The sequence below is a fragment of the Poeciliopsis prolifica genome, unplaced genomic scaffold (assembly GCF_027474105.1).
Source record: "Poeciliopsis prolifica strain line A6 unplaced genomic scaffold, Auburn_PproV2 SCAFFOLD021, whole genome shotgun sequence".
NCBI classification, from domain to species: Eukaryota; Metazoa; Chordata; class Actinopteri; order Cyprinodontiformes; family Poeciliidae; genus Poeciliopsis; species Poeciliopsis prolifica.
This window is the reverse complement of record NW_026562396.1, coordinates 6,411,470-6,639,906: the sequence shown is the minus strand read 5'-3', so window position 1 is coordinate 6,639,906 and position 228,437 is coordinate 6,411,470. Positions and strand designations below refer to the sequence as shown.

At 39.4% G+C, this 228,437-nt stretch overlaps 3 protein-coding genes across 4 annotated transcripts; all 3 read right to left on the bottom strand.

Moving 5' to 3' along the window:
- Positions 1 to 8,391: 8,391 nt before the first annotated feature.
- On the bottom strand, positions 8,392 to 98,379 carry LOC129369470 (zinc finger protein 609-like). The gene is made up of 8 exons (XM_055044892.1): positions 97,882 to 98,379; positions 71,804 to 72,684; positions 36,622 to 36,847; positions 20,091 to 20,178; positions 16,139 to 18,446; positions 15,669 to 16,026; positions 13,286 to 13,663; positions 8,392 to 10,513 (listed from the first exon to the last, which is right to left on the bottom strand). The coding sequence occupies exons 2-8, from the start codon at positions 72,554 to 72,556 to the stop codon at positions 10,470 to 10,472; spliced, it is 4,155 nt and encodes a 1,384-aa protein (XP_054900867.1). The 5' UTR covers positions 72,557 to 72,684; positions 97,882 to 98,379; the 3' UTR covers positions 8,392 to 10,469.
- A 13,574-nt stretch (positions 98,380 to 111,953) lies between these two features.
- trip4 (thyroid hormone receptor interactor 4) lies at positions 111,954 to 197,190 on the bottom strand. The gene is made up of 13 exons (XM_055044893.1): positions 197,037 to 197,190; positions 196,207 to 196,388; positions 195,936 to 196,066; positions 195,611 to 195,829; positions 195,444 to 195,522; positions 195,233 to 195,338; positions 194,909 to 195,124; positions 194,690 to 194,819; positions 193,872 to 194,065; positions 193,625 to 193,749; positions 192,901 to 192,992; positions 166,166 to 166,268; positions 111,954 to 112,163 (listed from the first exon to the last, which is right to left on the bottom strand). The coding sequence occupies exons 1-13, from the start codon at positions 197,114 to 197,116 to the stop codon at positions 112,099 to 112,101; spliced, it is 1,722 nt and encodes a 573-aa protein (XP_054900868.1). The 5' UTR covers positions 197,117 to 197,190; the 3' UTR covers positions 111,954 to 112,098.
- A 1,272-nt stretch (positions 197,191 to 198,462) lies between these two features.
- chrna7a (cholinergic receptor, nicotinic, alpha 7a (neuronal)) lies at positions 198,463 to 225,054 on the bottom strand. Of its 2 annotated transcripts, none has more exons than XM_055044896.1 (10): positions 224,566 to 225,054; positions 212,799 to 212,938; positions 212,529 to 212,573; positions 210,237 to 210,346; positions 207,849 to 207,928; positions 205,472 to 205,639; positions 205,194 to 205,388; positions 202,055 to 202,141; positions 201,415 to 201,524; positions 198,463 to 201,142 (listed from the first exon to the last, which is right to left on the bottom strand). In XM_055044896.1, the coding sequence occupies exons 1-10, from the start codon at positions 224,600 to 224,602 to the stop codon at positions 200,600 to 200,602; spliced, it is 1,515 nt and encodes a 504-aa protein (XP_054900871.1). In that variant the 5' UTR covers positions 224,603 to 225,054; the 3' UTR covers positions 198,463 to 200,599. The 2 variants fall into 2 exon arrangements, with proteins under 2 accessions (XP_054900871.1, XP_054900869.1); XM_055044894.1 differs by lacking the exon at positions 224,566 to 225,054 and adding an exon at positions 216,952 to 217,272.
- Between the last annotated feature and the right edge of the window lie 3,383 nt (positions 225,055 to 228,437).

Here is a 228,437-nt window from a genome sequence, read left to right as displayed (position 1 = left end):
TGGAAGCAAGAGCTGAAGAAATGGTGGAGATTTCATACTTTGAAAAACTACATGCAACGTAATATGTAGAATATTTCAGGAATGAAATTTTATACAGTTGTTCAAGTATTTTAACCTCAAACTTCAGCCTGATGTTTGTCGTAGTGACCAGCCTGACAAAAACACTGCTTGAAACTGGTAGACAGAGCGACCTCTTCAAAGACAGACCGACCTGTTCACAGACAGACCGACCTGTTCACAGACAGACCACCGGCCTCCTGTTCACAGGAGGCCTGTGAACAGGTCTTTTCTGCTCTGTGATTGGCGTTTTCTTGTGTTTGTAACAAAACCCTGAGAAAAATAAAGCTTTACGTCGACTACTCTAGTAGTGTTTAATTAGCAGCAGGGTATAAATGGCTCTGGAGCAATGTTCCCTCTAATTGTTCATGTGTCTGGGCGTACACACAAGCTTCCTGGGCACACTGAGGACCACTGTGAGCATCATCAGTGTACACGGCGTGGCCACGCACAAGTATCATAAATCTGTGATCATAGAAAGTTGCATGGCTTATTAAAAAAATCTAATTACATCAGCCATTTTCATTCGTTTGCTTTTAATTTCAGTGATTTGCTCAATTAAAATAAAAAAAAAGGAAAGAAAACATTGCTGTTCATGAGATGCATGCTATAAGTAAGAGTCCTGCTTCAGCCAGGGTGAGAAATGAGACATTACACTTTTCAGACATAAATGTTTGTTCATATTAAAACATTCACATTTGCACAATAAAATGTTTTCTGTAGCTTGTGATGCAGTATAAATTCTTGTAAAATATTTAATTAGTTTTTTTCACGTCTGCCCTTCTCACTTCTTCTCACTTCTCCAGTGGTTGTTCACTTAGCCCAGGTTGATGGTCAGTCTGCTTCTTGCTTTATCTACTTGAATTCAGCATATTGACTGTTAATGGCCTCCATAATCTGTGAGTGGAGGAGAATGGCCTCATACTTCTTTGCCAGTGTACAAATGTCTGCTTATCCATAGTCAAAAGTCTGAACTCAACATTTCAATATCAATTGCAGACCATTCCTTTCATTTGATTTGATTCCATTTGAAAGAAGTGCATTTCTGTTTTTTTTTTTACTTTGGCTTGGTGAGTGGATGTCCCACGTAGATGATAAGGTGATGGCTTTCACGTTTCTTAACTCTACCGCACTATTCTCACCTGCACGGCGCATATGACCAAGGCACGTAACCCACGTACACACTTTCGCTGCGTAGCGAAAGTGAACCGTATCGTATCATTGGCTGGATTCCTGTCACTCACTGAGTTCGATCGCAAAGTAGTACGGAAAAAAATTTTATTGGTCCATAGTCAAAACTGATGTCTGAGCTCAATGTCCACTTTACGTTGGACTTTATTTTATGCGCTACATAGATTTTCTTGTGCGCTGAGAATATGTGAGCAGTGCGCGATTGCGCAGGCGCGCAGTTTAGAGGGAACGTAGATCGTGACGTAAATCTACAAATTATTGTGAAAACAATACCTGATTACTACAGCTGCACTTTATATATTGAAATAAACATTTAATTTGAACCGTTAAATCGTTTTTAGTGAACTACAATTTTTAATCTGCTGTATTTCTTTAAATTCACATTCATAATCTTCCTGCATAATTTCTAGATCGTTCCTCTTTAGGTAAAAAAAAAAGAATTTTGATTTTGATTCTGTTCAGCTGAATTAAGTTTTGGCACATCCACATTGTTTAGTTTCTGTTCGATGCCTGAATGATTCAACGTTAATGAAACGGATCAGGTATGTCCCAGTGTGAGACGTAAGAAATCGCTGATTGCTCTGCGGCTCGTTTTTACTTTCAATCGGAAGTCATTCTGGCTTTAACGTGTTTTTTTAACAACATGAACGTTCTTGGTGATATAAAAACGCTTTCATTAATGTCATTGTGTTTTTGTTCATGTTATAGAGCTTTTGTAATTATCGTTTCAATTTGAACCTCAGGCCACCGTACAGCCTGGAGCCAGGCTGGGGCGCTTTGGGAGCCCCTGGTGGCCAGTGGCTGATATGACAATAAAGAACCTTTAATCTGAACAATATCAAACTATTTGTGCATCGAGAAATACACTTAGCATACTAAGGTAAATGTTATTTAATTTGGTTAAGAATAATTATCGTACTATCAATAAATGACTTCTAATGCATGTTGTTAGTTGCCAGAGCAACAATAACACCTTTATCAGCTCAGAGGTTCAAACTGATGAAAAGTGAGGATGGATGCTCTCTACTAAAGTATTCCTCGCCATCTTCCATGTTCTATCAGCAAACAGTGGAGACAGAGTTGTTTTTGGTTTCTCCACCATTGACCTGCTACTTTACCCGCCATTGAAAGTTTTATTAAAGTTTGTCTGCTAGTCTGCAGCTCATGTGACCAAAGCAGGCGAGGAGGTGAAAGGTTAAAACAGTCAACATTGTCTTGTTGGGAAACCCCAAGATCACTGGGAGTCTTAAAAGATACATTTGATTATTTTAGTTCATTATCTCCAAAGAGTGATGCTGCAAAGTCTGAGCAATCGCAAACGGACTGATTAGTGTGAAAAGACGTTCAATATTATTTTATTTTAAACACTTATTGAATGCTGAAACACCTATTCATTGATATTTTAACAATTGAATTGGTTTTTATCAATGCAACCTGGCACAACATTCAGATTTTTGATCTGGGCCCAAATGGAAATGAGTTTGATGTCCCTGACATAAGACAAGAGACTCATGGACTATTTGACTGTAAACAAGATATTTGGAGGGTGGAATGATGTCACACCCCCAGCAAAGGGAGATTCTGTGATGTCACTGGCGATGCCATCTTTGATGTCATCAACTGCAGAATTGTATGTAACACAATTCTGCATATTTGTCATTGCTCGCAATACTACTGACCAGTTCAGACGCTCGCAAACCCCTTAAGATACTTTATCGACGATTTTATTGATAGTGTTTGAGAAAATGTCTCAGCAAAATGCAAAATCAACGATGATGGGATTTAATCCAAGGAGGGGAAACCACCAACACCCCAAGGCAGGAGCTCTACTGCCAACCTGATGATATGGAAAGAGAGATCCATCGACTGAACGGCCTTTTGAACAAGGAAAAGGCCAAAAGGATTGCAGTGAGAGAGAAACTGGAGGAAGAGCTCCAAGAAATGGAGTTTCAACTGAAAAAGCAGGAGGAACTAAAAGTTGGCTATTTTGATCAGGCTTGCAAAGCGAAGGCCGAACTGGAAAGGCTGAGAAGTTCAGAGACGTGGAAGTCCTGAAATTAGATGTGATAGCTTCTCAGGCTCAGCTTGAAATCAAAGATATGGATAAGGAGGAAATACAGCAGAAATATGAACAAGTGAGGGTCTCCTGCTTTCACACAGTTGAAGCATTTATGGACGAACTGCATAAAGAGAGAGAGAGAGAAGAAGAATAAAGAAGAAATAAGGAGCTCAAGGTCCAGGACAATGCTAAATATGCGGACATGATAAAGAGGAGGGAAGAGACCAAGTCACAAACATTTTACGAGGAAAAGATTAGTGAAAAGCAGCAATTACTGGATATTGTGAAAACAGAGATGGAAACGATGAGGGTAGAAATGATAGAAAAAATTGAGTCAATGCAAGAATCAGAACAACTTTTACAGAGAGAATTGGAGGAATCTAAAAAATCGTATCATGATCTGACTTTGGTCCATGAGAAAGAAATCGCAATCCTGAAACTAGACCTGGAGCGATGCCAACAGGAGCTAAGGCAAGAGAAAGAAGATCATTTAGAAAACCTTGGAAAAAATAAGGAGCTGACCGACGAAACTGAAAGCCCAGAAAGAAAGTGGAGAGATCCTGAGGAAGCAAATAACAGAAGACAGAAGATTATTCCTGGAGAAGACAGAGGAGAAAAAGAAGCTCATCGACATATTGGAAATGAAAAAAACTGTCCTGCAGAAAACATCAAAAGTTGAGATAAACTGCCTGCAGGAAAAACTGAGCAACGTCATGGAAGAACTAAAAAATGTGGACATTTTGTATCAAGACCTCTCCATCCGATATGAAAGAGACATCAGTTCACTTAAAAAATCAGCAGAACGACACCAACGTCAAAGTTTTTCTGTGCAAAATATTGTTGAGTCTATGAATGATTTACCGTCAACCAACACGGCGAGTCCTCAAGAAGAAGAGGAGGAGGAAACATCAGTCGGCCATGTTGACCCGATTAATGATTCAAATGATAACATGGATTCAGACGAGGAACAACCTGGACAATCTGAACCAGAACCAGAACAAGAACCAGAACAAGAACCAGAACAAAAACCACAACAAGAACCAGAACCAGAACAAAAACCAGAACCAGAACAAAAACCAGAACAAGAACCAGAACTAGAACCAGAACAAGAACCAGAATCAGAACAAAAAACAGAACAAGAACCAGAACTAGAACCAGAACAAGAACCAGAACAAGAACCAGAACAAAAACCAGAACAAGAACAAGAACCAGAACCAGAACCAGAACAAGAACCAGAACCAGAACCAGAACAAAAACCAGAACAAGAACAAGAACCAGAACCAGAACAAAAACCAGAACAAGAACCAGAACCAGAACCAGAACCAGAACAAAAACCAGAACAAGAACAAGAACCAGAACCAGAACCAGAACCAGAACAAGAACCAGACCAAGAACCAGAACAAAAACCAGAACAAGAACAAGAACCAGAACCAGAACAAAAATCAGAACAAAAACCAGAACCAGAACCAGAACCAGAACAAAAACCAGAACAAGAACCAGAACCAGAACAAGAACCAGAACAAAAACCAGAACAAGAACAAGAACCAGAACAAGAACCAGAACCAGAACAAAAACCAGAACAAGAACCAGAACAAGAACCAGAACCAGAACAAAAACCAGAACAAGAACCAGAACCAGAACAAGAACCAGAACAAAAACCAGAACAAAAACCAGAACCAGAACCAGAACAAAAACCACAACAAGAACCAGAACAAAAACCAGAACCAGAACAAAAACCAGAACAAGAACCAGAACCAGAACAAAAACCAGAACCAGAACAAAAACCAGAACAAGAACCAGAACCAGAACAAAAACCAGAACCAGAACAAAAACCAGAACAAGAACCAGAACAAGAACCAGAACAAGAACCAGAACCAGGACCAGAACCAGAACCACAGCCAGGTTGTTCTAAGGACTCTGACACCATTGACGAAATCATGACTCAAGAAGAAAGTGATCTTCAGAATTTAGACGGTAAAAAGAAACCGAAAAAAACTATCTGGAAAAGAATAAAAACATTTCTAGGTTTTAAATCAAAGAAAAGCAAACAGTGAGAAGGATAAGAGATTCATTTAGTATTTATCAAAAACTTTATAGTTTTAAAGTTTTAAAATTTTATGGTTTTAAAACTATATAGTTTTAAAGTTTTAAAACTTTAAAGTTTTAAAACTTTAAATTTTAAAACAATGTTTTAAAGACAGAACTTTGTCTTTAAAAAGACAGTTTTTCCCCCGATTGACAAAATAGATCCTCCCAACCCAACAGAAAAATGGTGGGCAGCACGGTGGCTCAGCGGTTAGCGCTGCGTCTTCACAGAGACCATCTGTGGAGTTTGCATGGTCTCCCCGTGTTTGCGTGGGTTTTCCCCGGGCGCTCCGGTTCCCCCCACATCCCCTAAAACATGCAGGTCAGGTCAGTTGGTCGCTGCAAATCGTCCCCAAAACAGTTTATAAACTCCAACACATGTTCAGTTTTATTGTTAAACTTGTAAAATTAATTGGCATTTTCCCTCCACTGGTTTAGTGATAGAGGCTCATTACTGCAACACTCAGCTAAATATTTATAGCAACGTGTTGATTAAAATTTCCTCTTTTCATAGTAATGATTTCTGTTTATTTTCACTGTACTTGTGCTTTCACGGTTTGACCTTTGGTTGACCTTTTCACATTAAATTGCCCTGAATTGTAGCTCGTTATGCTGCGTTTAAACCTGTGTTTTAGAGAAGATTAGCAAAAGGATCATGCAGTGGCGTCTTTAGGACGACTGTGTCTCTGTGGGTAAATGGACCAGAAGGTTGTCGGTTCGATTTCAGCTTCCTCAGCCACATGTTGAGGTGCCATTGGGCAGGGCATTTAGCGGCAAGTTGCCCAGCGACCTGCATGTGGATGTAAATGTGTGTGTGGGTGAATGTGACTGCAGTGTGAAGCGCTTTGAGTATCAGCATGACTAGCAAGTTCAGTCCATTTACGCGCGCAGCTTAGAGGGAACATAGCTCTGGAGTCCGTTTGGGTCGGGAAAAAAAAAAGAAGTTCCGTCCAAACACTGCCCTCCTGTGGCCATGTGCAGCAGTACAGCCTGACGCCTGCAGCACAAGCTTTTCATTTGAAATTCAGTGATAAACGCGTTGAAAAGTGGAAAACCTTAACCTGAAAGCGCTGGTCTATCTCAGTCTGATATCCAACATAAATGACTTTGGATGAGATTTTTACTGTATCAAAACAACAAAGAAGAATGGCCTTGTATTTATTTTAAAAAAATGTTTTGTTGTTTGTACTGTCTTGTAGTTAGCCGCAATATTTAAATACTGCTTTGATTCAGACTAAGTGAAAATAAAGACTAATTGAAGTGAGATTTAGTTATTATAAATAGAGTGCATGCTCAGGATGTCCTGTTCAGTTTTCCCAAAGTAAAATTTTAGTAGTTTGGAAGGGAAGTTTTCAAACTTTTCCAGCACCACACCTTAGGAATAAAAATAATGTAAAGAAATTAAATTCACTGCTGTAAGATACAATTTATTTCTCTTAATAATGTCTTGTGACAGTATTCAACATAAGCTGAAATATATATATTTTTTGTATTGTGTAAAATCATGTTGGTAATTCTAACTGACCCTAAGACAAGAAACATTTTGTCTAATTTGGCTTCAGAAAAAAAATAAATTCACGTGACTTTTTATTAGGTGTTTAAAAATATCAGGTTTCAACTATAAATAACATGGATTTGAATCAAACATTTAGAACTTTCCAAACCTTGGAAAAACTCAATTGAAATGAAAGGATTTTCAAGGATGCAGTTACCCGTCGCTTTATTCTCTGGCGTTTCGTTCAGAGCGTTTACTTTGAGTTTCGAGTTCAGGATGTCGTGGTGAAACGTTAATTTTCTTTGTCACATAACATGTTGGCCAAGAAGTTCAGTTTCGATCTTGTGTGACCAGATCGGCTTCAACATCTCTGCTGCCCCGCTAGATTTCTTCTTGTATACCTTATAGCTTTTTTTTTTGGCAACTCTTCCATAAACCAGACATGCAGTTAGCATTACTGAAATCTGTTCGATCAGAAGATCCATGAATCTCTGCAGCTCCTCCTCAGTAACCAGGCTGCTTCTCTCTCTCTCATGTTTGTCGAGCCTTCGTGACAAACATGAAACTCTCCGGACGACTGAGAAATATTCAAACATCCACGTTTTCATTTTCAAAGGAAACGTTGAGCTCCACCGATGAACAATGGAGGAGAGAAAAAGCCATTGAGCAGTTCTTAGGACAGATTGTCTCATAAAAAGATTTATTTTTTCCAGCCCAAATTTACAAAGGCAAGTTACAGAGTATTGTATAAAAAAGAACCATGGTAATGTACACTTTACACAAACTCCTGAAGGGAAAGACGACAGAGGAGCGAAGGGGGGGAGGGAGAAGAGTTCTGAATTTCTCACACAGAAAGAAAATGAAGACATTGTAAACATCCTTTGTGAGCACCGAGCGCCGGTACTTCTGGAGGAGGGGGGGTCGGGCGAGGGGGTCGTGGGGGGGTCAAGGAGAGAGGTCAAGGAGAGGTTTCGGGGAAGGAGGATGGGGGAGGGTGTGACAGGAGGTGGGGTGAGGAAAAAAAAAAAGAGACAAACAAGCGAGTGTCTGTGTGTTCTCACAGAAGAATGTTCGACTAGGCACCAATTGAGACAACTGCTGGCCAATAAATATACTCTTCACCATGAAACAAATACAGTCCTGCAAAATACAAGAGCCAAGCACTTTCCAATATGTTGATAGCAAACGTTAACGCTTCTGGCTTTTTCATACACTTTAGAATAAATGATTTTCACTGGGCTTTGCTTACTACTGAGATAACACTACTCTCAGAGAAAGAGAGAGAGAGAGAGAGAGAGAGAGAGAGAGAGAGAGAGAACAAATGCACTTGTCACAACCATTGTCTGATAAAACTATATGCAGTCTGCTGGTACTAAAACCCCACTGACTTTAATGACAACATCACAGCTGCCTAGATTACCCTTACAGATTAAGTACAAGTCACACACCACCACATTCAGCTTTTAAATCATGTCAGCCATTCTTCTTTAAAATGCGCACAAAGTCAAAATATATTATACCGTCCTGTCAACTTTTTTCTTTTTTTTTTCTCCTTTCTTCTTCTTTTCGGGGGCGAGAAACTGGTAACTTTTTGTTCCCCCCCCCACCAGGAATGTCCGTGAACCTCAAAATGAATCGCTGCGGTTTGTTAAACGTGAGAACTGCCCGGTTTGGATGCCAGGTGGGGGTCGTTAGGCATGATTCACTGTCGGTGCAGAGTGGGTGAAGGGGGCGCGATGTGGGGGTGGAGGGGAGAAATAAAAAAAAATAAATAAATTGCTTATAAAAATAAAAAAAGAAAAGACATGGTCAATATCCTGTCATTAAAATGCTTCAAACACCATGGTGTGACCTTAAACCTTCAACAATCAGTAACCTGTAATCAATGTGAGCAGCACATGGATAGGATGTCACCCAAAAAAACACCCCCCGTGGTTTGGGAGCCGTGTAATTTAAAGCCTCTGGTGGAACGGGGGCCACGCTCACGTCGACAAAAAAAAAAAAAAAAAAAAAAAAAAAGCTAACGGATGGGAATTTACGGAGCAGGACCCACGTGTTGCAAGACTTCTCAAAGACTCCGAGGCAGGCCGCTTAATTTAGTGTTTATTTATTCTTTTAAATCAGGTGTCAGAATCTGATGTTGCGCATCAGAGCAGCTTGGTCACCATGGATCCAACCTGCCAGTTGTTACGGTGAAGCCACATGAGCAAAAGAGAAGAGAAAGCCCCGCCTCCGCTTGATCACATTCGCCAAAAAAACAAAAAAAAAACAAAACAACAACACTTTATCTGATTGAATTAGCTGGCTTGGCGCAGCGGAGATGCTAACGTAGAGGTGCGACGGGACGTGTTCTGACGGGGCGCACAGAGATGTAAACCCAAGACGAGGAGAATCGAAGGAAAACGCACCAAAAACACCCGGGTGGCGTTAATGGTCTGTGCTCAGCGTGGTCAAAAAAAAAAAAAAACAAAAGCAAAAAGGCTTTTCGACAAGTTTCTCCAACAGTCGCATGCTTGAATAAATACAAACATTTACGCACAGAAAGGGTTGGAAGCCTATATATTACAGCAGAACAATACATGAGCCCAAGTTTTACACTGTTTACAGGAAAACAGAGTGAAAGAAGCGCAGTGACTAGACAAACCCGATCGCTCGCTGATGTGGCTTCACCGATTTAAACCGGATGCGACTCCTTTCATGGTGAAGGGGACAAAAAAAAAACATTTAACCAAACCAATGACTGAACCCGGCGTCAGACACTTCCGAAGATGGACACACAATGATATGAAAGAGTTTAGAGAGAGAGAGAAAAGGAGACACGAATAGTGTTGGTTTGTTTCTCCATGAGGTGTGTTCGCTGAAACATGACGGCATCATCCCTGAAACTAAATGTGAGGTGTTCCTTTAGGAAACAAAACAAAAACAACAACAAAAAGAAAACACAAGCCGAAAAACTTGAAGTGATGACAATGAACATGGGAAAACTTCACTCTCAGGCTCTTAAGTCTGAAGAAAGCAGCTGTTACCGTCCTCCCGGTCCTCTCCCCTAAACATAGCCCAACGTTTGTCAAGTTAAGGATATACTGTTGTTTCACGGCGTGCTGTAAAGCCAGTCTTTAGTTTAGCCGACGCCTCTTCCCCTCCCTCCTACCCCGCCCAAGTACCCCAAATTCAACCCGCCAAGTTCTTTTCTGTGTGACAAAAACGAAACAATGCAGTCTGAAAAACAACAACAACAAAAAAACCCAAAAAGAAAACACGAAAAGCTGTTCTGGCAGTCTGTTTTTGCATTGTATTTGTCGACAGTGCAAAGACTAGGTATTCAGCGGGTCGGTGTTTCCTCTGCGGGAAGGGGCAGAGCGATGGCTTTGAACCTGGGTTATACTCTCAAATCGTGTTACAGTCCTCGGATCGGAGAATTTGGGGTCTTTCGTGAGGAGAAGAAAAAAACAACAACAAAAGAACAGCAACAACATTCTGCCTTGCCTTGGGGCAGAGGAACTAAAAAATAAAAGATAGAAACACCATTCAACTGATGTCTAAAAGGTAACAACCAGAGGATGTTGCTCTCATGTGAGCCAGTCACATGAATCTCTGCAGGGTTGAGGTGTGACGGTCAGGTTTCCCTACGAGAGAGACGCACAAAAACCCCCGTTAGTAACAGATTACTGGCCTTGATCATGAAAATAAGAATCTCAAGATATATTTTTGTATGTCTTTAAGCTTGTTGAGAGGTCGGATGTGTCAGTTTTTTGACTGAGTTTCACCATTTTATTGTATTTTCAATTAAATGTCACTTTCTAAAGATTATTTGGTAATGCTCGCGTTTCGAATTCATGCTACTGAACTGATGTCTGAAGTTGGTCCAGCAGAAACAAAAAGAATCAGAGTTCAGCTATACACACTTTACAAGGAAGCGAATGAGTTACTTTTTCATCCGACTTAGTAAATTTATACAGAATCAATTACCATCAGTAGGACAGTAGTAGGACAGGCAGATCCAACTCATGTCCACTTACATAGAATCCAATGCAGTTCTTTATTACAAGTTGTTGTTTTCTCAAATGACGTGATTTTTTTTGTATGTTACTTTCTGTAGCTTTTGATTCCCCATTGAAGAAAATGTTTTAAACATAATAAAAATAAAACATTTGTTTTTCTTTCTTTAAAAGTCTAAACAAAAAAAAATAGCAGTAGGTAAAAACATGTTAGATTCTGTCCCCCTGAGACTGTGTTGGCTGCTGCAGTCTCCTGCCTATCAGATATGAAATCTGTTGCTCTGAAGAGACGCTGCAGGATCCAAAACATCACAGAGCACACCGAGTGAAATGGGACACCTTCACAAAGTCAATGTGGATCAACTAGTTCTGATGCATTGGTTAATTTTACCGTGCTCTAAAGTTAATCAGCTTAAACGCATTCATGACTCCTGAGCTAAACTGGGATGCTGTACCATTAAAGAGTTATTGTTAAAAAACCGGGCCGATATTGTTGTAACTTCTTTGTTTTACTATTTTTCACCCATTTTTAGAAAGTTGTCCCTTAATTAATTATTAATAAATAACTCATAATTGATTAGTAGGACTAAAACTAGTTCTGGCAACTGAGGCAAGTAAAGACAATCAAAGGACCAGACTAATCAGACTCGATCACTGTTGAGAGGCTGAAGATTAGATTCTAATTTCATTTTAACACGGAACTTGAAATGGGATTTAAAATTGCATTATATCTCTACTTTAAAATATGCATTTGATGTCTGACATATTAATATGTTTTTAAGCAAATCTGTCTGTTGACATTTCTTTTAAGGTCTTGAAAAAACACTTTGGATTACAAAAGAATTGTCCTACATGGAGACATTTAAATTCATTTAATAATTAGTAAAATTGTCTTGACTAGAAAACTGAATCTTCATGGAACACTGCTTTTCAATACTTGGAGAAAAATGACTTGAATGTCATCTGCTACTGGACCCGAACTTAAAATGTTCGGGTCCAGCTCTGTAAAAGGTGCTGCTGCCTTTTACAGAGCTGTGACTCCTATAAATACATAATCATCAAAATTCTACAATATCCTGTTCAGGATTCCCACAATTATCTTCCAAAATGTTCCTTTAAACCATAATAATCTCCTGGAAAGCATTTTTGCTGAAGGGACACATGAATCACACCATCCTGACAAATCATTTATCAGGTTTGGTGTAATTTCACAGAGCTGCCACCAGAGGTCGCCGCAGGCCGCAGCAGCCGTGCCTCTGCGGCATCTTCAACATCTCTATTATAAACACTGTGATCCACTTGTCCTCAGAGGACCTACTTAGGGTGGATGAGCTGAGAGGCTAAAAGCTGCGCTGCATATTGTGCTCGACTGCAGCAGAGAGACGGGAGCTTTGTTTGGACACAATTTAGCTTCTCTGCAGATTGCTGCCTTTGAGCCGACAACATAAATGTAATTGAAGACTGCAGCGTGACGCCCGAGGGTGTTCCACTCAAATAAACCCTGGACAAAGAAACACTATTTATTTATTTCTACAGCACAGATATCTGGGCCAGAAATCATCTCAGCCATTACCGTTTTAAACTGGAGTTATAATGACGACATTAAGTGTTTCTGAGCCACCTGTGCTTTTCTGATCTGCAGTCAGTGAGCTTGTGTTGAGTTTCAGTGTTAGAGGCATTTTGCCTATGTCTAATGAAGTGGAAACTGTTAAGTATTATGGATTTCCACAACTTAAAAAGTGATCAGGCACAAAATCTGGGTGTAGTGATGGACTTGGACCTGAACCTTCAGAGTCACAAAAAGACAAGTTATGAAGTCGGCCTTCCATCACCTGAAGAACATTTGCAGGAATAAAGGGCTATTATATCTGCGAGATTGAGAGAAACTCGTCCATGCATTTGTCTTTAGTCGCAATGATTACAGCACCAGTGTCTTCACAAATGTGCCTAAAAAAATAAAAACAATCACGTTTTAGCTGATCTCAAACGCTGCTGCTCAAGTTCTCACTAAAACCAGGAAGATGGAGCACATAAACCCAGTTCTAGTCTTTACACTGACTGCTGGTAGCGCAGAGAATAGATTTTTTAAAAAAACGGATATTTTATAAACTAAATGAAGTTCCTTTAAATCAAGACTAAAGACATACCTGCTTAGAGTCGCTTTTGAACCATATTAAATGGATCATTGAACAACATAATTGAAATGCATTGAAGATTTAAACCACTTGACAAAATGCAATGTCTGTTATGGATTCACAATTACTTCTGGTGTGTTTATGATGTTTTTAGGTTTTTGTGATGTAAAGCCTTGTTGCTGAAATGTGCTATGCAAATAAACCTGATTTACTGATTGTTCTGGGTTCGTTGTTTACAATCCAGGATGACTGAAGACTGACATACCTGTGGCATAGGACAGGTCATATTGCCCTGAGAGCAGCGGGTATGCCAGATGGTGGTGAGAGGGCATGATGCGCTGGGACGGTGACGAGCGCGGTCGGTCCACATCCCTGTCTCTGTCCCTCTCACGCTCCCGTTCCCGCTCTCTTTCAACGGCGGCTCCCCGGTCCTGGTCCCGTTCTCTGTCGTGAGGCGGTTTGTCGCCCACCGTGGGGGATTTGCTCTTGTACTGGCTGACATGCTGATGCAGGATGTCCAGGGCTTTGGAGTCCGTTGCCATTTTAGTGACCGTGGGGCTAGCGCGGGATTTCTCGCTGCCTTCGTCACCTCCCACCATTTTACCCCCGTAAGTAGAAAATGGATAACTTCCAGATAGGTAACCTGAGAGGGGAAAATACAATTTTGACAAGCAGATTTGGATACATTCAAGATTGACAATATATTTTGGGTTGTTTACACCACAGCTACAATGAATGTCATCATATTAATCTAATGTATATAATACACTATCCTCTTAAATATTTTGAGAAAAGAATTAAGAGAATAGGGGTGTAGACTCTGAAAACATGGCTTTATTCCAGACCAAAATGTTTTCATACAGAGCAGTTTTTTTTATTTGCATTCACACTGGCAGAGGAAAGCTCTGACGTTAGCCACTGGATGAGTATAATATTCATAAAAACAACAAAGTTCACTAGCAGAATTCACTACAGTGGAAATGAAGGGTCTGTTGTGAATCCAAGAAGTAAGAGATTACAGAAGAGGTGGTATGGATTTTTGTTTCTGGAGCATGTGGTTTAAATTACAAGTAGTGCCAAGAAGCTAAATTACCCCAGAGCTACATTTTCATTACACTACAGCAGCTGAGAGAAGGGCAGCGAAGAAAATCGGCAGTGTAACTTTTAACTTTCAACCAAGTGCCTGAAGGAGTTGTTGAAGATATCAAAGGATACTTTATGAGTTCCAAATCAATTACATAATACATTGTGTTGCCTATACCACACACTGTAAAGGTTATACTGAATTACTTCTTGGTGGAACCAACTAGGACCTTCAGCTGTGGGTAGTTTTTCCCCCAGAATCAGATTTGCAAATTTGCCATCTTGTGTTAGGTTGTCACATGTGGGCTGGTATAACATAATAGAGAAGTATTTTTTTCGAGGTGTCACTCATTGTCAGTCTTTTTTTCCCCATAAACTTCAGTAAACAGAATTAATGTCTTGTGCTCAATAATTTTTAATCTACCATATTTTCCGGACTACAAGTCGCCGTTTTTTTTCATAGTTTGGCTGGGGTGAGACTTATACTCTGGAGCGACTTATGTGTGAACTTATTAACACATCATTATATCATATCACATGTTATTTTCACACTAAACCACAAGAGGGCGCTCTAGGCCTGTGTTGATAATGTGTGTGGCAGAAGCTACCTGCGGAGTTAGCGGAGTTGTTTACAAGCGACACCGAGGATGAAGATTTAGTGATTTGGAGAGACACGGATGGTTTGGTAAACTTGTTAACATGTTATTTATGCTATAGTTATCTGAATAAATCTTAATATGTTATGCTAACGTACCAGGCACGTTCTCAGTTCGTTATGCGTCATGTAACATTAGCATACCGAACAATTATTCAGCCTGTTGTTGCCTCTATTCTATTTTTATTTCAAGGTGACATGTCTGTTCTTGGTGTTGAATTTTATCAAATAAATTTTCCTCAAAAATGCGACTTATACTCCGGTGAACTTATTTATGTATTTTTCTACTTTATTATGCATTTTATGGCTGGTGCGACTTGTACTCCAAAGCGACTTATAGTCCGGACAATACGGTAACTATTAATGTAAAGACAATACTCATATAAAGAAGACTTGATGAAAGATTTCAGCAATGTCTGCTAGCACGTAAATAATTTAATAACCATAATGATGTTGTTAAGCAAGATGACATTTACAGGCCCATTTTAATATTTTCATCGACTCTGGATAAACTTTGGCAGTTTATCAAGAAACTTCATTATTTTCACAAAACACTAACAGACAATAAATCATTTTAAAAGACCTATCTTGTTCAATTTTCACTTGTATTAGATTTTCAGTTAGATCTATCAAAGAAAACAGAAATATTGTAATGTATAGTTTCACAGGCCATTATTTTCAATTTACTGTACCACACCGCTTATTGAAAATAGCAGTGTAAAAAAAAATCTGATTATACAGCTTTAAACCATACCAAAATACTTGCATGCCTTACAGTCAGACGCTTAACCATCTTAGTTTAGTGGAGAAAATACAGGAAAAACACATAGGCTAGCTGAATAAATACAGCTAAAGTCTTAGTAGTTCTGTCTTTTTACAGCTCACATTTGGATGAAAGATTAAATCATACCTGGGTAATTCTGCATCATGACCGAAGACATGCCCCTGTATCCTGGGTGGTTGGGGTCATAGCCTTGTCCATAGGGGTATCCATGCATGTACGGCAAGTAGCCTTGGTGCTGTGCTAGTTGTGATGTGAACTGCATGTGCGGGTTAGAACGAGAGTCTTTGCTCATGGCTCGATGGTCCTCAGCACTGATTCTGGGATCACTGCTGTCTTTTCCATCCTCCTTGGGTCCACTTTGACCATCTTTCGGCCTGACCCTTTCTTCCTTTATTTTCCGATCCCTTTCCCTTTCGTCTTTCCTCCGATGCTGTTGTTGCTGGTGTTCATCCTCTAGTTGGAGTTTCTGGCTCTCAGGGTATGGCTGAGGGCAAGAAAACATGTCAGCACAAATCTGAATAGAAAGCCTAAAATACTAAAACACTTTTAGTATTTTAGTATTTAGTATTTTGCTACGAGTTATACAATGGTACTACCTGTCTGTACCACATGGGTTGTTCCATCCCTGCCTGGCCTCTGGACTCAAGAGCTTGCAAAGAGTCTTCCTTTCCATGGTGTCCCCCTTCAGTCAGCTTCATCTTTAGCCCCTCAGCTTGCTGGGACTTTGGATCCTCCCCCTTTATGCTTCCAATAGACTTGGAAGATGGCTCAGAAGGTGAGTCTCTGGATTTGCTTGGCGGCTGTGGTATCTTTCCGAGATCTGACTGACTCGGGGCTTTGGAGAGGCTTGGTGGCATCGGGCTCTTTTGTTTCCACTCCTCCTTCATGGCGGCTTCTCGCTCCTTCATGACAACATCCGACTTCTTCTCGGCAGCTCGATGCTGTTCAGCCATCTGCCTCTGCCGCTCCTCATACTGTTGCCGGTAGGCTGGGTTGGTGTTCATCAAGTGGTTATGGTAGGCTTGGTCAGGGCTGTATGCATAAGGGGGGACATACGCATACTGGTTGTAGTACAGGGGCTGCATGTACATGTTTGACCGCTGCTGGATGACTGAGGGCTGTTGTTGCTGTTGGCCAGCAACACTGGGGTCAGGTTTTCGTTCTTCATGAACTTCAACCTTTACTTTCTCCTCAACTTGATCATGTTCATCATCTCTTTTGATCTTAGCCTGACCTTCAGCCACCGGTGCAACTGGATTTGGGCCACCGGGACTGGGGTTTACATAGTTAGGAGAGTAGTAAGCCTCGTAACTGGTATAGTAAGGGGAATCTTTGTTGGGTGTCTGATTTGGAAAGAGTGTTTTTTTGACGCTTTCCCTGATGGTTTGGTCATCTGTCCTGACTTTGACACCCTCTGGTTTCCCTTCGCCATCCTCCCCAGCATCTGAAATGTCTGAATAGGCTGGGCTATTGGTTTTGACTGAAGAGTTGTCAGCACCATTCTGATTTACCGCATGGTGTGGTGTGAGAGGTTGCGGCATACCAGTGCCATCTATCCGACTGGCAACACCAATTGATGGACTTGGCGCATTGTCAGAAAAGCTGTAAATTTTGTCAGCCTCTGCCTTGATGCTGGCCAGGCGACTCTGATGGGGGTCTGAGGAACCGTTGAGGAGACCTTCTCCCTTGTTCCCTTGATCACAAGGCTCAGAATATGGAAGCTTTGCTTCCTCTAATTTACCACCCTTTCCCGGAGGCTTGGGACTATCAGCGTCCTTTAGACCATCCTTTTTCTTTTTGTCTTTCTTCTTCTTGTCTTTGGAACTACTTGACGCTGGATCTCCAATAGCAGGGGGTTTAGGCTGTGTTCCTCTCATTTGCGGGCTCTTGGGGATTCCCTGTATCATTGGGGCTAGTCCTGGGGAGGAATTTGGGTTTCCAGGAGGAAATGGATACATTTGTTGGGATCCTGGTGGTCCAGAACCAATAGGACGTGGCGACTTCAAGTTTTTCTGGGCAATTTTATCAGTTTTTGTACCAGTGTTAGCCTTCTTAGACTTATCTGATCCTCTCTTATCATCTATGCCATCATTACTAGCCTCATCAGTAAGGCATGGCCCATCTTCACAGCCATCCATCGGTGCACCTCCTGTGTCTGGATCTGCCTCAACTATTTTCTTTTTACTCTGCTTTGAACCAAACTTTCCAGGAGAAGGAGAAGGACTTTGTGCATCAAAGTTTCTGCCTTTCGGAGTAACTGAACGTGCTGGGGACAAAGATCCTTTCTGGGAGATGGATGCCCCATTACAATTTCCCGGTTCAGGGTGGAGAGTTGAGTCCTCACCATATTCACTGTCTCCATCTAAGTCCAACTTTATGTCATCATCATTGTGAGCACGGGATTGGTGGTACTTCAGTCCATTGATGTGCTTGTATTTTTTGTTGCAATTGGGATGGGGACAGTCTATAAGAACCGGAGATGTACAGCTGCGATCGAGTGGCGGTGGAAGTGATTCCGTCTTAATAGAAGGGATAGGGAGACCTGTTGCTCCCACGCCTCCATTGTTGGAGTTTGTCCGCATTCGCTTGTTGCCTTTGGTGTCCTCCGAGCTGGAGTTGGGCTCCATGTCAGAGGTAGGTTTGGTCTTGCGTTTTCCAGCTGAAGAAGGGCTGGCTTTGATATCCTCCGTGTTGCTGTTTGGAGGGGTGCGGCGCTCTGATGGCGTCTGGCTGCCCCTCCGGCCCTTGGTGTTTGAGGCAGCACGCGTCTTGTTGTTGGTGGCGCCCTTGTTGTCTGACGAGTTGCTGTTCTCATTGATTGGTGTGTTGCTGTTCGGTCTCATTCGCTTACCTCGACCGCGACCATTCCTCATTTCCAGATCACTTGTGGGTGATTCACAAAATCTGCAGTTGTAGGTAAGAAAACATGTTTGAGTTAGTTATAGAAAATGCATAAAACTATGTTATCGGCCAGAAAGCTGCAATCAGTGCACAAACAATTTATACTTTTATTAGTTTGGCAATAGACAAAAAAAATTGGAAAAATGCTTTTCTTTTACAGAGCTTTTTGCTAAGTAAAATGGCCAATTTGGAGTATCTTTTTACTTTACTTAATACAACTTTTTCTTTTGCAATCAATATTGGACAATATTCAGCTGGAAATTCTGAGGATGATCAAGATACAACTAAAGCTTGTGTCAAGATCTCAATAAAGGCAGGTTTTATGTATTTGGACGTAGATTTAGTAGGTTTATTCTTACAAAAATAAGAAAAACAACTAATATGCAACAATAAAACTAAGGCTTATTTTACAAAACTGCAGTTGTCAAGAGAGATGTAAACCCTGTTTCTCTGAACATAATATCCAACATCTCTTATACAAATAAGCCTGTTAACAATAAACAGCAAATTAATACTATATGAATAAATAGCTGTGAACACTCTAGCTCTTTTCTCATCAAAAAATGAAGCCATTCAGTCACTTAAAATAGCACTGTGGGATTATCTCCCCATAACAGTAACCCAATTATCTTTCTGCACAGCAGTGAAGGTTAGCAGTCTGTGACAAAGTCAAACCCAGGGCTGCTATGACTCACAGCTTCCTCTACAAGTCTCTCTAAACAATTTCAACCCCAGCAGGGGATGTGAATACATCCGCAGTCTGACAGTGGTGCAGGAATTTAGACCAATTACAAGCCCCCGTTTATATTCAATGTGTTGAAAGATTTCTGAATAATTTATAGTGAGTCCTTTATGCAGTCATGCTGCAAAGTGTAAGACAATCTTGGTGCAAATGCACCCAAGCAGACCTCATCAACTGAGCACCACAGTGATACATTAGTAGGATAAAGCTTCTACTTGCTTTCCATTAGTACTGATTTAATCTGGATTTTTTTTCTGGAGCACTCAAAATGCCCATTTGAATTCCAGACTTGTGTTTACATTTAGATGCAGTTTTTTGTGTTTATAAAGCAGGTGTTTGGTAATGTAATGCTGCTATTTTACAAATCCTGCTTATTTTGCATCCATAATGGTGGGGGATTTGTAAACACAAGACCAAATAAATACCCTCATGTTACTGCTATGAGGTTGATGTTAGAAATGGCAGCCTTTGTGAGAGAGAATGCTATCCAGTGTTGGGGAGAAAAAAAAAAGCTCTTAGTCCAATAATTGGATTCTGCAATCTGGCTTGTTAGAGTAGCTTTCTATTTCCACTGCTGCCTCCTGAGACATCAGTTGCTTGCCAATGAATCCTGTTTCTCCAGGCTCAACATAAAGACTAACATGCACTCGGTAGTCCGGCGGCGCACTGGCAACTCATTGCATTAAGCTGTTGCTGCTACAGCAGATTCGTATCACACGCGATATGAAAAGGTTAAGAGGCTTTGTAGCGCGAGTTTGGATAGAGTATGCATCAGTGATTTGTGGCGATTGTGAACCCTCTTCCACCTTGACATTTACAATCCCCAATGCACGACAGCAACTTTAATTGCATGCTAAAGCTGCTTTTCCACACTTGAAGGGAACTAAACAGGGGGTGCGTCTCACCTGGGGGGAGCCCAGTCATGCCGTGTGCAGTCTAACAAGGTGCCCACATAGGTCTTGTTTCTCCATGTGACATTGACCACCAGCATGCCTGTAAGACAGGAAAAATAAAAAAATAAAAATCACACATTGACATACATAAAAGCACAACAACTGCGTTGTTGTAAATTACAAAGGCAAGCAAAGCTTTAAAATACACAAACATAAATATTAGAGTGCATAAACTCTTTTACTGCCTTCAGCCTGTGAGCAAAATGTACAAGAACAAATCTTCTCTATTATTTCGGTTACAGAAGCAACAAACCAGGGGCTGGGTGATGCGTCTTGAAAATAATATCTTCATACTAGTTAAGATTTTTGTAAATTTCTTTTCTCGTGCTTTCTTTACTAAAAAAAGCCAAAAATTTGATTCATGGATAAAGTCAATTTATCCATAAATCAATCATCCAGTCCTACCACAAACACTTTTTTTGAAATCCTGCCTGTAAAGCCTCGAGTGGACTCCCTGGGGAAGCCTGAAAGCCTTCGCCCCCACGGTTTGTCTCCACCACAACTTCTTAAAAAACATACACAACTAATTCAAAGAGAGTGGTTCAGTTTGACAGGCAGTAAATGAGTGTGTAAGACAAAGCTATTGACTCATCTGGCATTGCTGCAATCTGTCACATTTAGAAGCTTCTGCGTTGCCATTTGGCCAGCGTGAATTATGTAGCACCCATCGTGTGCTACCCAACCCGACCCCGGGGCCGAGCGCGACACCTGATCCTGCATCTAAAACCTCAAATTAGTTCCAGACACAACTAAATAAAGGCCTGGGAAATAGTCTGTGCTTGGCCTTGAAAATAATCCTGCGCAAAATTAATTATCACACATGCGTTTCCAGGCTATTACAGATTTATTATCTTTAAGGTCCAACAAGGCTATTCTGATTTTGACCAATTCTGTTTTTTTATTTTTTTACTGAAATCAGACTGATCTGCTAACTACAAATCCAAACTGATCTGAGGGCAAATTGACCAACTGATGGGAGCATCTCTACATTTGAGATCCAACATTTTTCAATCAAACCAACACAATATTTCAAAAACATTAATTTAGCAAATAGTCAGGATTTTGCAATTATTTTTGTGATTTTTTTGCAATCAAAATCAGATTTTGTGATGCTACTTTATAAGTATCTGCAAGAAATTTTGACATATTTGTTCCTTTGATGATAAATGTCAGGCTGAGGTAACAGTATAGTACAAGTAAAACATACTGCCACCTGCAGGTGGGAGTTAGTAACTTTAAGTTAGTCAATGTTTTTGACAATTTTCTGTGGAAAATGTCCAATCAACACTCAATTATGGATTTGATGCGAAAACATGTGGGAATTTGTGGATTTTGCACAATAACAAAATGGAGCAACTGATATACATTAAATTCACAGACAGGAGCATCAGGAGTGATTCAACTCTATAGCTCAATTCCCAAATGAATTTTCCCCTTTTTTTTGTAAACAAATATGACGGCATAGAAGCATCATTAGGACAAAGCAAAAACCACAAAAAAAAAAAAAAAAAAAAATACTGACCAAATACGTTTAGTATTCATATGCATGAACAAAACACTGCACAAGTTGTTGCTGTGAAAGTTGCTCAAAATAAATGCGCCAGTTTAGGCTTTTCAGATTTCTAACCAAACGACCTCCGAGGATTAAGAGCAGCGACTGCGTGAAAACATTCAGGATTTATTGCCCCACACCCTCCCTCTCGCTCCCTGGTGGTGACCTCAGCTTGCCACTTCAGCACTGCAGAGAAACCGGACGATGCAGTGAGCTAACTTATCTAATGACACAGGAATGCTGGCTGGCAGCTTCTATCCTCCAGAGCATTTTATTAGCTTAGGAAAACCTCTCTTGCTCACCCCACTTTCCCTCCCGCCTTCACCCGCTCTGTCATTTCCTCTTTCAATGGTATAACCATCCCTAGCGTACAATCTTCACCCCCACCCTTCTTCCCTCCCTCCCTCCCACACACACACACACACACACACACACAAAAAAAACATTCACAGTTCAGACCTCATTTTTCTCCTGCTGCCTCTGGCATAAAGCAAGAAGAGCATAAGGGATTTATATATGTTTACAGCAACCTGCTGACACTTGGCTGCATGTCTCCTGCCTTCAAATCTGCGGCCGCGAAAACACAAGCACCTGGTCAAGGCTGCAAGCGATGGCAAAAGCGCGGCGGGGTCCTCGAGTTCGGATTTCTGTCACATTAAAAGAACCCAGACCCATTTTCTGAAACGCCTTCGAGAGTCCGCCCCCTAAGCTCTTGAAACACTCAAACACAAAATGGCTCTGGCAGCTGGTCGAGGCAGGGATGTAAATCAAGGCGGCGCACATGAATGACTAGCCTTTCTTGATGTGCAGGATATAGCCCTTCCTTCGCTCTGCCTGGAAAGAGAGTGGATGGAGGGGTGTTAGGAATGATACGGCGAAATCGTCGAGTCTTAATGATTTTAAATTAGCCCTTCAGATTTTATGCGGCCGTTTATGCAGGCGGTATAATGGAGGAGCATGAATGAGATTCAAACATTTCTCTGGGTGCCCCCTGCCCCTGTAAATTCATCTTTGCTTGGAGTTTAGTCAAATTAATTCCAACACTAATTTGTTTTTAATCCTCGGAAAAAGAACAACTGAAAAAAGACGTGTTTTGCAAAGATTAGTAATATAATTTGTACGTTTTGCAATTCATAATGTATTTCACGGAGCTACAAATGTCAGCAATGTAGTTTAATATATAGCTATAGTTTCTAGTTTGAAGTACAGTTTAAGTCGCAGAGTTTTTCATGATAAAACTTTCTGCCAAATTAACTCAAAGCAGAGAGAAGATCAATTGTCCAAACAAAGAAAAAATAAATACAATGCAAAATCACGACCATGTCATATGATCGCACTCAGGATTCTCATATTATGATGTAGAACAAAAAATAAATCTTACTGTCACAATCTGCACATAAGGAAACTAGTGTAAGAAAAAAAGAAAAAAAAAACCTTGAAAAATCTTTGTACGCTGCAATAGGTTTCACTCCATTTTGAAAGTTAGCTTCTAGATTTTCAGTATGGACATTTGGGAATAATCCATTTACCCTGAAAACCACAACTTGTGATAAAAACACAATTCTTCTAATTCGCTGTTATATTTCACAGGGGTTTTTTGCCATATGAACTGGCTAATGTTATCCGTACTCCAGAGTGTATACCCTTTTGTCTAATGTATGCTTAATTATTTCATACTAAATGGACTATTTTAAACCCAAGATAGTTTCAACCCAAGATAAGTTCAAAAATTGGGTGTCACCGGTTTGAGTCACAAGTCTGAATCACATTTTAAAGATTGTGTTGCAATCCTGCGGATCCTTTTACGTCTTGGGACATAAAGTTGTTGCCTTGGCACAGAGTTAGCCTCAGGTTCACTTAGCTTAAATAACGACCGTCTCACAAAACCATCTTAAAGTCACCATGAAGATTTTCCATCATGACTCAGGTCTGAGCTGTGGCTCCGTTTTCAAGGATTTTTGCTGTTTTTTCAGTTTTTTTCCCCTTTCTTCCTGTGAACTGTTGTGTTGTGTTTGGCAGCGTTTTAAGGATCCCTGCCCTGCCTGAAGATAAATCTTCTCCGTAATCTGACATCGCATGTGCTTGCCTTTGGGTTTTCCAGAGGAATTTCCCTGTATTTCTCTTAACATAACTCACTGTCATCTAGTGAAGCTGTGTGAAAACAGCTGATGAGAAGGTGGAACGATCAATCTTATCGAGCACTTTCAACTCTAGTCACTCTGGCCGATTAATTGGCCAGAATGATTTCATCCTGTCAGGTGCAAAAATAAATAAATAAATGAAATGTGCAAAAACATCCACAGTATTGCCCAAACGTTTATTAGAAAACTGCATTGAGGTGGAATTACAGGATATTTATGAGCTCGTGAAAAAGGCAGCTGCAATCAGAGTGATGCTGCTATAAAAATACACAATGCAAACATCTTATCTGGCACCTTGCTATGGTGCCAGGTGCTCGATTTATTTATTTTTTTCCTCCCCTGACAGGCTTCCTTCTGGACAGCTTCCCATGCCGAAAGCCTGGAAGGAACTCTGTAATCCTTGGCTTCTGAGTAACCTCAAATCTCAGCCTCTGGCTTTCTCTGAATGATAATAATACTGCTGCTGCCTCAAGACGACGTTGGGACAACTCAATCACATTTTCAGTCCTCCACTCACTGCAAGCTGATTTGAAGAAGTGAGCAAAATTGTATTTAGTTTATGCCGATTACTCACAATGAATAAGAGATAATAACATTATACCATGCTGAAGTCTTTAGTTCTGCAGTTACAGTAAATTAGGCCTGCAACTAATCAACTCTATTGATTATTCTGATGAGTAATCAATAAAACAATGGCACATTCTGCAGATTTTTCACTTAACTACTTTAGCCTTTTTAATAAAATATTAGAAAGGCAGTAAGACGCAAATAAATAATTCAATTACTTTTAAAAATAAGAAACAAGCTTTTAATTGCCAATAATGCAACATTATAGCATCCCTTCAGTGTGTGCTTGGTCATTGGTAGCAAAGGATGGAGCTAAAAATACTTCTAACAACACATGAAGAGCTCGGCCTACAATTTAGGGCTAATCTGTTGACTATTTCTTTATGGATCAATATTTGGTTGCAAAAGTTACTAACCAAATGTACAACAGATGAGCATTAAACATGATGTAAAGCATAGAGTGCGGTTATCTGTTTAATTATTAGCGACTTGCTAAGAGCTATATAAAACCATCAGCTGTAAACGGCTTCATTCGGTGCCTAAAAAAGGTCAACAAGCAGCAATGGCTATGAGTCAGTAACATTAAGGAACATGGTATGTGCGCTGCACAATTCAGCATGAACAATTGTTCGTTTAAAGAAAATGTTTGTCTCTAGTTCTTGCCCCCTGCATAATGACCATTTTCTACACAACTCAATTCAGGGTCAGTATAGCAACTAAAACTAATTTGAATTTTCATGTTTTCAGTTTCAACGTGTCAAGACAAAACAAAAATAGAGTCAAACCACACTTAGCTTTTCCTCTGTTCAAAACAGAACTGATGGGTTCTGTTAGAGACAAGAAGTCAGCAAAAAGTCATAGAATGAAATATGTTATTTCTCCTTCATTTCCAAATAAAAGTGTGAAATGGAGCTACAGAACTTTATTTTCTGTTTTTGACTAATTCCTCTCTAGCTTAAGCGCAGTGATTGCTTTAGACGTCCACATATAAAATAAACACCTGATCTTCGACAAGTGTATTAATTCAATACACAAAAATAAAAACAAATAAGCAAATAATTTCACAAAATATGGATTATGGGTGAAAAACAAAATGAATCATTTTCTAAACTATCAATTGGAGCATATAAAGCAGCCTTTCTCAGAAGAAAAAAAAAACAAACGTTAACAGGTTTTCAATAAACTGAATAGAGTTCAAGATGACTTTGCACCCATTATTTCCTTCAATATACGTGTGTATGTTTGAGCCTTGATCCCGCTGTTGACTGACTGGATTTGTTTCTGGATTTATTTTAGTAGGGGAGAAAAAAAACTGCTGGAGTTCAAAGATCAAAAAATAAAACTTGCTGAGCGGAGCTGCATTTCACTTGGGATTTGTTTTGTAGGGAAGGGTTTCAGCGGGGTGAGAGAAAAGGGTCAGAGCGATATAAAGCGAACCCAGTTCCCCGCTCTCTGCCCTCCCCTGCATGTCCCCCCTTATTGTGTCAGGCTTAATAGGGTCACCCAGGACAACTGAATGAAGCCCGCATTAATGAGAGGAATTGGCCTGTAATTTTAACACTCGTTTCCTTTCAGTGCTGTTGAACAACAAACGGCGCCTCTGTTTTGGGCTCTGAACGCAAAACGTGCAAGATTGCTCAGACGAGAGGACAATGAAAGGCAAGAAATGAAGTCAGGAGTAGCGAGTATGCCATGTTCTGTTCAAAGCCTCCCCCTCTTTCCCACTTAACACATTTCATTAAGTTCCAGCAGGAGCAAAAATATCAGGTCCTCTGCTGCTGCTGAAGTCGGTGTTGGCTGGGAGTTCACTGGCTCACCTCTGACCTCCTCAAGCCCAACAGGAATCTGCAGAGGTTAATGACATTTTCACTGACTGACCTTGTCAAAATGCCTTAGTTATCTCTGAAAACGGAGGATCGTTTCTCTGCGATAATTGGGTGAAACACTCAATTAGCGGCATAATATTTAAGGTTTCTATTAGACAAAGATGTGTGAAAGAAATGTCTGAATAGTACAAGGCATGGCTTAGAAAAAACCCAGCAAAAACAAACAAAACTGTTTGCTTGTGTGAACAATTACCAGCACTTGCAATTATCACCTTTCAAAACACACTCAGAATCTGATGCGATTATTGACAGACCCTCTGCTAAAAGAGATCAATTTGTCTCCATTCCTAGTGCTCTGTGTGAAAGCTCTGCTTTTAAAGGCTATATGCAGATTAAAAAAAAAAAAGTGGGAACAATGAGAAAAATGGTGTCAGTATTCATCAGTGGAGATAAAAGATAACTGGGTGCTGCCACGAGCAATAACCGTAACCTTGACAAATGAAGCGTTTCAGCACCCAAGTGTCGAGCATGTTTTCATTTTACTGTGTTATTCTGCTCTCGCGGTGCATAAAGGGAAGTAGAGCTTGTCCGGTTATGTGAGTGTCAAAATACTAAGTCCTCAGGATGACCTTTAGCTTAAATGCTGGGCACACAGCGATTTAGGACGAGCCGTATGAGTCACTTTCAGCACTGTGGAGGTAATACAATGGAAGGTAGTCCTGGCAGTAGTCTGTAAAAACCCCCCAAGGGGCTTCAGCGCTCCAGTTTGAACACTCCTGGGTTAGGAGCTTGTGTGGTCCTATATTCTGATCCTCCCTGACCCACTAAAGTCTGGATTGCTGATTCTCATAAAAAATAAGAAGACAAAGATGGTAAGAAAAAAATCTTACCATCTTTACAGTGCAAGTTTACAGCAAAAATTAAGTAACTACGCCAACTTTAGTTGTTGTAAAAATTGGACCTGCGTCGCATAAGCTGCTGCTCCTCCCGAACCTTCAGGAAGTCATCAAAAACATCTCTTGCAGGTGGCGCTAGGTCAACAGTTTTTCACAGTTCAATGGTTGCCTTGGAGATTAAAGGATTTCTCAAACTTGCATGAAAGAATCCAGGTATCTCTCCAAGAATGTGTTTGAAGAGGAAACAAACATTATAACTTGATATAAAACTCAAAAGTCGATTTTACATTGTAGTACCCCCACTAAAATTGGCAGCAGGAAATTTGCAGCGCATGTAATTGCTACAAAACTTTATGGAGCTGGCACGATACATATGTCACACCAAAACGTTGTAATGTCAGATCTAATTGTTTAAAACTTTAACAGAGCAAAGCAGAGGCAGGTCTCTGTACGAAGTAAGGCCTAGATCAGGTCATCTCACTATAATGAAATATGTCAGTTTGATGATGGCCCTCACAAAAATAAAATATTTGTTACTGTTTTCTCACTGCATAGTATTTTTATTACTTTGTATTTTTGTGTTTTTATGACATAAAGCACTTTGAACTGTCTTGTTGCTGAAATGTGCTATGCAAATAAACTTCATTGCTTCTTGACATAAAAACTTATATATGAAAACAAATACAGTACTTACATTGTCTGCAGAGTCAAATGTTAATTTGTAAGATGGAAAATTGTTGTTGCTGGTACTGCACAGACAATTTCTTATGTACTGTATTTGTTTTCATACATAAGGTTTTATCTCTTATACCAATTACAACATAAATGTTCAGAAAACAGCAAAGGCTTCACTGAAACTTCAGCTTTTAAAACCTTCTGCATATTCTCAACAGAATTTAAGAAAACTTTTTATGATGTACCAGACCATGATGTTACATTTCCAATATTTCCATGAAAATATTTAAACCACAAGGGGCAAAAAAAGGTTCATATATGTAAAATATAAAGTGTGAACCACACATATATCACAAATATAAAGCGTGAACCACATTTTTGGACAGATTTATAATTTGTTGCATTTGTTAAAGGCTGAAAATCTTGATGCACGTTTCACCTACAACATGAACTAATTAATTTCTGATCATAAGGATGCACAAACTGTAAGAAATGTAAAAAAAAAAGAACAGATGAATCCAAACATCTTTCCTTGCAGTAACATAAAGTACATATATAGACTTTAGCACTGGAGGTGAAAGATGGTACAGATGACTGCTGAATGTGAGATGGGTCTGGTTGATGATTTTATTTGGATTATAAAGCCGCAGTTGAAAAGTTCAGGCTGCCTTCTGGTTTATAAAAGGAGAAAGTCTGAGGTAACTCTCCCTGACAGGAATAACAGCCTGTGAGAAGGTCAATTCTCTTATACCACTGAGAGGAACGGAGCGCGGTATTAGTATGCTTTCCACATGGTCCAACATTATCAGCTGCATGCAGCAGTCTCTACCTCCACATAAAGAAAAACAGCAGCCTCCCATGCCGGAAATGACCAAAATATAAAATCCTTGACATTTTTTCCACATTTTTACATGCAAATAGTCCTCTAAGTAATCAGCACTGCAGCAGGGAGCAGTATCCTCAAATGTCATCCGGGTGAATCTACAATCTCTTGTTAAAACAACCCCTCTGGTGTTTTTCCTTAGAGGAGATGGTGCTGAGATTAAGAGACGGATCTGCCAAAGGCACATTACTCAAGCTCTCCTTGACGTGTATAAGGAAAACATATCTTGTGACAACCGCTGGCAAAGCCCTCCAACTCCTCCAGGCGTATGATTTATACTTTGAGACTGTTTAAGTGTTTGGAAAAAGGCTGTTGTCGGCCAGTAAGAACGGGAACAAATGTCTCTTTTTTCATGAGATTTGAGTTAATTCGGGAACCATCTTGCCAACTTCACCCAGAGACTAAATGTGTGACTAACAAATCAGGCTCTCCCCCTCAGGAACAATAATCCGTGACTATCTGAAGTTTCCTATTGTGTCATTTTAACCACATGCATTTAGAAAAGCGACATTCTCGCTTGGAATTTGTCCACTTCCACTCTTGCACAGTAAGCACTGGTGAGGGTGAAAGTTGGCTAAGAGAGCACCCAAAGAACAGGCAAATGAAAATCATCTGGGCGGACTGAGGAAATAAATCGTTTTTGCTTTAATCCTTAGGCTCTGAACCCGACTGTTAATAAAATGAGTATTTTGTGATTGGCTTTACAATCCATTTGGTTGCTGCTCATTGATCTGATTGACAGATACAGGTGTCCACACAACGCTTCCTTTATTTTCAAGTACGTCCCATAGAGAGGCCATGGCTTGACTGAAAAACGATGTAATGAGTCGCCGGTAAAAGACAGCTGGCAGGTGAGCAATACATGCAGACATCCGTTTTTCATACAGGACTGGTGTACTTCATATTTAGAAACCAAATAAAGGGAGAAATTAAACAAACTGCTCCATTATTACAAGTGAGATGATATATCTGGTCAATGAGACAAAACTACACACATCTGGACAAGATGGGATTTTAATATTTAGGGACCTATGGAGATGATGTCCAGACTTAATCTACTTCTGACGAATTTTTGTGGAATTAAGTTGATAACAAATAGGCCCAGTTTATACATGAACTCTGGTTTTCTGTGCTAGAATACCCAGTTTATGCTAGCTTTAAGAATACCCAGTCTGTGCTAGCTTTAAGAATACCCAGTCTGTGCTAGCTTTAAGAATACCCAGTCTGTGCTAGCTGTAAGAATACCCAGTCTGTGCTAGCTGTAAGAATACCCAGTCTGTGCTAGCTGTAAGAGTACCCAGTCTGTGCTAGATTTAGGAGAGTCTTTAGCCTAACACTGCTTTAGTCATGCTCCGGATGATAAACATTCGGGCTTTGAGGTTGTTAATGTTGTAATACATAGATAACAGAATTCTTATTGAAATCCATAAAAAGTTAAGATGCTATTTTTTTTCCAACCAGGATTAAAGAAAAAAGAAAAAAGTGGGTTAAGGTAGCTGTGGTTGAAGAATATATTTCAAGCTTTGAACTAGAAGTGCACAACTGCAGCCCTGATTTAAGTCCATGAAACAATTCTTCAGTTCAGCACCAATAGGAAGCTCTAAAGCAGATATATAATTTAGTTAGCATGGTTAGCAGTTAGATGGTTAGCTAGTGGTTCTCAGTGTCAAATAAACCTCTGCATACACTCTGATAAGCAATTTTCCATAATTGACCACAAAACAACCGCGTATCTACTTCCTTTCCAACATCAGAATAAGAGTCTTAGTGCTTTACACTGTCATGTAAAGCACTCTTCTTCTTCATATCTAGGGCCTGTTATGATAGCTTGAACCAACACAGCAACTTGACAGTGCTACATGAGATTAACTTCACTTCCATCTGTTATACATTCACATTTCTTCCATTCAGAAGCCTAACCATTATTAACTGCCATGACAAAGCCAAAGTTGGAGATGCTGCAGTGATGGCGGCTGTATAAATAATCCATGAGACAAACACTTATAACAAACAGCTTATATTATTCATCTATTAGGGAGCATAAGAAGCTGTGGGACCTGCTTTGGGAATAGCCTGCTGTGAACTGAAGGATCGGTGTATGTCTCTGTGTGTGTGTGTGTGTGTGTTGTGTGTGTCTAAACGCCACACTGCCACTGGCATGGAGCTGCAGTGTTTGGCTAAAGGGGCCCCCTCTGTGTTCCCTCTGCCCTGGAGCAGGAGCCAAGGCGTTCTGGGCTCCGTTTCAAGACCAATAAACTTCCCCTGCATCTCAGAGATGGCATTTGGAGGTATCAGCATGCTAAGCCTGGGAGGGGCCGCCCCCGTCGCCCCGCCGACACGACCCTAGGAGCTGCCACTGCCTCGTCTGCTCTGAGGGAATTTGTTTCAGTGCTAGGCCTTAAAATACCATCGCTGTGACCCCCCTCCTCCCCACCTCACCCAGCTAACCTCCTCCTGATGTCTATGCTTCAGTTAACTCCAGACTGACAGGATGACAGACACTTTCTCCTACGTTAGACATTTTTTTGTTCTTCTACAAAAGACAGCTTTAATTTATATATTTTTTAAAAAAGGTATGTGGGTTTTATTTTAGAGCAACCCATGATGCATTTTAGCTTCCATTAAGTCATTATCCAGATTTGGACGCATTTGTGCTCAAAGCCTGCAATTACATGAGACAGAAATAAAAAAAAGAAAAAATCCATTCATCCTCATCAAGCAAGAATGTTGTCAGGTCTAACCAGAGGTCCAGTTTCTTTGATCGCTTTTTATGATGTGTTGCTTGCTTCCTCCTCGTCTGCTTCCTTCTCTGGCATTCAGAGTGAGACGGGTGAGGCGCAGACAATTACTGGGAGCTTGTTGTTCATTTACTCCCACTAGGCCAAAAGGCGGAGGTGATAAAGCAGCTGTTGTTTGGCATGCTAAATTATATCCGCACGTACATTTAGATAGGGGGTTAAAATGCCTGAAATCTGCACATATAAAAGAATCTGGTGAACTTTTTTTTAATTTTTATTATTCACTTCTAATCAGAATGACTGCTTTGTTTTTCTTCCTGGTTCTTTTGAGTCTTGTTTTTGTGACAGAGTTGGTTCTTATTTGTTGAAGTAACAGCAGCTGCATGGGGGTGTGACGCAAATGGCAACCAGGTCGATTTCATTCCAAGGCCAGTCAGCGGATTTTTAGGAGCTTGTGCCATAAAAAAATGATGCAGAGGGAATACAGCACATATCTTTTTGTTTAATGTGGTGTGAAAAAAAAGCAGCGCAATGTAAGTCATTGAGAATGAGTTTACTGACTATACCAAAACTGAAAAATCTGAAGAATGCAGACTTTAAGAATAAAACGACAAACTGGTGTTTCCTTTTTAGACACGACATCAGGCTCTCTTCCAAATAGAAGCTCATTTATCTGCAGCCAACAAGCATTGAATTCAAAGAAGCTGTTTTTAAGCTAAACATTTGGCTTTATTGTTCAGTAAAACAAAGATTTTTCTTGTTGAATTTGAGTTAATATACAAAGCTGATAAGTCATTAAATGGTAAAATTGAGAGTGGGGCTGTGGATAATTTTATTGACTGCTGAATTGTTTCTACTTTGATGGAAAACCATCAAGTAGAATCAAACAAAAGCCTTGGTCAGAGGAAAACACAATAGAGGCGTTAAAGATGTGTGTTTTGATTTGTATCTCAACTCTACTCGACATATAACAGGTTCTTATGTGTTCTCTTCTTTGCATCTCTTACAAAAGTCAGTTTAAACAAACTTAGAATGAAAAGTAAACAAACTTCCAAAATGTAAAGACATGAAAAATGTATACAAAAGAAAAATACTGTTTTATTTCTGCTTGCTGAATCATTTATGTCCTTATACAGAGTGGGCTTTCAAGAGTAAAATCTTAGCTGTACGGCCACATTTTTATTCTAATGATGCCATTCTATCGTGTAAACTATATTTGAATTTAATGAAAATATTTAATAAATATCATAAAGGGAATGCGAGAGTTTGCTTACAGAAGTTTTTCTGTGAATATCAAGGTAAAAAAAACAACTATTAAGCAAAAACATGACTATATTTATGATGTGAAGCTGCTGAATTGCTACCTAATTGTTGCAGTTAAATGTATACATATATTTTGTATATTTGATGAGTTTATGTAAATTATCTCAAAGTAGCAGATGGTGCTACTATTGGAAACTGTATCTTGTATTTATTGAAACAGGTAAAACATGCACCATCTGGTGATTTTTTGTTCTTGATTTGAAGGTTTTATAGATTTTAAGTTTTTTGTTTTTTCATGTTAAGATCTATCAGGGTTATTTAGTTTCATTAGAAGTGATAATCTGTAATATTTCATGAGAGTCGCAGGTCCAAACAGGGTTCAGAATCGCAATTAATGGAAATATAACTTCAAATAAAATCTTCAGAAAATTATGTGTAATTTAACAGAACTGCAAGTGAGATTTCTGACTTTGTAGGAGTTTTTGTCTTCATAATTTATTAAAAGCAGTAAACTACCGACACATACTGGGGTTAAACACAGCATGCTACCACCAGCAACACTATGTCAGTACATAAGTATGGTATGTTGCTACCAGTCAGTAATAAAAGCTTCCAATAACCTGTAATTGTAACATTAAAAAGAAACAAACATTTGTTTATTCCACTAGCAACAGTGGCTGGTGAGAGAAATGCTTAACTTCCACCCTTTGACAATCAATGGCATAAATTACAGTATACCAAATGAGTAGTACAGTATGAAAACATGCATGTATATGCAATTTGTTCCTGTCAGCTAACATGGACCATATTTCTTCTCCATGTCCATAAATCCCCAGTAATAAATTGAGTGCTTCTGATATTTGAAACCGTGTTTTTCGACGGCGATCGCTCTGCCCTTTCAAACCGCAGCTCTTGTTAGGGGGGAGGGAAGGAGGGAGCCGGCTACCTTAAACGAACATTAAAAAGAAGAAAAAAATCGTACAATTTAAAAAAAAACAAAAAAAACCCCAAGTCATATCACATGTGGCTTCTTCCTATCAAGCAACTCTCACGGCAAATTTCAAAGTAAGTCTAAAAACCCTGACAGAAATAAATTACGTCTGCTCGACAAGTCTTTTTCCTCCCAGATAAAAAGAAGAAGACGGAGGGAAAAAAAGGCATCTTCAAAGCGAGTGCACTTGTAATCTTATTCGAGTGGTCTCCAAAGCTCTGACAGCCATAACAACCTGTGTGCTAAACCTGCAGAGTGACCACCCCCACCTCCCTATCACCACCTCCCAACCAACCCCCCCTCCCTATCTCTCTTCACCTCACCACTTTAAAAACCACTCTAAAGAACCCACTGTCCTCCTCCCCACTGGGCCAGACAGGACAGAATCAGAGGAAAACACAGCTCCACCAGACCAAACCACCACCTCTTTCAGCCAAAATACCAGCTTGAGAGAAAGAGAGAGGGAGAGTGCAGGCGAAGGACAGGGGGAATGTGAATGGGGGGAGAAGGGGCAGGGCAAAAGGAGGGGGCTCAATCACTCTGTGGGAGGTGGAGAATGAGGGAGAACAGCATAGTACTGGTTTTGGCTCAGAGCCATGTTTGTGTCACTAACAGAAGTGGCCTTGTCTTCCCCCCTCTCACGCCCCCCACGCCATGCACTCACTCTCTCCCAGTTTGCCTGGATACAGAGTCAAGGGGTGACCGGCTGGATGCTCTGTAACAGAAGAGAGGGAATCAAACACGGCTCAGAGCTGGAGCAAAAATCACAAAAAAAAGGATAGGGGGGGGGGGGGAAAGCCACTCAATGGCAGGGTCTGTTTTGGGAATGTTGATGAGGCAGAGAGTATTTTTTTTGTACCTCTCCCCCTCCACTTCTCCTGTTTGGTTCCTCAAAGTGAACCAACAGGCAGCACTGTGGATGTGTGGGCGATTTGTACTCAGCATGCCCGCAGAGCGGCTGAGCGCGAGCCGCTTTGAAGATTCACTGTTTGCATTATTTCACATTCACAACAGAGACAGGGGGGGAAAAAAGAAGCAAAGTTTCTCAGATCCAAAAGGAACCCTGATAATGATACTGATACATCTTAAAATTAAATAAGCTCAATGTGGTTTCAATGAAAGGCTAGGGGGAAAAAAAAACAGTGCCTAAGATTTCGCTCGGATTGCACCGCAGGGGATGAGCCAACTCTATTCCCAACTGGCATGCTTGCAAAAAGAAAAAAAAGAAAAAAACAACACAGCTTTTGTTGTGGAGGCATGATGTTTTTGAGGAGATATCTCTGTGCAACAAACTCCCGTCTGCACACTCCCAGGCAGAGAAGAAAAAAAGAAAAAACAAATCAAGGCCACCTAAGAACTGGCTGCCAACCACTATGCTGCCTGGAAGTATAATGCAGTATGCGCTGTTAAAGCACAAATTGGTGCCACCAGTATTTCCTCAGGCAATGTTGGGTTTACTGAATTATATTTCAGGAGGCATAAACATATGAAGAGCAATGACAAAACCGAAAAATTCTTTGAAGTCTTCGCCACACAGTCGCTATGTACACCTTCAAAGAAGCTTACATACATTCATCAATGGCATAGATGAGGGGAGCAGCCAGTGCAGTTTTAGGGCAATTACTGATTTTTAAAAACCCCAGCTTGCCAATTCAGGTTTTGGTCAATGCAGATATTTTTTTTAAATATCTGAAAAGTTGACAATAGTGGAGTGACTATTGACACCAGGGCTCATCACATGCAGATGAGCCCTGGTGTCTGGTCCTCATCTGCACACAGTTGCGTTTTATTACAAACATATGTAACACTTTGACCATATTCTGCTACTGTTGAAAACACAATTTTGCAATCGTGGTTTTTCCATTAAGTAAAAAAGGCAATTAAAATCACACATAAATATGTTTGTTCACATGATGTCAGCTAAAAACGTAACGTGCCATCATCCTCCTGCCACTTTCTGTCATCGCCTTCACGTATTCTGGCCGTTGATCACGTGACTCGTGTGATGCAAAAAAAAATTCTGTTTCCATGGTAGTTTTGCAAAATACACAAACTTTGATACAGTTGGAAAAAAACCACCTCGTCCACATTCGAATTGCTGTAAACTGGAACCTGCTACAACACGGTTGTCATTGTTCACAGTGAAGCCAGTTTAACGTCAACATGGGCTGAAAAGCTGTTGGCCAAGATAGACGTCTCTGATGTAAAAATCCAAACTTTCAAGCTTCAATGAAATTTTCAGCTGCCCTAACGTACAGGCCAAATCCCTAGCCAAAGGAGACAGATTAAGGCTTATAGCCACAGGGACACAATGCGTATTTGGATAAGTCAAGGTGATGCTTTCGCACCTTACATGGTCAATAGCACAAAACTGTTCAAGATTGCCTATAGATTCTTCCAACTTCACCTCAGAACAACAATTAAATGGCTGAACCCTGGATATAGCTGGGCGCTAAAGCAGGACAATGTTTTCAAACAGATTTCTAAACTGTTCTTGAAATGAATACAGAAAAATGAATCTATCAAAATTTCTCATCTCAACCCAGCTGAAAATGTACAGACTATACCCAAAAGGCAGGTCAATGCCAGAAAACAAACCAATGCATAATTGAGCTCTACTGTGAAATCCAGTCGGATTTATTGCAGAAGAGTGTTGATGACAAGCATAATCAAGGTGCAACTTGTTGAGGAATATTTAACATTTCACCACATAACTCTGAGTCGTGATTGTGTTTGAATAGCTTTGACTGTGTGGATTAAAGAAAATCTACAAAAAATTCCAACCATTGCTTAAGCAAAAAAAGCTAAACAAGCTGACAGGAACTGTACAAGACAAGACGCATCAATCCCATATGTTTTACAATATTTCCTCTTGTGCAAAAACAATGCAGAACCTCAGTGTTTCACGACAAGTGAATTTTCAGAGAATTATGTTTAATCTCTTCTCTTACCGTCTTCGGTTTCTTGCCACACGATGCCTTCAAGGTTGACACTGGTTCCGGGCTCGCAGGGCCCCAAGCACTCGGGTTCTGTGGCCAGGGCCACGTCGGACGTGTTCACCGCCACCGAGCGTGTGCGCACCATTATCTGCTCGCACGGCGAGGCGATTTCGCTGTTGCCGACCGTGGCCAGCAGGTGGAGAGGGGGAGGAGCTGGCGTGGAGACGGGAGATTCAATCTGCGAAGAAGGACAAAGAAGTTTGAGAGACAAAAAAAAAAAGAAAAAAGAAACCCATGAAACTCTTCAGAAAATCTTTCTAATCACACACACAGAGCTAATGTTGTTCAGCATATTACTGTAAAATATTGTTTCAACTAAGGATACAATCAAACATTTCGATGTTCACCCCTCACATTGTATGTTTTTGTATTTCCCATTAGCTAATTCCAGGATGACAACCACTGTTTCTGAGGCTTTTAAATCAATTATTTCATGACTTGAATTAACTTTGTCGCATTATATGTTTTTGACGAACCTAGTCAGACAAATTTAAAGAAATAATACGTAGCAAAATTAGATAGCAAAACTGAAGCCAAGGACTTTACTGTTTGAATGTCTCACACCAGTCGTCAACTAGAAGAGTAGCTGAAGACGACAGACAGAGAAACCTCTTAATGGTTAGCATTAGCTTCTACCAATTTTTCATGTGGTTAGCGGTTAAGCGTTAGCTCCTGCTAATTTCTAAAAATTATTAGCGATTTAGCATTGGCTTCTGTTAATTTTCTATGTGTCTAGTGGCTTAGCATTAGCTTAGATAATTAGCAGTTAGGCTTTGGAATAGCTCAGATTCTTGCTTTGCGAAATACTGGTCACTAAATCTAACTTTTTGGTTAGCTGTGCTCACTGCTGACAGTAACAGCTGCCAACATTAGAGCAAACATGTCATCTGCTACAACCATGGCAGACATTTTGAAAAATGTCCACCATCTAACGGGCGATTTTGCTGCAAAATCGTACCATATGTAACATGGTGGCCATCTTGGATAATTGCTGCCATCCTGAATTATTCAGAGGCTAACTTTTTTTAAAAAAACTAGCACCTAGAGGGGACATTTGTACCAAGTTAGGTTTTTGTATCCGTATATGAACGGTTTTGCTCATATATGATTATCTACTGCACTAATGCTATGATTCAGCCAACATGGAAAGGGAAGTGGATATTGAGAGATTCTGGTGTTGCAGAGGCCCTTGAAAGAGATCCTCAATAGAGCGAAGGGCGATGCAGCTGTAAAATGGTGCAATGAACTACTGTGTCTTTCCTCAACCTTTCTGCTCAACCCCAGAGATGATTAGCAGTCAGAGTATAAAGAGGAGGAATGTGAACTGCCTTAACTGCCTCTGTGGAAGGACAGAATTAGAAATGCAGGGTCGAGCAAACAAACCCCCTCGCCACAACCAGCTCTTCCAGCTTTCCTCCCTCGCACACAGCAGAGCAATCCCTGATACCCAAATAATCTCGCAGACTGATCGCTCATTAATTCTCTCAATTAAAAAAAAGCTAGTTGCGGTAAGGGAGTAGGCCGCTGAGGGTCAGTAATTGATTTCACCTGTTCTGACACGCCGTGACAGCGATGAAACGACAGCAGGTCCGTGTGGGAGAGGAAAACGAAAAGGACAGCCAGGCGCGGACTCAATGAGAGCGACCAAAACTGGAGGCAGGAAAATGTGGGTGGACAAAAACAAAACAAAAAAAAAAGTAAAAAGAGAGACATGCTGAGGAAAACTGTCGGTGATTTCAGGGCCCGTTGCGGCACCATTCTTAGTGCTCTTTATTCAAGGCAGTCGACATTAAAGCGCTCCAAATAATTAGCAGTGAACTGCAGGAGGAATGCCAGGCTGCAGCCAGCGACGCGCATTTATTAATTGGGCATAAACCACTCAGTGCTCTGGAATATGCTGCCAATGCTGAATCCAATTACACTTAGATGACAAAACAACAACTGACACAGTAGATTATCAGCCTGCAGAGCCTTTAAATAATTGTTTTCAGGGTACGTAGCTATCCAAAAACTACCAAACAGTCGCTCCTGACTACGAAGTTTATTGCATTTAGATGAGACAGTAAGTCCAACACTTTGATACAGAATCAAACGGATGAGCTGCTGTTTTTAATCGTCTTCATTCAGTGGGCTTTGCTTCAGGTTTACCAGACGAACAAGCACAAACTCGACATCGGCGGTTCTCAGATGTTTGATCAAATGTCGACCAAACTGTTCCCGTGACGAATCTCGTCTGATTGGTGAGAAAAAAAACTAATTATGATGCTGAGTTTCTGTTTCATCCAGTGTGATTCTAATCTTTTGCTACTGTCAAAAGATGAAGTAAGATTAAAGCTTCCCCCCTCCAATTTAAGACATAGTTATAGATTATACACCGAGATATTCTGTGTAGGTTGCATCAGTCACAGGATAAGAAATCTAAATCCACGATGACCAGGGTACTTTGAAAACCAAACATTAATCCGTGATGAAATTTCACATTAGCTCTTGTAAGCCTTTTTGCTTCATGGCTTTCTGACATGTCAGGGTGGATGGCCCATTTTCACTGGTGCCTAGAGGAAGAACTAATTAATGTGTTCATGGCAGAGTCAAAGCTGACGAAGTCGCTTATTCTGAGTGGACGAGACGGGATGGGTAGTTCACATTGAACTGTCACCGTCCAACGGTTCTGGATTTTATGGAGCCACAGAGGGCTCAAACCAAAAATGACAGCAGAAAATCAAAGATAAAAATAGAGTAAGCTGCTTTCAAATGGACTCATCGATTATTTGTTAATGGAGTCCTACTGGTTATTTTGTCTGTTCTTTGTTTTGTAATGCAGCTTTAGTCATTACATACCAGATCCAAGGTATGACCATTCATAGCGCTAACAACCAACAATTGTAAGTACATCGTTTCTCCGGACGGGCAACCGGACTTTACTTGATTCTGAGCACCAGAAACACTAACAGGAAAGATTGATTAGATAGGTTTAAAACTGATACATTGAACTGTGAGAGGGAGTGTGCACAAATTGCGCTGTCCCTGCTCTTTCCTGAGATAGTATTATTTCCATATTATTGAACCTTTGTAACTTTTACAATTTTTTTAACCACAAAAACATGTTGCTTTTGCAGTCCACCAGGCCAGTAACTGGCGGACTCGCCCTGCCACTGCACATGTCAGGCTTTTCTAGGAGAAAGTTTTGCTAATTCAATTCACATTACATATTACCGATTTTGTGATTTCACTTAATAACAGCTACCAGTAGGATGTCGCTTATAGGTAATTCTGTTCCAAACAGACTCAGACGCCTAAATAAATGAGAACAAGGTTTAATAGAAAGTACAGGAGACCCTTGGTATTCATGGATGTTGGGAACCAAAACTGTCCACAAATAGCTGAAATTCAATTACAACTCTTTTTTAAACATTAAAAAAACACCAAATATATCTTAACATGCATTAATACCGCAGAAGTTAACATCTCTAATCTTCTTTATTAACAATCTTAGTGGTGCAGCCAATTGGTGCCAAGGAAAATGATTGGTGCTCTTGGATTCACTGGTTTGGACACAACCAGTCGCATGTCCCGCAGCATTGCACTGAGGTATTTTCCCTTTTCAAGCTGCCTTTTCTCTTTTGAAAAGTTGTACATTCTACTTTAAACAAATTATAATTCAGATCCAAGCATTTTTATGATCAAATAATTAACTGTAATGAAAAATAAACAAATACAGCACGGCTTACACAGATGTAGGTGACATTAACCTGGAGGGTTAGCTGGGTTAATTACATTGTAATTGCTTTAGGCATACTTTACCTCTTTATGGAAAGCTGTGATCAACAGTTCCCACTTTAAATATTTTTTATGTGGTTTTCTTGACGTAAAGTTTTCTGGTGGTGACGATGTATTTAAGCACTACTCATAAACCACATAAATCATAGTAAACAGTCTATTAAAAATGTCTGCCCCATTGTCACCAGAAAACGCCATGAAAGGCTTTCACTAAAGTTTCATAAATGCAATCATATGATTTCAAAGTTCTTTTTCTGTGTATTACTTTTATTAAATGATGACACTGACCCAAATCACAAGTCTGTTTTACACAAGTAATGTGTCAAATTGGTCAACAACCACACCACCAGTAAACAGTTTCAGTGTTGTGTTCAGCTGTCTCTAAATGTTAAAACAGTAAGCAAAAAGGGAGGAAAAAAAGTTTCAATTAGTATGAACATTAATATGAGATCCCACCCTGCAGGTCTGGCTTTCAGTGTAATTGGAAACTCATTATCTCAGGAATTAGGAAATAATATCTGAAAAGACCCTTTTCAGCTTCCGGATTTTATCATGTTCAAAATCTAATTTTGCTTTCTATATTTTGCTTTCAAAAAGTAGAGAATTAACTTGAGTCTAGTCCTACTTATAGAATAGAATAGAATTCAACTTTATTGTCATTGCACTGTCACATGTACAAAGCAACAAAATGTAGTTTGCATCTATCCAGAAGTGCTATACAGGATATAAATATTTATAAACAGATGTATAAACAGAGAATAATAGTGACTGTACAAATATAAATATAAGAGCTATGTACATGTTATACAAATTACACAGACTATACGGAATATACAAGAATATGAAGAATGAATTGCATATATATTAGTTATTTTATAATACAGGATACTGGCAGATAATTAAAGCGAGAAAAGATATAAATTGTAACAAAAACCCAAAACCAAGCAAAACATATTATACAGTCAGACACAAAGGTGTCCAATTAATTGTTTTTCCAATTGGATCCATTTTTTATTTTGCTTAATTATCTTCATTAGTGTGCAGCTCAATTTCACTGTTATTACCCAACATTGCTAAAATTAGTGACTCGATCTGGATGAGCTTTAATACGCTCAGCTTGTGATACAAATCAAAGATAAAATTATTCCTTTTTAAGTGTTAGAATTCCCCCGAGAAATATACCGGATTCAAAAGACCCATTCAATTAGGTCTGATTAACTAAACACAATCTCAACGTTAACAGAAAAAGGGTCACACGGCTGCTCTGTTTACATGCTGTCTTCATGTGTGAGTGAATAAAAAGATTTCTGCCTCAGGGTTGGAGCGTACACACCAACAGTAAAGTGCCTGACGTTTTGCTCGAGGTTTAGAGAAAACCACGAGCAACTGAACTACAGAGCTCGTAAGATTACAAGGCTTCGCCCAACGCCCAGCCCATGCCAAATTCCAAGATTTCTTCCCCCTCCTTGCAATAACTTGACAGACGGATTTTGAAAACCACAATGCCCGACTGTCACGCAATCTTTTTCTAAACTGAATCCCCTGGAGAAAGCCACGCTGCAAAAAAATAATGTTTAACACACTGGGCCTGGAGCTGTGTGTAACCAGGGCTCTGACTGAAGGGGAATTCTGCCTGGATTTAACAGACCAAACAGCAGACTGAGTCTGCGTGCTGCGCTATTTACCTGAGGACAGTAATCTCTGCTTCAACGTTTACGCAACAAAGTCACACACTGAGACGTCTGTACTTGTTCTTTCACGGCTGACAAACAGAAAAGACCGATTTTTTTTTGGTAACGACCCATTTTCAGACCACTGTCTAAGAGGCAGCAAATTTTAATGCAATTGATGATTATTTTAGCTATCGATTAGTCTATGGATTATTCTAATTGGATAAAAAATAAAAAAAATTGCAGATTTTTTACTTGAGTTTTTTTTTATGCGATATAGACAATGTATTAAAATATGCAAATAGATAATTACATTTTTTTTTTTCAAATAAGAAAATGAAACATTTTGTTGCCTAAAATGCAATGAAAAAGCATTTTAGGATTCCCTCTAGGATACACTTGATCATTATTAGCAAAGGTTGCACTTGTAGCTAAAGAAAGATATCAGCTGCCCTTTCTGCCTGATTTATTTAAACAAAGTTAGAGCTGATATGTTAATATTTCTTTCTGGATTAAGGTTAATAGTTAGAGATAAAAGGTGCTTACTAGGAGATTTTCTTTCTACAGATTTTTAGCCAGGTGAAACTAAAACCAACAGTGAAGTTTTTTTATATCTTAGATATAACGTACATACATATATATATATATATATATATATATATATATATACACATACATACATATATATATATATATATTTTTTTTTTTTTTTTGCAGTTTTCCAAATTACCCGTTTTGAGTGTTTACTTCAGTTAATTAATCAGTTGCTAAATCAGGTGACAATTTCAGTAACCAATTAATGGTGATTAATTGTTTCATCCATACAGCAAACATTCAAAGAAATGCAAATATGAACAACCATTTTGTGAATTGAGTGAACTAAATCATCTTACACAACATGGGGGACTAATGTAAAATCTACCATCTGGCTCACTCTTGAAACAATGAAAACTTGTCTGTTCCGAATTAGCGATGCAAATGTTTCGAATCAGGAAAACAAACAACCAACACATATTGACGTGAAGAATATTTGTGAAAAGCAATGCCTGAAGAATTAAGGGTTTGCACCTTTGCTGTTCAGAGTTGCACAGACCACGACGCAGCTATGAAATAGTTCAAAACATTTTATTTGTCATAATTTACGTAAATATATTCCAAGGACATTTTAGAGCTGAGAGAGTGAGTTTTGCTGATTAAACACTTCTCAGTAGAGAGACAAAAAATAAAAACAGCTGCAAATCCAAACAAACAAAGAAGATCATAAGAGGGCTCCAAGAAAATTCAGAGACTTTGATTTACTCCAGTGTAATCCTGTCATGTATAGCCTGGATCTGGTTTTTAAAAATAGCAACAAGTCATTCTGTACAACACAGCATAGATTCAAATCGTTTTCACACACAAACCTCATGTTAAACATGGACGCACAATAAATGTTCTGGCCACGGTTTACGCATTCATACAAAGCAGCCGCAGATCACAGAAGGGGGGAAAAAAGGGAGGAAAAAAGTCCTGCAGATGTGGTTCTGTACCTAACACTGCTAAACCCTGAAATCATCTCTGGTATTTTCTTAGCATTAGCAGCTGTTTAAAGTGAATACCAAAAGCAGCTTTCTTTTCCTCCAATGCATTCCAGATTTTCCCTCTCAGTCGGTCTCAACTCAATTTAAAGCTGCTCCCTTAAATTAAATCATCTGAACTGACTGCAAATGTGTTACTATTTGGGTTAAAAGAACACCTGATTACAGAAAGTGAAGTGTAGCTGCAGCATTTCATTCCAAAGTAAAATAAAGTGGCGGTGAACAGCTTGTATAATTATGATTATACCTACCAACAAGTGTGTGAAATGTAAATAATGAACTACAACAACGCACAAATATCCTAGCATGTGTAAGCTAGCTCTAAGACATTGAAGCATATGTTTAGCTTAGCCTGTCTGCTAGCATACTTGTGTTGATTAGTAAAGTGAAATCACCAATCACGTTTCTTTTTCCCCACTATAGCCTGTATATTAACAATGAAAAAATAAAGTTACTCCAGGAATGGTGCAAGCAGGATTTCTTTTATCTTTTACAATAACATTTTGTTCCTGTCTGAATATGCTGCTCTAACAGAGTTACCTCAGTCAAGAAGTTGCCATAATGTTCCACAGAGTCAACTAAACATATAGCGCTGCCTTTTGTTTCAAGAGATTTATCGGACTCTATGGTCAACAGGTATGTCAAGTCTTCCTAATGCTGACGTCATAATTGGAGCACTTCACGCACACCGCATGCTAATGCTGGTTTTTGTAGGTTGTTTTCACACCACTCGTTGATAATTTGTCTCATAAAATAATTTGGTGTTGTTCCACATAAACTGGAAGTCATAGATAAACTTGTTCTCCTGCCTTATAAAAGTACCAGTTTGCTTTGAATGTCATAAAATTTTATGGTGACTGTTTCGACTGCTCTCTGTGCAGCCATTTCTGGAGAAACCAGAGCTATATGACTGTTCAATCGATAACATATACAGTTGAACAAACTGCATTCAAACAAACACTCCTTTTTTTTTTTTTACTGGTAGTTATGCAGTTAAGTTATAACTAAATATAAGACTGAACATTTATGTATTTGAACAAAAGTGAAAGCCATCGTTTACACGGAGCTTTTCTGATCAATGGATCAGGGTTTTTTCAACCATGGTCCAAAATGTCAGCCTAATGGTGTCCATAACTGTCAGCACCTTAACCAAAGATAATTTTGTATTTTTGCTGTGAAAATCTGCCCCGACCTGGTAACCTAATCTGACCGACCATGCTCACTGACCTAGCTGACAAAACGTACTGACAAAAAGATAGAAACAGAAACAAAAAGTAGCTCTCAATTAAAAAAAAGCAAGAGGCCATGGAAGCACGTCGTTTTGACAAGCTACTTCATTTCATAAAACAGAATTATGGCTTACTTTTAACAGACTGAGATCAGTGCTTCTGGTTTAATGATGAAACTGTCTCAAAGAGCGAACCTCGTTAAGCTTTATGTTGAGTTGCTGAGGATTAAAGCTCGAGGAGGTGCCGTTCTCACACTTCACGCTGGCTCAGATCACTGCTTCTTCCTACTTTAAAAAGAGACCCACTTGCAGAATTCTGGCTGTAAAAACTTTGCTGAAATGGTTTGCAGGTTTATATAAACAGCTGACCTTAAAGTCAAACCAATCTGCAAAATGTAACATTACAACTTTTAGCGCAATTTTTTTGGGGAGAAAAAAATGCAATTCATAAATGAATAATCTATTCAATACCACCATAGCAGACTGGTTAACAAAACATGAGAAAAGAAGTCAAATGAACTACCTCTGGCACATTGCACACTTCCTTTTCCTCACTCTCTTTGAAGCTGAGGCTAATCACAGACGGAGAGAGAAAATACAAACGGGAACACCTGACATCTATTGTAGACTACCAGCTGGGAAACGTTCTCAGTTTCTAGGCAACTCCTCTCGGTTTCAGCTGCTAATGTGATTTCAGGAAAGCATAAATAATACAGTGAGGAAACTAAACGGCGATGAAATCAGTCACCCTTGACCTGCAATCTCACTAGAGCTGTAATGAGCAAGAAAGGATCTAAACAATTTAAACAGCTACAGACTCAGATACTTGCCATTTGACATAACTATAAGCATATAAAAGACACCCTCACATGCTCAGCGACAAGCTTTGCACAGCACACAGATTGTAAATTGATTGTAAATCCCATGTCATTATGATGCACCTTGGTTGATGAATCATGACAATTTGTTTCATATACATCACAATGTCAGTTCTGAGCAGCAGTTGTGATGTACAGCTAAGCTGTTGTTTTGCACGTCCATTTTTAGGAAAAAAATAACTTCATAACAGCATAAATACAGCCATGCACTATAAGCAAGACTTCCTTTTGTACAAAGTATACTCAAAATGAAGCAGAATGTCTAATGAAAGCATGAGAGGCTTCGCCTGATGAAAAGACAGCATGCAATAGTCAGGAAAATACTGCTAGAGCTACCAGCGACATAATGGGAAGTAAAAGTGATATAAAAAGGCAGAAGGCGCAAGGGACCGCAGGGCAGAGAACCGAGCCAAGATAAGTGGAGCTTACCAATTTGCTCACTTATAAAGCAGTGGCCTAATTTACCAAGTGAAGTCACTGAGGATAGACTTAGTTCTTTTTATTATATGATCAAATTGGGGTTGGAAAACTAAGCCTGCATTTGGGATAAATTGCCTTTTGTTTATTGGCATTTTAAGAGTTTAAATTGTGTTTCCTGCTTGTAAAACTGTGGCGTGGCCAAATTTCAGTAATTACTTTGGTAAATAAAACTAGAAAAGAGCAAATGTAAAACCACAATTTTCTTTTATTTTTTTCCATGTTGAATTTGAATAATTGAGGAAGTACATCACCAATTTCAGTGATGTAATTTCAGTTTTTTTTTTTTTTTTTTTAAATCAAATATTTCAATTATAATGCCATACAATGTCAAGCATGACATTTTTAGCATTAGAAACAGAGAAGATCTGATAGAGTGAAACCACCAATCCATCCACTAATAAAGACAGAATGGGTCGTGTATTGAAAGAATTCAGATTTTACAGCATTTCAGTTCTTAGAAATGCTTTTAGTTAATCGGATAAACATATAAAAATTTAATCAGATTCATTTTTAAATTTGTCAAATAAAATTTTAACATATGGGTGTTCACCAATATGGAGGCTTTTCAGGTCATTTTAACAAAACTTACAACCCAGTAAAGCTCGCAGGCTTCTTTTCAACTACACAGTCTCTGCTTCACCCCTTATACTAAACATTCTGTTTATAGATTTAGCAGATCTGTGGCATAATGTTGACATAAATACAAAGGCATCATTCTGAGGCACGTCATGTCAGTATCAGTCTTTTAAATATTAATACAACTATATATATCTATATATATATAGATATATATAGACTATACTTTGTATATTTGTGTACTTATACTAACCATAATCAGAGTATAAAATTAATTTAAATATCACAAAACTTTCTTGTGAAAAACCAACACCGCTGCTGTGCGCTGCTTTCAGGAGTGAAGGAAAACTAGAGACGACAGTCCGCAGTACAGGGTGAGAAGGCGAAAGTCCCAAAAGAAGCTTACATTGAATGCATTTTTAGCTGAAGCCTGTGAAAACAACCCTAATCTTAAGGCATGTTCCATATGAATGACACTGCAGTAGTTGCGTAATAATGCTTGACCTTCATGCATAATGTTTTGGACACATTTTGGAGCCTTCCTGGTTATGGTGTTTCATCAGCAACGTCCCACCCACAGCCCACCATTACAGTTTGAAAATAAATCCTAAAGGAATCCCTGCAATTAGGTGAAAACATTAGATTACCATAAAGACAAGACAACAAAGTGAACTGCGAACGAAAAATGTATTAAATCAAATTCATCGGTACGACCAATACCAAATAAGTTGGAGCTAGCTTGAACTAATCAATCTGCTTTCTTGTAACATTCTCAAGCTATGCTCTGGACGCCAACCAAAAGGTGAAAAACAATGACAACAATTAGTAAGGATAGCTTAACCACTTACACAAAACTATGGCTATGATTCGTGTCCGATCTGAGATAATTAGCTACATGACAGGTTGATTGACTGGCTAACATTCAGCAGGTGGAGTGGTACACTTTCCTCTTGTCTTGGTTCAGTCTGACCTTGTCAACCTAATTCCTTCCTCTTTTTTTCTGCCTCAGCTGGCTGTTCTGAGACTGGGCCTGGTATTGTTTGTTAGCACACACTGTGGGGGTTGGGTGGAAAGTGTACAAGGGTGGGTTGTTTGCTATCATGAGGAGTGGAAGCACTGTGCAGAAAAGCACAGCAATCTGGACATCCCTTTTTATTGATGGCAGCAAAATGGGAGGTTGCAGTTTTACTGATAATATTGTTCAGAGAGGTGCTTAAAGGCTCAGGTGATTTTTTGAATTTATTAATCAAATTCAAGTCCAGACAAGGTAAGAGTCAAGAACCATCAAAACTATTATGCATGCTAATTGAAGTACCCTACCCCTACTGAGTCATGATTTGGTTGAAAGCAACCAAACCAGCCATAGCCATGTTTGAAGAAGTGATACAGCAAGAAATCAGCCGCTGGGTGAATCAGACGATTTGTATTTGGATTGTCAGTTATCGGTTGAAGGGACACGCAAACGTCTAATCACTGGATGCATTACTATAAGCATTAAGACAAAAACCCCTGTGGACATTGTAATAGAAGGGAAAGGGCTGAAAGGACGGAAAAAACACAGAGGTATAAGAAGCCGTTTGACAGGAAACTGTATTTTTGAGGAAATCTAGACACACGTCTGCACTTTATTTAGAGAATGAGATGATAGCAGGAAGGTCAACCTGAACATAACAAAGTTCCTCTATTTTATCCTCCTTTTGAGCTGTAAACCTCTCCTATTTATGGTAAACACACAGAGGTGTTTTTGTATCGCTGGGTGTGCAAATCACACCAACTGCACACATGAGGCACCAAACGCAGTTTAAACTGTAAACTTTTAATCATTTTGTGGCCATTTTAAAATAGTAAAACCATATTTCACGCTGCGTGCTCTTTTATACGTACCTCTGCTTCGAACATTAATAACTACTCAAAAATAATTCTTGATCATTTTTTTCTATAATAGATTTAAAGAAAATTCAAAATTAGTTAGACGTGTTGGCAAGTGAAAGCTTTTTGGAAAACAGATAAAAATGGCACCACTGCAGAACTCATACATACAGTTCAGCTTAATCTTTCATATTTTTGACTCGTTAAGAGATCTCATCTCTTTTTGCTGGTAAAAAAATTTGAAAAGCTAGCAGCATGAGAGCAGACAGTACTTTATACACTACATTTCATGCTGCATTATTTAATAGCATTGTCTCTATAAAATAAACTCAAACCACATGGTTAAAGAATTCCCAAAAGAAAAACAGCCACCACTATCCCTCACTATCAATTATTGAAGCAGTTGTCGCAGCCACACTGCATTCTCCGCTAGTTCAACCCTATACTGTCTAAACGTGGATTTGGGATTCTATCCACTTCTCACATTCCTCATCCCGACTATAGGTCAGTTGACAACAACAGTATCTATTACAATGTTACGCCCCATCCTCGTCAAGGTCACCCACTTGCCTCCGACAGGGAGAGAAGCTGTGCTGGGAGCAGAAATCCAGATAAGCTAAGCTGAGCCCATGAGGATTTCTCTTTCTCCAGCCCACTCCATAGTCATAAATCTTATCTCTTGGTAAAAGGGAAACCTGACTGCAAACTGAAAGGCTGTCATCAACCGCTCAGCCGCCTAAATTCCCACCCAAATACCGATGATTCAGTCCTCTTACAAGTGCAAAGGATTTGTAAAAAAAAAAAAATGGCCAGGAAGAAAAGGACCCATACGGTTTACTTTTACCCATAATGCAGCTTGAGCAAAAAGACGGTTTTATCTTTCAAGTTGGTTCGCTTTTAAAAGCCAAAGGCAGTTTAAAAATCAAGCAGAGTAACAACACTTGAACCTAGACATGCTATCCTGAAATCTTATCAGCGAGGCAACAAAGGACATTTTTACAAGTCCTACATAGCATACAAAGAAAACAAGTTGTTATTCAGGCGGTGAGATTTCCCCAGAGTTCCCAACCTCAAACTATTTATAGATGTTCTGTTAATCTGTTTCCCTTGTGTTAACACTCGGCTGTGGGTGGTGCCTTCTCCAAACATTAGAAAAACAATCCTCAGTCGCGCATCAATAAACGCGTTTTTCTTAGATGAGATTCATGCCAAATTACTCCCCATTGTTCAGAGGCTAACACCAACAAATACAAGCCCTATTTGGGTCGCAAGCTAACAGCACACCTTCAGACACGGGGTATTACTTTAAGAAATCACTCAATTAAAATTAAAAATATAGCTACACAACAAGGAGATACCTTTAGATAACCCTTTGAACAGTTTCGAAAGCTCACTCATGGCTTATCCTTCTAAGATGCAGTCAAGGTTTTAGCAGTTCAGACGGAGCCTCGGATGATAAATGAGCGGAGGTTAAGGCTATGGCCGTAGGAGGAGAGATGTATATCTGTACATATGGAGGAGTGTACTCAGCTTTGTTCTACGAATGGCCCTTGAGCTGCACTCCATGCTCTGCCCCTCAATCTGCCTTTCTACCCAGGCCTTGATACTCTCATTGACCCCAACTGCAGGCTGTCTCATTGAACCATGTCTACCTTAATGGGTGGTGATGTGCACTATTACCAAGTGCCAGTAGTTCCTGCACTAAAGCCTCAAAAAATCCTATAGACTTTTACGCCTTAATGCACCTGGAGGCGACGACTGCTGCAGCTCATACCACATGACACTTGAACACAGATGCTGGTGAAAGGATAAAACGCCCGAAAAGACAGATTAATAATACAGCAAGGTGACAGTAGGGTAGCACGCAATCCATCTATTGATTTTTATGGTGAAGCTAGAACTGGGTTTTCAAAATAAAATGAGCAAAACATAATTCAGATGATCATTTGTCAAATGATATAAGATGTTACATTGATGAAACGTTTTACGCTTAGCTTTGTTTCGCTTTTGTAATTTTGTCTTTCTCCTGCATGTGTTTAGGTCCTACACACTCGCCACAACTTATGTACGACCTTTGTGCAATTAGAAACAGGAGGTAGAAAAAATTAAACCTACTGGGTTCACAAATTTGTCTCTCAACTGTGATCTCAAAGGGGCTGCACTCTACAGATGTCCCCTTCCCATTAGCAACTCAATATTCACAGACTTTTCTGTCGAACGTGACCACAAAGTGTTGGCTGGAAATGTGCCTATCAGCACATGCTTTAAGAGTATATCTTAAATATTCAAAATGCAATTTAAATTGAGAAAACATTGTTAACTGAAATAAATAAAAACAGTAATTAAAAAGGAAAAAACTAACTGGAACTATTGCACGTTTATAAAACTAACACTTACTGACTTTATAGGCCTAATATCTTTTGATTTTGTGTTTATGAATCTATTTAGTAGCTTTTCAAACTGATGTCAAATTGACTTAGTGTTTTAAGAATTAAGCCCAGTTATTAGTGTTTTAGAGGATGTCTACAGTATTTGTGAATCTGAGATATTTGTAGGCAGCAGCTGTCCAAAACCTCTTGTGAATACTGGAGGTTCACTATTCAAAATATACTATTCAAAATCTTGTAGCTGTCAAGAACTTCTCTTATGGCACAGATGTTGCAGATATATATATATACACATACCTTACTACACATTTGTGCTCCTGAGGAACCCTTGCATTGTTTACAGCCAATCCAATGATTCATAACATAATGGGAGGGCATATATTGTCCACCTGACCTCTGTTAGGAAAAGGCCCAGGCCAAACATATTGCCAAGAAGTTATTGCACTATTGCAACTTTGTGCTATGTTAGCGGAATGATAACTTTGTAACAAAAACTACTAAAATTTATATACTTTGGCTACTTTAAAAAAATCATTCCTTGTTCCTGAATAGGAGTATATAGTATCGTAGTTATACTACATAACCTGTAATAAAGAGGGAAACAAAACCTCAAAGGAAAAGATAGAAACAAGCTTTCATGTGGAAAAAAAACTCTAGCAAGGATTTTCTTTCCCAGGAAGACATTGTGGTTATTGTTTGATTTTTTTTTTTTAAGACATAACCTGAATCATGCGTGTTAACGTTCCACAAACAAATGTATCTATTCTTACATACAAGTCTTGTTAAAAAAAACAAACAAAAACACAAACTGATCTCCAATGAATGCAACATGCATTTCAACCCAGCTACATTTAAGTTCTGACATATAAACATTTGAGAATTACAAAACTAAAACGTTTGCACTAATGATAAAATTCTTTAAGAGCTAGACGCCAAAAACGAACCAGTGACTCTCAAAAGCAAAAAGCTGCTTGAGGTGGTTTAAGTCAACTTGCAAGAACAAAAGCACTTGGTGACCCTTAAGCACCTGTGAAACACTTCTACGACTTAAAATATCAGCCCAGTCCAGAGGAACCGTGAAACTGAACTCCCAGGCAGACGCTCAAATAAATAAAACCTCTCTTGATCATTAAAACCACTATTAAAGTCAGAAAGTGGTGATGTTGATGTTGAGCAGGAGTAAAGTGAAACCCACTATATCTCACCAAATCTCCCCCCATTAGCCAGACGCTCAGCAGAGGTCTGCAGCTCTCAGCCATCAGACTTTGATGACCTTGTTAGTTTGAGTGCCTAATCTGCTAATGTCCTGATAAAAATAAACAGTCAGGGCAGTCATTGTAGTCCCCCCCCCCTCACACACACACCCACACACACACACACACACAAACACACACACAACACACACACACACTTCACCGTCCTTCCCTGTCTGCAGCTGCTGTCCATGAAACACAGATGATACCTCCATCTTTATTTATCCTGAGGACTGACTGTCAAATTGACAGCAAGAAGAGCCGGAGGGGGGCGGGGTTCCTGCTGGTACAAAGATAGATAACTGCCCTTTAACGTGATGTGACTGGTTTATGTCGGGTATTGGTGTTTGCAGTAAATTCTGCGATATTAGAAATGAGTTATCTGTTTTATGACGCCCACTAAACTCTATTATTAGCCACAGGCCCGATAAGCAAGAATTTATTTTTTAAGCTACGCATGGCTTCGAGGAGAATTTTGTTTGTCTTCTTTGATGTTAATAATTCACACACAATAAGTTATTAAAGGAAAGGCTGGAATAAATATAAATTCTTAAAAACACAGCATAGACCGGACATAAACAATATGAGCGCACCAGTAAAACAAATGCATAGCATTATAGCTGCAATAAATGTCCACTGTGACCAGTGGCGTCTTTGCCAACGAGCTACAGTTATATATTGAACTAAAGTAATAACTTGCAGCATATAACGTCAACAAATGGAGCCGGCAGCAAAGTCTCATTCTTTCAGGATGCATAATCTAAATGGATGTGGTTAAATATAATTCAGTTCTCCAGATGGACAGAGAAGTCCCTCCTAATCAAATGTGCGACTTCAGCTTATTGCCGAACACTTAACAACTCGCCATCCTCCCTTACGAACGGGGAGTTTATTTCCTTTTTCACTTCACCCATGTTACTCCTGCAATTACATCAACAAAACACAATGAGAGATTTAAAAATAATGTAACGCCAGGGTGCAAGCTGCGTAAAAACAAACCGGAGTGCACCACGTGTTGTTAGCTTCCAGACTAAAAAGATTCGCTCTAGTTACGGATCACTGCCATTGACTGAAATAACAAATTCTTAGCGTGCTATTCATTCATCACTCATTAAATCTGTTTGGTTATACGGCACAATGAGACAAAAGCAGCATGTCAGCTGACTGTGTCAACACACTTTATCAAACTCCCACGATGTTGCTCACTGCAGACAAACAAGGAGTCAAAAGCTTCACAAATAAACCGAACGTGCTTTGAAGGGGAGACTTCTCTGCACACAAAGGAGCAGAACGTATAAAGGGTCTGCAGGTAAAGGTAGCATTTAGATGAAACAGCACCAAGCACCCGTCTGGAGAGCATGTCAACACACGCTGCCAGGTCGCTGAAATTGTAGTCGGGCAGGAAAATATAGAGTTATCAGCGAAACAGGGTCAACTAAGGTTCATTTACAACCCTGATCATGTGAATTTTGCACATAGTTCATGGATCGGAAAATCGTCATGCACTTAAAAGCAGAAAGAATTACATTTTTACTTTTAATGTCAGCATTTTTTTTCTTTCAAAGTTTTCGTTTTCACAAACTAAAACTAAAACAATGTTACTAGACGATGGAGCTTTATGATTTTCACGAGGCATAAAATGTGGATGGAATTGCTGAATCAAACAAAATTAAATTGAGTGTAAATGTAAAACACAATATATAAACGATACTTTACACATTGAACCAAACAAACTAGTTTTTAATCTAAGTCTATATATCAGCTATATATTGATATTGTTTAGAGCTATAACACTTGTCATTAATAACTACATCACTGAAATAGTCCGTTGGTAAGGGAAATGCGTCTTCACTCGAGACATTCTGTTGCCTTCATCCTTTTGAAAACTAATTCTCATGTTTTTGTGCAGTTCATGAAAATGCTAAAATATTCCAGCAGATTTTCCAAACATCAAAACATTTTTAAGGGAAATATTAATGCTAAACACAGAAGGATCAACAATTTCCACGGTGTTGGCGAGGCGATTCGCTTCCAGTCCAACATCCACCTGGACTGTTGAATGTTTTCCCTCTGTGTCTGGGCTCCAGTCAATTATTTCCAGCTGTATTACCCACATCATAACCTTGCCCAGAACTGCTTTAAATAAAGAAGGGATGAAGACTGCTGACCATATGGGTCCGGATAGAGGATGTGAGAAAAACAGCGCGATGCGACGAACAACGTTTCAACGGGGGACTCGTTCTCACAACAGATAATGCAACGCTTCAGTATTCAAGGACACCAGCGAGGTCTCTGGTGAGCATATCAGCATTCATAAGAGGACTCTCTGCTGTGGCAGGGGTGACTTTGATGCATGTTTAAGGAAAGCAAGAAGCATGAGAAAAATCAAACCCTCAATGCACAGGGGAGCAGAAAAGTCACTGGCATCCAGCCAGTTTCTGAGAACAACTCGAGCAAAGGACGACCGGAATTTATTACTCGTGGTATTAAAGCTTTAATTATTAAAAATTGTGTACCAATAAATAATGTAAAATACTCACTGGAAAGAGGAATAAAGGGGATTAACACTCTGAAAGGGGGGAAAAAAATTCTTGATTTCAGGGAGCAAGAGGCAGAATAAATTGCTGATGTTGCAATAAAATCTCAGGCAAGGTGTCAAATTCAATATTTTTTAGTAGTTAGTCCATAAATTCTTTATATAGTCCCCCATCCAGTTTATACTGGACTCGGGCCTTTCGAGGGACTCTTTGTCTCTGATTTTCTAAGTGTATATTTCCCAAACTGAAAATGTACTCAAAAGTTATTGTTTGGCGGAGTTTTCTGTAACAGAGCTGGTTTAATTGGGTTGTTCTGCTGACAAGCACTTCATCATAACTTCTTTTGGACTGTTATTTTAATACTCTCATTCCTTCACAGGCCAAGTCTGACCCGGTATAAACGCCCGCGCCAACCCCATAAATTTAAAATGTCACGTCAACAGTGACCCCGCTCCTCGATGCCAAAGTCAAACAGTTACATGTCATCGAGTTTGGAGACGCTTGGCAGCAGGGCGGAGGAAGACACACATGTTTGTGTGCTTAGCACAGAAAGTGTATTTATTTTCATCTCTCTTGCAGGGCAGTGGATTGGCGCGAGGATTTCAGCGCGGCGATGACGAGTTAAGCTGTTGGATCCCGGCCCGGGCCACTGTGCCTCAAGACGCTTTAACTCATTGTCAAATATTCGCATTTCCCTGCATATTTAACACAATCGGCTTCGGTGTAACGCTCTCGTGAGAGTTGTGCGTTTCCAAATGAGTAAATCCAAGGTAAATAGGGCTGGAAAGGAAGAATGTGCACTGAATAAAACATTCATTTTCCTCTGTAATTAATTAAGAATTGAAAATGTAATTTTTAGCCAGATATGTTTTGGTTTAAGACGACAATGTGCAAGTTAGCGTCTGTCTTTCGTGGAGATGATCCGGATTTAACCTTATAGAGCAATTTATAAAGCACCAGAAAATGTCCCAAAAATCTGATTAGGACATTTTCCAGGAATGCCCTTTGACCCACGCAGCACACACCAGTAGATTGACCGTGTCGTGTTATGAAGTATGAGTGGAGCGTTCAGGAGGAAGGGCGACTGATAAAGTACGCCGCGGTCACCGGGTCAACCTTTATCGACGGAAGCTCCTGAATTTAATCTCTTCACTGGAGATGTTTCTGAGACATGTCTTTGTGTCAAATGAGCCTCTTCTCTGCAGTTCATTGTTCGTATTCCTTTTTCACTATTCCGGAAAGCTATTCAGACCTTTGTCAAAAGCAACATGTCCTAGTTGTGCAGCGGTTGCGTAAAACCCTTGACTAGGTTTGGGAAGAATTCAGATTTTTACAAGATTGACATTCAAAACATTTTTCCAGCCTTCCTGTAGTAAGCAGGCAACATAGTGATGAAAAAAAAAGATTACGACATGCTTATCTAAAGCATAGAAATAATTGTAGAATGCGTCATCGCTTTTACAATGTGCTAAAAGTGAACTGATATATCTGTAAAAATAGGTTATCGGTCATAACAACAGTATTAATATCAGATATTGGATCAAATTTTCTTACCTGTGCATCCCTACATTTTACATGTTTTGATTTCTCGACTTCATTTTTGGACCCCTCACTGATGCAGAAAAAATTGCTAGCTTTAGTCTTCTTCACAAAGTAACAACTTCCACACTGAGGAGTGTTGTCAGTGCTTTGGTAGGATGCAGTCACAGGTGGGAAATCAGAAGTATTTTTGAGTTTCCAAATGGTCGATCGTCTGTCAAAGCGGAACATCTGATTCTTCCATCCATCTCTTTTGTAGATGAATCTGACTGTACAAATCTGAAGAACTGGTTTTTATTTCAAATTGTGGATGGTTAAAACCCCAGTAGTTTATCTTTTTTGAATATTCGGAAATAAAAACAATACAGAGAAACAAATGGTAAATTAGAATCCCTTTGCTGTAAAATAACAATGAGATATACATGAAAGTATAATAAAGACTACGCTTGTTGAAAGCCCAAATAACTGGTAACAGGTTCAGCTGTTCTAATTTCTCTTGTATGTGGTGAAATAAATCTATCATCTCATAAATGTTTGACATTGGTCCCAAAGGAGGGACGTGTTCTCCCTTTAATTTCTATCAGGAGAATAATCCCCTTTTGAAACCCTTTTTAGGGTGAATTAGAAAGGCCCAGTATTCAAAGAGATGAGTGCAGAGAAGGGGGCGGGAATAATCACAAGGGCCTGGCTGTCTGTGTGGATTAGAATGGGAAGAGAAAATCCTTTCATCTCAGATCTGTACTTCCAAGCTTGGGAGCATGCTTGCACAAACCTCTAATGCACACTCCTCATAAAAGAAACCCAAAGACCTCTATATTGTCTTATTCTGTTTTAACATCCAAGAGGCAGTTATTTAAATTTAAACAGATGGAATTCAATTACGCTCCAAATGAGTCTGACAGTCGCAGGATTAGAGAGGCGCTTATTAGGAAAAAAAAGAAAAAGAAAAAGAAAAGTGTCGTTCTCCTGGGCTGACCTTTCAGTTTGACAACACAAAGCCCAGGAGGCCACCCTCATGTTCTTACTTTCCTCCATCGTTTCTCATGCTGAAATGTTGACGGCTGCACTATTTTAGTCAGACAGCTTGTTGACAGAACCTCCTTAGCCAGAGAGCAACAACTAACGTCTCAGCACAACACCATCTGACAGATAAGAAAATGGATTAGCCATTATGCGTGTTTGCTCACTTGTCTAACTTTGTGAGTGTGAAAACAACTGTGCATGCGCGCAACAGGAACTGGCACTTAAAAAAAAAAAGAAGGACTACTTTAAGTTGTTCTTGCACTAAAAGGAGAAAAAAAACCTCGCTGTTAGAAAACTACTAAATAGTTTAGAGCGTTTGAAAACATCTGGACTGGAAATTAAAAAAGAAAAGAAAAATACAATAAATATTTCTGCATTAGTAGAAATGTACCTGATAGGATCTAGAACGAAACTACATTTCCAGATTTCAGAACTGGAACAATCAAAACATGATCGCATTGAAGTTTGTTTTCAAAAAAAGAAAAGGAGAGGTATTTTTAGGGTGAAAGTAGATAAGCACACAGCGGGGGTTGGGGGAGGTGCACTGTACAATGAAATCTGTGTAATGTAGCTCACGCTTGAAGAAATACGAGCGAGACGAGCCAAAGCTAACAGAAACATTCTTTCTTCATACTCTTACTCAATTCAACTGCGTGCAGCAACAATGACGATGTGTGCCAAGGACATGAAACACAAAGAAGCCTGCAGGTCCAAAACACAAGCAGGCAGAAGAAAAACAACATGAACGCTTGTTTTGGGTGAGGAGACTGCTGGTATCCCCATTTGGACAGAGTATTTCTCACATACCACCAGCTGCCTCAAATAACTCATGCAGGTTTTTCTACATTTACTTCGAACTGCAAAGAGTGTAATTGCTCACAAAAATCATAGTCTTGGTATGTGCCTTGGCTTTGAAGTTATTACTTGGTACCATCTCAGCCCAGCTACGGTGAGGTAAGCAAAACAACAAGACATTTTGTTTTCCTTGTACAACATAACTTCTAGATAAAAACTCATCTCAAAATCAATATTCTCTGTAGAAATTGGGAAAAATAAATAAATAAAGTGCACAATTAGACATATCTTAACTTGACCAGTTTATGTATTTATATTAGAAACTGTATGGCCTGTTGCAATAAGCAATAAATCAATTACTTGCATGACCAATTAAAACAAAACATTTCCATTTGCATAATTAATCATTTTTCAACTAAAACTTAGATGACTAAAGTCTTGATTCCGGTGCTTTGGTCTAAACTGTTTTTTTTTAAGGACGAGTTTGTTTACCGAGACGTCATAATTAATTTTCATTTGTTGTTTCTGTTGTTTTGGGTATTTAAAATGTCTCCTAGTTCAAATATTAAATATTCTTTAAACATTCTTTAAACATTTAAGCTTATTGATCTTTAAGAATGTGTTCTTGCAGTATTATGCCATTATCGTTATATCACTGGAAAATTATCTCAAAACTACAATATTATTGTTTGTGCAATAACTCATGGGACAATTTATCGTCCAGCAAAACATGGTGTTGTGACAGGCCTACACATTAGAGACAGCACATATATTACTATAAGAAAATAGAAAAATCAATGAAAAAACTGATCTGTATTCATGATCAAATCAAGCTACTTATGGCATCTAAGTGCGTCATCAAACTAATTCATTACAAAACTAAGTAATGAATTGAACTAAAACCAAACAGAAAGAAATTTTAACTTTATTCAGCAATAAGAGTCAACATCGTCACATGAACACAACGAAGTAATCTACTTGTTAAGTATCAACTGCAGTTTCTGTAGAAAAGTCTGTTTTGATGTGCAGTCAGAGTTAAGAGTGGTGGGATTGTGGCGTGATGAGCTGCAGTGACACAGACTTCTTTTCCAAGATGATCCATAATGATCAGCCAATGTTTCCGTCCAGATTTACCATGTCTGGCTTTTTCTGATGTAGAATTATGTTGCATGTCTCACATCAATGACACAAAGTTGGATGAAATGTAACAGGAAACATGAAATGCTCAGGCTGCAGACATTTTGATACCTATCTGAATTACAACCACATATGGAAGAGACACAGATCAGATTTTTTGGTGAGTCAAAAAGACCGTAGGCGGGCCACTGAGACTGCCGTACAAAGACATTTAAGTTGCACCTGGGCAAAAAAAACTAATTTTGGTTTGCAATTGTTTGTGACGTGGTATATTATTATATTCCACCCTTATTCCCACCTTTCTGCACAGAAAACAGACCCAGGTACCAAACAACTTCACATCAGAAACATGAGTGGTTCCATAAAGTTGTTATACTCAACAAACATCCTGCAAACAACCCCATGAAGACAATCTGTTCAGAGGGAGGGCAAGTAGTAAGTTTCTATACCACTCTCCTTCAAACAATGCCTTGTTGAACTTCCTCTTTGTTCAACTCCAAGCGACAAGGATTGTTAGATTACAATGATCCTCTCAGTTTGTCGTTACTGATGTTCTGTTTTGTTTTTTTGTTTTTTAAATCCTGGAACCCGAGGTGTCAAAGTGCACACGTCTTTTCACATGAAACTACTGCAGAGACAAAACCTTTGGAAACAAGTGAGAAATCCCCTAACTGTTTTACAACCGTAGCAAGTCGGTGCAAAGTTTGGGCCACCGCTTTTCCGCGTTGGGAGAAAATTCCAGTTGAAGGAAGGGAGTGTGGTGGTGGTGGTGGTGGTAAGGGGTGAGCCACGTCTGCTCCTCCCCACTGTGTGGGTTTTGTTCTGCTAATCAGACCACATGCCTCAAGGATTGAGGAATCAGAGAGCTCTCAGCCAGCTCCTCTCATTCCACACACAGCCGCAGCGCCCTGTGACAAACTATTCAGTGTGTTGTGGGGTTAAAGACTCTATCCATTCATAACACTGCTCACCCGCCTCCTCTCCGAATCTCAGGCAGTTCTACCCCCCTGTCCTCTCTTCCTACCCCTCATATGCCCTCGCTCTCTGTTTCTCACCAGAGCAGTGGATTCCTTATCTCTCTCTACATTCAACACGCTGAGTCTGAATAGGTTTATTATTAGACTACGCTCAAACCACACAGCCACCACATATTTAAATAGAAAAACAAAATTATGAGTATATTCACTTAGTCCGGCCCAAAGCCTGGATATTCGCCTTCCTCTTTCCTCTTGTTTACTCCCCCCGCCCACCACCTCTTCTGTATTTTGTTGGGGGGTTTTTTTCCCCCCCTCTCTGTTCTCTCCTGGAAATTTGCAGGCTGACAATGGAAGACAGCTGCTCTGGATGCATAAGTCTTTCATGCGCTGAATTGGTTGTACAAGCCTTAGCTCTCCCACCACCCCCAACCCTCATCCCGCACATGCCTCCCTGCTAGTGAGCGGATCCAGACGCAGCACAGCACACCTCCTGGAAAGCTAAACGGAGAGAAAGACGGCGAGGCAAAGACAAAGCGTGACAGGGGCTTTGTTTGACAGATCTGGGATGATTTTTTTTTTTTCCACCCCTTTCCAAAGTGGACCAAGAGATTTCTGTTTGGATAATGTTGCTCATTTCTGCTCTGCACACTTACCTAACGAAGTCAAAACTGATGAAAGAGCTGGTTTTTAATTGGACGACGTCAACTATGAAAACAAACTAAAAGCGGGAGTCAAAACACCATCTTTAATTTGCAAAAGCTGCTCTGGCAAAAAGAGAATCAATCTTTCCATTATATCATCCAACATTAGCAACAGCATAGAAATGCGTAATAAAAAGCACACACAGCATTTACACAGAACATAAATGTAATATCCACACACATTCATCAAGAAAATAACAAGGTGAATCTGGTTGCAAGTGATAGAGTTGAAAAAGAAAAAATGTTAATGATTAAGGTACCTTCCAAAAAAAGGAGCAATCATGACAACACACAATTAGCAAGTACAAAAAAAAACATAAGTTCTGCTGTATTAAATAGACCACTCAAGAAATTATCATACTATAAATGTATCTGAATTACAGCCAACAAGATGTAAATTACTTTTAAAATTCAGTGCCATGCGGTTCCAAGAAAGCGAATGCAACTAACAACAGCAACCACAACAACAGTGCGTGTCTGACACATTTTTTCAGTCCAAAAAAAAAAAAAAAAAAAAAAGTATGCCTTTTTTACAAACTCTCCTGCAGAGGCAAAGAGCTGCATTTAAAATAGTGGGGGAATGTTTTTTTTTGCCAATTCAAGGTTAACAAGGAGTTGGATGCTTTTTTTACACCTTCAAACTGCCTTGTTTAGTCCGCTTTGATTGAACAGTAGTTCATTTGACTAGAACATTCAGTTTGTTTTTGGAGGTGTGAATCAAACTGATGCAAACCAAATAGTGAACTCTGGTCTGCCTAAAGAATTAGGTCTTGGTTCGGTTGAAGTGAAATCTGGTGCAATTCGAATGTGAATGCCAAGTGGACCGGAGATCACTCCAAAAGCAGGAAGCAAAGTATACTGAACGGCATTCTGGGTAAACTATAAAAACAAGCTCGCAATTCTAGCACTCGTGGGAAAAATGAGGTGTGGTACCAAATGTCTAAAATTTGACGGCATTTAATTTTGGCTTACATTTTGCAAAGCAGGAAGTTACATTCGTGTTTTCTTCGTAGGTTTTCGTGTCGTATCCTTAAGTGGTTTTTGGTCCAGCGCCACCACAGGTGAATAGGGGTTTTTCAACCTAATCATAGTGCAGTGTAAAAGACTAACGCATCAGATGAAAATCTAACGAATATTACAATTTTGTTCCCCAATCAAAGCGTATCACACTATCAGTGAAAACACCCTTAAATAAACTGTAATCAGTATGAAATATTTCAGTCCAGAGTTAGTAAATACAGGTTTTTAGGTCCTCCTAGAAGAGCATTGAAAAGTTACTTTTTGTGTTATCACACGTAAAATGAAGTTTACAATCCAAATTTGTTTTACAGAGACAATGTTCAGTTCGTGTTTAATCAATCTAGTGTTGTAGATTTGGAAATATAGTGGACAGTATTAGCGGATTTTCTTGCATCGCAACTTCAAATTATTCCCATAAAATCTGCCTAGTTGCAGTTTTTGTAGGGCCTTTTTAAAGTCTTGAACATAGACATATAAAGTATATAGACATACTATTACTATTGAAGGAGTAATTCCAAAACTTCAATAGAAAAGGTACTGACAGTAGCTGAAGAGTTCTTTCCAAAATAAACTTCACTGATGAGAAATATGCAATATGGAATTTTAATATGGCAAGATGTCGTGCCTCACCCCTACAAGGACCTAGAAACATTGAAAATGTAATCTTTTTCCAACACATTCCTGACGATGTCAGAAGTTGGATGCTGCACAACCTCACAGTTTTCTAAACCTCAAACTGATGGTGTTACAAAAAGCTTTTACCAAAATTACAAGAGACACGATAGGTAGTTTTAAGCTCTTAAACCCGACACCGTTTTTTGAGGGTTCTGTTCAAAATGACATGCTCAAAATGAATCGAACACAAGGTATTGAATGAGAGCAAGTGAAAATGACACACATTAAAACAATCTGCCTAAATAATTCTGAATGTCCTTTTGAAAGCAAGAAGTTGTGATCCAAAATATTTATCAAAACAGTAAAAAAATATACAGAATCTGACTACCTGTACTGAAAAATAAATGAAGTCAAGCATAGACGTTATAGACAAGAACTCGTTGATAAAAGTTTTTCTTGTTTGTTTTTGTTTTTTTAATTATAGTTATACCATTTATTAATTAATTTTGGGGTTTCCATAGAAAACATAAAAATAAGCTAATATTTGTTTCCAAACTGAGCAAAATTAACAATTAAATTTAATGCAAAAATTATACAACAGTGAAAATGTAAATAATTTGTGTCAAAGTGTCAAAGAAAGTTATCAATACAGACAGAAAACTTGTATAGATTTCTTCAAAATGCTACAGAACACCAGTGGTTCTCCACAATGAGGAGAATCATAATCATCACCATCAGTGTAAAATCAACTCAAAGAAAAAAGATGTAAGATAATAGATGCAGGAAAAATATATTTACTCAATTCAGAAAACAAAAGGCAAAAGCAGTGAAAACAAACAATGTGTCTTGGTAAACAAGGTTGTGAAGGGAATTCAATTTTCAAAACAGGTTGAAAAGGGTTGAGTATAAACTATGTTTACTGAATGAAAAATAATGAGAGATATATCCAGACATTTATACAGAATCGATAACAAGGGCTGTGCAGAATTGATTAAGGACCTTTCTAATAGCGGGATTTTATAATAATAATAACTAGCAACCTTATCTGGAAACATTATTTCTTGTACAAATTTATAGTCAAATAGCGTCAAAACTATTATTTTCAAGCAACCCAGTTGTTTGCAACAATCCGTGACTACATAAGAGAACCTGGCCTCATGGAACAAGTCGCCACTGGTTATAATGTAGCACTGCCCCCACTTTACACCCACTCACAAACCACTCTGGTAACACTTTGCATCAGCTATTAAACTACAGAAAGAGGCATAGAGAAGGTAATAACTCTGAGCCTAAAAGTGTTTTATAAAAGTGCATTTAAGTGGCTCAGTAACTGGAAAAACTGAGAACCAGCTCTCTTGTCTCATGGATAAACAGCCATGAACTTCAGGGAAATTACTACTTGGCAACTCATTAGCACTTCTTTTTAGCATGGAACAATGAAAGCAAAATATCAGTGAAAGACTGCATGAACACAACAAGAGCTGGAGTTTTCCTCTGCTTAAGTGTTCAGACTTTAACTAAATCATCAGTTACTGCATATTAGCAATGTTGAGTTAGGAGTTTACAGACAGCTTAGGTAGGTCAGGACTAGATCTGTGAATGTCTGACGATTAAATATCTAATCTGAACATCAGTGCAGACCACAGTGTGTCATTAGACCTTCCGCTGAACATCACAAAGGAGGGGAATGTGGTTTTAAATTGGCCCAAAAATTCTTGAGTGCAGGTCAGGCCTGAGCGAGCAATGAGTAAAAGGAAATCTGAAAACAGCAAAAAGGCTGCTGGAAAGCTGCCAGTGAAGCTCTTGTTGCAGAATGTGATCTATAAACTACTTGGAGTCTAACTTTTTCCAACCGCAGCGCTTTCAAAGTTTCATGATTTCATGCTGCCCTTGCGGTAAAATTTGTTTAGCAAGAAAAAGTGATAACCAACCCCAAAATCCTTCAACTGAACACACCAGGCTAAACAATCTGGCAATAAAAGTAACTCCAGCTGGCTCTGAGTGACCACTGGAAAGATGTGGCTGGGCTATCAAGTATTCCTAAATAAAATGAATCATTTCCTGAACAACTGAACTATAAACACAAGCTGACAACCGTATCCGTCTTCCAATTCGCTGTGTCAATCTGTATTCTTGTGCGGTTGAATATCTATAGATAATTACGAGTTATTCTCTAAACACACCTATGATTAATGTTGATGAAGGCTCTCCATGTCAAAGCAAAACTATACAGTTTGCAAATTTAATATTGTGTTTCAAAAAAATACGGTTTGCATGAGAGCTTCTTTTTCAAACACACAGTAGAGATACTTACAAGTGACAGAAATAGGATCATAAAATGAGTATTTATGATAGCATAACAAAATCCTAAGTATTTTATAACAAAAGTGCACATTCTGACATTTAAATCCAAGGACTGAGGCAAAATCCGCAACACGTAAAAGCCGGGTAGCAGTTCTACGTGACCATAGGAGGCAAATATTTTGAATTGAAGCAGCATAATCAGCAGGAAAATCTTATGTCTGACACATGCTGGTGTAACAGAGCTATCTCTTACAAAAAAAGGGTAGGACCTCAGCACCTGTTAGCAGCCTCAGTAACAGTATATACGTTCTGCTTCTGACTTGCGGCATTTAAAGGAAAATTCACTTTTGTGTATCCCATCAGGCTATATAACCCATTTTGATTTACGCAAATTCTAGCAGGCAGTTTTGATTTGCACTGGCATGTCTGGGAGGGAAGGGCCATGGTGAACCTTGAAGATGTGTGGAATGCGTGGTATGCTCCGTTCTACGCTGCCAAAAGGAGCAGTCCCAGGAATAACACACAAAGACTCAGCCATTATTAAATCATATTACCGCAATTATCGCCTACACCTTAACTCTAAAGTCAACCTCACTTTGTGGAAATAGTTTAATAACTGACATGCAAGTGAAAAATAAATTAAGAAGCAACTTGTTAAATCTAGATGAGGTGAAAAAAAAAAAAAGTCTAATATAAACCAGCATCATCAATGTCCATTATGAAAGGCATTGTTTCTAATTCTTTTCTTATTCTTCACATCTAATTTTGTTTTGCCTACAAGCCCAAAGCAATTCACATCACTGTGAAGGCGACTAATGGTAGTTGTGGAAAAATGATTAGTGTCAAACATTTTTCACATGCAGCAGCGAGCGGCTCCCTGAGGGCAAATTCTTCAAACAGGCAACAATCCAGAAATCACAGCGGCATTGAGGCAGAGCAGAGACAACGCAGTACAAAACTACATATCAACCGCTCTGTGACCTCAAACGCCTGTTATATCAGCATGCTGTGATCCAAACGGTCTCAAATAAATGACTCCAAACACACTGTGGTTAAAAATGGCAAAATGTTCAATCATAGCGATGTGCAGGAACAGATTAAATGTGTCTCCTGTTATTGATAATCTTTAAGCGCGGTGCTCGAAAAGAACGATTTCATCCATTTGTGTGAACTGGTTCTATAGGGGGAGTTCATATTGCATCACTTATTTTCTAATCCACATGCCATAAACCATCTTATTATCAAATAAAGGTTAGTTGAACTCTATTAGATCTCTATTGCTAATTGATCAACTTTGGCAGAAGTTGATCCAACTCCATGGTGGACATCCACTGATTGGAGTAAAAAGATCTTGGGTCCAAATGCTGGTTTGGGCTTTTCTGTTTAAAGTTTGCCACCCCAATGGACTAAGCACTGTTTCTTTATTTTAAGAACAAGTTTTAACAAAGCTTTATTGTAATAGCAACAGTAAAAACTGATTAAGCTAGGTTTGTAGTTGAGTTGAGCTGGATGTAAGTTCATGTGGTCCAACTGAGGTACCTGCACCTGGCTTTTGACTCACGCTATTATTTCAAAATCATAATTGTCCACTTCTGAAATTATTTTTACATTTTTTAACACAAAAACATGGTTGCTGCTAGTAGACTGCCCTACTGCCTTCCTTAATGGCGTAAACCCTGTAAGAAAGTTAAAATGTTCATAAACAATCATATGCCCTTTTCAATCAAACCAGTTTTTAGTTGCCATTTAGGACTCAAAGAGAGAGGTCTTGCTAGTTTTCCAAAGACTATCCCAGAATATTTTTTTATGCAGCAAAAGGGGATCTACATTGCAAAATTAATCCAATCTGGTAGATTTCTCCCTCATGTTGTATCAAGATATGCTAATATTTTAAAAAGGTGAACTTGGAATACAGTGAACCGGTGGTATTCGTGGGGTTAGGGATCACAGCTAGCTGCTTGTGAATAGCTTAATTCCACTCATACTTTAGAGTCTCCTCTAAAAATGGCTTTACCTGGCTATTTCAATAACTCAAACACCAAAACAATCCTCTGTTTGAATTAGTAAGCACACTTTGAAACTGCTCTAGCAGTACAGCATAAGGTAACATCCACAGCATTTAGTGTTTCTGTTCTTGGGGGTTCAGCCAATCAGCAGCAAGGAGAACAAATAGTGCTCCTGGATTGGCTGCTATTGGCGTTCTTTACACGCCAACAGCGTGTGAAATACCCTTGTATCTAGGTATTGATAGGGATGCTTTGCAAAAGAAATAATCTGCAAATAAGTGAATTTTCCAACAAGACAAAGACAAATTTGGTTGCTTGGAAACATTTCTGGCTTCACTACTAATCACCAAGAGGTTTTCAAACTATAGTTGGGTAGCTATAGACAGCAGCTACCAGTTGATCATCATAGCCAACAGTCCATGAAGTTAACCAGTTCACATTAGCCTGTGAAACTTGCGTCGCTCATTTAAAAAAGGACCTTAGAGACCTTTTGTACAATAATCACTCAGAAAGCACTTAGCCGTTGAGAAAATTATTGCTATGTTTAAAACTTTATGCCAAAGACGATACATATTATGCTTATTGTCATATTTTAGAGCGGTAGAAAAAACAAACAAAAAAAAAAAACGGTTTCATTTCTGTTTAAAATACAAACAATTTGTTTCTATTTTACAATCCTGACATTTTTGATGAATACATTACCAATCAGGTCTTCAAGACTCTGCATATATAGATTTTTTAAAGACATTCAGAGGCTTTAAAGGACATTTAAATACTCGGTTTAATGGGCTACGAGGTGTAACATAGCATGTGCTGCTTCACAACTACACACAGGAGTGCTGAAAGTCACAGTGTGAACTGAGTTAGCAGCAGTTTGCACCACTACCCCCATTACAAGTCACCCTTTCTTCTGTTTCATAGCTTTTACAATCCTTGGCACTACTTAAAAGAATGAGCTGTAGCACAACAGCAACAGTCTGTCAGGCACAGGCAGCAAAGAGAAAGAGCTCAAGCTAGCTCTCATGAGATCCCTCCACCCCCAGCGCTGGACAGCAGCAGCAATGCAGAGCTCTTTCCTCTCTCTTCCCCCCTACTCCCTCCTTGAAAGTAACACTGCCAATGTAATTTTCCATGAGAGCTGCTCAATTTATCAAGGCCAGTGGCACATCGAGGAAGCTGACAATGCCTCACTCCTCTAGATTTGTATAATGAGAGGTGGGAGAGTGAGACGCACTCACAAGGTGGTTAGCACTTGTATGAAGGAAGCAGAGATGATTTATTCAGCATCTGAGAGCCAAAGCTTTGGGGAGTATTGGGACACAGAAAATGTAGCCACGGCTATTACACCGGCATCATGGAGAACAAGATTGCTAAAGAAACATGTACTGATTAGCAGATGGATTACACAACTCCGGTTTCTTAAAATGAACCCATTTTGAAACTGTTTTCCAACACCCTAATCCTCCTTTATTTCAACTGATCGCACTTTGCACAATGCACAACAAGCATGTATTACACAGCTGAGCTGAACTCAAACTTCCCCGCCAAAGAGAGATTGAACGTGAAACGAGCCATTAAGTTTGACACAGTCATCCAACTACAAGCAGTAATCATTTTTCTCTGTCATCTCTAATTCCTGTGAATGCCAGTTTCACAGTTAACTGCAGGATGCAAAAAAATCCCCCAACAAAAAACAAAAAGAAAACTAAATGTTCCATAAGGTGGATACGATAATCAACTATATCTGCACAGTTGCAAAATGGTTCTCTATGCAGTGACATCTTCATTACCTGCTGACAGAGAAACATGAAACCATTTTTGAAAGCTGAATAGGTTTCCTAAAAAGGAATTACAAGTTGGTTTTAGCTCAAGGGCTGTAATGTGATTGTGGTTTAAATTTTTGTTCCCCTTCATGCACCACAATCAGAAAGAAAGTTGATTCCATAAAAGAATAGTTCTTTGACTAACAGAAGGTCCACTTTCTTCAGAGGCATTGGGGGAATAACTTTCAACATAATGAAATGAATTCTGATCACCAGGGGATTCTCGAGCTTTTTCCTTTCAGGTCAGAATTTCAGAATAAAACTGATTAATCAAACCGCCTCTGATAAGAGCTGGCTCATTTTGAGCTGTATCTGGTGAGTAGCGACAGTTCATAGCCACAAACAGTGATAGCTTACGTTATGTCTACTTGCCAGCTCAAAGGAATGGGACAAATCTCCTAACATTGCTTCAAGTTTTTGTTAATAAAAAAACAAAACAAGCAAACTGCACATCGAGTCACCTTCAAGTTTGTCCTTTGATTTGGACATGTTTTTTTACAGCATTGGAAGATTTCCGATCAGTGAATGATTGATTGAAGTCATTCCAACAATGTTTAGGTCCCTGTTCCACGTCACAAGGTCGTCACATTCCTGTAACTTTAATGAGCTTAAGGGGCAATACTGGACTGAAGACCCAGGGTGACATAAGTTATATATATATAAAAGCAGAAGCATCAGCAGTCCATGGTGTGAAGTGGGAGGACACGTACCTCTTGATGTTCCAGAGTCTGTCGGATCTGAGAAATGTGCTGCTCAGTGAAATCTGACGCTGATAACATGCTAAGGATGCTCCACAACAACTGGGCTTGTATTTAAAGCACTGAATGGATTTGAAAAGGCAGCATGAGGATCACAACAAGTCCCTTGGGGGCCGTGGGGATCCCCACACATCTCATCCACTGCTCAGATGAATGCCGAGTGTTGAAAGCCACACCTCTTTGATTCTGTAATCTCAACAGGAGGCCATAAAAGCACCAATAGTCTGACCTGAATGAATGAATGAATGACGTTATCCGTAGTGTGGGCTAGTGCTTCTTTGTTTATCAAGGAACGATGATCTATAACGAACTTTACTTATATATTAGTGGTTAGGTCTGCTTGAGGTAGTTTCTAAACAGATTTTTTCAAAAGCTTAAGGACACTCATGAAGCAGCACGATGTGCAATGGTCATCGCAGTATCGGAGTGAGCAACAGCACAATCACAAAGAAATGCTCGTACGCAATATTTAAAACTTGTTTCCTAAAATTTGAAAATATGCCAGGACAAGCACATCCAAGACCTTTTGATTGAAATACTCATTCTCATAATGATAAAACTGATGAATTGATGGCAAAAATATTGAATTTTTAAAAATTTGTAAGGCAAAGTTTATTTAAATGTGAAATATGATAAAATCATCAACCTAAATGCATTCTTCTGGGTGTACTTGACCTTGCTTTTTCTCTTATGGAATGACAAGTTCCTCTATGCAGAAGAACATATCAAAGAAAAACAAACTGCCTAACAAGAATTAAATGCTCTTTTTGTGCATCTTCCTTTAACTGGGCTTACCTGACCAAATAAAAGCCTTTTCAAGTCGATATTATCGCTGCTTTTGAATCACACCTCTCCACACTCTTGTTTTCAAGGATACATTTCAACAGCCTGCAGCTACAAAGCGGTTCTGACCTCTGTCTTTTATTCATTGGTGCCTGTTGTTCTTGTTGGTTCTCCCCCAAAAAAAGGTTCTTTAATTCTAAATACACTATGATTACAAAGACTTTCCTAAAATTCCTTTCATAGCTGTCCAGCCACAGGAGGCTCTACAGCTTGTGTTCATGACTGGGTGTCCTGGATTTAAGGAATCAAACAGGCTTCCTTGTCGCCCATCCCCCACGCCACTTTCAGAGCACCAGGAAAACAGAGGAAGGCGTGCTGAGCACCAGCTCCCCCTCCACACGCACACACACACTGCTCCACCAGGCATTGCCGGGGCTTGTGGGATTAAGAATGGAACACGATGACAGACAAAAACAGTCCTCTGCACCTCCCCGCTCTGCTGTCTTTTATACCGCAAGAGCATGAAAAGGCTGCTATGAGGCATACAAAAGACACAGTGATAGATCTGCTCTGAGTGAACAAGATAAGTGTGGGTGAACAGCAACACAGATCTTTATATTATTCTTGTATCACAATGTCAACGTCGAAATTGTTCAACAGCAGAAAGAAAAAATAGAACACGCTTCGACGTCTGCTTGACTTCGCAGGCGAAATGTTTTGTACCGCCTAAGGCTGACAGTGTCGATTGTCTTCAGGTCCGCAATTAATTCTTCACTGGCTAATGTGAAGAACTTTGGTTAACCGTTACTTAACAGGCCTCAAGAAGTGTTTCAAATGGGAGATAAACTGTCCATTCCTTTAAGATAAATAAAGCCTTTGCAGTCAAGTCAGGAAAAAGAACATCTCCACTGTGTGGACCATTTCCTGTGGCGGGTCACGGCATCCCATTCGTCAAGGGTGCTCTCATTCATAGGACGGTAATAAAAGAGAAAACAGCAGTGGGCCTCTTTGCATGCATCACATGTCAGATTGCTTTAGGGAATGCAGTGCATCTCCATGCCCGCTGAAAGCAACAGGCTGTCAAAGGGCAATGTCAAGAAGCCCGAAGCGCTGGGTCAGATTGTATTAAATTGATATCAATGAAAGGCAGTTTTGTTTTTAAGAGCTACATCTATGGCTTCTAAAACTCACTAGAGAAAACAGAAAAACTGTGGTATTCCAAACACGCCAATCAGTCTTTTCATTCTACTTGTTTTTTTTCTTTGGTAAAAACGTCAATGCTTTGATCTAATGAAGAAACACAATATGAGTACATCTCCAATTCAAGAAGGAATTAATGTCAAATGCAATTCAAATGTGAAAGCACAAGGCAATGATAGAGTTTGAACAACCATCACAACGGAGTAAAATGGACAACCTACCTTCTCGTTTTTAATCTTCTTTAACGTCTTGCATTCGTTGTTGACATTTTCCACCTCATCTGGTTCAGTTTTGGAGATCAAAGCTGGTACTATCCCAACAGATTCAAGTGCAATATTCCCTATTTGATTAGCATCTGCCAAGTCTGTTGATTGTGTGTTCTCAAAGGACGCATTACGACTATTTCCCAAAGCAACTTGGGCCTGAGATACGTCCTTCTCAGAGACGCCAATTGCCACGACTGGGGCGCCATCTGTTTTGTCTTTCTTATTTTTCCCGCCGGCTCCTTCCTTGTCTTTTTTACCACCGAGAACACCTCGGGAGGCCTTGCCCCCTTTTTCCATGTTCTTCCCAGAAGTGGAATTGTTGCCGGCAGCGGCCGCGCTTGCTGCTGCACCTGTTGGTTCCCCTTGAGTCCGTCCGGTGGGCTCTTTTTTCCCCCCATCTGCGGAAGCTTTGCCGCTATTGTCTTTCGAGTTCTTGTTGCGCTTGTATTTGGATTTGCTCTCCTTGCCTTGAGCGCCAGAGACCGGGCTGACGAATCGAATGTTGTCGGGCAACGCTGCCACTGCGCTGGGTGGTGCCGCCATGCTGTCCTTGGTGCCAGACATCTCAAGTTTGTCCTTCTCTAAGTCCGCGTCGAGGTCGATGATCAGATTTCCAACACCGATATCCCACTCATCCCCGCTGTCGTAAGTGTCCACCGCATTCGAGTCCACACCTTTCCCGCCTGCAGTGCCACCACTTAGGGACATTTTAGTGCCAACGGCCCAGGAATGCCTCTGTGAGGTCCGACACCCTCTCGGACGGTTGGGAGTCAGGGGCAAGGGTCAGAGAATCTTCACGTTCTACTCCTTCCTGTCCCATTTAACCACATTGTGCCCTAGAAAGAAAGCAAGAAAGAAAAAGGCACAAATTAATCCAACAATTCAGACACAGAGCAGCGACAGCATCTCAGAACACAGCAGCTCATTGTAAAACAAACGTTTGATCGCGAGCCAGTAATTCTTGGATGATCACTGTGCAAACCACCACGGTAATACCCATTGGTAATAGCTCTGCTCCGAAACCCGCTCTCCATAATCACTTCCCACGGTTGCCATGGCGACCGTGGGAAATGTAGCCTAAATCCTGCTTTGACAGCCAAGGTGGCCCCCACTGTTCTGAATGACTGACTTTCTTTTCACAAAGCGCTGCAGATAGTGTCACTGCTGATAAATAAGTAGCTGGCCGATCGCACAGCCCACATGCTTTATAGAGCCATACCTTTTCAACTCTACAGCACAACAGTCATGTGGGATCACAGGGAATGATTCAGGAGAAAAAGCAGGTTGGTGCATTTGCTTAAAGAGCACAAAACAAAGGTCATTGTTTTAAAGTAAATCAATACTATAGTTTTCCACAAATTCCACTTGTAGACGAGTTGGAAATCGACAGGAAAAAAAAAAGCAATCCCGGCCTTCATGTGGATTTTGGATTGTTCTCTCCAAATATTCATGAATAATAAATTGAATGAATACATTGACTGGTTGCAGAAAGCTACATGAAAACGACAGATCAAAGTGAAACGGTTGTGTCCATTTGTCTAAAAATATTTCCAACATCTTTTTTTGCCATATGCGACATTTGAAAAGATCCTGGGAAAGATGGAAAAAAATGGGAAAGGAAATGTCTCAATGGGAATCACACAAGCTCATCACCTGCAGTTTACAGCTGCACTCGCGCGATCACAATTCTTCCACATTATGCTTTAACCTTCACTAATGTGTCACACTGGAAATGATAACATTTTAAAAATAAGCTCCATTAAGAACTTAGGAAGTTCTGTAACCATTATATTTTATTTTGTACTATATCTAATGGAGTAAAATCAAATAAAATTTTATTTGTATAGGACATTTCAGCTACAAGGCATTTCAAAGTGCTTTACATCATAAAAACACAAAGTCACGCAACATAGAATGAACAATCAAAACATTACATAAAATTAAGTGCCATCGTTAAATTTGTAATTGATTATGTTTCAAATAAACTCAAGCAGGTGGGTTTTTAGTCTAGATTTAGCAGAAGTCAGTGAATGAATTCTAAAGGCCCCCACATACTCGGGCGTTCTGTGCGCATTCCATGAACCGCACAGACTCGGCGTGTACTGTCCGCGGACGGTTGGGTTTTCATACTCGAGCGTACTGATTATCCAAAATTCTCTCGTGACAGACTCCTTCCGGCAAACAAAGTGAACCGCTGCCCGGAGCCAGAGCAGCCTCCTACCGCAGACAGAGGAGCAGCAGGAGGCTGTGCTGGCTTTAGCTGTAATCAGGGACCCATTCATTAAGCTTTGTTTATTATGTTCCAAAAGCACAAAGTGATCGGTCGAAAATGAGCACATACCACGCGGATCATCCTTTCTTTGCCGTTGTTCAAAGGACAAAAAAACAACAACAAAAAAAACAGACTCAACTTATCGAACCACCTCTATGCTCTGCTGCTGTTAACAAAATCTGGGATCATGTATTGTTTTTTTGTTCTTATAATTCTGCATGATTCACTATGTCAATCCTTGCGTGACTATATAAAGCCTGTTGCTGTTAAGCATTTTCGCTTACATGTCTATCACGTCGCTGTGACAACTTTATACTGACTATTATCATGTTGATGTCAACTTTGAAACAACATGAACTCATAAAACCCTTCATCTCAACCTTATCAGCCAAGTGTCGCATGAAAACCAGTTCGATGTGAACACTGTTACCACCGGGCGGTTTTATGTGCGGCACGGAGTATGCGTACACAGGCATAGAAATCTATCCTGGCGTGGACATGTCAGGCGGATGTCCGCTTCGAGTCCGCGCGGACTCAAGTGAGCCCCGAGTATGTTGGTGCCTTAAGGCATTACCCAGTCTATTTTAGTTTCTTTTATTCCAAAACAAGAAAACCACGAGTTCCGCACAACAGATGTCTATTTTTTCCACATACATCGACATATTTGCTAAAACACTGCAAAATAATACACTGATTAGGGATGGCAATTATCAAATTGTGTCCCTGTATGGTGCATTTTGATCCAACATGACAGAGATAAATTCTGCATTGAGACATTTGTAAACTCTACAAAAAAAAAAAAAAAAACACTCGTCTTGGGACTGCTAAGTTTACATTTCATTAGACTGCATGAGAACAGCAGGGAAAATGTAAATCCTTAGTATGGATTCATTGCTGCTATTGTGTGTACTTTAGGGAGAATACTGCAACTACTTAATGTATTCAAGTAGGCTATTCAATAGTTCCTAAGTTGTTCTGCAGATGCATGCTATATTGAAAACAAAAACTAAATGTCATGGAGTGAAAACAGGAAAGATTACGCTACTAGTATGGGTGTATTTCAGACATTTAAAACAAAAAAAGTAATTATTGATATACTGACAATGTGTCAAGATATAAGCATTTCATATCAGCCAGAGTGAATTCCAAGATAACTGGGTTCTTTGTTTGAATTAGATTTTTTTTTTTAAATGATACAGAAAAATGCATGTGTTGCTACATAAGGCTTGTGCTGAAACAGTTCACTTAGAACAGTCAGGCATTTATAGAATCACATATAGTTAATTTGTTGATCAAGACTGTCTCTCAAGTTCAAGTGTCTAATCATCTTCCCGATTCATTTACTTGTATTATATTAAACCAGGCTAAACTACAAATGTGCATTCGCTTTGACATTTAAAGCATGTGTTACTTTGACTCATTCAGACTGAATTCCCACCACAGCTGAAGGTCCTTTCACTTTGTTACCGTTGGCAAAACTAATTAGGTCAGATTTTCGGTATGCTGCTATGACAAAGAAACCTTGTTGCTAGTTTTTGAATTTTCTGTCAGAGCTGAAGTACATGAAAAAACACAAATCTCTCGACACAGAAGAGGACTGTTCCTTTTCATTAAACATCACTCATCTGTCAGTAGACCAACACTGCAGAAGGGTCACAGATTGCAACCCCCTGCCCTGCAGAGACAGAGGTAAAACTGTCGAACAATCATTTAATCACTGCGCCTGCTTCTTCCTCACAGATGGTTCCCCAAAGGGACAACAGGCAGTGGTGGGTTTTTGGTGGGCGGAGAGCTACAGCTGTCCCCATAAAGCTGCTTTAACAGTTGTGAGGTCCAATTTGTCCAACACGTCCACAAAGAAAAGGTTGTAACTCTATCAGCAGTTGACCCACTGTACATCTCCTTAGCAAGAACCATAATGCAAGCCTCTTTTGAAAATGGAAAAATAATAATCTACCCAGTGAATGTCCCAGCAAGTGCCTCATTGAGCGAAAGGAATACCTGCTGCTGAGTCCCACAGGGCTCATCCTTTTCTCTTTATTTTTACAGATCAAGTTTCACTTTGCTTATCTATCAACAGCTATGTAGGGGTAACTGGTGCTAATGTGAAGACAAGAAATAGTAAGTTTACCAGGGAATACAACTAAATTAGATGAGGAGGTGGGGGAGTCTTCTGAGTCCCGAAACAAAAGCCAAGGCCATTCATTCCCCAGCTTTTTAAGAGTGTTTCCAAACCTGACAGTCTGGTACATTTGCTTGGATTGGAGAACAAAACTGCAATATTTGTAACATTTTCAGCTGGTGTGGTTCATTTTCACAATGCACTGCACCAAACAATATGAAAATTTATTTATATTGTAGCGCCACTACACCAAGAACTTCTGAAGGAAACAACAAAAATTTTGGAGGATTTCTCTTTTGTCTTTGGTTAAAGACCAGGGGCTATTTTCTAGCAAACATGAAACTCACACATTTGTTTTGGTTGTATTTACTCAGAATGCCCTGCTTTATAGTTTGCTTCCTGCTTTTGGAGCAATCTCTTGTCCACTTGAATCCCTGAGACATGGTATAGTTCACTTGAAGTGAACCGAGGCCTAGATTTTTAGGCAGACCAGAGTTTGCTTTTTTTGGTCCTAACAAGAGTTTGACTCCCCAAAAGAACCAGTCTTTCTAGGCAAATGGACAAGGCTTTGCTTAAAGTGGACTGAACCCTCACACTTTTTCAAAGCGATAACTGATGATCAATAAGGCTTCTGAGAATACAAGTCATTGCTAGCATCAACTGTGGTCAAATGAAGGACTCAAACGCAACCACATAAAAGCCATAAACCAAAAATATAAAGGCCTATAACAGACATCATTTGTTTCAAATAACAGTGTAGAGTTTGTATTTACTGTTTAGAATCAAAATAAAAAGCTCCGACTTCTTAACTAAATCTGATGGCAGGTGTTCCCAATATCAAGATAAGGCAGAAACATTTATTGTTAAATGTTAAAGTTGAAAATCCTTGGAATATATCAAGTTACAAAATAAGAGTTGGATGTTTGCCAAGAAAGCTTTATTGGCTTCTCTCCACAATGGTAGCTGATATGATTAGAATTATGAAAGTCTCACGCTTTTACTTTTTTATTGAGGTACAAAGCCACTCACAATTATTATTTCTCATGTCTAATCCCAAGTGCTCCACAGCTTATTAAGGACAGAGAGGAGATTCGCCAGTTACTTTTAATTGTCTTGTACAGACGGAGAAGAAATCACGGGAGATTTTAATCTCTCTACGATCTGAAATGCATGCCCTGCATAGTTGCGGTGCTATGCATCATTCCAGCTCAAACTAGTCAGACGATGAGTTTTCATGAGGAACTGGGCCAGAGCCATCCTCCCACACGTTACTGAAACAATAAACCAAAGGGCAGGAGCAAGGAGACAGTTTATCTTCTGTCAACTACATATTCTTTCAAATTGAGAACGTATAGATTTACTGACTTTGGTCAGGAAAAATATACAGTTTGGAGACCTACTGTTGGGTATCAGATGTAATGGTTATTAGATGTGAGAAGAAAACCAGATGATTTAAGTTTGTTCATAAAGTTTGAGTCTATTCATTTGAAGGAATCCATGAAACAGGTCATCAATGGTAAAGGACTGCTTCGGTGAAATATTTGGTAGATTTTCCACCATCTGAGGAAAGGAAAATAAGAGTCCAGAAAAAGTGGGTTACTCATAACCTAGACAGTCGTCACAATTTTCAGCCATAGTATCGCAACTACATGTTTTCCTGATACTGTGCAGCCCAACATGATACAAATGAGTACATTTTTAACTAAACTGCAAACTATCTGCATTTACATTGACAATTTTACAGCGTGAATTGGAAATATGAAAATAAATTTGCATAATGGAAACCTTGCCAATTCAGAAAAAAACAATTTTTTGGATAAAAATTGCTGGGACAAGGTGGTTTTTCATCTGTATAAAAATTAATGTATTATGTGAAACTGCAAAGGAAACACTTTTTTCGCATTGCACGAGTCATTAACAACCAGATGTTACTACTGGCAGAAACCACAAAGAAGATTTCAGGAAGTGGTATGGGGTGAGGGTGCGGCAATGTTTTTAATGACTCGTCCCATAAACAAACTTATTCAGATGTTTATAATTGCAACAGACAAAGTTTTCCACACACTTGTAAAAGGAAACAATGCTACTGTGCAAATAACTGCCAAATTCTTCCTGATGAACTTTAGCTTTTAATCTGCTGGACTGACATGAAGGATCTAAGAACATGTACTTTATAACCATATGTCAATTTAATAAAGTGTCTTGGCACTTTGAAGTGAAAGTGGAGCTTAATGTCAACCAATGAACCATAAATCATTCAGATAGGGATCACCTGCATTACTTTCACACTTCCAAATGTTCAAAAACTGAAAATCACACTTCTTCAGTGCATAAACCGGTCATCAAACAGCATACTCTTTGATCCATGTTTTAAGTTGAATAAAAATCCAATAAAGGTTGGGAACACATGCTTTGATGCGTAAATTGCAGTAATCTTGTATTCTTTTCATTCTCTGTTGGATACAGAACTACCACTTCCATCAAAGAACCGGTGGCACTTCTTGTTCAGTGTTTGTTACATTTCATTCTTGAATTGAGATGAAAGGAGCAGGAAAATCTGTAGCAGCAAGTAAAAGCCTGATCGGTGCATCTACCCACTGGCCGTTCTGTTTCACGTCCCTAAGATACAGCCGCTTCAGAAGGACTGGGTCATCAAACAAGTTATTGTTAGCAGAGTGACTCATCAAGTTACTCAACATATTTGACATAAATTAGTTCCGATGGTTTTGGAGAAAGACTTGGAGTCCTCACTGGATCTGAGGATAAAGATAATTGGAGTGTATGATTTCCACAATGTAGAAAACACAGAAGGAACGTTAACACGATTGAATGTAAAACTTAAGTTTTGTCAGCACCAGTTGACTGGTGGCGCAAGGATGTTACGACCACTTGTAGTGAAGAATAAATCAGATAAAATAGAGTTAAAAGAAACAAAGCCTCTGATCGTTATGCCTGTTTTCCTACGAGACGTATTTAGGTGTCCAGTGAAACTCTGAAACTGAGATTTTATTTTATAAAATGTTAAAACATAATTTGTTTTGCACCAAATGTTTGAGCTCTTTAAATGATGAAAAACAGAGACAGTGAAAAACTTTTAAACACCATGTAAAATCATTTGATGCTCTGCTGAACCACATCAGTTATATTTGTGAAACCTGAAGAACAGCAAATTTGGATTTCTGGCAATGGATTAACCTCAAAAAGATGTGGACTAAATTTTCCTACTTAGCACTAGGGCCCTATGAAAGCCATTTTATTTTCTGTTTCATTCCACTTTTCCTGTTTTTATTTCTCTGAATTCCAATTTTTTCCATTTCAACCATATTTATTTACCTTTTGGGTAAATAAAATTCTTGTTGCCTGAAATGTGTTCTTTTCTATTATATTTTTCCTTAAGACATTGCATTTTTCTTCTATCGCTGAGCCATAAAAAAATTATATATATATATATATATATATAAATTACAGGCCTTGTGTACTTTCAACTTGGCAACTTTGGCCCATGTGAAAAAAAGTTTGGACACCACCGGTCTTAAAGCGCTTACTTTTTGTGAGACATAAAATTTTATGTGCACCTTATTTAGCTCCTACCAAGTGCTTAGTGCCAGAAAAGCCCCATTGACAGTATGTTTTCATAAAACATGGCTGCTTTCTTTTGACACACCACAGCAACAATAGCGTAAAAATGAAAATATTCTGTGAAATGCAGAAGTCAGATCTATGATTTGATCCTATCCACACAAACCAATGAAATCTGTCAACTGTGTTGCTTAGTGTCCTACTTAACTAATGATATTGCCATAAAATGATTTTTTTAGATTATTTTATAATGCGCCATATAAACTGTTTTTTGATGGAGAATGAAAGTTGTACACAAACAACTTTGTGTACAATGACTCAACTTGTAAAATATCTTTATTGTTTTCTCTGTAGGTCATGTGAAAGGGAACACCTTATCTGGAAAGGCTCAACAGAAACCTTTATGTAATTGGATTGTGCGGTTGAGCTGGTTACCAGAATAGAAATGCAGCCAGCCAATCCAGAAGATGGGAATCAGAAGTCTGTAAGGTAGCTGGATTCCTCATTGGCTAATAATTTCACCACCAGAGAGAAAGGAAAACTGTCAGTCTCTTGCATCATTCTTGCATCAGAACTGGATCCAAAAAGCATCCATAATGTTTCTCTTATTGACAAGGCTACAAGTAGAAACTGAATTAATTCAGCATATAATTATTTGCAAACCTGTATTGAAATGTACAATATTTAATAACCGCAGAAGAATGGAGTATTTGTCTTCTTCACTTTCTCTCAAGAAGAATCTGTGCACAACTTTTAGACTGTTTGTACAAGTCACTGACCAGTCTTTTCTGAGCTCACCCCCTCCCAAAACAATTTTAAATCTCATCTAACATTTTTTGAGAGCTCGAGACTTGACTGAGAATCAATCATGCATATTCAAAACTTTGCCCAAGAGGATGTGCACACCAAAAAACAGCACGACTATTAGCCAGAGCTGTGATTGCAAAAGAAACACTCCAAAATCCAGTTTGCTTTTATTATATCCGAGAGAGAAAAAATGCTAGCTTGATTGCAGCAGAGCTGTAATCCTAAAAAAACAGTCTATCTTTGATAAAACTCCATTAATCATTAAAAATTTATTTGCGTAGAATATAAACATGACGGAACCACCATAAAGTCACCACTTAACAAGCAATAAACATCATTTAATGTCAAAAGCCAACAAAATCATCAAGTAAATACACATCAAATATGTTGTTCTACTTACTATTAATCAAAGGCCACTTTAAACAGATGGAATTATAATCTTTAATTGAAGAAAAGGCAGTGTTCCGGCTGTTTTGCAGTTTTCTGGAAGTTTGTTTCAGATTAGCGGTGCATAGCAGCTGAATGCTGCTTCTCCATGTTTGGTTCTGGTTCTGGGGATGCAGAGCAGAAGCAGAAGACCCGAGAGGTCTGGAAGGGCGATATAGCAACGACAGCAGATGTCTAAGGTCTTGTGGTGCTAAGCCGTTCAGTGATATATAATTGTGAAACTGTGGCGATGTGCTCCATCGTCCTGGATTTGGTGACAACTTAATGTGTTAGCGCTTCAACCTCTCAATATTTGCTGGTGACATAATTTGTATTTTTAACCAAACCTTCTCAATTGTATAAATACATGAGTGGAGAACTCAGGTATGAAATTAGACTGGGATGTAAGTTTCATCATTTAGTTGCAAAATTAATAAGGTCCATTGGCCTCATACTGCTCATGTGCTGTGCAACAACTGAAACTCCTCTTATCATGCACAACCATATCAATGTCTTTCGTTTTTAAAAGACATGCCAAATTAATGTATAATCATTTCTGAAGGGTTTGCTAGAAACTGAGATGCATTCACATTAGTGCAACAATATAGGAGGACTGTCAAAACAGCAGATACAGTAGATATATATATATACATATAAATGTAACTCAGCCAATTAGTCCCATTGCCTCAGAGGCAATGTAAACTTTCTAAAACTTCTAAATGAGTTATAGTGGCAGTCATCTATTTTTCAGAGCAGCGCTAATGAGGTAAATGTGGGGATGAAATTAGACAAACATCTCGAGGTGACATGTCAGATTATCGTCTGCTGGTTTTAGAAGATGCTGCAATTATGTTGCGTGCTTAAGTCTCTTCTTTTAATGATCACCAAGAAGTTGAAAATATGAAAATAGCAGAACTAACTAGCCTCTTTTTTCCCTCCCTTTTTTAAATCAACCCTGCTTCCTTTGATGGCCATATCTACAGATGAAAAGACTTGCTTCCAGGGATTAGAAAGGCAGCTTTGTCTTAATGTAACAATTATTATCTCAGTCAAACTGAGACAATAATGGGATATGGACTTTTAAAGTAAAATGTCCTCATCTCCCTACATATATGTTTTCCCACAAGAACTTGCACTAGTATTTGTAATAGATAATTGTACTTTTAGGAAAAGAAAAGGAATAAAACTTTAACTGGCATATTTGTTTTCCTGAGAGTATAAAAAATCCAGTGGTGGTGTATTTATAATAGCCTCTATTGGAGCAGATGAAGGGAACATCCACACACAAGCTCTATTGTTAAAATAGAAGAAGAAGAAGAAGAAGAAAAAACTCAGACAAGGTGCCAGATTGATTTTTCCCGAGTTCAAAAGGGCCTGGAGCAGAAACAGGAGCAGCTCCATTAGCATGCTGAGCCCTTCCACTCCACGGCCGTTTCTGAATTACACAAGCAGTCACCAAGATTCTCAGAACACTCCTAATTATCTGAGCTCTCGCCGGTCCATAATTGAATGCAGGTTGATGTGGTAACGGCAGAAGCGTCCGCGGTGGAGCGCTTGTTTGTATTTGTGGGTCAGTTGTAAAGGAGGCTCACTCAGTGGATGGGGGAGTTTAAAGGCTGATTATATATTATTACAGCGTCCATCTGTGTTGCTGGGTTCATTTGTAAATATACCTGTCTGCAGAGAGCTCATAGACATAAAGACAAAAACTGAGTAGCGGAATACAATAGTATCAGAGGAGATATTTCAACTGACACAGATTGGTTTGACTTCTTTCTTTCTCATCACCAAATAGCATTTTTCCTATTTGGTGCAGCCCTCTGATTAGGGCTGCACCAAATATTAGAAATATTAGAGAATCTTGCGATAGCGACAACATTGGCAAATAACAATACTCCTTTCACCTTTGGAGTCTCTGTCCACTGTGGACAGGAACTTAGCAAGTGATAACACTTATGTAACATTATGATAAGTTTGAGCGGTGTATTAAAGCAAACCATTTAGTGGTAGTACCAGCTAAAAAAAAATTGTAAGAGACCATATTTGATCTTTCAATTGGCAAGCTGTAAATAAAACCCATAGTCGTAAAGAAAAATTTGGCAAATATGAAACAGTACAAATGAGCAACGCTGACCTCAAGTCATTTGTCAGAATATTAACACTTAAAAATGTACAAATAAAAAACCTGAACATTTTTAAATATTTAAATTTGTATTAAAAGTCAAAAGCTACAAGAAACTTTGAGTTGAAGTGGTGTTAATGTCTGACCGCTTAAACAATGTTAAGCAAAGACTTCTTCGCTATTAAGTCATTTTTTTAGTGTTAGTCATACACCGAACTCTATGCATAGCCACTCGATTCAAAGCCAGAGCAGCAATTATAACATTCCAGTACAAAATGACACTCCTTCAAGAATTTGGCAGGTCATCGATTGTGACCGAAACATTACAGCGAGACCATCCCTTCATCTCACAAAAAAGAAATGGGAAACACCACCACTGTCAATGTCCCAAACAAAGTAGAGTTGGAAATGAATCTGGTTCAGCCTCACCCTGATCTGCTGCAACATATATATATATATATATATATATATATATATATATATATATATATATATATATATATATATATATATATATATATATATATATATATATATGAATCTGGTTCAGCCTCACCCTGATCTGCTGCAACATATATATATATATATATATTTTTTTTTTTTTTCTGTGAGTAAAAGTTGCAGCAGATCAGGGTGAGGCTGAACCAGATTCATTATATATATATATATATATATATATATATATATATATATATATATATATATATATATATATATATATATATATATATATATATAAACACACAAGTGATATATTGGGCCAATTAAAGAATTACAGCAGGTTTTTTCTAAGGATTGTGTATTAACATAATTATACAAACAATAAATTGAAGCTCATTAGTCAAATCAAACCAATAAAGAGACTGATGATAAGAGTGTATGAATTATGGTGAAAAAAAAAAAAGTTACAAAGTTACCAAGTCCCATCTCTCATTTTTATCTGCAGTATTGAAACATAATGGGGAGATCTTTAGCAGCTCATCAGTCCATTTTCAAAACAGTCTCATATTTAAAATCACTCAGTTGTTTAATAGAAACCAATCTGTGTTTCCAAGCAAGTTTCAGTGGTAGGAATTAGCGGTGAGCTGGGGTCTGCAGGGCTTAGCGAACCGCAAAGGGTGAAACTCTTCCTCACCGTGGAATATGAGCGTGACCGTCACGCCTGACTGCCTCCAGTTAGCAGGACTTTAGCTAGGCCTCCAACACTATTTAATGGACGTTCTCTTGATTGTCCATACCGTGACCTAAAACAGATGCTTTTCGCCTTGCCAAGCAAAGAGCATTGAAGTGTGGTTGACCAGACACATACAGTGGTAGACTAAATGCTTTAGATTCCCATGCAAAATGTTCATGACAAATAGCTCCCCATTTCCCCCAAGTAATAATGAGCAAACCTTTATTTTCTTTAGAATGAGCCAAACTGTTCACTGAACACGGTTTTTAGCTAAGTGAAACAAAAAGGGCCACTATGTCAATAGCCACTTTATGTTAATACTGAAAAAAAACTTTTATATTTCAGCTATTCTGAGGCAAAACCAAAGGAGAAACTTTCAAAGAAAAGTCACAACCTTCATTTAAATGCAGTGAAGAATCTTTATATTGGATAGAAAATGTCTTTACTCAACACTAAGTCCACTGTCCTAAAGAACAGTCGGTATCAAAATGTCCCACAAAAATTGCCATCAATAAAATATGTTGGTTTTTTTATTTGCTCAACAATCAAATACACCAATGCATCATTTCACAAATACTAATGCTAAACCTGTCTGTATGGTGAAATGTCTGTCGGAAATAAATTATCATTATCATTATAATAATGGACAGAAATTGTGATTTAGCATGAAAACTCAATGTTTGCGAAAACTAAAAACCGACAATATGGTTGTTATTCTTTTGTTATTTGACCACCTTGTTTCCAGGGGATTAATATTTAATATGAATATTTTTGAAAATAGGGTTAGATGCAAATATTTTGAGCTGCTTATTGACACAACTGCACTACTTCATCCTACGGGTGTGATGAAGTAGAAAATTTAATGATGTCTATTTTTACAGCAATAGTCTGTTGGTCAGACTCTCTACGTACTTATATGTACTGCAAAAGAAGACTAGTTTTGAACAGTATTTTTATTTTTTTTTGTGCAACAAATAGCACAAAATATTGAACATTTTAAGTCCATATTCTCTATCCCTAATACATACAGAAAAGGTAGAGCTTTAAATAGAACAAAAACTTCCCATTAAAGCTTAGACAGCAATACCAGAACAACCAATCCATTGGCTCAATTCAGCGTATTAGGGTCACATGATCAAAGGAGCGTAATTTGATTGGTTAAAAGCAGATCGACACGCTCAAGTGCTGATTTGCTTTAGCCCAAGTCACATTTATCACATTTATTGATGCATCTTTATAGGTGAAATTTTTGTTTTTTAAATAAGACAAAATTGTCCAAAGCACAAAACATTTTGTGTTATAAATTTAATGTAATCCTAATGAGACTATATTTCTCCCACATATGTGCATCAAGTTGGTTTTTAATAATGTGAGGCCACATTATTAAACTGTGTTGAAACATAAAGAAATGTAATATCCTTAACTAAGGCTCCTTTGTTATCCTGACTCATTAGTAAGAAGGAAGAGTTGTGAAACAGCAAAGCTTGAGGCAAACAAGCAGTCAGTCTCTTGGCAAACAATACTGTGAATGTTTGCAGAGCAGAAACAAACATTTTTTTTTATCTATAATTTATTAGTTACTGGTTTAATTGTGGGTAGGCAACAGTATTCAGTTCAACTGTGGGGGTCTACAAACAAATGGTTACTTTTCTCTTTTAGAATCTATTCTCATGTTCGCTTAAAAACCAGAAAAGCGTCACAGAGAAAACGGATCCAAATTACTATAGAGTCAGAAGTCTATGAAAAGACACCAGGCAAGTACTGAGTGAATAATATACTGGACTACTGTTTGTACCATGGGCAGCTGTACTGCTGCCATGTGAATGTCTAACCAGAGAAAGGGCATGGCCGACCATTAACCCCAAATATCTGCCTGCCTCTCTCCAAGCAGCTGCACAAAGAGGCAGAGCCACAAAGAAGCAGAGCTTCCTGCTGTATCAACGCTCTGACACTTCAAGTCCCAGCAGCAGTGCCACATTTCAAAAATGACATCGACATGGAACGCAATAATTTAGACCCAATTCATCAGTGACCAGTCATAACAGTCCGAACTTTTAACAGAGCATTTGCAGTCCGAATGGCTTTATTTTATTTTATTTTTTCTTCCTCTCACTCCAAACGCAGTGAGTAGAGAAGCGTTATTTTGCAACTGAAATATTGCTCGTAAAAAGCGCACAAGCTGACAATAACAGCTGACAGTAAGTGCTGACATGTGTACACACTCAATCACTGCTGGCATTTGAAAGGCAGGAAAATGTGCGTCAGGGAGCAGAGGATGGCACGCTACATCTCAGTCATGATAAAACACCATTTTTAGTCCCACTCTGAACGCCAATAAAAATCAGACACATGTATTCGTGCCTTAAGGCTTTCTGGAACCAGCTTCCTTTAGGTGCACAAGCACCACAATCTTTCAGTACGTTTCAGCACCTTGATGATGTCACAACCAGATGATGGTAATATAAGAAGAACGATTTCTTGGAGCTGTGTCCCTTTTATTTTGAACATAGAAATAGGGAATCAAATGTTCTGAGAAAGGCAAAATTGATTTGGCTGAACTTTTCATGACTTCTAGTAAAAGAAATTATCTGGACAAGCTTTGGATCTACAGAAAACAGTGATGCACAACAGAACACAAAAATATGAGACATTATACTTGACCAGCTGGTAGATATTTGCTTCAGTCATTTCACCATATTTTCTTTGTCTGAACATCTCTCTGCAGGTCGCATCATTTCAGACTCCAAAAATTTGAGCACATGACAGAAACTGCAAGCATACAAGACAGCGAAGAGATAAAGTCGTAGTGCACCTACTTTAATGACCTGCCAGCAAGTGGCTCTAAAAACTCTCCCATGTGGATTTTTTGAGTGAAAGAAGACAACCCGAGCTAAGTTAGCTGGTTTTAGTGTCGGTGAAGGTGTGGAACAATATCTCCAATAAGGTAGAGGACGACATTTACGACCCAGGTATTCCAGCTGTCAAGTAATAAACTTGGAGTAAGATGGCGTTGCATAAAAAGGAGGGTCAACATAAAGCAACCTTAAATCAGTGTTTTATCCTTTGCAGCTTTTGACCTATGAATCGTGATGGATTTGGAAATGCTGGGAACTGTTGTTAGAATTTACAAACAGATTAGGGCTGAGAGGAATGGTTTAGAAATAAAATCAGATTTTCTTTCATACCAAACCAGATTTCCGTCAACTTACCCTCACATTTATTCCTTAGAAAGTGATTACAAAGGACAGAAAATATATAGTTTAAAAAAGGCTTTTATGTTAATTCCTTCTGTGAGTTGACTTGAAATAAAAGTAGCAGTAAAAAGAAGAACACACTTGTCGAACAAGATGATGGTTCCAAGAATCAAATCTTCAAAACGAGAACATTTTACCAATAAAACAGATTTTTCACTCAGGCCTAAGACAGATACTCATGTTTACCATTAGTACTCACTAAAATTGGATTCTAAAGGCCAGGTTAAAATCTAGGTAAATTAAGACTCTAGGGAAAAAGTGGGCAAAATCTAAACTAAGCAAATATTTATGTAGACATCACAGTTGTTCAACATCTTCTCGGCTAAAATGAAGAAGACTACAGAAGGAAGTTTCTTACAGAGCATGTCAGTTTGATGTTTCACGCCTGCTTCGGTGAGTAATCATGCTCTGCAGATGTTCTGCCATCATGAAATGGGTTTTTACAAGATCAGGACGATTATAAAATAATAGAGAGTAAAACAAAGTTTTTAGAAATCTGGTCAGTTTTATACACATCGATTGGCAAAACTCATTAAAATAAATCTTTACAGTGAAAAATAAACTGGTTTAAGTGTATCTGGGTTTGAAACTAACATTACGTAGCCACAAAATGGAAATCGTGAAGTAGAAATGGACGGGTATAAAAATCAGGTTTCAGAGTCGGCAAATGAACCCAGACGATTCACACCGATTAAAAGCATTCACCACTTAAAACGTAGCTTTGGTTTACCGAATGGTGATCTGAGGATGTTACTGAGACGCAATGTGTGAATTGAAACATTTAGGTTAAACTGAGGTGACTGTTGCCCACCACTAAATGTCTAAGTGCCCTCAGGCAAGACAAACAAAATAGTGTTTTATGTGCATCAGTGTGCATTTTGCTCTGCAGATGGGTAACTGACCAGCAGAGCAAACTTGAAAGGACTATATAAGTGCAGTCAATTTAGCTTTGTAACAGCTCATTGGCAGTGGATGTTTGCTTAGCCTGAGCTTTCATTCATCACCTCTGAACTCTCTACTGTGAACAAATGGAGTCAGAAACACCTGGAGCTGCAAAATGGTTATAAAGTACAATTAGCCTGCATCACTAAGGGCAACACCGCATGTTTGCTTAAACATATTTACCTTATTCAGGCATCTGACGGCCCTGTTCAAACAACTGCTGCCACCGTGACCACCGTGTCATCCATTACAAGGAGATGCACAACACCCTTCCCCCTCGCCATAAAACAGCAATCCAGCTCTGAGTGGACAGTCACACTATGACCCAAGAACACTAAAGAAGCACAAATTTGCTTGTTTTATCCTCTGACTGTCACTAGTATAAACAAACTTTTATCCGTCACATCTTCCATCAACCTCCCCCGTTCTGAAGGTCTGCCTGCTCTCAGTTTCTCCGGCGTCAAACTGCTTGTCGAGTTGAGATTCAAAGCTAACAGGTTGCCTCTGTGACTTTGCATTCCTCCAGTTTGCGCCAACATCCAATCTCGTTTCTGAACAGGTTGCAGTGACGCGGGATCGTTTCAAGTGTGACATATTTTGACACGTGATCGTCCAAGTATTTCTCTTCACGGCCATAAACAGCGAAGCTGAGTTTACGTTCCTCTGGAGAGATTTGAGTCTCTCGCTCTCCAGCAAACACTAACAACCTGAGAACTACTTTATAGGTATAATTTTAGTAGACAATTTAGACTGTTGGCTGTAAAAATACAGCTAGCTCACAAAAAGAACATCTTGTACTTTTTCCGTTGTCGTTTTTCAAGGCTTATTAACTGTTGGTATGATTACAAACCCTTTTTATTAAAAAATGTGTTTTGTCTTCAAACTAAATCTCAACACAATAGGGAGGGAGAAACTGAAGGCTTAATAGAAACAGACAGAGCTGCTCAGTTTCGGCTTTTATTGTCGTCCATGTAAATTCCTCGTCATCACATCAGCACAAATCTGCCGTTAGTTGCTGAGTGCACTAAAAACACAAGCACGTTATTTTCAAACCAGTCGCTGCAGTCTAAATCGCTCACATTAAAGCTACAAGATTGCTGCTCTAGCTGTTTAGACAAATGTCCACACTGCAAATGTTTTTATCATGGCCAATAAGCTTCATGATAATGGCACTGAAGCCAAAAGAAAACAACATGCACTCCCCGCAGCTACGCAGCGTGATCTGTCCAAATCCATTAGGTTGTTTTTTTTCTCCCCCCTCTGAACTGTTGCTTTATTTGCTTGTATAAGGTCTTTACTCCTGAGATTAACTGTTCTTTCTATTGATTTCCCTCGGCTGAGGAACTGCGTGATGCTGTTTATCACGGCATGGCACACGTTTCTAGTCCAAATGAAGGTTTCTGTTCCATCGCCGTGATAGAATAATGAGGAATAGAGGAAAGTAATGACAACTTCCTGCAGTTTTATTAGATATGACGTTCGTGATGACTGTCTCATACGGACAGAGGGAAGAAGTCAGAGAGAACATGCTAACTTCATACAGAAGTTAGCATGAAGAGTTTGTAGCACGCTGCTACAAACTGTGCCACATTTCACTTTGGTTTTTAAAGGAATTATCCCTCATTTTGGATAATAAAATTACAGTTTATCAAAAAAAAAATACGGAAAATTAGCTTTCCATTCTTTGTTCCTTAAACCAAAGATAGACACTTATGTTTAAAAATGATGCACGGTTATTCTCAATTATTTTATCAATGCTTAGATTGTGTCGTTAGCAGAGTACTCTAGCATTTCTTACAATATTACAGATACAAAATGAAGATAGAAATACTTTTTAGATATTGATTATAAGCAAACACTGCAACGTCTATTCTCAGAACGCCCCCCTGGCTCTCTGCTACGCTAAAGCTAGCTTCCCACAACGGAATCTGTTGTGAATGCTCATGCTAGTTAGCATAGCCACCAATGACGGCAGATAGACAATTTTCTGTAACTTTAAGCTGTTTCTCCATCATTGGCGCATGATAGACAGCGTTAAGATCCGCCCCCTGGACCTGATTGGTTGTTTCTGAATTGGACGGCTGCACTTCTGCAGATGCCTCTATAACGAGAGGAAGAAGGCATAGGAGCTCAATTTGTTTCACAAATTATCTGTCTCATGTAAAACTGTCACAACATAGTGGCAGTTTCAATAAACAAGTAAAAAAAATAAAATGTTAATAAACGTTGCATACAGCAGCTTCAAGCCAATCAGATGCGTTTTACATTCCACTTTTCTTCCCATTGAGCCTGGCATGCAACACTATATTCTACTCTGTGCCTTTTACCGCGTTGCTTCAGGTGACATGCAGTCAGAACATTATAACAGCTTTCTTAAACGAGTTAAGTGTCAAAGAACGTGCTGAAGAAAGAACTTCACTCCTCTTATCATTGCTGAGTAAGTGTAACACTGATAAGAGTCAATTTGATCAACTTCACTGTAGCGTCCAACCAGGTCTCAGCGATCAGCGTTTGCCTAATCCTAAATGACTCGAGTTGGTGCTTGGAGCAAAACAAATCCTGATTGGGACATCTGTGCTACGGATGGAAAAATGAAATAAATGACAAAATTACAGCTCCAGATTTTATTCTATTTTGTTTGTGTAGTGACGTGAACATCTTTCTTCCTTAGCTAACCCATGTGTGGGCACAAGCTGCTTTGATAAATATAGCTTTTTAGGTAAACCGATAAGCCATAAAGCATTTGTTTCAACATGTGCTGCGAGTGAGATGAATACAGACTGACTTCCTAAACACCAACAGATTTTTACTAAAAACAGACCTTATTTTTCCAGAGGAATTCAAGTTCCAGCTAAACATCCTTCTTCTGCTATGAATGTGTAATTTGCGGATGTTCTCTAATTTACTCATCAATATCACAAGTGAGGCTGGTGTCATCTGAGAAGCAAGCGTTATTTATTTTTTTTAGCCTCTTTGATTCGGCAGATGACAGTGGATTCTGCGCTATGATTAGGGCGACAGGGACAGATCCTCCCACACGCTGCCGCCGTGCTACAGTATTGATGTGCTCTGAGGCATTCCCGCACATCACTTCTTCAAAGCCCTTTTCATGCTCTACACTAAGCTCGACACACACATGCAAAAAAAACCAAAAAAAAACATCTTTATAAAAGTGCTGTGACATTTTCCTCCCGAATTTGAGAGGACACTAAACTGCTTTCTTTCAACAAACTAAACAGCTTTCTGCAACAATCGTTTAAGTGGAATATTCAATTAATTAAGTGGAGATGAAAAATTACCATACGCGAGTTGCAGGGAAGAAGATAATCAGTGTCAGAATCAAGTGAAGCACGGCTGAGTAATGAGGTCATGTTGCTTATGAGAGGATGAATGAAGACGGTATTGAAAGCAGCGGCGTTTTAGACACGTTAAAGCGATTAACGCTGCAACGACGACAACAACAAAAAGAAAGGGGGGGAAAAAAACAACCAACTTGAATGGCTTTTCTTTCTAAGAACACACACGGCGCGATACTTAAAACCAAAGGCAAATGAGACAGCGTTTCTGCTGCACTAAACACTGCGCACACAGGCCATAAAAGACAATATCTTTATAGCCAGTGTGGGGGGAAGAGCTGAATCTAACCTGGGCTCTCATCCCAGGAAAAGATGGATCACCAGTTTCATGGCAAAAGCAGCAACTGTGCAACAAGCACTCAGTGTTCTTTTTTTCTGCTGTAACTGGCAATTCACAAATTAGAAATCTAATCAATGCTGCAGAAACGACTGCCGAGTTGCATATTCCTTTACAGCTTCACGGCCATATACTGTACGGCCGACAAAATGGGAGGCATGGAAAAATAGAACAAAGGATTTAAAACTGCCCCACTCAACAACAACATAGAATAAGAGGTGAAGATTAGCTAAATTAAAAGTACAGTTCTTATTCCTACTTTTCTCTGATGAAACGTTTTGTCTCGAGCTCAAGAGTATATACTGCAGTGGGCAGACAATAGGTTGTAAAGACACTAAACCGAACTGCATTTAGCCTGTAGATCTATACCATCACAAACATTTCTGGAACCATTTTGCCTTCAAGAACAGTAGTAGTATTTGTGTACTTGTTTATTACAAACTTTTTCACAGACAATTTGTCTATTTGCGGATATCTAAAACATTTAAAACACAAATGCAGCTTTGGAAGATGAATGTTAGGTCAGTTGTTAAATTATTGGCTGGAGTTTGCAAAACAGCCAATCCAGAAATGGTATGCATTTTCCCTTTCACTGATTGGCTGTGACCCCAAGAGGAAAACTGTGGGTGCTAGCTCTTATGGTAGCGCAAAGATGTTTGGAGTTTTAAATGCTAAAATAGGAAAGCAAAAGCATCTCAAGAATCTGTGGATTTTAGCTGTTCAAATAATCACAACAAGCAGGTTAAATATATATCAGATGAATAATTTGGATTTTTGCCTGAACTCATATGAACAAAATGTCTGCATCACTCCTAAACAGTCGATATTTTTAAAAGCCCCACAGAAACAGCCAACTCAGTTTCAACTTTCACAACGAATTGCATTTTGGCATGGCGACCTTAAAGCTATATCAACCGACTGGGAAAAAACTGGATTGAAATCCAAAAACTCTTATTATTACTCCATCTCCACCAAACTCAACTGTATTTATTTCTGTAAAAATATGCAGTAAAGCAACAAATACACATAAATTAAGACAAAGAATTCTTATTCAACACAAAGTTTAACAAACATAAAAAATGTCGGGTAATAAACTTCCTTTGGACACCAATAAAAAATAACTGAAGAGATCAAATATGAATTAACGGTGAATAACCTTTAATACTCATCCCTGAACATTGCATGCTTGTAAAAAAAAAAAAAGAAGAAAAAAGAAAAAAACCTTGTATTTTGAACGCCAACTGAATTATGCATCTTGACATTTACTAACTGCAGCAATTTTATGAACAAAACAAAGACAAAAAGGTTATATATTTAGACCAAAAATGCATCAATTCCCTTATTTAAAGCTAAATATTAAAGAGCTACTGACATCCCTGAAGGTATTTGAAAGTACCATCTAAATTAGTGTGCTCAAGCCAAATCCTTTCTTAGCTTGCCTTTAGTTGGTGTGTGGCCATGAGATGATGGCAGTCTTACAAAGCCAACATAATCCTCCTGTCCTGGACTAATCTAATGCCTAAGACCTCTAAACAAACATGGTTAAACTCCCTTATTCCACTGTGTCTCTTTTGATATACAACCCAACGCAGAACAGGTTCTGTACTGCAAAAATCACCGCTGAGCAAGTTGGGGAGAGGCATTCCACATTTGAGGAAACGTACATTTCACAAGCGAAGATATGAGAAAAAGGCAGAAAGCCATTATACTATCACTTTTACATTCAGCTCCCAACAGCTTGTTTGTCGCCAACGTTAAACTGTCGAATAAGACGGGGATTCGCTCGAGTCACGTTGCTGGTGTTCAACGCCGAGTGCTAAATTTCTCCTCACATCTGATGGCTCTGTTAGACTCATAAAAATGTGTCTGGCAAATTACTACGAGCACACATTACTTCTATAAAAAAAAAAAAAAAAGAAGAACCATTTCTGCTGAACAGAAAATGAAAAGAGAGTCGGACAAAAACAAACCTGCTCTCTTGACAGTAGAGAAGGAGGCTGAGAAAAATAAAAGAAAACCACGACTGCTGAGGTGAGCCAACGGGAAGAACCACCAGACCTTCAATATGAATGAATTCAATTTTAGGGCAAATCCTCTGGGCCTCATGTTGGGATATTACCATCTTTCGTATTGATTCTAGTATGACAAGAGAGGAGGAATGTGTAATAAATCTGAAGATAAAACACCCTTGTAAGTAGAAAATCAATGACAGACAAGTTGGTAAAGAATGCATACAGATTAACCACTCCTAAAGCTTCTGCAAACAGCTTTAGTCATTACAGGTACAACAACTAAATGACACTCATTCCTGTAAAGCTGTTGTGTTGCTCTTCACACTGAAGCAGTTTATTTGGTCAGATGACTCACTGCAATTGATATGCTCTGCACTTTGCAGTGGAGAGATCTCAGATTTATCAATTATTTATGCTTTTTATGTTCTCAAAGCCGTGTGTGGATCTCCACTGAGGCCACATTTCCTGTATGTCTCAGAAAATTGTTTTCTGAACGAGATCCTAATTCTGATCTCTGCAAAAAAGCAAAAGCTAAAACTAAACCGCGGGTCTGGTGCTAACTGACTGCTATGCCAAGTTCTGCCAATGTGTTACCAAGACTAGTTAAACGCTCGCCGCACATTAGCTCTGCGTGACACACAGCGTGACAGGGTGTGAACAGTTCAGTGGGGTGGATTCAATTCTTTTATGTTTTTTTGGTCCAGTAGGACAAGCCAACAGACTAAACATATAGCCGTGTGTAATTATGTTATTAGCCAACAATGCAGCGAGCTCAGTGAGAACAATTAAACTTCTTAACGTTCCTTTTATTGCTTTGGGAGCTTGTGGATTTATATACACAAACAAGAAACCACTCAAACAGAAAAAAAAATTAAATAAAATACACTTTCACACATTGTGTTCTCCTTGAATGGCTTGGGTGTATGATGAAACTCCTGGGCTAAGTGTTGGCTCTTCTTTTAAGGCAGGCACTTCAAACGTTTTAACAGATCTTTTTATGTTTTTCTGAGGATGAAGATATTTCTTGAAAACAAGTCATTTTGTAGTTTTGCAGTCTTTTGACTTTTTTTTAACTGTGTGTCAGGCAGTAAAAGAAAAACAAACAAAAAAGAACGCAACAGGGTTTGATTACACAATTGCTTTGAGTAATTTTTCTAACTCTATTTCAAGGAATTCAGGTAATGAGAGTTTAGTAGATAATATCTCCCACAAAGTTTCCTACAGAAAACCTGCAAAGCCCGGTGAAAGGGATGCTAGGGCAGTCCACCAGTGTGCTAAAAAATGTTCAACAATTCAGAGATACAAAAGCAGGCATCATAAATCGGTAAGAGTGTGTGAGGGCGACAGGGTGGTGAAGGGACGGCACAATTGGTGCACACACAACCCCACGCCCAGTTCAACTATAAACCTAGCTTAATCCGTCTTTGCTGTCTCTGGTGTAAAAAGCACCGTTTTTAAAAGCTTGGTAGAGGGGCAAATAAAGCCTGGTGGCCCGCCAGGCTTATAAAACACTGAGGGGGAACATGTTCCAGTAAGCAGTCTGTCAGTTATTTTGGTTTCACCAGTGAGAGTAAATCATATTTCCATCATTTAACATGTAACAGTGATAACAACAAAGTTTTCAATAACAAAAGAAATTCTGTCATTCCTCAGAATTGACCACTTTTATGCTTATCTTCATTCTAAATCTAATTAAGAAACTGAGATATGGGAGAAATAAACTGAGACAAAATTGTTATTTAATTACATAATTAAGATATGTTTTGTTTACAGTTACAAAATGGAAACACGTTGATACAGTCATGGAAAACTAATATCCCAAAAATGGCAAATAGACAAATTTAACAAGAATCTGTGCAAACAATGGTATATTTAAAAGGGATTTTTTGAAAAAAACAAAACAACAAACACACAAAAACAAAGATTGAACTCAACTTCTGTGTTGACCAGACTTTATTGTGTTGTAATTGGGGGCTGGTTATTTAGTCCCTTTCCCATTTTAAACTTTTTACAGAATGCATTATTTCAGCCTATAGTACTTCATAAAAGCCTACTGAGCGTGTCAATTCATACTCACACTAGAGACGCTTTCTTTTGTGTTTCAGCAACCGCTGACTACGTAATTTGTTATCAACTCTTATCTTATGTGACTTCAATAAACAATGTCTAATAATTAGGTAATTTAAACCATTACGCATGCCAAAGGTCATGTACAAAATGGCGGTGTGTGGGTTTGAAATGGGGAAGAAACTGGTGGAGGAGAGAACCGAACTGAAGGACAGTACGCCATTACATCCTCTCCAAATAAGACAAATGGATTTCTTATTTGGAAATAAACAGCATTTGAGGTGTTAGTACGGTACTATTGAGTCCTGGTTGTTTCATACCCAACGTTTGGGAGTGTGAACTGATCCCACTTCCTGCAGCACGTTTTTTGTACCAACCATGTGTCAATTCCTGACCAATAGGGAGACATCTTGTACTGGCTTTGGCGACTGCCAATTTAAAACAATGTCCTTCAGTCCTCTGCAAGCAAGAAGTAGGAATGTGACACCAATAAACAATATCTACCAGCTAGAGCTGGGTTAGACTTATTGTGCCTTAATAAAAAGCCCTAAATGATCAAATTTCAGGGTCAACTCAAGCGGTCCAAAATGGGCATCCAAACAAAACAAAACAAAAAAAAAAACGACCTCCATGCACAAGTAAATAAAGCAGTCTGCAAAGGTTCGACAACAACAACTGGTAAACGACAAAACAGAGAAATATAGACATGAAATGGGTGACAACCTGGGTGAAGGGCTAACCTGGACTTTTAGAAGTTTATCAAAGCATCTTATTTAAGTTTGGGGTTATGGTGGTTTAGTTCATGCAGCAGGTCAAAACACTAACACAGTGATCAAGTTCCTCGACTCCCAGACACTCAAATCACCAAAGGAACATTGACCTAAATGCCCAAATGCAATTGTTTAACCACTCGCCTCCATTTTGTGGCATTTAAAGTTTCATTGATAAGGACTTTATTTGAAGGCACGACCCATGCCAGGAGGAACCCATGTCCACCCTACTCTTCCAGCTGGCCCGGCTAAAGAAAGGAAACATGTGGAGAGAGTATATGAAGCCTTTCATTTTCTGTTTTTCTGTGGGTCTGTTCCACTCAGGACCCCCTGGGGTCCCACGGCTCTTACTCTGTCCTGCTAACACTTCACCACAGCAGCGTTTCCACACGTAAAGGAGCAACATGAGCGACTCAGGCATGTGTGTTTCTTTCTCTTTTTACAGTTAATAAACGTTATTGTCCCCAGAGGGGGGATAACCGACTGTAGCTCCTCCAGCTACAGAAATGGAGTTAGCAGTTGCCCAAACGTAGCAGCTCGTTTTTAGCCATTTGCAGGACAGCTGAAAGCCTCAGAAATAAGCCAGCGGGACTGAGTTAGCTTGGCGTAATGAGCTAACTACCGTGAGAGTGAGGTTAGCAGGCTGGCACAGAAACACAATGAGCTCAGAGTGCAGTCAGCCCAGGCTAGCTGCTGCATGCTGTGGTACAGCTAGCCTCCTAACGTTAAATGGCTAACGAGTCGCAGCAGTGTTAACGATGACAGAAAGGGGTTAAAAATGGGACAAACTTACCGACTTAACTAAACAATCCTATTCCTAGCCGCTCTCCGTCCATGGCGGTGCGCGCTCCGTGTAAAGGACAGAATCAACGTGCAGGCAGGCGGCTGAGTTTGCAGCAAAAACCTCTGAGTACAAGCTGGAGCTCGAGTAGAAACCAGTGGCAGCGCACTCCCCCAGACACCCAACACAAGAGAGGAGGGGAGGCCAGCGATTCACTGGACTTCTGCCATCACACTTCGAGACACCGTCCGCGGCGAAAACAACCGAGTCCCGGGCGCATTTTCACCGCTGCCTTCCCGAGCCCCGAGCGAAGCGGTCCGTCGGTCGCAGGCTTCTGCAAGTGAATCCCACGGTGAACGGCTTTCCATCCAGGTTAATTCCTCCGCGTTCGCCCGTTTGTGAAAGAGAGCACCGCGTTTGCTTCTTCGTGTGGGAACCGATACAATGTAGTCAAGCAGCAGCAGCGGGAGCGACTAGGAAATCCAGGAGAGGAAGGTCGGATTGGACTGTTGCGCTCGCTCTCTGTCTCTCTCTCTCTCTCTCTCTCTCTCCGCAGCTCCTCGGAGCGAAAGGAAAAGGTGGAACTGGATCGACCGGACCGCGATTTTAACGAGCCGGTTTTTCAGTGGGGAAACGTCCACCATTTGATCCCAGCAGCAGCAACCATGAGTTGACACACACAGCGCCGTGTGTGTGCTGACGTCTGGGGAATGGAGCTAAGATTTTCGAAGTACTGGGGTCACGAGTTCAAGTTGCCTCAATCCCCAGTTTTGAATTTGTTTCGCACCTCTGACCCGCAAGGTCAACAATGTCAGTCAGTGTGAAAGTTGTATGTTTTTTCGCTCTATGTATTAGGAACAACAATCATAAACATTAGATGAAATGACACAAAACTGACTGACATCACTTGATTAAGCCTATGAAACTGGAGACTGCGGCACGTAAACATTAATGCAGACGAGTCAGTCAGAGGTCAGTCAGTCAGTCAACCCATTTTCTCTTGATTGCCACTGACCTGTCAAATTCTGATTTCCATAAATGATCAAAATGGCTTGCTTGCAGGTACATAATAGAGTTGGTGTAGCAAGTTATTTTATTATTAGCCGTTTATGATGCTGATCTGTTGGCTGTGATATGTTCATTAAATATTCCTCCAAAAAAATTAAATTAGACATTTATACATGCAGGAATATTCTTCAAAAGATTTGGCACATCGTTCAGTTCTCAAATTAACACCTGGAACCAAAATTAATGAAATGGGTGCTAAAAGAATATTATGATAAAAGGAATATTATGTCTATTTCATACGTATTTGATGAGCAAAATCAATAAAAACAGCAACAGAGTCGTGCATAGAAATTTTAGGGGGCGCAGGTGCTCAAGAATAAAATAATGGTGCCTTGTGTGGCACAAGGAACGACTTTAGCATGAGATTTATTACAAGCCACACAATGCACTGCAAAATCTAAAGGTAAAAAATCAGAAGGGCACTTCTAACTTAATAAGACAAAAGAGCCTTTTTATACTTAACCAGGTAAACACTAGTAGATTATTAGCAGGCGTTACTGGCTGCTATAATCTGTATGCACTCTTGTGAATATGGGAATTTTTCTGCCAGTAGTCGGCTGTTAGGTGTTTTAATTAAAACATTGCTCTTGTTGACCTTTTCCATGCAAGTTAAAGCGGCCCATTGGAGTGAAGAACTTGTATCATAATGATAAATGGAGTGTCACGCCGGAGGGCAGGGAGACGACAAATTCGTCATCCTGCTCCTCTCATCAATGGCTCCAAATTAAAAACAAAACACGACAAAAAAAAAAAAACCCCAAAACAAAACGTAAGGCAGGTTGAAGATTTTGAAAGTTCTCGTGTTTCATTAGAAAGCTTGCTGGACGTCATCCCATTTGATTTGGAGATGAATAACTCGGAGGCCTCAACGCTGAGGTCAGAACTTGATCAAACAAACTGGACGTGCATACAGTCCTGTCTGAATTCAGCCGTGTTCTCAGTTCAGTGGAATAAATCTGTTAGCAAACAACCAAAGGGGAGCGCGAGCCACAGGGGGGGTGGAAGAGTCATAAAAAAATCATGTCAACAATAAGATCCTTCCAGATCTGTCACAGTTTCAGCTCTCATAGCTCTACAGATAACCTTTCATGTTTACGAGCCTCAAACGCTGCAAACGGCTTTGAGTCGTTGTCTTGCTCAGCGCCGGTTTCCCTGGCAACTAGGATATGATAATGTTGCCTTTGACATGACAGAAGGAATCATCTAGCTAACAAACAGAGACAACAGGCGCAGGGAGGGCTCGGGGAGAGGAAGGGGAGGGGGCTGAATTAATGGACTCATTTTCACACAGAGGGAGACACAGCAGCAGCGGCGGCGGCGGCAGCTACTCACCATCCTCCATCTTCCTCTATTGCCTTCCATGCATTCCTGCTGGCAGGCACACTCTGGCTTTCCCAAGGGAACAGCCAGCCTCCATTGGCAGGCCAAATAACAGTCAGTGGCCGGCGGGGACCAGAGGGGACAGAAATCTGATGATGGCTGCCCTTCAAGGCTGCGGCTCCAAAACCGAGCATGAGCGTCCTGCCATCTAAAACCTGAAATGAACAGGCTGCATGGACGCCATGTGTTTTCCATCAGTGAAAAAAGAAAAGAAGGGGGCTAATCAGCCAGCCATGTGGAATCACAGAGGGGTTGGCTCGCTTCATGTGATCTTCTTTCCATTACTCCATAAAAGAGACTGTAAAACCTTGAAGCCCATCTGAAAGAGACTTAATCTTCAGTACTTTTGAAAAAGAAAAGAAAAAAAAAAGTGTCAAGTAACCGTCTCAAAGCACATTCATAAACGGCAGGGGGGGAAAAAATTCCTCCTTTTCCTAGACTATGTGTAGAGCACCGAAGACGCGAGTTAAAGAGAGCGTCGTTCCAGGAACTTAACTGCTGCGGTTCATACTAAAGTGTTCACCATATTCTAGTTGACCTTAAATTTATTCCTCCTACTCCACCGCAGGACGAACTTGTTTTTGTCTGGGGTGAAATTTAGTCACCAGAGCTGTCATTTTCTGCTCCTTGCAACTGCAGAAACATGGCATGTAATGTCATCACGTCTGTGTTCTTCTCGGTTAAGTTAGGTCAAGCCTTTTGTCAGCGTTACGGACCGGGAAGCAGGTCCAGGTTCTGGTGTGTGAGCCGTCTGACATAACACTGATTGTTCGTTGCAAGTGTTTTCCTACCAGTCTGGTTCCAATGGCTTTGGTACCAAAAAAAAAGGATACTTACTGGGCCACAGTAAATGACCCGTTTTCTAGAGGTGAGTTTTCATGAAATCGACAACTATCAAGTGTTTAGAGCTTTGATGTAACAATGCTTTACAAAGTTACAGTTCCAGAACTGCGAGACTTTCCAGTGACAGGCATACAAGTATGTCTGGAGTATGCCTGCAGCTAGCCTGACTAATTAATTGGCTATTATTAGCTTGTTGTACTTGTTGCGCATGAATGTCAAAAAGCATTTGACAGCTACAACAAAAAAGCAGGCGTCGTCACTCAGTGAAATAAAATCTAAAAGGCAATAGATTGCTAAAAATCAATGTGTCACGTTTTGTTAGCAGAAGCAATAGCATGTAAGATAAATGCTTGGGGTGGTGTGGTGAACGTTTTTGAGCTTCCCATGATGTCATCGCGTTAGACTGTTGTTCCCTCATCAAAAACGTAGCTGGAGTGTCGCTTTGATTCTCTCACGCATGTTTGAGGAATCCTTAAATCTCCTGTGGTAACCTTTCGAGGTTGCCGGAATCGTTTGCTCTCACAAAGCGCACCTATTTCCACAGATCCATCTGACAGAGCGCTTCTCCTCCGTATCTCTCCACCAAGCTCCTCCAGACTAGCGGCAGCAGCAATCAGCAAACACCTGGTGGAAATACGTGTCTGCTGAGCTGATAGTGCAAATTACTTCTCACTGTAATGCTCCTAAGGACGGCCATTAATGAAGAAGCACTGTTGTGACGACATGCTGAAAGCAGCAGCTTCTTAAAGAGACAGAGGTCCGATTTCAGGGCGTCAAATTAGGAAGTCAGATTTCTTTTAAGTTATGTTTCGATATAGCTATGTTCCATCGTACCAATACAATAAAACTGCAATGTTTTGATCAAGGTTGTAGGATTCTTCTTCAAATTAATTTCCTTTTTTTTTGGTCAGTAGTATAATTTGAGACAAAACTATTAAAACACTGAGCTTTCACATAAATAAATACCACTAGCTATCTCTCATTTTCCCACTTTTTGTTAATGTAACCCTTCAGAAGAGTACAAAAGCTACTTCCACAACCATTTAAGAATATATATATATGAATGGTTTGTTGTCCATTTTATGAACACTCATATCACAAAGTGGTGTTCATAAATCCTGCTTGAAACAGGATTTATAAATCAATCCTATTTGCAGATATTCTTTTAAAGAAATACCGGTCATGGAAAATGCCAGCCTGCAGAGTACAGACTATTAGAGAACGACGACTGTTTACAACAACATTTATTATAAATTAGATTGGTGAGAGAGTAAGCTGTCAATCTGAAGTGATAACTAGATAATTACAGGGATTTTGCTCTCTCTCGCTCGCTCTGCACTTTGAGGATCTACAGAAATGCAGAATGCAACAGAGGGAGGATGAGACTTGTGAAAGACATATTTTAAGTGATGTTTTCACAAAATCAGTCAAGAACTGGTTTAAACACCAGCAAATTTTTAGTACTCCCCCCACCCCTCAAGTAAACACGACTGGTCAGAGTTAAAGTAGTCAGAGTAAAAATATCATAACGCAGTGTAAGAAACAAATCTGAACTTTCAAAACCAAAATGGAAAAAAATACAAAATAAAACAACATCCTCCAGCAACATTCTAGTTTTATGGGATATTTACTTTGGTTTTTCCACAGGGAATAATCTGGAGATGAAAAAAGTCCAAACTGGCTTGTTAGTTTGGATTGTTTTTATTTATTTATTTTTTTCAAACTCATAAACGCGGCCCTGTGTTGCCATCTCGCCGGCGGTGACAGGTAAGTAATAATCATGACATCAAACAGTGTGTAAGTCACGCAGCCAGGCCACTCACCTGTCATTCAACAAGGTCACGCCCTGAATAACACGCAGCTGTAAAAGTGTGTCGCTCACAGAGCTGCACAAGAAGACAATGAATGACCGAGACTAAACCATCGTCTCTGCAACTTGTTAGCAAAGCTGATTCCAGCTCTGAACTTCATGTTAAGGACAGACTGAGTTGCTCCAAGTGTAGGAAACGGGAGTTTTCGGAACTTCCTTGCTGGTTTCTATGATTTTTTTTTTCTAGCTCTGGAAGGTGGATAAACACAGGATATGAATATTATCAGCGTTCAGGATTTCAGCAGCCTGTGTGTAAACATTCGGCCATTTTATTGCAACCTCTTGTTTCACAATTGGGGAACTTGCATTACGGCAACAGCAAGGGCTTTTCCCGTTTCATAACCGCACAATTTATATTGGTGAGATTTTACCTGACAGATGGACGCAATGCGTTTAATCAAACTGATAAATTACGTCCTCAGCAGCAAGTCAGCACATTCTGCACACTTTAATTAATTAGCCATTTACTTTATTCAGGTGTTTGCAGCTGATGGCCCCTATCTAAACCATCCATTTTAGATCTGCCTGTATGTGTAGCGTAGTTCCTGCTGGAAGGTCAGTCGCTCCCAATCACCTCTGGGTCAATCGCTGCATCATACTGCCACCACCGTGTTTCATGATGCACACCAGCTTGCATGCAGACTAAAGAAAAGATACATTTTAATTTCATCTGGCCAGAGAGCACTTTGTCTTGGAATGATTATTCATTTTTCATGCAACAGCTCATTTATACAGGGACGAGAGTTCGGCATCAGCTAATGCAGAGCACTGCAGCTAATTAGCAACGTCTGTCCCACGTGCAGACATGAAAAGAATGACTACAATAGAAGACCTAACATTCACAAAGAACATAATTCTCTTTAACAATCAACAAAGCAAAAATAATAAAATCAAACGTTAACATTTTGCATACATGGATATATTTGAGGTAGAAGAACAGAGTGAAAATTTCAAAGTTGACCAAATTTACTTTGCCGTTTTCCTTCTTCTTTGTGCTGATTTGTTCCTTTTTCTTCTAATTTTTATTAACATACCTTTGAGGGCAGAAACGAAACAGCTGGATTCCATTTACCAATTCAGCAGCTTCTTAAGACGGTTTGTTGCTCTGGGCTTTACTAACAGTACCAGAATATTTAAAAAAAAATACATATATATATTTTTAAAATGTGTATAGTTTTTCCCTCCATTTCACCATCATGCTCTTCCTTCTGGCGATCTCTTATCCAACCCGGATGAAATACACTAGCAGTTCATGTTTGCACGGTGACAATTACATATGCAAAGAATTGGGAACAAATAAGTGAAGCAACCTGAAAGAGGAAAAGAACGGCCAGGCCCACTTCCTGTTTTTTTTTTTTTTTTTTTTTTTGCTTAAAGGAAAGTTTATTTCTGGAACTTTCGCAAAGATTTACTGCAGATGAGCAGCAGCAAATCTTCCACATATGAGAGACGCATAAAAGGACAGGAGCTTCACAGTTTGTGAGGGATGTTCTCTCTTGACTTCAACTCATGATCCGACTCCCTCCTCTCATCGAAATTAGATCAGACATGAAAGCCGTGGCATCTTCTACTGCATGTGCTAAATTCGTCTTATTTGGGACAAAACCTGGATTTTGACCCAATTAGTCAAACGGCGATCATGCCACAGTCACAGGGTGTGTGCAGGAAGACGTTTTTTTTCTACTTGAGATGCCTTGAGCGAATGTTTCATTTTGAGTTTAGTGGGTGTAACTCTCTTTGGTTCTCGGTATCTCCAGGTTTTGTTGCGGATCTGCATGTTCTTTTCCTTCTTCTCTTCTCTTTCTTCGATTGAATTTTCTCAGGATAACAGCGCGTTTGTGAGCCTGTGGCGGAATCAGGCCTGCATTTAATGTCTGTCACGTCGCGACGTGCAAAAGCTAATCCCGGGTAATCACGTTACGCAGCCGCTGCAGCGTCGCCTTCCTGAGAAAACAGGGAGCCTGGAAGGGACTATTTTACATATTCGGAGCTTGACGAAACAATATATTTAGATATTTACGTCTCCCGACAAGAGATTTGTCGGGGCGTTTCACCCAACGTTTTTAGATAGAGTCTGCGTTTTTCCTCTGTTGGAAAAATTGATGCGGCCATAATTTGACAAGTCTCTGATGCTTTTGCGTTGTAACAGATACAGTCCACCATTCGCCAAGTCAAAAGGTCAAAGGTCGAACCAATCACTTAGCAGTGGATCTTTAGAAATGAAGGCAAATGAAAGAGATTCACGACGGAGAATCCTATTTTAATCGAATCTAAACGTCTGCTTTGCTTTTGGGACGTCAGCAGTTTTTTTTTTTTTTTGCTTTGTTTTAAATGAGTAGTGTTCTTCTGTTTGGATGGATTTTCATCTAATCGCGTTTATTTGTGCTAGTTATGGATCTGGACTGTGCTTTTCCTCAAGAGTAAAACAGATTATGGCTCTTCCCGAACAGAGTCCACTCTCTGACCTTCGCAGCTCGGGATTTGTCTGCGTGTTCGCCTTTCCGACTTTGATCCGAGACGTCTCTCGAACGTTCTCCTGTGTTCACTCTGAAGCTGTGCGCAGAGCAACGGGCAGCAGCAGAGTTGTGGTTGAGGATTTCTCTTCACTCCAACATCCAAGCTGATCACGAGAACGAATCGGACCAAAGCTACGCTAAAAGCCCAGACGACTCCAACCTGGAGAAGGCCCTCGACCATTTTCAATCTCAAAACCATTCCTCTTCTGTGAATAAACAAATATGTACGTAAAGAAAACCAAAATAAGTCAGAGATGGATCGGGTTTGTTTTACGCCAAGAAGTTACTGAATTCACAGTGACCTGCTCTGTTTACCAAAGTAATCTAGAGCCAAATCTGACTTCACCTTTCCCCTCTATTTACCCGTTAGACACATTTTTACCACAGTTTCACTGAGAAGAAGCTGGGATAACCAACTCAACAGATGTGCAGCTCCATCTTACCTATAAGACCCTCGAACTCAGTTTATTCAATGACTGTAAGTTTTAAATGACCAGCCTTGCCATCGGCAAACATGTGATTCAGCTAAAAACAAAACATAAAATCTCTAATTATTGTGTTTTTGAGGCTGCATAACACTGCCAGAGCAAATCAAAGCGTCCCTCTGTCTGTTTGGCTGAACTCTGCTCCGCTGCCAGCTCCCTAAAAACACCAGCCGCCTTTAATTCATCTCAAAGTCCCGTTGTCTCCGGGAGACACCGTGCGCCGCCGGAAACTCTCTGAACGTCGCAAAACTTCTACTGAGGCTCCTCCGCGTTTAATCCTCCTGTCAAATTGCTCTTCGACGAGCAAATATTGACGACGTCCTTCCCAAAACGCACCCTTTGTGCCGCCACCCCGGCTCGACAGGCGGCCCTCTGTGACGGATTATGAGACGGATGAGCCATAAGCTGCTCCAAGGTTGTATTGTTCCCCAGCCTGCCACCACCTCTCCTAAGTGCTCCGAAGCCTAATTCTTCTTGCAGGCGTGTGAGGATGGGGGGATGGGGAACCCCGTGGCCTCAGACCAATCAGTCTCTCAGCAAGCGCACAAAGGTCCCACTGCTTCTACAACTGGAAACTTGGCTTGACGGGTGGAGGAGGGCGCACTGTTGGGGCTGGAGTCAATTGCATTTCATTTCAATCAGGACATTCAGCTGGGCATCCTTTTGGGCCCTAAGTGATTAAAAAAAATAAAAGTTTTTCTTTTCCTTTCGGGTCTGATTTGAGTTTAAAGCCGAGGCTAAGTGGATGAACGTTGGACGACGACAGGAAGTTCAGCAGGAGCTTTTCACTCCAGAAACAGGTGGCGCCCGTTCCGTTGCCTCGTCAACTCTGATTGGTTCTCTCCTCAGCGGCAGCGGTGTGGTTGTTGTGTGATGGAAGAGACTGAGCTTCAGATACATAAACAGGAGGATAAAATACAAAAAAAAAAGTAAAAATAGTGACAGAGGCCTTTAGTAAAAGTGTGCTCCTGTGTAAAATATAACCGCAAACAGGAAATGTGTGAAAATGGCAGCAAAGAAAAAAAAAATTCAATAAATATTTTGGTGATTTTAGGCATTTGTGTCCTCGTTCTTTTCAATAGCTATCAGCACGCACCAAACATCTTCGGGCGTCGTTTCTCTTAGCTGCAGAAACGCTGTTCCAGTGTTTGGAAGTCTGGAGACGTCCCCACGCCAGAAGGAACATCTACTTTGATTCTGTCCAGGGAGTGGTGAGCCCCCACAGTGGGAGGTGACAGGAAACCACTGGGAGCCTCCAATATCGGATCATGTGCCTGAACGACCTCGGCCGACTCATTCTGATGCAGAGGAGCACCGGCTACACTCCGAGTCGTCCCCCTTGTGAGGGTCAGAGGGCAGACAAGCTGCTAAAAAGAGAATGTTGCAAGATTATGCAAATAAAAAAACCCAAGTAATTGTAGCATTGTCAATCAGTTCAGTTTAGTTTCATTATGATAGTTCTCAGATTCATAAAAGTAATGTGACAAAATCAGTGAAAAAGACACCAGTGGGAAGGCAGCAAAAAGAAAATAGCACTTCATAGCATTTTTAAATGCGTCATGTTCTTAAATTTCAACAGAAAAAGTATTTCTGTTTGCAACTGCATCGTATCGAATTCTTGCTACTTCTTCCTGTTGTCATTTCCTGTAGTCGCCATCGGACTTCTAATAACTCAAGACTCCAATTGAAACACAGTAATCGACCAAGGTTTGTTTTGTGGTTAAACCCCCAAAAAAATAATAAAAAAAAATCAATTTTTTTTTTATTCCAATTTACCTATAACCCATGGACTGAACACAGACTTAAACTCATGGAGTTTAACTATTCCATCAACTGCATTTTTCCACAGTGAAATAAGTTCCCAGCTCCATATTTTTATCATGGAGCTGAAAAGCAAACAGATTTTTATATATATATATATATATATATATATATATATATATATATATATATATATATATATATATGTACTGTTGGCCCATACTGGTGAGTGTGGTGGTCTTTATGGGCGTAATCTTAAAAACTTTTCTGTTTGCGAGCGTTTGTCTCTTTCCTCCTCCATCTTCTTCCTGCACAGAACTGTCTGCGTAGCTGCAACAGTTTAGAGGCGCACAGTGCGGAAAATTCGGTCCACTCAGACGTGTCGAGCATAAACCAGGCTTAGGAAACAACTACTGCACAGCTATGGATGTGAAAAATGAGAGTTTGGAAGACGAATACAAATACAGCCTGTTTATTTGAGGGCTTAGCTCAAATGAGACGGCTGACTCTTACTGCGACGTCTTTCCAAAAGATTAGGTCGTCGCCTTACCAGGCAGCAAGTACTGTAGGTGGCCCCAATTGCCTCTTTGACATAATTCTTTTTGTACAGCTTTGAACCCCCCCACCCCAAAAAAATAAAAAGCCAAAAAACCCTCCTCACCATTTTTCCATCCAATGAAGTATAATACGCACATGTGAACTGAATGAACGCTGCAACCGTTTTATCAATGAGTTCATTGTAGTTCAGGTCTTTTTCCAATTTAAAAGGTTCACAGTGAGCCTTTGCTCCACTCAAGCACATCACATCATCTTTTGTACAAGAAAAACCAACAGCACATGATCTCATGGTGTTTATCTAAAGAGGCTTAGTAACAACTGCATGTGCTTAATTGTTCGGTGTAACAGCAAACAGCCCTTGTTTATGTGAACCTTGGATGTCTGTTCCCATCCGGAGGAACGCAGCCGATCTGGAAGGTAGGAAAACAGAAGAAGAAGAAGAAGGAGGAAAAAAAAAAAAAGGCCACCCACAGGGCAAGTAGCTGTCATCACGAATTCACTAGGGGCTCAGTTCACTCAATTCTTTGGCAATCTCTGACAAAAAAAAAAAAAAACAAAAAAAAAAACCACACACCTTCTATTGAAGATCTTTACAAAGGAGACCTCTTATGTTCTCTGGCTGGGAGATTACTGGGAGGGCTGGTACAATTACGCGCCCTCAGTCTGAATGGAGCGGAGCACAGAGTTGTGGCTAATCTGCAACTCAAACAAGACTAAATCTAAGCTAATCAACGGCGAATCACAATGCCAGGCACTGGCGAGAAAACATTACAACCCCTCATGTGTGCGTGCGCGTGAGAGACAGAGAGAGAGAGAGAGAGTGTGTGTGTGTGTGCGTGTGAGAGACAGACAGAGAGAGAGAGAGTGTGTGTGTGTGCGTGTGTGTGTGTTGGTGAATCACGCCATGCTTTTCAAAACTTGGTGAAACACACCCCTGGGCTTGAAACAGCTCAGTCAAGGAGCCATTCAACACATTTGAGAGGAATACACACGCACACACACGGCAATGCAGGAACAAGTGAAAACATAAAATTACATTGTGCATGAAATATGTCAGGAACAGCCTGTCATAGCAGCAGTTAAGGGGCCAATAAGCAGAGTGTGTAAACTCTCAATGCAGCTGCCGAAAATGTGATTAAAACACTTCATGGTTAGCGGTAGCAGTGGACTCCAGGATCATTTTTTGAATCCAAAACCGTGACTATTGTTTTCATTATTTGAAGTGAACATTGTAGCAAATGACACTTTCATGTTAGTATTTGGAGGGGAGTTACTTCAAAGGCTGTATTCCTACTACAGATTACTACCTCTTATGTAATAAGGTTTCTTTAATCTAACCATGGTAGTTTTTTTAAAATGACTTTTACTTGATATTTCTACCAAGCCAGTTCAAGTGCTAGCCGAGGACTGGGGCGAAGCTTGATTTTAACTAGTTCCAATTTAAAACAACAGCAAATAAAGCAGTTAATATCGAGCCGAAAGGCCAAATTGGAAACACATCGTTTTCTTTTCTCCTTCCAGTCAATGTGTATGTGTGACTATAGTGAACGGCGGCAGCTTGTCTATTTAAATCACATGATTTGTTCTGTAGTCCCTGGAAACGAAATGCCTTTTATGAACAATCTGATGTTAAATTTTGATATGAGGGGTTATAAGCTAAAAACACGTGTTGAATTTTCGTGTCAGATCAGTGTTTATAAACTGCAAACAAGTGTTATATTTATGGTGTCAGACCTGTGTTGGAAACTGCAAAGATGATCCAGATTTGAGGTTTCGTGTCTGTGTTTATAAATCCTCCTGAGCGACATTTATGGTTCCAAACAGGAGGCATAAACAAACGAGAAACATTCAAGCCCTAACCAGTGTCCACTCAACTTCCTTTTAATATTTTCTAGACAAGTGTGCTTTGTCCTAAGCCAAGAAGCTGAAATTGACATTAATTTAGCAATCGAGAGTTTGCTCACAGTGAGTGCCAATCAGTTTGACCCCACCATTGAAGAACGAACTGATTTTTGAGTCCTGTCAGTACAGGAAGAAACTCTCAGGCAGGTAACTTGATATGATATAAACGCCCACATTTAGCAAAAAACCCCACACAAAAACCCAAAAATGATTAAACTACGAAATTCCCTTTTATTACCACCCAACAACCTAAGAAAAGCCCAAAGAGGCACAGACTCACACCTTTGCAGGTGCTATGAAAGAATTTTGACTCAACCTTGTTAAGTCATGTCCACATTCCAGTCTGCATTAAAAATGCAACCAGGACACACCCATCAACCTATGTCGTCTTCTGACAAATCCTCTTGAGAACATTTAGTTAGCAGAGCTTCAGAAGGAAGATTTGGTTTTTCTCCTCAAAATCAAATATCAAAAGCTGAATTACTCAATAACATTTTTAGCTTAAGTTTGCGTTACAGTAAACACTTCATGGGTTCGATGTTAAGTTGAAGTCCAACCTTGATTGGTTGTTTACTCCGTGTTTCCATTCAGGATGTGTCCATGTCCAGTCTTTTCTTGACTTTTACATGATGTCTTTTCTCCTTGTAGTCTAAACGTCTTCATCGTCAGCTACTTCTTAGTGTTTTCTGCCCTGCCTCATTCTGAGCAGAGGTGACTCACAAACTGCATGTTTGCCAGCATTTTCCAACATTCTATTACACACACTTAATAGCATGCGCTGCATAGTTTAACCTTCTCTATCACTGCTGCGATCTTCGGTCTCAGTGGGCTCTGCAGACTGAACCCACATGTGGGCTGCGTTTTATGACCATTTGCATTCAGTTTAACACGCCGAAGTGACAAACTGTAACCTCAGAATCCGCTGCGACAGTGAGAGCTATGAATGCTGGGTGTGAGAATGTTGTTGGCGTTTTTCTGAAATGATCGATAACGTCAATACGAATGAATACATCTTTTTTTTTTTTAAAAAGCGTCAGTGGATCATCAACTCTGTCTTGCGGAGTTCGTTGTGGAAAACAGGTTTGAAGCTCTGTGGAGATGAGCAGGAAGAACACACCCAGGGAAGATAAACGCATGTTGTTTGGGCTGAAAATACCCATGTGTCCAAGTGTTATCCTCCGTTCTGGCATGCCGCTACACGTACTCGGAAAGAGGATCAAATTCCATCGAAGGCAAATCCCAAACCGAGGGCTTACCGGAACCGACGACTCTCAGTACTTCATCCTCCTCTGCGCTACCATTTCGAGGTGAAAACCTGACAACAAAAATAAGCGAACGTTGATTGAGGATGACTGATTGCAGTGCTCATTCAGAGTTAACCATCTTCTGCATTCTTGTTTCCCCTGTTGGTTGTCGCCTTTGGCATCGACCCCCTCCGCCCTTCGCTGCTGTAATCAAATGGTTTCATTGAAACTAATGACATGGCTGAGCTTTTTTAACAAAGTGCTATTGTTCGTGTAAATGTGGCTCTAAGTGAAAGACGGGTAATGACAGGCCAGGGAAGTCGAGCTGCGTTTCTCAAGTAGCCGTTTAGGTTCTGCTTGAACTCTATCTGTGGGCGACCACAAGAGCAGTCTGAATCTTTTTTGTTTTTTGAACAAACACAATTTCAAAGGTATTCGCAAAAGAAATAGCCGTTGATAATAATAATCAAACTTTTATTGAAATGCTGCAAATGCAAGTAATAAGAGTCAAAGATTCAAACAGCATTGGTCATAAACTCCAGTCCAGGTTGAGACCAGAAAATGTGAATTTGCCATGTGAGCAAAGAGCCTTTCCTCTAGTGTCACACTGCAGCTGATGGGACCAGCCCCTTCTTGGCACCCTGGTGATAGTGGCTCTCCAGCTTCCCTGCAAGAAAGAGGGGGAGTGAAGGGGGGTGGTGGAATAGAGGAAGGGTGGGAGGAGAGAAAAAAAGGAAGGGATGAATCAAAACACCATCAAAGGGACAGGATGACCTTTCTGAGAGCTCAAGGGCTGCTGATTACAGGCGGCCTCGGGTTGATGCACAGAGACATCGAGATGATGAAGGAAAAGACCAATGAGACCTTTTATTCAACAGCGGAGACTGGAAAATAGCTTTTGTTGGCAGCAAAACAAGATGTGCTTTAATTCAGAGATTTGTCACAGACTTTAATTACAGGAGCATTAAATGCAACATAAACCGAGACACAATGAAACGACTAAATGCCACGTCTTCAAGTTAAGTTCGACAACTTGGCCAAATACACCAGGCCTGTATCACCAAAGAGAAGGTTTTTAATACAGTTATTATTATTCTAATGTCTCAGAACAGTGGAAATAAAATGTTTTATGAAAGACAATTAGATTATTATAACAGCCTTGATATCAATGTAATATATATATATATATATATATATATATATATATATATATATATCATCAGCATAAAACGACATGCAAATGATGATTGAAAAATAAACATAATTGTATCTATGTTCAAAGAATTTACTCAGGACCAATACAGATCCCTGTGGAACGCCGTTATTTTGAACACAGACTGTTCAAAACTCCTGGTGTCCATTTTGGTGGGGACAGTTTACAGTGATGCAACAGAAATGTTCACCATCTTTTATTTTTTTACTCATTTACAAATGTATTAATTCATACAGAGGTGTAGAACTCATTCGTTCACAAAATGAAACATCTAATAATTCATTAGATTCTAGTGATCCAATGGCAGGAAGGGTTGAAGTTAAATCACTTTTATGACTGAGCTGCCAAGGGAAGTCACCAAAGAGCCGAATTGACGAGCAGGTGTAAAGTGGAGCTCAAACGTGCATATAACTGTATATTATCACATGAAAACATAAAAATGTCTTATACTAATATCTAGCAAAAAGCATTGTTACAACATTAAAAAAAAACATTTAGGAATGGCACTCTGGAGATGCAGCTAATAGGTGAGTGTATACCATCAGCTGAAAACTGTGAGAGACAAACGTGTTAGCTTCTTTAACATCGTCCATTCATCATTACTTGGTCTGACGGTCCACAGAATGTAAATATCTGAGCACTTCTGTGAAGAGTGCATCTTCAGGAAGGGTTTCGCCACGTTGTTATTCATATAAACGCTGCTGGCCATGAAAGCAACAAATGCCCCTGCAAGCCGTTGACCAGAGCTGACCTCCTAATCTACCGTAACTGCAACCTTTTTCTGTCAATACAGCATCCCCCAGTATTGATCACATTTCTCCATTAGAGCTCATCCTCCCAAAGTACGCTCCGCTGCTTTGTCCTTTTCTGCAGAACAACCCCTGCTGGATTCCGATAACCCGTGTCGACCTTGTCCTTAACTGCAGAGCAAATAATGACCCCGTGTCTCACCGCCTCACACAAGCCTCCCGTTTGTGAAACCGCAGCATTAGCCGGCTGTTTTCTCTCCCCGTGTCTGAGGCAGGCATGAGAATGATGCAAGTGTGACAGGCTGGAGCTGCAGTTGTCACTCGTGCTCTCTTTTTTCATGCTGTCACGTTATGGCTGAACTCTGTGGGTAGCAGCGGTATAAACACGGTGTTTAGCACAAGCGCTGTTTGCTCACCATTTCCAAGCCCGTCTTGAATGGCTGTCAGTGTGTCTCGGTTCTGCCAGAAGCGAGTGTTGCTTCGGCAAGGAAACCTCTCCAGATTTTTTTGTTTTTGTTTTTATTATTACTACTTGGCAAAGGCTGCCAAGAGGTTATCCAAGATTACATTAAGAACAAATTAATCTTAGCAGAATTTTATGCCAGGTTTAAAATGCTTTTTGAAACATTCAGCAGACAAGGGCCAGGGAGTAGAGCCACTGTCGCGTGTCTGTTAGATGAGTGTGTGTCTGGGTGGGGGAGAGGGAAATAAATATTAGATGGTAAGAGCCCAATAACTGTATCATAAAACCCAGAGATGGCAGTTGTGCTCAGCAGAGCCCAAGTCAGAGCGGTGTTGTACCAGCATAGGCAGGCTCTCTCTGTTCCGGGAAGCCGATCGTCTAACTCCTCCAACTGGTTCTGACCTCCCCAGCTCTCCTGGTGGGTGTTTTGTACGGGGTGGGGAAGCCAGAGCCAGAATCAATATTGTGGGAAATTCGCCGCGGTAAATGTTTTTCCTGTCTTCTTCTCATAACGTGGCAACGTTTCCGCGAGACGCCGCGTATCGGCAAAACATGAAAACAAGCTGATTGTCGGAGTCAAAGCAAATGTGGAGGGAATGAGCGCTCGGTCTGTGTCGTCGGCATGGTTAGCTCCCCGCTCATAAACGCAAAGCCAAGCGTGAAAATTCAAGAACAACTACGAGCTCTGCAAACAAAGTGCCAATGCTGTCATGGTGGAACAGGTTGAGTGTTGTAAATATGTCAGCCGATTTGAGAGACTTGTGTTCTTAGAAAGAGAAGGGCAGATTTACTTACATGAAAGGAAGGATTGCAGTGTGAATCATTTGATGACTCTAGAACCAGACAGCAAGACTTTCATCAGCTTCTGGGGATTGCTTTGTTTTGTTTCAGCATTATGGTTATTAATGAGCTATGGTGTGGTTTTAACATGACATCAGCAAACTTCCTGCTCACCCCATTGGAGGACACGCAATACACGATTACAGGACTTTACTGGATTAACGAGGTCAAATGTCTGTTATTCTAAACTGCGGCCATTGTTATAAAGCAAACATCGTCGACAAAGTGGTGACATTAATTATTTTGAATAACAGCGCTGGGTCATTTGGTTGCTGTGTTATTTTTGCCCTCTTTTAGTCTGAATCTTTTCAAAGCAAGTTTTTCCAGAACAAGACGGATTTTATTACCACCGGATGTTTTGCACCAACCCTGTGTCAATTTGTACAGGATGTCCCCTACATGCCATTAAGCTAATTTATGGTCTACTTATAGTCTAAAGTTACTTCATGTGGTAATACAGCTATAATATTTTACCAGCAGGAGGTTTATCATGTTATTTTGGTTTGATCAGGGCTTGTAATCTAACTTAATTCAGACGACTGGGCAAAACCCAACATCAGAATCACAATCAATCAAAAATAGGTGTAAGATTTCAGAAAATGTACCGTTTTATTCATTTGCACCGCCTGCTTTAGAAGGACTTTTTGGAGCATGTCTCTCTCTAATACATCACAAAGGTTTGCTACGAAGAGAAATAAACTGATATGCGATTGTAACTGAATTGGCAAAAGCTGATGGTGAGACTTTGGTTGTTTCCGAAGTGCCAAATGAAAATGTAATGTGTTAGCAATGTGTTGGGCCATGAGTTCCCAAATGGTGCGCAAACAAACAATAAAGTCCATCATTGCTTTAACCATTAAAACAATATGAAAAAACGCATTTTAAAAATTATTTTAAGTTTTTTATTTAGTTTCTTAGTTTTGAAAACTAAAAAAATAAAACACCCACTTTTCTTTTTTTTTCATATTTTATTTTGAAATGGAAAAACACAAATTTGACCGCCTGTGTGTGTCTAAGGCTTTTACCCAGTCTCTTTGAATTTTAACATGTTTTACTCCTTTGTTCACCTGGTAATTAAAAACAACTAATTTCTTTAGTCTTCAACAAGTTAGTTCATTGTCTAGCAGCTTCTGACAATCTGCAACCCTGACCCTCCTCCCATTTCATTTTCTTTCAAGACACAAACTAACATTTGAACATCGCTTATATCAAAAGAAAGCGAAAGTGAAAGATGCGGTGCGCTCTTTGACCTGCTCAGGAAACAAAGGTGTTAGAAAGGTGACAGCTGCATGCCGATGAGTGCAGCAACATCTCTGCAACACACTGGGACATGTGTGACAGTACAGCTCTTGTTTCATGTCCCTTTCAAGAACTGCCTCGGCTTTGCGAGGTGATGCTAAAAATGAAAGCACCAGGTGCTGGCAGCGACCAAAAACCAGAAGACTTGTTGGCTGAGCTCAACCGCGTTTTGGAAATGTGGCCTAACCGTTTGCTGCAGATTAGCCACAGAAAGCCACCTATAGCTACAGCGGAGAAACTGAACTGTGTGAAAAGTGAGAGATGGCTTAAGTGGTTTGAGCTTCTAGATTAAAAAACACAACAAAGCAAAAGATAAAAAAGTTTTTCCAGCTTTCTAAAGAGTCAAATGTTGCTGACATCTTTCCCTGAGGAATCATAACTTTGAATGATCTCTTTAGCATACTAAGGGTTATAGGATCTTTCGCTACAATAAAACAGCTTAAACTCCGCCTGTGGAGGACGCGGTTCAGATCTGAAGAAGAAAAGCTGGAACCGCGACACGTCTGATCCCACGACTGATTAACTGGTACCAGTGTTACTAAAGAGCGAAGCTCAGCACCGGCTCTGCGATAAATGAAAGACAACCGTTTAGGAAGCGTCTTTTAGACAGTTGCCTCCCCTCATTAAAACATATCCTCTCAGCAAACAGGAGAACAATAACAAGGTTTTGAGCAACTGTTTGCTGTCAACCGGAGGACGACGAGCGGGAGGAGAAACCCTGGGTCTTACAAGTAGACAGCTGCCAGGAGACCCCGACCAGAAACGTTAAATATTCCCTGTGAAAGAATAAAAAGCGACTTTGGCTAATGGCTCTGGAGCTGCTGAGCTGTCGCTTTTCAAAATAGATGCTGTGGAGTCAAGAAGAGCTTCAGGGAATGCAAGTTAAAGAAGAAGGCGAGGTGTGAAGGAGTGGGTGGAAAAAAAAAAAAAAAAGAGAAAAAGCAAAGGAAGAAAAAAAGGAGACACGAGGGATGGGGATGAGAGCGGGGCGCGACGGAGGACACTGCTGGTGGAGGCAAAAAGAGAGAGAAACAGAAAGGCAGGACCATCGATTGGCTGAGATAATTTCCCATTGATTGCTGCACTGTTTGGAGATTGCTAGAGAGAGGTTTATTGCCCGCGCGCTGCAGCTGGGGATAGAAGGCCATAAAATAAGCACAGGTTGTCTGCAGAGGGCCAGCTCCATCATCAAGACCATAAAAACACACGCCGAGCCACACAGACACACTTAGACGTCCACTAAACTTAAATAGTCTTTTCCCATAATAAGAAATATAACTGCCCGCATACTATTACTGTAACAGATAATGGGGAAGTGCAGCTCATTGCAGATGGAAAGCGGCCGCGCGTAATCCCTTGGAAATCCAGGGGCAGGAGTGCAAAGAGTATTTATTAGAATGAAATAGAGGTCCGCTGACATCCTCCCCGACATCAATAACACGCAGTCCATCAGCCTCCTTGCAATAATAATCATAGGAATAATTGCCAGGTTGGTGTTTCTGTCTAAGAGCGACTGCCCACGCACTGAGAAAAAAAAAGAAAAAAACGGATGAATCCTATTTTCCCTTTTGTATCTTTTTTATCACACATCAATCCCAATGCACCTGAATAATAAACCCGGAACAGCTATGCATACGGCGCGCATGTTAGCGCACCTTCTGAAGGCACACTGGCATGAGGAAATTGCTTCATGCCTACAAATGGTGACACAGAAAAGGGAGATAAAATGGAGCACCCGGCAGCTCTCTGATTGAATGTAACACCTTGAAAACTATCTGTTTCAGTGATTCCCAATGGGTTCCCACCGAAAAAAGAAAAAAAACCCTGGCACAAAGAAACCGAGGCGAGAGTAAGAAGTAGCTGAAAGTGTAAAGGGCTCTTTCAAACCTTAACTTAATGGCAGGATTCAGTGGCTTGAACAGGGAGCCAGAGTTGAGAAATATTCCAAAAAAGCCCAAATCAAATGTGTGCTTTATAAGAAACTACATCATAGGCAAAGAACCTTCAGTTCAGACATTTAGAAGATGGTGTTTGGCATTTTATACAAGGTTTAGGTTGTATAACCTAAACCTACAGTTTATTTTCAGCAGAGCTATCTCTTGACCTACTATTAATGATGTGTGTTTTACAAAAGTTTTTAAAGCAGATCTTCATCTAAAGACGAGTCTAAGGAAACAGTTTGCTTATAATAAGTGCTGCAAAACACTCTGGGATTCCTCTGGGAATTGTTAATGGATCACTGCTTTTCTTTATTTATGTTGAGTATAGGTCAAATGTTTGGAAATCTTTTAACTTTTCAGCATATATTAACTTATCTGCATGTTTTATATGGTAACATAGCCAATCAATCTTTATGACATCGCTCTATGAAATATTCCCAATCTGTGGATTTAAACTACCATCTCCAGATTGGTATTATAATTTATGGTACTTTTTTCCCCCCCAGATGACCATTTAGATTTATTTAGATGAATATATAATTGAATCTAACATTTCTAAAGACATGAGTGAAAACACCTAAAGTTCAATATTTTTAAAGTGCAGCTCTAATTCTGCTGCGACCGTTCAAAACCGAGGAGTAAGGCTAAGTGGTGCATCGCTGCATTGAAATTCAGTCTTAAAGAGAATAAAAGCTCAGTCTGAATGTGTCCAGAGCTAAATTGAAAGACGGACTGCCCAATTGACTCGCCTCTTGTGAGGTGGAAGATTAATGGGTCGTTTCCTGGAGCAAAGTGATCGATTTAATTCCTGGAGATTTTCAGGTTTCTACAGCTGCACATGTCCAAAACTGGTCCTTAAATCAGAAAAAACTGGAGTCTTGTGTTTAGATGAATACAGATTGAATCTGTATTCAATCTGTATACTCAACACTACACAAAGCTTGTGTAGTGTTGAGTTCTTCACTTGATTGGGCCATTATGAGTCGCAGACCGCACGAGAAATCTAAAAAAAGAAGTCATGTCTGGCTTCAGTTATGTATCCAGCTCTAATTGGTAGATCAATGCAGCGCCACAAAAAAAGAAAAGAAAAAAAATATTTTGCACAAGAAATTCCCAATTTTCTTGATTTCTGCAGATATGGTAAAAGTGTAAATCTGATGGTTTCACTTTTTTTCTCCTCTTCCTTTTTGGCGCTTCACCCCAGCGATGTTGCCTTTTTTATCTTCTCCTCTCCCGTCTGGTCGAGCTAATGCACCTCCAGCTGAAGTCATTTTGAATGTGAAACCAAGCTGACAGCCTCAAGCACTGCAGGAAAGTGGATGTGTACAAAACCCCAGTAGCCAGGGGAGCAACAGCAAGAGGGGAGGGAAACTGCCTGGATTCCCATCTTGCCGTTAGTCACACCTAATTTAAATTCCCTTCCTGCGCTGCCGAGCCAGTGAATTTACAAGTGGATAGAGGAGGTGCTGTTTGAGACTTGTGCTGGCATGCTGTTTGCAAGAGGTTAGGAAGACGCATCAGCCGTGCTTCCCACTGCAGAGAACAGAGTCTCTCCCATTGCTGGGTCTGTCCAAACCTCCCTGCCTGAAGCTGTTTCCACAGACGCTCAGGGGCTGAAACGGCTGAGTGATTCCTCCAACCAGCACTGCACCGTTGAGTCGATTTAGTCACGCACATGACAGTTTGTCACAACTCTCCAGAAATCCAGAGTCTGACAAAACAGGGACAGCAAATGTGGTGATGGAAAGTAGAGTGAGGGTGTATTTAGTCGCTCATTAATACTGTCGTTTTTTTTAAAAATTGTTACTGGTATTAGTTGATACAGTAAGTTCTTTTGAGCTTTTTTAAAATGCCATTAAAAGCTCGCACGCTGATGTTGACCTAAAGGTCTGGCCTTTTAGCACCTCATGTTTAATTAAACAGTCGTTAAGCTTAATCAGGGGTGGTAATAAAGATAGTTTCCCTTTTTTTCACAGTAGAAAAATTTGCGCCTTTATTCATAATAACCCAAATACAAATGATGCGAGTCCCGGTTTTCAGAACATCACAAGTACTGCTGCACCATATTTGTGTCATGTGTTCATGCTTTGCAAGTTCATGATACATTAGGAGAGTTGGATATACTCCCACTGTTGTTTACGGCCACAGCTGATGTATATATTCATACAGTGGTTACACATGTGAACATGTGATTATTCCACACTATCCCCAGAAGGCGCTGGTTGGGATTTGACCACTATAAATAATGGACCTGTGTGTTTAACTGCATACAGCTTTGAACAACAGCCATGTATTAACTTTCTTCATACATGTACTGACATAAATAGAGTTGGTCTAGTTCTGTTTGACACCAACCAACGAGAGGCTGATCTGCAACCGGAGAGATTTCACAGCGTTATTTGAAGGGTAAGAGCAACACCGGTTGTTCAAACATTGTGCATTACATTTGCTAGCTCCTACTGACTTTTTATGGCAAAGCAACAAGCTAAAACTGCATGAGAGACGGTAATGCTCACAACATTATACTCTGGCTACATAAAAGCAAAATATGTAAGCGATTAAAAACGACAGTGATCACTGCTGCAACTTTAGCGTTTAGCTAGTGTGTTTTTAGTTAGCCACAACACACTAGGCTAAGGGAAAGAAACATGGAGCAGTTGCAGAAAGAATAGATGTTCTTCTGTCTTGAATGCAAGAAAACGTGATCAGATTGAACGTGGGCGAAGAAGTGGAGTTGGTGGAGGAGTTTAAATACTTCAGAGTTCACCTGGAGAGCAGACTGGACAGGAGCTGCAACAGTAAAGCTGCCTACAAGACGAGACAGGGCAGACTGTGCTTCTAGAGGAAGCTTAGGTTCTTAAAGGTCTGCAGCAAGATCCTGCATATCTTTTGTCAGTCTGTTGTGAAGTGTGTAATCTCTTCTGCCATCTTTAGGTCCAGGGACTTAAAAAGGCAAAACAAGCTGATTAAGAAGGCTGGTTCTGTTCTTTGGACTACCTGGAAAATCTGGAGACGATAAAGAAGGATTCTTTGTAAAATCCCGACCATTGCGGACAACCCTGAATGTCCTCTTCATTGGAGTGCTTTAAAATAAAGCTTCCTCAGTCAGAGGCTTCTTCAGAAGCACTGTGATACAGACTGCTACAGGCGACTCTTTCTGCCTGCTATAACTACAACAACTCTCTGAAGAGGATAAATTGTATAGTTTGAGTCACAACATTTAAGTTCCCTTTGGGTTCAATAAAGTATTTTGCTAAACAACATTTTACATTTTTATACACACATGTTGGACATGACGCCAGTTATAAGTGCCTACAGCTAAAACATGATATATAGGGTCAATTACTAATGTTTAAAGGGATAGTCCACGTTCCTTTTGTTGCTTGTAAAAGGTATCTTAGAAAATCATTATCTAATTATAGAATGTGTCCTTGATAAATTAAATTACACAGTTATTGCCTGAAAGCAGTAGGAGACTTACCACGACAAAAGCAAAAGTTGACTTTTGAAGTGGAAAATTACAATAAGGTCACATCTGCTAGTTGTATTTCTATATGTTTATTCTAAGTTCCTGTGTAGTCCCACCAAGACGAAGCTATTTGGGTTACATGTACAAGGTTGGGAGTTGTTTTCCACAGCTGCATCAGAACCAGACTGTCTCGCCTCTTGTTTAGGAGCTTTTATCCTTGGTATAAAACTCATGTGTAGTCTCTGCCTGGAAGAGCTTTTCATCCAGAAACTGCTTCATTATTGATTGTCCTATGAGCTCTGAGGTTTATTCATAAATAAACCTGATTGAGTGATTTTTTCTGAACAGTGCTTGGAAATAGTTTTTTTCCCACGACAATTTGGTGCCGTGACCCAGATCCTTCGACGGGACATCCGAGGACGTCAATGGACAGCGTTTTGGAACCGACCTGGACTAGACTCCAGCCTCACACCTCGTTTAGGTCGGCTCCACGGCTCCAGCCCTGGGATCAACAAACTCAAAACCACTGTTATCAGGTGGGATATTCACTCAGGCTAACAAATTCACTTAGCAAATTCTAAATGATAAAATCTAAAATGGTCAAGGATCCGATAAACCTTTCTCCCTGGGGAATGGAGATTGGCGTTATTCTGGGTTGAAGTCCCGGAAAGAAGAAAATAAAATGAAATAAAAAACTAAAAATAAAAAATGTTGTGTGAGGAAAGTTGAGAATGACAGTTTTTCACATTAACATGGAGCACAAAGGTTTCTATATTCCCCAAAGTGCTTTTGCCTCCACCTGTTTCGCTTTGATTTAAAATCTGGAGTGGAGGTGAAGGGAGAGTCTGCCCATCTGTCCAAAATATGATTCCAATTCATGCCTCACTTCAACCGTTTCCTTTTACAAAAAACTGGAAATGTTGCACTTACACACTTAATCCATCCATAACTTTGAGACACAAGGAAGGCAGGTTGAAGAGGTGAATTTGGATCAACTGGATGAAGGAGTCTATGAAATCCGAATGTTGAAAGGATGCTGATCTTTTCATGCTTATTTATCCTCTTCCTTATTTAATGATTTGGTCTTCTCACATGAATCAGTCAAGTAATATCCCTCCATTGGAGTAGTTTCATAGGAATGTTTTCTTTTTTAGCAAGCTTTTTTTTCTTGTCATAAGAGTCATTCCGACTCCAACTGGCTCCTCTGCTGAACATCTGGTCATTCCTCCACAGCTGCAGTGTAACAAGACAATTTATCTACGCAAATCCCACTATTTGTCACATCATCCCTGCAAAGTCATGTCTTCATCTCACCAGAATATGTTCATTGTTCCTTAAGAAATCTTGTCCAAACGAAAAACTAACTCAGGACTTTTTAAGAAATGGACCTCAAAACCTTTTAATTGTTTTTTTGGGTGACCCCAGGCGAAGGTTCTCAACAAACACTTGTTGCTGAGACAGCACTGGTTTTACGGCGCTTGATCCACTGCGTCTCGGGGGTGGAAATGGAAAGAACAGATGCTGATGCGGAAACAAGGGGTCCAGATAAGCACTGCAAAAAACGTGGTGGGAAAAGCTTGCAGTGATCTAAAGAACGGTGTCACGCACTATATTAACCGGATAATGATGGCTATTTGTTGTTCAACTGTAAATAAATCTAAACAACAAATGTCTTTAGTAATAAATCAACAGATGCAAATATTACATCCAGAGGCCTGGTTGCGTCATCATAAGGCCAATGGTGAGTAGAACAGGCTTAAAAACAACTCTCCTCTCTAGGGATCACATTGCTCTTGTAATAAGCTCTGCTTTTCCTCCTGGCCCACATTCCCAATACAAACATACATAATGAGGAACTTGCCAACAGCAGATTAACTTCCTGTGGAAGTGGACAACCAGCAGAACTCAGCTTGTGTTTGAACAGTTTAACGTCTGTCAGCCAAACAACGTTGGACATAAATAGGCTGTCAGAAGAAGTCGTGCACACTGAAAGCTCATTGCATCTGTTTAGTCCGCTGGAAATTAGTGATGAATGTTTCAAAAACTGCTCAGAGCTTAGTTCTGTCAGCTTAAGAAATTCCAATACGTTACATTTTTTTGGTTTGAGGATTTTGCACATATTTCACTGGAGCTTCTGCCTTTGAAGTTACCCGAGGCAAAACTCATGCAATAATAAATGCGTTATTTAATGTTTGAAGAGTTACTTAGAGGCACAATTTGGGTTGCAGATAGGATACCTTTTACAAGAAGAATTGGCATTTTTTTCCCCAAGCAAAACCTTCACTTCATCTTGCTCAGAACTGCATGCACAGATGGATATTTCAAATATAACCAGCTGATAGTAAAAAAAAACATGTAGAAAAAGTGCATGTTCTGAACTTAATGAACTTTGCTGAACTTGTCACAAAGGTTTGAAACGAACCAAACTTTATGGCAGCTCATTAGGGTAACAGGTAATTCTTCTGACACACAATTAACACTAATTATTCCTTTGTATTCACATCACGCAGGGCAACCTTAAACACATTTGTGTTCAATGCAATACATTTGTGATGAAATAGAAACGACATAGGTGTGCCAAAGTGCTGCTCACTACATGCAGCTCGCCTTTTGTTGCTTTGGTCGTTTTACACAGAAACCAAACATCTACAACTGGACATGCATGTCAGTCCTGGAGACTTTTTATACATAGTTTGATGACTTGTCATACAGACATTTTCTATAACCTCTTAAAAAAACCTAACCAGGTAGATGTGATTATATGACTCCAATTTAAATATCAGCAGTAGGCTGTCATAGTTTCACTGGATGGATCAGGAAGTCAAGGTTTAAGCAGTTAATTTTCTCAACTATTCATCAAAATATTTGACAGAAATAAATGGACTGGCTCAGCATGCGGGCACATACTGTTTTGGTTGTAACTTGTAGGAAATGGAGTAGGCTGGGCCAAAATGGAAATGAAAGGATACAACAAATGAGTCAGAGCCGTAGAAGTGCTGAACAAATGATATGTTGCAGTTTTGTTCTATGCACAAGATATAAATAAGTGCCGAGCTAGACACGTCTGAGAAACGATACGTGCTATTTTAGCTAACAGTGATTATTGGACATTGGAAAGAATTGGAAGGAGACAAAAAAGCCTTCACTAAACAGCTACTTTATGGGTAAAACAAAGTGGAGGTCTTGGAGTGATTGTTGAAGGAAAGTAGAGAAATCCCAAACACTGGAAATCTTTCTTCTGCGACAAACAGTACTTTAATTTAACTGTGTATTCTTGCCTTTCCCTTCACTTTTGTGTTTTTGTCATGCTGAATACCATTTCATTTAGTGGTTCTGCATCGTGCAACAGATGCAGTGCAGAGAATTTCCATTGCATCCACAGTTTAGGTTGAAATTTGCTCACCTGCCCACACTTCAAAGACATGAAGAAGAAGACGGATAGCTTCTCTGGCAGCCGTGCGTTATGATGTCCTACTTTGTCATGGCAGATTGTTGCAGACTGTTCTGAGCTAAACAGAAACCGTTTCAAAGAAACCCAAGCACTGGCTGTTCAGACGCAGCAACTGAAAAACCTATAATGACTAAACAAGAAGGTTTTATCAGTTACTGCCTTTGTTAATGTGCCACAACAAGAGAGAGCAGGTTTGCCCCACAGCCACAAGTGATTCATTAAAACACGATTAGGCATCCCAGATTACCAAACATCTTATAAAGACTTCCAACGCCACAGCAGCTGCTCGGATTCATCGGCAAGAGGAATGGAGATTAACGGTCCCGATGACACGCCAAATGCATCACTTGACATACTGTAACATTTCTTTTAATCATCCGCAGATATCTTGCAAATAGTTTTAAATTTCACAACAAAAGCTTTGGGAAAATCTCAAAGCAAACACACTGGGTCTTGTCATCACTTCGCGGAGCCCTTTGAGACGAATCCTGCAGAGGTTTTATGTGGTGAGAAAAGAAACAGATGGTTTTATTATTTGTCCTTTCAAGTGGATTGTAGCATCTGGGCCATCGGGTTCTTATTTAAATTCAGCTGAAAATCAGCTGAAAACAAGACCCGCATAAGAAAGAATCTACATTTTTATGAACTGTCACATCTTGCCGGAACCATAAACATAGGAAGAGATGCTGAGGCTGCACAAGATGTAAATGCAGAGCGGGCGTGTCCAATATATGGAGGATGTTATTTCTTAAGGCAGCTGCCCAGGGTTTGATTCCTTTGCAAAGTGTCTTCCTCTCAGCCCACTTCCTGTCTGATTACCGTCAATAAATGCTGCGTGTGGCACAAAAAAAAAACAACTGTTTTCTAAACTTTCAAACGGATGCAAGCACAGGAAATTTATGTGAGCTCTTAAGTGTTCACCTTCATCTTTGATCCTCTACAGGGATTTCAGCAAAGAGGCAGTCAAAATCTGCTTGGAGGGACTCGGGGAAAACAGCCTCGTCTGACAAGCCTTTTTATGAAATCATTAGAAATGAAAAGCTAAAAATTAATGTGCCTGAGTAACTTTGTACAAACAGTAGACAGATGTGTTTTAAATCTACATTCCTTTAAACATAATCACTCTCTAGCGTGTGACAGATGCAGGGTGTTGCATCAAACATGATGTGCAAATTAGAGAGAGCTACAACACTCTCCACAGCAGATAGAACAGATTAGCATTACCAGGCGCACACTTCATGCACAGATGTGCAACATCTTTATGCGAGACAACAAATACATGTGACTTACAGATGCTGGTGAGCATTTATCAAAGGAAAATCTACTAACCCACTCCTACATTTCCAGAGGACTGACAATCCTTCAGTTGTCATTAAGGATGACTTCTAATTTCTAAGGTTTCCCTCTAGCCCTTTTCTGATTGGCCCTTAATTTGAAATCAGAAGAAGTTGTTTAAAATTCTGCACTGTACAAAAGGCTGTCCCTTTACAGAACCAATAATTCATCAATTTTGCTTTTTTCCTTTATGTAAAAAAAAAAAAGCAAAATGTGTTTTCTTTTTCCACTCCACACTAAATATAATGTTTACCTACCTCAGACATTCGCATAATACAGAAAAAACAGAGAAAATGGAAAATAATACACACTCTAAGTGCTTATTATGGATTTGACAGTTAAATATTTTTTATTGAAAAAAAAACAAACAAAAAGTCTGTGTCTTTTCATTTCTTATCTAGCTATGTATGTTAGCATATGAAGACAAAGAAGATGAAGTGCTGTTCGGAAATTTCTAGAGTGAGACTGAGCGTCCCTGAGTGATCAACTAACATATTAGCTAAATTAATTGGAAAGTAGATCAAAGGGGATCTTTCTGTGTTGCTCCAAATTTGTCTATTAATTGTCACAACGCAACAACTTCTTCATCAGTGCGGACAGAAACTCTGCATAACGCAGCATGCTATCGGTAATGTTGCTTCAACATTTCAAAAGCACTGTTGTCAATTCTGTGGCAGTATGTGGAGTATCTGTGGTGGCTCAGAGTTGTGATGCTCATGCTGGGACGTTTTCCAACAAATGTCAGAAACACCAACAACAAATCTGTGACTTAGCTGGAAATCAAACTTTACATGACACAGAGTCAAATGCTAGGAAATGACTCATTGAGGCAATATTTACCCGAGGCAATGTTTTCCTCCTACAACACAGACAAGCAAGGCAGATATTTAATAGTGTGATAAGAGAGTTATTTTGGAGTTTGCACTCCAGAGCCTGAAAAATTTTTACTATAAGGGTTAGATAAGCCTAACACTTCCGCATTCGCTTACTGTTTTTCTAGAGTTGTGGGGTTCATAGTGGAAGTAGTTCTGTTACTCATAATTTGTTCTTTCTGTAGACTATTGTTGATTTGTTGTTGTTGTTATTGAGACATTGCATGTTCGGACAAATACTTCAGCTGTTGAGCTGAAGGTTTTTTGATATTACTTTTTAAAGGTTTCCGGATAGTTATTGCGATATACAACTGTGGCTTCAGGATGATTAGCGTCCCAAATAAGGCCTGATATAACCAAACCTTTATTAACTGAAATAAGTGCGAGAGGAATGGACAAAGACTACACCACTGGCTAACGGAGGCAATTTCTGAGACTGGCCATGCGTAATAATGAACTTAGGGATGGACACTATAAAGATAACAGCCATGTGTTTTGCATTTTCATTCTCTACCGTCTCTATAACACCACTCTCTATTATCTCTTACTCAGGAAGGCACACATCAGAAATCACAGAGAAACCCAGAAGACATAGTGAACCACCAGTTTTGGTTAAAACATGAACAGAGACCTGAAAAAATAATAACAAAAAAACAAACAAACAAAAAAAAAACCCTTGAATGCAAGCTCTTTCCTTCAGTAAAACATTATATATTCTATTTAGCTGTGATGTAGGATGTACTTAAATTAGACACTAAGCCATGTAGCACCTGGGGGAATTGGACTCGTGTCCATTAGGAGCAGGGAAAGAATTGTTAAGTCATGCCGCTTACAATCAATAAAAAAAATAAATCAGGTTTGTGTGCTTTGCTCTGTATAGGGTAGATCCGACGCTGATGCACAGTTATACGATCATGTCTCAGCTGCTACAAACCACCTATCACCCGTTTGAAAGGGAAACACTGAGCAAATCCAGTACCCCGTTTAGACTTCTCTCCACTCTGGAAGAGATATTTGAAGGCAGCATACTCAAGAGCGAAAATGAGAGCAGACATTAGGAGATGTTTTATTCTTTTCACAATAGCTTCTTTTCACCTCGTCTTGTTACAGCAATTACACCGTCACCAACGAAAACCCGAGAAAAAAACAGCAGCTTCTCCAAGCAGTCTAAAATGTCATTAGTGTCTCAACATGTCATTAGAAAGGTAGGTTATCATGTTAAACACAAACTGCTAATCACACCTGCATGATCATTTGAACCTACCACAATGAGAAAACGACTGCAGCAGAAGAAGAACAATCATTTACTTCCCACTGAAGAACTTGGAGATTAAAGGTATTACCCTTGGAGCGAATAATGTATTTAAATAAGGGGATTGACATCAATTAGCTAAAATCGCAGCATTCAGGTTGGAGTTTTGAGTCATTTTCAAGGAATAAAGTAGCATAGGCAGGCATAGCCAACGGCTGGATAGATAGACTATGCAACAGTACAACCATTTGAAAATGCTAACGTTTTGTTAATGTTTGGACATTTTAAGAAATGACTGAGAATAAAACATGCTTAAATAATTTTGGAGAGTTTTGATATCTCCTACTTGCATCACATAATTCAGAGACATTTACATTCAGCTTGATGTCGTTTCAATTGATTCATTTATTCAAATGCAGAGTGAGCTACATATTTTATTGCCATTGAAAATTTTGTACTCTGATTGAAAGTTTTGGCTTGGTACATCTTTTCTTTACTGTGGCAGCATGAAAAAACATAGTGGAGGAAATTGCTAAGTTTAGTGATAGCTGGAAGTCCTGTGTTTTGTTTTGGTGTCACTTTGCAAGTGACAATAACAAATCAATTTTTGAGACACAATGGGCGGGTTTTTAGACAAAATCCTCTACGCTTAGATTGTTTTTAGCTTATGAATGAATTGTTTAAACAATCATTTATCTAATGCCTCATCCACTCGTAGCTGGAAATCTGGAAAGTAAAAAGAAAAGAAAAAGTAAGGATTTTGGCTTTTCAGTCAAACAAAAACTCAGTATAATAATACTAAAAACAATTTTTAAAGACTGATTTGAGAAAACTTTATTTGTCTTTGCGTGTGTACATGGAAAAACAGAAATTTAGGGTCAAAACTAGTTCAACTTATACATCTATCCACACAAATGAACCTCAAAGCACCATCTTTAATTCAGAAGTTGTGGTTGTTTTGAAGCATTCTGATAGGCTAACATAGGTTTTAGCTTTATGCTACACTGTCCCCTATGTGTTCGGTATGATTAAAACAAACCTCAGGGGCATAATTGTGCAGGCTCATGGATGAAAACCTCTCTCAAACCAATCCTGTGTGTACGATATTTTTTTGTAAACAATGTGGCGGAGAAATTTGTTTGTATAAACACACCACTAAGTGTGTACAAGGCCTGCATCCGCAATTAACACCAGAAAGAAAACAATGGAAAACGCTTTAGATAAATAAAATGTGGCTCCCTCTTCAACATGTCCTCTATGCCCCATTATAGGCAAATTGTGTGTGAAGTGTACACTCTAAGCATTTTATTCCTGCTCTGACACCGCTTCTCCATTTCTTCATTTATAATTCAGACTCTAGAGACATGAAAACCTCTTGTCAGGCTTCACACACTCGGACGCTGAGGGCTTTAAAAGAGCTACTCAAGACCTCAGTGGCCACAATGTCACAGGGACAAAATAGAAAGTGTAGCCTACTTTTCTACAGCCGCAGTGGGACTCTGCAAAGGTGAATACAGCCATGTTATTAAAGAGGGTCCTTATAGCCTAAAGCGGCCTTGGCCACATCTAATTAGAATGTAAATGTAGTGTGGGCTGAGGATGGATCACAGAGGATAGACATTGGCATTTAGATTATGCTGAGACTAGATTACTGATGACACTGTGTGTTGGTGAGATAGCCTTTTAGAGAGAGCAGCTTGGCAACTGACTAATTGTGTTTCTCTACTGCAATGTAAGCCGCTGCTGTTCCATTGCTGGTAATTAACTGAAGGAAGAAAAGTAGACTGTTGCACACACGCCATGCAGACAATCTGCGACTACGCCAGGACTAAAACGAGCACGGGCAAAAGCAGGAACGAGCAAATGTACACACTCAGGCAATCTTTCACCTTTTCCACGAGATTGAAAAGGAGGATACATTTCTATGGAGTGAGTTTAGGCTTGAAGGGGCTCAGAAGAAATCCTTTCACCTCTCAATGATTCCCCATTGAGGGCATATGCCATGAACAGAGCAGCTAAGACCAAACAGAAAAACCAAAGACAGCAGAAAGAGAAGAGAGGGGTGGGGAAGGAGGAAGGGAGGGTGAGTACATCGAGAGGGAGAGAGCAGAATGGAATAAATTGAAGCTGATCTGGTGCTCTGCATTCTGAGGAGGCTGGATTTGCATATCTGTGCAGCGGTGCAGAGGGAGAAATGTGTCGGTGCTGACAGCAAGCTGAATATCTTAAACCTCCGCTGACACCCCTGCAAGCACTCTCTACTCACACACTCTGATACACGATGGAAGGAGTTCTCTCACAGAAAAAAAAAAAAAAAAAAAAAAAAACCCACAGACACACACAAACCCACACAATCACAAGCGGACGCATGCATGGATGTGCACAATCACACAAAGAGGCACTCACGCTAGATTTAAGGTCAGGAGATGGGAAGCTTTGTGCATTGCTTTGTTCCTCTGCAGTGATGTATAGTAGCGCTTGTTGTTCAACAGTCAGCTCCAGCACAAGACTCATCTCTGGGGAAACGATCCAGTGAGGCAGGCCATTCTCTGCTGCCACTCAGACACAAAACTATTTATACAGCCTTAAATGTATTCACTCCATATACACAAATGTTTTTCCTTTTCTTAAAAAAAAAAATTCCAAACAGTACAAAAGTGCCCACATGCGCAAGATGAGATTCCCAAAGTATATTCCTCCTCATAAAAATACCACAGATCTGTGCAATGCTACTTACACACAAAAAAAACTTGATACATGGTTTTTGTTTTAAACTGAAACAATTGGTAAAGCAATTGCTGCTATAGCAACATAATTATACAGATAATCACACTAATTAGTAAAGATTATACATTTTATATATATACACACTAATTGGTGTGATTTTGATACATACAGTTAAGCTAAAATTTAGAATAATACACCAATTGACTTTTTGGCAAGCTTGCTTATTGAGCAGAAAATCTTTACAGAGCAACACTAGCAGAACAGAACAATGTTAGCTCTAATTACTCAGGCTATCTGCTTGAGTAGCCAAGCCTGGAGCCCACTGATTAACAAATATGCTGCTCTTAGTTTGCTAACTGTATATCACTATCGTAATAAATTAATGGGTAGTGCTCATTGAGTTTACACACCAAAACTATTTGTGTTTTACAGGTAGGGAAATGTTTTTAAAACCTTCATATACCTTGATACCAGCAACTGGGAACTAGCAACCAAAGCCCCATGAAAGTGTTGCATTTTTTTAGCATGTCAATTATTACCTCAATTACCTTATTGAAAATTGTTTTCACTACCTTCTCTATTATTAATGTAATAATCATAAATTGGGCTGGCTGAGCGAAAGTCTCATGCTCAAGACTACATACGATTTGTTTTGGATTTCACACAACCCTCCAAAATACTTCTAATGCTCAGTGTTGGTGGGGGTTACTGCTGCAGCTTGCCTGCTCGAGGAAGCAGTCAGGATCAAAGAGGAATAGTTCTGAGCAACAGCTCTGGGTAAAATATTCAGACTTGGAACTGCCAAGGTTATCTTCCCAATTTTGAAAGAACCACATTGTCTCATTCACACCGCGAGTCTTCATGCAAGCTAAACTAACAGGCCTCCAGTGCCAGCTTTTTATTTTATATGCAGACATAAAACTTGTGTTCAGCCGCACGACTCAATTTTGGTAAAAAGCATTTGATGGGAATACAGGAGTGTAATCCCATCAAATGCAATGTGTACAGCGGTATAAAAGCCTTGTTCATGAATTTTTAACGCACTCTCTGAATGATCAACAGCAGCGACCGGAAAACAACAGCGAGTCGAGAAGCAAATAAACATGATCTTGTCGTTTCAAAAGAACCTAAAGCAAGTTCATTGTTATTCTTGAAAAAGAAAAAAAAAAAACTGGTTAAAAAGGATGTTTAAATAAATAACAATGGAAAGCTAAACTTCACTTCATGTGACTTTATTATATTTGACATTGACAGAAAATTCACTAAAACTAGCACTTGTACTGTTGTATCTAATAACGTGGTTTTGAGACTTCGAGTACAACCAGACATCCCTGCTTGCGTCCCGGTGGCAATTGTGTCCTCTGTTAAAAAAGTGAACACACATTGGAGTTAACAGAGGAGCCACCGCAGGTTTTTTTTCTTTTTTTGCTGAAAAGCTGAGATCATAATTGTTGGAGGCAGATGTTATGTTATGGAGGCTCCTTGTGCAAACGCTGCCTACATTGTATGAAGCAAGGAACATTTTTATGTGTTTTGATGCCAAATTGCCTGCGCATTTTCAGTTTTTCAGCTTCAACCACTTAACTCCGGAACATTTTGTACCTTTCACATCATTCTTTTTGTGAAGTGAATCAAAAAATGCCAAATTATTTAGAAAACAGTACAACACACGTTTGATGAAAGTCAACCTGTACCTCACACACACCGGCAGGTTGTTTAGAGGTTTGGATTACGCTTCCACAATCATTTGTGTCCAAGATGTTTATCAAGCTTCACAACCTGCTGTATCGTTGTTTGAAATTGTTATTTTGAAACAAGGGAGGCAGTCGTCCTTGAATTGCTGTCTGGTGGCCAAAAGCACTCTGCTACGTTAGCACTAACGAAACTCTCATCGCAAACCAGTAGGGGTGGTTGATATATGAACTTGAAGTTTTATCGGAATATTTTGTAGCTCAAAATAATGGGATATTTGTACCTCAAACATAGATGCAAATACTGATATTTGGTATCGGTGAAAATGATGGAAGTGAGGATAAGAACTATTTACTAGACGTTTTTAAGGTAGCTCTGTGACTGTGTTCCAAAGCCACAAGTACTGCTCTTGAAAAGCATTGCCATTTGTAATGCATTGTGTTTCTTTAGAGGCACTAGGTACATAAAGGAGTGTGATTTGTATCACTAAACTGCACACAGTAAATGTATTTTCAAATGTATTAGTATTTATGCAATAAATTGGAGAGAAATAGTAAAACTGTCAGTTCTGACATTAAGAACAGTTTGGAGGGCGGTTCATCATTAATTGGAATTTATTATGACAGCAATAAATCAAAATTCTTATCAAGAAAAGAAATTTAGCACAATGAACGAGAAAGAATAAAATAAATGACCTCCTCTACGTATAAGTAATTTATCTTGAAGCCTTTTGAGGAACAAGATAAAAAAGGAACAGGGACAAAATGACAGACTATATATAAATGATTTATAACCACAGGGAGAATACCTGGATGCAACATTTATACAAATACTGCTGAAATATCAGAGCAAAGAGCCAATGAAATTCTTTTGAAGATGCTCAGAACGCCTCGAGACGTTGGATAAACAAAAGTGAAAAGTGAAACAGATGGTAAGATCTACTTTCTGATTGAGTCAGTCAATAATTATTTAACAACTTAAGCGTACTCTCAGAGCATTTGAGAGTATGGTTAAGTTGGACCTCAAATGCAGAAAAAGGAAAACAAAAGTTGGGCAAAAGTAGCATAATTTATCTGGCAGAACTCCACAGCTTTATTCCCATATACATGGACTATTTAAACCAGGAGTGCATCAAAAGCAATACAAACATCCGAGATGTATATGACTTGATTAAAGTTGATTAAAATTAAAGTTTCATTTGCCAACACCCAGGATAGGAAACAGTGTGACAGAGGCTGTGCTACTTGAAGCTGTCTCCACTGTGTTTTATGGCAACTATTTAAAGCTAGCTGGAGATATTTGCAGCACTCTCCACAATTTCAAGTAGTCAGGATCATCAGAAAGGGAAACAAGACAAGTTCAATTGACATTCAAGTCCAAGGACATTACACTTGGGCAGACTATGTTAATGTTGTTTTTAATAAAAGTCTAGAGGATATTTAATTTGGTAACTTGTGCTCCTGCACTCCCACCAACAACAATCAGGGGAACGTGTTTTATTTGGCTCCATAATTTCTGTTTATCCTGCTCATGAATTTATCCATATGGGGTTGTACAGCTCAGCTGGGAGGAGAGAGCATAAACACTGCAACGGCCACCGTTTCTACTCCCACTGCACATAATTCTCCCAACTAAGAGCCTGTTACAACTCATGTGTGCGCAGTACTGTGTGGGTGAGAAAAGGAGGGGTGGAGAGGGATTCTGGCAAAAATAATGACAGTTGGGACTTTAAAAGGTGACCATTCTTGTTAATCGTAATGTTCTACAGATGCCCAACTAGCAAGTTTGTGTTCATTTGAAGGTTCTTGCTCGGACGTCTGCGCACTCTCGGCGGACATTATGAGCTGCAAATATCAGAAAATCCCCCGTGTCTGGTTAAGTAGATCATTTAACTCAAGTGGGTGTTAGCTCAAGGTTATGTTTTTCTTTCTTTTTTTTTTTAACTCTCCATGCTGGAAGGCTCCTGCTGGCTCTGCAAAACGTCAGGAAGCATCCTCTTTACATACGAGTATGAAATTGTAGGAGCCAAACAAGAGGCAATGAGAAATAGCGTGCGTGTCACTGTGTAAATACGGGCGAGTGCGATGGAGGTGGGGGAGGTGCTGAGCGAAGGCAAAAGAAAGCAGTAACACGGTGGATGAGCTCCTTGGCATGCTAGAGGTACGATGACATTGATCCAAGCAGACCTCCCTCCATTGGTCTCCCTGACAGAGGTGACTGGATTGTTCATAAAAATGGAAATAGAGCCGTGTTATTCTCACGTGCTCCAGCTGACACTTGGTCCAAAAAAACAAAAGAAATGTACTCACGCATGTGAGATGTGCAAGACTTACCCGGAGAAGTTAGCTCATGGCTACTTCACTGTGTTATCTGAACATTACTTTCCATATACAAACACTTCCTCCCACAGTGTGTTGCTCTGTTAGTCAGGCAAAGAAACACTTCCAGCAGATGCAGAGCAAATAAACAGACACAGCTGTGGGAAGAGCCAGAGACAGACTGAAGGAAGTAAAGCCCTTTCCTGATTAACAGTTTGCTGTCATGTGTATTGTGATAACACTCGGAGAGTCTAACGTTTCAATCCGGCATGGGTGGCTATGGCTGTGGGTGGGGTTGATAATTGCAGCAAATATGCCACAACATGCAATTACCCCCTCCTTTTATGCATCGTTTGTTAGCCTAGCAGTGTTCTGTGTCACATGATAATTACCAGCAACCACTGCAGGCATGTGACAAATGCTCAGTGAGCAGCAAGCGCTCCCAAACCATCCATTCCAAAACGAAACCGTGGCAGGCGCATCCGCATGTGGACTTTCAAATTTGTCAGAAAGCTACAGCGAACCAAGCGTCCATGAATGCATTCCTAATCCTGTTTTACGGTTTCATCAATGTGGACAAACGCAGGGATCATCATCTCTAAAAATAGACAGATACTTAATCAATTTAGCTCCCCTGCTGTTTGTCTTCTTCAGCAATAAAGCAGGCTTAGCGGTGTGGCAGCAGTTGCTATTGATTTTCCTGAAGAGAGTGGGGGCTTATGATAGAAATTTTCTAAATGACTTGATGCTTTTACAGGGAAGGAGCGTTAATGGGAGCTTCAGCCTGATGAATTATATGGCTCGTGTGGACACGGTGTAACCTTCAGAGAGGAGGAGGCAGCGACGGCGGTAGAGCTTTACAATATGTGCTGGTTATAGTTATGGTTCCACTCAGCATGACAGAGCCACTGATATCTGCTTAAAAGGTGTTAATGCATCCGTTTAGCATGAAGAAAACACAATCCAAGACACGTCAAGGTACATCAGAGCTTTAAGCGATTAACTGAAGGATAAAAGAATATAAAACAAACTCATCACTGGTGTGTAGTTATATAGTACAAGAGAAGAAGAATAGTATGAACTGATGGTAAGATTGAAACAGAAACAGATTTAGGCATCATCAACTGTATCTTAGACACAAGGACAAAGGTTTGAGTTTCTGTGTGATTCTCTTTCCGATTTTGCATCCATAACACTGACCTTATTTTGCTACCCATAAACCTATAAGACATTAGGATTCTGGCAGAAATAAACTTTTAGGTGAAAAACTGGAAGTTGTAATAATATTAGCATCAGTGAAGGGCAAGTCGATGCATTTAAGCCAATATTTATTGAAATCCTTGGTATGTTTACTGCATAAAAATAACTTAAATCTAACTAACTTGCTTTTAATAGACAGTGGTAAAATAATATAAAAGGAGCATTGATTTAAAAATCAACAATAAATGCTTTTGTTTATATAAAATGAATAAAGCATATTGACAGGTTTTGCAGCAATCAAATTGTTAAAATAACAGTTCAGCTTTTTCCATTCCATTCCTCAAGCATGGTGACATTTTATCTTTGGTGATTAACACCAATTCCTTCTGGTTGGCAGCCCTCCTTACATCATCCTAAACTTCAGCTTCCTCCACAGACTGTCCTCCACATTCTGGCTAATCTGCTCCAAAATGGGAAAATTCTTACAATCAGATAAAACATGTTGGTAAATTTAAAGGTTTACTTTGAATCTAAATCTGCAGGCATGAATAATAATTTTGGGCTTTTCTTTACTACTGCAGCATTCAGTATTTGCCATTTATTTGTAATCTATACACTGCATATTACTACAATAACAAAGACCATCTATATATATATTAAGAGTCAGTTTGCCTCTTCACCAATTGGAATCCCTTTTCATATTCATGTACTGTCATTGTGTCTCTTTCTTTTTCCATTTTAAACATGTAAACAAACCATTTTGACAGCAAATACTTTATTGCTGAATAATAATAATTTTCTAAGGATCATGAAGATCATCATAAAAAAAAGTTAAAATCACTCAGGTGAGTAAAACAAATAAAGTACCATTGAATTGTAACGACTTAATTTATATTCATACCAAAAAGTTTGTTGTTCTACCACCATTAAATTTACAAAGCCATAAGTACGGTGTTTTTTTTTTTTTATAACATAACATCTTCTCTATTGCTCTTTTGTTCTCTTCATCTGTTATATATCTGAACAGAGCAACACTTTTCTTTCTGTTTTATGCATTTCACATGAAGGGTAAGAGTCAGATAAATAAAGTGTTTTGGGGCTCACTGAACAGAGTGAAAAACTGAGCTATCAGCAGGGATTTAGCCCGCAGGTCCGCATGTAAAGTGAGTCAACTGTGCTCCTGGAGAGCTTAACAAGCTGCTAGAAGAATAAGGCAGCACATTTGGTAATTAGCGAGAAGAGGAAGGCATGTTTGAGGGATTGGGAGTGGGGGGTGCAGGAAGAGCTGGAGAACAGATGAGCGAGTGAGTGGGTGTGAGGCTGGACCGGTTTAAAGAAACCACAACATTTTAGTCTAACTCATCCATCCTTATCTGCAGCTGCAGCGGATAAAAATCAGGAGCTTCGTTGTTTTATTGGCCTTTTTACATAAGTTTCTGTTCTTAATAAGAAGAACTGGAGTCAAAGTGGCAAACAAAGAGAAGTTTCGCAAGGGAAAATCTTTAATGTTTGCTGTGGGTGTTGTCGCTATACATAAATCACAAAGCAAATCGAGTTATGCGTCGACGACCGGGTCTTGACAGCAACACTAAGCCACAAGAAACTAACCGGAGTGGTTCTAAACTGGCAAACAGAAACATTTAAGCTGAAGCATTGAGGTTAAGCATTGTATGAACCTTTTTTTTCTGCAGAAAATCTCACACTCTTAGAAGAAATCCATTCCCAGCCGCAAGTAATCAGACCGTGAAAGAAGAAAGATGCATCTGTAACACTAATGTAAGCAGCTGAAGAGGAGTTGTGCACATCGTGTTTTTTTTTTATTATTTTATTTTGCCTGTGCTTATACGTCTTTTCCTGAAAGCTTCTCGGCGCTCTCATGCGAAAAGTGAGGAAGGTTATTTGAGGAAGAGATAAAAAAAAAAAAAAAAAGTAGGGGAGAAATAAAGACTTAAGAGCTCACACGGTGAATAACTGCAGAGTGAGTTGCAGCAAGAGGAAAAGGCACTTTTACTTGACTCGTATGAGGTGAAAAAACTTTGCTGCCAAATGTATTTTTCTTCTTAGAGTCAATTCATGTGTCACATCATCCTTCTTCGCTCTTCCTGAATTCAGCACTATCCTTGGATAATAGCATTTTTATTGGCTCCTGACTGGTAATGCACACAAAAAAGATGTAGATCAAAATCAAAACCTGCACATTTGCGTATAGCTGTTCTTTGACTGAACAGATCGGACGATAAATGTGTTGAGGGAATGGAGGAAAGTGGCGGGTTTCAAAATAAATTACTCAACAGTTGCAAAGTTCTTGTTTAACGCTTCAAAAACAGCTGAAGGGGAATAATAAGTGAGACAGCTGGTTGACAGCGTAAACCTACCTAATGATTGTGACCTGCAGGTCAGACATATTATCTGAGTCTGATCAGCCAAGCATTGAATTATGCAGAGCTAACCTGCCTCTGACCCTTGCACCAACAATCAAACTTTTCTTTTGATGTCAGTCCATCTCTACAGCAAATCCAAGTGACAGTGTGGAAAAATAGCAACAAAAGCCAAATCCATCAATTTCAATAGGAATACTGTCTAAACTGGGAGTTAAAGAGAAAACCCAATAAACCAATGAAGCTTAAAAAACTTTCAGTTTACTCAGAAAGAAATGTCCTTTTAAACAAAATACCAAGAGGTTCAAAATTGTTTCCCCAACCTTAACTGGATATTTTTGCCCATATAGCTACTTTATGCTTTTATTAATGATGATTCTTGCAATTCGTTGGATCTGTCAGGTCCGAACTTGTTTTCTTAACAGGACAAAAAGCCTAATGTCTCCCTACAGCGAGATCGCAATCAGTGATTAAATTAGCGATTTGCAATTTTGCGATGGTGCCCATAAATCTGGACTATTTTACAACAATGCATTAAAAAACAGTCTATGCATAGTGTTTTCAGTACCTTGTTGAATACAGTTATGATATGCCATATAAAATGGAGCTGATATGACGTTGATATTCTTGCTCTAAATAATTAAACACTGTGAAATAGATATTAGAACAGTGAAATTATTTACTCACAAATAAATGTACCTGTTCTCATTAAAATTCAAAAGACATTACAGAGTTTAAGGCTCAGAAAAACTAATTACTGGAGCAATTTTCCTTTGTACTCCGTCCAGTTTGTTTACCTCTCTAAAAGGCTTTTCAATCCTCATTATGCTGTTGGGAAAACCGCCAACAACGATCCCGAATAACAGTGTAAAGTAAGAAATATTCCCTGCACAAATGTTTGCACATTTCTTGTTTATCTGGCATCTACACGAGTGAAGCGTAATCTTATAATCTATATTCCGCATCTGACAGCTTTTTGGTTTGTTTACTCAAAGGCTGCATGCAGCACACTAGAGTAACCTCAGCACTTAACAGCTTGCAGCCTTCATGAAAAACACCATCCCTGGTGTGCAATGTTAATAGCTGCAGCCGTTTTGTCATCTTGAGGAGTAGCTCAGCTCGGTGTTGATCTTGTTGCTCTGAATGTATATTAAAACCCATGAGCTCCTTTATATATATATATATATATATATATATATATATATATATATATATATATATATATATATATATATATATATATATAAATCTAATGCATATTTATTGCATTTGTCAAGCTTCTTCTCTCAGATGGAATATAGATTCAATTGAAAGAGCTTGCACTTGACAAAACAAGGGTGCAAAATGTCAAGTAGGGAAGATCTGTGTTTAATGCTTTGGGAGTCAGATTGGAGCTCAAAGTTAATTTAGCCTCAATTGTGTCTTTCAGCACAAATCTTTTAAAGGCACTGTATCCTTCCTGCTTTCAACTAAATTCACTGAGAGAAGAATTTACTGAGGGAGTCGTGTCGACCTCAGCATTGTTGAAATGATTACTTCCCTTTGATCAATGGTGGAGGCAAAAAGAATGACGCTAAACAAAGGACCTTCATCCAACTACTGAAAGAGATCTCTACAAATAAATTACAATATTGTTTTGTTACTGCTAGATGTTTTTTGTCAATTTTTTTTGCAGTTTGTCTAAAACTAATTAGCATAAAGAATAAAAAGTCAGAGCTGCTGAATTGCTTTCATTCACAGCGAGTAGATGTGAATTAGGAAGTTGGACGATTCTCCAGTGTCGACCTCATCTGTGTTAGCGGACATCATCTATGAATGTGGCTGGCATGAGTGGGTCATTTGTAAAAGGCAAACGTTTTACCGGACAACTTGTTTTTGTGGGCATAACGCTAAATATTTGTGGAAGAGTCATTTTGGAAATTCACAAAAACAAGCAAAAAAAACATTTTTAGGGTGGTTGGTGATTTGTCTCAAATTATTGTAGAACAAATTCAAAGGTATGAAATGTGGAGAAAACTTGGCCAGAGATTAGAATATAATCTGTCCATCTGTCTGTCTATATGATTTGTATGTATTTTGCAAAGGAAATGCATAAGTGTTTTTTAAAACTGTAGCAACATGTACCCAATAGTTACCATTTTAAGATGAACAAAAAAATAAATGGGAAGAAAAAAAGGTTATGGTAGGTCAAGCTAAACTATCATAACTTGGGTGCTTTTTAATAATAATGTTACTTATATTTGTAGTCTGGGATTCCACAAGAGTAGTTTTTCTTTTCAATCACAAGTTGGATGGATAAAGAAAAGATCAAATGAAACAATTATAAAATTATAGAAAATAAACAGCAAATCCTCTCATGTGCTTTTAAAAACTTACAGATATCAAGACATGATCAAGTTTGTTTCCTTTTCGTGCATGCCAGGCCTTTTTATTGCATCTGTATTGAATTATTTTTTAACAAATGAAGGAGTTCAAAACCTGATGTCAGATAGAATTGTGCTACAAAAAAGACGGGGCATGAACAACTTACTCAAGGTCAACCTGCTTGCAGTGAAAATATCTGTAGTTTTTGCTTCGAAAAAAAGGTTGTATTTTATGATCATTTGAAGAGTACCAGTCTGAGTTTGGTTACAACCTAACCAGTGATTAGGATTGATGTAATTTATGTCCAGACAACTATCTTCAGAGGCATGCTTGATGATAAAGAGGAGTGGAGTGTCCTCCCTGTAATCAGCTACAAAACAAAAGCTCTAAAGACAGGCTATATAACAGGGCTTTGATACTACAATCCTGCAATCCTTTTGCCAAGGCTTTTCATGGCTATGCCTTTAAACCAGGGCTATTATGTAAAGTCGACTTTTTGGAGCTTCATATCATCTTATAATGTTATTCTCTCATCAAAAACATATGTGAAGTGTTGCTTTGATTCCTTCATACATGTTTGAGTCGTTTTATAATAACTGATGGCAACATAGTTACTTGACTGTGGTATAAAATGGCAATATGTGGCTGGTAAATATATAACACCGCCTCTTTAAGAAGCCCAGGAAAAAGCAGGAAACGGTGAAAAAGCTTTTATGTTAACTACATTAGATAAATGTAGTTAACACACACAAAATGGCACACAATTGTTTGGTAAAATCAATGTTTAATTCTTTTGGGCAAATTCAGTTGGATATTTTTGATACATAAAGAGCTGATGTGGTACTATTCAAGGCATTCAGGAAAAGCATTAATTTTCATCCAGTTGTTTAGCTGTCACTATATGGCTACAGCAGGGTTTTCTCCCCCCTTCCTCTCATCATTATATGCCAGGTCGTGTTATGACATGACATGACTCAGGAAGTGAAGGTTAATTCTAGTATATATAAAATCTGTATAAAGCAGCTGTAAGCAGAGTGGTATGAAATCCCTCTCACCAAAACATACATTCACACAACAATAAAATGAAAACCCACTCTACTCATCTGAAAGTGGGAACACAGTGCACTGCTATTGTTAGATCCATCTTTTCTTTTTTTTTCCTCTCTCTCCTTGTCTCGCAGCGAGTGTGCGCCCAGCCATCTCTGTGGAGCGAGTCACTCACAGTTGCTCAATAATCCATTTACTTGCATTTGCTATAGCCGTGACTGTAATTTCAATCACATAGCCAGCAGGGAGATAAGTTAGGAGCTGCCTACTAAAAGCTGCCCAATGGTGACATGGGCTGAAATCGAGTAATGGATCCCTGCTCATTGCCTTAGTCATAAATCATCTGCTCCACAACAATGATGTTGGGGGAACATTGAAGCTGCCATTTGCAAACAACTGTTCTTTCTAAATATTTGTTCTGACGGAAAACATAGTGCATAAGAACATACCGTTTTCCAACTTTGTGTCTCGTTCTGTACTAGAGAAAAATAGGCATTGTATAATTTAACGAACTATTTCACAATTCTTTTGTTTTACTTACAGCTGCCTTGGTTTGACATCAAAAAAACACTGAGGCGCACAATTATTTCTCAAATGCATGTCTCATAATTGTGACTACTTTGGGAGCTTTTGGTTTGGTTATCTTTCTTCAGCTCATGAGCTTTGATCAAATTTACATAATGGCACTGTGTGTGTGAACACACACAGTGCCGTCTCCAAGAAAATTGTCCGTGTGCCACGGAGAGTCATATTACCATATCGCCGTCATTCCTGCCAGCTTCTGTCCCCTACAAACCATCTCATGCTGCCTCGCCTCATTAGCATTGCAAATAGCACCTAAAGCAAGAACAGCAATGGCAGCAGCAGAGGAAATAGGACAGAATTAACAAATTATGTAAGAAGCGTGGAAAGGACGGAAGGAACAGAGCATGTGTAGCAACAAGGAGGCGGTGATGAGGAGGAGGTGGCAAGAGTGGATTACAAATCTGATTACACCTTTAACTTGACAGTCTAAGATGACATCTATTTATGTTGATCCTGTGACTCACTGTTGATGAGATTAGATACAAACAGTGCACTGTTTTTCTTTTTTTTTGCCTTTACAAAAAAAAAAAAAATAATAATAATAAAAAATCCCAGTATTTTCAGTTTGAATAATCCCACCTGGATGGATTTTTTTAAATGAGTATGTCTGATAAACAACATTTCATCAAATCGAGAAATTAATCAGCTTCTCGAATTTCTTGTGAAATACAAATTTCTCTATGTCAAAACGGTTTGTACGCTAATTACTGCTTCAGTTTTTATGTTGCGCAACTTCTCGACAACAATAACAATTAAATCTTCATCACACTGTATAAAATAATGAGTTTTGGGAACTAATTCCAAAATTCAGTTCAAAGTCGAAATTAATTAATTCATAGCTATAATTCACTAGCAAAATATGCAGCACTAACATGATGTACTTCTCAGTCATTCACAGTATTTTGTCTGATATAAGGAATAAACAGTGGGAGAGGAATAGATTATGTGTGCGCCGTTTCCTCACAGTTTACATTATGCATGAATCTGGAACACAGCTGCTCTATCACATACTGTAAGGCTTTGGTTGTTAAAATGCAAAAGGAGCGCAATTCTTACGGAAAAGGGATCAGATTAAACTATATTTTAATAACGGCCTCTTTTTAAATGCTACAAGGTTGTCAAAATATAGATAACTAAAATGTATTTATTGGCTTTTGTAGTTTAAGTTGAAAACTTCAACTTAAATTACGGTTGAAACAAAGAATAAGGAGTTGTAGTGCATTTTAAGGCAAGGGTAATGTATACATTATGAGCAAGAAGTCACATAAAGACAGCCTGTGTTTAATGTACACAGCTGTCTTGGTGGAAAGTTGTGTCTTTTCTTTTGAATATAAAAAATTGTTCCTTAAAAACACATATTACATATTTGTTTAGTCCTAGTACATGATGTCAGGATGAATTTCACTTTTCAAGTTCGTCTTATAAAAAAACATCCCTTTTGAGTTCAAAGTTGTCAAAACTGTAACCAAGATGTACAATTTACTTGATTAATTCTGACAATCTAAAAAAAGAACTACAGCTTCTCTGTGAAGTAAAAATGAACATAATGATTATGTACAAAAAATTATCTCGCTGAAGGTCTAAGGAGAACAAAAATTCAAAGTAAAGCTCACTACTTAAAACAATCTAAAATTGTGAATTACCTAAATGTGTTTGTAAGCTTAATTATTCCCATAGTTTTGTTAGTACAGGATAAAGAGCCGAACGTACTGCTCTGCATCTGTAAATGCGAGCTGCTGTCAGGAACTCCATGTTATTAATACTATTTCCAACTTAACTCAACCACAGTATTACACTTTCAGATATAAAGTTTTCAGCAACACAGGCTTTTATTGTGGGATGATTCATACAACTGAACTGTGAACTGAAGAGAAATATTATTAACGCACGTTTTGCTAGAAAAATAATTTAAATGGTGGCAAAGGCAGCTGTCTCCACACTTTATTTTTATCCTTTCAAGTCTCTTTGAAAGGATTTGGCAAGTTTTTAACCGGCACAACCCACACTTTCAACTTCTGCAGCCCAACCCAAGAATACATTTTTCTTTTGAAGGGGACAGTATTATGTATTTTCCAGGCATGCGGTGCCATTTAATAGCACAATCAAGTTACTGTAATCTTCAGTTATTATAAAAATGCAGTATATGTAAAACATTAGTTAAAATAACATTTCTCTTGAAGAAGCTCCCGCTCTTTCTGACTCTCTTCCTTCAGAACAACCTCACAACAATGCTTCTCTTTGTGCCATTAATAACCATTCTTAGAAAAGTTGGACTGAGAACTAGCTCGTATGACAAGCTCAGCAGACACACAGTTCCACCAAGTGCTTGCTAATTGCTGCTGCCGCTAGTCTAGAGGAGCTAAGTGGGGATGTTGTGGTGGAGGGGAGCTTTGTGAAGGACAAACTCGACTTGGGGATTGCAGCTCCAAGGAGGAGGCGGGGCTTCATGAGAGCAATTGCTCAGGTACCCCTGAATGGTTGCATTTTCTTTCTTTTGCTTTAAACAGAATATTATTTTTCACATGCAAAATAAAACAAAAAAACCCCATTGAGCAACATTCTTAAATTATAATTAAAACAAAGAAGACAGGAACTACTGTGATTGCGGTCTGTGGGTAGTGGGAATGAAAATATTGAAAAGAAAACATATAAAAAGTTACCCCAGAAGGCAGAAAAAGCTAACTTCCCTGCCTCTGCTCATCTCCCTCTAAAGTCAAGGTCAGAGCCTCGTGTGGTTTCATATTTTTTATTGAGCTTTTGAAAAAATCATAAAAAATGGCCGCAGAGGACGACTGATGCATTAAGATGCCCAGTGGTGCCCAAGCCCACTGCCATTTAGTCCATTGACTGGTTTCAAAATGAAATGAGTCGAGAGCGACGCTGGTAAAGATCAAAACCAATAACAACAAACGGCTTGGTACATATAAAAAGCGTCTGCCCTTTTTTGGTAATTTTATAAGATTTTAACCACAAAATAACAGACTAAACTGTGTCCTTTAAACAGCTTCATGAAAGATCTGAAGCCAAAGAAAACTACATAGTTTGAGATGCCAGGGGCATTGTTCTTTGCACTTATTCTAATTGCTTGTGACATATAATGACGCAGGGCTCTTTCTGAATGAGCCTGCCCATTATGCGGAGTGAAAGCCGGTCTGGTGTGTTTGGTATGTGGAGGCCCCTGCTTCTCAGTGGGGGGAAGGCTGAACTTGGACAGCTCTGTGCTGTGGCTGCAGCTCTGCTCGGCGCGCAGCGGGGGGAACACAAGGAACCCTATAGTCTGGTAATGCAATATTCATGGTGGGGTGTGAGCAGAGCAGTTAAACACAGCAAAGTTGTGAGAAGACCTTGCAACCCTCTATCAGGGAGCAACTGCAGCTTGGGCTCAAAAAGCCTATCCTCACGTTCCAAGTATTGTCCCTTTTTTTCTCTGCTCTCCCTGCTGCTGTTTCTGTTTTTTTTTGGGGGGGAGGGGTTTGTTGCCACTCACACAGCCATTAATTTTTAATAACAACTTAAATGGCTGGCTTGACGAGCCTATGAGGTGGGGCAGGGTGGGGGGCAGCAAGTCAAGGGATCTTGCCTCTGGTTATAAACTGAGAAATAAATTTGCAGAGATCAAGCCAAACATACTGACTACTTTCTTTATATATATATATATATATATATATATATATATATATATATATATATATACACAGCGAGGAAAAATATCAACTCTGCTACTGCCATTCCAGCTTAATTAGAATTTCAGCTCTTTCATCTTGAACTTTCAATTGCAACTGCAACAGGAAATTGAGATCAAATTAAGATAGAGTGCTTCTTGGAGGCCACCAGAAAGATTGGGTTTGCACATTAAATATTTAAATTTGTCATAGGGCAGATATTAACTGAGACTGTTAACTTTAAACATTCGGTTCACATTTCTAAACAATTTGTGAAATGTGTAAACGACTGTGATGATTGCATTATATTTCTCAGCCCTACGTCGCCTGTGAGGCAAACCGATCTTTAAAAGGAAAAACTGTTTTGTTTCTGAGTCGAGAAAAGCCTCACTCAAATATCAAGACAATAAAAATGAACTCGGATAAAGAGTAAAACAGTGGAGTCTGCAGTAGGAGCGTATAAATAATTGATTCACCTCTTCAAGGCAGACAAGGTTGTGTGGATGTTGTCAGTAAGGTGGCAGCACTCAGGTTTTCCCCTGCATTATTTATTTTCCGCATTGGGGTGGTCTGACCCACTCTTGTAATGAGAGCTGGAGTCACGGTCTGTTTGGAGTCCCGGGGCAACGCCGTGCGACCGTGTCCCTGGATCACTGCTCAACCACACAGGGCCCTACATAGCCAGTGTTTGCTCAGACTTCACTTGGACTGTAAAAGTCAAACCTTGTTGACACATCTGTGCTGTCTCTCCCCGAGGCTAATGGCTAATACATCTGCCTGCTTCTTTTCAGAGGGCGAGGAAAACTACAAGAATCAAATGCTGGGAAGACACTGGTAGCAGAAGGAAAGCTGAAAAGTTATCCGGGGAATTTAAGTCCAGTAAGACAGCTACATTTGTTAAGAGTTATTTTGGGAGAAATGCTGAGGACTTGATGCTATCAGACTACTTTCTTTATCTATTTTCCCAGGTAATGCAGAGTTTAGATTTACCAAAAATATAGCTTCCTTCTCCAACTACTTATACAATTAAAACCCATATACTCTTATCAGCTAATGTATTTTAGGTAAATCTTACCAACAGCAGACTGGGGCAGTTTTGACTTCAAGTGGATCTTTATTCTTCATCACTGCAGTACAGTTAACTTTGGATGCAATCACACTAGCTCTGTTTAGTCTGCTTTAATCAAACTCTAGTTCATTTGTCAAGAAAGACCGGTCCGTTTGGGTAGGTGTGAATGTGTTATTGAACTCTGATATGGACAAAAAAGGTGAACTCTAACTCTCCTGAAAACCTAGGTCTCAGTTTTATTAAAATGACCTCTCGAACAGTTTGAATGCATGTGTGGATTCAAGCAGAGCTCAGACCATCCCAAAAGTAGGAACCAAACTGTAGTACAGGGCATTCTGGGTAAATAGAACTAAAGCAAATGCACAAGTCTTGCGCCAAAGGAAAGAATGGGTTGTGGTCTTTACCAAAGACAAAAGATAAATCCTACATCAGCTAAAATCGGATGCTACTCTTCTGTGTTTGCATTTGGTGAAGAAGGAAGTTGTGCTCGTTTTCTTCTAAGGTTTTCCTGTCGTTTCCTGCAGTTGTTCTTGGTGCAGTGCCTTTACAAGCAAGGGATGGAAACAGGTTTTTCAATTAGTTCGGTTCATTTGCCATGTGAAAGCAAACCGCACCAGCTGAAAATGTAACAATCATTGCAATTTTGGTCCCTGATCCACCCGAGCCCACCAAACCGTAAGGTGTGAAAACACCCTTTGTGTCATGTTCAAGATACCAGCTTGAGGTGTTTTGAGCTTTGTGACACGGTGGATTTTTCCTGTGAGCAGTGGGATCTTCTGTAGCCAACAGACGATGGGTCATACTGTGGTCACAGAGGGATGGATGCTGGCATCAAGAATCGAGCTCTGGCAATGAAACCATGTCAAACTGAGACTGCAGATCCCAGTTGATTATTGAAGTCTTCTACAGTGTCGCCCATCTACTGGAAACAAGTCAGATACTGAAAGTACATACAGCAATCATATAGTCATATTAGTAGTATCATTTGTGCAGCAAAAAATTAAGACTATAATCAAATAGGCAGTGGTTAATTTCATAGAGCTGAAGAGTAGTAAAAACATCTAGGATAACATGACAATAATATTTAGTGCAATTTTCTTAATCAGCATCAATAAATAAGCAACATGATTGCAACTCTAAATCCTAACTGTACAATAAGCTCAAGCGAACAATTACATGCTGGCATGTACTAGAAGTTACATGCTGACTTATAATGATTAGTCAACAGACCATAAAAGTTATTCCAGCAGAACATTTATTTATTTCCAAAGAGTCTGATAAAATCCAGATTTTTGTTTAAAAAAAAAATTGCAACCTGAATACAGTCACAAAAACATAGTACTTGTAAGCCAGACATGCATTTATAAAAACCAGAGTGTCTGTCTTGTTAAGCAAGGAGTTCATTTTTTATGACATTTCTGGCTTCAGTGTGAAATTCACTTGACAGGTGGGTGTGAAAAACATCCACTCACACTTTCAAAATAGCACAAGTGACTCATTGGCCATGGCTAGTTTACCATCCTCACCTTGATGGGCAACTCACACTGTGCAAATAATCCACCTATTGATTCTTGCAGCCTGGCCTAACAAATTAACAAAATCAAGGCTGCAACGTAAACACGTGCATGAGCGGACATCTTCCATTTAGTAGAGCGTACGCACACACATACACATGTGTGTAAAAACACAGAAAAGGGAGTAATCTCTCACTAATCAAGAACATTGATCACATTGTAAAACACATCTGTCTGCATGCCCCCCTCAGAGTAGGCAGAGACAGATTATACTGGCAGGATGAAAAGACAAAGACTAAAGAGAGGGAAGCTATATTTGAAACAGGCAAGAGAGAGAAATATGGCATAATGAAAACAGAAAACTGAGGGTAGACATAATATCAGTGACGAAAGGTCTGAATCTGGATCACGGCGATCAATAAAACAGATGAAAACAACCTCGAAGCAAGTCTCAAACCAGCATTTTGGGATTCATGTAGGACAGATCTTTACCTCAAACTATGCAGAACGCTTACAGTTGTATAGCTGATTTAAAAGCCAGATCAGATATGTGATATGGATTCACATCAATTTTCAACAACTGTATCTTAATAAGTATTGACTCAATAAACATGCGCCTTTTCCAGAAAGGATTCCTTTCATGCTTCAAACTTGATTTGCAATGGTACGAGAAACACTGATTGATATGGTTTACATAATAGCTACTGATAAAGGGCAACAATTGTGACGCCTAAGATAAGCAGAGAAAAATCTATTGCTACAACATGGAGCGATTTCTTTACACAGCCTTTTCACCCTTGTGTGAGTCAGAGAGCCACGAGATTTCATTAACAAGGGCAGCTGATAAAACCTCTGAGCTCAAGTGCAATCAAATGCACCAAATCTCTCAGGCAAAGCGTGCATGTGTCATGGCTATGCAATCTTAAAGAAGAAAAAGACTTAAGAAACTCCAGCACATTTCTATTCAGCCACATAAATAGAAATGATACAAAGCGTATCCCTTTAAATTCCAGAGCTTTATGAATTTTGAACAAATGGAGGAGTGCTCTTTTCCATTTAGGCTCAGTCTCTGTTTAATAAATAACGACATGAGGGAATTTGTGGTGTGCAGTTTAAACCCTAAAAGTGACAGAGAGTTTACCAAAAGGAGTTTTTCTTTGCCCCAGGTCGATAATTAGATGCCAGACCAGATGATGACAAAGATTCCAGGCCGATTAAGTCATTTTTCTTCCAGATTTATCATTTACTTTGAATGTAATATCAAGGTTTTTCCATTTTCCTTGGGTATGAAAGATCTGTGGACTTCCGTCTAGAAATAAGCTGCATGGAGCAGCAAACTATAGATCAGGCCCTGGAGACATTTTCAGGTGATCCTTCATGATTGTGGTGTTTTTCTGCCAGCTCCCATTATTACCTGCTCATTGCAAGTACTTATCCTTCCCAAGAGATGGCTTTGTACAATGCTTCCTTAAGAAATATTGCAATTCCTTATGGAAAGTTTCCAGATGTTTGGCTCATCAGTATGTATGCTAGTATGCTTTGACCATGCAACGGGCTGTTTTTTTAAAAACAAACAAACAAACAAAAAAACTCATTACATAAGTCATCAGTCTTTCACCCGAGAGGATGGGGTTCGAATCCAGTCTGGGTCCTTAGGCAAGACCCTTCAAGCTACTGCCTACCTCATACCATGAGAGATACTAAGATGCATAACATGCCGGCTCAAACGTCGCACGGCCAAACAAGGTCTGGGTCAGGTGCTGGCTACTGGAACAAGACGGAAATGGGCGAGAGGTGAAAACTTGGATCTGTTGGAATGCTACTACTCATGTAGAGGGGTTACATGCAAAGACTGGGGAAGGAATGGTTACTTCGACATCCCCAGTCAACACTAAGTGCAAAACAACTAGTAGCTCAGTGTTCCAACATCCACAAACGACAATTGCTATCACAACTTGAGATTGATGAGGTACAATACAAATGCTACGGCAAAAAGGAGGAACCTGTGGAACTGGAACTGTGGGGACTTAACTACAAGTCCCCACCCAGAGTGGGGATATGTGGCCTTGATGAATGAATCAGAGCTGAACGAGACAGCTGCTGACCTGAGAGAGACAATCATGACCGTAATGACAACCAGACCTCCTCGGCTAAAATCAAGGTAAAAAGGAGAGAAGTGAGCCAACTATCAGAAGTACAGGCAGATGCCCATACCTGAAGTACTCGAAACTGCCAAATTATTTCTTTAGGTAATTTAGGTAATGTGAGCGAGACATTTAGGCCAGCCGCCTAAGAAGTATATATATATATATATATATATATATATATATATATATATATATATATATATATATATATATATAAGTTTTTCGTGTGATGTTTATCTTTTCCTTCCCTATAAAGGAGGAGAAATGAAGCAGCTTCAGGTTGTAATTTCATTGCCCCCATATGAAAATACAGTGAAACTGTAAACACACAAGAAAAAGGAAAAACACAACATGCTATGATAAAACCTGCATGTAAGCACAACTGCACACTGACGAGTATCGCCACAAAATTATGGCAACATAATTTTGTTTAGCATGTCTAAAGTAATGTTACATAAAGATTACGGCAAAGTCTGCATGCCAGATGTTGACATCTTACATAGAAATCTTCAAAAGACAAACAAATTATTAAAGCTGCAAGCAGCCTCGAACGGCCCTCGCAGCCAAGCGCCGCTCCGGCCTATTGCCACCGCGGGGTATGAGCAACCGCCGCCTCACGCCAGCCACCACAGATGCTCTCACGCAGTTTTCAGCGCCTCCGCCCGCACCGCGGAAGCTGTTGCTCAGTTTAAACTTCTCCAACTCCGGTCCAACAGAGCCTTCTTGCTCAAAAGCGTGGTTTGGATTTGCAACTCCAAAATCCAAGCAAAATGTTGAGCGTAGTCCAGTTCTGTGGCTCCAAAAAGCAGGCAAAATGTTCAGGAAAACTTCGCAGCTCCAGCTGTCGCCGGCTGACTGTTATTACGTAGCGTCGATCTGTTTTCTCATTGATGGAGTACCACTGCCTCCTGCTGGGGCAATACTGGTATTGCACTAGCAGTACCAGTATTTCTCCACAAGGTGCCAGTAGTACTCCATCAACACTGACCCCAGTGTGTTCTTACTTCGCTGTCATAAGTTTTGCTGAATGACTTTGTTTGTATTATTTCTAGCAAAAATGAATGAATGTTTGTACTTTAACCCACAAAATAAACTTATATATATATAAAAAGTTATAATAATGTATATTTAAATAATTAATAACAACATAACCTATGGGCTGCTGTTTTCTAGGGGGCGCTATAGAGAAATTAGGCCACGCCCTACAAATATTGTGATGGATTCCTGTCGGGGAGTTGATGGGAATCCATCCTTGTGAGTTTGGAGCAGGTGGGCCCAGAAATGTGGAATTGAGAGCCAAACGTATGGCGATGGCGTTACGGGTCACTTCGCCACGCCGCCACGCCCACCTGCTCCATCGTAGCTGGTCGGGGTTGAAATCCTCAACACACCAACATGTCTTCTGTGTCTGGGCACAGTTTCATGTTGATGAGGTCAAAGGGGTGAGATAGCGACCGTTCAGAGTAAAACATGACACTTCCTTTTCTCAGGGGGCGTGGCCTAAGTGATGTCATCATTCGACCATAGGGTATTGTAGGACACCCGATGATGATCAATCACAGAAAGTCTGGTGCCTCTGTGAGTTTCTGTGTAGGAGATATAGCAGTTTTTTTTTTTACGGCGAGTAGGTGAACTTTGACCCCTGCTAACCCCCCTTCAGCATTCTCAAAAACTCACCGTTTTGATAACTTTAGATGGGACATGCCTTATGAGCAGACTGACCGAGTTTGAAGCCGATCAATCGAAATCCCTAGGAGGAGTTCGATCAAATAGGAAGGCTGTAAACGGCAAAAATGGGATCAAAATTTGAACTTCAATCTAAAATGCCTGACTTCCTCTGGGGTTTAGACCGTGGCTCCAAGAGACTTTTTTGTAAGTCCTGACATGGTACACGTGTACAAAGTTTCGTAGTTGTAGGTTAAAGCATGGCTTGGGGCTGATCATTTAAAATTTTCTAGGGGCGCTATAGAGAAATTAGGCCACACCCTGCAAATATTGTGATGGATTCCTGTCGGGGAGTGGATGAAGATCCATCTTTGTGAGTTTGGAGCAGCTGCGCCCAAAAATGTGGAATTGAGAGCCAAACGTATGGCTATGGCGTTACGGGTCACTTCGCCACGCCGCCACGCCCAGCTGCTCCATCGAAGCTGGTCGGGGTTGGAATCCTCAACACACCAACATGTTTTCTGTGTCTGGGCACAGTTTCATGTTGATGAGGTCAAAGGGGTCAGATAGCGACAGTTCACAGTAAAACATGACACTTCCTGTTCTCAGGGGGCGTGGCCTAAGTGATGTCATCATTCGACCATAGGGTATTGTAGGGCAGCGGATGATGATCAATCACAGTAACTTTGGTGCCTCTGTGAGTTTCTTTGTAGGAGATATAGCAGTTTATTTATTTACGGCGAGTAGGTGAACTTTGACCCCTGCTAACCCCCCTTCAGCATACTCAAAAACTCACCGTTTTGATAACTTTAGATGGGACATGCCTTATGAACAGACTGACCGAGTTTGAAGCCGGTCAATGGAAATCCCTAGGAGGAGTTCGATCAAATACGGAGGCTGTAAACGGCAAAAATGGGCTCAAAATTGGACCTTCAATCCAAAATGGCCGACTTCCTGTGATACTTGCACTATGACATTAATTGTAAATTTTGAGCATCTTGGGGAGCTCTACAAGTGTACCAAATTTCATGTCTCTACGATGAAGAAAGTGAATAGCAAAGGGTCCTTTGAAAATTTCTAGGTGGCGCTATTGAGCCATTTCTTATGGGATTTTTGCGATGACCTTAAAATACAAAATTTTGAAACTCCCTTTACGGGTCTGCCAAGTTTGGTGAGTTTTTGAATATGATAAAGCCCCCAAAGCCAATTCATTTGGGTGGAAGAATAATAATAATAATAATTAAAGCTGCAAGCAGCCTCGAACGGCCCTCGCAGCCAAGCGCCGCTCCGGCCTATTGCCACCGCGGTATGAGCAACCGCCGCCTCACGCCACCACCAGAAGCTCTCACGCAGTTTTCAGCGCCTCCGCCCGCACCGCGGAAGCTGTTGCTCAGTTTAAACTTCTCCAACTCCGGTCCAACAGAGCCTTCTTGCTCAAAAGCGTGGTTTGGATTTGCAACTCCAAAATCCAAGCAAAATGTTGAGCGTAGTCCAGTTCTGTGGCTCCAAAAAGCAGGCAAAATGTTCAGGAAAACTTCGCAGCTCCAGCTGTCGCCGGCTGACTGTTATTACGTAGCGTCGATCTGTTTTCTCATTGATGGAGTACCACTGCCTCCTGCTGGGGCAATACTGGTATTGCACTAGCAGTACCAGTATTTCTCCACAAGGTGCCAGTAGTACTCCATCAACACTGACCCCAGTGTGTTCTTACTTCGCTGTCATAAGTTTTGCTGAATGACTTTGTTTGTATTATTTCTAGCAAAAATGAATGAATGTTTGTACTTTAACCCACAAAATAAACTTATATATATATAAAAGTTATAATAATGTATATTTAAATAATTAATAACAACATAACCTATGGGCTGCTGTTTTCTAGGGGGCGCTATAGAGAAATTAGGCCACGCCCACCAAATATTGTGATGGATTCCTGTCGGGGAGTTGATGGGAATCCATCCTTGTGAGTTTGGAGCAGGTGGGCCCAGAAATGTGGAATTGAGAGCCAAACGTATGGCGATGGCGTTACAGGTCACTTCGCCACGCCGCCACGCCCACCTGCTCCATCGTAGCTGGTCGGGGTTGAAATCCTCAACACACCAACATGTCTTCTGTGTCTGGGCACAGTTTCATGTTGATGAGGTCAAAGGGGTGAGAGCGACCGTTCAGAGTAAAACATGACACTTCCTTTTCTCAGGGGGCGTGGCCTAAGTGATGTCATCATTCGACCATAGGGTATTGTAGGACACCCGATGATGATCAATCACAGAAAGTCTGGTGCCTCTGTGAGTTTCTGTGTAGGAGATATAGCAGTTTATTTTTTTACGGCGAGTAGGTGAACTTTGACCCCTGCTAACCCCCCTTCAGCATTCTCAAAAACTCACCGTTTTGATAACTTTAGATGGGACATGCCTTATGAGCAGACTGACCGAGTTTGAAGCCGATCAATCGAAATCCCTAGGAGGAGTTCGATCAAATAGGAAGGCTGTAAACGGCAAAAATGGGATCAAAATTTGAACTTCAATCTAAAATGCCTGACTTCCTCTGGGGTTTAGACCATGGCTCCAAGAGACTTTTTTGTAAGTCCTGAAATGGTACACACGTGTACAAAGTTTCGTAGTTGTAGGTTAAAGCATGGCTTGGGGCTGATCATTTAAAATTTTCTAGGGGGCGCTATAGAGAAATTAGGCCACACCCTGCAAATATTGTGATGGATTCCTGTCGGGGAGTGGATGAAGATCCATCTTTGTGAGTTTGGAGCAGCTGCGCCCAAAAATGTGGAATTGAGAGCCAAACGTATGGCTATGGCGTTACGGGTCACTTCGCCACGCCGCCACGCCCAGCTGCTCCATCGAAGCTGGTCGGGGTTGGAATCCTCAACACACCAACATGTTTTCTGTGTCTGGGCACAGTTTCATGTTGATGAGGTCAAAGGGGTCAGATAGCGACAGTTCACAGTAAAACATGACACTTCCTGTTCTCAGGGGGCGTGGCCTAAGTGATGTCATCATTCGACCATATGGTATTGTAGGGCAGCGGATGATGATCAATCACAGTAACTTTGGTGCCTCTGTGAGTTTCTTTGTAGGAGATATAGCAGTTTATTTATTTACGGCGAGTAGGTGAACTTTGACCCCTGCTAACCCCCCTTCAGCATACTCAAAAACTCACCGTTTTGATAACTTTAGATGGGACATGCCTTATGAACAGACTGACCGAGTTTGAAGCCGGTCAATGGAAATCCCTAGGAGGAGTTCGATCAAATACGGAGGCTGTAAACGGCAAAAATGGGCTCAAAATTGGACCTTCAATCCAAAATGGCCGACTTCCTGTGATACTTGCACTATGACATTAATTGTAAATTTTGAGCATCTTGGGGAGCTCTACAAGTGTACCAAATTTCATGTCTCTACGAAGAAAGTGAATAGCAAAGGGTCCTTTGAAAATTTCTAGGTGGCGCTATTGAGCCATTTCTTATGGGATTTTTGCGATGACCTTAAAATACAAAATTTTGAAACTCCCTTTACGGGTCTGCCAAGTTTGGTGAGTTTTTGAATATGATAAAGCCCCCAAAAAGCCAATTCATTTGGGTGGAAGAATAATAATAATAATAATAATAATAAGAAACAGTACAGAAACAATAGGCCTTCGCAGCGCTTAGCTGCTCGGGCCTAATAATAATAAGAAACAGTACAGAAACAATAGTACAGAAACAATAGGCCTTCGCAGCGCTTAGCTGCTCGGGCCTAATTACATGCACAAGCTTAAAATAACATCATCACTTACTTATATATTCAAAAATATTTATTAAGCTTGGTTCTTTATCTTAACCTCGACGTAGTAACTGAACTCCTATGGCAACATCCATAGATCAAAATTGCTTTGCCAGCCATCCGTAAAATGCTGTGGTGGAGGTGGTCGGAAGCAGAGGGTCTCATTAAATCATAGTAAAACATGTAGACTTTGTTCATTTAAGTGCACATGTTGGGGGGAGTCTCTGCTTGGCCAACCTCAATTACATGCGCAGAAATATTGTGTCATTGTGTCACTGATGGAACAACAGTTTAAAACATGAACGTAAAAGTTCTTACAACACTTTTACTTATAAATATGATGTTTAGATCTTATATTTGTCAGTCAGACAACTCAGTTTCTCCAAAGTTGTCTCCCGTTCACAGCAGCACATTTTACATTTTGAGTTTGAATTTTCCCTAATAAGAGCTCCAAAACTAGATTGTGTTCAAGTTTATGATATTTTCTGCAAAACATGACAGGAAACAAGTATCCCACTTCTTGCTGCAGTATCTATATTTTCTGAATTTTCTTTTCTTTTTTTTTAACGTATTCTTTCAAAACTATCACTATGTTCTGACAAATATTTTCTAAAAAACAAAACCAAAAAAAAAAAGAAAAATATCTCCTTTGCATTATGGACTTGCTGACATGTGTACAAATACACTGCCCTGTCAGAAACAACCAATCAGAGCCATGAGGTGCTCTTAGTGCTGTCAATCACATCGTGTACATGCTGTTAACACAGTCTCTCTTGCTCTCTGCTACGCTATAGCAGGTTATCCACAACATAGTTAGCATGGCCACTGATGACAGTAGAGAAACGGATTTCCTTGAATGAAGTTTTTTCTCTGCTGTTGGCTCGTTTAGCAGCACGTACACAGCACTAAAGACTTCCCTCCTGGCTCTGATTGGTTGTTTTTGGCCATGAGTGGCTCATTTCTTCAGATGGCATAGTAGCATTAAGAGGAGGTTGAGGAGATGGATCTTTTCCAGATGATATGTCTCATAACCTTCTGTCACGACATGGTGACACTTTTGACAAATATGTAAAAAACATAGTTTAGTAAAAGTTTTATCCTGCAGCTTTCAATCTTATAAAGTTCTACCTCGTAAGTATTTCAAGCTACTTCCATCTCCGTTTTTAAAAGTTGTTGAAGATTTTGTGAATGTAGTTAGCCTAATCAATCCTTAATGTAATGACAACTCCAAATTTGAACATAGACGCTGAGAAAAAACTTCCCACAAAAATAAACAAAAGATGAATAAATGATAACTGAAACACAAACAAAAACTGAAATGCATCCACACTTGCCATTTGGGGCTAGCAACACAGAGGGACTACGAATGATTCACTGTCAGTCTTTGTTAGCTAAAAAATGCCCCTTTTACAGCAGTGCCACAGAATACAGTGTTATTTTTACAGCTGCTGATTTAGCATGCAGGAGTTCTGTCACCACGGCTGTGAGGACAAGCAGATCAAGTATGTGGAAGTTTATTGCTTGGGGCTCTTCCTGGCTCCCATACCTGTGTGCTCAACAGCTCAGCTCTCTCCTCTTCTCTCCTCTCCCCATTAACCGGCTGACAGATCAGTAATAAACACAGCCTGTCACCTTCAAGGCCTGCCTCTCATTTACTAGGGAACACATGAAACCTCACTCTCTCATTCCCTCTCTCTCTTTTTTTCCCCTTCGTCCGCTGGGCTCACTGGAGCTGAAACCCGATTTTCAGGCCTCTCCTGCCTCAGAGGCAGCAAATTCTCAGCTGCACCCAGACAGTCCTGCAAAAGGCATGAATATTAAATGAAAGATCCATGAATAAATAACCAAAAAAAGGACTTCCGTTCATCTAACCTTGTTCTGTCTCCCAGTACTGGATGACAGAAGAGCATATGGGGGGAAACAGACAGAGGAAAAAAAAGAAGAAAAAAACATACTCACCTCAAGAAGAAAGGTAGACATTTGTTAGGTAATTGGCTTCCTTTATGTACTTTAATTTCACACGTAAAAAAAGGTGGTAACTACACGGCAACAGCGCAGTTGATGGTTACAAGAATCAGATTCAAACAGCAATATTTTCACAGGGCATATATTGAGCTATTCCCATATATTGTGCAACCTGAGGGATAAGAGCCATGCATATTGCAACAGCTCTGTAATGTATGCATGGAAAATGCAAATCAGATTGCAAAAGAGAGCTGGAAGTGATATGTGTACAAGGATTATAATGCTGAATGCAAAGCAAACAAAGTGGCTTGTCTAATTGTGACATACACTCACTGGTCTCTGGGCACGTGGTTGTTACAGTGAAACAGGTAAATACAAGTCGTGAATCAATTCCCTGATTAAGGCTGATGTGTTTAGCAATGAATTTCATTGGTCTGCATGTTTAATACTGCCCACCGAGGGGGAATCAGGAAGATAAACAAGTGGTTATTATGTACTGACATGAATGAACACTGTATTATGCGCGTTTATATTTTGCATGCAGCGAAACACATTTCTGGTGTTAATCACTAACCCCGTAAAAAGCAATGCAGGAAAGCAATTAAACACCAGGAGCGGAATAATAGTCGAGGTTTTTGTTTATTATGATTTTACTGGTTGTCCATTTTTGGGTTTGTAAAGGACTTTGAAAGGTTGTTGCCATGTTTGAACTGTTGGTTCATTTAAAAACTAGATTCATGCTTTGCTCATCTAAAAGGGACAGTGAAAATTTACTTGACTTTAACTTCGACCGAGGAAATCTTCGATCCAGAAATCTAATTACATTTCACAATGACTCAGACCATAACAGGTTAAAATGGTCTGCTCACAAAGTGTAAACATACCAAAATATTGTAGTAGCTTTTTTTGTTTTTGTTTTATGATATTTATTTCAAACATCTGGTTATGAACAATTACTTATATTTTAAGTCGTCATCACTTTAAAAAGCTGAAAAAGCCACACAAATGTTTTTACCAGACATGAACAGTAGAGTTTAGCACAGCACTCAGTACTTAGTTGGTTTGACATTCATATCTTAAAAGTTTCGTCCTTTTTTATTTGTATTAGCAGTAAGATGTTATTAAAAATGTATTTCTTGAAAAAACTTATAATAGTAACTTTTTTTGTGAACACATAAAAACAAACCCAAGCCATAGAAAAAAAATGCCAAGAGTCTTATCCTTCCATAATATAACAAAATACATATCCCAGCTATAGGATCCAATTCTTCCCTGATTTCACTTGCTAATGACTACATACTTTCATGACATAACACTTCAATCTGTTTTAACATGACAGAGGAAAATGGTGAAAAACTTTCAGCCTTTTTTCAACAAAAACATAAGAAATGAATAAACGGTTTCTTACGAGTAACCACTAAAGTCAATGACTCATAAAATTAGATTGAGACTAGTTAAAAAAAAAAAAAGATCCCTTTAAGACCTGCTGCTCAAGTTGAATGTCTCAGCGCACTAATTATAGCCACAATTTTCTTTCTTGTAGTTTGACACCTCAACAAAAGGCAGCACTTTGTACTTGCAACAGACCCATCAGTGTGACTAATCTTAACAAGGAAAGATAAGGTAGTGAGGCACAAAGAGCTCACTGAGTTAAAAGTATTCACGTAAGTTATGAGTTTTCCCTAAAACTGAGGAGGTAGAATTTATTATTATCTCCAAAGAACTTGTTTTGTTTCTATAACGCTTCCCCCTAATTTACACCCTCTATGAAATGCATGCAGGTTATTTTTTGGGAACAGTCGACATGTTCAGCTCTTGTGAAAGAACCTTCTCTGTTTCTATAGAACCATAAAAGTCTATGAATGCCTTTGGAACAAATGTAAACCACATGACTTAAATCGTCCGCTGAATCGTTTTCAGCACGATGAGCCAGCACTATGACGCCAATCAATGGTTGGAGGATTTCTCCTTGGCCTTTTGGCTACGATCGCATGTAGTATGTATCCTTATGGGAACAAAAGGCATTAGGCGGCTTGAACAGATTGAATCTATTCTGAAGTTTACAGATTTAACCTCAGCTTTTGCATACCTCAGATCAATTCAATTTAAGGTGCTTGTACAAGAGTTGGATATTTTTTATTCTAAGCTGAGCTAGCAGATTGTCACTTCCAATATGAACTTCATGTTTGGAAGTAATAAAGCCGACTGCTGCCTGTTAGTGGTTCAGTATTTGCAGATTCACCTGTTCATTTATTTTTCTGTGGAACTTAGAATTATTAATTGAAAACTTAACTATCTGAAAAGTTTAAAAGCAAATGCAGGTTGGAAAGCTGGTACAGTGTTACTTGACATGCTATTGGTGGACTGGCTGGTGTTTGGAAAGCAGCCAATCCAGGACCAGCACTGATTTTCTTTGGTACTCAAGAGTACTGTAGGTGTTTGCTTCTGCAGTAGTGCCAAGACTGTGTCAACTGTGCATAGCAATGTTTATTAAGGTGTATTTTATGTTTGAGCTGTTACAATAGGCAGTTATAAGCATTTGTGTCTTAATTATTTGTGGGAATCAGCGACTGAGCTGTTCTGGTTCTGTGCTGCTCCTCATTACCATTGTGTCTTCTGATGGTGCGTTCCCACCGAAGGCATTTTGAGCATCAGTTGCGTCTGGTTTACATTCAAAGTCTATGTGGAAATGTGTCGATGGGCTGTTGTGCCTTGTTTCATGTGTCTAGCGCGACACAATTTTGAAGCGTTTGGAGAGTTTTGAGCATCAAGCACATCTGACCAATAGGACGGCAGTGGAAAACAATGGCTAGAACGATTTTGACTCATAGACTTTGAATGTAAGCCACACGCACCTGACGCGTGAAGCCCGAGGTGTAGCGCAAAATGTCAAGTGTTTGCATTCAATGTGCATACGCGTCAAACTGGAAGCGTCAGATGTGTTTTGTGTGAATGCATCATCAGTACATATTATAAAAGTGAGGTCAATTATGACACTTAGTTAACAGCTTAATACCAATCCGTGCATGATGTGTATTTGTGCCAGTTTAAACACTTCTGGGCTCACACTATCATAGCAACATTTGGTGCTTTGCAATGCATTTCATGGTTTTTACTGTCTCTGAGTCTTTACAATCTTTCATTGAAATCTTATTATAGTTTTTGAACCAACTGCAACTGTGAAGTATCCAGCTGGTCTGAGTTTCAGTAGGTGGCCCATCAGTGATCTCTGCATGGTTTAACATAATGAACTGTTTCCTGACCTCAATTGTTCATCACATGGTGGAAGAGCTGTTATGGCCTGCTGAGGATTATAATTAAGAGTTTATAATTTATTTAGGTTGCCTACTTAATATTGGACAATACATTGTGCCAGGTAATATAATAACTATTTGCTAAGTAAATGATTTGGGGCACAGCGTTCTTGCTGAGTGTGCACAGTCACTTCAGACCGATAATGTCAGAGTGTTAAAACAAGCGAGGGAAATCAAGCAATAAGAAAGAATAAAAGAAAATGTGTGGTCATGGCAGAAAGCCAATTAGCTTTCAACACCCAGAATGGCCTTCAGTTCACACAAAAGCACACATATACACACACACACACACACACAGAAACATATATTCAAAGGCTGGGAAGATGAACCATAATGTTCAGAGAGCTTTGATTTTACATCATTTTAAATGTCACAGACTTCACCACAGGGTAATGACTGATCAACCTGAGATGGAGTCTAGTGTTGCCTGACTTTTATCTCTAGAGCTGACTGGCTGGAGATAGGATAAGAGGTGTTACTTTTTCTTTTTCTTGTCAAAGGGGACATTTATTCAAATGGGGCTGTATTATAAAATATTGCAGTATGTTTAGGGATTCCACAAAGTTTTCATGTTGAAGTTCCACACTTAGTTGCATTTCCATTTCAAATGTGTGCAAATGTGTCTATATTTGATTAATACTGAAACAACACAATTTCGCAGTTAACGGGGTTCCTATTAAATAAGAAACGTAATTAAAATCAAATGCGAAAAGGCTTGTTCATGCAATAAGTAAGAACTACTTCCTGTTTTCCTCTTTGTGGTTTCTGCCAGTGTAAACATACGGTTGTTGATCATGTGACTTGTGTGATGTGAAAAATGTGTTTCCATTTTAGTTTTGTTAAATAAAGCAATTTCAAACAACCTCATCTTAGCACCAAAACATTTTATCAAAAAACAGGAGTTTTTTTCAAAATTCCATCAAGCGACTTTTCTCCTCTTCATGTCAAATTGTGCAATTTTATAGTCAACGGAAACACAGCTATTGTCTCTACTTTAAAAAGGGAAATTACTTTATGGCAGATAATCTCACATCTGGCAAGTCTTGGATATGAGTCTTGGGAAAACCAAAAACGAGAGAGAAAAAAGTAAGCAAGATGGAAATAATTTTCATAGATTACTAAATATGCACAATGGTTCATTTTTAGGTAAATGATTAAGGGTGACATAGTGATAACGGTAAAATAATGTTTAAGGTAATATAATCACAGTACATCCAATAATTATTAGCATTCTTATCTACTCAAAATAAGGCAGAAATTCTTGAGTTAGTTGCTGCGTTGCTGCTATTCTAATGGGCAAGATCAACATTTGCTGGAAAGATCTTACAGTAATTTTTTGATTACACAATATTTTGTCCCAGGTGTTCATTTCAGTGAGTTACCACCTAATATTTATCCTTTTACTTGTACTGAAAAAAAAAGTTTAATCACAATCTTAGACGTTACAGTTATTTTGTTGCAAAGTAGATAATCATCATATGAAGGTCTTCAACAAAAATAAAAAGAAACCATATTTATTTCTATTTCAGACAAGTAATAATTGCCAGAAGAAATTGAAACATTTCTTTTCCAGCATACTGTTGTTAAGTACAAGATTGTTGGCATTGCCAGAAGCAAGTGAATCTCATCCATGTAAGCAGCTCAAAAAGGGGGAAAAATAACTTGTGCTAAGCCCTCACGAGGAAAATGAGAGGCGATGCCTTGACCTGTGAGATGCTATGAGAATAGGGTGGAAGAGAGGGTGAGAGATCAAGAAACTGAGATAGTGAATAGCTAGCTGGTGATAGAAGAAGAACACAGGCTGGAGAGTGTAGGTGCATGTAGGGCAAGATAGCCAATCCACAATCCAGATTAACACGTACAGAGGGGAATGTGTGGAGATAAAAGCTATTTATTGCATAAGAATATACACATACAATGGTATTCAAACGTTACTGCATAGTTGGTCATGTTGATCGTCTTATCTAGGTCTAAAATATCTCCGACAATAAAAATGTCTTTGGTGCAACAGTTTGCAGTTTGTGAAGAATGAAAAATGTAATGGCATGAAACTAAAATCCATAGTTTTGCTAAGTAATTTTATTGTCTTACCTTTTCAATAGTCAACAACAGACGTCAAACTATAATTGTCTAAAATTTAACCCCAAAAAACCCCTTCTCTTTATAACCAGGGATGTTCATGTTAACATGCTATGCCTCCAGTTTTCATTTTCTAACTCTGGCAGTTCAACACTTCTAGTATTGATATCTGATCAGATAAAATATTGATTTGCATGTCAATCAGGTACCAAACTAGTTTGTTAGCTTTTTGACTAACACTATAATTAATTTGAGCTGTTGCTGTGAAAGCTCTGTATGAATAAACTTTCCTTACTACCTGACTAAATTTAGTAAGAAGCCAATTGACGACATTAGGGTCTGAAGTTATAAAAGCTTGCCTCAATATGTGAAACAATTTAATTGATGCTGCTATAGCTTAAACTAGACTTTGAATTTGAGTTACAAGTAATGTAATGCAGCTAATTACTAGATAAACACTTTACTGCACAGTGCAAGGGGTTGTAAAAAGGAAATATTGTTAGAAATTGATGTTTTTGAAAAATCTCTGTTTCAATTGGATCTAAATATTGCAAAATTAATTTGCTCCACAGTTGGACAATAAGAAGTATTTTTCTTACTGCAACAGTCTTAATATTTTTGGCACAATCACAATTGTGGCAAAAATATTTTATATTGGCTATTAAGCACAATGCATTCTATTATTAACTGATTACACAAAAATCATCAAACCAAAAATTACATAAAGCTTTTAAAACTCTGATCAAAAGTTGTTTTTTTGTTGTCAGTTACAGAAAACATCAATTGGCCAGTAGATGTGTATTATTAGTCATTTAATAACCCAACTCCGATTTGAAGATTGCCCCCTAAGCCAGGATGAGTCATATAAAAGTATGATTCGTCATACTTTTATGATGAATTATAACTGGTCAAAAGCACAACTGTATAAAAACTGCACACACTTGCTATGCTCAAGTGCTAATATTATACACTAGAAAGTAGAGGGAAAAGGAAACTCAAGTAACCCAAGGTAAAAAAAAAAGTGTTTATGTATCAAATGTTGATACTGGAGTTTCTATAACTGGATCAAGAATAAACATACACAGGGCAATGACACAGGAAAACTATTGTGAACAGAGTTGTTCACTAATTTGTCTGACTTATATAAAATGAAAGATTTTTTTTCTAAGAAACAAATAATTATTGTGGTTTTCACTTTTAACTCGAAGAGCTGGTATCTCAAGAGGAAAAACTGGAATAGAACCAGATGGCAGCTAATGAGAAAATGAATTTCTCATATGCAAGTACTTTGACAGTGTACAGCACAGCCATTTTACCGATACAGCTGCAAACAAAGAAACAGGTTACAATCAATCTAGATAATGTAAATATGCAAGAAATGTAGTTAGAGATTTCTTCTGTGTCAGGGAATCTGTAATGATGTGACAACCTGTTATTCTAAACAAATTTAAAAACAGAACTTTAAACATAACAGGTAGTTAGAAAATATTTCACTTCAGATGAGGTTTTGCTGACAAATGTGACAGCTGTGACAGTAAATCAAACAGAGATCTGCCTGCAATTGTATTTCTCTTTCAGATCAGCAATCTTTTTAAACGGCTTGCCAAACAAAATATTTACCTACCACTCAAAATTTTAGTTGGTGTTTTTGTAAAACTCCAAATCATTTAAATAATAAAAGAACAACAACACACAATTCACAAAAAAGCAGACCAGAGAGAGATATGTGTAGTTAGTCCAGTGCCTGCTACATTTTACCTGGAGCTTCTCAAACGTATTCGCCATCGATCTGAACACATCTTAACGAGGCACAGCTGCATAAACAATCCTCTCAAGTCTTTAGAGGGTTTTGAAATATTAACAAAAGAGCTTGCAGGTACATCATATTGCAGAGCCAGCTTTGGCAGCAGAGGGAAAATGTGTTAGAGTCCTATTATAAATCACACAATTCCAGCAACAGAATTGCACACCCAGGCCTGGCTTGTCCCCCAGGCAACCTGACAGCAAAATCCTGTCTTAACATTCTGTGCCCAGAGAGAATCTATAGAAATGTGTGTGTGCTTGCAAGGAGATTTGTGTAGACTTTTGTTTTATTCATGAAAACATACTAATCAGGAACTGTACTTTGCATTATTGTAGCGTTTGTATAAATGCAAGCATAGAGATGAAGACGTTGAATGCAGATGAACAGAAATGAGGACATTTGAGCTGGCTCAGGCTAATGTCAGCCACTCCTTTTTTCTTTTCTTTTTTTTTTTTTGCTCTGACATGAAAGGAGGAGAGAACTTACAGATCTTGTGCTTCCCTTTCATGGGGAATTTCACGAGCAGCTCCTGGGGGTTATTGCAGATGAAGACGAATGGCGAAGCAGACTCCTCACAGGTACCGGGGCACTGCAGAAGTGATGGAGGATAAATAGAACGGTTTAGCTCCATTTTCACAAAGAAGTGTCACATCCAGATTTACATATGCCAACACTGAAAATCTGTTGATTCCAAACAGTCCTAAATCATCCAGTGATTGCTCTTTATATGCCTATATTATGCTAAATGTCCTCCATGCCTGATCTAATACGCTATGCCTGAAAGCATATGATAGTTATGAGTCTCGCTGGGTGTTAGGATCTGTAATTGCACAACTAATGATGCAGTTGCTGAAGGGAGCAGCTGTCGCCCTGGTGAGCTATAAAGATGACACAAAATATATAACAAGCGGCATCGAAATCTGAGGCAATCAAAGACTTTCTCAGATGTGGTGTTGTTTGAATTACACTTTCAAACATATTTCAGGGCGCGGACTCACATTAATAAAGCTGGTTGGGCCATAAAAGCAATGTTTGCACACTGATCTGTTACTGAGATGGAAACCGCAAAGACGTCCGAATGTTTCGAAATCCTCTTCTACAGAAACACGTCATTCACAGTAATCGAAGATGTTTCTGCATGGCCGTGTGGGATGCCATAACACATTCCTGTGAATAAGAAGGTGTTTTAAAGCTCATAATTGACATCAGCCCACAGCATACAGAGAGCAAGAGGCAAGAGAAAACCTCTCTATCCTTGTGTTATTGATTGGTCGCTCAGGTGAGAGTAGGGAATTGACTGACACAGTGACAAAGGAGTCATCTTTTCCATCACTGGCAGCCAACGGCTCTCAGCTCATCCAATTTCCGCCAGCACTATCAGATAGTGCCCATGATTGCATCTAGCCAGCCAGGAAGCGGCTCTTTTCGTGACAGCACGCTTTTTTTTTTCTCCCCTCCCCCAACCTCTTGCTCTCCCAGCCTCTCCATCTCACACACACAGAAAGAAAGCACTGAAGGGTTGTGACAAATCTGCAGCTTTTACAAGAAATCAACAGTCTGCAGCCCATTTGTAGGGTCTCTTGACAAACTGGGGAGTGATGACAGCGACGCTTATTTCTGACTAAAGCCCATGTCAACTTGAGTCTAATAAGATGGTGAGTGATAAAATATGTAAAGACTCAAAGCGTCATTAAGCACAGCTCAGGATCCAAGTGGAGGCTCTTGATTACATCCTTCAATGGGAAAATAACGTTGCGAATTAAATTAAACTGAGGCTCACGGATAGAAAATTCATCTGATCAGTACTGGAGGAAAATTTTTGCTGTTTTGAGAAAAGCTAAATAATAGCTGAAGTTGAGTTTTAATGTATCTTTTTATGAGCCAAGATTGAACCTAGAAATAACCCAGCTTTTATCAGCTTCTACAATTACTTCAACCTGACCTTCAGTGTAAAAACCAAAAAAGTATAAATGAAACAAAAATGAAAGCAGAATTTAAAAGCTAAGGTGAAAGACCCACGATACCTTTAAAATACATAAGGCACTGGAATTTAAAGGGGCTTTAGTTTCTTTTTAAACAAGGCTATGAAATCCAACCTTTCCCATTACCAGTGTAGCTATATGGCTGAGACAGTTTATGGTTATGGGGAAAAGGAAAAAAATAAAAGTACAACCTATAATTCAGAAAGGTTGTCGAACCTGATACAGCAAGAATTACTTGAAGATAAAGTGGACCGCTGCCTATTCATAGCTTAGTGTTAAGAGATGTTTCCATGGAATCTAACTCCAAATTATTTGCAGATTTTCCCCAAGAGCAAAATCTAAAATACTCAAAAAAGGCAGCTTTGAAAACTGAAATACCTAAAGCAATGCTACTTCACACACTATTGGCTGGAGTCTGCAAAGCAGCCAGTCCAGGAGTGCCATTTGTTTTCCTTGTCACCAACTGAAGAGGGAAGATGAGGAAGACTGTGGATGTTAGCTTTCTGTGGTAGTGCCAAGAGTGTTTCCACTGAGTTTATTCATGCATTTTAAGTTATATTTGGTATGTGAATTATTAAGATGGGCAGTGATGAGCATTTTTAGAGGGTATCTCAAATATTTGTGGATTTTAGTTTTAAGCTGGTGTCTGTGGGCCTTTCTTCTTCACAACGCTGTTCAAGTTTATAGAAGTTTGCGAGCCTGTCTTCATGCACCTTGATTATTTTCTTTTCCAATTACTCTGTTGTAGATTTGCTGCTATGCTTAGGATTATGGTGCAGTTACATGACCCAGTTTTGACCAATGTGATGGTCTCACTCTAGAATATCGGACCATGTTATATATAATGTGACTAGCATCACCTTTCCAATCATAGTTCTTCTAACATAATATTAATAAAAGGTGGGCTGCAAAATGTATTACAAAGAACTCCTTGGCCGGCACTAAAAATATCAGCTAACTGTAAGTGCAATACATTTGGACTCTCAATGCCCATAATCTGTGATACTTGCTTTTTTAAGCAGCAGAAAATCGTTAAGAAGAGAATTTAAGTTGGTGTTCTAAAGATATTGAGACTTAACAAGACTATGCTGTTGAAACTGAAATATTTTTTTTTATAGGTCAATAAACTTCTTAATGTTTAATATGTGTTTATTTACTTAACCCAGAAAGAGGTTATCGAGCCGCAAACCATGTTGTCATCACAAAATTTACCAACATTATTGCACATAACATATTCTTTACTATTGTGCAGTCCTAATAATTTAGTTTTTTTTTTTGTGAACTAGACATACAGTTGAAGACCCATAATAAATCAATTAGGATAAATGTAGTTAATGCTGCAGAATTTCATCAGCTCTGATCTGTTTTATGTGTGTGCTAGTGATTTAGCATTGAACTGCAACATCAGCATGTGGTCATAGTACTGACGCACACCCGCCATTTACTGCATCTACACTTGTTTTTAAACACACTGACCTCAGATGGGCTCATTTGTGGTCCTAATTACTTCATCCGTTTATATGAACTAATCTTATTGTTTGAGCTGCTGACACTAATCCTCACACTGCTCTGCTGGTCAACTCCTGCTCTAGCTTAAGCCACCATCATGGTAAGATAATGGCAATAAAACCATCTGACCAACATGAACCATGTCTCTGAAACAAGACCATTCACACAGTGAAGGTATTATGTGTAAATGTATTATATTTGTGGCTCGTTTCTTTCTGCAGCAAAGTTATGAAGATCCTCAACAATCTCCTGATGGTTGATGGATAAATTTGTGATGTATCATGTTTTATCTGTTTAGCTACACTTTATAGGTCTTGTTCAAGGACTTTTATTTATCATTTAATCCCGATGATGAAGCTATTTGTAATCTTATACAAAATGTTTGTTTGTAAATGTAATGTTTTGCTAAAGATTTCTCTGTTTTCATCCTGATGATTATATCGTCCCTCCAGGTTTCTAATAAATCTTTCATCACATTTTAAAACACTTCTAATAACTTGTTGTGAAAGACCGAATCAAACAGAATGTCCGCCAACACCTGGTGCCTGCTGTCGCACTTGAAAAGCACTTGAATCTAATTTTACAATCAAATTTACTGCTGCTCCCTGAGGTCTACTTGAGGTTAATGTACATGGAAAACCATCCGACTTCCTTAAACAGAAAAATACCAGAAGGAAAATCTTTTAGTCTCTTGTATAAGTAGTTTTTGTTATAGAAATATGTGTAAAACAATTCATTTCCCCAAAGTAATTTGTTGCTTAAATCCCTTCATTTTATTTAGACAAGCACTAAATTGAGCTGGGAGTACTTTTCTAGCCATTTAGACTAACTGCAAATACAGGCTGACAAAAAAAATGCAAACAAAAAAAACAACTACTTTCCACTGAGGAATCAGTAAAACAACAGTTTATAGAGGTTTCGTGAAGTGGAGACCAATTTTAAGCTTGTTTTACAAACTGTTACAGTTGGGATAATTTCATATCAGGCAGAAATTAATATTGCCAAATTAATTAAAGTATACAACGGATTATAAGTTGTCAGACAAAATACAGTAGAAGAAAAAAAAGAACATAATAAATTTACCACACAAGACAAAAAGCCTTTCTCTGCTTTCTAAAATAAACAAATTCATTCGCAATTAAATTCTTTATAATTTCAAAATCTAAAAGGCACTTTATTACGTAAAAATCAAGCACACATTTTGAAGCAAATATAAAATTAAACATGACTCTGTAATTCATGTTTCATTATCCAGTGTTTATGCATCTCAGCAAGATCACTGTGTACCCAATTGAAGTTTCATAATCCATCTATTCCATGGGGAGCACAAGAAACGAGTCCACTTCCTTGTTATCATAACATTTTAACAGAGCACTCAGTCTGTCTTTCTTTCTCTCACTCACCAGATGAGAAATATCACGCAAGCATGCTGCTCTTTCTGCAAATGTGCTGCCATGTCTGAGTGAGGCTTCAAAGTACATTACGATAAAAGATACCAAACAGACGCTTGGCAATTTAACACACTGTTAAACAATGTCACATGTTTCATGACTGAAAAGTGGCTTATATTTATGGCTGTACAACACCCAATTAATGCAATGAAAGATGTGGAGAAATCCACAAAATAGGTGTTCCATAAAGCAAAAATGCAAACATGAATAGATTTATTCAGTGTGGAAAACATCCTACAGCAAATAGCAAGTTTTTTTATTACAAAAATGCCAGAGGCACAAATATTGGCATCTCGAACAATCCCCACCAGAACATGTGTAATAAAAAGAATTTATTACCTTTCTGCTCAGTTTTTAAAAAGATCCAAATGTATCTAGGAATTTCTTTACTTATTAATCTGTACTTATTAACCCAGATTTATCTTGCCACCAATGATGATGACAGGAGATGTAAAAGTTCACTTTTGGAGAACTGCACCGAAAGGAAGCATCTATAAATCACTGATTATCCAAAAATTATTTATAGGAAAGCTTTTTACTCCTCTTTACCAGGAGCATGAATCAGAGTAGATGCTGTGATAAAACAAAAAATGTACCAAGTCCAAGTGAGACCAACATGGTCTAATAGAAATATCATACACCAGAAGCAAGGCCATAGTTGGAATAGTTGATATGTTTTATTTGGAAATGAATTTTTCCAAGCTCCCAGCTGGAAATACAACAAGAACACACAGAAAAAAAACAATACTGAATAGTATATATATATATATATATATATATATATATATATATATATATATATATATATATATATATATATACACACACACACACAATTTATTAGCAGCCCTCATGGTCTGTTTGTCAATAAATAAGAGCTATACATTATGAGTGAATGAAGATGCTCTTGCACTGTTTGTAGTGCCACTGGTGGCAAACCTGGAAACCAGTGGAAATCCCAGTTACCACTGGTTTTCCAACTCACAACTTTGTTGCGGTCTATTTATGCTCAGAAGTCAGATCTATCAGGTTCCCAGTCAGAAATAATAAAAAAAAAGGTTGGACTTTTGACAATGCCATATGCCCTCGTCACATAAAAACACAGTGAACTATTTTTAGCCCCTCTGACAGTTAATATTAAACCAGTGCGACACAGAGCACAATATCCCTGTGTCAACATGTTCCTTCAGTGCTCAAAGGCATTCAATGGAATGAAACATTGTTACCGACTTGTGCGGTCATAAGCGCGACAATTAGCAAATCTGACTGATTTTCACCACATAATCTCCAGATTAGAGTTCCGAGACAAATGCACCACAAAAGTAACAGGAAGGATTCGACACCAAGCTCTTCATGGAATCATTGGCCTCATTTAGGATCATTATAAACAAATCACTCGATACACAAGATGGCTGGGTTGTTAGAGGTTCCTCAAGGAAACAAAATGGTGGTAGTTTTCTTGGAACATGCAAAGCTGCATCCAGAGCTGGAGTGTGTTCATGTGAGACCCTGCCAGTTGCTTGCTCCTTCATTCTCCATTAGCTAATTAGCATTTAAAGCTGTTGAATGTGTTGCTTTGCCTCACTGCCTCCACCACCTAATTGTTTCCATTCCCAGTTAATCAAAAGGGCAGGAAATATTGTGCTTGTGCGACAAAGAGGTTTTCTCAAGCCCTCCATATTTATCATAAAGGCTTTAATAAAGTAGGACTGGGCTTGTTTACACATTCAATTTAATTTGTGTTTGTTGTGGGAAAAAAAAGTAATAATATAAAATTGATTATTTTGACATATACAAAAACACAGTGGGGGAGCAAAAACATTGATGTGTCTGCCTGTTAGTGTGTTAAGTCAGGCAGGAACACAGCTTTGGGGCATTCTGTGCAAAAAAGGACAAATGTGCTCAACGATTTAAGTCAGCTGCATTAAACTGCCTTAGTGTGAACGCAGTTTTACAAGCTAAATGCTTCCAATTTACTTTCCTTTTGAAGCCGGACAACTGCGAGACAAAAAGGTTCTGCTTGCTCATAAACTCCTCTGACATTTGGCTAATGTTCAACATAGAAATGCATGTCTGCCACATGGCTGCGGTCCAAACTGCTTTCAGAAAGTAGATACAAGCACACTTTAACCTTGCCAGTGTGCCAACAGATGATAAATGCAGCCATCAATCTTGCATTCAAGCAAGAGTGCTGTTCCCACATTTGCTTTACTGTGACAATGTGGGAAATGTGCTTATTTGCTCTCTTGCCAATGGTAAAATGAGAGGAATATTAAAACTGCAGCATCTGTATGTTGAATTTAAAGCTGGTGACAACAGCAAATTAGCTCAGCTCAGGGGAAATAAGGTAGCTCTATAGCTTATATAAAAAGAAAAAAAGGATTTTTCTTTCACTTAAAATGTTTTTTATGTATACAGAAATGTACTGAGTTAATATGCATATAAATACTTGTGTAGATTTAAATAGAAAAATATAGACCTGTGAGTAACGTTTTTTAACAGTGCATTCAATTTCTGCTCGACAAGTGTAGAGTAACTCTGCAAATGCAGAATCCATTAACTGGCTTCACAAAATCTACAGTCCACAGGGCTGCATTCAGCTATTAGATAAAATGTAACTGAGAAAAATCTCAGTTCCAGTAGCAACAATATTGCTGAACTGAGATTTTTGAATTGCAGGCAATATGTAGTTTCTGTGAAGGTTTAGCAGGTGAAACACAGAACTGGAGATTGCTGCATCCTAAATGCACAAAGGAGCATTATCGCAGATCCTTCGCAGCTCTTAGACTCCACAACCAGCACTGCTCCCAACAAATTTAATGAGTGTTTAGAGCTTTGCTGGCATGAGAACAATCATTTTCAATATATTTTCTCATTTTAGTAACACTTCTGCTGTTGTTGAGCATCTGTTTTTTTCTGCACTAACTTACTGCATCGTAAATGGTCAGTTATGATTTATAAAGTTCAATACTCAGGCACATTATGTGAAAAATAGCCATCTCAGATGCACATCCTTTAGATAATGACTATGATATTTCTATTCTAATAAATGCAGAGTCTCTTCATGTTATAATCTTACAAAGCATATTATTACTATTATTGTTAATCTTGCTTTGTTTTTGTTTTATATTATTTTTTACATGTATTTTTTTAACACTTCTGGAAGTTTTCTTTAAGTGCACCTGCAAATTATGATGCTGCTGTTACGTCTGAATTTTCCCTTTTTGGAATAAAGGTTGTTTATGTACTTCTACTGTGAATCGAGACAAAAACCTAACAACTGGTGCATTCAGCTTCAAAACATGAAACTAGAAACCAAAAAAACTGAAGGAGGTGACAGGTCTGTAAACAAGTGTACAGTGGATGCCTTGGATAAATGCAGAACAAGGGAAATGACCATCTTCATAACTTCTACTGGTTCAATTCTGTGAATGTTTCACTTTGAATTTTTCCAATTTGATTGTTTTCATTGTTACCTCACATCTATAAATATCATTTTCTACATCCATTCAAGGTTGAATGGATGTAGAAAATGATATTTGGTATTTGGAATAACTATTTGACGGGTTGTTAATAAGGCTGTCACAACACCGTCATAAACATGGCATAACATCTGTCATAAAAATGAGTAAGTCTTCATGAATATTTATGACTTGTCATAAAGTGTCTTTCGGTATATTAGGACATTTTTAATACAAAGTTGGCATTATTCAAAATATCTTTGTTATGGGAACTTGACATTAACCAATAAATTCTGATCTGACATAAATTTGTTATAAAAATGATGTAAAGCTGCATCATTTTCAAACTTTAAAATGATGCAGCTTTATGTTGTTAAAGCTAAAGTTTAAGCAGTCATACTTTCATTACTGATTAAACCTTGTCAAGTTGTCATAATGAAGACATTTTGAATAATGTCAACTTTGTAGTAAAAGTGTCATAATTTACTGAATGACATGTTTATGACAGATGTTATGTCATGTTAATGACGGTGTCGTGACAGTCTTATTCACAAACCGTCAAATAAAGTGTCACCAAAAACTGTGTTTAAATGTACTTATCAGAATAGGGACGACATGGGTCCAGTTAGGTGAAACCAACCTTCAAAATTTCATCCGGTAAAAATAGAAACTAATAGTGTCTTCAAATAGTTCCAGTTTAATTAATATCCAGCTATTTAATTTGCTTTGTTTAACCCTGAGGGGATTCAAAAATAACTAAAAGTGATATCATAATCATTTGGAAAAAAAAAAAAAGTAAAATGGTGCCAGAGCACTAGCTGCTGGAAGAAAGCCCCTGGGCAACATCAGTGACTTTAAGAGCAGGAAAAGAGGGGAAAAAAAGAGAATTAGCTACTGTTTTTACGACAATGTAATGGACTTGAGCGTTATCGTTTGTCAGTTTTGCTTTCGTAACACATTGGCCGTCTGTTTTATATATTGCACAATTTACTCTCAGAGTGCTTTATCACAACTGTTATGTGCTGAGATCTAATAATAACAACATAGATCTTAATAAAAGGGACTGAACCAGAGGAAAGATTTGACAGCAAGAGCCCAAGCTTGTCAGCTAACAGCACAACAAACCAACACTGTTCCCTCTCTCCTCGCTCTCTCTGGCTCTATTCTGCTACTGTCGGCAATTAAGGGCAGCAGAGACAAGTAATCTCCTTCTGGGCGACAGGGCCAAACCAGAACAGGCATGTGGAGTGGGCTGTGCAGTCAGGAAGGGGGATGGAGGGTGGGTGAGGGGTTGAGGGACTTTGAGACTGGCCCCAGCATCAGCACTATAGCCAGGCCCTGCTTGGCTGCACTCAATCTCAGCCCAATAAAAAGCCCTTCATTGGCAGGGAGCAACTGAGCCAGACAGGCTGGGAGCATGTGGCTTTTAAAAATGAGGAGGGTGGATAAAGGGAGGGGGGGTAGGGAAGGGGAAGAAAGGGAACTGGAGATGGGAAAGTGACAGAGTGAATATGAGGAATACGATTCAGCAAGAAAGGTATTCTAATACGAGTCCAAGGTGACGGAGAAACACCAAGACAGAGATTTTGACTGATAGGGGCAACAGAAAAAACATCTGTCTTTCCACATAAGACACTTGTGAAATAGTGTCTAGGCAGCTCTGTCAAGGCTGGCCTTACCCTGGGAATGGAGAAACAGATGGGTTTGTCTATGAGCAATGGGCTACATGTGAGAGGTGAAAGGCTGTTGTTGGGAAATGGATGCAACGGCGTCGTTCACCAATCGCTCTTTAATTTATCATGTTCCCCCAAACAAAACAACCTTGTTCCTGGCATGCATCAAGCCACAACCAAAAATCACCGCTGCCCTGAGGAAACTCGGACTGTAATCCAGTAAGATTCATGATGCATGAAGAGTGCATGCACGTGCAATTACAGATGTGCAAACACCCCACACACACGACTGACTCTGAAGTTTAAATTACTTCAAATTGTTCCATCCTTATAGTTTTTACTTTCAAGACATACAATGGTTGTTTTTGCAATTCACAGTGGGTCTTTTTTATCATCTCCATGACTGTGAGCTATAAGGTATTTTAGTAATTGAGCAATCTCATAAAAAAAAAATCCTGTAGTGATCAAATCATCTGATAAATTAGTTTGTTCTTTAAAAGATGTGTTCACCTTTCACCATGTTGTTTTTTTCTAATCCAGCTTTTAATTCACAGCCAGTTTAGTAATCTTGAAAAGTTGGGTGTGCCAATTTTAAGCTTTGTTGGGAACATGTATTGAAGTATTGTGTTCCATAATATTAGTTCTACAACAGTATTCTATAGTGGTTTTAGAACAGAAAAATGTGCAACTTCAAGCTAAAAATGTTACGCAGAGGCAACTGTTTACTATAGAAATTGTTGTTTCTGTATCAAGAAAGCTTCTTTGCTTTTTCAATACAGAAAATGAAGGGAACTGAAAAGGTCTTGTGGTTTATTTTCATCTTATAATCTTCAGTATCTCTTAGTCACAGTTAAGGTAAAGAGAAGGTCTGCAACAATAAACAATCATCTGTAAAACACATAATACAAAAGTTGAATGAAATAAATAATTAAGACAAGAGGTATTTGAGAAATTGTCACTGCCATGTTTATAATTTATTATTTTATTTTAGAAAACTGGGTTTAGAATCAGTTTATTCGTGAAATTGTCCATGTGTCCATAATTACTGCTGTTTAGATTGTTGATATTTTTTAGTATGTTGTCAATCAGCAACTGCGGTGCTGCTTTTACAATGTTGCTCCAGTTCTGTCATTACCCTAAAAACCTGCCCTCTAGCACAAACAACGAGCAACATATCATTACTTATAAATATTGTCATCTTATCAGCAATAGCACCTTTTTTTTTTTTTTTAAACAAGCCTTTGGCAACAGTACTGAGAATGAGTGAGGTGACAAATAGGCAGTCAGGCCAGGCTGTGCAGTTGATATTTCTGCTGTCTCCTGTCCTCAAGGGGACAAGTCGGCTAGCGGATATTAAGCAATTATAAAGTAAAACACCTGCTTTTTCTTAAATTGGCCTTATGGTTTTTATTGCAAATGATGCAGCAGCTGAAACAGATCCAGAGATTGATTCTCAGATGTTTCATCTTCATGGCAGCTTTGCTTACTGGCGTTCTTGTCAATTGTGACTTGTTAGCTTAGCTTACAAATATCAAAAAGTCATTAGAAGGAAAATTAGATCTTAAAGTTAATCTTTTAGACAAAGATTATATCAAAAAAGACACAACCCACAACCAAAAGCAACCCAACAAACAATAAGGGCTTGGCTAGTCACACAACAAGATAGTAGTTGTGTGCAATATCGTCCAAAAAGCCAATTCAGCTTTTATTCCAGAAAAATTTTCATACTTTCAAAAGATTCCTGAGTGTTTACTTATTTACTCCAATCTGGCCTTTGCTGGTAAAGCGAACTCCCTCTCCCATCTGCTTCACATTAAAAAGCCTGCAGCAATTCAGCAGAAATACTCATTCACGTCACATTTACTGTGAAACATCTGTGAAACAAAGTGTTGAGTTTCGTTAGAGGCAACTCAAAATGATGGAACAACTGAAAAGCAGTGCTGATCAGAACAAATAAATGTGGCTTTTCTATGAAAAACAAAAAAAAATTTAAGTGCATGTTTGTCATAAATATTGGTCGAAAACATAAAATTCTGACAGCTTAAGTTCACTTGCAAACCTTTGTAGATCCTCTTTCTCTGTATTTTTAACTTTTACAGTAAATGAGATGGTCTTGTGTTTGATCTGATAGGCGCAGGTTCATTTAGGTTTATTTATATTTGGAAATGTTTAAATACAAATTATTTTCTTTAGTTTAACCATGGGTAAAAGAATAAGAAATTAACTGGTCAAACAAAAAAGTAAAATACTGAAAACAAGAAAGATGTTTTTAGTATTGTTCAGTGAAGTTCAGTTAGCCAAATGAAATGATGGATAGCAGAGTGCTTGCATGCACTAAGTCAAGCATAATTTCATTATTTATTGAATAAAAGTTCTCTCTAAAAAAATGTAAGTATTTCTTTACAATTCCTTTCTCAATGAGACAGAGATTGTACCGGCTGCTGCAGTCCCCTGCTTTTACTCGCTGTCTAAAGATAAATAAACTTGTCACCTCGTTTGCACACACCTTAAAAAGCTCTTACCAAAAATTCTCTATATGAGATCAGGGTTTTGTGATGGCCACACCAAAACCTGACTTTTTTTGTCAACTTCCAGCCTGATATCTTTAGATATTGCTTTAATATTTCCACATAATGTTCTTATGAGCTATCCCAGTTCCTCTTGCTGCAAAGCAGCCTCACACCATTATGCTGCCACCCCCATATTTCATATGGGTCTGTGTTTCCAGGTTTACAAAGGTTCTCCAAATTTGACAATGGGCAATATGGACAGACAGTTCCACTTTAGTTTCATGAGAGCGCAACACGTCTCAAAGCGTCTGTCCCAGAGTGCATTTGGAAACTCCAAATTATTATTATTTTTTTCTAATCTTTCTTTCTGAGTAATGGCTTCTTCCTCGATGAGTGGCCTTTCAGCCCATGTCGGTGCAGGACACGATTCACTATGGAAAATTACTCTGTCTTACAAATCAGGTCTCCTAAATCACATTACCTGTCATCACATTATCATTCAGTAGTATAGTTTTTTCCAAAACAGGGAGCAAGTGGGCAGGTGCTTTTTTAAATTTTTGCTCATATCGGGCATTGTAATTAGATCAAACAGTGAGAAAAACCCCCCAACAACCTTTCCACCTAAAGGTGGAGCGACTGAAAAGCACTCCAAGTTGCACAGTGGCATGATTAAATATTTAAAACACTCCTTCACCTACCAAATCAACTGGTGTCAAGTTGGAGAGTGAACATTAATTATCCAAGAGTGTCCAACACCGGCTCCTGAATTTTTTTGTACATTATTAATATCCCCAACACAACAAGAGCCATGTCTCATTATTAGAAGCTCAGTATCAAGGCCACGATTTTCCAATTACTGCTCCAGTGTCTGAAAAAAACATGTTAATCCCTTTTAAAAATCTTCTGAGCAGTTAAAAATGTCATAATTAGGTAGAAATAGAAACTTGGGCATATTTTCTGCATTTCTTTAGTTAAAAATAAAGTCAAAGTTTTTATTTTCCTTAACAATTTATAGTGTGAAACAATTAAGCATCCTGAATCCTGAAGGTTTAATGCATTAACCACCTGTTATATTTACACAGTAATATATTTAGTTTGAGAACACGTCTGTAGGTCATGAATTATAGTTATTTGCATGCAAAATATAGTCAAGTTGCCAGAGTTTCCTTCAAAACAAAAGCTGGAGGAAATTAGGTTAAACTTAAATCCTTGTGCTTAATGTGCACAACAATCTAGCTTAATAGAAACAGTGTTGGTAAAGAGAAAGCCACACATTGGCCTATTTAGTCTGCACTCGTGCTGACAGGTGTTGTAAAGTCATGCGTCTTTGTAGGGAGATTCACACAGAGTTCCTCGCTCCTGCCAGTTCCACTTTCCCAGCCATGTTTATGACTTCACCTCCTGTGGTGGCCCTCTGGCAAGACGAAAACAAGACAGCCTCTCAACAGTCAGAACATTTTAGACTCAACAAGCAAGCGGCTGGAACTTTCCGGCGAAAAGGGCTCCTATCTTGTGCTCGCAGCTGAGCTTCTGTCTGATGAGAGCAGGGGCTCTCACCAAATTCGGAAAAAAGAACACTGATTTCTAATGTGTGGCACAGAACGGAGTTTAGAGAAAGAGAGTGTGCGGTGATAAAGGGGCGATAAATTCAATCAAAGGTTGTGTACAATAGATTCTTGAGTAAAAGTAGATTTCATTGTTGGGAAATCTAAACAGGAAAACTGCTCCTCTGTTACAGAATAGAATAGAGAAGAGATATTTTGATGTCTGGCTTCAAAGAAAAAGAACAAATCTGGTAATCAAAGGCACTAAAACTTTTTTTTTTACCTCTTTCATCCAGGTCTCCTGAATACAGGTGCTGTCAGCAAAGCTGCAAACCACTTCACAGTGGGCATTTGCTGTCATAAAGTGAAAATCGAGAAGGATGGTAAAATGTATAAAGATGTCTGTCTCTTAAGGTGAATATTTGCTTTGATACACTGACGCTGGAGTGCAACCCCTGCCATCTGTGTTCACTCAGTCACTGTGGGAAATAACTGCTCCTTCCTATGGAGGTTGGCAGTCTGCACAGTTTAGGCGGGGGGCATTCAGGGAAGGCAGTCCGTTGACTTTTATCCCGGGGGAAGTTTAAGTTATCTTCGTCCGGCTCTACAAAAACTTACAACATGTTAAGATAAACTGACTGATGTGTGGAATGGAAAAGAATCTGTTAAACTATGCTTTTACCTCCCACGAGAGCTCAGATTTTTAGAATTTTAAAAGCATGGAGACTGGATAAATTCTTGGGCATAAAAAATTAGGCTTTTATTTTCATTGAGGGAGTATAATTTCATCAAACAGACCTCTCTAATCCCTTCATGCACAACTTTCATTATTGTAATATTCTGGCTGTCTCTTCAGTTACTACACCAATAATGTCAAGAAATCTGAATAAAACTCCCAAACTTGTCAGAAAATTGCCAAAGGCAAGTTCACATTAGTCTCTCTCGCTCCAGGAACAGGAAGTGTTTTTAAGTGGGTTTTTTGGTGGATATCCTTTAATTGTGTGCGGAAGAGAGTAGATGGCTTGCTATGGAGGACAAGCCGTCTGACTAACTCATAAGAACTGCTAATAAAAATGTTATTAAAGTCTTAAAAGACTTTGTTGTGATGACGTACTGGCGGCGGAGTATCAGAAAGCGCAGAAGCTTCTTAAAGAGATAGAGGCACATTTTGAAGGTGTTTAAATTGTGACGTCAAAGTTCTTTTCAGCCATGTTTGAAATATACAGCATTTTTATAACAGCTGATGGTAACATAGTTACTTAATTGTGCTATGAAATGAAACGATGTGCCTGGAAAATACAAAACACTGCCCCTTTAAATTCCAGAATAATATAGAATTCACTTTGATGTGATCCAAATCAAAGTTAAACACTTTTTCTATGGCCTGTCTGAAAATAACACAAACAGGTTGAACTAAAGGCCAGGGAGGAGAATGGCTCTGTTGCTTTTGGGAAATTCCAATGTTATTACAGTGACATCTGGACTCAAAATGACTGAAGAAATTGCTCGGCAAAAGAGCTGCTCATTTAAATGGAAAAAAGATGTGTTCCTCCATGGTGATAACATGCCTGTTTTCCAAACACAAAGCAGAAAACACCTGGAATGCTATTCGTGCAGCGCTGACCACCAGCAATTTGAAAGGTAAGAAAATGGTGTAGCATGTAAATCAATACTCTGCTTCACACACTGAGCCTGCAAAAGCAATTCATGTCATATTTGCCCAGTGAAGCGTGGCAGGGGGGCCAGTGCACCAGAGCTTTAAGAGACTTCACTAAACGTGGGAGACAGACTAGAATGAAGTAGTCCTAGCTTTCATTCAAGTCAGTAAAAATTTGAATTTTCTCTCCAGTTTCACCAGCTGAAAATTACTATATTGCTGCTGAATCTAAACAAGAATTTGCTTTCAGTGTGTAATGACAGATTATCTCTTTTTCTCTACCTTCATGTTTTTAAACCGTTACATTTTAGAAATCTGAATCACTTTATGTTTCACCAATGCTTTAATGTTTTTGTCAGTAGAAAGCTTACTTCACTAAATTATTCTAGGTGTAGTAGTAACAATGTCATACCAAAATATTTTAACTCAAAATTAAAAAATGTCTCAAATCTTTAAGAAAACTTTAATATGATGTATTTAGACTGCATGTTTTCTGTAGTTTCATCAATATCCAGCAGTTCAGAAGCTTTCCAAGCTTTAAAGCATGTATTATTCATATATCACTCTCAAATAGTTGGGCTTGTGGGGCACACTATCTTGTCGATGAAACAACTTTTACTGGGACAAATGTATGTATTGAAGAAATATTATTTTAATTAAGAAATACTGGCAGACATCACAAAAAATTGTGTTTCGTATGACTGATCTAAAATTTTTAAGTCTAGTTTTTAATTTCACACAGCATGTCATTCTCAGTCACTCGCCAAAATCGCTAGTTTTTACTAGACAGAGTCAAATGATAGCGTATGTAAATCCATGCTATCATATTATTTAGAAAAACTCTGAACCTACCCAGGGAACGTCGTCAACATTTTTCTGATCTGTTATTGTCCATTTTTGGTGAACCTGTGGAAACTAACTCCAGTCTATGTTTTTTTTACTCACACGAGTAGCAGCCCTTGGGGTATTTTGCTGCTTCGAAGTTCAATGTGTTTTATTTTTAAAGACATGTTTTTTTAAAACAACTGGTTCTTTGAGCCGCTATTCTCTTTGCATCATTGTGAATAAAGCTGCCCATTTTCCTCTGGCTTCAGAAAGTTGTATTCATCAATTGCTCTCTGCATCGCTTCCCTTTTTTGGATCACTTTCTGTAAATGGAAGCGATCCCGGTCGATCAGCAGTTTCTGAAATACTCAGAAAAGCCTGTCTGGCACCGACAACCATCCTACATTCACAGTCACTTAAATCCCCTTTTGTTGCCATTCTGATGATTACAGAGGAGTCTTCAATACCTTGAGATGCCCAAATGCAATGAGCTGCTGCCATGTGACTGGCTGAGTCACTGTATGTGTTCCAAGTACTTGAACAAATGTGCATGGGAAAGTGGGCAGTGCGTGCATCCACACACACACACACGCCTACGCACCCACACGGTCATGTCTCTCTCCCCTTATATCCACCAGATTTAAAGAACTAGATTTTATTTTTCCTTCAAAGAGCAAATTTAAAAGAAAAATGTCAAACAACAACAGCCCACTGTGCAAAGAACTCTAACTAATAATAATATTTATTATTTATAGAAGTCATAATGACTTTTACTGTGAATGCCAGCTGAAAATAAGTCCCACTTAGTGGTTTACTGGACAAGTGGAGGCTATATTTTGCTGAACACAATGAGAGAAAGATTAATGGCACTAGAAGCACAGTTGGCCTCTCGCTCCCTCTCTTTCTCTCCATACTTTCCTCTCCTCCGCTGTCACTGGCAGGAAGTTGCTGAGCAGACATGTCACCCAGCAGAGTACAATTGAGTTTGTAATCTCTGACCCGCAGTGGCAGAGAGTCTCTCGCTCTCTGTCTTTCCAGTTCTCCCTCTTGAGAAGAGATTGTCGTTGTAATACTGCTGCTAGGCTGTAGCTTGGAGGGATAAACATCACTCTCCAATGAGCACACATTGCATAAACACGCCTGGAGAACGCAGAAACCCCCATAATTATCTAGATTCTGTGAGGGGTAATATCTGCGCTCCCATTTAGAAGGGAAAAGGCATTACGCTAAGATCTTTTACAATCCCTGATAACATCATAGCAGGAAAACATGGTCGCCTGCTGGCTTTGTGCAAAGTACTTACAGACTACGCCACACAAGTTGACACAACCTTCACTCATTTCCTTCTTCCAAAACACAGAGCTGGCACACACGCTGGCCTCATGAGGAGCCATTTTGGGGCATCGTCAACAAACACCAGATGTGAAGATGGGAGATAAATGTCAAACATATTGATTCCATGCTTCATTAAAGCTTATTATAAGGAAGGGGAGGCAGAATTCTGCCTGCAGCAAAGCATTAGGAAGATCACAACATTAACATCTATAGAGGTCTTGTTTTATGCAAACATTGTTTAACACAGTTGGAGCTTTATTTCACAGAGAGCACAAACTGGCAACCCGAAGATTGTTTTCATACAGACAAAAACAAAACGGATGCTCAGCTTTAAAGTTAGGACTAGGGAGGGAATGAAGTGGGAGTCACCAGTATATCAACTTGACTGAAATTTAAAACAAGTGTGCCAAGTGATACATTTTTCTGGTTCAATGACAGAATTGCTCCTGCTAATATACTGATTATGACATTTATATTATGTATTTATTGTTTTCTGTAATTTAGATGCTGTTGGCGCAAAATATTTAACATTAGTTTGCTAATATGTTACTTATCAAGTAAAACTATTAATGTAGAGCAATTAAATAGACAGGTTATAACTGGCTCACAACTAGCTGTAGCTATTAAAAGAAAACTATCTCAATACAGATTCATGGTTAGTGCTGATATAGTTTTCAAACCACAGCTCTTTTAGCAACCAGAATTCTTTCAAAGCAGTCAAATATGCAGAAGAAAATGTAAATGCTTTCCTCAGGCAGCTAGCCAACAGGGTACAGCAACTGATGAAGAAGTAGCAAAGCGATATTGCTTTCTACAAGCAGAGAAAACTTTGTTAATCCTCGCACTTTTACTTGGAAAGCCTTTTGAAACCTTGGCATACCTTAATACCTGTAAGTGCTCTCTACTTATTTGGGACTACAATATCATCAGCAAGCTTAAGTACTTAAAAAATACAATAACTAAAAATCCTGATATGGTGTAAACGTTCATTAAAATTTCAATTGAAAATAGTTTATGCTGGTATAGTGCGGATATGTCTGTCTATGGAACGCTCTGGATATTTATGTAATTAACACCTAAATGCCCACTTGCACTAATTATCTGATGTTATTGTGTATGTGTGTATTTGATTGATTCCATATTACAAATATCACCATCACTTATCATCTGTTCTGGGGCTAGCTTTAAATCTCATTGTACATGTGTATAGTAACAAACAAAATAAATTGTACTTTGAATATTTGTCTTGATGCAACAGCAATCTCCCTCATGCGTAGATACTCCATGCCCCAAATAATTGGCAAAAATGCAATACTAAGTAAAAAAAATATATTAAGCAGCTCTGATTTCTAAATGTTGGAACTGGGCATATCAGTTGAGCTCCACCAACCACAATTATCAAGTTTATTAAGCCGACAAGACAACAAACATTTATAACTATAAATGTCTGGAGTTAATGGAGTTTATCTGAAACTCTAAAAGCCAAAGCTGAGTTTTTTCTAACTAACTAAAGATCTGCCAGCACTTGTTTACCATCATCATTCCATTTCCTGTCAACGGTCAATAATATCAGTCGACGGTGCAACAGTCAGGGTATACCCTGCAGGCTTTCCTGTTTATAGTCTCAAGGACTGTGAAGGAGTAATGACTACATAATCACTATAACCTCAGCGCCGTTTTCCACTTAAGCAGAGAGAGACAAGACACTGTTATAGTTTAAAAATATCTTGAGGACACCGTTTTTTTACACCAGTGATTTAGTCAAATAGAAAAGATGATGAAAATGGTGAAATTTAGTTGACCTCTCTACACAGACTGGTATTGAGTTACCGCTCCTTAAATGTGAGTTGTTTTCATCAAGCCAGCATCAAAGAAAGCCGCCTGGAACACGGCACGTATGGCTTTCTTTATTGCCTCATATTCCTGTGATCAGCATACAGAAAGGGGAACAAAGGCTGCTAAATGAGAAGAACACAGCGAGGGGGCCGATAATAAAGGGCCTTCAGTGTCAGCTTCCCAATCGACAGGGACTGTGACATTTAATGAAGTGGTCTGTGGACAGCAGTAGCAGGCCATTTTAAGTATGGCAGATGGTTCGATGTATTTTTCATGCTGTGGAAAACCTGCGACTGAGGTTTATCTGGTCGCCGTCCAGTGCTGAGGGGGGCTCTTAGCTGAATGCATTCTACACACTGCTGCAGAATCACATGATGTCTGACCTCTCTGCCATGGCAAAGCGCCCAGCGAGGAAGAAGGAGGAAGGGGAGGAATGTCAGCGCATGAACAAGGTTCACCAGAAAGGCTGAAAGATGCTTGACTGATAATAAGTGCGCTAGTCTGTTCAGCATGCATAAAATGAATAGTCTATGAAGTTTTACACCGCCGGCCTGGGGTGAGATTGCAATGACAAAAAAGAAAAGAGGGAAGTAGCCATCTTTACAGAGTCGAACAATGTTATAGACGAAAACAGAGGAAGACAAAAAAAGAAAAAGAAATGCCTGACTTCCCTTCCTTTGGAATGCATCCAATATATCCTGTGTGTGTTAGAGAGACTGTGTGTGTGTGTGTGTGTGTGTGTGTGTGTGTGTGTGTGTGTGTGTGTGTGTGTGTGTGTGTGGTGTGTGTGTGTGTGTGTGTGTGTGTGTGTGTGTGTGGGTGTGTGCGCGAGTGTGAGAGGCATGCTGGCAGGAAGGCTTTCAGCATATAAATATCACATTACCACACAAGGAAACTCAGGCATCAGTCGGAGCTTCCAGCTCGCCTAACAAGCACGGGAGCTCCACTGTGGAGGTCAGGAGGAGAGCGCGCACAAATGGAATTCCACAGGAACCAGCACTTCTTTTAACAGATAAGGGGCTTCGGGTTCAGAGCTGTGTGATGTGGTCTTAGCCTGGCTCCAGTTATCTCACATGTGCTTGTGCGTTCGATCTTGCCGAGCTGCAAAACAACCGATTAGAAACACGCGGTGATAAAGTATTATACCCAACAACTTACAGCCTTGTTAAAATAAAAGAACATTGCTCATAAAAAATGGAAGAAAAAAAAAAGAAGCAATGCCAGCGAGTGAGAGGGAATTACCCAGAACAAAACAAATCATTTAAAGTATCCGACACACATACACACCCCGTTCATTGAAAAAGACATCTTATGATTCCAGTTTAGTCTGCTGTAGAACAACTACGTCAAACAAAACCATCTCCAGCGCCACGAAGAACGAGGAGTCGAACACCAGATGGCCTGGCCCAAACAAAACCCCTGATCTCATCAACACTGAGTCAATCTGGGATTACACTAAGAGACAGAAGACAACGAGACAGCCAAGATCCACAGAGGTACGGCGGTGCTGTGAATGGCCTACCTGCCAAAGGGTGACAACATTAAGCACTGATTTGATTTGGGTGTTGTGTTTTTGCGCGTGTGTGTGTGTGTGTATTCTCTCCACTTTGCCTGACCTTATAAGAGGATTATTTAAAAACCATGCATGAGTGTAAAGGTTCTTCCATGATTAACAAAACAAATGACTGATAAAATATTTCCTTAAACATTTGCACTCAGGTCAAGGTCCAATCTTTTCCTTATAGAAACCGGTATGTGACAATGCCAAAATCATTACTAAAGTGTTATGTTTTTGTCTACTTTTTCCATGGAAAAAAAAAAAAGTTGACCGTTTCAATTGTTGGAAAAGCTAAATATTCTTCCAAATGTTTCTTCTATCTGGAAGTAAGATTAATGTTTTGGAGTGACCATGCCAGTGTTGTGAATCCTTGGAGGGAGACAAAGATTAAGGTTTTGTATTGAAAACCTTCCGACTTCAAAGTCCTGGAGCTCATAACCAAAGATAAATCAGTGAAATATCAATGGGAGCATTCAAAAAGCGCATCAGCAATTAAAAGAGGTCAATAAAAATGTGAAGGATATACATTTTCAGAGCATTTAAAAAAACATACAGTATATATATAGATAGATATATGTATATATATACAGACATTTTTGTTGTAAAGTGAAGTTCAATCACTTGACTTCTTAATTTCCATTCACTTGGTTCTATACTCTAGTTCCACCGGCAGCTAAAATGACCCTCAGCAGTTTTAACCACTATGTTCGAACGCTGGTACAGCTTTCTTGGGGTTAAAAGCCTCCCCTTCTCTTCTGCAAACATACTTCTTGACATTGTGGCCAGACAGCTCAATTTCTTGTTCCGTCTAACCATATGTCTTTTCTCCAGAAATCTTTTGGCTTTTCTGTGCGAGTAGCTGCCAATTTAAGTCAAACTGGAAGGTACTAATTTTGGAGCAGGCACTTCTTTTTTGGTCAACACCCTCTGAGTCTTTAAATATGACACACTTGCTTCATTGTGGATAGCAACACCTATTCCAGTTCATGACAGACTTAGTTCTTAATTTTACCTGGGTTGATTTTTAAACATCCTGACCATTTTCCTTTAATCTTAGACTGATGGCTGGGGTCAGATGGTTAAAACTTAAACACAACACAATTTAGATTATTAATATGGCAACAATTCACAACAAAAGTTGTCTCAAGACACTTTACCAAAAAAAATAATATTTTTTTTATTTAATAACACATTCCTTCCAATTGCTCATTGTTATTAAACCTTAGAGTATCCTCAATTGATTCAGTATGCTGTACTCAACTCAATGTTCCAACAGGACAATGATTCCAAAAACATCTCAAAACGGATTTTGGGATGGATAAAACTGACTTCTGTCAAAGGCTGTACTTAAACTATATATTTTTGAGTGTATGCAAGCATCTATGTCTTTGATTTGCGTTGATATGAAGAAAAGCAAAGGAAAGGCAAAGAAGTGATGACAAATTCTTAAAAAGACAGAGGGAAATTATTTCAAGGTGTCAAATGGCTATGATGCTAAATCAAATTTTCTTTGAGATGTTTTTGATATTTACGCACACATTTTCTTAACAGAAATTCTTGTCGTGAAGCAGCATTTTAACAATTTAACAGACGTTGACAAAATTTTGTTGACCTTGTTAACAGCAGAAGGTGACAAAGTTACTTGATTGTCCTACAAAACGGCACCGTGTGCCTGGTATATATATATATAAGGCAGCTGCTTTAAATATAAAGAGAACACCAATTAATTGATTTGTTAAGCAAGAGACCTGGCAATAAAAACACCAAATACCACAAAAATGCTTTTGGTTGAGTTTTGCTTCAAAATATTACTAAAGTGCATTGGGGTACTCCTTTATACATGATACCAATACAAGCAAATGCAATCAAAATTAATGGAAAGCGATTTATTTCTGAAAATGTTGTTAACTGGTCCCGGTCGGCGATAACAGTGACACCAGGACTCTCTGAGCGAAGCAACTAAATTGACAACAGCTTTCTTTCTCGATTATTCAAACATGTGCTTATCCTCTCACCACACCTTAAATAATCTTCCTCCTTTAGCTCCTTTCTGTTTGTTGTTGTCGTCGTCAATCAGTAGAATAAAATTAGCATTGTTCATGCAGTGAGTGTTGTAGAGGTCAAACGTGACTCGACACCAGCTGAAACCTGCTGATGGAAACCATTCAGAACAAGTCATGTCTCAAATATGTGTGTATCTCACATTTCCTCCCGGGATGGGGGATGTGTTATGTCAGACTTCAACGCTGAGTTCCTGTGGTGAATAAAATACATTCATGAGCTTATTCAACATCTGCGAATGATGCAAAACTTTTTCTACATCATTCATACTGAGGGTCTTTGGATAGCTACAAAAATCCAATTTGACTCCGCACATAGCAGAAAAAAAGAATCACAACTTGTGCCCATGCAGACCTCCTCTAAAGCCCTTCTTGTGATCATCAGCCTTTTCCAACAACTTCTGTCTTATTTCCAAATTTCCCCAAGCTAAAAGTTGATTTTATGTCATTAAAAATAAAAAAAAGCGTATCTCCAACCTTCTTTACTCTCATACCTTTAAACAAAAGCGAGTGTAAATTACTTGGGAAGCCACCTGATTGGTGATCACAGTCCACTTCTGTGTACTTCAATCTCAGCTTCTACACTGGTTTGAAGCAAAGTTAAGCAAACAAAAACCTAAGAAAATTAGCAAGAAGGTCTATGTAAAAGCTCTGTAAAAGCTGCAGAGATCTCGCAACTCAGCTGGAAGAATCTGATGAAAGACTTCACAAATTTGGCATTTATGGAAGAGCAGCCAAGGAAAAAAAAGCCATTGCAAAAGAAAACCAAAAGCCAATTAGCGGTTTGCCTTGAGGATACATGGGAAAACATGAATGAAAGTGGTCCAAAAGGTCAATTTTTGTAGCCTGCATGCAAAACATGCGTGGAAAAAAACCGACACGAAGAAAACTACCTGAAAAGCTGTTGACTGGAGCAGAAATGCACCTTAAATCCACCAGTGACCCTAAACATGGAGCCAGAACTACAATAGATCAAAGCATATTCATGTGCTAGAATGGCCTAGTCAAACTCCTGAACTAAATCTGTGGCAACATTCCAAAATGGTTTCTTCGAGACGTTATCCATTCTATCTCGCAAAGAATAAGCATTGCACAAGTAAGTTGGTTCACACATGCCACACTTTCCAGATTCTTAATCTGTTAAAAGGTTTAAAAACCAAATAAAACTCTGAATCACTTTTACACACTGCCTGATGTTGGTCTATCACATAAAATCCCAGTAAAATAAATTGAAACTTCCGATTCTCATGTGACAGAATGTGAAATCAAGAGGCGTGAAAACCCTTTGCAAGACACTATATATTATCCCAACCCGACCAACCCCCCCGCCGTCCTCTGCCAGTCGTGCCTCTCCACCCCGCTGCTGAGTGAGCACTGAGCAGTGAGAGAGGAGAGAGGCAGCACAGACCATAATGGCTCACAAATGATCAGTGGTTGAGAGGGGCTGGGGAGCTGGAGTGAGAGATTATCTGGAGGACGGATTGATACAGCAGTCAGCTTCTAACTAGAGAAAGAATCGGTGCAAGTCAAGCGAACGAAATCCCTGCTCAGCCGCAGGTTTGCTTTCTATACAGTCTGCTTCTATATTATTGCAGTTGCGGTGCTGATTTACGCAGCAGCGCTCCAACAGGGGAATGACCGCTACGGCACATGGATGACATTAAGCGGCGATACCATTTTTAGTATTTTTTTTTTACGCATTTATAAATTTTTAGTGCCTCACTCATGTCTTTCCTGATCTACCCACATTCTACTTTCTCTGAATACATTTCAGACATCACTTGGGACAGATTTAGAAAAGCCTGAAGAATAATGGCTGTTTGTCCTTCACCACCCCTCTTTTAACCACCCACAGCTGCCAGCTCAGGACAGTAAATCCTACACCTCACCCACTCACACTGCCTAGCAGCACAGCTATGTGCTACTATGCACCAACACAACGCGCCTCCTTGGAACTAGAAAGGAAGCGAGATTAAAAGGCTAAATGGATAATAGATGCTACTTTTTCTACCAAGTTGAATGAAATGCACGTTAACCTTCAGCTTAACACCATCGTTAGGCGTTTGGTGGTATTATTTCTCTCTGGTTGACTCATTTTTCTTTCCTTTTTTTTTTTTTTTACATCTGCCTTGCTTTCTCTTCTTTTTTTTAACGGGGGCCATTGTATGTGTGTGTATGTGTGTGGGAAGGGGTTATTTATGGCTGCTCAGTGCAAGTGGACACATACGCACAGATGCACACACACCCTTTCACGGGATGAAAGGGCAGTCACACAGCCTGCAAACATGATTTTACAGCCCTGGGTGGAATGAGTGGTGGAGGAGAGAATGAGAACGGAGCACAAAAGGGGGAAAAAAGCCCTTAAATTTACAGGTCCCTGCAGTCAGAATGCAATCGTGTCGCAGCACACATTCTGAAAGCTTTTCAGACAGAAGACAACCGGCTGCATGAAGAAAGACGCATATGTGTGTGTGTGTGTGTGTGTGTGTGTGTGTGTGTGTGTGTGTGTGTGTGTGTGTGTGTGTGTGTGTGAAACTGGGTCTTAAAGACACATGAAAACACAAGTAGAACACGACTCAAAGAAAAGCATGGATGCTATTTTTTGTATCCCTCTTTTTCTGCCCCCTCCTTTGAGTCTGTTTTGCAACAAGAGACAATTTCCATATGTGATCTGCTCCAGTCTAATATAGTAAACAAGTGTGTGCAAACATCTGCGAGAAAGCTGGTAACTTTGCAAGACTGGAGTATATTTGTCCAACATGTTTCCCAAAAGAAAAACGTGCCAGTACACAGGACCTTCACAAAAACACTATTAGCCGTGTAATTAAAACGAATTGCATCTGATTACTTTACTTCATTCGCTGAAATGGTGGAAATAAAAACTAATTAAAAACGGTCTCCACACTATTTTTGCATCTGTTGGTATTACAACATCAAACTTTATTAGAGGCATAAAATAGAATACAGGCAATTGAATTGGGTCCTAATTCGATGTTGTTTCAAGAATATAATTTTGAAAGCCTTTATGTGCATGCAAACATGAAGACTTCAGTAGCTGACGATGCAGCAAAGCAGGGCAGGCATTTCTGTTTCAGAAATACTCGGACAGAAACAAAGAAGGAAAACACTGCACTGTAAAAGCATAAATATAAACCTACACCTTCAAAAAACTTCTATATCACTCGTATTAGTAGTAGTATGGCTACTAGAGTAAATATTATTTATTCATTTATTAAAAAGGTCACAGAGACCGCAATTTCCAATGAAATAAAATCAGTTGTTATGAATATTAGACGCTCTTCTTAAATCTCTAATGACCATTCAGTGTATTAATGACATAAAATGGAAGGTAAACATAGAAACATTTAAACAACAACAAAAAAAACTATTTCAGTTTCAGAGGCAAAGCAGTTCAGATTAGTTTAAACTTGCCAACTGTGTCATAATTTATGTTAAATGGAAATGAAAGCTTAAGGTCGCGGTTTGTAAGCTCATGAAAGCAGAAAGCAGAATCACAACACATCTTTAGAGAAAATCCACTTTCATCTGCTTTAAATACTTTTTTCCCGCCAATTCCCCAAACAAAGAGTGACTGTTGGAAGTACTGAGTGTTTAACTATCAGATTTATAATGGTGCAGTGAAGAAGCTCGCATTCAGCTCCTGTGGCGAATTCTGCCTCTGGTGGGAGAAAATATGATGTGGCAAATAAAAAGCAGCGCAGTCTGACCTCTGCTGGCAGGAAATTATACTGCAGCCTTAGTGTTCAAGTGTTGCTGTGCCTTTCAAAAAGAGTATAATCAGAGGATGTGATTCACCAACCTGTTGTCTAAACTGCTCCTGAGACAGGCACTCGGTCACGTTAACGCAACCCAGAAGACATCCGGTGGGATAATCTTTGGGAAAGTTTGGCTCTGCAGAGACCAGGAGAGCAGCATTGTCAGTTATGGACACGTCTAAAACTATTGTTCACACCAGTTTCGACCTATTCCCAACTGAGCATGTTGTTATCAGAAAGCTTGATAATTTTCTGTCCCACTAATAGGCACTCTCCAAAAAAAAAAAAAAAAAACGTAAATAAAAAAAATGGTATGCTATGTGGCATTCAAAAATAGCAGAACATTTTGAGAATCACTGAAATTAAAAGTAAAATATTAACACTTAAAAAAAAAAAATTACACTATTAGAACTTTTAACAGTATGTGGAAAAGAAAAAAATGACTTAACATATTAACCATATAACCAAATATTTATTTTTTAACTTTCCAGTCAAATGGTCTTTTTGAAAAACAAGCAGAAATATTGAGGTATAAAAGACTTATCTACCTCAACCTTTGACCCAAACACAGTTGTGAATTAAACATGCTTCTGCTGGTGTTTAGGGACTTTTCAACATCATCTATTTAAAGGTATATATATGTGCTTCTTTTGTGTTTTTTGTTTTGCGTCAGTAGCTTTTTAATAATGCTGAACACAAACAAATTCTATTCGTAATTATGATCAATTCAGTCTTTGTTGACTTATTTCTGTTATAAGTTAGTCATACCTTTCTTGTAGATGTGGCGGTACATTTGTTCCACCTCAGCGATCTCCTGAGCTGTGGGTTTTTTGGCTGCTGCAGCTATCCAAAGGCGACCTCTGTGTGATGTGTACCAGGTGCGACCTTCTACCCTACATTCAGACAAGATGCAAAATCTTTAACATTGAGTGTATTCATTTTTTTCTAATAAGGACTAAATAAAAGGATTTGCCTATTTTGAAAGATGTATATCTAGTACTCTGTCCTTGGTTACCTCTTAATGCCTTTTACCAGCAGTGAGGCCCAGGGCTGATGCATACTCAGACACCAGCCGCCGTCAGAAATCTCCTGCAGCTCTTTGTCTTGGAGTCTCAACCTGTGGCGCTCTTCTCCTCCTTTTTCTTCTGTCAAATTTTTTCTCTGCTCCATTGGTTGGTTTTGGCGATCCCTGCCTCCAGTGTCCACCCACTAGGTTTAAAAAATAGTGCCAAAATGTATTACAAATCCTTCTTATGGCTTATGAAGAATTTTTGTGTAAGAGATCCAATCATAAATTGGCTGATTTTCAGTTTTATGAGGCCTGATTGAGGCCAAGTAGAAACTTAGAAATCTCTTTTTTGCTCACTAAATTAGCCACACAAAGAGCTTTCTGAGGTGACAACTCCTCTTTTTGATGCATCACCAAGGTGCTTAAAAATCAATTTATGGGAAATGTACAGCGTCTGCTGTTATGGCATTGAAACAGTTTAGCTGTAGCTTCCCAATGGCTTTCTGATCACTTTTGTTTTTCTTCTAAGGCATTTAAAAAGCTGCAATATTCATGACTCAACAAATGTACAGCATTTCTGACACAGATTCTGAATGCATTGTACTCAAATAAATAACCAATATTTATTGCACCTCAAGTAGCTTTACACGATATGCATCTTGTCGAGGACACGGACCCAAATAACAATAGAGTGTGATACATTGTGGAATCATAATTGTCACTGCTTACCTGAACAAGTTCTGTTTCAGGTCATTTTTTTAAAAATATAAAGAAACAACATAACTGCCTTTATCTAGTTACTTTGTCCTTTTGATGTGACTTACTTGTGGCGCAGACTGCTTAATGTTTGGGTTGACCAGCTCTGTGAGGTTCTGCTTTCCACTTCTTCTTTCAGGATGTCCAGGAGTCTGTGGTGCTGACCCACTGTTCATATTTTTGAGAGCCTCATCCAGCCTAAACAACAATTCCAAAAATGTCACATGTTTCTCTTGTTTGGGTTTGCAGCCAATTTACAACACGAAAGCGCAGTCAAGTGATCTTACTTGCTGTAATACTCGTTCATGTCGTTCCCCTCATCAATGACTCGTCTGCCAGCGAAATCCAGAGTGATCTTCCTGTCCTTACGAGAGGCGTGGCGAAGTTCTCGCAAGTCTTCTTCCGCCTTCCTCATCTTCTCTCTCTCATTGGGCGACAGCCACTGATTGGACTCGGTAGCAAAGTAATCCGACTCATCATCCAGCACCTGCGTCCTCCTGACACTGCAGTTGAACAGGGCCGTGAATTAAAACAGGTAGGTTTTGACCAGGTGCCATGTATTTACACCAGTAAACATGCTCATTTCTGAGTAGCAGTGTGTTTTAAGATACCTGTTCCTGTCAAATTCCAGCAGTTTGTCTTTGTGCTGAACTGCTTTCTCTAGCCCAGCTTTCAGATTGGCTTCCTGATGTGGAAGAAGCTCCCTTTCTCCAGCATCTGGTAACAACATAAAAAAAACAAAAAAAAACTAACAATTTGCAGATGACATGACTTAGAAACTTCATATTTATTGAGCTCAGTCTGAGAAGCTTGGACTCTGACCTCCCATAAGCTTTTTTCTGAGTTTTTGACTTTTGTTGGAGTCTCGTTGTAAAATCTCCTGCTCCTCTTTAGTGCAAACCTGAAATAAAGATGCACAAAAGAAAAATAAAAAAAATTGTTAACCAAAACTAAAAGCTAGGAACGTTATTGGAGCTAAATTTGCTCACCAGGCTTCCACAGAAGAGGCAGGGTCCTGAGCCCTCCTGGTCGCACACAATTCGCCCGCAGCTGAGGCAGTTGTTGATGAGCGCGTGCTTCTGGGCGAGGCACTCGCAGGGGTGCCGACCCGGAAGCAGAACAGCCAGCTTGTCCTGACCCTCTTTCGCGTAGAGATTGACGAACTTGGTTTTCTTCTTAGTTGAATTAGTGTTGCTGTTTTCCTGGGCCTGGAAAGACATTGATCAATCAACTGATAGCTAACTGTTTATCAGTTTTCTTTATAAACTGACGCTTAAAAATAAAGTACATATGAAAACTGAGATGTGTGCTCACCCTCATCAGATCCATGGGGGTTTTCACTGGCTCTGGTTCAGGCGCTGTTTGGCTCGCAGTCACCACTTCCTGTTTGTTACGTCCTTTACGTTTGGACTTCTTCTGGGTATCTTTGGTGGAGTCTTGCATATCTGTAAAAACAATAACATAAATTTAAGAAATACATGTTAGCTTTCATAGCCTCTTTCGCTTTTTTTAAATGAAACTGCAGGTTGTCAGGGTAGACTTTTTTTTTTCAAGAAATGTGTTAACTGGATACTTATTGTCCTACCTGTTGGTGAAGCGGCCTCTTTGAGAAGGAAAAGACCGGCTGCATCCGGACTCTGTCTTTGACTCTTCTTCCATCTGTGTAGGAGTTCATCTATAAACTGGCCTTTTTTTCCATCAGTGCCCTGAAGAAGATCTCCCACGTACTCCTCGATCTCCTCAGGTTTTTCAATGGAGAGGATGTACCTGGGAGATCACAGAAATTTTTTATAGAGTTGATCATCTTCTCAAAATTTTTCATCAAAGGTTATGCTTCCTTTTTTTCCTATAAAGTTCTGGAAGATTTATGACGCAAAAGAGAAAATTTATACTGTATGTTATAATAGATAGGCAAGGCAGAAGGGTATTTTTTTCTCCATTAAACTTTGCGTTATTTTAAAAAGCATCTTGGTTGTCTTAATCTTACAACCTGATTGTCAAAACAAGTTCAGAAATGTAGCCATTTCGAAACTGCATCACAAGTTATTTTTGAAGTAGAAAAGCCTAAACGCTGATGACAACAGTACAGCTAGAGGATACAGGACTGTCATCAGCTTAGTGATGACAGTCAGAAAATATTCACAGAGATATGAGCGTTTAAAACAGATTTGAGGAGCTAACTGCTAGCTGGATGATAGCTAATGGACGTGTTAGAAAGCTGTTACATTCATGAAAAAATAAAATAAAATAAAACTTTAAATGGCTCCACAAAACGTCTACTCGCGTCATTTCCCTTTACATAAAATCTATAAAAAATAAAAAAAAAAAACATGCCATGTCAGTGGCGCACCGTCATTCAATTAGCTAGCTTCCAGCTTGTGATAGACGGTCTAAAAGGAAATATTTAACACTTACTGGACAATGTCTTCACATGCCTCCAGGCCAAATTTGTGATGTAACTGGTCCACGCACCACTGCAACAAAGCTTCAGACATTTCACCAATAACGCAGCTAGATCGAGCTAAGAAACACCGAGAAACTAAATCTAACGTTTATTTCGTGTACAAGTTTCCAGTCGGAAGGATATCAATGGCGCACATAGTGTCACTCGCAACTGAGCCGACTCAATCTGACCACTTTGTTGAAAATCAAAACCATGAAGTACTTCGGATTTCTCTCTTTTCTCTTTTTTATTCCATCACAGTAACCTCGTTTGAATCTAAAATCATATTGCCATATATACAATACATAAACTAGGATTATTACACGTCGTTTTACGATGAATAAACACTAAATAAAATAAAAATGTTCCGGTACACGAAATGTTTGACCAAATTCTAAAAGTTTTTTTCACGAATGCTTCGTAAAATGGAAGGGGAAAAACAAGTAAAAAAAATTGTACGAGGGAAAATCTTTCAGTGACTTCAATAATCAAGGGCCAAATTACTCGGATCTCGGAAGCAGTCCAAATTCCCATCAAAGCATTCCCGAGCTTTTACCGAAACCTTGTCTTCCAGTTTGTTGGGTCTCACGCGGAACATTTGGCAGTCTGAAACTTTCAACAAATGATAACCTAAGATTCTTCGATAAGGATCCACAAACTGCAGATTATTTGACATTTTTTACGGTTGTACTTGTTATGTGCAGCCACAAGATGGCAGGTTTGTTTCGCCAGCTATTTTTTTTTAGTGTCTAGGGAATATAAACATTAGATTTTGCTCTGACATAGCAGTATCCAGCACCTTTTCACACCCTGTGAAACAATTTACATTATAACCAGAAATTCTTATCAATCTGACAAATTATTATTATTATTTTTTTACCCTGCTAATTTACCCTGTTAATTGGTTGTGACCAATTGCCTTCAGACAACACCAGTTAGTGGACTGCTTGTGTGTACTTTAATCTCAGTACAATTAAATCTGTTCTGTGAAGGTCTCAGAGGCTTTTTGGACAATGATAAATAATAAACAGCATCATGGTAGACAGGCCAGGGATAAAAGAGTGCATGATCTCTCCTCTCAAAATGCAACAACTGTCTATCGAAACCGGTAACTTTTAGTGGACATCTTAACTCTGGAAGAGGATGATACTGAAATAACCTTCTGCTTTAACCTTCTGAAGGCTTTGAGGGAGCGAAATGTGTTTTGGTGTATCACTCTCAATATATCTCACGACACTGAAATCTTGTTTATGACTACAAACAGAAAAAAACAAAGCACTCTGTCTTCGTTTTCCTTTTTCAGTATGCGAAAGCTCAAATTCATGGTTTAATTTATGTGTGGAATATGGAGTGTAAATTCATGTCATTTTTAAAAACAGCACCAATGAAGGACTCCAGTTTCAAGAGAAAAAAAATCACATTTATTATTAAATTGTTCAGTGAACAAGAGCAAACACTGAAATGTAATGATAAGAACAACGTCCATCGTACTGTCGTCAACAAAGTCCTAGAATAAAATTCTGGTGAACCAACAATTAAAAATAGACTATAGCAAGGAGCTTATATAGTATATAGAAAGGCAAACAACATTGCAATTTTTTTCTTCAGTTTTGAATATTTACATGATGCAAGACACTGTAGCTTTTTTAGGTATCATGTATCCAATGTACAGTTGTGTTAAAAATGTACTCACTTTTGTGTGATTTAAAAGTGAGTAAATTTCACCATTCTTATAATAGCTATTATTTTCACACACACAAAAGAATTGCAAACACTGTTAACATTCTGATTTTAAATCAACTTATTAAGAAAAGCATTAAATTTATTCTCAGTCCATAGAAAGTAAAAGTAAGGAACATTATAACGTTCAACAAAATAGCAGAGCCTGCATTGCTATTTAATAACTGGAGTATTGCTCATTTTCATAATGTAATGTACTGAAAATGGTTGAAAATTAAGCTTTCCTGTGAATTAATGAGCTAATATTGAGCTGGATGTCTGCTGGTTTTGAAAACTGCATCACATCAGTTTTTAATGAAGAACCAACGTCTGGAACCAGTGAGCAGCTATTTCAACCTGGGATGATAGACTCTATTCCACAATCTTACATATCGTAGTTTTACCACTGAAACAGCATGTATGATGTCACCTGACATGGTGGCATTGAGTTGGTTGTTACATAACATTATGTTGATGGTTTGGGACCATGAAGCGACTGGTTTCACTGGTGTGTTTAGGGTCACTATGTTGTTGAAACACCAATCTCAAGGTCACTTCCTCTTTGGCAGAAGACAACAAAGCCTCTTCTGGCACATTTATGCATTCAGGCTGATCCATAATATGCTGTGAAGTGTGATAAATAGGCAAGACACCACAGTGAGAAACATCCCCGTAGCTTGATACCCATCCCACAATTTCTCACAATTGATCTGACAAGCTTTCCAGACTCAGATGGAACTATATTGGCTTTATCGGTTCTAAAAAAAGGTTGCCGGCATTTTTCATTAAGTCAGTCAATGTGCATTTCTGGCTAACTAAGGATGAAGTCACCAAAAGTCGTTCATGGTGGTTTTAGTCCATTAATCTTTCGAGAAGTTGATTGGAGAGGGGATATAACACAATGAAGCACTGAAAACAATAAAATTAAAAGACTGAAGGGAACGGAAAACTATTGTGCCAACGGAGCAGAGCAGACAAGGTCGCTATGATTCAGCAAAATGCTCCTCTTCATGTTGGCTAAATAAGGTCTACAGTTAACTATGACAGCTGTGATAGTCAGAAAACACCAATGAGACGCCTAGCTGCTTGTGAGAAGCTCTGACAAACCTTGGGGGAAATCCTGGGCTGAAGATGCTGACCACTTCACTGTGACAAGGACACCAATGTCCCCATGGACCTTACACTTAAGTGTTTTTGGGTGACAGTGAAGGGCTTTTACATAATATAATGTATGTAGTAATCCAAACGATTCAAACCCGAATGGCGTCACTGCACCCTCCACCCCCCACCTCCTCATCCAATCACTGACAGCTTACAGATAATCAACAGCTTGCAGGTGACGAGAGCTGCAGGTTTTCTATTACTCTTCTACACCTTCTGGTAAAATGCCCTGAAGATATCAATATTTCTGGTCTGCAATGTTGGACTATATTTGAGCAAAACTGTACATTACAATGAAAAAGTCACAAAGCCAACCAAAATTACATTATCCACAAACTACACTGACGAGAGCAATTGGATTAATAGTCAGACAGTACAAAGAAAAAGCATTTATTTTTTTAAAAGTGTGGGTTGGTGTCACATTATAACGCGATGGATTTGTTTCCTTATTTTCACCCTCAGACTGCTTTTTAATTCGACTTAATTTTGTGAAACCGTGAACATTTTATCATGATGGACTTATTTAAACAGAAGAAATTGTTGTATCCAAATTGCTGCCTTGTGAATTTATATCTCATTTCATTAGGAGCGTACCAGATTTTTATTCATAATTTTTTAAGTTTTTTTTTTACCTTAAAATTGAACTTCAATCTCCTCATGTAAAAAAGTCTTTGGAAATGGCTTCTACAAAATTGGGTGCCGACATGAGGATCCCAATGGTGCAGAGGATGGTGAAGAGAGAGAAAGCCATGAGGCAAAGCCTGTCGATGACAGACGCGGCAAACTTCCACTCGTTGCACACGGTCTCGTCCTCGTCTTGGTCGCGAAACCTTTTGGCGATGTACCGCACCTCGTCCAGGATCTTGGCCAGCTCCAGCTCCATGTATCCCATGTTGGGGCTCTGACTCGATGGTAGGAGCAGCTCGTCCTCGCCGGCTCGTCCGATCAGCCGCCCACAGAGGACCCCGGAGTCGGGAGAGGTGGCGGCCGTGGAGCAGTGGATGCTCTCCAGGCCCCGGACGCCGACGTATAGCATGTGGCCGTTGGTGGACTGGGAGACGGAGCTGCTGGCGTTGAGGTCCATGCTGGTCAGGCTGCTCCGTCGGGTCTTGTTATGGCAGGCTGAGCGCACTCTGTCTTCGCCGGGGCGCTTCATGCGCAGGAACCAGGCGCACCAGTTCAACAGGATCACACGGGTCTACCAGGTCACAGAATAATGGAGACAAACATGATTTCCTTACGTGTTGTATGCAATAGCTCTGCTGAGTCTACATAATTTGTGTTTTCATTGATGATAGTGATGACAATCTCAGCCTGAGTCATCCTCAGATAGTGCCTGGATTGTGTGCAATGATATATGCATTTTTGTCCAAAGCTGGAGTTAAAAGAGTTTATTGAAAATGTAAATGTAATCATTATAAAATAAATACCACACAGATTGTAAGCAACGATAAAAATCGCAAGACTCACCCATTTAGGCATCTTTCCTCCATCAGGATCATGGTGATGATATTGCAGGACCAAAACAGTTGCAATTACAGACAGACCAACGATGACCATGGTTGTTGCAAAGTATTCAGCTAAGGAAAGAATAAGTGAAGACCCAGAAAGTTGTGCTAAAGCATAAAATGAGACTGCTTTCTGGGGAAATTAAATATGAACAATTAAGAACCACACAACATTTTTCAGATCGCCGTGCATTAAAAATGTCAAATAAATGTTTTTGTTTCACTTTCACGTCAAAGTTGAGAGCTTCTTCGGGTGTACCGCTTACATTTTCAATTAAAAACAAAGTTTTGTGGTGGAAATGTGACAAACTGTCGAAAAGTTCAAAACTCCCTTTGCAGGTCTGGAGTTTCCTGAGTCTCACAAAAAGGGAAAGAGAAAATCTTTCTCTGTGTATTGCAGAGACATCACCTACGACTCATCTCTGAATTAAAGGAATGCTCAAATCCTGGATGGCTGCTCAAATTGGGCACACTGTGATCTCAGAGAAGCACATTTAACAAAACTCTTGAAAAAAAAAAGATGACAGGGGTTTTCACCCGGGCCTTTTCTTTGATTGTGGTTGACAACCATGGCAGCTGCTTTCAACTTCAGCCGGACTTACCTATTAAAGGCACGGAGTCTGACGTGGCAGGCATAATCTCTGCAACTAGCAGCATAAAGACCGTCAGGGAGAGCAGAACTGTAATGCCTGGGAAAGAAAAGCGAATCTCAGTGCAAATATGACAAAAAGCATTCAAACGCCGCTTGCAATGATGAAGGTGTCACAACCTTTTGAATTAGTTTTAAGAAGAATTAAGACCTTGGAGTTGAAAGCCTCATCTTGACTCCTTGTGACATTCTATTAATTGGGGCAAACACATCTCCATGTGAAAAGCAGCAAATTTCACATGGAGGTTTCAGGGTTTAAAGCTGGAGTTTTAAACACTGAGCTCGGAATAGAGAGGACTTCTCTTTTCATCAGCAGCCTTTTAACCAACTGTGGTGAGAAACTAAGAGCAGAAGGATTGAATAGTCCAGCAGTCTGACAGATTTGAGCCTTGATGCTTCTCTTAGTGCTGTTCCTAAAATCCAAACAAATTCACTTGAGGTTGACAGTTTGGATCAGATTGTTTAAAAACCTCACAAATTCTGAGTTTCAAAATGGCAATAATTGTTCAAGCCTGAGCAAAGGCAACTTTTGAATGAATTAACCAGGCTCAGATTGAGCTTTTGGAAAGATAAAACCCTCTGGGCAAATCCAAGGATATTCTGAGAAACCTGGGTTGGTGCGAACCAAGTCTAACTATCTGGAACAATAACTTCAAGAAGAATGTCAAAGGTGTCAAATACACAAGAACAAATCATTTGAGCCTGTATTCTGACCTTGTGCGCAGGAAATAAAAAATATATCATGCAAACCATTCCTCAAATCTGGAACAAACTTACAAAAAACGCCAAATTCCTTTAAATCAAGACTAAAAATCCACCTGTTTAGATTTGCTTTTTTTCTGTAATAAATGTAAAATTCACCAACATATTTGTGCATTGATGATCTTGACGATGGCACTGTAATACTGTAATATCTGTTATTAGCTTTCAGAGCTGTTGACTGTATGATGTTTTTTTTTTAACTTTTATGCTCTCACGATGTAAACCACTGCTAATGGATAACGATGATGGGACTGGTTTCTGATTCAAAATTTTTCACGTTTCTGATAAGTGAACAGCGACTGGGAGTTTTTTGCCGAATAGACTGGCGGAGTTAAGGAGCAAATGGAGCGTCTCGTCCCGGGGACGATTCATGCAAAAACCATCAGTGGCTATATGGGGTCGTTCCAATGGCTGAGCTACTGCAGCCATTACTCAGAAGTGTTCAAAATGTCCTAATTAAAATGCCATTGAGTCGGCAGTTTGATGAGTTGACAAGGAGACGTGCAGGCAGCTTTAGCATCAGAGATCCATCTTTGAGATGTGAAGCTTTCCAATGTGATCCGCATGATAGTCTATCATTAACTTCAAACGGGTGAATCTCATTTCATATTTCCTCCAGCAATCAACACATCTGAGGGAATGTATATGAGGGAGAAAAACACACACAGGTTCACACATCTGGCTCCGCGGCGCAGTTAATGATGGAAACCAGCTGCAGCGTGTTTGAGGAAGCCGCATAAATCAACGCCCTTCTCTCCCGCTGACAGTACAACAAAATCACCATTCAACCACGAAACCTGCTTTCGTTCACTCTTAATCATTTATTCATAATCCTCCGAGTTCAACTGTGACAACCGAGATGAGATTACTCTGTTTTCCCGATCAGACAACTAAGTCAGGCAGCCAGCGTTGATTATCTGCTCAGCTCACAAGGCTACAAAGGAAGTGAGTGAATAACAAAGCAGTGGTTCAGCCTGAATGGGTGATCACCCAGAAGACAAGCGGAAAGGGATATTAAGATGTTTTCGATGGAGAAAAGAAAAAGAAAAAGGACCGGCTGTGAAGTCTGAAGTGCTCTGGTCATAAATGACTTAATTATTTGAGTATTTTTAACCAAGAGGTTAGTAGCATGCACATGCCACAGTTATAATCAGCCTGGCAGGAGAGGGACTCAAACTCAAAACAAGGGAAAGGAGCAACACTGAGGTCTGGTAGGAGTAAAATGGATAATAAGACATAAAATAATAGTGATTAAAAAGACAGCAACCTTGCAGGCCTGACAGGCTTAGACAGTCCAAACATAATTATATTTATAAGATGGATGTTTCTGAACTACATGTCAGTGCACATTAAAAAGGAAAAAAGAAAAAAAGAGAGAAACTGTCAGAACTTTCAAAAAGTGCCTTATTGTCGTACTTTATTAGAAAACAACTTACCAATCGAGAAATGTTGCTTAAAAAGGCAGAGTATAGCACGCCCTCTGTTGACAGCGGTGTATATTTATGCCAAAAATATCTCTCTGAAGCATCCGATATTGCATCAGGACATCGATACATCTGGTTACAAAACCGCCAGATAGGAATCCTGTACACCCGTTAACTCTGAACACAAAGTTAACCCCAAGAACCGCAACTTCAACTTGACTTAAAGAACTGGCAGAAGCAAAACTTGCATGAACGGCTCTCTTCTGATGACCCGTCAACTACATCATTCTCTGATTGATGTTGATGAAATGTGACTCAGGACGCAGCAAAGCCAAATAAGACGCGGATTGAACCCACGTTTTATCACAGTCCTGCACTGAAACGGCACTGACCCGTAAAACCAGAACAGAACAGAGGAGGAGCATTTGTTTTGCTTTCTCAGTCACTTCATTTCAGTGTCCTGTCACTCATCTGTTGACGAAGACACGAAGATGAATACGAAACAAAATTGAAGCTTTTGTATTTTCTGCAGTTTCACACTGTCATATTAAGCAGACAAGTGGCGTTACCTTGAGTTGTGCAACGAATAAGGTTTTCGAAGTACTTTCTTCTTCTGAAAACATCTTCAATATTTAGTTTAGTGGGTTATAAAGTTGCAGGAGATTGCAAGATTTAGACAGGCTTAGGGTTTTCAGACAACTGCATAATTAATGAAAGCCAGCTAAACGCAAACTTGAAAGGCATTCGATAATTATTCTAAAAACTCAGCTCTGCACTTTCTTACAGTACGCGTTCAACATTTTAATGTTCCTCTGAAAGACGACAACCTGCAAAGGTTTCAAAATGTGCAAATCGGCACTATTTTGCTCGTATGTCCGTGCGAGTGTGTGCGGCGGTTCCCCAGACCCAGTGAGATCTTTTCCCCAGAGTCGGCCGGCAGGAGGAAGACGAGCAGGGCGAGGGTGGAGATCAGGACGCACGGGATGAGCAGGTTGAGGCCGTAGTAGAGCGTCCGTCTTCTCATCACCACCGTGAAGGTGATGTCAGGGTAGGGCTCATCGCAGCATTCGTAAAAACGCTCATTCCTACGACCTGGCACCTCTGTGAAGCAAGAAGGAAACAAGCAAAAATGATAATCTGTCAAAGCAAAACCCTGAGTAATGACAAAAAGGCCACCCTTTTACCAACAAGATCCCACTCTCCGTTGGCGATGTAGCCAGTGATGTCTGCCTCCACCATCTTCAGATCCAGGGACCAACCTCCATACGTCCAGGAACCAAACTTCAGATCGCACCTCTGCACGTCAAAGGGGAACCAGCGGACATCGATGTAGCAGGTGCTCTTGAAGATTCCTGTTTGTGGCGACGGACACAGAACACCCCTTGGTGTACATAAAACACTTTAACTTGATCTTCTCTGGCGCTAAGTTATTAACAGTTGTGAGTCAGGAAACCGACAGAGAGAAAAGGAGAGAAGAAGTGCAGTGAGGATCCCAAGGCTTCAAACCCCAGATGGCGTCGAAGACAAACAGCCTCTGGACAGAAAGCGTCCGCTCTGCCGCGTCAGAGCGTGTCGTCCCTCAACACCTTTTCCTCCTTTATCACGATGTGTAACTTTTACAATTCAACTAGCAAACGAGAAAATCTGTTTGAGGGGAAATACATTTCAAACAGAACAACATCTGCAACAACCTGGGTGTTTAAGTGGGAACGTTTGTTTTTATTTCAATGTTTATTCTTCCTTTTACATCAAGGACCCGGAATCAGTTAGGCCTAAGATAAAAAAAAATCAAGGATTCTTGCATGAGCAAGAAAATACAGGACTTTGTGATTTTTCTTTTTTTCTTGGCAGTCAAAATCACTGATTTTGTGGTGCTACTTCAGAAATATACAGATAATTTTCCTCTCTTATTTTTTTTTAAAGTTTCTTCTTCTGAACTTTTTTTTTGCATTTGACATGAGTGTGTAACCGTTTGACAGTCAGTATTTCTTCCCGCTCCCTGGCCTGACAAAACTCAATAAGGCAACTCAAAAAAAAAACAAAAAAAACAACACATGACAATGATACAACAATGCCAAACCAACAGGAGAGGCAGCAGAGAGTCTTTATTCCGGGACAACATTGAGCCACAGTTTCATCCATCCAGTGAAGAGCCAAACAATTCAAATTGACAACAGGATAAAAGAGAAGACTAATTCTTCGAGACAGCCACAGCAATTCCCATCCATATTTAAGAAAGATGAGATGCTGGCAGTAAACAAGATCTCTTCTCTCTCCCACTGCAATGAAAACGAAGGAGATGGAAAGGAGATGAAAAGGAGATGAAAAGTGATGGGTGGCAAACAAACATAACGGCTCTTATTCACTGCCATAAAACCCTCAATAGTAAAAGATAAATGTCGGGAAACTTCAGCGATTCATCTGCAGGCCGCGAGTCACATTTGCATACATTTGACTCATTTATTACAGCCACGTGGCCGTGTACAACGGATCACTACTTTGTGCCAGTTTCAAAAGAGGGTAAATTCAGAGTAAAGTTGAGAGGTAATTTGCTTTTGCCAGATCCAATCAATTCAGACTAGGTTCAGTGATGGAGCTATTTACGTTGGTATTGATTAAGATGCCGCAGCAGAGCAGGCCAAGGCTTTTTGCATTGTAAGGGATAAAGTGGGAAGAGGAGCCTGCCAAAGGGGAGCAGTAATTACTGGCTGTGTCAGTGAGGCCTAAAGTTTCAGTAAGCTCCCTTATATAAATCAGTGTTTGGTTATTATATAAATGTGTTATTTATGGTTTTAGAGAAACTTGCATCTTTAACCAGTTTACAAGTTGTTGATCGGGAAAATTTGATGCCATGTATAGGGACAATTTGTTTTTCCCTCTCTCTTGAAGCAACTCCAGTTAAGTGAAGCAGAAAACAAAACTTAATGATCAAAATTGTGTGGATCATACTACATATTTCATAGAACGCTTTAAAATGCATCCAACGATTCTGATGCAGCAGAAGTTCGCTTTGACCCAGTTTGTTCAGCAGTTTTCTGTAACTGAATCCAAACTTCTTTTTTTTTTTTACTTTTTTCTTTCAAACTAGAGCAATATTTTATTCTTCCTCCTCCAAGTCATCATCTCCCAGTTATTGTATATATTTATTCTGTCATAAGGCATGCACAATATTTTTTACAGTTGGCATTTCTTGCAGGAGATCAGCGGGTTTATTGCATGGAGTAATTCAAGATCAGATGTGGGTGATTGTTTGCTTAAAATGAAAGGCTTGTAGAGAAAAGATGTCAGACAGATTGCATCATATTTTACTTTTAACTCCACATCAATCAGCTAGAGTAATAACACTCTGATCTAGCCGGCTTATCCGAAACCAGAGAGCTCTATAGCACCTTATTTCACAATCAACTCTTAGAAGCAGAATATAATGTTTAGTTATGGGTAAGCATAGCAAACTCATTTCAGATGAATATTTTCGTAATGACACATGAAACACCAGAGTAATAATGTCAAATTTCCGCTGGTGGTTAAGGTCTGACAACGAGCTGAGGTTAAAATTCTCACCTGGAGGAAGATACGAACAAGCGCCTGAGGAGTTGACCAAAATGTTGGTATGAAATGTTGCGTCAAACCTTTCATCTGCACTGCATACAGGATACAAAAGAAACACAGAGACAAAGTCAGAAGTTTCCAGAGTTTCACCTGGAACCACAGCATGGCTTCAAACACCCTCAGTTGTTGGGAACAGATGTTAGTGTCTATACATCGCCGTGGGTTCGGGGTGCAATGCTAATTATAGCTCTGTAGCGGTTATCCTCATCCTCCCTGAAAGCATCTACATACCGCTTCCCAATGAACTCCCCCGACAATGACAGAATATTAAGCCAAAGTTAAAACAGAAAGCGGCTTGACCCCCAAAAGTCTGACTTTTGAGCACAATAAAAAATAAGGCCAGGCACTTTTTCCCCTTAGTTGAGTGCTTGTAATGTGGTTGTTCAGAACCTTTAAACATTGATTAATGGTGAACTCTGGTGCTCTTTCCATTAGGGACGTATAATAAAAGCCCTTTCTCCTATCTCCTCTAATAGAATTTTATTCATTTGTCAAAATGATTTACTGCTCCAGATCACGGATCTAGATGGTCCTGAATATATAAAAAGCTAATCTTGAATTGTAATGTTCTTGTCTTAAAAACCGCTTCCGTAATAAGCGAGTTATGACTCCGGAAAATGAATCAATTTTGTATTCTTAGTTTTTGTCTCAATGTGTTTATGAAGCTTTGCAGTAGAAAATGTTTTTTTTTTATATGTGCAAAACTGTCAACATGGAGCTTCTGAGGGCTGGAACGATCAGAGGATAAAAAGAACGATACATCAGTAAGGTAGACTGATTACAAATGTAAGCAGACCTGTCGAGTAAAAATAGATCAGTCTGTCAAGAATTTGAAAAATTCAAAGAAACACAACAAATTTGTAAACTATAACCTAATCAAAAACAGTATATTTGAGACCTTTCACAATTAACACTGCAGTGGCACAACCTCACACTGAGGAAAAACACATGAGAAAAATAATTGTTTTCAGCACAAACTCCAGCAGAACTAATAAGTATTCGTTTCACATAAATGTCACTAAAGCATTTTTATCAATCTGAATTTTACCATTCTGGTGAGTGACACTGAAAAGAGTGGTTTAAAGATTTTAATTAGCAGTCCGTGACTTCCTGTTCCAGTGCTGTGTAAATGTGAGGTGACACAAATACCAATTTCTCTTCTTGGAAATGGGAACGACAGAACAGCATGTCATTCAACTTCTTATGAAGTTCCCTTCATAAGAAGGGAAAAGGGTTAAAGGAAAATAGCTTGTAACCTAAACCTACAAAAGCTTTTTTTTTCTTTTTACTGGAATAAGTGGATCAAGGCTAGATGAGGACATATAAGGGAAGAAAAAGTATCTGAAAAGCTCTGAATGGCAGCATGAAGAGGCATTGGGATCTGTAAGTCTGCATAGCAACCTCTAGATGCCATCTAATCGTCAACTGGTTGTTTCGAAAAGCATGCCAGCAATAAGGCCTTTTCTGCCCAGTCATCGAAAGAAATAAATGCATGGAGTTTGGTGCAGTGGGGTCTTTAACTGGCACTGTTGAGTCCAAAAGGGAGCTTTCAGCAAAACTACAAAGGATGGCTATGTGGGAAAAGTACCTTGTGCCTATTGTGGTGGATCTTTTATATGGGGAGTCAATTTGGAGGTGAGAGTCTTTGCAAGAGCAGCACATTTCAATAAAAATCTGGTGGCTGAAAACAGCCTGTAAATGAATCTTTTGGAAGTTAATGAACAAAGACATGTAAAAATCAATAATCATCTGTTTAAGTGAGCTAAAAAGGATTGAGCATAAGAGTATAGTCCCAAAAGATCTAGAAAGATGATCGGAAAACAAGACGGCCAAAACTTGCATGCTCCAAATTAATTCACCCATACAGGAGATCTGTGTTCATAGTGTTAGCTGCCAGAAAGGCAGCTTCTAGCTTGTTATTTCACATTTTAATTTAATTTATTAAATGTGAAAATTGCTTCAATCTCAAAATGTTACACAGTGGCACAATGACAGATCCTGACATTCTTTTGGTCAACCTCATCAGTGAATCAGTCCCAGGATAATAAATGATGCAGCGCTAATCAACAAACTTCAATTTATGTCCAATTTGTGTTGCATCAATATTGTCTGCATGACAAAAAGAAAAAAGAAAAGACACAAGACTCAGCTCTTTCAGAAGCTTCACTAATGAATTTGTGAATGAAGATTAAGCCAAAGTTTCATGTCCAAGGTTTACTTTGGTACGCTTACTGGCTGATGCTGACTGTGTTGCCATTGTGCCTCTTTTTAGCTGGCTCAGTCAGGGAATCGCTCATTTACGGAGCTACCAGACAGGCAGTGTGGTGTTTTAAAGTCTACCTGTTGTAAAGCAGAATGTCTGGTTTCCAAATGAGATGGTCGGGAAATCTCACGTTGGTCACGCCTGGGTAGTCCAATGGGTTCCACTGGAGGTAATAGTCATTCCAGTACTGTGAAATGTAAAAGCATAACATATTCATCAGACACATGTTCCCTCACCATTCTCTATGTGCGCGGCTCCACTTTGATAAGCCTGGGATTTAAGAGAACTCTTCATAACGCGGTGACATTGTAACCCCACAGAAAGCGGCGCTTGGGGTGAATTTATACAACCAGGAGCCGGGTTTAATCTTCAGCAGAGTGTCTCTGAGAAATTATGTTTGTCATTATGTGCGCCATATGGAAAGCAGTTGAGATTTTGACATAATAACGGCGCATAATAACACCAGAAGGAGGAAAAGTGAGGGGATGAATATGATTACTTTATTCACCAGGATCGGTGCGATCTTCTCAAAGCAGCTAAATCATTTCACCCATAAATAACAACTGAAGTTCTGATTCGTTCCAAAAGGTGCCTCATGATAAATACAATGATCCCAACTATTTGAGAAATGTGATCTAACAGAACATTGCTCTATGCCACTTTTGGCTTATACGTTCAAATCGATAAGTTTAGGCAAAACCTAAAAGTCTGTAACAGGATCAGAGCGCAGCAGGATGCATGGCCCACTCGTTATTGATATTTCCTGAATAAATACCTTTTAATAAAGGGCCTTTTTGAAATCTGCCCTGTAGTCCAACTTTAATTCATTCACACCATGGTGTTCAAACAATGGCTGTCATCAGCATGAAGGAACATAAAGGTCAGTGTTTAAAGGCTGAGTAAAGCCTTTAAACCGAGTGGCTCACTGGTCTAGTTTGAAAGCTGAAACCTGAAAACAGCTTTTTCCACAGAGAAACTTAATTGCTAAAATGCAATATTTTCTAAATGCTTGCGAATGTGCTATCCGATTAAACAAAATGCAGCATCGCATTAGCTCAGAGATATTAATATTTAGGTCTGAGCTTTAAAAAAAGCCAACTGTTAATCACATTGTGTATTAATAAGCATATTATGGTAATAGATAAAGGCTAAGCATGTTTTATCTATTTATGGAAACTCTTTGATCGAGTTTGAGCTTTCGAAGTTATCTTGTGATATTGAATGCATCTTTGGGAGATTCAAGATTTTTTCTCTATCTTTCTTCAAGAATACTAAATCAGAGCCAACAAATAGTTGATCCAAAGGTTGCTGTCTGAGCTGGAGCTTCTACGTGTGTGTGTGTGTGTGTGTGTGTGTGTGTGTGTGTGTGTGTGTGTGTGTGTGGGGGTGTGTGTGTGTGGGTGTGGGGGTGTGTGTGTGTGTGTGTGTGTGTGTGTGTGTGTGTGTGGTGTGTGTGTGTGTGTGTGTGTGTGTGTGTGTGTGTGTGTGTGTGTCAGACTGCTGCTGTGATTCCAGAGAGTGATTTAAACCAGGCCAAACAGCATCGGGAGAGCTTGCTGACGATGCAGCAGAAGGGAAGTATGGTGTCACAAAACGGACAAGCCGCAATAAAGCTTCAGTGTTCATACACTTCATTTCACCACACAAGGGAGAAAGGCTTTTATTGCTCCTGTGGAAGATGGACAGAAAAGGAAAAAAAAAAGGCTGCTAAAATTTAAAAGTGAATAATGCATTTAAGCAGTATTCATATTTATGTTCTTGCGGGTGAACAAACCGCGCCTCTAAGGCTTACTGATTAAAATACACAATGAATAAAACGTCAATCTGTTGAGTAATTTTGTGCCATAAAGAGCTATAAAGCCTTAAATGAAAAAGCGGAATTGTTCATATAAAATTACCAGCAAATAATTTAACAACTGAGTAATCTGCAGCTTTCCCTCTCATCCTGTGCAAGACATGGGTGGGTTTGGATCGCATAACTATTCACATAATAATTGACATTAAGGAAAATTATGACAATTATGAAGGAAAAGTTCATAATTATTCTTAATTGATATTAAGGAAAATTATGAAAATTATGATTAAGGTACACAGTGGTACGCTTACGCAGGCCATATGTACATATCTTCTCCACGCCAAATGACTGACCTTGAGCTAGTTTGCAAAAAAGAGTGGACAAAGACTTTCATTAAAGTATTGCCTCAGGGGCAACATAGCGTAGGCATACCATAAATTTTATAAACAAAAAGAAGAAAACACAAACTGAAGTCTGTGGTTGTAATGTGACAGAATCTGTATGCATGTTGTTGAATCATAAACATACACCTTGTCTTCATTGTGACTTTTATGCATAAAAACTAACTTCTTACCAGCTGAAGCCAAATGTTGGTTGTTAGAACCTGGTTCTTCTCATCCTGTTGATAAATTAAAAGATAGTTAATTGCACATGTTGCTGTTTGCTTTAATGTTTTTTTTTATCATTTCAGAAACAATAAACAATAAGTAAGCATCCAGGCTAGCTCCGCATATCCGTAATTTTAGTATTAAAATGCTTCTAAAGGAAATCTCTGTCATATGCAAGCTGCCTGCATAGAACACTATTTTAGGAATATTCTTGTTGCAACATATCATTTACGCACCACATCCATGATCTGCATGAGGCTGAGGCCAAAGTAAACCGTGAGGCTCTGAGAGTCGTTGAAAACCGGTCTCTCCAGCGGGTTGTACCCGGTCATCAGACTACTGTACAATTTGCGCTGTGATGGACCTTGTTGAGAAACTACAGAAGAAAAGAGCAAATAGTTAATCAATACTCTATTAATCACAGATGTTGCATAAGGTCACAGGCAGTTTTTTCTTTTATAACACATATTCTGATAACTTTGTTATGCTGCTCAGGTTCAACCAAAAATGTTCTGCACACTCTAGAAAGTTCCAACACATTAAGGCTCCGATAGGTTGTTGTCGACCATGATTGACAGGCGGACCAGCCAATCACAATCCAGAGAAGTCCACAATATACTTAAGGTATTTTCCATACAGACAGTCACTGTGACTGTTAGCACAAATGGAGCAGAGTCAGTTTGATCGAGAGACTTTCTCCTGTTCAATCTGTTTGGATCTACTGAGGGATCCTGTGACGACTCCCTGTGGACACAGCTACTGTAAGAACTGTATTAAAGATCATTGGGATGAAGAGGATCAGAAAAGAATCCACAGCTGCCCTCAGTGCAGGGAGACATTCATACCAAGCATGGTGTTCTGATTTGAAGAAGAACACCATGCTAGCAGCTTTAGTGGAGCAGCATAGCAGTGCTCCTGCTGACCACTGCTATGCTGGACCTGAAGATGTGGCCTATGATTCCTGCACTGGAAGAAAACTGAAAGCCATCAAGACCCGTTTGGTCTGTCGGGCCTCTTTCTGTGACAATGAGGAATAAGAATTGCACTCCCAAAAACTGGACTTATCAGAATTCTTTTGTCTTACGACAATATATAAATGTTTAAAAGCAACGCAATGACCTGCAGATTTTAAACTCTCCTCAAAATGAGTGACACATCTTCTGTTACTCATTTTCGTATTAAATTCAGCAAGGATGAAAAGAGTAAGCAACCACTGCACATCAAAAGAGTAAACATTTAATTTAATCAGCTGTAATGTTAGTGTTGCTTTCATAACAGCTTTCTGCAGCATTTCTTCCCTTTCTGATTTATAACATTGCTTTTGGCATGATTATGTACAGCCTCAGATGTTTTGATTCACTTTGCAGTCACACAAATTGACATTTCAATGATTACCTTAATGGGAAAGTAGATTATTTCTAGTAAGGGGAGAATGATTGAATGCAGTGTTGAACATTGCATAGAACTTGAGAAAAGCCAGAGTAAACAGGTTACAACAAAGGCTCACCTTAGGCATAGATGTACATACTTGTCTAAAACATCTATGCAAACATGATCCTTGTTTACACCAAAGAATCCAAATATGCTTAAAGACAAGCATAAAGACACAAACGAGTCACACTGTTGCAGAAGGTCAACAGCACAAACTAAGTTATGTGATTCAGACTGAGCTGTTCACCCATGTTCAATCAATTTCTTTAGATCTAGAGCAAAAGCTGTCTATCAGAGATAAGAGGAAATTCTTTAGCTGCAGAAAACCTTCTCAAAGGATTAAACCTCAAACTTCATAAAGAGCAGAAGTCCCCTCTACTCTGATAACTGAATAGAAATTCAGTGGTTCACAGCTGATCTGGGAAGTGCTCTGAGGTTTTTTGAGGAGCATTAGCCTACAGACAACATCATGGAGACCAAAGAAGAATCCAGACATGGCAGAGGCAAAGTTGTGAAAAATAATTTCAGCAGAGACAGGAAAGAAGATGAAGCTAAATTTAGGAAAACACTGGATGAAAACCTGTTGAGACCACAGAATATGTAAGATTTCGAAAGTAAGAACTACAGTCAGTCTCGTGGTTTAGATCAAAACATCCATGGTTTTAAATGGTCTAGTCAAAGACCACTTAACACAAAACTGTAAAACTGATGTTTATAAGTCCTACATCCCTTGTGGTTGACCTTGAATTAAAAAAAAAAAATGCAGAAATTTCTGTCTCTAGATAGACAAAGTATGAAGACACAGACCCCAAAAGGGTAGAGCTTTGATTCCAGTATATAGTGCTTTGAATATAAGGTTTAGTCAGGTATGCTGCTCTCTTCAGATTTAGATTTATAAAAGAAAAAAAAAGTGGAAATTGTTGATTATTCTTCAGTTTCAGTTACCCACTTTGTGCTGTTCTGTTAAGTAAAATCTCAATAAAAACACACATTAAGAAAAAGAAAAAAAGCACCAAAAAAAGCACCAAACTCAATTTCTGGTCATTATTTTTGATCAAACCTATGGCTAAATCTTGTTGGATCTGCAAGTTTGGTTAAAGTAGAAAAGAGAAGAGAATTTCAGGATTGTATTTGACTCAGAGGTTACCGATATACAGCTCAACTCTATAATTTGGGCTGTAAAGTTTCAGCGTGTGGCAAATTCAAAATGCAAAGGTCCGTCAATGTCACTGTCGTCACATCCAAGGTGCTGAAACACACCCGACCGAGGCAAACCAATCCACCTCCGAAACCTGGATGAGATTCATCTTGCAGTGAAAACCCAAATAAGACCTGTCTCTCATTTTAACACACTCTCGTTTCCTGTCCTGAGTTATGGAGTGTTTCTGGCACCGTCCTTTCACTTCACTAATGGGCACAGCCCAATTATCCCAAACCACCTATGAGAAGTGCATTATCCTGATGATTTGGCTGAGAGTGCGCTCTCAGTAGGCGTCTCTCCTGTCTCCCCTTTTATCCACTTCTTTCTTTATAAAAGATTCGCTGAAAGCTTGCGGGGGACAAAGGCCCTGTTGATGGTTCCTCCTCTCTGATCCCACCATAGTCAAGTTTCAGCCTGAGAATCAACAAGGGGTCGTCAGCGCGGGTTGTTGTGGTAGTACAATGTGGAAACATTCACAACACAGCGGACGTTCCTAATTTACTATTACAAGATCTGTTGATACGTTGCTGGAAATCAGCCCGAACTTTTAGAAGGACAAAAGCTTATAATCAAATTCACCCAGCACAGCAGAACGAAAGGCAAGGACTTTACTTAACCAAGACGTGCTCGGGCATTTATGTGTGCAGCAATGTGCATGCACTCGTTTCTTTCCATCTGCCTACCATTCAAGTCTGCTTGAACAAGAGCCGGTAAAGTGTAAAATTGAAGAGCAACAATGGGTGATTGATTGCCTTTTAGTGAATTACTATTCAAAATTCAAAACAAGTCAGTTTAAGAGCTTGGGCAATTTCAATATGTCCTTCTAGACTGTGCTAGACAGACGTTGCAACAAACGAGACGATGGAGGTTTTTATTCTAAAACTTTCAATCCCATAATGAAGGTTTGTTTGTTGTTGTTGTTTGTTTTTTCTAAGCTGGAGCTTTTCAGCCATCTCTGCTTGCATCTGCATTTAAGTCACCCGGAACAGCTGACATCTTCAGACTTAGTGACTCATTGGTGTAGTCCTCTGCAGGCAGGCCCCTCTTTAAATCAGTCACACAGAGAGCGCATCAGCAGAAGTTGCAACAAGTTCAGTGCTGACAGACTGAAACTTACACCCACAACAAGCAGGAGTGCCTTCAGAAGGTCATTAGAAAGGGGAAGGCCTAATGGGGTTGGCACAAAAAAAAAAAAAAAAAGTGGCATCTTTCCTGGCTGCATCACAGTCTCATCAATTCACAAAAATAAAGCCAGGCTGGTGGCAAATTAACTTGTAGCGCCATTAATACTGTAGATGTTCTGCAATGAGGTCAATTAAGAAAAATGAAAAAAATACAACACCTCAACCACAGGAAAGCAGGACTATGATGATTTTTTGGGGATGAAAATATGATGTTGAATTTGTAAACATTCTTAGTTGAAACATTTAGTTTTTTTTTCTTGCAAATGCACATTTCCCCCGTTCTTCCATTCTTTATTTGACTTAAATCCAGCAGGTCCAAAAAAAAGAAAAGGATGAGATAACTAATTTCCTTATGTATTTAAATGTTTTGAAATTCAGATTTAATTCTTAAGATAAAAATAAGACACACTGGTTATGTTCAATCAGGAAATCAACCAGCAACATTTTACTCCCAAGAAAAGCAGAAATCCTGGAGGGGGAAAAAAAACCCCGATCATCTGCTTTTAAATACATTTGTTCTCCATCTTCATCTCTGCCTCCGGAAGTTGTTAACTGATTAACGAGAGTGCCTACCTTTCACGGTGCAGACGGAGATCCCCACGAAAAGCACAAAATTCAGCAGATCCATGTTGAACGGATCAGCTTCCCCCCCGCAGATGATCGCTGGAGCTGCGGGAAGATGCGGGAATGATGATGATGCTGAAGGTGGCGCGTGAAGGGGGAGAGGGGGGCCAAACCCCTCCTCATGAACTAAACGCGGCCGGGCAGTTTTTTGGATGAGCTCGATTCTCCTTCTAGAGTTCGCCTCGCCTCTCATCAATCTCCTGAGGACGTTTGGGAAGTTATTTCATCATCGATGGATTCACCGATCAAAGCACCTATTGCATTACAAGTCCTGTGGTCCAGTCCTCGTATAATTAATTCTCTTTCTGTACTTCTTAAAAAAAAAAAAAGCAATTGCACAATAGTAAGAACAATATTAATGAACAAATACGTTTAACACAACCCAACACTTTTTCTTTTGAAGCGGACGGAATGTTGTGCTGAAGGTATCAGGGTTGCAGCGCATCACAGTCCTGCATCAGTGGAGCAAGGAGACATCTGCTGGACACTGAGAGTATTACAGGCTGATCCTACAGATGCAACTGTAGTCCGAGACAATCCACAAGTCTGCCCTTCGATCCATTTGAAACGTTTTTGATCAAGTGCAAACATACAGATTTTTCTGTGCATGTTTATGTGTTACGTTGGTCGAGCATTTTCTGCTTTACCTGCAGAAAATATCCACTTTGGTGACTTAGAAAAATGGAAGACAAAGCACATCGCCCCACTCCGCTCTATGCCGTAGACAACAGATGGATTAATTCTTTCTTTACCCAACTTCATCATCGTTTCTTTAATTCAAGTTATGCTTAGCTGGACTTAATGCTCACCAGCCACTTTGTGAGGTACACTTTTGCTTCACCGTTATTTCAGACATGGGAAAACATTCAACAAGGTTCCGAAAACCTTTTCTCAAATATTGCAGTCCATGTGTGCGGTTACTGCATCATGCAGTTGTTGCACATCCATGATTTACATCCTTCTATTAAACGGAGTTCATTTGACTGTGGAGGCAGACGGGGTGCAGAGAAGTCAGTGTGATGTTCAAGAAATAAGCCTGGTATTATTTTTGCCAACATCCTCAAAGCATTTTTATCCACACAGCAGTTTCACTGAGCTCTTCCTTAATTTTTTTGCCATCACCAGCAAATCCCAGTAAATCGTTAGTTTCTGAAACAATCAAAGCAACCTGATCAAGGAGTCAGTGATTTGCAATTGCTCTTCAAAAACAACTGAAGTGGCCAACCTGACATGCAATAAGTGTGCATGTTGCTGTTTTGTTCCTGTTTTATTGAGATTTTAACCAAAAGTCAACAATCAAGCAGTTGCAGATGTCCACATTTGTTTGATCATAATGTGCATTTTTCATGTCCAACTTTGCAACATGCGTATCTCACATAGCTCAGTCCTGCATGAAGACATTTAGTGTGTGACTCATGGATTATGTATTGCAGGCGTTTAGCGAAACTTACCGTCTGAAAGAAACTGTCCTGAAGGTCTTTAAGCATCAAAAATAATTGTTTACTAGGTTGCCAACAGTTTCACCCCACCAGGCAAACTTTAAAATGAGCAGAAATATGTGATGCACGTGGCATAGCTGAATGTGGCATAGTCAAACATTACTTTTCATCAAATTGTGACAAGGTTAAATAATTGCACTGCATTTTAAATTTCAAAGTGATTGTTCTCATGACAAAGCGCTCATAATTAAATGTACACATAGGCCTGAAAGCTCATTAACGTATCTTTAGCTATATTGTCATGCTGTAAGGTAGGCATGTAAGAAGTATTAAACTATACTCAACCTGAATTGCCTCTCTGCAGCTCCTTGACATCAATATTTCACAGGCTAAAAACATTCTGGTGTTGGAAAGTAAATTAAATTTTTCGGCTGAACTATATTATTTATTCATAATCATTTCTACCCATTCATTAAACTTGGATTATCCCACTGCCAATGTTTCAGAACCACAGCACTCCTATAATGCTCTGACGACCAGTTGCCAGGAGTGGATGGACTGAATCATTTTAGAGTTCAAAGAGAGGCCATAACACAAGGACTGGATATTGGGTTTAGAAATTGAGCAGATAGCAATTTATTTTTGAGACGTAGAGTCTAAGGACTGGGATTCGAAGTACCTCCAAAATTAAAAAGAGATTAAGTGTCAGATATGAGATTCTTTTTTTCCCCTCAAGATTTTATTATGCAAATCTGGAATCTACTTCTTAATGTGCAACAACATGGCAGAGCCTGGTCACCCACGAGAGCAGGATTGACATTTTTCCGACTTTAGTTTGGAACGTAGCTCTGTTAGCACCGACCTCAACAGAGCAGAACAATGCGCTCATTACTGGGGCCGTTAGTTTCATAGTTTTGTTCAGGTCACGTCAAAGTAATCATTAGCTGTTTCCTGCTGGATGTAAACAGGCTCTAATTTAGACTGCTCTTTCAAAGATTAAACATTGCTAAACAAAAGGGCTGGATTTATTGAAATGTTGCATGTGAGCCAGATTTAATTTGGCGTCATGGTAACTTCTGTGTGGGCAGAAGTCCTTTAACATGGCGACTTTCAGAATAATAGTTGACAGCTATGTTCCCTCTAAGCTTTTCATTAACTTTATGCTTCTACTTTACTTTTCTGCCACTGCTGACTTGCATGGATGAATACTTATTTTGTTCCAATTCCGGACTATGTTCTCTTGCAGGAGAACTCCTTGGGATGGAGTATCTGTACAGCCAGTCCGGTCGCTCCCTGACTGTCGTGGTCGACCAGGAAGAAGAGGATCGGTTGGTGGAGAGTATGGAGGATGGGGAGGCGGCTGACGACGGCTTCGTAGAGGAGGAACCGGAGGACCTGACGCTTCCCGTCCTCTATGAGGCCCTCAACCCTGAGGACAGCAGCATCTCCCTGGCCTCGCCCTCCTCTTCCTCAGGGCCGAACACATCATCCATCCAAGGAGCGTCTCCGCCACGGCCCACCGCCCAGACGGATGCAGCGCCCGCTCCTGCAGGGCCCTCTGGGTCCAGCGGTCCACTCCAGCTCCCCGTGAGTAGATTACTCATCAGCTGCTACTCTGTCTACCTGCAGATTGTTACTAATATTGTACGTGGTTTAATGTTGACATTTTACCTGACATTTTGTATTTTAATTCTTCTATGCAGGCTCCAGTTCTTGGCCCTGATGGCATCCTTGGCTGGGACAAGGTGCAGGACTTGGCTGAGTACCTGGTGTCCCTCCGTCAGGCGCTCTACCTGGAAGAGCAGCAGGTCACAGAGGTCATCCGCCTGTGGGTCGATCTTCCAGATGGAGACAAGAGGAGGCTCCATTACCAGCCAAGACACCAGCCCAAACTGGTCCATGGACGCTTCAAGGCTCCCAAGAATACCGGCGTCACACCTGGAGTGGAGAGTGTGAAGAGATGTCTGATTGGACATCCTGGGGGGCCTGCCCAGTGGCCCAGCACCAGTCGCGTGGTGGAGGCCATGTGCATCAAGCTGTGCTCGATGCATAAATCCCCAACCAAGAAGGCTGGTGTGAGGCTTCCTCGATGGACCAAAGTCCTGACGGACTATCACCACATCCGGGACCTGGTCCTCCACAGCCAGCCCCTCATGGAGGCCACATCTCTTCAGCTGTTTAAGTTAAATCAAAGGACCTTGACACAGTGGTAAGTATGTTTCTTTGTGGGTTTTTTTTTCTTTTTTTGTAAACAGACATTTGAAAGAAAGGTCTGTTTCTTATGATGCTATGACGTTTTTGTAACTGCAGGTTTAATCGGATGGAAAACAACCAGGAGCTGAGTATTTTGACCCAGGGCCTTGCTAGTGACGACCGCATCGCTGTGGCCGGCTCTCAGCTTCCTGCTCCACGGGAACCACTGAGCCAGACTCCAACAACTTCAGGGGCCAAATATGAGTTTGTCTTGCCCCCAAACAGGGCGGGTCAGGCTCCCAAGCTGCGGCCAGGCAGACAGCCAGCCAGTGCCACGGCGCTGCGGCCCATCTTACCGGCAGCTCCAGTGCCAGGACTCCAGATCACGCTAGGGGGTCAGCCGGGGTCAGCACTGACAGGTGCAGGTCATCCCCCAGCAACTCCTGTCCTCACTCCACCTGTCCTTCTGGTGGGAATGCCAGTGGCTCCTCTGCCAGCTCCCCCTGTGCCCCGCTCCACAAAGAGGAATCGGCGACGCAGGGCAGAGGAAGAGGCCGCCGGTGTGCAGAAAAGGAGGTACACCAGGAAGGTGGCATTCAACATGTGTGGGGCATGTGGCCATCCAAAGACAAAAGATTTTGGCCACAGCCGTTTTGGCAGCGCCACATTCTGCCTGGGCAGCGCTGGTGGGCAGTCTTTGGAGGCCTGGCTGGCAGAGCAGCGCCAGCAAAGGCCTCCACAACCTCCACAACCATCACAACCATCACAACCATCACAACCTCCACAACCATCACAACCATCACAACCTCCACAACCATCACAACCTCCACAACCATCACAACCATCACAACCGCCACAACCATCACAACCTCCACAACCATCACAACCTCCACAACCACCACAACCTCCACAACCATCACAACCATCACAACCTCCACAACCATCACAACCATCACAACCGCCACAACCATCACAACCTCCACAACCATCACAACCATCACAACCATCACAACCATCACAACCATCACAACCACCACAACCATCACAACCATCACAACCATCACAACCATCACAACCATCACAACCTCCACAACCATCACAACCATCACAACCTCCACAACCATCACAACCATCACAACCATCACAACCATCACAACCTCCACAACCATCACAACCTCCACAACCTCCACAACCATCACAACCATCACAACCGCCACAACCATCACAACCTCCACAACCCCTACCCCCATAGGTGGATGTTCATTCTGTAAAAATGTACATAAATCTTTTGTACTTTTTATTTATACTTGTGTATTTTTATTGTGATTTTTTTTCTCCAATTTATAGTACAAGATACTATTCATTATAAGTGGAAGTGTGTTCTTCTCTGAATAAAACCTGTTCACAGAATCACTTTGTTGTGCTGCTTTTAGTTGTTTTGATCTGGAGTATGCAACGTTTACTGAACAGCAGGGGCTCAGGTAAGGTGCTGCTCATCACTTGAACTTTGACTCCTGTGGGATTTCAGGCTAGTCTTTGAAAGGTCAAAGAGCAGCCTAACACAGTGCAGTTACACTGAGGTGTCAGAAAGCTTAAGTTCTCATAAGATCATATTACGATGTAGGTACATATTGTGACTGATTTTTCTTAAATATGTATTTTACACTCTGAACTTAATTCAACCTGATACATATTATAAACAATACAAAAGAATAAATAAAAAGTATGTAAAGGTGAAAAGAAACAATAAAAAAAAATCCACGACTCAAAATTCCGACGTAGATTATGCGCTTCTGCGAGCGGTTTCACAAAGTGACAGAGGACTGGCGCGACCCTGTGGGTCGCTGGTTCGCGACCCGCCTTCGATACCTTGAGATAAACAATTTCAAATCTATGAACTACAATTACACGCTAAAATGCGAACCAAGCACACACCATTCACGAGTCTGTGAAAACTCGACCCCTTTTGCGTCATTTTTGCGTGAGGGGCGGGGCTCAAAGATTTGAGCCCCGCCATTTGAGCTAATCCCCCATGATGCATTGCGGTCACACTGATATTTTTGGTCAGTGACTCCCATCATGTTCAAAACTTTACAATGTTAACGTTTTTTTTGTTGTTTTGTTCTTTTTTGTTTTTTAACTTTAAGGTTTTAACTTTTTAAAAGTTTAATGTTTTAAAGTTTTAACACTTGCCCCAAACACAGAGGTTACAACCTGCATTTGGTCCTCAGTTCTTCTCTTTCTTTTATTCTAATAATAATCCTAATTAATGTTCCTTATCCTTCTCACTCTTTGTGTTTCTTTGTCTTCTTAAATAAGATAAATTTTTTAGTCTTTTCCAAATTGTTTTTTTTGGTTTCTTTTGACCTTCAATGGAAGAAAGTTGTTAACATGAGGAAACGAGCACAATGTGGAGGTAATCATATTCTCACTTTTGGTCCATTTCTTTAGTTTTTAAAAAGTTTTTCAGGCTCTAATAAAGTGTTTTAGGCTCTAGTAGCTGTTATTTTTGCAGTGGTTGAACAGGAAACTGGGAGGAGAAAGGAGGGAATGACATGCAGCAGATTCCCCAGGACTGGGAATTAAACCCAGGTTGACAAAAACAAAACCGATAAGTAACGTCCTAAACAAAACATAATTTGCAGTCTGACTATAAAAAACTGATTTAGGCACATGGTAACTTTTATCTTTGATAAAACCTGTTTTATCAAAGATAAAACAACTCTGAGCTTCTTCACGGTCCGGATTATTAAATTATGATTACAATTATCATCTAATTCAATGTACATATTTAACTCTAATCTTAATTTAACTGGAACCTGAAAAAGTCCAAACATGTTAAATCACGTTTTTTATGTTTGGTATGAAAAGAAAACCAGGATTTATTATCAAAGGTAAATGGACTGAACTTGCTAGTCATGCTGATACTCAAAGCGCTTCACACTGCAGTCACATTCACCACACACACATTTACAACCACATGCAGGTCGCTGGGCAACTTGCCCCTAAATGCCCTGCCCAATGGCACCTCAACATGTGGCTGAGGAAGCTGAAATCAAACCGACAACCTTATGGTCCATTTACCCACAGAGACACAGTCGTCCTAAAGACGCCACTGCATGATCCTTTTGCTAATCTTCTCTAAAACACAGGTTTAAACGCAGCATAACGAGCTACAATTCAGGGCAATTTAATGTGAAAAGGTCAACCAAAGGTCAAACCATGAAAGCACAAGTACAGTGAAAATAAACAGAAATCATTACTATGAAAAGAGGAAATTTTAATCAACACGTTGCTATAAATATTTAGCTGAGTGTTGCAGTAATGAGCCTCTATCACTAAACCAGTGGAGGGAAAATGCCAATTAATTTTACAAGTTTAACAATAAAACTGAACATGTGTTGGAGTTTATAAACTGTTTTGGGGACGATTTGCAGCGACCAACTGACCTGACCTGCATGTTTTAGGGGATGTGGGGGGAACCGGAGCGCCCGGGGAAAACCCACGCAAACACGGGGAGACCATGCAAACTCCACACAGATGGTCTCTGTGAAGACGCAGCGCTAACCGCTGCGCCACCGTGCTGCCCACCATTTTTCTGTTGGGTTGGGAGGATCTATTTTGTCAATCGGGGGAAAAACTGTCTTTTTAAAGACAAAGTTCTGTCTTTAAAACTTTGTTTTAAAATTTAAAGTTTTAAAACTTTGCTTTATAACTTTAAAGTTTTAAAACTTTGTTTTAAAACTTTAAAGTTTTAAAACTTTAAAACTATAAAGTTTTAAAACCATAAAATTTTAAAACTTTAAAACTATAAAGTTTTTGATAAATACTAAATTAATCTCTTATCCTTCTCACTGTTTGTTTTTCTTTGATTTAAAACCTAGAAATGTTTTTATTCTTTTCCAGATAGTTTTTTTCGGTTTCTTTTTACCGTCTAAATTCTGAAGATCACTTTCTTCTTGAGTCATGATTTCGTCAATGGTGTCAGAGTCCTTAGAACAACCTGGCTGTGGTTCTGGTTCTGGTCCTGGTTCTGGTTCTTGTTCTGGTTCTAGTTCTGGTTCTTGTTCTGGTTTTTGTTCTGGTTCTGGTTTATGTTCTGGTTCTTGTTGTGGTTTTTGTTCTGGTTCTGGTTTTTGTTCTGGTTCTGGTTCTGGTTCTAGTTCTGGTTCTTGTTCTGGTTTTTGTTCTGGTTCTGGTTTATGTTCTGGTTCTTGTTGTGGTTTTTGTTCTGGTTCTGGTTTTTGTTCTGGTTCTGGTTCTTGTTCTGGTTTTTGTTCTGGTTCTTGTTCCTGTTCTGGTTCTTGTTCTGGTTTTTGTTCTGGTTCTGTTTTTTGTTCTGATTTTTGTTCTGGTTCTGGTTCTTGTTCTGGTTTTTGTTCTGGTTCTGGTTCTTGTTCTGGTTCTTGTTCTGGTTCTAGTTCTGGTTCTTGTTCTGTTTTTTGTTCTGGTTCTGGTTCTGGTTCTGGTTCTGGTTCTTGTTGTGGTTTTTGTTCTGGTTCTGGTTCTGGTTCTTGTTCTGGTTTTTGTTCTGGTTCTTGTTCTTGTTCTGGTTCTTGTTCTTGTTCTGGTTCTGGTTCTGGTTCAGATTGTCCAGGTTGTTCCTCGTCTGAATCCATGTTATCATTTGAATCATTAATCGGGTCAACATGGCCGACTGATGTTTCCTCCTCCTCTTCTTCTTGAGGACTCGCCGTGTTGGTTGACGGTAAATCATTCGTAGACTCAACAATATTTTCCACAGAAAAACTTTGACGTTGGTTTCGTTCTGCTGATTTTTTAAGTGAACTGATGTCTCTTTCATATCGGATGGAGAGGTCTTGATACAAAATGTCCACATTTTTTAGTTCTTCCATGACGTTGCTCAGTTTTTCTTGCAGGCAGTTTATCTCAACTTTTGATGTTTTCTGCAGGACAGTTTTTTCATTTCCAATATGTCGATGAGCTTCTTTTTCTCCTCTGTCTTCTCCAGGAATAATCTTCTGTCTTCTGTTATTTGCTTCCTCAGGATCTCTCCACTTTCTTTCTGGGCTTTCAGTTCGTCGGTCAGCTCCTTATTTTTTCCAAGGTTTTCTAAATGATCTTCTTTCTCTTGCCTTAGCTCCTGTTGGCATCGCTCCAGGTCTAGTTTCAGGATTGCGATTTCTTTCTCATGGACCAAAGTCAGATCATGATACGATTTTTTAGATTCCTCCAATTCTCTCTGTAAAAGTTGTTCTGATTCTTGCATTGACTCAATTTTTCCTATCATTTCTACCCTCATCGTTTCCATCTCTGTTTTCACAATATCCAGTAATTGCTGCTTTTCACTAATCTTTTCCTCGTAAAATGTTTGTGACTTGGTCTCTTCCCTCCTCTTTATCATGTCCGCGTTATATTTAGCATTGAGCTCCTGGAATGACCTCTGGAGCTCCTTCATTTCTTCTTCCAATGCCTTATTCTTCTCTTTCTCTTCATGCAGTTCGTCCATAAATGCTTCAACTGTGTGAAAGCAGGAGACCCTCACTTGTTCATATTTCTGCTGTATTTCCTCCTTATCCATATCTTTGATTTCAAGCTGAGCCTGAGAAGCTATCACATCAAATTTCAGGACTTCCACGTCTCTGAACTTCTCCAGCCTTTCCAGTTCGGCCTTCGCTTTGCAAGCCTGATCAAAATAGCCAACTTTCAGTTCCTCCTGCTTTTTCAGTTGAAACTCCATTTCTTGGAGCTCTTCCTCCAGTTTCTCTCTCACTGCAATCCTTTTGGCCTTTTCCTTGTTCAAAAGGCCGTTCAGTCGATGGATCTCTCTTTCCATATCATCAGGGTTGGCAGTAGAGCTCCTGCCTTGGGGGTGTTGGTGGTTTCCCCTCCTTGGATTAAATCCCATCATCGTTGATCTTGCATTTTGCTGAGACATTTTCTCAAACACTATCAATAAAATCGTCGATAAAGTATCTTAAGGGGTTTGCGAGCGTCTGAACTGGTCAGTAGTATTGCGAGCAATGACAAATATGCAGAATTGTGTTACATACAATTCTGCAGTTGATGACATCACAGACGGCATCGCCAGTGACATCACAGAATCTCCCTTTGCTGGGGGTGTGACATCATTCCACCTCCAAATATCTTGTTTACAGTCAAAATAGTCCATGATTCTCTTGTCTTATGTCAGGGACATCAAACTCATTTCCATTTGGGCCCAGATCAAAAATCTGAATTGCATTGATAAAAACCAATTCAATTGTTAAAATATCAATGAATAGGTGTTTCAGCATTCAATAAGTGTTTAAAATAAAATAATATTGAACGTCTTTTCACACTAATCAGTTCGTTTGCGATTGTTCAGACTTTTGCAGCATCACTCTTTGGAGATAAAAATGAACTAAAATAATCAAATGTATCTTTTAAGACTCCCAGTGATCTTGGGGTTTCCCAACAAGACAATGTTGACTGTTTTAACCTTTCACCTCTTCGCCTGCTTTGGTCACATGAGCTGCAGACTAGCAGACAAACTTTAATAAAACTTTCAATGGCGGGTAAAGTAGCCGGTCAATGGTGGAGAAACCAAAAACAACTCTGTCTCCACTGTTTGCTGAAAGAACATGGAAGATGGCGAGGAATACTTTAGTAGAGAGCATCCATCCTCACTTTTCATCAGTTTGAACCTCTGAGCTGATAAAGGTGTTATTGTTGCTCTGGCAACTAACAACATGCATTAGAAGTTATTTATTGATAGTACGATAATTATTCTTAACCAAATTAAATAACATTTACCTTAGTATGCTAAGTGTATTTCTCGATGCACAAATAGTTGATATTGTTCAGAGATTAAAGGTTCTTTATTGTCATATCAGCCACTGGCCACCAGGGGCTCCCAAAGCGCCCCAGCCTGGCTCCAGGTTGTACGGTGGCCCTGAGGTTCACCGTACAACCTGGAGCCAGGTATAACATGAACAAAAACACAATGACATTAATGAAAGCGTTTTTATATCACCAAGAACGTTCATGTTGTTAAAAAAAACACGTTAAAGCCAGAATGACTTCCGATTGAAAGTAAAAACGAGCCGCAGAGCAATCAGCGATTTCTTACGTCTCACACTGGGACATACCTGATCCGTTTCATTAACGTTGAATCATTCAGGCATCGAACAGAAACTAAACAATGTGGATGTGCCAAAACTTAATTCAGCTGAACAGAATCAAAATCAAAATTCTTCTTTTTTACCTAAAGAGGAACGATCTAGAAATTATGCAGGAAGATTATGAATGTGAATTTAAAGAAATACAGCAGATTAAAAATTGTAGTTCACTAAAAACGATTTAACGGTTCAAATTAAATGTTTATTTCAATATATAAAGTGCAGCTGTAGTAATCAGTTATTGTTTTCACAATAATTTGTAGATTTACGTCACGATCTATGGTCCCTCTAAGCTGCGCGCCTGCGCAATCGCGCACTGCTCACATATTCTCAGCGCACAAGAAAATCTATGTAGCGCATAAAATAAAGTCCAACGTAAAGTGGACATTGAGCTCAGACATCAGTTTTGACTATGGACCAATAAAATTTTTTTCCGTACTACTTTGCGATCGAACTCAGTGAGTGACAGGAATCCAGCCAATGATACGATACGATTCACTTTCGCTACGCAGCGAAAGTGTGTACGTGGGTTACGTGCCTTGGTCATATGCGCCGTGCAGGTGAGAATAGTGCGGTAGAGTTAAGAAACGTGAAAGCCATCACCTTATCATGTCTACGTGGGACATCCACTCACCAAGCCAAAGTAAAAAAAAAACAGAAATGCACTTCTTTCAAATGGAAT

Coding starts and splice junctions, on each gene's coding strand:
- trip4 (XM_055044893.1), bottom strand. CDS start 197,116: ATGTCTGAAGCTTTGTTGCAGTGGTGCGTGGACCAGTTACATCACAAA. Junction 195,339..195,443: donor CAGAAAAAAGCTTATGGGAG/GTCAGAGTCCAA, acceptor TGTTGTTACCAG/ATGCTGGAGAAAGGGAGCTT. Junction 194,820..194,908: donor ATGAACGAGTATTACAGCAA/GTAAGATCACTT, acceptor ATTGTTGTTTAG/GCTGGATGAGGCTCTCAAAA.
- chrna7a (XM_055044894.1), bottom strand. CDS start 217,195: ATGAGAGGCGAGGCGAACTCTAGAAGGAGAATCGAGCTCATCCAAAAA. Junction 212,574..212,798: donor TCATGCAGATCATGGATGTG/GTGCGTAAATGA, acceptor ATTTATCAACAG/GATGAGAAGAACCAGGTTCT. Junction 202,142..205,193: donor TGGGGAAAAGATCTCACTGG/GTCTGGGGAACC, acceptor TTTCTTTCCCAG/GCATTACAGTTCTGCTCTCC.
- LOC129369470 (XM_055044892.1), bottom strand. CDS start 72,556: ATGTCCCTAAGTGGTGGCACTGCAGGCGGGAAAGGTGTGGACTCGAAT. Junction 20,179..36,621: donor GTGGCAAGAAACCGAAGACG/GTAAGAGAAGAG, acceptor CCTGTCTTACAG/GCATGCTGGTGGTCAATGTC. Junction 13,664..15,668: donor CATGATGCAGAATTACCCAG/GTATGATTTAAT, acceptor TTCCCCTCTCAG/GTTACCTATCTGGAAGTTAT.